Source organism: Lissotriton vulgaris, chromosome 5, assembly GCF_964263255.1.
Source record: "Lissotriton vulgaris chromosome 5, aLisVul1.2, whole genome shotgun sequence".
In the NCBI taxonomy this organism is placed as follows: Eukaryota; Metazoa; Chordata; class Amphibia; order Caudata; family Salamandridae; genus Lissotriton; species Lissotriton vulgaris.
Genome location: NC_141693.1, coordinates 1,914,314,333 through 1,914,602,690, shown reverse-complemented (window position 1 = coordinate 1,914,602,690; position 288,358 = coordinate 1,914,314,333). Strand labels below are relative to the sequence as shown.

The following is a 288,358-nucleotide window of genomic DNA, read 5'->3' as shown; positions in this document are numbered from 1 at the left end:
TCGAGGAAATTAGATAAACATTTGGCCACGTGTGCCTCAAGGACTTTTGCCAAGTAGGGCAGCAGTGAGATCGGCCGAAAGTTGGCTTTGCAGGCTGGGTCAGCCCCCGGTTTTTTTAGAAGCGGGATGACTATGGCTTCTTTAAAAGCTGTGGGGACTAGACCAAGAGTCAAGGATTTGTTCAAGATTGTAAGGGCAGGAGCTGGGTGGGTCAGGAAGCACTCTTTTAGGATGTGGGGCGGGCAGCTATCTGAAGGGGCACCGGATTTTACTCTAGATAGTAGTTCCCGAAATTGATCCTGGGTGATGGGTGGGAAACTGCTCAAGGTGTAGTGATTCGGCTTGATTGACATGCCAGAAGTGAGGGGGCACACTGGTCGAGGAATGCTGGCTTTGATGTCCAGTATTTTGTCGATGAAGTAAACGTTAAGTGAATCACATAACGACTGGGTGCGGGTGATCTTGGGTCGGACTGTATCAAGGTTTGTAAGTTCATTGAGGATGGAAAAGATGTCTTTAGACTTATTTGTGGATTCCAGAATTTAAGAGGAAAAGTAGGACGCTTTCGCCATCAGGATAGCCGTCATGTATTCTTTCCTAGCTTTTAAAGGTCTTTTTTAAGTAAGGGTCGTACTTCCTACGCCATTGGCGTTCTAGTTGTCGTAAGGCCAATTTCCTTGCTTTTAAGTCAGTGGAAAACCACCGGTTGGCGTCAGCAAGTCTCGCCCATTTGATTTTTTTAAGAGGGGCATGAGAATCCCTGGCCGTGTTGAGCCAGCTGGTGAGCGAGGAGACCGAGGAATTGATCTCGTCTTGGGGTAGCCAGCCAACTACCGGGATCTGCAACGCATCATCCGACGTGGAGGGCAAATGTTCCTTTGCAAGACTCTCTCTGGTCTTTTGTAGATCCTGTAAAACATTGCAATGTTCATCTACGTCAAAGGCCGTGGCTTGGGCCACATAGTCTAGACCATCGAGGTCAGGGACATACATCTTGATACCAAAGAGCATTTCGTACGGGGTCCGCCCACCCAGAGACCTTCTAGGGAGATTATTTAGAGCACGCTGCACGCCATTGAGATGGGCCAACCAGTTTCTGCCAGTGCCTATAACTCGTGCTGTCAAAGATTGCTTTAAGTCACGGTTCATTCGCTCCACTACACTATTACCCTCAGGTCTGTTAGGTGACGAAAACTTGACTTGGACCCCCAACGAAATCATAGCACCCTTATACGCCTTAGAGGCGAAAGCCGGACCCTGATCCGAATGGAAGGTACCACAGGCAAAAATCCCTACAAAGACAGGCAAATCTCTTATGACAGTCTGTGAATCAGCGCTGCGATGGGGCCATACCCACACAAAGCGTGTGCATGAATCAACTGCTACTAAGATGTACTTATACGCAGTATCAGAAGAAAAAGGACCGCAGTGATCTAAATAAACACAACCCAGTGGTTTATTAGATATGTAAAACTGTGTCTGTGCTGGACGCGCAGTAGTCGAAGGCTTAATCTGCTGGCAAATGTCACATTAAAGGACATAATCGCGCGTCTGTTTGTACAGTCCCCGCCACCAGAATCGTTGTTGTAGCTGAGTTACAGTGGCCGAGACGCCCGCATGCTCAGACGCCACACCTTCATGCGCCGCTGTAATCAATGTAGCCCTGCGATCGAAGTTGGGAATCAACCGTTCCCCAACATCAGGAATTTTCACATAAGGAACCTTATCGGGACTTAAGTGGTATGTGTACTTCGAAGGGAACCCCGCAGGATATTTACCTCCCTTCTCAGTGGCAGCTACAGCCGCCCAGATGTCATCATCTATTTTACTTTTGGACCGTGTAACTGCTGCTACTAAATATTTTGATACTGCAGATTTCGCCGCTTCATCAGCAAGCGAGTTACCGACAGCGTAAACTCCAATATGCTGATGACCGAGAGTATGAATCACAAACACAAGTGGCAACTGCTCTTTAAGCTCAGCCACTCGGACCCAGATCATCTTATGTTTTATTGTGCTACCCTTGGAATCACGAAAGTCATTCTGAATCCAAAAGAACAAGTTTTCATTGTAAGACTGGACACAGTAGTAAGAATCACTTACGATTAGTGTTGTCACACTAGGAACAGCGTACTCCAATGCAAGTATCAGAGCACGAAGTTCTGCTAATTGTGCGGTGCAGTCCCCTAGCGTCTGCGTGTGCACGACACTGGACTTGAACTCATCCTTCACCATGGCACCAACCACAATGGCGCATGCGGAAACTTAGGCATGTTTAGAGCCATGTGCAACCTGCGCCGAACCATCAGTGTAAATGATGCAATGGAAATCCTCCAAGGGTCGCATTGCTAAAGGAGCCGGATGAACAAATTCATACTGCAAGTACTCCTACGACCGTAATGAGGCGTCAAAAATGAACGTAGCATCCTGGGATGTTAAGGATACAGCCCATTGAATCCACAGAGGGTGCAAAGCTTTGGAATTTTGTACACTGGCTTTCGTGACTGCCTCCAAGGCAGGACACGGGGTAACAACCAACATGCGCTTTCCCTGTGACAGGGCACGTTCCTTAATAATTGCCATCTGCACAGCCGTCAAAACTTTCTCCACAGTGGAAAAGCGCAATTCAGCCGAAGTGTACAAGTGTGACTTGTAAGCAATAGGTACCCGGTCTCCTTCATTAAAAGTCAGGTACGTGAAACCCACAGTCCCAGGGATAATTCTTATCACCAAGTTGGTCTGGTTATCACGTGTCAGTAAGAAATTAGAAGCGAGTAGATCAGCTTGCAAGGAGTGCAGAATAGCTGAATGCTCAGGCAGGCAGCATGATTTGGAAAAAGATGGTTGTATCAAAGCATACAAAGGCTTGATACGCTGGGCATATTCCGGAATGTATGTTCTCCCGAAATTCAAGAAGCCCAGTAAAGATTGTAATTTTTTTAGTGTTGTCGGAGCGCGCAGTTGTGCGCATTTCTCCAGGAAGTGAGGAGCCAATCCTTTTCCCTCATTGTTGAGCTCGTAGCCCAGAAGCAACACTGTGTACTCTGCAATGTGCGATTTTGCAAAGTTGAATTTGTAACCCAAGTTTGCAAAGGTACAAATTATCCCGTTTACTCGACACAGATGCTCCCAAAGTTCGTCGTCTGTGAGATATATGTCATCCACATACGAACAAGCATCCGGGTTGATTCTTTCCAAAAGAGAGACTATGCGGGCAGTAAAAATCCCAGGACTATTCTTATAGCCCATAGGCAAACGCCAAAATTGTTACTTAACACCACCGCAAGTAAAGGAGGTCCATTGGGAACTTAGACCATCCAATCTATGGGCATAAAAACCATTGGAAATGTCAAGCGTGGTTTTAAACCGCTTACGCACAAGACTATTCACTAAAGCAGAGCCCAGAGTATTCTGTACTGCACATTTACGGCAATGCGAGTTTAAATGCCGGTAATCCAATACCAAACGATATGAACCATCTGGCTTGTTCACAGTAAAAAGAGGGTTATTCATCAGTGACACACATGTTTCAATTACACCTTGATACTCCAATTGTTCAAGGATAGCCGCGACGGAAGCCTTTGCTTCACGCCGTATGGGATATTGAGGTTGAGGTTGTGGCTGAGACCGTAAAGGAATCTCGTGGCATGGGGACAATGTATCCCAACCACATTGATTGCGGTACACAGCCGGTGCTAGAGCCAGAGCCCACTCTTCTGCAAAATGCAGCGCATCCTCTTTTGAAACTGTGTTCGCGAAACTGGGAAGGATTACCTCCTCCCCTCGCGGAGCTGCGAGAACAAAAGGTGGGGGCCAGTCAGCCTCCGAAAGCAAAATGTCATATGTAGACGAAAGATTTTCCCAAAATACCCCTTTAATGGTTGGCTGTATGTCACCCTCGATTAACAGGACAATTTCAAAAAGTCTATCAGAGGAGCAACTCTTGTATCAGCATTCGATCACAACATAAGTATCAGTTGCTGTCACCTTCAGTAGTGGATGCAGGGCCTCTCTCACTATGGTAATCTCTGCCGCGCTGTCCAGCAAGGTCAGAGCCCACGTCAGATTCCGAAGCCGCGTTCTCACTATCTGTGGCATATCGATGCGCTGTTAAGGCTGCGACTTTCTTCTTGGCAAACTGCGGTCTCTTCAGTGTCAAGCCTTCCTGCCTTTCTGCACCGTTTTATGGGCGGGGCTGGTCACGTCCCTGCTGGCCACCCCGACCCCTGCCGTCCCCTCCACCACCTGTTGTCGGGGCCATTGAGTCCTGAAAGGAACGAGGAGAAAGTTGTTCAGAAGCCTGAAATCGATCAGGAGATTTAATCATCGCGCGATCGCGCAAGTCATAAACACGTTCCGACTGCGCAGGCAACGGAGACGCAGGACGAGAAACCTGTGTTTGTTGTTGTTGCTGTTGCTTTCCCTGTTTCAGTTTTTTAGGCCAATTCTGTTTCTTGGACTTGAGCTGAACTTCCGTTTCCGAAGCTTGTCCCTGGGGCTGCTTTTTCTCTTTAACAGAAAAAGGATTAAGACAATTACTATTGCGACCCACGGTTTTATAAGCAGCCACAATAATATTTGCTAACTTTAGGGGTTTCTCGGCATCGGGAAGCGCGCCAAAGCGTTAGCAACCTGAAAGTTCACTGCATCCACCTTGACATTAGCAACGATGAGATCGCAAACCACATCAAAGGTGCCACACAGGCGCATACCCAACTCAACCCGGGACTCCGGTCCGTGATCATCTTGAACACGTTTAAGGACCGTAGGCAGCACTGCCATAGACGGGGTGCCGTAGCACCTTGCATAGACAGCTGCAAAAGTCTTACCCCAGGTCTCACAGTCAACGATCTCAGGGGCCAAATCTTTCGGCAAACTAAGCGTAAGAATCCAGCTGGTCAAATTTCTCGGCACTCGTTGTTATGTACACAGCAATCCTACCCTAGGGCCCATAGTCATGTCATTCATAGACAAAGTATCGCTTTAAAAATGGGCGGTACAAATTCAGGATGTTTCAGATGGGCGGAGCCTATTCAGGAAATAAAAGAGTGCCGTCAGTTGCACTATAGTTAATCATTCTTGCCGAAACGAGGAGTCGAGGGAGGTCGAGGCGCCACAGAACCGTAACCAAGGTAAGATCTCGGCTCACTACACGAAAACCCCGTATTAGCTTAAACGTTACTCCGCAACCCGCATTCGATAGTATGGAGCCTTCTGTTGAGCTCTCCTCCGTTTTCGGTTAAGACCCGTTTGCAACCCGTTAACTTTTAGCTGTTCTCATTTTTCTTTTAAGTCCGTCTGAGACCTGCTAATTCTGGTTTCCCCTTTTGGTATACCTCTCTATTTTTAGGGGCCGTACTCTGACCGAAACAAACACCAGAGGCGCACAACAACAGCCCCCGAGGAACGCGAGCGATTTTAAAAACACGCAACGGCTTCCATTGCCGCGTCACGCTTAAAACCATCAGTGGCTGTTCAGGATCACGCCTGTTGTGATAAATGACAAATGTAAGAGACAAGCGTAAACACCAATAATTTAACCGAGATCTGCAGACCAGTAAAATGTCATCTCCAGAGCACATTAAACTTACAATCATGATTTCATTTTAGCCATAAACACCTTTGTGTACCAACCGCCATACGACGACGGAAATGGATCTGAACGCTTGAGATTTCCCTCCCTTGTTTTAAAAGAGATGACGAAGAGTAGCGATAGGTGGTAGTAAGATGGAGGCAGTGAACACTGACTAAACAGGTGAGATTGGTACCTGACATAATCAATAAATTGAAAGAGAAAGAATCATGTGTACCCTAGGTGAATTGCAATAGGAATTTAAATATCAATATGTTGCTTCCTTTTGTATAGTTATCACATACCGATTCCGGACTTTAAAAAGGAAAGGTGCCTTACTCCCTACAACTACTTTGTATCTTTCTGGTTATTAATCATTTTAGGTAAGAAGAGTTATTAAAAATGGCATAACCTAATAAAGTGCAAAAAGCATGCTTTTGTCTGATTTCCTATTAGATATCAGTTTAAATCTTTATGAACTCAGTGAGTTACTAACGCTACAGTAACTTTGAAATATTGATTTGTTATCCTTTTTAACCCCTTGGATAAATAAATGCGTCTCCCCTAATAGCCGCCTACTCCATACTATCTATATCCTGAACCTGTCTTTATATAACTTGATTGAGTAACATAAACTGAACATAATTCTATATAGGTCTTCCTTTATGCTCAGACTAACCCAAATGAAATGCTAGATAAAATACATAGGGAACAACATAATAGGTCTGGGTCTAAATAGTTCTCAGTAAGAGTTAGGGTGACCGTCCTAGAATATTAGACATTATGAATGACACACCAACTTCTATGAAGTTATTGCACATGTCTGCAATTTAAATGTTAAGAATAGAGTTCTGTTTGTAATAATCGTGAAAGATGAAATATGTATGTTTTTCTCCAACTACCTTCCTTAAATGTGTTTTGTATCACTACATTAGTCTGGCTGAGAAACTTGATCAATTTTAGAATTAATTTTACTGTTTATAAGAGAGCAATGCACTGTGATTTTAAATTTATTTAAATGTCATCATTGTATTTTTCTGTCTAGAAAAATTGGCTGAACATCCATTTTTGTCCTGATGAAGACAAATGACTTTGTCGAAACGCGTTGACACACGACACACAGCCATATTCTCTACAATCAGAGAATATTATTGAAGAAAAAGAATCTTTTTTATATTCTGTGAAGCCTTTTATATATTCTGAGAACAATCAAATGAACTTCATGATATAATATGTCTATTGTGTAATCTATTTAATTTTATGTATACGTTTATCTTTTATATCTATATTAAAGTATATCTTTTTTGATATCATTTCAGTCCATTGCAGTAATCATTTTTATTACATTTTTTGTGTATTTGAATATTGTCTCCATATTCAGCCAGCTCTTGTACTTCTAGCCTGCCTGGGTATTTACCTTTACAACAAATTTCTCGGCAAGCCAGAAAGGAAAATCATCCTTATCCTGGGGCTTCTTGCCCATTACGGCATTGACCATGACGGGACTGAGTTTCAAACCACCCTGCCCGGCCGGAAGCGCCGCACCCCCCCAGGGCTCCACCCGGAAGATTACCGCCCATGTAATGCACTAAGGCTCTAATCACGGAAATTGCGACTACATGTAGTCTTCGAAGTTCAGCCACGTTACAATTGCCGTGATGAGGATGAGGAGTAAATCCAGTCAAAACAGGCCAACTAGTGCCTGGAATGGACAAAGGCCCTAACCTCGGAGCGCTCAAAGTATGGGGTAGGGCGCCACCAAACCAAACTCGATGCTGCCAAATGTCAACAGGAACATCCTGTGCCCTGTACGGAGTATACTCATTAGGTACAGCCGTGGGAGTGTACGTGTGGAACACACTAGAATCGCGACCACCTCCGGAAATGTCACCCACGAATAAAACAGTTCGTAAGGGTAAGCAGCATCCACACTCACCACCATGATCACATCCAAGCCTTCCAAAGGCACATTGTACACCTGCAAATGATTGCGCACCGCAATGCGACTATGCTGCGGAATGTCAAAGGCAGCCATGACAGCACAGGAAATACGAAAAACAAAGTAAACTTTGTAGCACAACTGGGTAGTAATTCAAGGAAACCGTTTTAGAAAGGTTCAAGCTTGAAAGGACCTATTTCAAAAATAGGTAGGTTTTTTCCGACACCACCGTTTTCCGGAAACGACAGTGAAGGGGTTAAGGATTGAATGATGTACTACTCGAGTGTCATGATATAAGGCCAACAAATTATGGGCGCCATGTAGTGGGAATTCCGTTCTCCTACAGAACTGTGCATAGAGACCTGGAACCTCGGTGAATTAGGATGGCCCAAAACTCACCTCAGTACCCAAAATCCCCTTACCGAGCTAGCTACAGTGTCTCATTGGTCATAACAAACTCCCACTGCTTAGACAAACCATAACATGAACTTAGATTACCTCAGGTATCGTGGAACATATGAACACTCTTTCGCTATATAATCATTTCAATCCAGAACGTGGAGTAAATGAGGACACGTGCATATTTGAAATATTTATTTACTAATGCAGGGTTCTCAAACGCAGTATCTTAGATAATACAAGCAAACATATTATAAGCAACAAAGTTATCAGCATAGTTACTAGTCCGTAAAAGGCGAATGGTGACAGCATACTATGATGCTGAAATGAATAGGAATTAACAACACCTAATTCTCACACTCCCTATTTAGCATATTATTTCATATCTATGAAGGTCTCATTTGGGTTTTAGCAGGGCGGGCCCATACCTCAAAATCTCAGTGGCAGAGGGTCACATCATCTTCCACCAGCTCTCTGCATGCGAAGCACCATCAAGTGTATTACCTGTGTGTTCAGCACAACAATAAAAAACCCGCTTAGAGCCATATTTTGGCAGCAGCATGTGTGTTATGTCTATGGAGGTGCGAAGATCAGACCACACAACAACACTGTGTCGAGTTATCCTTGGAGCCTTCAGCACTCACTGTGCAGACAGTGTACCAAGCAAAACTGATATCAGAGCAATAACATATTATTTCTCAAGTAAATCACGAAGCTCTTCTGGGTTGAAAGCTAAAACAACAATTATGTGTCATGTGCAAAATGAAGCCAAAGGAAAAATGGCGTTTAAACATTTAATAAGCTCATGCTAACTTAACACAGTATATAGAAAAGAATTAGCTATATGACACAACTACACACAAACCTTGCTCTCAGCCTACCCACCGAACCCTCCAACACTGACGACGCTGCCCCCAGCCTCAGGCGCTGGATCGACGACTGCACCAACACCCTCGCCCCGCTGAAGAAACCCCCCCCCCCACATAGATACCAGCAAGACGGCCAGCTGGTTCACCTCAGAACTCCTAGCCTCCAAGCGAGCCTGCTGTAAACTAGAGAAGAAATGGCACAGCGATCAGACTCCTGACAGCCACGCAGTCCACAAGGACACCACCCGCACCCACCATCACCTCATCAGGATTGCCAAGAGGACCTCCTTCAAAGACCGCCTCGACAACAATGCACACAATAGCAAGGAGCTCTTCAACATCGTGAAGGATCTCTCCAACCCCAGCTCCAACACAAACGCCATCCGGCTGTCGCAAGCACGGTGCGACTCCCTTGCCACCTTCGTCCACCGCAAGATAGCAGACATCCATGACAGCTTCAACACCCAGGCAGCCCCAACAGACAGCAACACAACAGACTCTCAGCACACCATCAACCACGACCCCCTTCTAGCCTGGACCAGCGTGAGCATGGAGGACACCATCAAGACCATGAGCACAATCCACTCCGGCTCCCCGTCGGACCCATTCGGCACCACATCTTCAACAAAGCCAGCAGCTCCATCGCACCCCACCTGCGCAAAGTCATCAATCTCTCCCTCGAGACCGCAACCTACCCTGAGAGCTGGACACACGCTGAGATCAACTTGCAACTATCCTGCTCATACACAGAACTATGCACAGAGACCTAGGACATCAGTGAATTGTGGTGTACCAGAAACTCACCTCAGTACCTGGAAAAAACCCAACCAGCTAGCATCAGTGTCACATTAGCTCTTCATCCTATAGCAAAGTAACCAATGATTAGACAACCTAGAACATGCGACTTAGTACAAACTCAGGAATGGTGGTAAGTGAGAACACTCTTTTGTTATACTCTCACACCAGTCCACAACAGGAGTAAATAAGAGACACGGTAAGGTGAACATATTTATTTTAACGACGTGTCTCATGTGCAGTATCTTAGCCAACATAAGCATACATATGATTGGAAATAATATGGTCAGCATTGTTACAATTCCAAAAAAAATAAAATGAGAAATCATATTACAATGAGGGTGAAAACAGGTCCTACAGCGCCTAGTTAGAACACCCTCCCTATATAGGAACTATATATTATAAAATAAAGAAGGTCTCTTAGGCTTGTCTGGGGGACCCCATTACCTTTCCGCTTAGTAAGAGTAAATTACATCTGGATCTGCATAAGCTCTCTTCATCCCTGGAAATGGAAATCTTCCAAGTGAGTGAAATCATGGCAAGTGTGTGATAATAAGGGCGCCTGAATCTTAGTTGGCTCACAGCTGCCTAATTGTTGTGTCTAGAAAGCGTTACCCGAACATGTTGAAAAACAGCTAACATGTTTTGATAACCTTGACGGCTTCAGCACTGATAGTGCAGACTAGGGGCACGATGTAAGTCTAGAGATGTCGAAAACAAAACCCTTTCGCAAGGCTAACTTACAAAAACAGCTTTGCAGTGTTGTGTGCAAAAGCAGCAAAAGGTAAAATGGCGTTTAAACTTCTAATAAGCCATGCTAACATTACATGCGCGCAAAGCAGGCCCTAGGCCATACTACAGAACTGCTCAAAAACCCAAGGCAGACCCCAGAGACCTCTAGAACCTCCGGCCCATCTCGCTGCTCCCGTTCCCGGCCAAGGTCATCGAGAAGATCGTCAACAGACAGCTAACCCAATACCTCGAAGAAAACAGAATCCTGGACCCTTCTCAGTCAGGGTTCCGCAGCAACCACAGCAATGAGACCGCCCTTTCCACCGCCACCGACGATATCAGGACCCTGCTGAACAACAGTGAGACACCGCAGCCCTCATCCTCCTGGACCTCTTCGCTGCCTTCGATACAGTCTGCCACTGCACACTACGCGCCATGCCTTCACACCATAGGGATCCGAGGCAAAGCCCTAGAATGGACCGCCTCCTTCCTCTCCGGCAGAACCCAGAGCGTCCGCAGCCACCATTCAGATCCAAAACCTCCGAGATCATCTGCAGCGCACCCCAAGGTTCCTCCCTCAGCCCGACACTGTTCAACATTTACATGGCCCGCTTGCACATGTTGCTCGACAGCACAACCTCAACATAATCTCCTACGCCGACGACACTGAACTGATCCTCTTTCTCACCAAGAACCCCATCACCGCCAAAGCCAACCTCCAGGAAGGAATGCAGGCCGTCGCCGACTGGATGAAGACCAGCCGACTGAAGCTGAACATGGACAAAACGGAGGTCCTCATCCTCGGCTCCAACCCTTCAGCCTGGGATGACTCCTGGTGGCCACCGGCACTTGGGGCAGCCCCGACACCCACCGACCATGCAGCAAACCCGGGAATCACCCTCGACTCAACGCTCTCCATGACCAAGCAAGTCAACGCCGTCTCCTCCTCCTGCTTCAACACCCTCCACATGCTACGCAAGATCTACAGGTGGATCCCGACTGATACAAGAAGAACAGTCACCCAGGCCCTCGTCAGCAGCAGACTCGACTACGGAAACGCCCTCTATGCAGGAGCCCTGATCAAGCTCATCAAACGACTGCAAAGCATCCAAAACGCCTCAGCACGACTGATCCTCGATGTACCACGCCACGCCACAGCCACATCACACCCCACCTCAGAGACATGCACTGGCTGCCTGTCAACAAGAGGATATCCTTCAAGCTCCTCATCCAAGCACACAAGGCACTCCACAAGACCGGCCCAGCCTACCTTAACAAACAACTTTCCTTCTACATCCCCAACCGCCAGCTCCGCTCCGCCAACCTCACCACCATCCCCCGCATCTGAAAAACGACAACCGGTGGGAGATCCATCTCCCACCTCGCCTCCAAGACCTGGAACACCCTCCCACTGAGCCTACAACAGACCCAAGACCTGCTGACCCTCAGGAAGCTACTCAAGACCTGGCTGTTCGATCAGTAACAGCCCCTCCCAGCGCCTTGAGACCCTCGGGGGTTTGTAGTGCGCTCTACAAATGTGTTTGATTGATTGATTGATTGTTCGTCTTCCTTTCAGGTTGTCGTCAGCCCCCCGCTGCTTCACAAAGGTCCTTCGTCCAGTAGCTGCTTTTCTGAGGTAGAGCGGTGAAGGCTAATTATCTACCTAAACGACATTTTGATCAGAGGAAATTGAAACTACTGGAGTACACAAGTATTGCAGTAAATTTGTTGAAGAATCTATGCATTGCATAAATCGTGCCTTATTCGGCGAAATGATTCTTTAAGGGCATTAGCAAGAGTTATAGGTATGTTGTCTTCAAGGGTCAAGCTATTTTGGAATGGAAGAGCTATTTTTGAATAGATATAGAATAAGATGCAAGTCTGGAAGGTGGGGGAGGGCAGCTGCGGTTCATTCATAACAGGGAGAGTATGGTCAGAAGTCGATAACAGGCTTCATATAAATTGTCTGGAATTGTTGGCAGGGTCCTTCATGTTAAGAAGTTACAAGAAGGACAAGATAATGTGCTTGGTCTTGTTAAGAATGGACAATAGCTCGGCAGTGAGGTATGTGAACAAGTTGGGATCAGAGATCGAAGGATCTGGCAGACCTGGCGAACATTTTCTGGGATTATTGTTAAAAACAGATTATTTTAGTTCAAGCAGAGCATAACCCAAGGTTGAGCAATGTGGAGGCGGGTTGGTGTTTGAGACATTACAGGGATTCCTGCGATTGTACCCTGGACAGTATTTCACAGGTTAATGATACTCAGAGGTATTAACTAAGTTGATTTATTTGCAAACAGGCTGAATGCACACTTACCAACTTTTTTTAGTTGGCGACCGGATCTGGAGTTGGCAGGGATAGATGCATTCCGACAGAATTGCAGGTGTCTCAGACCTTATACGTTTCCCCCATTTTTGATGATTACTTGTGTGACTAAGATCATACGCAAATGGAAGGAGACATTGGTGTAGGTGACACCTCTTCGGAAGCCACAGCTCTGGTATCCAGTACTTCTGGAAATGTCTCTAGGGTTACAGATCTTATGACCAATGTTTCAGGACATTCTTCTGAGTCCATGGGGAGAGAGACACGAGTTGTTTAACCCCTCCCCTGCTGATGACGGAACCGCTCCGTCATCAGCTACGGTTGGGCTGTGCTGATGACGGAGCGGTTCCGTCATGGCCCGGCCGCCGCTCCTGCGCGGCGCTGATTTCGCGCCTGCGCGGCAGTTGTATTGAGCGGGGCGGGTCATGACGGAACCGCTCCGTCACCAGCACAGCTCAACAGCGGCTGGTGACGGAGCGGTTCTGTCACCAGCATGCGGCCGCCCCGCCCCGTTAGCGCTGCGGCAGAATAGCCGCCGCAGCGCAAGGGTTAAGTCAAGACAGTTGGGGTTGGCGGCATGGAAAATTTCAGGCATTTCTAGAAGGAGCCGGGACTTTCACAGGAAGCTTCAAATCTTATTGAAGACTCATGTGCACCAAGAAATAGGAAGATGTATAGATTTGCATGGCGAAAATGGGTTTGCTGGTGCGTGGAGAAGGGCTTTGATCCTATTTCAGTGGATGTACAACTATAATGTGCATAGTTCAGCAATTGCTGCAGGGCATGTCTTGCATAATGGGAACACAATTGGTCAGGATGTGCTGATAGGGAGGTTGTTGAGGAGTATAAGCATTTACAGACCTTCAGTGTCTCAATACAATTTGGTTTGGACTGTGACTAAGATCTTAGATTACTTAAAAAGGTTTGGAGGCATATGAGATGGTTCCAGAAGTTGACAGTTGTGCCTAGTTTCTTTTAGGAGGATTTTGGATTTTAGGGCTTCGGACCTTGAAAGTAGGATTTTTCAACCAGAGGGAGTATGTTTTCATTTAAATAAAATACTAAGGGGCCCATTAGAATATCGGGTGGATCGCCACCGCCCGCATGGCAGTGGCGATCAACCCAAGATCCTTCCCCGCCTGCCACCCATTTCCCTCCGCCATATGACTATGGCGGCGGGGGGGTGCAAGGGGGGGGACCGTGGCGGACAGAAAGACCACCTGCCACTTTTCTGCCCGGCCGGGCGGAAAATGATTTAATATGGTGACGGTGTCTGTTAGACACCGCCAGCCCTATTAGGATGGGGGCGGATACATGCCTTTCTGTGGTGGCATTGCCGCCACGGAAAGGCATGCAGGGATTGCTTGTGGGGGCCCGTTGCGGGCCCCCAGGGACTCTGGGGGTTGCACATGGGAGGTACCTAGGGTACCCCCCTTCAGTTCCATGCACAACATGCCAGGCACCGCGTAGTGCCTGCCATGTTGTGCATGGAATTGCACGGCTTGCCTTCCTGGCATTGTGGCGGGCGGTGCTGAGTGCACCGCCCGCCACAATAACAGGAATGCAGGATGCGCCCGCCACTAATGGCCCCCACAGGACCCCCGCCCTTATGGCGGGCAGTCCCATTTCACGATAGGATGGCGGGCGGACGGCAATAATATTAGCCTCTGTGTCTTTAATAAAATCCAGATTGTTTGTCCACCAGAGCTGAGGAAAATCGACATTTTCAAGACAGGAATTCTCATGCCTTAGAAACAGAGTGAAACCATTTACTGGCTGTCTATGATCCTCTGTGGAGGAGGAAAGGCATAAATATGGGTGATGTCCAGTACTGACCATATGAACTGGAGATGTTGGGAGTGTTGTAGGTGAGAGTTGGGCTTGTTGATTGAAAATACCAGGTCTAACAACTGGAATGTTGTTGTCTACAAATGGCGGACAACAAACTGGCTTTAATCAATCAGTCATCCAGATCAAGATTTGAATGCCCGACCTTCTGAGATGGGCCACAACTACTGCCATCACCCTCATGCTGAAGTAAGACCAAAAGGTAGTACCGCAAACTGGTGGTACGTAGAACCCACTATAAATCACAAGTACTTCTGATGCAACCGTAGGATAAGAATATGGTAGTATGTATCCTGCAGGTTGAGCAACACCATCCAGTCTCCACATCCAAGTGCCAGTAGTTCTTTAGCTAAGTCAGCATCTTGAATTTCTCCATTTTAAGGAAAGAAGTCAGGCTCCTGAGATCTAGAAATGAACTAAGCTCACTGTCCTTTTTGTGCATTAAGAAGCAATGTGCATACAATACCATCTAGAGGGTCCCTACAGCATAAGTCTACTGGACAAGTAATATGTATCAGAAGACTCTATGCCTCCAAGATGGGAGTTTGGAAGAAGACCTAATTATTGGGTCAAACTGGCAACCATTACCGTGAACTTACTCATATGTGGGTAAAACAACAATCCTTATGGACTTTATGAAGTCCATAAAGGGCAGCAGTCATAGGTTTGTCATTTTTAAGAACGACAAGTTCTTCATCACAAAACAACAATAAAGTGCATAAATCAATAATAATGACATAAATAATACATCATCGATGTATCAAGACCATTCGGATATGTTCTCATATAAGGATGCCAGTTGTTTGAAGATATGTTTTTCTTCGAATCGAAAGTCACATACGCAGGCCAGACTGGGGGCACAAGTGGCCCCCATACTGGTCCCCTTGATCTGTTTATAAAGATCTTTATTAAACAGAAACAGGTTGTTTTTTAATACTAGTGAGACGCAGTCTACAATGAATAATTCATGGGCTGTCAAATCTCTCCCATCTCTACTGAGTAGGGATTCCACCATTTTAATGGTTGCATCTTGTGGAATATTCGTATACAACGCCTCTAAATCTAATGTCACTAAGATCTGATTTTCAGGGTTAAAATGAAGACGTTCAACTTTCCGGATTATAGCTGTGGTATCCTTGATGTAAGCCTTCTGGGCTATCACCAGGGGCTGAAGGAATACATCAGCATATTTGCTGAGTGGTTCTGTTAAAGAGCCTATGCTTGATACAATCGGCCTCATTGGTGGATTAGCTATATCCTTATGGACTTTAGGAAGTCCATAAAGGGCAGCAGTCATAGGTTTGTCATTTTTAAGAAAGGCAAGTTCTTAATCACAAATGACTTCATCCTCTCTTGCTTCATAGAGTAGCCTTTTAATGGTCTCTTTAAGTGATGTCAATTCCTTTCTATCTGATGGTATGTAATGTTCCCTATTATTTTCACTGTGTATATGTCTAAACAAAAGTACAGGTTGTTGAATAATACTAAAAAAAGAAAAGCCTCAATGTTCAATCTATTAGTACAATATTATATGCCAGACAAACGCATTTCTAGAGGGCTTTTCATTTCATTATTAACCGCCTTGTTGATTTGTAGAATTAGCGGTCCTCAGGTTACACATAATTTAGGGTTGTTGAGACTTTTACCACTTATGGAGAGGTCGTAAACACTTATTTAAGGCAGTGGCACCGCACAAGATCGCTCCCAGTGATCCGGTTTAGTCACGATCCTGATAAACAATAGTGGCATATATTAGACGAGATACAATTTCTACAAAATATTGGATTAATGTTATTAATAATGTATAGTTTATGTAAACAATAGTGTTTGCACCAAGTCGTAACATACGGAGTATGTTCAATCATTAAAACGCTGATACTAACATACTCACAGTTACCATACATGAATCGCACTTTACATGAATGAAATGTTACAAAATTAGCCCACTTCTATCATAATGTATCAACCACTATGTGCCTAACTTTGGATAAAGATTGGAGCAATAAACTGTCTTCTAGGCACCGGTAACAGTAGTGATTGTATTGCAATACACACATAATATCGTGTAAACAATATAGACGACTTAGAAATATTCACTAATGGTAGGAATAGTGATAAACATAGACTAAAGACTGATTGCCTAAACCCATATAACTGACTGCCAGATTAAATATACCTACAGGCTGTTTTCATTTATGACCTGCAAATCCAGCTAGACGATAATAGTTAAACATTTTCCTCTCCACAGATTGCCTATAAACCCGAGGACAGCCCTGAGTTTATCTTATGCCTAGGATTTCAGCATTGCAGGTCCGGCAACAGCGATTCCAATTTAACAAGGAAATTGGTGGGTAGTAGGCCACACTATCAATAAAATTTGTATATAATAAACCAGTGATGGATCAATAGAGGATTGAGTTTGATATATGTACCATCCCTAGATACCTGATACACGTTTCATGATCGGCGGCTCCTCCCAAACAGTGGATATTATACATGAGAATTTAAACAGGTACTCAGGATTATCTTTTATAAATAATGAGCAACTCTGCAATTGAGATATTAGTTATTCCAAGTAGTATTAACGCTTGACAATAATATCATCCACGCAGAAATCTATTCTAGTATTCCATAGAACTATTGGTGTGGCCATACGAGCAGTGTCTAAACGCCATATCAAGACACAACACCGCATATTGACTCTGAGTGAACCTAGAGCCCTAAAATCCAAGGTATGAAAAGTAGCAACATTATGTTACTTAGTTTCTGTATGTAATTAAATCCAGAACCTCTGGAACTCTATAATGTGGTACCATTTAGAACGTTTTGACGTGAACTGAAAAATAGGGGTATAAACTAAAACCTGAATTGTGCAATACAACCATTTAATTGTTTATGTCTAGAACAAGTGATTTATTAATGACTGTATTGATTGATTTATTTATTTATTTATTTAAAACATTTGTAGAGCGCGGCTGTCACCTGGCAGGTATCCTGGCGCTGGTAGCTACTCCTGGGTTATTGGGCGGGGGAGGTGAATTATGGGCGAGCGGGCATAGAAGAGGGGTGGGGGAAGAGCCATGTTTTGATTCGCTTCCTGAAGGGTAGGAGGTGTGGGATTTGGCGAATATCGGCAGGCAGACTGTTCCAGAGCTTGGCCGCAGCCACTCTGAAGGATCTTCTCCCAATCCTGGCTTTCTTGCATCTGGGTACTTTCACAAGGCAGGCGGTTGCGGACCTAAGTGTTCTGGTGGGAATGTACCACGAGAACAGACGTTGAAGAGGTCTAGGTCCTGCACCGTGTAGTGCCTTGAAGACCAAGCAAGGGGCTTTGAAGGCGATGCGTTGCTTCAAATGAAGCCAGTGCAGTTCGGCCAAGGCAGCGGTGGCCGAGGATCTCCTGGTCCAACCAAGAGCCAGTTTGGCTGCTGCCGACTGAACTCGTTGGAGTCTGTCTAGCAGTGTCGCAGGGGATTCAAACAGGAGAGCATTACAATAGTCAAGGCGACTAAGGATAGTGCACCTGACTATCAAAGCTCGAGCTGAAGATGGTAATAGGGCAGGATTTTGCGCAGTGAGCGCATAAGGGCTGAGCAGGTGGCGACTGTTCTTGAAACCTGCGTTTCCATGCTCAGTTGGTGATTTAGCATGACGCCCAGATTGCGAACACTGATAACAGGTAGCGGGTTGTTGGAGTTTTCCGGGGGCCAGAACTCAGCAGGCAGAGGGCGGGAAATGAGGCTCACGGGACAGAACAGAACCTCAGTTTTCGAGGAGTTAAACTGGAGGGAGTTCCGGTGCAACCAGCCTGCGGTGTCTCTTAGGCAGTTATGAAAGGCTTCGAAAGAGATAGAATCCTCACCCTCCCAAGAGAAAAGGAGCTGGGTATCGTCCGCATAGTTTACTGTGGTCATATTGTGCGATTTAATTAAAACGACCAGTGGTTTCAAGTAAACATTAAAAAGAATCGGACTGATGGAGGAGCCCTGGGGAACACCGTGAGGGACAGGGGAGAAGACCGATTGGAAAGGGGGAAGGGATACAGCCTGTTTTCTGTTACTGAGATAGGAGTGAAACCAGAGCAGGGCCGTACCATCGACCCCTGCCTCTCTCAGCCTCTCAAGCAGGATCCCATGATTGACAGTATCGAATGCAGCAGACAGGTCTAATAAAATCAGGGCCACAGCTTGGCCCCTGTCTGCACGCATTCGAAGTTCTTCCATGGCAGTGAGCACTGCAGTTTCAGTGCCATGGGCTGGGCGAAAACCAAATTGGAATTCGTCCAGAACGTGGTTCTGCTCGAGGTGGGTTGAGAGGCAGTTGCTGACCCAACGTTCAAGCACCTTCGCCGGAAATGGCAGAAGTGATATGGGGCGGAAATTGGACAGACATTCTGGATTCAGCGTGGGTTTCTTAAGTAGCGGGGTGATAAGCGCTTGCTTCCAGGGGGTGGGGACGAAGCCACAGCTGAGAGATTGATTGCAGATCATCCGCAGGGTGTGGAATAACTCGTGCCCGCAAGCTTTCCAAATTTTCGGGGGCAAAGGATCAAGGGGAGATCCCGAGGTGATGCCCATTGCCAATTTCTCAAATTCTGCTTGAGAGATCAGGGGGAAGGCCAGGAGACTATTCGTAGGAGGGCATGCTGACCTCGGGGAGTCAGAGTTGGTGGGGCCGACTCCGGGAGGGGTAGGATGGTTATGTGACGGGGGCATTGCCAGGTTGTTGATGATGGTCTCGATTTTGTCGGTAAAGAACTGAGCGAGATTGTCACAGAGGACCTGAGATGGGGGAATGGAGTTCTTGACGCAGTCAGGATGTATAATGTTATCCAGGATCTGAAATATACTTTTTGGGCTGTTAGCAGCGTTAGCTATAGTGGAGCAGTAGTATTTCGATTTACACTCTGCGATGGCAGATTTGTAGTCACGGAGTGAGTTTTTCCAGAGGGCTTTGTTGTTGTCACAATATCCGTGTCTCCACTTTCTCTCAGCCTGTTTACAGGCAGATTTGAGGGATTTCAGAGAGTCATTGTACCAGGGAGCAGGTGCTCTACCTTTGGGTTTACAGAGTTTTAAAGGGGCAGCCGAGTCCGTGATAGATGTAATTCTCGAGCTGAGGGATCTGTAATTGTTTTCCACCGAGCTGGTCGGAGAGAAACTATCCTGCACCTCAAAGACTTTGGTGGAGGTGCTGAGTATTTCAAGAGCTTTCCAATTTCGATAAGAGAATTGTGGTGAAGAGTAATTCTTGGGCTTTCTTATTGTGGCGTTGGTGATGAAGAGTTTAATGAGCGAGTGGTCCGTCCAGCTCATGGGCAGAATATCGCCTACTTGCGTAAGATCGGGACTCGAAAAAATTAGGTCGAGACGATTACCTGCAGAGTGGGTGGGGTCCTTTATCAGTTGGTGCAGCCCTACGCTGTCACAAGATAACAGGAGGTTGTCTAAGCCTGTGTCCAGGCTGCCGTTTGGCCAGAGATTGAAATCTCCAAGAATAATAAGTTTGTTATGGGAAGTTGCCATGTTTGTGATGATCGTGAGAAGAGCTTGCTGTTGCGGGAGGGAAAAAGCCCCTGGCGGTCTGTAGCAGATAATCACCGTAGTAAAGGTGACTCCTGGGTGGCAGGTTATGGTCAGACCAAGGAGCTCAATTCCAGGTACAGGATCTATGTCGATGGTGTTTATTTGCCAAGCGGCTCGGAAGATGACACCAACTCCGCCGCCGCGGCCTTTAGGTCTGGGGAGATGTAGAATGTTGAAATTGAGAGGACTACTAGTTGGCTAGAACTCTTTAGTTTAGACATGTACTGTATATTTTGGAAATATTATGTTGCTGTATTGTAATTGTGTGTCTCTTTGTAGAGAAACAGTCCTGAAGAAGGTGCTCATTATCTACACCGAAACGCTGCGTCGACATTTCATTCTCTTGAATAACTTTTAATCTGAATGTGTATACTTTTTTATCTTAATATTTCTTTTCTATTGTGGTATATTAATTATTATGTATGTACGTAATTTTTAATGAATCTGATGAACTGCATGTAGCAGAATAACCAAATTATTTTATACATTTTTAACTGAAAATTTTCGTGAAGACGTTCCTATTTTCTCTTCTTTTTTCTATATGTACATCTAGAGTTCTGTTTATTTGCATTGATCTATTGTCATTATTGATTTATGCACTTTATTGTTGTTTTACTCACATATGAGTAAGTTCACGGTAATGGTTGCCAGTTTGACCCAATAATTAGGTCTTCTTCCAAACTCCCATCTTGGAGGCATAGAGTCTTAGAGATACATATTACTTGTCCAGTAGACGTATGCTGTAGGGACCCTCTAGACTTTGTCCAGTACCTTTTCCCCTGGTCCCATTATTGTTACCTAAGGGGGCCTCCTGCTTTTTCTTCGTACAATACCATCTCCATTGCTCCTTTGAACAGAAGTGCTGCCACTTCCTGTTGTAGTATTGGCAAGTGATCCATGCAGGGGTGGATGGATGGTGGATACAGAATATGGGGCCTGCAGGAAGGGAACCTCTTTCCACAATTTGAAGGACATCCTGGTCTGAATTAATGGCCTTCCAGGCCAGTAAAAAGGAGAACACCCTTTCCCCCACATGAGCAAGGGGCAGACTGGGAAGAGAAATAGGACTGCCTTCCAGTGGGCTCTGAGAGGGAAAGGATGAGTGTTGTTGAAGAGAACAGCGTACTCTGCTTTTGCTCCTTTCTTTATATTGGTGGACCAAAAGATTTTGTAGCTGAAGACCTTGGGGTTGGAAAGCTTGAAGGTGCCTAAATGAGAATCCTCTTGCAAATTTATATTGGTGGTAATGTCTTTGAAGTTGGTTTTGCTGAAGCTCACAAGAATGCACAGTGGTTTTGCTAGCTTTAAAATACTATAGTGCTGCATTTGACTTTTCCCCAAATAATTTGGTACTATCAAATGGTAGGTCCAATAAATTAGATTGTACGTCATAGGAAAATGCAGATGTTCTGAGCCCGCATGAAATCTTTTTGTTTACAGAGATTTATATAGCGCAAACTTGTCCTGAACCGGGTATCAGAGCACTTTACATAGCACCAGTTGTGATACATAAGGACACACATTCATTTTTGTTAGGTATGGGGAGATTAAGTGATTTGCCCAGAATCACAGGATGTTCAGCGTCATTTCCGAGACTCGAAACCAGGACCCCAGATTCGAAGCTAGCCATTAGGGCAACTCCTCTCCCCTTCTATTGGAACGGGCTACCAAACCTGCGGTATCTAGTCAAGATGTAATAATGTCACGAGCTGCGTTCTGACCACCCATAAGGCCTTCTTGGAAATGGTCTTGCAGGTCTTTTGGAGCATGAGAAATCACTTTTGCAACAAACCTAATAAGGAATTTATATATCGAACTAACAAGCAATTTGCAGTTAAGGGTTTTAACACCATATTGTTGGATGTGAATACTTTATTTCCCCATGCCTCTAACGCTTTTACACCCTGTCTGCTGATGTAGAATGGAAGGTCCCTTGAAGCTGGCTGTAAGAGCAGGAACTTGAATCACCAGACTCTCTGGCGAGGGGTGAGTTGAGAAAAAGGTAGGGCCTCCCAGACAGGGCGGAAACGTCTGGCCACCATTTGATTTATTGGTTAGGCAGAAGAAGGTTTCTCCCCGGCCGCCAGAACAGGGTCAATAAAAGCCTCATTAGAAGGCACTTTAGGGCTCAGAAGTTGGGCAAGAAGGAAGTAGGACCACTGTTAATACATTAGTTTTGACATCAGCAGGAAGAAGTCAAGAACGTCAGCCTCTGTCTGAATGATAGATGTCTTCGGACATCAGTGAAAAACTGCTTTTATTCACACAAACTGAGCTTAGTGACACTTGCCAGCCCTGAAACTGTTGCAGAAGTTCCCACAGTCCTCCATTGTCAGATAGTTCCATTGGCCCCATAAGCAATATGCATGGCCACTGAAATTATGTGATTTTTGCAGTTACACACTTTCCGTGCTGTTGTGGATCTGCAGAATTTGCCACACAATTCATCATCTGTTAGATAAACTGCAAATTTATCAGAAAAATGTGTTTCTTGCTCAAATGGATCAAAAGTTACTAAACATTCAGCAACACACAATGCCGTATGGTTGGAGGTCCTTCGCAAGGGTTTACCAGTCAATTTTCTATCACTTATTTCTGTATTTGGGTGTTAAAGTGGTACTAATAAGGTGAGAAGTTGGCCCCGAAAGAATTAACGTGTACAAATTTCACAAAATAATGAGCGAATGCAAACACAAAATGTGCAATATTTTGCTGCATAATTTGCCCTTTCCTGATGCATTATTTATTCAACTCCACTGCATAACTTGGTCATCTCATGATGCATAATTCCAGTGGCAATATGCTAGGCGCAGAATTGATATAAAAGTGAAACTAATAAACATAAGCAACATAATCCAAGTAAACTGTCAATCGTGAACTAGGTCTGCTGTTTGAGATGTGAGCTGGTAATTTGTAGGGAACCTGAGGGGTAGCTCTGCTGTGTGATGTCCTCGCCTGCAAGGTTTTTTCTGTCAATTTGATTTTTTATTTAAATCCACATTCTATTTGGCTCTATGGTCTAATTCATCTTCGTAAGGTCTGAACCTTGAAGTTGGGTGCACCTATATTTGACCATTGATTGAAATCTTTCTGGACAGAGGAGAATCCCTTTAAAGTTTCCTCCCAACAAAACTGTTCCTTATCAGAACCTCAATAACCCTGGATTTGCCCCGGAACTGCAAGCGCAGCTCTACCCTGAATCACTTAAGTATAACGACTTAGCCTCACTATTGGACCCAACACTGATCAGCAAGAACATCCTTTCAGCACTTCCCTCTCAGGAGCATCCAACAGAAGTTAACAAATCACTGTCCAGTCAAAGAACATACTTTACACCTGCTCACGTGATCAATGCAAATACACAGGGGTCATTTACAGTGGATATATCTGACGGATACTAATGGTTACAGTACCTACCATAGGTATATGGGCAGGTTACTATGGTAACTGTACTTTGGCCCAGTACCCTGGAGGTGAGGAATCTCTTGGGTTCAATAGGGAGTTTCTCTCTGCTCTCCACATTATGTCAGAGTTCAGTGTCACAGTATCTTTGCCAAAGTACGTATTCCTTGAGGCAGGGCACAGCGGCTGGCATCATTCGCGCTGGGGGCACACTGACCCAATGGGGTACTTTTGAGGACGGAGAGGTTGGCATAGTCGTCCCAGCCCAACTGACATGCTGGCGCCCTGGAGATAACTTTTAGACTGATAACAGTGTCCATTGTAGTAAATGAAACGTTCAGATGACACCAAATGAAACATTTTTTCCATCATTTGAATTTAATTTACTTTGTTATGGTTTTTGTTTGCTCACTGACAAAAGCTCTAAGTACATCAAGTGGGGCTGTTGTCACCTCTTTCAATGCTTGAATAGAGCAATCAGCAGCTAAAAGGTAAGAAACTGGTGCTGGAGCACACTGCTTCACCTCCCAGCAGAGTCGCCCCTGGGCATCATGGTAGATGCAGTTCAGATCGACAAGCGAGTACACTTGGAAAGTCTTGAGTGTTTCACCAGGTGGGTGCAGATTAGTGCTGGTCATCTCTGGACACGTGTTTCTGGATTAATATCCGTCATCAGCAGAGATTAGGCAAAAATTATTCGGGGTTGCTGAGCAGGCTGCCGTATTCTTGGAACGCAGTATCTCTCCAGGCGCGCAGGTGCCTCTCCACGAGCTCGTCAGCTCAAAGCGGCTCGAGGGAGCCTTTAAGTAAGAAACTGGTGCGGGAGCACACTGCTTCACCTCCCAGCAGAGTCGCCCCTGGGCATCATGGTAGATGCAGTTCAGATCGACAAGCGAGTACACTAGGAAAGTCTTGAGTGTTTCACCAGGGGGGTGCAGATTAGTGCTGGCCATCTCTGGACACGTGTTTCTGGATTATTATCCGTCATCAGCAGAGATTAGGCAAAATTATTCGGGGTTGCTGAGCAGGCTGCCGTATTCTTGGAACGCAGTATCTCTCCAGGCGCGCAGGTGCCTCTCCACGAGCTCGTCAGCTCAAAGCAGCTCGAGGGAGCCTTTAAGTAAGAAACTGGTGCGGGAGCACACTGCTTCACCTCCCTGCAGAGTCGCCCCTGGGTATCATGGTAGATGCAGTTCAGATCGACAAGCGAGTACACTTGGAAAGTCTTGAGTGTTTCACCAGGTGGGTGCAGATTAGTGCTGGCCATCTCTGGACACGTGTTTCTGGATTATTATCCATCATCAGCAGAGATTAGGCAAAATTATTCGGGGTTGCTGAGCAGGCTGCCGTATTCTTGGAATGCAGTATCTCTCCAGGCGCGCAGGTGCCTCGCCACGAGCTCGTCAGCTCAAAGCGGCTCGAGGGAGCCTTTAAGTAAGAAACTGGTGCGGGAGCACACTGCTTCACCTCCCAGCAGAGTCGCCCCTGGGCATCATGGTAGATGCAGTTCAGATCGACAAGCGAGTACACTTGGAAAGTCTTGAGTGTTTCACCAGGTGGGTGCAGATTAGTGCTGGCCATCTCTGGACACGTGTTTCTGGATTATAATCCGTCATCAGCAGAGATTAGGCAAAATTATTCGGGGTTGCTGAGCAGGCTGCCGTATTCTTGGAACGCAGTATCTCTCCAGGCGCGCAGGTGCCTCTCCACGAGCTCGTCAGCTCAAAGCGGCTCGAGGGAGACTTTAAGTAAGAAACTGGTGCGGGAGCACACTGCTTCACCTCCCAGCAGAGTCGCCCCTGGGCATCATGGTAGATGCAGTTCAGATCGACAAGCGAGTACACTTGGAAAGTCTTGAGTGTTTCACCAGGTGGGTGCAGATTAGTGCTGGCCATCTCTGGACACGTGTTTCTGGATTATTATCCGTCATCAGCAGAGATTAGGCAAAATTATTCGGGGTTGCTGAGCAGGCTGCCGTATTCTTGGAACGCAGCTCTCCAGGCGCGCAGGTGCCTCTCCACGAGCTCGTCAGCTCAAAGCGGCTCGAGGGAGCCTTTAAGTAAGAAACTGGTGCGGGAGCACACTGCTTCACCTCCCAGCAGAGTCGCCCCTGGGCATCATGGTAGATGCAGTTCAGATCGACAAGCGAGTACACTTGGAAAGTCTTGAGTGTTTCACCAGGTGGGTGCAGATTAGTGCTGGCCATCTCTGGACACGTGTTTCTGGATTATTATCCGTCATCAGCAGAGATTAGGCAAAATTATTCGGGGTTGCTGAGCAGGCTGCCGTATTCTTGGAACACAGTATCTCTCCAGGCGCGCAGGTGCCTTTCCACGAGCTCGTCAGCTCAAAGCGGCTCGAGGGAGCCTTTAAGTAAGAAACTGGTGCGGGAGCACCTTGCTTCACCTCCCAGCAGAGTCGCCCCTGGGCATCATGGTAGATGCAGTTCAGATCGACAAGCGAGTACACTTGGAAAGTCTTGAGTGTTTCACCAGGTGGGTGCAGATTAGTGCTGGCCATCTCTGGACACGTGTTTCTGGATTATTATCCATCATCAGCAGAGATTAGGCAAAATTATTCGGGGTTGCTGAGCAGGCTGCCGTATTATTGGAACGCAGTATCTCTCCAGGCGCGCAGGTGCCTCTCCACGAGCTCGTCAGCTCAAAGCGGCTCGAGGGAGCCTTTAAGTAAGAAACTGGTGCGGGAGCACACTGCTTCACCTCCCAGCAGAGTCGCCCCTGGGCATCATGGTAGATGCAGTTCAGATCGACAAGCGAGTACACTTGGAAAGTCTTGAGTGTTTCACCAGGTGGGTGCAGCTTAGTGCTGGCCATCTCTGGACACGTGTTTCTGGATTATTATCCGTCATCAGCAGAGATTAGGCAAAATTATTCGGGGTTGCTGAGCAGGCTGCCGTATTCTTGGAACGCAGTATCTCTCCAGGCGCGCAGGTGCCTCTCCACGAGCTCGTCAGCTCAAAGCGGCTCGAGGGAGCCTTTAAGTAAGAAACTGGTGCGGGAGCACACTGCTTCACCTCCCAGCAGAGTCGCCCCTGGGCATCATGGTAGATGCAGTTCAGATCGACAAGCGAGTACACTTGGAAAGTCTTGAGTGTTTCACCAGGTGGGTGCAGATTAGTGCTGGCCATCTCTGGACACGTGTTTCTGGATTATTATCCGTCATCAGCAGAGATTAGGCAAAATTATTCGGGGTTGCTGAGCAGGCAGCCGTATTCTTGGAACGCAGTATATCTCCAGGCGCGCAGGTGCCTCTCCACGAGCTCGTCAGCTCAAAGCGGCTTGAGGGAGCCTTTAAGTAAGAAACTGGTGCGGGAGCACACTGCTTCACCTCCCAGCAGAGTCGCCCCTGGGCATCATGGTAGATGCAGTTTAGATCGACAAGCGAGTACACTTGGAAAGTCTTTAGTGTTTCACCAGGTGGGTGCAGATTAGTGCTGGCCATCTCTGGACACGTGTTTCTGGATTATTATCCGTCATCAGCAGAGATTAGGCAAAATTATTCGGGGTTGCTGAGCAGGCTGCCGTATTCTTGGAACGCAGTATCTCTCCAGGCGCGCAGGTGCCTCTCCACGAGCTCGTCAGCTCAAAGCGGCTCGAGGGAGCCTTTAAGTAAGAAACTGGTGCGGGAGCACACTGCTTCACCTCCCAGCAGAGTCGCCCCTGGGCATCATGGTAGATGCAGTTCAGATCGACAAGCGAGTACACTTGGAAAGTCTTGAGTGTTTCACCAGGTGGGTGCAGATTAGTGCTGGCCATCTCTGGACACGTGTTTCTGGATTATTATCCGTCATCAGCAGAGATTAGGCAAAATTATTCGGGGTTGCTGAGCAGGCTGCCGTGTTCTTGGAACGCAGTATCTCTCCAGGCGTGCAGGTGCCTCTCCACGAGCTCGTCAGCTCAAAGCGGCTCGAGGGAGCCTTTAAGTAAGAAACTGGTGCGGGAGCACACTGCTTCACCTCCCAGCAGAGTCGCCCCTGGGCATCATGGTAGATGCAGTTCAGATCGACAAGCGAGTACACTTGGAAAGTCTTGAGTGTTTCACCAGGTGGGTGCAGATTAGTGCTGGCCATCTCTGGACACGTGTTTCTGGATTATTATCCGTCATCAGCAGAGATTAGGCAAAATTATTCGGGGTTGCTGAGCAGGCTGCCGTGTTCTTGGAACGCAGTATCTCTCCAGGCGTGCAGGTGCCTCTCCACGAGCTCGTCAGCTCAAAGCGGCTCGAGGGAGCCTTTAAGTAAGAAACTGGTGCGGGAGCACACTGCTTCACCTCCCAGCAGAGTCGCCCCTGGGCATCATGGTAGATGCAGTTCAGATCGACAAGCGAGTACACTTGGAAAGTCTTGAGTGTTTCACCAGGTGGGTGCAGATTAGTGCTGGCCATCTCTGGACACGTGTTTCTGGATTATTATCCGTCATCAGCAGAGATTAGGCAAAATTATTCGGGGTTGCTGAGCAGGCTGCCGTATTCTTGGAACGCAGTATCTCTCCAGGCGGGCAGGTGCCTCTCCACGAGCTCGTCAGCTCAAAGCGGCTCGAGGGAGCCTTTAAGTAAGAAACTGGTGCGGGAGCACACTGCTTCACCTCCCAGCAGAGTCGCCCCTGGGCATCATGGTAGATGCAGTTCAGATTGACAAGCGAGTACACTTGGAAAGTCTTGAGTGTTTCACCAGGTGGGTGAAGATTAGTGCTGGCCATCTCTGGACACGTGTTTCTGGATTATTATCCGTCATCAGCAGAGATTTGGCAAAATTATTCGGGGTTGCTGAGCAGGCTGCCGTATTCTTGGAACGCAGTATCTCTCCAGGCGCGCAGGTGCCTCTCCACGAGCTCGTCAGCTCAAAGCGGCTCGAGGGAGCCTTTAAGTAAGAAACTGGTGCGGGAGCACACTGCTTCACCTCCCAGCAGAGTCGCCCCTGGGCATCATGGTAGATGCAGTTCAGATCGACAAGCGAGTACACTTGGAAAGTCTTGAGTGTTTCACCAGGTGGGTGCAGATTAGTGCTGGCCATCTCTGGACACGTGTTTCTGGATTATTATCCGTCATCAGCAGAGATTAGGCAAAATTATTCGGGGTTGCTGAGCAGGCTGCCGTATTATTGGAACGCAGTATCTCTCCAGGCGCGCAGGTGCCTCTCCACGAGCTCGTCAGCTCAAAGCGGCTCGAGGGAGCCTTTAAGTAAGAAACTGGTGCGGGAGCACACTGCTTCACCTCCCAGCAGAGTCGCCCCTGGGCATCATGGTAGATGCAGTTCAGATCGACAAGCGAGTACACTTGGAAAGTCTTGAGTGTTTCACCAGGTGGGTGCAGCTTCGTGCTGGCCATCTCTGGACACGTGATTCTGGATTATTATCCGTCATCAGCAGAGATTAGGCAAAATTATTCGGGGTTGCTGAGCAGGCTGCCGTATTCTTGGAACGCAGTATCTCTCCAGGCGCGCAGGTGCCTCTCCACGAGCTCGTCAGCTCAAAGCGGCTTGAGGGAGCCTTTAAGTAAGAAACTGGTGCGGGAGCACACTGCTTCACCTCCCAGCATAGTCGCCCCTGGGCATCATGGTAGATGCAGTTCAGATCGACAAGCGAGTACACTTGGAAAGTCTTGAGTGTTTCACCAGGTGGGTGCAGATTAGTGCTGGCCATCTCTGGACACGTGTTTCTGGATTATTATCCGTCATCAGCAGAGATTAGGCAAAATTATTCGGGGTTGCTGAGCAGGCAGCCGTATTCTTGGAACGCAGTATCTCTCCAGGCACGCAGGTGCCTCTCCACGAGCTCGTCAGCTCAAAGCGGCTCGAGGGAGCCTTTAAGTAAGAAACTGGTGCGGGAGCACACTGCTTCACCTCTCAGCAGAGTCGCCCCTGGGCATCATGGTAGATGCAGTTCAGATCGACAAGCGAGTACACTTGAAAAGTCTTGAGTGTTTCACCAGGTGGGTGCAGATTAGTGCTGGCCATCTCTGGACACGTGTTTCTGGATTATTATCCGTCATCAGCAGAGATTAGGCAAAATTATTCGGGGTTGCTGAGCAGGCTGCCGTGTTCTTGGAACGCAGTATCTCTCCAGGCGTGCAGGTGCCTCTCCACGAGCTCGTCAGCTCAAAGCGGCTCGAGGGAGCCTTTAAGTAAGAAACTGGTGCGGGAGCACACTGCTTCATCTCCCAGCAGAGTCGCCCCTGGGCATCATGGTAGATGCAGTTCAGATCGACAAGCGAGTACACTTGGAAAGTCTTGAGTGTTTCACCAGGTGGGTGCAGATTAGTGCTGGCCATCTCTGGACACGTGTTTCTGGATTATTATCTGTCATCAGCAGAGATTAGGCAAAATTATTCGGGGTTGCTGAGCAGGCTGCCGTGTTCTTGGAACGCAGTATCTCTCCAGGCGTGCAGGTGCCTCTCCACGAGCTCGTTAGCTCAAAGCGCTCGAGGGAGCCTTTAAGTAAGAAACTGGTGCGGGAGCACACTGCTTCACCTCCCAGCAGAGTCGCCCCTGGGCATCATGGTAGATGCAGTTCAGATCGACAAGCGAGTACACTTGGAAAGTCTTGAGTGTTTCACCAGGTGGGTGCAGATTAGTGCTGGCCATCTCTGGACACGTGTTTCTGGATTATTATCCGTCATCAGCAGAGATTAGGCAAAATTATTCGGGGTTGCTGAGCAGGCTGCCGTATTCTTGGAACGCAGTATCTCTCCAGGCGCGCAGGTGCCTCTCCACGAGCTCGTCAGCTCAAAGCGGCTCGAGGGAGCCTTTTAGTAAGAAACTGGTGCGGGAGCACACTGCTTCACCTCCCAGCAGAGTCGCCCCTGGGCATCATGGTAGATGCAGTTCAGATCGACAAGCGAGTACACTTGGAAAGTCTTGAGTGTTTCACCAGGTGGGTGCAGATTAGTGCTGGCCATCTCTGGACACGTGTTTCTGGATTATTGTCCGTCATCAGCAGAGATTAGGCAAAATTATTCGGGGTTGCTGAGCAGGCTGCCGTATTCTTGGAACGCAGTATCTCTCCAGGCGCGCAGGTGCCTCTCCACGAGCTCGTCAGCTCAAAGCGGCTCGAGGGAGCCTTTAAGTAAGAAACTGGTGCGGGAGCACACTGCTTCACCTCCCAGCAGAGTCGCCCCTGGGCATCATGGTAGATGCAGTTCAGATCGACAAGCGAGTACACTTGGAAAGTCTTGAGTCTTTCACCAGGTGGGTGCAGATTAGTGCTGGCCATCTCTGGACACGTGTTTCTGGATTATTATCCGGCATCAGCAGAGATTAGGCAAAATTATTCGGGGTTGCTGAGCAGGCTGCCGTATTCTTGGAGCGCAGTATCTCTCCAGGCGCGCAGGTGCCTCTCCACGAGCTCGTCAGCTCAAAGCGGCTCGAGGGAGCCTTTAAGTAAGAAACTGGTGCGGGAGCACACTGCTTCACCTCCCAGCAGAGTCGCCCCTGGGCATCATGGTAGATGCAGTTCAGATCGACAAGCGAGTACACTTGGAAAGTCTTGAGTGTTTCACCAGGTGGGTGCAGCTTAGTGCTGGCCATGTGTTTCTGGATTATTATCCGTCATCAGCAGAGATTAGGCAAAATTATTCGGGGTTGCTGAGCAGGCTGCCGTATTCTTGGAACGCAGTATCTCTCCAGGCGCGCAGGTGCCTCTCCACGAGCTCGTCAGCTCAAAGCGGCTTGAGGGAGCCTTTAAGTAAGAAACTGGTGCGGGAGCACACTGCTTCACCTCCCAGCAGAGTCGCCCCTGGGCATCATGGTAGATGCAGTTCAGATCGACAATCGAGTACACTTGGAAAGTCTTGAGTGTTTCACCAGGTGGGTGCAGATTAGTGCTGGCCATCTCTGGACACGTGTTTCTGGATTATTATCCGTCATCAGCAGAGATTAGGCAAAATTATTCGGGGTTGCTGAGCAGGCAGCCGTATTCTTGGAACGCAGTATCTCTCCAGGCGCGCAGGTGCCTCTCCACGAGCTCGTCAGCTCAAAGCGGCTCGAGGGAGCCTTTAAGTAAGAAACTGGTGCGGGAGCACACTGCTTCACCTCCCAGCAGAGTCGCCCCTGGGCATCATGGTAGATGCAGTTCAGATCGACAAGCGAGTACACATGGAAAGTCTTGAGTGTTTCACCAGGTGGGTGCAGATTAGTGCTGGCCATCTCTGGACACGTGATTCTGGATTATTATCCGTCATCAGCAGAGATTAGGCAAAATTATTCGGGGTTGCTGAGCAGGCTGCCGTATTCTTGGAACGCAGTATCTCTCCAGGCGCGCAGGTGCCTCTCCACGAGCTCGTCGATCTGAACTGCATCTACCATGATGCCCAGGGGCGACTCTGCTGGGAGGTGAAGCAGTGTGCTCCCACACCCTCCTTCTACTTAAAGGCTGCCCTTGAGCCGCTGTGGGCTGACGAGCTCGTGGAGAGGCACCTGCGTGCCTGGAGAGATACTACGTTCCAAGGATACGGCAGCCTGCTCAGCAACCCCAAGTCATTTTGCCTAATCTCTGCTGAAGACGGATAATAATCCAGAAACACGTGTCCAGAGATGGCCAGCACTAATCTGCACCCACCTGGTGAAACACTCAAGACTTTCCAAGTGTACTCGCTTGTCGATCTGAACTGCATCTACCATGATGCCCAGGGGCGACTCTGCTGGGAGGTGAAGCAGTGTGCTCCCACACCCTCCTTCTACTTGAAGGCTGCCCTCGAGCCGCTGTGGGCTGACGAGCTCGTGGAGAGGCACCTGCATGCCTGGAGAGATACTACGTTCCAAGGATACGGCAGCCTGCTCAGCAACCCCAAGTCATTTTGCCTAATCTCTGCTGAAGACGGATAATAATCCAGAAACACGTGTCCAGAGATGGCCAGCACTAATCTGCACCCACCTGGTGAAACACTCAAGACTTTCCAAGTGTACTCGCTTGTCCATCTGAACTGCATCTACCATGATGCCCAGGGGCGACTCTGCTGGGAGGTGAAGCAGTGTGCTCCCACACCCTCCTTCTACTTAAAGGCTGCCCTCGAGCCGCTGTGGGCTGACGAGCTCGTGGAGAGGCACCTGCGTGCCTGGAGAGATACTACGTTCCAAGGATACGTCAGCCTGCTCAGCAACCCCAAGTCATTTTGCCTAATCTCTGCTGAAGACGGATAATAATCCAGAAACACGTGTCCAGAGATGGCCAGCACTAATCTGCACCCACCTGGTGAAACACTCAAGACTTTCCAAGTGTACTCGCTTGTCGATCTGAACTGCATCTACCATGATGCCCAGGGGCGACTCTGCTGGGAGGTGAAGCAGTGTGCTCCCACACCCTCCTTCTACTTAAAGGCTGCCCTCGAGCCGCTGTGGGCTGACGAGCTCGTGGAGAGGCACCTGCGTGCCTGGAGAGATACTACGTTCCAAGGATACGGCAGCCTGCTCAGCAACCCCAAGTCATTTTGCCTAATCTCTGCTGAAGACGGATAATAATCCAGAAACACGTGTCCAGAGATGGCCAGCACTAATCTGCACCCACCTGGTGAAACACTCAAGACTTTCCAAGTGTACTCGCTTGTCGATCTGAACTGCATCTACCATGATGCCCAGGGGCGACTCTGCTGGGAGGTGAAGCAGTGTGCTCCCACACCCTCCTTCTACTTAAAGGCTGCCCTCGAGCCGCTGTGGGCTGACGAGCTCGTGGAGAGGCACCTGCATGCCTGGAGAGATACAACGTTCTAAGGATACGGCAGCCTGCTCAGCAACCCCAAGTCATTTTGTCTAATCTCTGCTGAAGACGGATAATAATCCAGAAACACGTGTCCAGAGATGGCCAGCACTAATCTGCACCCACCTGGTGAAACACTCAAGACTTTCCAAGTGTACTCGCTTGTCGATCTGAACTGCATCTACCATGATGCCCAGGGGCGACTCTGCTGGGAGGTGAAGCAGTGTGCTCCCACATCCTCCTTCTACTTAAAGGCTGCCCTCGAGCCGCTGTGGGCTGACGAGCTTGTGGAGAGGCACCTGCGTGCCTGGAGAGATACTACGTTCCAAGGATACGGCAGCCTGCTCAGCAACCCCAAGTCATTTTGCCTAATCTCTGCTGAAGACGGATAATAATCCAGAAACACGTGTCCAGAGATGGCCAGCACTAATCTGCACCCACCTGGTGAAACACTCAAGACTTTCCAAGTGTACTCGCTTGTCGATCTGAACTGCAACTACCATGATGCCCAGGGGCGACTCTGCTGGGAGGTGAAGCAGTGTGCTCCCACACCCTCCTTCTACTTAAAGGCTGCCCTCGAGCCGCTGTGGGCTGACGAGCTCGTGGAGAGGCACCTGCGTGCCTGGAGAGATACTACGTTCCAAGGATACGGCAGCCTGCTCAGCAACCCCAAGTCATTTTGCCTAATCTCTGCTGAAGACGGATAATAATCCAGAAACACGTGTCCAGAGATGGCCAGCACTAATCTGCACCCACCTGGTGAAACACTCAAGACTTTCCAAGTGTACTCGCTTGTCGATCTGAACTGCATCTACCATGATGCCCAGGGGCGACTCTGCTGGGAGGTGAAGCAGTGTGCTCCCACACCCTCCTTCTACTTAAAGGCTGCCCTCGAGCCGCTGTGGGCTGACGAGCTCGTGGAGAGGCACCTGCATGCCTGGAGAGATACAACGTTCTAAGGATACGGCAGCCTGCTCAGCAACCCCAAGTCATTTTGTCTAATCTCTGCTGAAGACGGATAATAATCCAGAAACACGTGTCCAGAGATGGCCAGCACTAATCTGCACCCACCTGGTGAAACACTCAAGACTTTCCAAGTGTACTCGCTTGTCGATCTGAACTGCATCTACCATGATGCCCAGGGGCGACTCTGCTGGGAGGTGAAGCAGTGTGCTCCCACATCCTCCTTCTACTTAAAGGCTGCCCTCGAGCCGCTGTGGGCTGACGAGCTTGTGGAGAGGCACCTGCGTGCCTGGAGAGATACTACGTTCCAAGGATACGGCAGCCTGCTCAGCAACCCCAAGTCATTTTGCCTAATCTCTGCTGAAGACGGATAATAATCCAGAAACACGTGTCCAGAGATGGCCAGCACTAATCTGCACCCACCTGGTGAAACACTCAAGACTTTCCAAGTGTACTCGCTTGTCGATCTGAACTGCAACTACCATGATGCCCAGGGGCGACTCTGCTGGGAGGTGAAGCAGTGTGCTCCCACACCCTCCTTCTACTTAAAGGCTGCCCTCGAGCCGCTGTGGGCTGACGAGCTCGTGGAGAGGCACCTGCGTGCCTGGAGAGATACTACGTTCCAAGGATACGGCAGCCTGCTCAGCAACCCCAAGTCATTTTGCCTAATCTTTGCTGAAGACAGATAATAATCCAGAAACACGTGTCCAGAGATGGCCAGCACTAATCTGCACCCACCTGGTGAAGCACTCAAGACTTTCCAAGTGTACTCGCTTGTCGATCTGAACTGCATCTACCATGATGCCCAGGGGCGACTCTGCTGGGAGGTGAAGCAGTGTGCTCCCACACCCTCCTTCTACTTAAAGGCTGCCCTCGAGCCGCTGTGGGCTGAGGAGCTTGTGGAGAGGCACCTGCGTGCCTGGAGAGATACTACGTTTCAAGGATACGGCAGCCTGCTCAGCAACCCCAAGTCATTTTGCCTAATCTCTGCTGAAGACGGATAATAATCCAGAAACACGTGTCCAGAGATGGCCAGCACTAATCTGCACCCACCTGGTGAAACACTCAAGACTTTCCAAGTGTACTCGCTTGTCGATCTGAACTGCATCTACCATGATGCCCAGGGGCGACTCTGCTGGGAGGTGAAGCAGTGTGCTCCCACACCCTCCTTCTACTTAAAGGCTGCCCTCGAGCTGCTGTGGGCTGACGAGCTCGTGGAGAGGCACCTGCGTGCCTGGAGAGATACTACGTTCCAAGGATACGGCAGCCTGCTCAGCAACCCCAAGTCATTTTGCCTAATCTCTGCTGAAGACGGATAATAATCCAGAAACACGTGTCCAGAGATGGCCAGCACTAATCTGCACCTACAAGGTGAAACACTCAAGACTTTCCAAGTGTACTCGCTTGTCGATCTGACTTGCATCTACCATGATGCCCAGGGGCGACGCTGCTGGGAGGTGAAGCAGTGTGCTCCCACACTCTCCTTTTACTTAAAGGCTGCCCTCGAGCCGCTGTGGGCTGACGAGCTCGTGGAAAGGCACCTGCGTGCCTGGAGAGATACTACGATCCAAGGATACGGCAGCCTGCTCAGCAACCCCAAGTCATTTTGCCTAATCTCTGCTGAAGACGGATAATAATCCAGAAACACGTGTCCAGAGATGGCCAGCACTAATCTGCACCCACCTGGTGAAACACTCAAGACTTTCCAAGTGTTCTCGCTTGTCGATCTGAACTGCATCTAACAATGATGCCCAGGGGCGACTCTGCTGGGAGGTGAAGCAGTGTGCTCCCACAGCCTCCTTCTACTTAAAGGCTGGCCTCGAGCCGCTGTGGGCTGACGAGCTCGTGGAGAGGCACCTGCGTGCCTGGAGAGATACTACGTTTCAAGGATACGGCAGCCTGCTCAGCAACCCCAAGTCATTTTGCATAATCTCTGCTGAAGACGGATAATAATCCAGAAACACGTGTCCAGAGATGGCCAGCACTAATCTGCACCCACCTGGTGAAACACTCAAGACTTTCCAAGTGTACTCGCTTGTTGATCTGAACTGCATCTACCATGATGCCCAGGGGCGACTCTGCTGGGAGGTGAAGCAGTGTGCTCCAACACCCCCCCTTCTACTTAAAGGCTGCCCTCGAGCCGCTGTGGGCTGACGAGCTCGTGGAGAGGCATCTGCGTGCCTGGAGAGATACTACGTTCCAAGGATACGGCAGCCTGCTCAGCAACCCCAAGTCATTTTGCCAAATCTCTGCTGAAGACGGATAATAATCCAGAAACACGTGTCCAGAGATGGCCAGCACTAATCTGCACCCACCTGGTGAAACACTCAAGACTTTCCAAGTGTACTCGCTTGTCGATCTGAACTGCATCTACCATGATGCCCAGGGGCGACTCTGCTGGGAGGTGAAGCAGTGTGCTCCCACACCCTCCTTCTACTTAAAGGCTGCCCTCGAGCCGCTGTGGGCTGACGAGCTCGTGGAGAGGCACCTGCGTGCCTGGAGAGATACTAAGTTCCAAGGATACGGCAGCCTGCTCAGCAACCCCAAGTCATTTAGCCTAATCTCTGCTGAAGACGGATAATAATCCAGAAACACGTGTCCAGAGATGGCCAGCACTAATCTGCACCCACCTGGTGAAACACTCAAGACTTTCCAAGTGTACTCGCTTGTCGATCTGAACTGCATCTACCATGATGCCCAGGGGCGACTCTGCTGGGAGGTGAAGCAGTGTGCTCCCACACCCTCCTTCTACTTAAAGGCTGCCCTCGAGCCGCTATGGGCTGACGAGCTCGTGGAGAGGCACCTGCGTGCCTGGAGAGATACTACGTTCCAAGGATACGGCAGCCTGCTCAGCAACCCCAAGTCATTTTGCCTAATCTCTGCTGAAGACGGATAATAATCCAGAAACACGTGTCCAGAGATGGCCAGCACTAATCTGCACCCACCTGGTGAAACACTCAAGACTTTCCAAGTGTATTCGCTTGTTGATCTGAACTGCATCTACCATGATGCCCAGGGGCGACTCTGCTGGGAGGTGAAGCAGTGTGCTCCCACACCCTCCTTCTACTTAAAGGCTGCCCTCGAGCCGCTGTGGGCTGACGAGCTCGTGGAGAGGCACCTGCGTGCCTGGAGAGATACTACGTTCCAAGGATACGGCAGCCTGCTCAGCAACCCCAAGTCATTTTGCCTAATCTCTGCTGAAGACGGATAATAATCCAGAAACACGTGTCCAGAGATGGCCAGCACTAATCTGCACCCACCTGGTGAAACACTCAAGACTTTCCAAGTGTACTCGCTTGTCGATCTGAAATGCATCTACCATGATGCCCAGGGGCGACTCTGCTGGGAGGTGAAGCAGTGTGCTCCCACACCCTCCTTCTACTTAAAGGCTGCCCTCGAGCCGCTGTGGGCTGACGAGCTCGTGGAGAGGCACCTGCGTGCCTGGAGAGATACCACGTTCCAAGGATACGGCAGCCTGCTCAGCAACCCCAAGTCATTTCGCTTAATCTCTGCTGAAGGCGGATAATAATCCAGAAACACGTGTCCAGAGATGGCCAGCACTAATCTGCACCCACCTGGTGAAACACTCACGACTTTCCAAGTGTACTCGCTTGTCGATCTGAACTGCATCTACCATGATGCACAGGGGCGACTCTGCTGGGAGGTGAAGCAGTGTGCTCCCACACCCTCCTTCTACTTAAAGGCTGCCCTCGAGCCGCTGTGGGTTGACGAGCTCGTGGAGAGGCACCTGCATGCCTGGAGAGATACAACGTTCCAAGGATACGGCAGCCTGCTCAGCAACCCCAAGTCATTTTGCCTAATCTCTGCTGAAGACGGATAATAATCCAGAAACACGTGTCCAGAGATGGCCAGCACTAAACTGCACCCACCTGGTGAAACACTCAAGACTTTCCAAGTGTACTCGCTTGTCGATCTGAACTGCATCTACCATGATGCCCAGGGGCGACTCTGCTGGGAGGTGAAGCAGTGTGCTCCCACACCCTCCTTCTACTTAAAGGCTGCCCTCGAGCCGCTGTGGGCTGACGAGCTCGTGGAGAGGCACCTGCGTGCCTGGAGAGATACTACGTTCCAAGGATACGGCAGCCTGCTCAGCAACCCCAAGTCATTTTGCCTAATCTCTGCTGAAGACGGATAATAATCCAGAAACACGTGTCCAGAGATGGCCAGCACTAATCTGCACCCACCTGGTGAAACACTCAAGACTTTCCAAGTGTACTCGCTTGTCCATCTGAACTGCATCTACCATGATGCCCAGGGGTGACTCTGCTGGGAGGTGAAGCAGTGTGCTCCCACACCCTCCTTCTACTTAAAGGCTGCCCTCGAGCCGCTGTGGGCTGACGAGCTCGTGGAGAGGCACCTGCGTGCCTGGAGAGATACTACGTTCCAAGGATACGGCAGCCTGCTCAGCAACCCCAAGTCATTTTGCCTAATCTCTGCTGAAGACGGATAATAATCCAGAAACACGTGTCCAGAGATGGCCAGCACTAATCTGCACCCACCTGGTGAAACACTCAAGACTTTCCAAGTGTACTCGCTTGTCGATCTGAACTGCATCTACCATGATGCCCAGTGGCGACTCTGCTGGGAGGTGAAGCAGTGTGCTCCCACACCCTCCTTCTACTTAAAGGCTGCCCTTGAGCCGATGTGGGCTGACGAGCTCGTGGAGAGGCACCTGCGTGCCTGGAGAGATACTACGTTCCAAGGATACGGCAGCCTGCTCAGCAACCCCAAGTCATTTTGCCTAATCTCTGCTGAAGACGGATAATAATCCAGAAACACGTGTCCAGAGATGGCCAGCACTAATCTGCACCCACCTGGTGAAACACTCAAGACTTTCCAAGTGTACTCGCTTGTCGATCTGAACTGCATCTACCATGATGCCCAGGGGCGACTCTGCTGGGAGGTGAAGCAGTGTGCTCCCACACCCTCCTTCTACTTAAAGGCTGCCCTCGAGCCGCTGTGGGCTGACGAGCTCGTGGAGAGGCACCTGCGTCCCTGCAGAGATACTACGTTCCAAGGATACGGCAGCCTGCTCAGCAACCCCAAGTCATTTTGCCTAATCTCTGCTGAAGACGGATAATAATCCAGAAACACGTGTCCAGAGATGGCCAGCACTAATCTGCACCCACCTGGTGAAACACTCAAGACTTTCCAAGTGTACTCGCTTGTCGATCTGAACTGCATCTACCATGATGCCCAGGGGCGACTCTGCTGGGAGGTGAAGCAGTGTGCTCCCACACCCTCCTTCTACTTAAAGGCTGCCCTCGAGCCGCTGTTGGCTGACGAGCTCGTGGAGAGGCACCTGCGTGCCTGGAGAGATACTACGTTCCAAGGATACGGCAGCCTGCTCAGCAACCCCAAGTCATTTTGCCTAATCTCTGCTGAAGACGGATAAGAATCCAGAAACACGTGTCCAGAGATGGCCAGCACTAATCTGCACCCACCTGGTGAAACACTCAAGACTTTCCAAGTGTACTCGCTTGTCGATCTGACTTGCATCTACCATGATGCCCAGGGGCAACGCTGCTGGGAGGTGAAGCAGTGTGCTCCCACACTCTCCTTCTACTTAAAGGCTGCCCTCGAGCCGCTGTGGGCTAACGAGCTCGTGGAGAGGCACCTGCGTGCCTGGAGAGATACTACGTTCCAAGGATACGGCAGCCTGCTCAGCAACCCCAAGTCATTTTGCCTAATCTCTGCTGAAGACGGATAATAATCCAGAAACACGTGTCCAGAGATGGCCAGCACTAATCTGCACCCACCTGGTGAAACACTCAAGACTTTCCAAGTGTACTCGCTTGTCGATCTGAACTGCATCTACCATGATGCCCAGGGGCGACTCTGCTGGGAGGTGAAGCAGTGTGCTCCCACACCCTCCTTCTACTTAAAGGCTGCCCTCGAGCCGCTGTGGGCTGACGAGCTCGTGGAGAGGCACCTGCGTGCCTGGAGAGATACTACGTTCCAAGGATACGGCAGCCTGCTCAGCAACCCCAAGTCATTTTGCCTAATCTCTGCTGAAGACGGATAATAATCCAGAAACACGTGTCCAGAGATGGCCAGCCCTAATCTGCACCCACCTGGTGAAACACTCAAGACTTTCCAAGTGTACTCGCTTGTCGATCTGAACTGCATCTACCATGATGCCCAGGGGCGACTCTGCTGGGAGGTGAAGCAGTGTGCTCCCACACCCTCCTTCTACTTAAAGGCTGCCCTCGAGCCGCTGTGGGCTGACAAGCTCGTGGAGAGGCACCTGCGTGCCTGGAGAGATACTACGTTCCAAGGATACGGCAGCCTGCTCAGCAACCCCAAGTCATTTTGCCTAATCTCTGCTGAAGACGGATAATAATCCAGAAACACGTGTCCAGAGATGGCCAGCACTAATCTGCACCCACCTGGTGAAACACTCAAAACTTTCCAAGTGTACTCGCTTGTCGATCTGAACTGCATCTACCATGATGCCCAGGGGCGACTCTGCTGGGGGGTGAAGCAGTGTGCTCCCACACCCTCCTTCTACTTAAAGGCTGCCCTCGAGCCGCTGTGGGCTGACGAGCTCGTGGAGAGGCACCTGCGTGCCTGGAGAGATACTACGTTCCAAGGATACGGCAGCCTGCTCAGCAACCCCAAGTCATTTTGCCTAATCTCTGCTGAAGACGGATAATAATCCAGAAACACGTGTCCAGAGATGGCCAGCACTAATCTGCACCTACCTGGTGAAACACTCAAGACTTTCCAAGTGTACTCGCTTGTCGATCTGAACTGCATCTACCATGATGCCCAGGGGCGACTCTGCTGGGAGGTGAAGCAGTGTGCTCCCACACCCTCCTTCTACTTAAAGGCTGCCCTTGAGCCGCTGTGGGCTGACGAGCTCGTGGAGAGGCACCTGCGTGCCTGGAGAGATACTAGGTTCCAAGGATACGGCAGCCTGCTCAGCAACCCCAAGTGATTTTGCCTAATCTCTGCTGAAGACGGATAATAATCCAGAAACACGTGTCCAGAGATGGCCAGCACTAATCTGCACCCACCTGGTGAAACACTCAAGACTTTCCAAGTGTACTCGCTTGTCGATCTGAACTGCATCTACCATGATGCCCAGGGGCGACTTTGCTGGGAGGTGAAGCAGTGTGCTCCCACACCCTCCTTCTACTTAAAGGCTGCCCTCGAGCCGCTGTGGGCTGACGAGCTCGTGGAGAGGCACCTGCGTGCCTGGAGAGATACTACGTTCCAAGGATACGGCAGCCTGCTCAGCAACCCCAAGTCATTTTGCCTAATCTCTGCTGAAGACGGATAATAATCCAGAAACACGTGTCCAGAGATGGCCAGCACTAATCTGCACCCACCTGGTGAAACACTCAAGACTTTCCAAGTGTACTCGCTTGTCGATCTGAACTGCATCTACCATGATGCCCAGGGGCGACTCTGCTGGGAGGTGAAGCAGTGTGCTCCCACACCCTCCTTCTACTTAAAGGCTGCCCTCGAGCCGCTGTGGGCTGACGAGCTCGTGGAGAGGCACCTGCGTGCCTGGAGAGATACTACGTTCCAAGGATACGGCAGCCTGCTCAGCAACCCCAAGTCATTTTGCCTAATCTCTGCTGAAGACGGATAATAATCCAGAAACACGTGTCCAGAGATGGCCAGCCCTAATCTGCACCCACCTGGTGAAACACTCAAGACTTTCCAAGTGTACTCGCTTGTCGATCTGAACTGCATCTACCATGATGCCCAGGGGCGACTCTGCTGGGAGGTGAAGCAGTGTGCTCCCACACCCTCCTTCTACTTAAAGGCTGCCCTCGAGCCGCTGTGGGCTGACGAGCTCGTGGAGAGGCACCTGCGTGCCTGGAGAGATACTACGTTCCAAGGATACGGCAGCCTGCTCAGCAACCCCAAGTCATTTTGCCTAATCTCTGCTGAAGACGGATAATAATCCAGAAACACGTGTCCAGAGATGGCCAGCACTAATCTGCACCCACCTGGTGAAACACTCAAAACTTTCCAAGTGTACTCGCTTGTCGATCTGAACTGCATCTACCATGATGCCCAGGGGCGACTCTGCTGGGAGGTGAAGCAGTGTGCTCCCACACCCTCCTTCTACTTAAAGGCTGCCCTCGAGCCGCTGTGGGCTGACGAGCTCGTGGAGAGGCACCTGCGTGCCTGGAGAGATACTACGTTCCAAGGATACGGCAGCCTGCTCAGCAACCCCAAGTCATTTTGCCTAATCTCTGCTGAAGACGGATAATAATCCAGAAACACGTGTCCAGAGATGGCCAGCACTAATCTGCACCTACCTGGTGAAACACTCAAGACTTTCCAAGTGTACTCGCTTGTCGATCTGAACTGCATCTACCATGATGCCCAGGGGCGACTCTGCTGGGAGGTGAAGCAGTGTGCTCCCACACCCTCCTTCTACTTAAAGGCTGCCCTTGAGCCGCTGTGGGCTGACGAGCTCGTGGAGAGGCACCTGCGTGCCTGGAGAGATACTAGGTTCCAAGGATACGGCAGCCTGCTCAGCAACCCCAAGTGATTTTGCCTAATCTCTGCTGAAGACGGATAATAATCCAGAAACACGTGTCCAGAGATGGCCAGCACTAATCTGCACCCACCTGGTGAAACACTCAAGACTTTCCAAGTGTACTCGCTTGTCGATCTGAACTGCATCTACCATGATGCCCAGGGGCGACTTTGCTGGGAGGTGAAGCAGTGTGCTCCCACACCCTCCTTCTACTTAAAGGCTGCCCTCGAGCCGCTGTGGGCTGACGAGCTCGTGGAGAGGCACCTGCGTGCCTGGAGAGATACTACGTTCCAAGGATACGGCAGCCTGCTCAGCAACCCCAAGTCATTTTGCCTAATCTCTGCTGAAGACGGATAATAATCCAGAAACACGTGTCCAGAGATGGCCAGCACTAATCTGCACCCACCTGGTGAAACACTCAAGACTTTCCAAGTGTACTCGCTTGTCGATCTGAACTGCATCTACCATGATGCCCAGGGGCGACTCTGCTGGGAGGTGAAGCAGTGTGCTCCCACACCCTCCTTCAACAGCTAAAAGGTGACTAACTAACTCAACAGAACCAGGTGCAATGTTCACCCAGGTGGAGAATTTTTATAACATTTGATGTGATTGCACTAGAAAATGTTTTGCTTGCAATCTGCATATAACTGACAGATGATGGGCGGTGGTTGTTCATATCTACATGTAAAAAAAGCAGCTATGGAAACAGATTTGTCACAGTTGCCTTCACTATTGCGGAGTCTGTTGTGTACAATCTTTCTCCCTCTTTTCTACTGCTCTCTCTGCATATATCTCTTACTAACCTTAGCACTTTGTTAAATGTGCCCCACAGTGCAGCTTTACTTGAAGACATTCAAACACCGCAACACCCAATGATGGAAACTGTTCAGTAAGGTCCTCTTTTAGAAAACAAAAATGGCAGCGTCTGCACTGGGCCCTCCCATAAGCTCCTCTTCCATATTTAGTCCTGTTGTGTCCTTCGGTCTACAGAATACTCAGGGTCTGCTGCCTGTTTGCATCAGTAACACCAATAACTTAATTCAGATAAACAAGACGCGGGTGAATGTATAGGATTCTATTCATATATCTGTGTTCACATTCTCTCCATCTTCCCCTCCCACCTCTCACACTGCATGTTCTCTGCTCAGGGGCAACAGCCATGGGTAGACTTAGAGCACTTCCTGGACATCTGCAGAATGTACACGCTGATTGGCTGTGGCAGCCAACTCCATCACTACCAAGGTCTACCTCCCATGACCTCCTCCTCAAGAGCAGTGAAGTTTGCTGCAGCAGGAAGCCTCTGGCCCTTCGCTATCATAAGAATACATCTTCAGTTTAGACAAAAGTAATATTAGCCCAGAACACCAGGCACTGAGCCTCAGAGCAACACCCCTCTCTGAACTTTTTATACAATGACAAGTCTGGAGTGAAAACCACAGCTCTGGCACTGGGGCCCCAGAACTCTACAACACACCAAGAAAACTGCAGGAATATTTAACCAAGGGTGAGACAAGGCAAATCACACAGACATTCATCAACAGCTGTCATGAAGCAGAGAATACAAAAGCAGAACAAGAGATAATGTAAGGAGGACTGGAGTTTACTGTCATACGCAGTCCGCTGACCACACAAGTCAGAGTGCCGGTGGAAAGGACATCATAGGTCATGGACCAGGCCTTCATGTAGCAGTTTTACAAACGAATACAGTTGTAACACAGACCCCTGTGGTGGCTGCAAAGCCAGGGTGCCACAAAGTCTTCAAGGGGACCCTAACCCCACAGAGAATCTCTATTTAGCCTTATGTCAATGTATATCTGTGAGATATGGGCCCCTCATCACATTCCGCAAGGGTGTCCATCATTCTGCATTAGGCCACTGCAACCTGTATAAGTAGTGTGGTAACCGGGTAATCAGCCGTATGCATCTAGGCACGCACCTGCCTTATACAGTGTGTCTTACCGTAATATTAAAGATTACCTATCGATCTGCTCTTAAATCAACTCCACTTTATGAACTACCAACATATCATCAAAGCGGCAGATGTAGCGTTAAGAGTAGTAAACCCACCCTTGCCTGTGGATGTGATGGAGTGTACATTTTGCATCTGCATTTATCTATTTGTAGGGGTGCATTATAATCATGTGTACAGCACACCTGCATAAATTCTTGTTTCATGTAAACATGAGTATTAGAAATGTGAACCATGAGGGGGGCGTGGCTTAGCGCCCGAGACGGATGGAGGTCCCGGGGTAGAGCTCCGTCCACACCGGAGATTCTTGGCGGTTCTACCCTTCGGCCACAACAATGCCTTGCAGCGGACGACGTCGAAACACTCCGTGCTCCTTTTAAGCTGCATGCCGCCTCCAGACTCCCTCGACCTCGCCCAGCAGCTCCCGTTTTCTTCCGGTCGCGGCTTTGCTTCAGCCGCGACCGCCATTTTGTCCTTTCAGACGGCGCTCGTCTGAGGAGCGAGTCTGCGACGGCTGCAGCCTCCTGACACCGGCGCTTCACTAGAAATGTCGCAATTTAACAGGAAATGAGGACAAACCACCAGAATCCTCACAGGTGACTTTATTCTTTTTTTGGAATCGTTTTTTTTTTTCTCTTTTCACTTGGATTGCTGCCTCCTCCTCAGCTTCGGCAGCCATTTTAGGTTTCCTATTACTCCAGCTGCGTACTGCTTCTGCTACAACCTGACTTTCCTCAGTTTTATTGCCATAATCTACCGATTCTCTCAAGCTCTTGTTGGATATGGTGTTGGCTCCTCCTCCTATTGACTCTGCTGTGTCCTCCTAACACCTGTAGTGCTCACTGGCTCATACTTTATTGGTGACTCTTTTTCTCTGTGTTCTCATGGCGGAGGGCCCTGGTAAAACCCCCAAACGAAATTTTATTAAAAATTCAAAACTTTTTACTGCGTTGGCTAATTTAGACGCTTCTGCATATTCCTCCATTGGTGAACCATCTCTCACCATGGATGTTCCTCCTCAACCAGGGTCGAAAAACACTACCAAGAGGCTGAAACAAAATCCACCGTCTCCCCCAAAGTCAACATCAGCCATTTCCATAGAGTTACTCCTTGAGGAAATAAGAGCACTACGTCCATTCATGGAGGAGACAAATTCCAAGCTCCAAACTTTGACTGACAATTGGTACTTAATGGATACCAGGGTCTCCAAGGTGGAAAATACTGTCTCATCTCTCCAGGAAGCTACCACCAAGGTTGTCCACATGGAAACGCAAATCTCGTCACTCCAGAAGCAGGTGGAGGACCTTGAAAATAGAAATAGGCGCAACAACCTACGCCTCTACGGCCTGAAGGAAGGTTGCGAGGGGAATGATGCCATCGCCTTCTTTACATCCTTCCTACCTAAGCTTTTGCACCTTCCTGAGGGCACCTCTCTCAATATTCAACGAGCACATAGGCTTGGCCGAGCTCCTTCCACTATCTCCCCTGCGACAAAGCCTAGAGGTGTAATTATGTATTTTCTTGAATACACAGATTTGCTGAAGGTTCTACTAGCGGCTAAAGCTATACCTCATCTTAAATGGTCGGATTCCACCTTATTCTTCGCCCAGGATTATGCCAAGGCTACTGCTTCACGTCGCAAAGCATTTCTTGATATGAGACCGGAACTGCGTTCCATTGGAGCCAGATATGGACTTTTTCATCCGTGCTTATTCAAAGTCACTCATAACAACAAGACTATGACTTTTGAGGATCCTCTTCGACTTTGAAGTTTTCTGAATTCCTGTGGTACGGCTGACATGGAGTTTTCTGGCCCTTCCTCTTCATTTCCACCCTGACTTTTGTCACTAATATTTTCGGATTACCTTGATACTCATGGTTCCTAGTTTTTCATATATTGTTATGTTCTTATTTCCACAGGTTCCTCAGCTATTGCATAACTTTCACGTTCACTGCCTGTGCTGGTTCATTTCCTGTTACTCAACTGTTTAATCTTGGTTTTTTTTTCCTTTTCTTTATATACCTGCAATTGCGGCGTTAGCCTGTTTCTAATACTATTGTTTTTCTTATCTTTCACAGATTATTTCCCTGTGTTCCGTCACGTCTCTCCGGTTGGACGTCTTGTGGCCCCGTATACCTGTCCGCCGTTGGTTGGCCTTCCCCCCCTCCTCTCATCTCCAATTTTCCCCCTTGTGTCCTGCCCTCTGACCGTATCCACTCCCCATCATCCTTTGTAAGTACCGCCCTGTTTTTTCCTCTTCCATTGTTGACATGCTCCCTATTGTTTTACATGTTCTCGTCTTGATTTTTACTTGGTTATTGTTGGATCCTTTGGTATCACTCTTATTCAGGTTGCTCTTGTTCTTCTTTTTGATCTTACTATTTCATTCTCTTACTGCTATTCTGCTCCTTCTCCCTTTTTCTAGTTTTACTCTGCAATTTTCTTCTACACCATCTTTCCTCCCCTCTTCCTTCAATTCTTATTTACTCTTCTGTAATATTCTACGGCTCTCTCCAATTTCTCTTGTCTTTCCAATTCTTATTGCCTGCTTCTCTTCTTGCCTGATGCATGACTTCTTCTCTTTACTCCAATTCTTCTCTCCTCTAATGCCTTTTTATACTGCATTCTTCCTATCTTCTATCTTTACGGCCCTTTTACTTATATGGTATTGCATTGTCCCTCACGTTCCTTCTCTGTCTTTTCTCACCATTTTACATCGTTCACCTTCTCGACTTACTCTGCATCCCTTCTCTAATCATCTCTCCAAAGTATTTTTTATCTGTCTCCTATGCCTTTTCTCCTTTATTGCTTTCTCTCTTGCCCAGATTGCTATTATCCTCTTATCACGACTTCCTTATTATCTCACAACGTTTTTCTTCTTCAACTTCTTCTCACACTCTCTTCTATCTGTTCTTTTCTTTTCCGAGCATTCTTATTCTTTTCTCTCTTGTCCCTCCTTTCTCGATTTCTATGAGGCTTTCTTGCATTTCTTGTTTACACTCTCCCTTTCTAATGGTTCTTGATGTCAGTGCGCATTGTTTCTTGGAACGTTAAAGGTTTAAATTCACCTATCAAGAGGCAAAAGATCCTTTCCCATTTAGCTAAATTGAATGTAGATGTTGCCTTTCTTCAAGAAACCCATTTATCTGATACTGAGGCTGCTAAGCTCCAAAGAGGTTGGGTGGGAAGGGTTTTTTCAGCTCCTGGTGATGGCAAGAGAAATGGTGTTGTTTTGTTAATTCGAAAGTCCTTTTCTCACTCTGTATTGCACTCCGAATCTGATCCCGAAGGCAGATGGTTATTTGTTAAACTTTCCTCTAAAGGTGTCCCTTTTTCCTTGCTTAATGTCTATGCCCCCACAGGTGGGAATCCTACTTTCTGGAGTGCGTTTGCCTCTCGTATTACTCAATGTATTGATGACAACTTTATTTTAGCAGGCGATTGCAACCTACCACTGGATCCCTTTTTGGACAGGAACTCCAAATCTTTTTTTGTCCCTAATAAATCCCATAAGCTCTTCACGCACGCCATTTCTCAACATAAACTGATAGATGCCTGGCGACTATGCAACCCAACCAGTAAAGAATTTACATTCTATTCCCCGGCCCATCACTCCCAGTCACGTATTGACTATATTTTTCTCTCTCACCATTTATCCCAAACCCTCACCCAAGCTGAGATCGGGCCCCATTGTATTCTCTGATCATGCCCCAGTTCTAATCAACATTGACATTCTACCCAGATCTAATGGTCCCAAAAGATGGCGTTTCAACAATGCCCTCCTTCTTGATCCCAAATTTACGGCCTCCTTTATTGAGTTTACTACCGAATTTTTTGTTATTAATGATACCCCCTCCTTAGCTACTCACACTATATGGGACGCTTATAAAGCTGCAGCCAGAGACTTTATCCTCAGACATGTTGCTACAAAGCGCAGCCTTGCCCGTAAGCGTACCAGTGATCTTTTATCTCAGATCAAAGCTCTGGAACATGCCTTTTATACCTCTCGCACCCAGGAAAGTTTAACAGCTCTTGTTAATGCGAAAATGAACTATAACAAACAGTCTACTGATGATGCATCATTGTACTTATTGAAATCCAGCTCGAAATTTTATGGTGGGAAGAATAAGGCGGGGAGAGTTCTTGCTAACTATTTGAAGGTTAAACAAAACAAACTGAACATTGAGTCTGTTTTTGATGCTAATTTAGTTCTGCAACATAAAGATGCGGATATTCTGGAGGAATTTTCTCGCTTCTACTCTACACTTTACTCTTCTGGCACTCAACCCTCTGATCACTCTCTTTCCACTTTCTTTACAAGCATTCAACCTCCTCCCAACTTTCCTGTTGACCTAGCCTCCCTTGAAACTCCCCTCACCGTTCGGGAACTACATACGGCACTTCACTCCCTTAAGAAAGACAAAGCCCCCGGTCCAGATGGCTTCACTGTCGAATTTTATCAACATTTTGCCACTCTTTTGTTGCCCAAACTACTTCACCTTTTGGAGTCTTTCAAAACCAGCGGGGCTTCCTCAGGCACTTTTTCTGATGCTTATATTTGTATTATACCAAAAGAGGGGAAAGACACTCAACATTGTAAGAATTACAGACCGATATCACTTGTCAACATCGATTACAAAACATATGCCAAATCTTTAGCCATTAGATTGGATTCCTTTCTCCCAGAACTCCTTGGCCCTGAACAATCAGGATTTGTTAAGGGTCGCTTCATTTCAGACAACACTAGACTCCTCTTTAATGTTTTGTCTAAGTCATCACGCTTCAGTAATTCCCTAGCCGCAATCGCTCTTGATGCCGAGAAGGCATTCGACAGAGTAGAATGGTCATTCCTGTTCTCCGCATTAAAGTGGTTTGGGTTTGGCCCTAATTTTATTTCCCTCATCTCCTTTCTCTACGCAAACCCTAGAGCAGCGGTCTGTGCTAATGGTCTGATTTCCTCCTTTTTCAGCCTTGGCAGAGGCGTCAGACATGGATGCCCTCTCTCCCCCTTTCTCTTCAATCTTGCTCTAGAACCTTTTCTATCTAAATTACGTCAAAACCCGAACATTCACGGATTCCCTCTATCTCATTCGCAAATCAAATTAGCTGCCTATGCTGACGACATTCTACTCTTCATTTCGAACCCATCGGTATCCATCCCAGCTTTCCTTGCTGAAGTCAACGTGTACTCCCATCTTTCCGGTTATAAATTGAACAACGATAAGTGCGAAATTTTACCCCTCACCAAGTTCACCTTTAAGCCTGATTTTGCGGCATCTAACTTCAAATGGAGCCCATCCCATATAAAATACCTCGGTTTGCATATTACTCCTTCTATCTCGGATACTATCTCATTATGCCTTACTAAGTGTACTCAGAAGTTATCTGACCTCACCTCTAGGTGGCATCCCTTATATCTTTCCTGGTGGGGCCGCCTTGATACCATTAAGATGATGCTCTCCCCAATTGTCCTTTATACCATTTCTAATATTCCTGTTTCCATCCCTGCCAAATTTTTTGCCAAAATCAATACCACCTTATCCTCCTTTTTATGGTCTGGAAAGAAACCGCGCATGTCTCTATCAAGACTACGTCTCCCCAAATCGGAAGGAGGGGTTAATTTTCCAAACTTTCCCGCTTATCATAAAGCCTTCCTCCTAAAACAGGCCGCTATCTGGCTTAAAGATCCTACTGAACCTCTTCCCCTTTGGGCTAAACTTGAACACCTTTCTCTTTCTCCCTTCTCCTTTGCCGAGTATCTCTCCTTCTCCCGTAAACCCCAATTCGTATCCACTCCAATTCACAAATACACTGCGAAACTACTTTTAGCCTTTGCTCCACCTCCTCCCTCATCTACCGCTGAACTTCTCACCACCACGATTTGGTATAATAGTATTTTATTTATTTATTTATTTATTTATTGACATTTGTAGAGCGCGGCGAATACCCGTGGGCGTCTCGGCGCTAGTTAAGGGATGGATCAGCAACTGGGGTAAAGAAGATATACAAGGCTATTGGTCAAATAACCACGTCTTTAGCTGTTTGCGGAATGTGAACAGGGAGGGACTTGCTCGGATATGTGCAGGAAGGGTGTTCCAGAGTCTAGGGGCGGCAACCAGGAAACGCCTGTCGCCCCAGGTGACTGTTCTAGTGCAAGGCACAGCCAAGAAGTTCTGAATAGAGGAACGAAGAGATCGGATTGGGACATGATGGAGAAGATTCTGTTTGAGAAAGTGGGGACCTTGATTATTGAGTGACTTGTAAACAATACACAGCGATTTGAATTTGATACGGCTGCGTATCGGGAGCCAATGGAGATCCCTAATGATGTTCGTAACTGGTGCGAACTTGGGGATCCCAGCCAGCATTCGTGCGGCTGCATTTTGGATTGACTGCATCTTATTTGTCACTCGGACTTGGGCATTTAAGAATAGAGCGTTACAATAGTCCAAGGAGGACAGGACTAGTGAGCTGACCAGTGTTTTCCCGGCCGTGTTCGGTAGGAAAGGTAGTATTTTCCTAATCATTCTCAATTTCATATGAGCTGAAGCCGCAGTTTTATTCGCATGTGCCATAAAATTGAGGCCAGCATCGAAGATGACGCCTAGATTTCTCACTTTGCTAGCTGGACTCGGTGGGGGACCGAAAGATGGTGGCCACCAGACAGGTGACCAGCCCGGGGAGTAGCATTCTTATCAAACTAAAACCTTTCTACTGGAAAACTTGGAGGCAACGTGGTTTAATCTGGGTCTCCCAACTTTTTACTGGATCTGTCTTCACACCTTTCCCTGTTTTAAGTCGGAACTTTTCTCTCCCCTCCTCCTTTGTCCACAAATACATCTTACTCAAGACTGCAGTCATGTCCGCATATGACTCCCTTTCTCATTCTTCTCCACCTACGATTTCTACTTCTCCGATTTCCTCTCTACACTCCCAATTGCGCTCCAACTCTTCAGCATCTTCCATTTATCACTCCTTCCACAATCCTCCATCACCTCGGCCTAAAACTACGGTGGAGGACCAGTGGGAATCTGAACTCGCCGTCTCTTGGTCCACCTCTTTATGGGATAAAATGTGGATTAAGCTTCGCAAGTCTTCCAGAGCTGCCTCTCTTACACAAACACTTTTCTTTCTTTACAATCGACTCCTTTACACGCCATCTCTTCTCCACAAAAGATTCCCTACAATTCCGGACCTTTGCTGGTCTTGCTCCGCCCCCAATGCCACGCTTTTTCATATGCTTTTCCTTTGTCCTCTCACGCAAGCATTCTGGACCAAAGTATGGGATCAAATCAATTCTATCTTCCAAACTTCTATCCCCTTCTCTATCACTGACATTTTCCTTGGCTCACTCTCCCCTTCCTGGACCGAAGTTGAAACGAATGTTCATATTATTGATTTGTTATTAGCTGTTCAAGTTTTCAAGTTTTTATTGTTATGATTTGGCTCTCATTGAGGGCCACATAAAGTAACATACATATTATCATGGCAAAATAAGCAAAAGTTACATACAACTTCAAAAGTAAACACTAAAATATAGACGAATAATATACTCAACAGCATCTCCCAAAATCACATTAATATATGTCTAAAAATTCTTTAAAATAATTAAATAATCTAAAACAGAACATTTCGTTAGGGGGGCAATACAGAGCATTGGAAAACATTTTTATATTCAAGATTCCCAACTGTAGACAAATTGGTTTTATCCATTTTTTGCGCAGTAATCGTAATATCGGGCAAATAAACAATACATGGTTGAGGTCTTGAGCAGCATTATTACATAGGTTGCATGAGGGAGACACACCATACCATTTTGCGAGGAGTGTATTAAGTGGTAACAAGTTATGGCGTAAAAGGAACCAAAACCTCCGGACGCCATGTGGTATATTCCACCTTAAGTATTGTTGTGCTTGTTTGGGTATATAGGTAAGGACCAAGGCTTCCCTTTCTTTATACTTCTGTTGTTCAAGTATATCCCTCTTATAACACATTTCCCAGGACCTACTTTTTAGTTTTAGCTTTAACTCTGATGGAGAAAGAGAAAATAACGTACTTTCATTGAGTTCCAATAATAAAACAGCTTTTCTGAAGTTTTTTACCAGCTGCGAGAACTCGTTAAAGTTACCTAAAAGCTCCTTTTTTAAGATTTCACGTAGGGTTCCTGGTTTACATCTGGCCAAGCATGCTACCCACTTTACGAGAGCGGCTAGCCCTTGTGCCCAGCAGCTTCGCAGACCAAACTCCAGTCGGCAAGCGGATGTGGAGCATGCTGAATTAAGAGAGGAAATTTTCCTTAGTACCTTTCCCTCCGTTTTTTGCATAAAATCCCATTGTTTTAAATCCACCAATTCAATTCCATAAAGGAGGGTGGCAGGAATCTTCGCTCGAAATACCTCTAAGCAAGAAGAGAAATGCCTCTTCCCTGTTGCATTATATAAGGAACATAGTCCCCTACCATGGGCCATGGCTTTTCTAGAATTATTTTCAATGTGAGGCTTCTCACTAAGATTAGAAGATATTATTTTGCCCAGAAACGAATAGGAGTTAACTACCTCGAGTTTTTCACCACTTAATGTCCAATTATAGCTCCTAGATCTGCATTTCTTTTTACCAGAGATGCACATGATCTTGCTTTTTGAGCTATTAATTTTCATATAGTGTTTGACCGCGAAATCATTCAATGTATGAAGACGATTAGCGAGACCTTTTGGGGTCAGATCTAAGACTAGTATATCATCTGCATACATTAGAATAGATATGGCAGTCCCTCCAATAACTGGGGGAAGACCCTCACATTCAGCCACTGTAGTTGGTAAGTCGGCCATATACAGGGAAAACAGCGTGGGAGCCAGTATACATCCCTGTTTTAAGCCATTCCGAGAGGGAATTGCTTTAGTGAGTCCCCTTTCTCCGCCTTGTAGCACTCTACACCAAGTATTACAGTGTAAGGATTTGACTAAGTCCAATAAGTATCTCGGCATACCCAGTAACGTCAATTTTCTCCACAGCGTCGGCCGGTCAACCCTATCGAACGCTGCGGAGAAATCTATAAATGCTGCATATATGCCCCCGCCACGAACCCGCACATATTTGTCTATGATTACATGTAGCATAGTTAGGTTATCTAGAGTTCCATGCTCTTTTCGAAAGCCTGTTTGTTCCATAGGAATAATATTATTTAAGAGTGCCCAGTCTGTTATTAAAATTAATAAAAGTTTAGCAAAGATTTTTCCTATCGCATCTAATAACGCAATTAGGCGATAGTTAGAGGGATTATCACGGTCACCTTTTTTAAAAATTGGAATCAAGATACTTCCCCGCCAAGAATCGGGAACTGATCGGTTTTTGAAACACGCCTGGAACACTGGAAGAAGAATCCTGCTCCAAGTGGTTATGTCTTGCTTAATTATAGACATGGGCACTTCGTCCGGTCCCATGGCCCCGGAAGAGCGCATACTTTTAATTGCAGTAGCTATAGAAAACTCAGTGGGGAGTTCCATTTGAGGATCAATATTACAGTCTGGATCCCGGGCATCACCCCCTGCGTCATTGCATGCATATAGGTTGAGCACAAATTGGGTCCAGACATTTTCAGAGATAACAGTAGGATTGGATGTTTTAACAACACCACATCCTTGTCTTATTATGGACCAGAAGGCTCTAGAGTTTTTACTCCTTGATGCTTCTCTCAGATTGATCCAAACCATATCTTCCTTGTCTCTTTTGAGCTTGGCTTTCAATCTCACCCTCCTTCTCTTTAACAAAGCTAACTGTATCCGAGTCTCTCCTGATCTATTAAGATATTGCATCCTAACCAATTTGTTAATCTCTTTATTTAACTTTAATAGAGGGCTAGGCGTGAAATATTTCTTTATAAACTTTCCTCTACTCCTGGCCATTTCCGTAATTTTTTGAATAAGTAGTTCAAGGAACCTAAATTCCCTACCTTGCCAAGAGTCAAGTTCAGTTAAGTGTTGGATAAGGATGTTTTGTACAGCTTTATTATAACTGGAACCCCAATAGCATCTCCCAGAATGGCAATTAATAGAGAAGCCTTTGTTCTTTAGGGACCAGCAATCAGAATCAGGAGGTGTTAATGAGATAGTTAATATAATAATTTTATGATCACTCAAGAGGGTATGGGAGATTACCAGGTCTTTAAGGTAAGAAAACGTATCGAAGTCAGTTATTGCATAGTCCAAACTTAGCTGTTGCGTTTCAACAGATTACTGTTAACTGGAAGAACTCTGAGGGTATTACTTTTAAAGCCTGGTGGTTCAATGTATGTTATAATCATAGACTAGACACTGCATTTGTTTATCCCATTACCCTGGCCCCGAAAAGACATGCGTTGTGGCTTCCTGTTGCCCTCTACTTGGATGTTTGTGCCAAACGCTCATCTCACCTAACCCCATTTCAGCAAGAGGTTTCGAAACCCCCATGAATTACCTTTTGTTCCTTCTTTTTCTTTAATATTTAACTTCCCACATATATTTGCATTGTCTCCCTTGGTACAAAGCCTCTTCGAGTGTACACTTTTCATTCCAAGCCTCATTTACTTTTCATTTTCCTTTTTCCTCTTTCTCCCCCTGCATTCTTTAATTTTATGATATTTACTGTGGTACCCTATTATCCTTATTGCTGCTGTTGTATTTCATGTCGCTTTTTGTAATGACAATTTTGTTTACCCTAATAAAATTCTACTTGAACTTAAAAAGAAATGTGAACCATGTTGATGTAGTTACGCGACATATTTAGTTTAATACTAAACAGTGCAAAATACTAACGTAGGGAATAAATGTGACTATCAGAGAACATGAACATGAAGGGACCATGTTTTGAAGTATTGACACTGCGCAAGTATTAGATATGGTTTAATAATAATACCTCTCGTAAACGAATAGCTATGTTAGTGAAAATGCAATACAGCTTTATGCTAAATCATGATGCTTACTAATGTACTCTTATGTTAGTCGAAGCTGAAACAACTCTCGCTTTAGGATTAATGCTCGGAATTTCATGTGTATTGTGCAAGTTGTTCCTTTTCATGTTTTACTTTGCAGTTGACAAATAATTTTTGGGGGCAAAGTAAGGTCTTTGTTTTAGCTGCTAGACAAGGAGAAAGGAAGTTACAAGTGTGTGGCCTCGAGATGATAAGAGAGACGAGTCAGTTTCACACGGGAGAAGGCGAGGGAACCAAGGACGAATTGTTGCAAGAGATGTACATGAAGAACACCGGGGAAAAGGACGCTAATGACTGCACCCATTGTAGAGTATGTGAGAGAGGTGCATCATGGGACTTCTACCCAAGGATGAATGTTAGAATTAGGGATAGAGCCCCACTTCTTCCTTGCCTTTGGAGAGGCAGCATCTCAGCGAACTCATTCCCTTGTGACAATGGCTTCAGGCTGCTTGACCCATCTCAACAGTGTAGAAGCTTCTTGGGAAGACTCCATGACTGACACCTTTCCTTTTAAAGATGCTTATTCATTAATTTAGGGATAGTGATAGGGATTATCTTAGTGATAGTGTAGGGATTGATTCTAAATGCGCTTTACTCATCAACCCTCGATGCAGGGGAATTTGGACTCTTGCTCTTTGATCGACTGTATCATCATCCGTGAGCTACTAGTTTTGTTTTTGCTGCACCAGATGAACTGGTTTCGGAGGTTTGGCTTCAAGCTATTTCCTTTGTATTTTTATACCCTTGTGTTGAGGTTTGTCTATTGTCGGTTATTTTTGGCTTTGTACTAAAAATTCCAACTAACTTTCTTTAATTGTCCTTTGGTAATTTTGTATCGGAAAGAGCTACTTTGAATTAAAATGTTGCTGCCACGATTTTCCTTCCCTTCACACTTTCATGCTGCTTTACAGAACCACTGGAGTGTGACGCTTGAAAAGTTCCAGAAGGAATAGGCCCGGCCCTTTCAGATGTATCCCTGGACTATATGTTGGTTACTGTGAAGTCCATATATACACACAGGCTGACAATCGTGACCTTAACCAACAACACTACAAACTGGAGCCTAGCTGACAAGAAATGTGAGGGCTTCAAAAGAGGCATGACTAGTGCAACTAGGGGGTGAGGGACAGAAGAGGGGACGTGGTGAGAAAATACCCAGAGCCTGGAGCTGTGGGGAGAAGTGGTGAGGTAGGAAGGAGTACCACAGGGTGAAATGGGAGGAGAGAGTTGGAGTAAAGGCAACCACGGGTGGGAGAAGAAAGGAAACACATACTATAGGATGATATATTACAGCAAGATGTACAGGTAAAGAGACAAAATATAACCTTTCATGTTTTTTTTATCTGTTTATATTAAATTTTGCATATAAATTGCAGAAGTGTCGTATTCATCTTCATGAGCAGTGTAATGCAATATAAATGCAGTATGTCTGCTTGACGAATGTCACAGATGTAGTCGAGCAGAGTATGACAGTTAAAGCCCCTTTCTGCAAGGGGAGGCCAAGCAGAAAGTGTTACAATCAAGATCATAGCAGCGTGGCACCGGCAGAATCTGCAGTGCCCCCCACGCCTCCCCTCCACCCCACCTCCAACCCCCCCTCATCAATGCGTCCTGGACTGAAGAAGGTCCGCTGGGTGGGGGGGGAAGGAGACTCCGGAGAGCAAAGAGCGGTCAACCACATTGTACACCGAGAGCCTGGCCGCCTCGTAGTCCAGGAAGAGACCCACAGACCTGGGGGCCACATGGAGGGGACGGTCAGAAGGGTGGGAGAGGATGCGAGAGCTTTGTATTCACCATGTCTGAACCGCACTGTCCAGAATCGTTTCTGAGGTGATAGATATTTCCCTTCCTGCTCACAGCCTTGTCACAGGCCATCATGTTCCCCACCTCCATCTCCCAGTAATGCCTCCCGGAGCTCAGACTCTCCCTCCCCAGGACTATGGGGCAGTGACTGGTCTCTGCCTCACGCTCCTTCTGTCCTCGATAGGATGAGGCTCCGATGAGCACTGTCAGGATCCAGGGTCACCACAGCTGCAGTAGAGAGAAGCAGGGATCAGAGCTCAGAAATCACTTGTCCCCAATAAACCCATCACTCATGCTCAGCCGGTCCCAGCAGCAGCAAGTGAGCTTCATTCAACCCTGAGGGAAAATCCTTGGCTGACTTCACCCCATGTCAGCAGCACGCAATAAAGGCGGTCATTACAACAGCTCAGACCCCATTATAAAAGGAGAAACAATTTTTGATAGTAACATTGTACAAGACAAGTCGTAGACAAAAGAGGGGGCACTGACAAGTACGCCTGTGGAACTCAGGACACTTGCCCGCCGGGCAGTTGACCTTTGACACTGGGCTGCAGTATTGAATGAGAGATAACCACTCTCACAGTGGACACTGCTTACTGAGTGGTATCCACTGGCACTGAGCCAGGCATTGCTGTAAGGTGGTGTGGAGAGTCATCCACTGTACCTGTAACAACACTTGACTAGACAAGGGCCAGAGGTCAGCCAACTAGACACGCCCTCAGCAGTACACCCCCTACTTCCAAAAAGTCGCTGTGACTCTTGCAAACAGCCTACTATGAGCAATGATTGTTTACACCTGATGTAACAATCCCTGTTGTACAGCAGCTAGCTGAGCACCACCAAAGCCAGGATGAGCAGTCGCTCACCTGCTGCGCCCCCTGCAGTGCACTCAGCAGATGAGGGAGGTCTATCGAAGCAGTACTCGGAGCTGAGCGTGAGAAGACCGCCATTAACAGGCACACTTTGCATGTGCATCACAAAAGCTTAAGGTGTCACCTGAGAGGCGACTGACACTCCCAGCATTCCGAACGCCCACGTGACCCGCAATGGACTGCGGATCTGTTATGCGTTCACATGACATTGCATGGGGACTCACTTTACAGCAGCCTATGTGATAACAGGGGGTGGGCAGTAGACTCGACTGGCGGAGATTTTGCTGAATTCCGCACTTCAAGCGGAGAGTAGAGTGGGCAAAACTCCTCAAACTCCATTGGCGGAGCAGAGTTTATTGCCCACCCTTACTTTAAACAAGTCCTAGTACTCAATGACTGGGCCCGAAGCCAGCCTATGCAGCTACATCTATGTATGTATCCACCATAACTGAGATATTGCCAGGAGTTGAGGTTAATTCAAGTATTCCATCGATCACCTTGTTGCTGTTTCAAAGGGAAGGAAGTGATATGTCAGAGAGAATTGGAAAGAGCTGGTCATCAGCACCATGGAGTTGAGTGTTACTTGTTTTCCTATGGTGCAGGACCATGAGTTATGGATGAAGAATCTTCATATTTGCATGGTCCACACAGTGGATTCTATAGCCTGAGGGAAGGACACTGAGAATGAGGAGGTGAACCAGATGTGATGAAGACTGTGTGGGCGCGGGATACCCCTTAAATTCTACACCACAAAAGTACGCACAAGGGTTGGTGGATTGGGATGGTGTTAAACCTCAATTTCATGAGGCAATGTGTCCCAGGATAAACAACCAATCAGCATCCCAAAAATACAGTCAATAAGTGAGTTCTAGGGCAGAGTGAAGAATTTTGAAAATGTAAATTCAAAGGGTACAATAAAGGATAATTAGAATGCAGGTGCATAAGATCATTGCCATTAAGGCCATCAGACCACCCTAAGTCCCAAGTCCCAAATGTGCAGCAAAATCAATAAGGAAATGGAGAGCATCACCAGCAGACCCAAAAGATTTGAGGGTTTACATAGGAAATCTTCTCATAGGAATACATTGAAAGTGCAGATTCATCATATTCATCATGATGTGAGCAAAAGAATACAACTTCAGCAAATCAAAACACAAAAATATTAAGCGTCATTTAGTAGTAAGGCTATAATTACTAACCCACTATTCAATATTAGATCAGACCCCTCTTACCTACTGTGATCCAAAGATATCAGAACAAACTAGTTGCAAAAACTACATTGCACTATTATGAATAAATACAATACCACATGCAAGCAAAAGGGCAATGAGAAAGATTCAATACTGCGCATGTTTTGGGAAGGTAAAGTCCTCTGGGTGGTAATGGACCTGTAACCTTGCCGTGAGTGCCCAACCGGACTGTCTGGATCCTTAATTCTGATATTTATTGTCATAGGCAAACCTGTATCCTGCGTGTGTGCCATGACATATGCCTGTCCCATGGACTGTGGTCTTGTAGGACAAGGGAAGGGCGCCCAAAGCACTACAACCTTGGTGGTGTTAAGGTACTGCCTTCACCAGGAGTTAAGCAGCACGTGTGCGGTGGTGTCAGCATACCGTCTAGTTATCAGTAGGAGTGAACAGGTTCTTAGTACCCTGTGTCACTGGAGTGAACTTCCAGGCTCACTCGCCTGTGTTAAATTTCCACTGGCCTTCATCAGGTAGATGTAGAATGCTGCACGAGGCAGGAGTGGTGACACTGCCCTGGATGTATCCCTCTAAAGGGTACAGCACAGGGATACAGCAGTGCTGTTCAGTGCTTGCAGGATGAGTGTGTGCACTGGGTGGATGTATACCGTAGAGGAATACATTACACAAGTGATGTAGTGCTGTGCAGTGCATACCCAGTGAAAGCATGTGCTGGGTTTATGTGTGCTTGCAAGAAGTACTGTACATAAAGGGTGAAGTGTGCAGTGAATGCACAGAGCATGTGGGTACTGTATTTGTATAGGATTGTAAAGCACTGGAATCGCCCCCGAAAGGGTATCTCCGCACTGCAGAAGAAGAGTATGCCAGGTCAATGCCACTAGTAATGAAACAGTTCTGTCTTTAGGAGTTTCCTCAAGAGACGAAGATTTGTGCACTTACATAGCTCAAGGGGCAAATAGTTCCAGTATTTCAGAGCGAAGTAGGCAAGTATTGCCCCCAGTTCGAAGTTTTCGAAAGCGAGGGACAACAAGCAGCCCTTTGCCCTCTGAACGCAGAGATCTGCCAAGATGGTAGAGTTTATGCTTTTCCACCAGACAGCTTGGGCTACCGCCATGAAGTGTCTTGTGGGCTAAACATCAGATTTTTAATTTAATTCTCTGGCAGATGGGAAGTCAATGCACCTACTTCAGTAATGGCCTAGAAGATGCTCTGGGAAGCATATTGAGGGTGTGGCGAGCTGCTGTATTCCGAATCACCTGTATTCTATTCAGAAGAGATTCATTGGCTGTAGCAAGGAGAGCATTGCAGTAATCAAGATGGCTTATAACCAAAGCCTGAATCAGGGTTATGCGGACTGATAAAGGAAGCATCTGGAACACTCTGCGAAGAAGAAGAAGCGTGTGGTAGCCGATGCCTGAGGTGGCCATAACCTGGTCTCTCATGAATAGAGAGTGACCAATTCGGACCCCCAGGTTTTTATGATTACTTTTCTTCCAAATATTATACCCATCCCGAATTAGGAACTCTAGTCGGGGATACCCCTTCCTTCTTACATATATAGACCCCCAGGTTTTTAGCCATAAGCATTGGGATGGGGACTAGATCTTCTGAGCAGCGCCAAATAGCAGAATCTCAGTTTTGGCAGCATTCAGCTGGAGGAAATTATCAGTCATCCACCCAGCTTTTGCCAACATGCCCTCGGTGGAGACGTTTGGTCGAGTTTTTATCATTATCAAAAGATAAAAGGAGTTGTGCATAGGAATGGGGCGTGAACCCATGATCTCTGATGAATTTTGCAAGGGGGGCCACATACACACTAAACAGGGTGGGGCTAAGTCAGGAGCCCTGGGGTACCCCCTTCGGTGAGCTTCAGGGTGCGAGAATAAAGGGACCCTAGTTCACTGTTTGAGTGTGCTGGTCCAGAAAGTTTGCAAGGCATTTTAGTGCCTGACCCTGAATACCGTTCTCTTAGTCTATGAATTGGCTTCTGGTGAGACACTGTTTCAAAGGCGGCTGTCAAATCCAACAAAACAAGCAGCACTGCCTTGTTATTGTCAATTTGATGTACTCTGTGACACCTACAAGGGTTGTCTCAGTAGAATAGTTAGGTCTGAACAGTTACCGTCAGGTTACTGTCAGTGTGTGTGTGTTTGCAAGATGGCAAAACACACAAAGCTTACAGTACTGGGGAAAAAAGCTAGGCTCCCCACGTACACTTCAAAGGGTGCTCTTTGATTCAGTGAAAGATCACAAGTATAGGACCTGGACACATCTCAGGAAGAATGGTGTTGATAAAGAGCAGGGCTGGGAGCCCAGGATTAACCTTTTCATGCACCTATCCCTGTGGCCGACATCCAGGTGTGAAATCTAGTCACTCCCATGGTCTGTGCAGTGGGACTATCAGCTTCAGAATCTCTCCTGCTTCTACAGGCAGTCTTTTAAGAGGAATAAGAGTGATACAAGTGTACACTTTATGAGAAGTAGAACCCCAGCACAAAGCTTCAAAGACCAATGCCCTGAATCACATTTGGTGTCTGGAAATGGGCTACAAGCAGCAGCTGAGACCCCAAAATTGGTCATCTGCCAAGCAGCCAAAAAGGCCTTGTGAGGTCAGGAAGCTCTGCAAGACATCTGCCTGTGACCAGGAATGGAGGCCAAGGCTTGCTAGACTGCCTGCTAGGTGAGGGTATATCACCCAGGGAACCAAGACCACCTGCTCTGGAGCCTGGAGCATCAGCACCTGCCTGCTTGCCAGGACCAGTGCGCCCTGTGAGAAAGAGGAGCTCCTTGGAGTGAGCGAGTTTCGGTTGGAAGCGCACCATATTGGACTTCCGATTCGAGGAGACAGCTGCTGCACCGGTCGGGCTGCTGCCTGTGCAGATTCCATTCAGTGACCCTCGTACGTCAGGAGGTGGCCGCCGTGAAAGGAGTGTAGTGTGGGAGGAGTGAAGCAGTGCAGTACCTGTTGCAGTGACCTCGCATGCTAGGTCTCTTTGGTACAGTCTACCATGTTCTGAAGGCTGACGTCGTGACCAGTAATATTACGGCAGGAGGAGCTGCTGACATCCAAGTGGTTGCGAAGATCTTCCGTCACCTGAGAAATGTGAGCCGTGACCCATGTCAGCACAAATCAATGAGGATTGAACCAGGACTGCCTTGTGAAACCGGGGAAGACGCTGTGTGTGCATCACTGGGGAACAAGCTGGGAGCACAGGAATCCAACCCCCCACCATCTCTGTGTGGGGAGCACAAGACATACTGGAGCCAGCAGCATATGCTTAGGAGAGTGCCACATGCAGCCGACTATCGGAACAGGAACAGAGTAATCTGAGTGCTTGCACCCCTTAAATACGCCCCACCCAATCCTAGAAACTGATCAGTAAAGTGTTTTTGGAAAACAAAAGTGTCCGTTTTAGCACTGGGCTCTCCCATAAGATCTTCATTCATATTTAGTCTGGTGCCAACTTGTATCCGTAACACCAGTAACTTACCTCAGCTAAACAAGGTGCCAGAGAATGTGCCGGTTTTTATTCATATATCTGTATTCACCTTCTCTCCATATTCCCTCCCACCTCTGTACACTGCATGTTCTCTGCCTAGGGTCAACAGACCTAGGCAGACTCAGAGCACTTCCTGGACCTCAGAGTAATATACACTCTGATTGGCTGTGGCAGCCAACTCCGTCACTTTCACGGCCCCACCTTCATTGGCCTCCTCCTCAAGAGCAGTGAAGTAATATTAGACCAGAACAACAACCACTGAACCTTAGCCACACCCCTCTGAACATTTTATACAAACACAGGTCAGGATTGAAGAACACATCCCTGAGACTGGGGCCCGAGGAACGTACAACAAACCAAGGAAAGTGTGAGAGCAGGGAAAGCCAACCACAGGGGATAAAAGGCTCATCACATGGAGATTCAGCAACAGCTGCCATGGAGCAGAGAATACACCAGCCAAACAAGAGATGATGCGAGTAAGACTAGAGTTCAGTGCCAGACGCACCCTGCTGACCACATCAACAGGAGTGCAGTTGGGAAGGACATCGTTTGTTGGACATCATGGGTCATGGACCAGAGCTTCATTAAGTAGTTCTACAACCAATGACAGCAGTAATGCTGGCCCGTGGTGGCCGCAAAGCCAGGGTGTAGCAATGTCTTTAAGGGGCCCCAAACCCTACATGGAGTCCCTATTCAGCTTAATGTCAATGTATATCTGTGAGACATGGGCCCTTCACCACATTCTGCAGGGGGCCCCATCATTCTGCGTTGCGCCACTGGAAGCTGTTTGAGTAGTGCAGTAACAGGGTAATCAGCAGTATGTACCTATGCATGCCCTACCATAATGTTACAGATTAAATATTCATCCACACTTATGTCGACTCCACTTTATGAACTCCCAACATATCATCAAAGCAGCAGACGAGGAGTTAGGAGTAGTAAACCTGCAAGTGCCTTTGGATGACTCCCTGGACTGCATGTTGGGTATTGTGAAGTGCATATACACACATGCTAATATTTGTGACCTTGAAACTTAAAAAACACTATATAATGGTAACCTGGCTGCAAATAAATTAATGTGAGTGCTTTAGAAGAGTCAAGACTAGTACAACTTGGGAGGGGGATGAAGGACAGAAGAGGGGAAGTGGGGAGAGAATACCAGGGCCTGGAGTGGTGAGGTAAAAAGAAGTACCAGCAGGTAAAATGGGAGGAGAAAGGCAAACGTAGGTGAGAGAAAAAAGGAAACACATAGTCTAAGAAAGTAAAGGAAGATGAATGACAGCGAGATGTATGGGAAGGGAGGCAGAGTCAGCGGGCGATAAAATATGATCCTTGTAGATCATTTCTACGGCCCCCCCCCCAAAAATATACTCCTGACTACAATCTTCACTTGAACCGAAGGTGGTAAAGTACAAATGAACAGATAACAGATCTTAATTTTAAAAATATTTCCATATGGAACCGCTCAATGAATGATTTAAACAGCAACTGACACGTTTTTTTTTTTAATGGAAGAACTGTTGTTTTTTTTTTAAATTAAAACTGATAAAGGAAACGAAGGCACAACTGGTTCGATTCTATTGAGATGTTCAGGTCAGTATCAAAACAATTTCCAAATCAGAAAGACTGACATGATAGAGTTAAAAGTTTATTTTTCAGCACTTCCTGATACAGGAGTGGAATATGGAGGGTGGGCTTCATTGAACAAGGCCCTGAAAAATGTGGGCTGCATCTTCACTCACAGCAGTGTCCCTGATTGGGCAGAGAGCTGTATATGGGGGAGGGGGGTGGGGGTCGCTGGGGGTGACAGCAGGAAGCCATATTCCGCTCTTACTGGCCAGTGCTCAGCAAAACGTTCAATTACAAAGGGGCAACACCGGCCCAGAATTGCACTGATCTGACACAAATCCTTTGCCGTCTTCACCTTTAGTGGAGAACTGGAGTTCGGAGGCAGATAGAGAAACTGCACTGCTGTTCTGATGAAACTGTCCACCAGCTTAAAACAATGCAGAGAAACAATATGTGGTGGTGGGGGAGTGGGAAGGTTGATTGGGGCAGTGAGTGCCCGAATACATTTTCAACCACCGCTGCTGCTGGGAGCTGCTCTCACTCTTGTGTCACCGGCAGGACCCGCAGCGCCCCCGCATTCCTCCCTCCCTCCTTGAGTCCAGGATTGAAGTAGGGCCGCAGGGTGGGGGGGAAGGAGGCCCCGGAGAAGGTGAAGAGCAGAGACCGGTCATCCACATTGTACACCGAGAGCCGGCCCGCCTCATAGTCCAGGAAGAGACCCACAACCCTGGGGGGCGCACGGGGGGCCAGGAGGATGGTGGGGGAGGTGGCAGCGATAGATTTACCATCTCTAAGCACCACTGTCCAGAATCCATCCTCAGGTGAGACCGTGATCTCCCCCTTCCTGCTCACAGCCTCGTCACACACCCCCAGGTCCCAGTCCGTCTTGTCCCCCACCTCCACCTCCCAGTAATGCCTCCCCGAGCTCAGCCTCTCTCTCCCCAGGACATCGGCGTATTTAGTGAATCTCTGGGGCGTGTCCGGCAGATCCTGGTCTCTGTCTCCTATCCTCACGCTCCTTCCGGCCTCGGACAGAATGAGGCTCCGCTGAGCAGTGTCCGGATCCAGGGTCACCGCAGCTGCAGGAGAGAGAAGCAGAGATGAGAGATCAGAAATCACCCGTCCTCAATAAACACATCACTCATACTCAGCCGGTCCCAGCAGCAGCAAGAGAGCTTTATTCTATCCTTGTGCCCACCCTCGGCTGACGACCTCCCCATGTTAGCAGCACCCCGTTTCATCGCAGTAATCATAATGGTGCATAATAATCATCAGAAGGCACTTCATGTGCAGTGTTGGTATTGCAGTCTGTAAGTAGCAGGTTATTATAGCGCAGAGGTTGTAATAGTTTACAACTGAATCAAGAGGGGGCGGAAAGAGCCGCCCCTGAGCGGAGGGTGTTTGTGAACAGGAGCACTGAGTTACTGGCTTTCACCAAATGTTTTAAAATTGAATCGGAAAGCCATCTCTCAAATATCACATGAACCCTTGAAGGTCTCTGTAGTCCTCATTTCATCCAAACATTCTTTTTGCTGTCAGATGCCACTTTATGTGTGTATTTAAGGACAGCCCTCCCACTGACGTCATTAACTCCAGATCTACCAACTTATATAGTGCCACCATGTGTCACACGGTATCAGCATCTCACACACCCAAGAGCCTTCCTTACACAGGAAGCACAAAAAAGTGCTGATCACCTTTATTTGCCTATTAGGGACAGCAGTGTGTGAAAGCTCCAGGTAATACCTCTGACATGTCCACCAGAGGTTTCCCAGTGATAGAGCAGGCAGTGGCTCTTTCGTCAGGAAAGAGCCAGGAAAACCATCTCTTGACCTGTAAATGATGCGGGGAATGTGAAAGGCTGTCCAACAGTGTTTGGTGGCTGTCCCATTATCGCTCATCCAGACATAGTGACACACATATCTTGCAGGAATGAGCCATGGTACTTATATATTAAATTATGTGGAGTTTACAATCCAAGTTGGAGAGGTAGCCAAGGCATGTTTGGAAAGGAAGCTTCTCTGAATGAGGCGAGTTGAGTAAGAGACGCGCAAGTATACATTTATTTGTAGGTTTAGTTTGAGATGATTAAGAGCCATCCACACCTTATTTTCTGAAATGCTGAAGAGAGTGAAAAGATCTTTAAATATAATTAATGGTACGATATGCAAGGAAATTTAAACAATGAAACACTTTGTGAGAGAAACATGGACCACATGGACCCACTTGTGGGACACCCCCGCGCCGCACGGCCACCAGCTGCTGCGTGTGCCCCTGCCTGCCCTCTGCCTCGCTGCTGCCTCGTTTGCCGGCTGCCGCCGCTGCGAGTGTTTTTCCCGTGTTTTGACTGTTTTTTGTGCTTGTTTTCTTAAACTGTGTGTAACTCTCTTTTTCCCCGCTTTTGGCGTTATTTTGTGCCTGTTTTGCATTTCTTTCCGTGTTTGCTCTCCTTCCTTGTTGTCCGCCTTCCGCGCCGCCCCCCGCCCTCCCTTCCCGCCACCGCCGCTTGTCCCCGCCCCTTTTGTCTTCTGTAACCCTCCCCGCTCCCGCCTCCCAGCTGCCCCGCCCACCCGCGCACTTCGCCTTAAATGGCGACCGTGCAAACGCGCAGCGGTAACGCGCAGCGGGCGCGCCGATTGTGCGCCGAAGGCGCGCCAAAGGTAAGCCCGTCTGCGCCCGTCCGCGACCGGATCGCGACCAGCGCCAGGACCCCTGGCCCACGAAGACCCCGACCCACCCGCCTGACGTACTCCGCCGCCACCCTCACCGCACTCAACACCGGCCGACTCCCAGAATGCCACCAAGCCACTCCAAGACGCACCCACGGCCCGTTCAGCTGCCACGCCTGCAAGTTCTCCTGCATCCGGACCAGCCCCGCACCAGCACCCGCCAAGGCGAACTCCAGCAGCACCCACCTCAAGTGCATCCTGCTCAACACCCGCTCCGTCCACAGACACGCCATCGAACTCTGGAACCTTCTAGACGCCACAGCCCCTGACGTTGCCTTCCTCACGGAGACCTGGATGAATGCCTCTTCAGCTCCCGACATCGCCATCGCCATCCCAGAGGGCTACAAGATCGTCCGGAGGGACCGAAACGCCAACCAGATGGGAGGAGGCATCGCCATCATCCACAGGAACACCATCCGTCTCACGACCAGCACCGACAACACCCTGACCAGCGCCGAACACCTGCATTTCCAGATCCACACCAACCCGAACACCACCCTCAGAGGCACCCTGATCTACCGACCCCCTGGACCACGCACGCAATTCAGCGAGGACATCGCCGACTTCGTCAGCCCGCATGCCCTCCCCTCCGCTGACTACATCCTCCTGGGAGACCTCAACTTCCATCTGGAGAACAACAACGACCGCAACACCAGCACCCTGCTCGACAACCTCGCCAACCTGGGACTCAAGCAACTGGTGTCCACCCCCACCCACCTCGCCGGACACACACTCGACGCCGTCTTCTCATCCAGCACAGACATCGACTTCAGCCACGCCACAGAGCTTCAATGGACGGACCACAGCTGCGTCCACTTCACCTTCAAGAGAACGACGACCCACCAACACCAGCAACACACCGCCCGCAGAAGCTGGAACAAGATCACTGCAGACCAGCTCGCCACCTCCCTGAGCCAACACCCTCCTGCCAGCTCAGCGAACCCCAGCCAGGCCGCCGATAACATCACGAAGTGGATCAGCAACTGCGCGGACGAACTCGCCCCGCTGAGGACCCCGCCTAGCAGACCCGGCAGCAAGAAGGCCCCATGGTTCACCGACGAACTCAAGAGCTCCAAGAAGAACTGCCGAGCCCTCGAGAAAGTCTGGAAAAGGGAACCGACACCGGACAACAGGACCTCCTACAAACTTGCCACCCGGAAACACCACCAGCTGATCCGCGCCGCCAAGAGAACAGCATTCAAGGACCGGTTGGACAACAACGCACACAACAGCAAGGAACTCTTCAACATCGTGAAAGAGCTTTCCAACCCCAGCGCAGGAAACAACGACATCACCCCATCGCAAGACCTCTGCAACTCCCTCGCCTCATACTTCCACAACAAGATCACGGACATACACAGCAGTTTCAACAACCAACCAACGCACACCACGACCGACCAGCCACCCCCCCCCCCACCACCACCCTCCACGCCTGGACCCCGATCAGCACCGAAGACACCATCCGCACGATGAACTCCATCCACTCCGGATCACCAACCGACCCCTGCCCTCACCACGTCTTCAACAAGGCCGACGCTGTCATCGCACCCCACCTGCGAGACATCATCAACACATCCTTCGACACCGCCATCTTCCCCGATAGCTGGAAACACGCCGAACTCAGCGCTCTTCTCAAGAAACCAACAGCGGACCCCACCGACCTCAAGAATTACCGCCCCATCTCGCTTCTCCCGTTTCCAGCCAAAGTCATCGAGAAGACCGTCAACAAGCAGATGGCCGCCTTCCTCGAGACGAACGGATCCCTCGACCCCTCACAGTCCGGCTTCCGAGCCAAACACAGCACCGAGACCGCCCTCATCGCCGCCACCGATGACATCCGAGCCCTGATGGACAATGGAGAAACAGCGGCCCTCATCCTCCTAGACCTCTCCGCGGCATTCGACACGGTCTGCCACCGCACCCTAATACAGCGCCTCAGCAACATCGGAATCCAGGACAAGGCGCTGGAATGGATCATCTCCTTCCTCGACGGAAGAACACAGCGAGTCCGCCTACCACCGTACAAGTCAGAGGCCTCCGAAGTCATCTGCGGCGTCCCCCAAGGATCATCCCTGAGCCCCACCCTCTTCAACGTCTACATGAGCCCCCTCGCGGCCATCGTACGCAAACACCACCTCAGCATCATCTCCTACGCCGACGACACCCAGCTGATCCTCTCCCTGACCAACGACCCCGCCACAGCCAGAGCCAACCTGCACGAAGGGATGAAAGAGGTAGCCGAGTGGATGACGACCAGCCGCCTGAAACTGAACTCGGACAAGACGGAGGTCCTCATCCTGGGCTCCTCACCCTCCGCCTGGGACGACTCCTGGTGGCCTCCCGCCCTGGGCACCGCACCCAAACCGACAGACCATGCACGAAACCTGGGCTTCATCCTGGACTCCTCCCTCTCCATGACCAGGCAAGTCAACAGCGTCTCCTCGGCGTGCTTCAACATCCTACGCATGCTACGGAAGATCTTCTGGTGGATCCCCACAGAGACCAGGAAGACCGTCACCCAGGCCCTCGTCACCAGCCGACTGGACTACGGCAACGCCCTCTACGCCGGGACCACCGCCAAGCTCCAGAAGAGACTCCAGCGGATCCAAAACGCCTCAGCCAGACTCATCCTCGACATCCCACGATCCAGCCACATCTCCGGACATCTGAGAGACCTTCACTGGCTCCCCATCAACAAGAGAATCACCTTCCGCCTCCTCACCCACGCACACAAAGCCCTACACGACCAAGGCCCGAGCTACCTCAACAGCCGAGTCAACTTCTACGCTCCCAAACGCCACCTCCGATCAGCCATCCACGCCCTCGCCGCCGTCCCCCGCATCCGAAGAGCGACTACAGGAGGAAGGTCCTTCTCCTACCTGGCCGCCAAGACCTGGAACTCCCTCCCGTCCGACCTGCGCCTGACCCAAGACCACCTCTCCTTCAGGAAGAAGCTGAAGACCTGGCTGTTCGAGCAGTAGCGGCACCCCCCCCCCCCCCAAGCGCCTTGAGACCCTACGGGTATGTAGCGCGCTTTACAAGTGTCACTGATTGATTGATTGATTGATTGACCAGAAAAGAGGCTCCCGCCTTATGGGCTGTGAGGGATTTATCCAAGAATAGCAGAAAAACTCAAGACAGTACTATCTAGACATTTAGAATCGTTTAGTGTCCAAGTAAAGCCTTATGAATGGCCATAGCAAAGGCACAGCAAGATCTAAGAGGACCAATATACACGAGCGACCACCGAAATATACGGAAAGCATTATCAACTTGATGCAGCAGGAGTTTCAATAGAAGTCAGAGGGTAAGACATCCAGCAGGTTCATTCCAAATAAGAAATAACTTTGTAGGGTGGCCATGCAACCTTCCCGGCCTTCAGTATGAATTGAAGTCACAACACTGGACACAATTATTTAGATACTCTGTGTCTAAAGAATGATTTTTCAATTGAGCTTCAGTCTGGAACGGTTCAGAGAGAGTCCAGATGTTTACTTATGTCTTTTACAAGTATCCCTCGAAAGGGATCAGCGGATGGTTTGAATTTGAGATCATGTTGGTTCTACCCGATTCAAAGACACCCAGTTAGATGGGAAGGTTCTGTGAAGCAGCCAAAGATGATGTTTGTGAGAAGGGATTGGACGTGACACTTTTCTGCTGGAAAAAGTGAGCACAATCTTTGATTTCTCCTCTGATTCAGATAAAAGGACGAGGAGTGGTAGATTTTAATCAATTTGGGACTTGATCAAAGAGCTAATATCATTTTTTATATGTTAAGACATATTTTTCGCAGCAATGCAAAAGGAGCGCAGTCAATCTCAGAATGGTCATATCCTTTGAGTAGAGACAATGAATCTCAGTTTTATTGATTTCCATTAAATTTGCATGTCAGCCCGGCCAATGAGTGTAGTCCAAAAGGACTGTATGAGGGTAGGTATTTCCATAAGCCAAGTATCTCCATGCTTCCTTTAACAGGACTGGTCTGTAAATAATCACTATTTGATGATTTATGTATCTCACCTTCAGTGAGACCTTCACTATTTATGACTCTGATCCAAAACGTGGGAAATTCTTCTAAGCCTCAATTGGCTGGGTTGACATGTATCTTTAATGGAAATCAATACGATTGGACTTAGAAAAGAATACACAACTCCTTCATACAATGGTGGATATTACTGGTGATATTTGGAGAACATTCCATGAATAGGAACCGAAGAGTTAAGCGCAAGAGGTTGCACTGTAGTATAAAAGAGGAATCTATACACAAGTGCGACGCTTAAAGGTGTACAGTGCTTTTTCGTTGTTTATTCTAACATATTTTTCGCATTGTGTGAACGCTGATGGGTGTTGTTTCCCTATCCTTTCAGTAGCACCAATCGTTTTTCATTCTTCAATCAGTCAACAGTGAAGAACTGTTCTTAAACTATCCTTTCAGTCTTTTTTCTTAAAGAGGGGCTAAAACATTCTCACAATAGAGTGCAAAGTTAATGAATTTATATCTTCTTTTACAAAATTTGATTTAAAATACAGTGCCATTTAGAACATTCCATTACATTTTTCACAACATAATGCAAGAACCTAAAAAGAATAACACAGCTATTAATTCATCATTCGTAAATATCATGAGTAGTGGTGTAACCAATACATCATACACCTTGAGCAGGAATGCAAGTAACCTAAGACCGGTTTCGCCCTGATAAGATCTGAGCTGTTCTTTAGATGTGCCTTGCACCATAAGCAACAGTGTGAGACAGTGCCCTCTTTCCTGCATGGTTGCCCCCACTTGTTGCTGAATTGCTTTGACTGAGTGTGCCCCGGGCTCCTGCCAATCAGGTTACCCAGGGCCTGTGTTCCTTACCTAAAAACTGCATTGATGCCTAAACACAATTGGTATCTCTGGCTCAGGTCAGCCCCTGGTAAATGGTACCATAGGTACCCAGGGCACTGTGACCAGAGAAGGCCCCTAAGGGCTGTAGCACTTATTCTGCCACCCTTAGAGGCCCTGTGCCCTGACACGCACACACATTGCCTTTGCAGGCTGCGTGTCTTGGTTCAGAGCAAAACAAAAAGTCGACATGGCTCACATCCCTGTGTGCCATGCCCACAAAACACTGTCGTGGCACACATCAGTCACCCCTCTAGCTGGGTGTCCTATGCCAGTGTTGAGGGTACAGGTGCATAAGTGCCCAGGTCCATTCCTGGGCACTGTAAGTGCAGTGCTGCCATTAAGAGTATATGGTGCTGGGAGTTAGTCATCATGAACTCCACAGCCCCATAATGGCTGCACTGAAGACTAAGAAGTTTGGTATCAAACTTGTCAGCACATTAAACCCACACTGATGCCAGTGGGGATTGAATGTAAAATGCACGACAGAGGGCATCTTAGAGATGCCCCCTGAAACTCGACCAACTCCCAGTGACCTGACTGAGTGGCTGCTGAGGCTACCACCCCCAGACATGTTTCTGGACCTCTGAGTCGAGAGCTTGCCGCTCTCGGAGGCCTGAAACAATGCATATCCTGGTACGAGGTGCCACGCCTCCTCACCCTAGATGGGCAGGGTTCACGAAGGAGAATCATCAAAGGCATACCGCCTTAGTGAGCTTCTCCAGACCACTTGCTGTACTCAGCAATTGATCCCCACTAGTTCTACCCCCAACTTTGGGCGGGAGACCGGGCGGAAAAAACAAAGTGAGGAAAAAAGGTGTGCCCACCTCTGCCAACTCCACCTCTAGGGTGGGGAGGCGAGGTGAAGCACAACCTCGAGTGCCCGCCATCTGGAAGATGGGGGGATCCAGCCAACCAGGGACAGGCTCCTGCCCCCCTCCCAATGGGGAGTGGCAGAATAGGGGGTGTACCCATCCCAGGGAAGGGACCCATTGGTCCCCGACCTTTACCTACTTGTAACACTCCTAAATGTAGTATTTAGGGGCTCCCTGAACCTTCCTTCCTCAGATCCCGATTCTGAAACTACAAGAAGAACAAGAAGAAAAAAGAACTGCCGTGCAGCTGCTAACAAGAGGACAACACCAACTGACGTGGCCCCAGCCCTACCGGCCTGTCGACCCTCGAACCTGCTCCTGCTAAACCCCGGCGTCTCCAGTGGTCAGCAACCTCAAAAACCCCAGAGGACCTGACTGCCTAGCTCAACTAAAGACTGGGACTCCCACGAGCAGTGGCTCTGCTCAAAATTCTGCAACCGCTGATCCTGCCCACTCTGCCCCCGCCGAGCCCGGCCCGAGCTGAAGAGGCCAAAGACTATGAGGACGTCCCCCTGGCAACTGTGACCAAGAGTCCAGCACCCAAGGAACCCCCTTGACGCTCCTGACGACGCCTGCAGCCTCAACACCAGGGACCCCTCCAACCGTGACCAGCAAAGGGTACGATTTTGCGACGCCTAATGACACCCCTGCACCCAGCGCCCCACGGCCCCCTGTGCCCAACTCCTGAGTGTCTACCCAACCTACAGCTCCCCAACTTACCCCTCGAAGTGGTGGTCGCACAAGTCTGCAGACTTTGTTCGTCTCGCAGCTTTCCCATTGAAATCCAGTGGGCGCCAGACGGCCCAAAAGCACCCTGAACTTAGCCGCCCCAGTGCCGCTGGAAGTGCACCAACTGTTCTATTCAACTTCCACACTTGCCCTGAGTAAGTGACCAGGAGCACCCGGCTGCCCCTGTGCCCCTGCGGGTGTAACTACAGTATAAACCTGAACCTGGGAGACCCTTGAGTCTTGCCCCAGAACCTTAACTCTGCCAGCTGAGTACTTACCTGAAAGTCGATAACTTACATTCTCTCCATAGGCTAACATTGGCTGGTTTTCACTTGGAAATTCTTGGAAGTGTCGAGTTTTGGAACTTTGAAATATTCCCTAAAAATCGTACGATTAACAAAATCGAAATTACTCCCCTGATCTCAGGGGAGATCCCAGTGCTGGATTTAGGTACCCAGCAGGGACTAGAAAAAGGGATTACAAGTGTGATTTTCCGATAACCTGATTTTTCTCCATAGGATAACATTGCCTGGTTTTTACCAGGAATTCTTCTAAGTGTCGATTTTTGCAACATACAAATATTCCTTGAAAATCGCCTGTTTAACACAAACGATTTCCTTCAACTTTTTACAGGAAATGCACCAGGGCTGATGCCAGGGCCTAGCCCTGAGTAAGAAAAACGTTCCTAAAGTAAATTCTATTGCACTTTGCTTAAAAATCCCATTGAGCTCAATGTTATAATTGTGTTAAGTTTGTGTTGCCTAATGTAACCCTTGTATCTTATTACATTCAAAGTCTATTGTTCATTGAAAGTATTCAGCAACAGCATCTCATGTTGAGAAAGCATTTTATGCCAACCTGTGGTTCTAAAATAAAATAACTGTATATTTTTTATACAAAAACAATTGGCCTCGCGTTCAGTTCTTGAGTGTGTGAGACCATTTACTGACTAAGTGTGTACACCAAATGCTTTACAAGGTCCTCTGATACTGCCTTACTGCTCGACCAAGCTACCACTTTAGAGAGTAAGGTTCTATCTAACTTTAGCTTCTGCCAAACCTCTGGAGACCCTTGGACTCTATACACACTGTACCTCACGTTGGTGCAGTATATATAGAGCCAGTTTCTTACAAACAGCATAGAATGAAACAAGATTTTTCAGCTTGATTTCGATGTCTTTAAACCAGTCTGGATACTCAAGGTCTGCAGCCAGAAGCCAGCCCTTACCTCTACATCTACCTACGTATCTACCACACCCCTAGCGACTGGCAGTGGCTGGATTAATTCAAGTATTCCATCCATCACCTTGTTGCTGTAGCAGATGAAGCCCTAAGTGTGATGGGTATGCCCAGTAGTGGATTCTGCACTCACTGTGCAACTGGAATCAAGCTATACATGGCTGATGATCCCTTATCAGGACGAAACCGGTTCTAGGCTACTTGTATTCCAGCTCAGGGAGGACCTGGCTTGGCACTTCGGGCTGTACTGTTCCCATTGGAGCAGGGGCAAGACTGATTTACATATGGCTTGGTCCACACCGAGGTGGCATGGTGGGTGAAAAAAGATGGATTGGGATGCGGCCTGAGCGATTTCCAGTAGCTGAGATTAATTCAAGTATTCCGTCCATCACCTTGTTGTTTTTGCAAAGAGAAGGAGGTGTAATATCAGGAAGATGGAAATAGCATGTCATCATGCACGTCATCAGCTTCATGGAGTTAAGTATTACTCGTTTACCTACAGTGCAGGACCAGGAGGAGTTATGGATGACAGAAAGGCCTCATTTCTTCTTATGTGCACGGTCCACACAGTGGATGCTTTAGCCTGAGAGAAGGACACTGAGAATGTGGGGGGTGAACCACGTTATTGTGATGAAGATTGTGTGGGTGCATGGTACCCTAAAATTCTACACCCTGAAAAAATAACTCAGCAGTACGGCCATGGGTTGGTGGATCGGGATGGTGTTTAACCTCAATTTCATGAGGCAATGTATCCCAAGATAAGGTACCAATCAACATCTCATAAATACAGTAAATTAGGAAAGGACAGACTCAATAAGTGAGTTCAAGGGCAGAATGAAGAATTCAGAGGGTGTATTACAAACATTCAGAGGATAATTAGAATGTAGGTGCATGAGAGCATTGCCAAAAAAGGGTATCAGGACAGAAATAAGCAGCAAAATCAATAAGGATATGGTCAGCCTCCCAAGAAGAACCCGAAAGATTCAGACTCACCCACAAATTTGAGGGTTTACATAGGAAACCTTTCCATAGGACTACATTGAAATTGCAGATTTGTCATGGTGTGAGATAAATAATACAATTCCAGCAAATCACAACACAGAAATATTAAGCGTCGTACGATGGTAAGGCTGTGTGCACTAACCCACTATTCAAAATCAGCTCTGACCCACTGTCATCCAAAGATGTCAGAACTAACTAGTTACAAAAACAACAGTGAACTATTATGATTAAATACAACAATGCATGCAAGCCAAAGGACCTTGAAGAAGATACAATACGGACCCAATGTTTTGGGACAGAAAAGTCCTCTGCATGGTAATGGACATTTACCCCTGGCCTGAGTGCACAACTGTACTGTTGCCTGGATCCCTAATGCTGAATTTTGTTGTCATAGCTGTGTGTGCCATGACATAGACCTGTCTCACGGACTGTGGTCTTGTTGGACTGGGAGGGGTGTCCAAAGCACTACATTCGTAGCGGTGGAAGGCTACTGCCTTCACCAGGAGTTCAGCAGCCCGTGCGCGGTAGTGGCAGAATTCCCTCTAGTGATCAGTAGGAGTGAGCAGGTTCTTATTACCCTGTGTCACATGAGTGAGGCCCAAAGGCTCACTCGCCTCTTAAGGTTCCACTGGCCTACATCAGGCAGATGTAGAATACTGCACAGCACATGCGTGGTGACACTGTGCTGGATATATGTGTACCTCGGAAGGGTACAGTACAAGGATAGAGCAGTGCAGTTTAGTGCATGCATGATGACTGTATGCCGGAGAGGAATATATTACATGAGAGATGTAGTGCTGTGGAGTTTGTGCGCAGTGAAAGCATGTGCTTGCGAGAAATAAAATACATGAAGGGTGTAGTGTTGTGTAGTGCATGCAAGGAGAATATGGGTACTGTCAGTGTGTGTTTGCAAGTAACACCCCATGGCAAAACACAGGAAGGAAACAGTACAGAGCAGGGCACATAGACGGAAGGTGTGTGTTGAATGTGTGAGTCTGTGATGGCACAATGCATGAAGGTAACAGTACTTAATAGTGTATATGCTATGCCTATACCCTGAGTGCACGTGTGCCGGGAATTTTACATTACATGTAGGATCCTGGGTTTCATATTGGGGGGCCCAATCCTGCCATGTGAAGACATAAGGAATAGAGGAATTCCCCTCCCCCCCCCCCCACCCCCACCCACAGACAGATTTGTTTATTGCTGCATTCCTGTGAGCTGGGTGGGACAAACTGGGGAAGGGAGGGATACACTCCCTCCTCTACATTTCAAATAGTGCTCTTTGATTCAGTGATAGATCACAAGTAAAGTGCCTGGACATATCTCAGTAAGGAAATGGGGCTGATAAGGGAACCATACCGAGTAGGACTGGGAGCCCAGGATTAACTTTTTGATGCACCTATCTCTGTGGCTGACATCCAGGTGTGACCTCTAGGAACTCCCATGGCCTGTGGACTATCAGCTTCCGGGCCTCTCCTGTTGTTATAAGCAGCTTTTTAAGAGGAATAAGAGAGATAAATGTGTACACTCTAAAAGAAGCAAAATTCCAGCATAAAATGTCAAAGACCCCGACTCTAAATCGCATTTGGTGTCTGGAAATAGATTATAATGGGGATTTTAGACCCCAAAATCGGTCATCTGCCAAGTAGCCAGATGGGCTGAGTGAGGAGGGGAAGCTCTGCAAGACTTTGTCTGTGACTAAAACTGAGGGCCAAGGCCTTCTAGTCTCCCTAATGGGTGAGGGGACATGACCGAGGGACAACAATACTTGCAACACGGAGTACTCAGATGTGCATTCTGAAATCGGCAACAACATTAGCCACTTTAGTTCTTGCGATTGAAATAGCATCTTTGGTTGGCCATGCGCAATTTAAAATTGTAAATGGTCGTTTCTTGTGCCATGTTATTATAATGAACAAGGGACAACTAAACAGTGTCAATTAGTTCTTACACCATATTCCAGATCCTCGGGGCGTGGCTTGGACGCCGTGCAAGATGGCCGGCTAGTTGCGGAGCTCCGCCGCATCAAAGATTCTCCGAACAGTTTTCCCGATGTGAAGGGAACTGTTTTCGCAGCGGCCTGCAGTATCTGGCACCGGAACCGGCGGTGAGCACCTACATCACTTTTACGGCCCCTTACGAGCCGTTTTTCCAGTGTAATTCGCGACGCGCCTGTCGCGTATTGGAAAACGCGCATTTTGGGAAGCCGCCATTTCGCGTTGCCGCAGCACCAACGGACTTCTCCGTCTATCTATGCTCTTCAGCGTTGGTTCTCGGCTCTCTCCCTCAATCACCTTGTGGACATTGCGGTAAGCGCTGAAGGGATTCCTGCTGCCTGTGATACGCCCTGCCTAATTTTACCTTTTACTCAAGATGCGATTGTCGCCTGTCAGGAAGCCGCCATTTTGAGCGCGTTTGATCGCACTGCAGCTTCATTCAGCACAACAACTTTTCTTCACGGCTTCACAGCTTTAGCATCATTTTTGCCTGCTTCTTTCTCCTACAAAATGTCTGTTGCATACTGGTGTGTACAACGATTGCTTCTCTGTTTAATAAATGAGCATTCTTTATGATGAACCCTCTTCTGGATGTATAGCAATATTTCTACAATTGCCTATCTACGCTTCCTACAGTGTGCCTGCCTATTAGGAGCCTTCCAGCATTTCTATTGTATTGGACCATTGTGCGTTCCATGTTTTCTTCGGAACCTTGTGAACTGCGTTCCAGCCATTCTGCGCCTTCTGCCATTTCACATGTCATGGGTGGTCCTTCTATGCTCTAAGCTTTACAATGTTCCACATGGCAGTTGTGTCTCTCAGTGACTTTTAGTAAGTCCATAAGTAGAGTTTAATATATTTGTGGAGTCCTTTGTTCAGTTCCTATTCCTGCCTCTGGTAACTATACTTGACTAACTTTCGCTGGACGGAGTGCTGTCTATACACCTCCTTTTCGTGCTATCATTAAACTGGACTTTCTCGTATAGTCAAAGTTACGCAAGCCTAAATTCATTTTTCCTTCCTCTGTGAAGACTCCTCTAAGTTCTCCCACTGATTTGCTCGCTTCCTCACAGACTCTCAAGATGGCGACTTCTACTTCTCAACGAGCCTCACAATTGCAGGCCTCTTCTAATAAATCTTCACCTCCGGCATCTTCTTCCAAACGACTAAAACAAGATCCTCCTTCACCGGATAAATCTTCCTCTTCATCCTCCATAGATTTGATTTTAGAAGAAATCCGGGCGTTACGACCATTTGTTGAGGAAACAAGTAAAGATATGCAACTTTTAAAAGATGAGTGGGAGATCATGGATGCTCGCATTTCCTCAATTGAACAACAAATCCCTGAGGTTCAATCTAACACACAACGCATCACTTCCTTGGAAAAGACTGTTCTTTCACTTCAACATCATACGGAGGATTTGGAAAATCGCAATAGAAGGAATAACCTACGTATTTATGGTTTGCCAGAATCCCTTGAGGGGGATGACCCAGTCACTTTTTTCACCTCTTTCCTTCCAAAACGTTTGGACATGCCATCTTCTACGACCATCAGCATCCAAAGGGCTCACAGACTTGGACCACGTACAACTACATCTACAAAGCCTCGGGGTGTCATCATCCCTTTTTTTGAAATTCACGGATCTTCTATCCATTCTTTCTGCAGCTAGAGCCAAACGACAAGTAACCTGGCAAAATCAACTTGCATTTCTAACCCAAGAGGTATCTAATGCTACTGCCTTTAGATGTAAGGAATTTCTTTCCCTTCACCCCTCTTTACGCTCCATGGGAGCACGCTATGGCTTGTCTCATCCCTGCACCTTCAGAGTGACTCATCAAAATAAGACTTGGTCCTTTCAAGACCCTGGTGAACTTCCAAACTTCCTTCTTCTGCAGAATAGTGATGGAATGGAATCCTCCCCTTCAAATAGTGGCTAACTGGTTTTACTATTTTCTTGCCTCTACCTTCTAGATGATCAGCTCTTTCTTGTACTTATGTACTCAATATTTTTATGCTTCTGGTTCTTTCTCCCTTTATTCATTTCCTCTAGTATGCTGTAGTGTTTATTTCTGATTTATATTCCGCTTGCTTATATTTTATGTTATTTTATATTGTTTATATCTTATATTATATTTATTTTTGTTCAATATGACCCTCTTATTAATTGTTTGTTTCCTTCCATTGCAGAATTGTACTGTACCGACTATTCCCTTCATCCTATGTCATCCCTTTCTAGTTTTGTGAGGTCTCGGTGCGGTCTTGTCTCTGCTCCTGGTCTGCTTCGTCTTGTTACGCGTCACCACTTCCCCATATCCCTCTTTGTATTCACCTTCAGGTATGTTTTTTGCAGTCATCCTTCTGGATTTGTACTGTCTTCTCTGTTTTCTCTCTCTTTTCTCGCTCTAATTTTTATTCCTTTCCTTTATCCCCTCTTTCCCCCCTTTCCTGTGTTCTTTTCTCATACTTTCTTACTTCCGGCCTTTTTAGACTTGGTTTTTCACTATTACTGTATATTTTGCACTTTTCGAATTTGAATTGTTTACTCTGTTTCAATATTTAAAGTTGTTTCATGGAATGTGAAAGGTTTTAATAATCCTATTAAGCGGCAGAAAGTACTATCTCACCTTTCCTCTTATAATCCTGACATTGCTCTTCCCCAAGAGACCCACCTCTCTGAAGTTGAATCTCTAAAGTTGAAAAGACAATGGGTTGGTACCGTGCTATTCTCTCCGGTCCTTCATAAAAATAATGGAGTTGCCATTTTGATCCACAAACGACTCAAATGCAAGATTGTACTAGAGGAAAAAGATGATGAAGGTCGTTGGGTATTGGCTAAATTACTTATTAATGCAATTCCAATTACTTTGTTTAATGTCTATGGTCCCACGAACTTTGATTCTTCCTTTTGGCCAACAATCACTTCCAAATGCATCCAACATAAAGATGATTGTTTCCTTCTTGGTGGCGATTGTAATCAGATAGTTTACCCCTTCTTGGATCGTAAGTCCTCTGTCCGCTTCACCCCACATAAGCCCCATAAACAGTTCTTGGATACTATTGCCCAGGCGCATCTTGTAGACTCTTGGAGACTCACTCATCCAGACACTTTAGATTTTTCTTTCTTCTCTCCCCCACATGCTTCCTTCTGTCGTCTAGATTATATTTTTCTCTCTTCTTCTTTATCCCCAAATCTTTTATCTTCCTCTATCGAACCTATTGTCATCTCTGATCATTCTCCTATTGTTACAGACTTTGACCTCCTTCCCCCTCTTCCTAAATTATCTCGTTGGCGTTTTAATTCTTCCTTACTAACTGACCCTAATTTCTCCACCTCTTTCCGCTCTTTTACTACTGAATTCTTTCAGCTCAACTCTTATCCTCATCTCTCCCCACATGTCTTATGGGATTCTTTCAAAGCTACAGCCCGTGGATTCATTATTGACTTTGTTTCTAAGAAAAAAAGAAATTTCTCCAAAAGCGTACTGTTGCTTTGGCGCATATTAAATCCTTGGAACATCGGTTTTATACTTCCTCCCCCAAACATATGCCTTCTGAACTCCTTCGAACTAAAATTGCCTTCAACAAACTCACCTCTGATTCCGCTTCTTCCTTCCTTCTTCGTAGTAGCGCTCGCTACTATGGGGGTCGTAACAAATCAGGCAAATTACTTGCTATTTATCTCAAATCGCGGAAAGAACGTACTTTCATAGACTCTATCTATTCCCCTTCTAATGTTCTCCTGCACACCGATAAAGATATTTTGACCCAATTTCAATCTTTTTATAAATCTTTGTATACTCCCGAAAATCCCCCTTCACCTACTCTTCTTCAGTCATATTTTGATAATCTGCCTTCACCTGATACGTCCCACCTTCACTTCTCAGGTATCAAAACTGATTTTACCTTACATGAACTTTCCACTGCATTGTCTTCCCTTACCAAAGGCAAAACTCCAGGTCCCGATGGTTTTCCGGTTGAATTTTATTTACACTTTTCTGATCTTCTTTTGCCTAAACTTCTCTCTCTCATTCAGTCTTTTTGCTCCACTGGTCTTGCCCAAGGTTCCTTTCAAGATGCCACTATCTGTCTTATCCCTAAAGAAGGTCGCGATCCCAAATTCTGTACAAATTACCGCCCTATCTCTTTGGTTAATGTTGACTATAAACTATATGCTAAACTGTTAGCCCTACGTCTTGATTCCTTTATGCCATCCCTCATTGGGAAGGAACAATGCGGATTTGTTAAAGGTCGTCTCACATCGGATAATTCCAGACTTTTCCTCAATGTCTTAAGTAAAGCCTCTTCTCTTTCTATCCCCCAGGCAGCTATCTCTGTAGATGCTGAAAAAGCCTTCGACAGAGTTGATTGTTCTTTCCTACTTGCTTACCTAAAATGGCATGGTTTTGGTCCCAAATTTATTTAGTTTATTTCTTTAATTTATTCTACTCCCAAAGCTTCAGTCCTGGTAAATGGTCAGCTCACTTCATCTTTCACACTTCAACGTGGGGTTTGTCAAGGATGTCCTCTTTCCCCGCTTCTTTTTATCTTAGCTCTTGAGCCCTTTCTATCCTCTTCATAACAAATCTTTGATTTCTGGTTTTTCATATGGAGACCATCAACTCAAATGATCTGCTTATGCTGATGATCTTCTTTTATTTATTTCCGACCCAGTTTCTTCTGTCCCCTCTTTGTTAGCTGAGTTTGAGAAGTTTTCTCTTGTCTCAGGATATAAAATCAATTCCGACAAGACCGAAATTCTTCCATTGACTAAATATTGTCTCCCACACTTCTTTACCTCCACAGGCTTTGCTTGGAATAGTAATAAGATAAAGTATCTTGGAGTTCTTTTCTCTAACTCTATCTCCTCCTTTATCAAACTTAATATGAATGCAGTCATCTCTCTTCTCTTCCTTTCCTGGTGGGGTTGGCTTGACTCTGTGAAGATGATGATCACAACTATTCTGATTTATTTATTCTCTATGCTTCCTGTCCACATCCCGGCCACTTACTTCCATCGCATTGACTCTATTCTATCCAAATTTCTGTGGAAACAGAAAAAGCCTCGTATATCTTTAGCGACTCTACGCAAACCCAAATCAAATGGAGGAATTATTTTCCAGATTTTCAACTCTATCATAAATCCTTCTCTCTTCGTCAGGCTTCCCGATGGCTATCGTCAGAGTTATCCCCTTTTTCTCCTCTTTGGCTTCATGTTGAACGTTCTTTATTACTACCCTTTTCATTTCAAGATGTTCTTCGCTTTACCTCTAAATCTCCTTATACTATCCCTCCTCTGTTCAAACATACTTCTTCTCTTTTGAAGCCTTTGCTTTCCCCATTGATCATTTCTCGTGAGTCTTTTCTACTTTTACCCATTTGGTACAACTCACTTATCCTTTTGCACAATAGACCTGTTACCTGGTCCTCTTGGAGATCGAAAGGTATTATTTGGGTTCATCATCTCTTTGATGGCTCTTCACCTTGCTCTTTTCCTCAATTTCAGTTGCAGTTTCATTGCCCTCGTTCATTTGCACAGAAATATTATATCCTTATGGAAATTGTTCTTGATCGCTATTACACTCTCCCTTCTTCAGACATATCTCCCCCTTCTTCCCCTCTTCTTTCCATACTTTCCACTGTTCCTAAAGCCTCTCTTATCTATCGCTTCTTCTCTGCTCCTAACCCTGACCGCCCCAAATCTAAGATAGAATTATCCTGGGAAAAGGAGTTGGCTTGTTCTTGGTCTATCTCTCTCTGGGATAAATTATGGATTAAGACTTTGAAGACCTCTCGCTCTGCATCTCTTACTCAGTCCATCTTTTTCTTCTATCATAGACTTTATCTTTCTCCTATTTCCCTTTCTTCTATCACAGACTTTATCTTTCTCCTATTTCCCTCTCTCGTTTCCTTTCTTCTTCCACCTCTAACTGCTGGACATGCAATACCCCTGAAGCTGATCTCTTTCACCTTTTCTTTCTTTGTCCTTCTGTTCAAGTTTTTTGGAAACAAGTTTGGTCTTGCATCTCACACATCTTTACACTCTCTGTTCCCTATTCCAATTCCCTTATCTTTCTAGGAAGTCTTTCAGACTCTTTGGACCTTCCTCCACATTCTCTGGGTCTCCTTGATCTCATGCTACCCCACGCTTTTCAACACATTGCCTCCAATTGGAAGTCCCTTACAAATCTCTCCATTCGTTGTTGGTGGAATCTCCTGTGTAACTCCCACAGACTTGATGTTGCCTTTGCCTCCTCTTGTAAACCTCCTCGCAATGTTGAGCTTTATTGGTTACCCCTTACTTTGTATTTAGATCAGTCTGTCCACTTTCCTCTGACAATTTTAAGCCCCCTTGAACATATGTACTTCTGCCTGCAGTTTCGTTCCTTAAATTTCACAGTTTAGGTGTTTCACTCATTATAATTGATACTTCTGCTTTTAGTTATTGTGCACTTGTTTTTGCTTTTCCTTGCCGATAACTGTTTATTCCTATACTTATATATATATATGATTGCTGTTAACATGGTTTTTTATTTCCCCTCTTCCCTCCCCTTCTTCCCTCCCCCCCCCCCCTTAAAATTAGAAAATGCTTGGATTTTCTCTGTGTCACCAGTAGTTTAGTATTCATTTTTATTTCCTATTTTTTCTTATTCATTTTGTTCCTACTGATGTCACCTTGCTGTTTTTTTTTATTTTATATCCTGTTGATTCAATAAAGCTTTCAAACTAAAAAAAAACATTCCAGTTCCTCCATTTCCAGCCTTTGGATGGTTTCTTTGTTTATATTTGAAAAGCCCTGAGGAAGTCTAGTAGACAAAACACGTATAGACCGTTTGCTCAGACTAGACATAAAACAGCCTGTTTGTTCATATTTCAATGTCTGATTTTCTAGTCCATTACAAATATATTAAACACTTTCATAAGTTCTATATATTTCTTATATTTTGTTTGCGTCTAATATATCGGCACATTGTCCAACCCTAATCTTACCATGTATTGAAGGAAAAAATGTTATGGTTTTATTTTAATATTGTGCTGTGTATGTATAATAAATGTGGAATATTTGTAAGATATATATTGCAATAAATCTGAATATCATTGTAATTTTATGTGACATTGAATTTATATGGTGGGCTCCAGACAACATATTAAATAAAAAAAATAAAGAACTTCCTTTTATTATAAAAATAAGTATTTGCCTGGACATTGATTTTTGACATTGCTGTGCACCCTTTGCGTTATGAGTCGTGTTCACTGACCTATATTCACGGACCTTGGACTGCTCAACCTATACCTACTACTGAGTCAAGTGCAGAAAGGGTATTTTACCAGTTGCTCAGGATCCATAGTAGGTCGGGTTCCAGGACATCAGGAGTAAAAAATCCTACAACATCACGGTTGGGCCCAGTAACCCCTGTACGCTCTGTTGCCATCTGAAAGGGTTTCTGACACCATGTTAGAGAGCTTCCTTTTCAGTTTCAATAAGGAATAAACAAGCATGATTTTCCTTGACTGGGTGCAGCAGTGAACAATAAGCAGGTCAATAAAGAAGAAACAAACATGACTTTCCTTGATATTGTGCAGCACCGAACAATGAGCAGTGAATGTGACATCCATTTTGAACAAGATGGCATCAAAGCCTATTTAAGGCATAGTTAGATACAGCACAGAAAATGTACTTTAACAAGTTATATCTATATCGTTTCATAGGCAATAACATAATGCCAGTATATAAATGCAAATTCAAGCGTAAAACCACATTCTGCATGTTAGCTATGCACACAAAAAAATATAAAGCACAAAAACGTCCCAAAGGCATCAAGCTTGTGATAGGTGATAAGGTCTGCAATAATGGGTGCCAGGAGTGCTGCAGGATGAGAGTTAATGCGTATGTGTGTATGAGGTTGGATCTATGTCTCATGGGAATGCTAACCGAGTGTTTGGATCATCTAGATCTTTATGTGACGGTTGAGATTGCAGTATGGGGCACTGGATGAGGCACATCATTATATTTTACTTTGTAGATTTCAGGAGAACAGGGGTTCTGGCACAATCACAAAGCCCTTCCTTGCTCTAACAGGCCCAAAGAGGTAGTGCCCTTGTGTGTATCACCCCTTTTCTGGTGTCGCCCAGGCGATGGGACCCCATGAAAAGTTGAATGAAGTAAGGAGAAGGCAGAAATTGATGTCACATTCTGTGCCGATTGATGATGGAAAATGCAGTGATTTTGCTGGAGATGGATGATGCAAAATTAACTCATCTTGTCTGGCTTCTTCTTAACATGGTTTTGGTGGGAAACCAGTGATGTCACTTCCTGTGCAGATGGATGATGGGAAATGTCCCTAAAGTCCCCACATTTTACCAAGTATTACAAAGCATAAGCTGAAAAGTCTTAATTGCATGCCAAGCGTATTTAACAAGCCTTATGTTTATATGAAAAAAGTCTAGCAGGCACAGTTCTAATTGATGCCTTACATCATAATGATGTTAAATAACATTAAGCCTGAGCAGAGCTACAAGTCTATCATGCCCGTCCCTTGTCCCGTTTGCATAGTAAGGATGTGCATGGACATAGAATGTCATTGCTGCTATGCAGACCAAAAGAATTTTCAAGTATTTAATGTTACTGAGTGCCCAACTGGGTCAGAATTTCATCAGGGCCATGAAAACACTGTGCCCCAACCCATCCACTTTTTTTTTTTTTTTTAAATGTGTTTTTATTGTTGCATCATAATACTTGGGTACATAGAGAATCAACTGCTGGCGTGGCTTCAACATTCAGCCACGGTCAGCCATGCGCGCAACTTTTCTGTGAGCAAACTAATGAATCTATGACATTTCTTCTGTGAAACAGTACAGATTGGCTTGATACAGTCTCAGGCTGGGGCCCTATTATCGTGCTCCATAAGGGAGAAGGGTGGATACTAGAGGATATATGAATGCCCGCCTTGATGGCGTAGTGTCAGAGTCTGTACAGTTCTTATGATTGCATTGCTGGTAACTGGGGAAACACAACTGGGGAGGGGAGCATATAGGCGTTAGCAGGTGCACGGAAGAAGAGGAGCAGGTGTCGGATGTCGGGAGACGAGGGGTTCCCTCAAAGTGCATCTATATCAGGGCAGTGTAGTCAGGGAGCGGGGGCATTCCTAGTGGGATTACAGTGTGGGGTCAGGGCCTTGGACTGGAGCTATATGTTCACTCGGGAGAGGGGGTGGGGGTGAGGGGGGGCGTAGGTGGGTCTTCTGTGCGCAGGGACTGCCGGAAGCTGTGTAGGAGCATGGCCCATTCCATGGAAATGGGATGTTTACGCGCGCCCTTGGCCTCTTCCTCCCTAAGGGCGTCTACCTCCGCTGCCGACCATTTACAAACTGCTCCTGTCCAGGCTGCTATAGGGGGACCCTCTGGAGATCGCCAATGCATAGCTATGCATCTGTTTGCCAGCAGCAGCGCCAAGGACACGAACCGCCTGTGTACAGGTTCCTGTTTAGGGATGTGTAGGATGCCCAGTGCGCTGGATTCCCAGGAAGCTAGTGTTGTGAGGCCTGTGAGATCCGCCAGTGTGTCGTGCACAGTTTTCCATAGGGAGTGTAGGCCGGGGCAGTCCCAGAACATGTGACGGAAATCTGCATCGGGGGAACGACATCTGGGGCATAGGAATTGTGTGGATGGGTAAAACCGTTGTAGGCGCGCCGGCGTGAGGTATGCCCTGTGTAGTATGTAGTATTGGATGTTTTTGAATCTGGCATTTCTGGAGACGCGTTTCGGGGCCTCGAGCGCCTTGGTCCACTCTGAGTCGTGTAGTGCGCGACCGATATCCTCCTCCCATGCGGCCCGCAGGGCCGCCAGGGGGGCGTGTGAGAGTTCCTGGATTGATTTATACAACCAGGTGATCAGGTGGCGACCCACTCCCATGTGTAGGATAGTGTGCACTACTGGGTGCGTATCTGGTTCCCCTGCCCTAAGATTATGGTAGGGACGGAATCCCTCAAGCAGCTGTCGGTGCCTAAGGAATTGACCTGGGGGGAGGTCGTATTCTGCGGCTAGCTGAGTGATTGGTTTCAGTTGTCCTTCCTCGAAGAGCGACTCCATATCCATGATAGTGCAACGAGTCCACTCAGCTAACATTGGCGCCGAGAAATAGGAGTCTTGTCTGGGGCAGCCCACCAGCGGTAGCAGTGGGGAGTATGGGGTCCTACTAGGGGCCATCCGGTGGATCCGCATCATACATTGGCGCGCTATCGTGACTTGTCGGGGGTATGTCCGTCTGGGTTTGGTGCCCGGGAGAAGGAGACGGATGAGCTCCGGGGTCGGAACTCTGCCGGTCGGTGTACCGGTCTCCAGGGTGTAGCGGTCCGCTGTCCAATACGATAACCATTGGAGCTGTGCCGCCAGGAAGTAGGACTCGAAGGAAGGAGCTCCAAGTCCGCCTTGTGTTGTGGGAAGTTGGAGGGTTTTCAAGGCCACTCTGTGTCGATTCGTGCCCCAGATGAGGGTGCCTAGCAGAGAGTTGAGGTCCCGAAAGAAAGATCTGGGCGGCACCACCGGCAGGTTTGTGAAGTGATAGAGAAGTCAGGGGAGCATCACCATTTTTGCCAGGGCTATCCGTCCTATCGGGGCCAACGGGAGCTTGTTCCAGAAGGCTACAGTCGGGCGTAGATTAGCAAGCACCTTTCGGTGATTGCCGTCAAAGATGTCCGCCGGAGAGTGGTACAGGCGGACACCGAGGTACCGAGGGGCCTCCGCGGACCACGAGAGCTTGCGGGTTCCCAGCTCGATGTCTCGGGGTGGTAAGTGCGGGTGGAATGGGTAGACCGTGGATTTGTCCCAGTTCACCTGGAGTCCTGAGGCGTCCGCAAACTCTGTCAGCGTCACCCCTATGGGGGTTAGATCCGCCTCTATATCTCGGACATATGTTATGTTATGTTATGTTATGTTATTAAAATTTCTATAGCGCACAGCTGCCCCAGCAAAGGGGCGTCCTGGCGCTTTGACAGATGCTGTAACATAACACACAAAAGAATTTAGCTAGAAACTGGAAAGAGGAAAGTTTTAATCGCCTGCCTGAAGGCGAACATATCCTCAAGAGCTCGAATGTGAACTGGGAGCGAGTTCCATAGGCCTGCCGCTAGTACCCTGAAAGAACGGCCACCCATCCTGCTCAACCTAAAGCGTGGACAGACAGCCAGATGAAGCCCCTCAGATCTCAAAGATCTCGACGGCACATAGGGCGTGAGTAGAGTGACAAGTGCCGGTGGCGAAGAAGTTTTCAAAATTTTGAAGGCCAGACACAGCGCCTTGAACATGATTCGCTGTCTGACCGGGAGCCAATGCAAGGCCGATATATCAGGAGGTCATCTGCGTACAGAGAGACGCAATGCGTATCGTCCGCGAGCGGGATGCCCCAGTGGGTTCCCTCCTGACGCAGTCTAACCGCCAGTGGTTCGACGGCCAGGGCGAATAAAAGGGGTGATAGGGGGCATCCCTGTCGAGTGCCTCGGCGGACCTCGAATGCAGAGGATATGTGTTTCCCAATCCGCACTCGCGTGGTTAGGTCGGTGTATAGGAGGCGAGTGTATGCCATGAGTGTCGGGCCAACGTTGAGACGACTCAGGGTCGCGAATAGGTACGGCCAGGTGAGAGTGTCAAACGCCTTTTCCAAGTCCATGATCAGGCAAGCGGCGCGCGGGAATCTGTCCCGAACCTGATCCTGTAGATGGAAGACACGGCGGATGTTCTGTGAGGTGTTCCTGCCCGGTACGAACCCACATTGGTCAGGGTGGACCAGTGGGCGTATGACCTGAGTGTACCTGTCAGCCAGGGTCTTCCCGAGGACCTTGCAGTCCGCCGAGAGGAGCGTGATAGGACGATATGACCCCAGTTGGAGAGGGTCCCTGTGAGGTTTGGGGAAGGTCACGATAACGGATTCCCGTAGTGACTGAGGAAGCTCTCCCAGATGGAGAGCCGCTGCGAACATCCGAGCCATTCGGGGAGCTAACAGGGCAGAGAACGTCGAGTAGTACTCCAGTGGGAAGCCGTCGAGTCCCGGGGCTTTATTCCGGCAAAGGGCACGTAGTGCCTGAGTGACATCCGAGGGTGTTATTTTGGCGTCAAGCTTGCGCTTGTCAGCGTCCGATATCGTGGGCAGCGTCAGCGAATCGAGGAAGCAGTCCACACATGATGGAGCGTAGCGGGTTGGGGCCTCGTATACCTGTGCGTAATGGCGTTGGAACGCTAGGAGAATCTCGGCCTGGGATCGCACCAATATGCCATCCAGATTGATAATATCCGTAATCGGCTTGGTCTCAGCGACCTGTCGTGCCATCCAGGCAAGTAGTGCCCCCGTTTTGTCCCATTCTTTGTGTACTCTGGAGGCATAGGCGTGAAAATTGTACTTCCGGAGATCACCTCCCAAAATCCATGGAATGGCAGTGAATTGGGCCAGGACTACTGTGAGGTGATCCCAGAATTTATCTTGTTCGGTGTTAGGGGCGTAAATGCTGCCCAGGAGGACCCCTTGCCCGTCTAAGATTCCCTCTAACAATGCGTATCTGCCCTCCCTGTCAACCACCCGTCTAAGTGTCCGAAAAGGGGTGCCTGGCCTAATCCACACTAAGGCGCCACGAGCGAATGCTGAGTAGGTTGTGGCGCAAAAGGTCCCCCGCCATTTGGCCTGTAATTGGGCCAGCTCTGTAGCGTTGGTGTGTGTCTCTTGTAACAGTGCTACGCAAGCTGACATGCGTTTAATGTAGGAGTAGACGGAATAGCGTTTGCTAGGTGTGTGGAGGCCCCGTACATTCAGCGTGAGGACGTTAACATCTGACCGTGGAGTCGCCATTGCTGTGGTTTCGTGCTTGCGAGTGGGGAACCCTTGTACCTCCCAAGGACCGTGTGGGCCCGTGTCTCGTATGTGCTCCTGCGCGCCATGCTGCCATATGTGTGGGGGAGGGTCTAACGGGGGCTACAACGTGTAGAACCAAAAGTGGGGAACAGTCCCAATGCCGGGGATATATCACCAGAGGTGGCATATCCAAACTAGTGTCCCACTGGGGGAGAAATGTAACAAAATTTTATGGGGGTGGTAGCGTGCGTTACAGGCTGGGCTATTCGCAGATCGGGCTGTTGTAGGAGAAATGGCATTCGCGCGTGTGTATGTACAGCCAGCTAACTATGCCTCTTCGGCGCGCAGTCTACGCATAGCGTGATCAACAGCCAAAAGGAAAGAGGATACAGCAATCGTCCAATTGTTCATCCTGAAGATGTGCCTGGTTGACCTGCATGGGTGGTGTCCGTGGTGTGCACCGCAAGGAGGGGAGATGAAATCGGACCAAATCCTGACATTGTGCCATCACTATCCCGGTCCTTCTCGGGGGTGAACAGGTGTGGTTGGTGTTCCAGGTCCGAAGCTGAAGGAGAAGTGTGTAGTTCAGTCACTGCCCGTAGGGCGTCCCGTCGTTCCTGCATAATTTGAGATCGGGTGAGGATGCTTGACTCTTGGAGTTGTCTGTTCGGGTGCGATTCATGACTCGCCTTCTAGAACGTCGTGAGTCAGTGTTTTGTCTCCGCTGGGGACCGGGCTTAGGGATCAACGGACAGTGGAATTCCGCCCAGTCCTGTGCCTCCTCCGCCGTGGTGAAAAATATGGATTTCCCGTTATGAAGCACCTTGAGGCGGGCCGGGAACAGTAGGGAGTACTGAAGACCATTTTCACGGAGACGCCTCTTAACTTCCAGATAGGTCGAGCGTTGCTGTTGTACCTCGCGGGCATAGTCTGGGAACACCATGACCTGCTGGTCTTCCACTTGCAAGGGGCCCGCCATCCGGGCCGCGCGGAGCACCGCATCTCGGTCTCGGAAATGCAGGAACTTGGCCAACATAGGGCGTGGGGGCAAGCCCGGTTTGGGTTTCCGGGCTGGGACCCTATGTGCCCTTTCGATGGAGAAGAAAGCTGACCGCTCCGATTCGGGGGTAAACGACCTGGTCCATGATTCCATATAGGTCAGCGGGTCCGAGTTCTCAATACCCTCCGGCAGACCCAGGACGCGGATGTTGCAACTCCTTGAGCGCCCTTCCAAATCAATGGTGCGCTCCTCGAGGGCCGCCACTCGGCGCATGACTTCCTTCATGTCTGCTTCTTGCGTCTTCACCGTGGGCTGAAGCGCCGCCACGTTTCGCTCTCCCTCCTTCACTCTATCCACCAGTTTGCGGTGATCGTCGCGTATTAGGTTGATGTCCGTCGTCAGGGCGCCTAGACGTTCCTCCATAGAGAGCCGGGACATTTCGATAGCCGCCAGCACCTGATCCAGTTTCGCCGATAGCGTGGGATCAGCGTTCGGCGTGTTTGCCTGAGTCCATGTCCTCGTGTGCGGCATGTTCTCGATGGCCGTTTCAGGGACGGCGGTCACCTGCATGCCCCTTGGTTTCCCCATTGGGCTGTGGGAGAGGGCGCCGCGGCGTCTCGGGGTCCGGGGCCACGGGTAGTTGGGTCGAGGGTCACTCCTGTGGGGGTCGAGCAAGCAGGCTCTTGTGGCAGTCAGGGCCTCCCGGGGTTCGCTCGGGGTCCCCCGGTTCGGTGGTGGGGCCTGCGCTGGCGTCTGCGGGTCCACGGCAGCAGGCTATGGACGTGGTATAGGGCCAGCTGCACACCCCTCCCCCCGAAGCCGTGAACAGTCCGTGGCGGGCGTCGAGGTAAAGTGTGTTGCTTGGAGGGTTCCCGTGGGACCGTGGTGGTGAGGCGCTGACCTCGTCGCGGTGTGTCTTCGCCGTGTCCCAGAGGGCGGGTCACCGCCGTCGCTGCTGTAGGGAAGCCCGGGCCAGGCCCGGTGCCTAGGCCCCTCCGGGCGCCATGCCAAGGTCAGGCAGCTCGAGGAGCAGTGCTGTCCGCTGCGCCAGGGGGGTCAATGCAGCCTCGGACCCCCGGCCCACGGCGTGGATGAGGGATGACCGCTGGGGGTCTCAGGGGGGGCCCGGAGGTCGCTGTGGAGGTAGTGGTGGGGGCCCCCAGGGGGGAGGGGGGGAGCCGGCACTCACCACTCGTCAGGAGCCGCTCCTCTGCAGAAGGATCCGGGCGCCGCGACGGTGATGCGCTGGCTGGCGTCCCTCAGTGCCCAGCGGCCAGACCGGCAACCAGTCGGGCAGAGGTGCAGGCGGGGCGAGGCTCCGGGCTGGCGTCCACCATCTTGTGCGCCGATGCGCATTCGCCGCGGCGAATTCAGCGCCACGCAAGCCACCCAGAGTCAGGGACGCCGACCTGTTGGGATTTCCGCCGCCTCGATGTGTGCGCGGTCCCCGGGGTCTCCGGACCGGCTGCGGGGGTGCGGACACCCAGGGTCTAGGTGGCCGGAGGCGCGGCCGCCATCTTGCGGTCCGGCTCCCCGCCCCGGCAAATAAAGCTTCTTCCTGTCGATACCGCACTTCAGCAGCGGTCACGACTCTTTCGGGTGAAGCCCCTGGTGCTGCCGCTTCCGTCAGTTGCCGTTTCTTTGGCTGAGGCTCACGGTGATCCCTAGGAATGGGCAGGATGCAAGCCCGATACCGGAGCCTCAGCAAAACACGGCCGCCATCGTGGCTTACCAAGCCACGCCCTCCCCAACCCATCCACTTGATACTCCCAGAGTGCATATGCTCTCCGTGCCACACAAAATAAACAATGCCAATCAGGAAGCACCCCAGTAACTCAGGCAAGTCGTGATAAGACCGAAAGCTCTTCAGGAATACTACCCAGCAGAACAGTTCAAACCCACGCCTCCCCAGCAATCCGATCCACCCACCCATGGACCCTCGCAGTGACCAATTGCATCATGGCCTTCTATGCAGCGAGAAGGAGCAGCTCACATCCCGACAGGGTACGGCCCAAAGCGCTGCTCCAATATTGTGAATGCTCCTGCACTCCGCCCCCTCAATGAGGGTTCTCAATACTATCACGATCAGCCTAGAAACAGCACAATAATGCCCTCACCTAATAAGAGTGGGTTACCTCAACCTTCCTCAATTGCCTGTTAACTCCATTGGTTCTGATTGATCTCCATCAACAAGTCAGACCAATGCAGCCAGAGACATGTCCAGTAAGTACTAGTTAACAACAAAGGGACAATACAAATGACGTGTCAAAAAACTGTCTCATTCAGGTTCAGAATACTTTGAAGAGTGGACATGAAGCCCAGTCCATCAAGTTCAATTTAGCAGCAATGGCAAAGGTAGCAGCCACATCAGTAATAAAAAAATAAAACAAGCATTTGCAATGCAATAGGTCTCGCATTATGAAAGTTTGAGCTATTGGTATTGTAAATGACAATTATTTTATTTATGTTTTGGTTTTGAAAATAGCTAAATTAATAGCTTTGTCATTTACAATGCCAATAGTTATAAATTTCGCAAATGTGACACCTATAGCATTTGTAATGCAACATGTTTTGTATTTACATGACTTAGATGTATTGATATTAGAAATAACAATGGCTTTTAATTTTTTTAAATAATACTTAAATAAAAGTGATTGTAATTATAATGGCAATTGCTTAAACTTTTGTAAATACCTTTTGTGAAGACTATGTTCAGTGTATTTTATTGTGTTGAAAATCCAAGAACAGAAGTGAAATATTAACATCTTTTTGTGACATTTGTAAAAAAACTTTAAACATTGAGAGAACATATTTGAACCAGTTGTTGAATGGTTGCACATATTGATGCTGTGATGGCGCGGAGTGATGCTGTGGCGTTCAGTGATGCTGTGGCGTTCAGTGATGCTGTGGTAGCGCATAGTGATGCTGTGGTGCCCCTGAGCCAATCAATCAATCATAAAACTTGTAAAGCGCGCTACTCACCCGTGAGGGTCTCAAGGCGTTCAGGAGGGGGGGGGATGCTACTGCTCGAACAGCCAGGTCTTGAGTTGTTTCCTGAAGGCGAGATGGTCCTGGGTAAGCCGGAGGTGGGTGGGGAGGGAGTTCCTGAGCGATGTTGTGGTGCCCCTGAGTGATGTTGTGGTGCCCCTGAGTGATGCTGTGGAGGCCTTAAGTGATGCTGTGGAGGCCCTGAGTGATGCTGTGGAGGCCCTGAGTGTTGCTGTGGTGACACATAATGATGCTGTGGTAGCACATAGTGATGCTGTGTTGCTTCAGAGTGATGCTGTGTTGCTTCAGAGTGATGCTGTGTTGCTTCAGAGTGATGCTGTGGTGGTGCCGAGTGGTGCTGTGGTGGTGCCGAGTGGTGCTGTGGTGGTGCCGAGTGGTGCTGTGGTGGTGCAGAGTGGTGCTGTGGTGGTGCAGAGTGGTGCTGTGGTGGTGCAGAGTGGTGCTGTGTGGTGCTGTGGTGGTGCTGAGTGGTGCTGTGGCGCTGCTGAGTGGTGCTGCTGACTGGTGCTGTGGTGCTGCCGAGTGGTGCTGTGGTGCTGCTGAGTGGTGCTGTGGTGCTGCTGAGTGGTGCTGCTGAGTGATAATGTGGTGGTGCTGAGTGATAATGTGGTGGTGCTGAGTGATAATGTGGTGGTGCTGAGTGATGCTGTGGTGGTGCTGAGTGGTGCTGTGGTGCTGCTGAGTGGTGCTGTGGTGGTGCTGAGTGGTGCTGTGGTGGTGCTGAGTGGTGCTGTGGTGGTGCTGAGTGATAATGTGGTGGTGCTGAGTGATAATGTGGTGGTGCTGAGTGGAGCTGTGGTGCTACTGAGTGGTGCTGTGGTGCTGTGGTGGTGCTGAGTGATATTGTGGTGGTGCTGAGTGATAATGTGGTGGTGCTGAGTGATAATGTGGTGGTGCTGAGTGATGCTGTGGTGGTGCTGAGTGATGCTGTGGTGGTGCTGAGTGATGCTGTGGTGGTGCTGAGTGATGCTGTGGTGGTGCTGAGTGGTGCTGTGGTGGTGCTGAGTGGTGCTGTGGTGGCGCTGAGTGGTGCTGTGGTGGCGCTGAGTGGTGCTGTGGTGGTGCTGAGTGATGCTGGGGTTGCGCTGAGTGGTGCTGTGGTGTTGCTGAGGTGGTGCTGAGTGATGCTGTGGTGGTGCTGAGTGGTGCTGAGTGGTGCTGAGTGTTTCCTTCACATCCTTCCTTCACATCAGAAAGATCTGTGACTGTTCCTATTGTGATTATCTAGCAGATCGCAATGCAGTTAAATTCAGTGGGGTACACCCAATAATCACGAATATCCATGTCTCCATGAACATTATAGAATTTACATAAATTATATGGGTTAGGGGATAGACAGGGTATCATTGATATCAGCGGACTTATAGAACATTCGCAACCTGCAATCTCTAGGGGTAAGTGTTCATCCATGAACTAAAACATTTTTACTTGAAGTCTGTCCGACACACAGAAAACAAAAGTAGCCACTGATATTAAGTCACATGATCCTCCACACCAAACACATCGGTTGCCCTGACAGCTACGTGAAAATGGATACCAAAAGCACACAACTAAAAAATCGCTCTGCATAACAAACTGTTTGCTTTTAGAGAATATCACAACTTCACAGAATATACGAAATCCACTTCAAAGGATTTACAAATAAACCTGTTCGCCAGCTCAGCTGGCTCAAGTCGGTAAAACGCATTAAAAACAAGCCAGATAAAGAAATATGGGCAAAGTGAACAAGGACAAAGAGGCAAAAGAGAAACACGCAACAGTAGCAGGGGTCCGAAGTAGATAAAATAGTGGCAGAATAGAAAAACTGTTGCACTGAAAACAGGGCAGAAATTAATATCTGGCGTTTGCATAACAAACTAAATCTCAGCATAATTGTTATGGAAACTTTTACCAAAACAAATATTTTGCTGGCAGGTTAATAAAACCCACAATAAGTATTGGCGTTTTGATAGAGAACAGTGTGGAAAATCAGGGGCTGACCCCCTATATGCCTTGGTGCTTTCACTGGAGGGACTTCCCATGGTTGGGGGGGAGGAAACCTTACTGCCCAGTTGCTGGCCGTAGCTTTGCAGACCTGATGAGCAGGGAGGGTGTGCGAGTGGTGAGCGAGGAGGGGGTGAGAGGGAAACTGAGGCTGGCAGCGGAAGTCTGGGGAGGAAAGAAAAGAAGCCAAAGATAAATAAATAAACCAGAGGGATGTAAAGTGCAAAAATCTTTGTGGCGCCCAAATTGGTGTTGACAGCTGGGTTTACCTTTGATAAAGTGCACTGGATGCACGAAAAGCGTCAGGACTACCCGCAGCTGCTAATAAAAGACCTAAAACCACAGTGCAACGTGCGCGGCTCAATTCTTGTTGCTACAAGAGGTTTGTGAATATATTTAACGGCAGGTTCCGCCGTAGAGCAACGCGCCGCCAGCAAGTGCGCCATCATTACCCGCCCAGAACCAGATGCTTTGCTTCGGTAAAACGAACAGGGTAACGGTCGCTGCCACATACTGGAATGTGGCGTGGTCCCTAACAGACTTGAAAATGGTGCTGTGAAGGGGTTACACTGAAAGACAGCAGAGGAAATCGCCACCGCCAAACTTGGAACCACATACACCAGAATGCACCAAGAACTTTATAAATGTATCTCACCACCAGAGGGATGTAAAGTGCAAAAATCTTTGTGGCGCCCAAATTGGTGTTGACAGCTGGGTTTACCTTTGATAAAGTGCACTGGATGCACGAAACGCGTCAGGACTACCCGCAGCTGCTAATAAGACCTAAAATCACAGTGCAACGTGCGCGGCTCAATTCTTGTTGCTACAAGAGGTTTGTGAATATATTTAACGGCAGGTTCCGCCGTAGAGCAACGCTCCGCCAGCAAGTACGCCATCATTACCCGCCCAGAACCAGATGCTTTGCTTCGGTAAAACGAACAGGGTAACGGTCGCTGCCACATACTGGAATGTGGCTTGGTCCCTAACAGACTTGAAATGGTGCTGTGAAGGGGTTACACTGAAAGACAGCAGAGGAAATCGCCACCGCCAAACTTGGAACCACATACACCAGAATGCACCAAGAACTTTATAAATGTATCTCACCACCAGAGGGATGTAAAGTGCAAAAATCTTTGTGGCGCCCAAATTGGTGTTGACAGCTGGGTTTACCTTTGATAAAGTGCACTGGATGCACGAAACGCGTCAGGACTACCCGCAGCTGCTAATAAAAGACCTGAAATCACAGTGCAACGTGCGCGGCTCAATTCTTGTTGCTACAAGAGGTTTGTGAATATATTTAACGGCAGGTTCCACCGTAGAGCAACGCGCCGCCAGCAAGTGCGCCATCATTACCCGCCCAGAACCAGATGCTTAGCTTCGGTAAAACGAACAGGGTAACGGTCGCTGCCACATACTGGAATGTGGCTTGGTCCCTAACAGACTTGAAAATGGTGCTGTGAAGGGGTTACACTGAAAGACAGCAGAGGAAATCGCCACCGCCAAACTTGGAACAACATACACCAGAATGCACCAAGAACTTTATAAATGTATCTCACCATCAGAGGGATGTAAAGTGCAAAAATCTTTGTGGCGCCCAAATTGGTGTTGACAGCTGGGTTTACCTTTGATAAAGTGCACTGGATGCACGAAACGCGTCAGGACTACCCGCAGCTGCTAATAAAAGACCTAAAATCACAGTGCAACGTGCGCAGCTCAATTCTTGTTGCTACAAGAGGTTTGTGAATATATTTAACGGCAGGTTCCGCCATAGAGCAACGCACCACCAGCAAGTGCGCCATCATTACCCGCCCAGAACCAGATGCTTTGCTTCGGTAAAACGAACAGGGTAACGGTTGCTGCCACATACTGGAATGTGGCTTGGTCCCTAACAGACTTGAAAATGGTGCTGTGAAGGGGTTACACTGAAAGACAGCAGAGGAAATCGCCACCGCCAAACTTGGAACCACATACACCAGAATGCACCAAGAACTTTATAAATGTATCTCACCACCAGAGGGATGTAAAGTGCAAAAATCTTTGTGGCGCCCAAATTGGTGTTGACAGCTGGGTTTACCTTTGATAAAGTGCACTGGATGCACGAAACGCGTCAGGACTACCCGCAGCTGCTAATAAAAGACCTAAAATCACAGTGCAACGCGCGCGGCTCAATTCTTTTTGCTACAAGAGGTTTGTGAATATATTTAACGGCAGGTTCCGCCGTACAGCAACGCGCCGCCAGCAAGTGCGCCATCATTACCCGCCCAGAACCAGATGCTTTGCTTCAGTAAAACGAACAGGGTAACGTGCGCGGCTCAATTCTTGTTGCTACAAGAGGTTTGTGAAAATAAATAAATAAATACACTTGGTCGGCCGCGAGCATCGTCTTCAATGCAGCGCTCAGGATACTTTACAGCTCAGCAGCTGGTCAAATGGACGTTGGTATACTCCCCATAGGGTACTGGTACATGAATAACACACTGTGTAGCTTTGCAGACCTGATGAGCGAAGAGGGGGTGCGAGGGATGAGTGAGGAGGGGGTAGCAGGAAAACAGCAGGCAGCGGATGTCTGGAGAGGAAAGAAAAGAAAATAACAAAACCAAAAAACAAGCAAAAAACTACTGTGCGACTATAAAAACAAAAGCTAATTCAGCTCTTGACCACATACAAACTATGACACGATTTAATGTGTTACCACATTTACTGCTCAGTTCCCCCACACACAAATAGAAATATAATCTGGCATCAATGGCCAAGCAGCACTGTATTAAAAAAAAATGCAAACATTATTAGGCATACTTCTTATGAAGCATGCCTCGATGATGGAGCGGGGTCACCTATGTGAGAAAGTTAATTTTGTGGCCTGTACGCGTGCATCATCGGTAATAGCAATAATGTTAGCAGCGGATGCTTTCGAGTCGGCCTTCTAAAGCCTTTAATTTAGCGCTCTGACGTGATGTGATAGCGCTACATGAAACAATGAATGACGCTGTAGGAGCTTACACAGCACATACAGTCGAAGACTTGGAGTCAACCGTTTGCACAATCTTTCTAGTCCTAGTCAGGGGAGAAGTATTAAACCATCTGCAGTCTCCCGTGCCCCTCCCCTTGCACAATATAGCGAAGATCAACTATATACTCTGGCTTCTGCAAGAAATAGGTACGTTGATGATTTACAAGTTAGCAGGCAGTAAGCAGCGCTGCTGCGCACGTTCTAGCCCGTGCACTGTTGGAGGGCATATAACATGAGCAGCTATGAAGCGAAAGCCTGCATTTTTTAGAGGAATTTGACCTCACTCATCCAACCCATGAGGGTGCAGAATGGACAGCCAGAACTGTCGCACACATACCTTCAACACTTGCACACAGCGTGATAAATACGAGGCACTGTGATATTACACCATCCCCGATTTCACTGGGAATGGTGGAGGGGGTATAAATGTTTGTCTACCCGTAACACTCGCCATACGATTTTCCTTGACAACTTAAATTGCATGCGACACGAAAATGCATAGCTAACAACTCATCACGACACAAACGTTGCCACGTGGTTATGTTTAGTAAAAAAAAAAAAAGTATTAAAGACGTTTGTTAGAACAAAAGCTCTAGCGTGATTAGAGCAAATAAGTGCAAAGAAAACCATGGTTATCATGCAGGCCGTAGAGACAGTGGTGCTGCCTTTGCACAGTAACATTCCAGCGGCAACAGCATTTGTGAGGCTTGCACAAATGTGACACATTTCAAGAGGCATCTGCGCCCGTGTGCTCAATGTCATGCAGGCTGTTCCCCAGTACCTGAAATGATGTACAGTGTTCTTAACTACAGTGGGGCTAGGAATTCTGGCCACTACAGTGTGGTTTGTGTGTGACTGCAAAATACAAGCTCTTGGCATTGCTGTGGGGAGGGAGAAGGAGAAATGTGAGTCACGGCCGCCAGGCCGTGAAGTGTGAAGCAGTGGGCCGGGAAGCAGATCCCTTTGAAGCTCTCGGAGGCAGGAGCAAATGGTAAGGGGAGGAGAAATGCTGCTGGTGGCAATCCTCTACAAAAGCACGAAACACTGAGGGAATATGTAGGTGGAAGGCCAGCAGGAGGGCCGGGGTAAAAAAACCCCAAAAAAAAACGGCAATGAAATGTAAATAAATCCTCCAAAGCAAACATCTGAAGTGCACGGTTAATTCAAATGCCTCACAGGGCTTCAATTTGTTTAAAAGGAAGCAACGTGATATTAACAATCACACAATCCAACTTAACCTGAATCTTCCTTAATGTCACCGAATTTGAATGTTTTTCCAGGGCTGCTCTCACGGGCAGTAAAAAAACCGTTTTGTGTCACCATAGCTCTGAGTCCTTTACTGATGACTGGGGGAGGGGGGTGGGTCCGCAGTGGGAGGTGGACGAGCCTCAGTTCGCAGCCATTTGACTCCATAGATGGCGTCATGCATTACAGTGTTGAGTTTAGAAACCAGTCTGTTCGGTTGTCCTTAAATGAAGTATGTTGTAGCCGCTTCCATGTGCCATGACAGGCAGCTGCCGTCCGTCCTCAGATACTACATTACAGCACAGTAACATTATGCAAGCAGGTTGGTGTACGTGTAAACATGGCACTTGAAAAGGGCTAAGAAAGTTTAGAAATCTGGCCAGGTCATCTTGGAGGAGAGTGGCACTTTATAGTGCAAAGAAAGCCCTGCTGCCATGAAACGAACATTACACAACATTAGACGCACATAACATCAATTGTGCCTATCTGAAAACATTGTTCGATGCCGTCAACCAAACAGCTGTGTTGTAACAAATACCTGCGCAGATCATGTTTTTTTAGTAAAATTAAAACATATATTGTGCCATTCGAACAGGTTTAAGCAGAGAAAGGTCAGGAAAACGATGAGTGAGAGAAGGAAGAAAGGCATGGACACAGAGATCAAGAAGGCTGCGAGTGGGAGAGAAAAAGGTGGGGGTGAAAGGCTCAGAGTGGATGTGGGGGGGACAGTGGGCATGAGAAAGAGTCTAAGGCGGAGTCAGAGCGGTTTGCAAGGCCACCAAAGATAGTGTTTTTGAGAAAGTGAGATTGAAAATGAGTAAGAAAGAGAGTGAAAGAGAAAGGTTAAAAGCATGTGAGGGATTAAGTGGAAATAAAGAAAGCGAGTAAGAGTTACAGGGAGAGGAAAAGCGAGGGTGAAGGGGAATGTGTGTGTGTGTGCATTCGTAAAATAAAGATAGTGGCAGTCTAATGTAATGTAATGTAATGTAATGTATGTGTTCTGTAAAGCGCACTGCTGCCCTGAGGCGTCGTGGCGCTGTAGACCGCTGGGGAACCCGTCCTGGCTATCCCTGTGAGATGGTCCCTACTGGGTATCTCCAAGGTGAAACCAGGCATCCCCGGCGAATGTGGGGGGCCGTTGTAGAGATAAGGCAAGCTAATGCCCAGAGTTGCCGAGTGTGATCCCTGGTTAGAGTAGGCACCGAGGCGAGAATTATCGTGTCCGCTGACCCTGGTCCACGACCCTGCCGCGTCAGGAATTGAATCCTGGTCCCAGGCCGTTCTCTGCTTCCGGGTCTGCCGCCTCTAACCAGTGAGCCACACCATTCCACTCTAAGAGTGGGAAAGCATGAAATACAGCTCTAAACTAACGCAAAAGGACTAACAGTTGTAAATACGAGGTTGGGCTGGGCAGAAATGCGAGTCACGGCCGTGAAGTGTGAAGCAGTGGGCGGGGAGGCAGGAGCAAATGGTAAGGGGAGCCTTTGAAGAGCAAGGCAGGGGGATAGAAGCGCGTTCACGAGCACGTGCACTTCTACAAAACCGCATCGTGAATTCAGCTTTCTGGTTTGACTGCAATAGGTCTCTCTGCGAGACCTAAAAATGAGATCTGACCTGCAATATTATAATGAGCTATTCTGGTTGTAGCATGGCATATCAGATATTGTTGGCTCTCACAACCTCCTTAAGACATCCAAAGTGATTGTGCAACTCCTGCACTTCAGTCATGAAATAATTATAAATACTTTGCGACTAACATTCAAAAAGTGTCCAAACTCGCTAGCAACCCTCAGAACTGATCCACAGGCCCTTTCGTTCTGAACCTTTGCATTGATAAGTATAGGATTGTCTCCAAGCTTCGTTTTGGGACCCAGTGACCTGTGGGCCCTTTCAACAGAAATATATCAGACAGAGTTGCTCCACAAAATGCTCAGTTGGGTCTTATTACACCCTCTTCGGCACACCAAGCAGACAAATATTATTCCTATTAGCTCCCCCTTCTTGATCTTCCATTCTGAAATGCACAGCTTTAAGTTCTTGAGTGAGTGTATGAACCCTTCTTTCCAAAGTGTGCAGGCCACCCTGGGTAAAGCTCAGCCTGTCCTACATTTCAGCGACTTTACCAGTCAGGGTTCAAATGCTTCTGCTTTTGGTCCAATTTAATATAGAAAAAGTCCCCTTTGTATGCTAGGGTGGCTTTCATATCCCTCATAACACCCGGAGAGAAACCTATTCAATGAATGACTGAATCCAAGAGAAAGAAGGAATTAGAAGGTAATCAGAGTGGTCTGATCAGGCTACTAGTAAAGGGTAATTCACTCATAAGATACCACTTTAAAGATTATGTGGTCCAATAGGGGGCTCTTTTTATGGTGGGGTTTGGTAAAGTGATGCATAAGATCATTATTCTTAAAATGTCAATTAGGATACAACTGAATCCTTGTCACCACCAAAATGTAGATTTAGATCCTCAAGGAAGACATTAGGTGCCAAAAATATGTAAGCAGGAATGTCATCAATTCATTGCAGCACAAAGGTGATATGTTCACACACAGGATGGTATAAAACATTCAATCCTGTGGATGTAGAGAGATTTGATTTCAGCGCCACACAAACATCGAAAGGTAGAAAAAGATCCTGGTATTATGTATTCACTTTGTAGGGAACGTTAGAACTCATTTCATCAGATTTTCTGTTACAATCTAGATACATTTAATGAAATAATCAGGTGGGAGTTGAGAATCCACTTTGATTTAGGTGGAAAAATGTATCCAAGTTTTAATCAATCAAAGATCTATTCATTGATGACACCAGCAATGCCGCTTTTTGGAGATGAAAAAGAATAGTAACTGGATTTTTAGTGTTGGTCTAGGAATGGGGAATGGAGTGATCCGAAGGAGGTTACAGTGTTCAGCCTATAGGACATAAGATCGGTGAAGGTCCTTATAATGAAATGGTAGAAATATAACACTCATCTGTTGGTCAGAAGAGAAGCAATTAAGGGCGCATCTAAAGGGTCTCTTCAGTAATTCTAAGAATAGCATGTATGATCTGCGATTCAGGAAATGTGTATTTTTATCCAAGCACCAACCAAGGGCTGCTCTAATAAAACGTTTACCATTTGCATCCTGTTTCTATTTCTAAAAGAGAACATCAATGTCAAGGAAAGCAAATTCTGCTCTGTTGAGTTGATCCTGTCACACGAGACCGCATGGCACTCAGAGAACTTGAAAAGTGTTATTTTAATTGCCAACTCTAGCAATTTAGGACACAGCCTACTGCTTTTTCAGCTGCCCTACTGGTTTTAGACAGCAATCCTACAGCTGGTTATGGACCAGATGAGGTCCCGGTGTTGCAGTTCACTGGCAGCTATAGGGGACATTTCTGAGTTTTCTCTGGGAAGTGAAACTAGAAGTGTCTTCCTGCGTGAGAAGAAAGCAGGGCAGTGAGGTGAGGGGCAGAGAGTGGAGAGGTGACTCTCGAATTTAGCCACTGAAAGCCCCTCCTCAAATCTCAGGTGGCCTGTTTTTGGCACATAACACTTTGATTTTAACAACCCCAAGACCTTCCCACCTGTGGTAGATCTGGAAGACAGAGTTTAGTCACACGCGACTAGATGGGGCGACCTTGGACACTGATGCACAGTTTCACAGGTTGAATTACTTATTCCTTAAAAATTCTTATTATATGCAACATTATGTTTTGATGTTGGAAAACACATATTCTTATCCCACCCACTTATTTATTATCTTTCGTGATGAAATGCAGTGTTTAAATTAAAAAAAATGAAAAGCCCACCCCACCCCAGTTAACTGAGGTTGGCATGTAACACAACTTCGTTAACTCTGATTTTAATACACAAAGTCGGATGTCTCTGCCTGCCATCTGTCTACTAAGTTCTCTCCACAAGGGGCCATGTTAGTGTTGCATTTTGAATTCCCCCTAGTGCTTCCCCACTGATATCTGCACTTTAGAGGCCCACATGGCCTCATAAGGTCCTGTAAAATCAGAAGGACCAACACCCCCAAGGGTCACTTTTCTTAGAGAGAGAGTGCTGGGATGGTGCTCTTGGAACACTTTTCAGTCAACTATTCAACAGCACATCTCCGGGTTTGTGAATAAACATTATATACAGTTTCAGAGGTGTAAACTAGCTGAATTCAGGAGGGTGTTTTTTCAAGGTTTTTCATTAAACAGTCATGAGAATGCTGGAATTTGTATTTTGATTTTACCAGTATGAGTCAATAAGTCCCAACATATGTTCTGAAATTGGATGAACTAAATAAAAAGTCTAATGACGTAAGGGTACAAAAATTTGGAGTTCACAGTCCATCCCCTCATTATCCTTAAACTTTACCCATCTCTTGAACCTAAAAACACCTCACACTTCTAAACACCACTCATCCGTGTACACAAAAAATCTCTCATCACCCCTACACTCAATCCATCCCTGAACCCAATGCCCAAACTTCAAGTATTGCTGACCCAAAAACCCCTCATCACCCTAAACATTACCAATCACTAACCCCAAAATCCCACAGTAGTCATAAACTCCACTGAAGTTTAACATAATTTTGGATTTCCTTAAAATTGATTTTCCATGATTTCGTTTCCACCGATATGGTTTCTTAGTTTTTGTTTTCCATTAATTTCACCACATCAGTAAATATGTATGGTAGGGGCGCCTAGGTGACGGTATGGATATCTCACATCACTCTGAGGGTTTATCATCCTGTGTGGTTCCAATGACATAGGCAAATACTTTTGATATAGGCACTATATATACTGCTATCCAGGATTGTTCCACTTTTGAATGTTTAGGTTTATTTAGGGAGTACATGAAACAATCCTGCAATTCCTGTCTTTCCCTTTCTAGGATTATGGAGACCACGAAGGCAGCATTATGTAAAGGTCCCACTGTCCCTGCTTGGGCCTTGATGCATCATTCAAAAAGGTGCGTTGAGGGCAAAAAAGGACAGTCCGCCCATTACATATAATATGCTGCCCCTAGGGCAAACACAAACTCTTGGCTGACTTGGGGTAGCACATTTGTGAAATGTGGACCGGCTATTTATAGCAGCCACTCCTTGATTCACTTTGCAGGTGGCATGCAGCATGCGGCCAACATTTCAAAGGCGGGCCAGAGGTCTCCCTTCTGGCTGTTGTAGTTAGTGATAGCACACACCTACAGAGAAATGTCTGGAGGGGTCAATGGGAACCCTCTACCCCATGTATTGTTAGTTTTTGGAGGGTGGGGCGCACAGACTGTGCCCCAACACTTTGTGGCAAGCAGCCATTTCACCTTCTAACAACCTCTTTTTAAGCATTCATAAATTGGTGCATAAGCAGAGGAAAGGTGCTCCCCTCATTTGCATGGGGCTACACCCCTGTGCAAATATAGGCATGCCCCATTATTATTATTATTATTATATTTCTTATATAGCGCAGAATCGACCCCCGAAGGGGTATCTCCGTGCTTGCCTTGGGAACCCGTCCTGGTTTTTCCCTGTGAGATAGCCCCTACAGGGCATCCCCAAGGTGAAAGCCAGGCATCCCGACGCGGGGGGCCGTTGTGGAGATTAAGCAAGCTTAATGCCCAGAGTTGAGAGTGTGAACCCATGATTAGGTCAGGCACCGAAGCGAGAATTATCGAGTCCATGGACATTTGAGCTCAACACCCTGCCGCGTCGGGAATCGAACCCTGGTCGCGGGTCTGACCTCTGCTTCAGGGTCTGCCTGCTCTAACCAGTGAGCCACACTTCTCCACTAGCATATGGCTGGTTCCATATATGCGCTGGTGCTATTTGTATTAAAGAAATTGCAGCACAAGCATCAGCGATCGCTTCTGTAATACCAAAGTGCCCTGGGTGCAAGGAAATCTTGCACAAGTTCCTATGGCCCTCCTGGGGCATGTTAGGTAATGCACCCCACATTAGTTAGGTCAACTCTCTGTGACAGTGTCAAATGAGTGTTAACACTTCCTCGCAACTTTCTTTGACCCAATATGATTTAGACACTCTATTATGGCCGTGTGTGCGTTATCTGCATTGTCATTGCCCTTCCTTTGGCTCTCAATTTCTGGAAACCTCCATCCAGGGTTAAGAGTTTTTTGACTGTCAATAAGAAAGATTTTTACTCACTTGCCCAGGTTTTAATGTATGTCCACTCTGAAAGTAAGAAGAAAATGGAGGAAAGGTAAAATCAAATCAAACAACAAATAGGTTACACTAAACGATTTGTAAATATTTATTAAACTTACCTCGGTCTGTAGGAAAAGTGGCTGTATAAAAAAAAAAGAATTCATACATTAAATCTCAAATCATATCAGTTCATTCTTCCTTGTCTTATATGAATTAAAATAATCTTCTACCTCCATGTAATCCCACCCTTCCCTCCACCTGTTACCACTCATCCTATTATTCTATGTACCCCTCATTCCCCTGTCCTTTCCACCCCAGCACCCAACTATCTGACCAGTGAGCAGCATCCAGGGGTGATGTACCAGATAATTTCCAGGGGGAAGACGCATCCCGGACGTTATTCCAACTCCAAACTTCGCAATACAAGGTGAGAAGTAGGTACCACAGGAATAAGATACACTATTCTGGAATTCAATACTGTATTTGTGGGGCAGGTAGGTTAATATCCACTTATGCTATTAGTTTATAAATTATGTGATTTCCATATATTCTCTTGCAATGACTAATCCTACTGTTTCTTGTTATGAGATGATATTCCATGTTAGGCTATCAGTTTCATACCTCTTGTTACTCATCAGATAACTGTGACAGAAGTTTTGTCTCATATTAACAGGTGAGATTCATTTCAACACTTTAAGAAGACAAATTATCTAAAATGGAGGCCTCTTTCTCACTTGAGTTTTTTCTCACCAGCTTCTTTGTTTGATTTCCAGGTAGATTGTCCCCTCTCCTATTGCATTATAATTCAAGCTCCTCTTTGTCCTTTTCTCTGGCATTAAATCCTCCACATATTTTCTAACTTTCCCCACAAACTGTTCCACATTGCCTCTTTGGGCTGTGACAAGTGAATAGAAGAACTAAACTAAAAACAATCAATCTTCAGCTAAGCAGGGAAGCATGGAAGTGATTGCAGGTCAGCCATGCAGCCTTGGCAAGTGGGCACTCCACAAATAATATAAATCCCAAAGAGGGTGTGTGAGGGAATGGAGTGTATTATATTGTGTGGTTCTGCAGCCTCACAATGTAATACACTTACCAACCCCTTTAAGAACCGAATGTTATGACTGTTAAACCCTCAGCTCAACCCTTGGTAGTTGTGGCACTGAGCTGCGACGGCTTACCCCCAGGAATAAGTATATAGCATTTGTACAGCAACAAAACCATTGACGAAGAAATCAACACGACACTTAAGAAATACAACAACAAGTTATAAAAATAGACTATTTTTTAAAGAATTTAGACACTAGCAAAAAATAAAAGACCCATCACAGGGTCCTGGAGATATGGATTGTACAAGAAATAATAAATCAAATAATTTTCACTCAACTGCGAACAAGCCTTGGCAAATTTGATGAATTTGACACTTAGAAACTTTTTCCAAGAAAACTTGGGTAGGTGTATTAGTGGTCGGGTTGAAGCACGTGGGGCAGCCAACTTCTGCAATGATCTAGTCAGGGGACCAGCAAGGTCCTTAGAAACAATTAACTTCACAGAAGAAGCAGTCCTGGAGCAGTTGCAGATACTTTATTTGCGTTGCAATGGATTCCTTAGAAGTGGTCCTGGTGGAAGGGATGAAGGATGCTGAAGATGCTCCAATGAGGCTCTGGACGCGACCCCATCAACAGGGGTCTTCATTTAGGGATTTACTTAGTCGCAGAAATGGTGAGGGGGTCCTGGTTGCAGGGTTGGTGTCCCACAAGTTCCTCTCGGGTCGAACTACCAGTCTCCCGGTGTCGTGGTCTCAGTCCAATCTTTCCTGGGTCGATAACTCGGCTTCTGTGGGTCCTAGCAACTCTCTGAAAAGCACTCAGGGGCTCAGTGAACTCAAGTGCAACTCTGCGTCAGGTCTTTGTCCTCGGTGCTGCACAGTGGTGGTGGTAGCAACTTGGGCTACCAACTGGCCCCAGAAAGCTTCTTCAGCTGTTGTGCCGCTGTGCTGTGAACAGAAGGCCAGTCAGCTGGCCCTTTGAGTTCTGGAGAACCTGACCTTATGGGCCAGGCGGCGCAGTGCATGCCTGAGATCTCCGAGTTCACCTGCTTTGGCAGACAGAGACACGTGACACTCTGTTAGGCGTAGAAAAGCAGATTTATTAGCTGCAGCTAAGCACAGTGGTCCTGTAAGTACACCAACTGGTAGGTTATCGGGAGACTGCCACTTCATTCTGTGGCTCACAATCTATTATACTATACAGGTTTACAATGTCAACTCCCAAAACATACAAAACTGACAAATAGGAATAGTTTGAAAACAAGCTATCGAATGTCTAAAAGACACCCTCCTTTCAGACCCTGTGTGCTCTCCTCCCCTCAAGTTAATCAACACTAGTGCCCGTAATTCAATTTGCAGGTGGTAGAACATGTCTGAATGCTTCAAAGGACAGTATATGTAACAGGAGAATACACGAAGAGAATAGCGAAGGCCAGTTAAACAAGATAGAGACAAGAAGAATGGTGGGACCCAAACAGTGGAGTAAGACATGGATTAATCAGTCTAGACATGGATTTGCAAAACTCGGGAAACCCTGACATCGGTTTCATAAACATGGGCAGGAGTTACTCTTTAACGGGAAGGACACGTAGCAGCTGAAAAAGCAAAAAGGTCGCGTTCACCACGTCCGCCGTGCTGCCTGAGTGAGGCAACACAAAATGGCGGGTAAATACAAAATGGCGGCTAGATACGAAGCGAAGTCGAAAACCACGTAACCTCAGACCCTCCTTTTGCCATACTCAGGCAAAGCACAAAAGACTCATGTTAGTCTGAGTCGATATCAATGGTCATGAGTTCATTTAGGTGTTGCTGCAACATCATTCTAATGTTCTCTGTTTCCTGTGTTACTGGTTTAGAAACACACACAGTGGCACAAAGTCCGCAAATAGCTGGACCACACTGTAAACAAAGACAACAAGAAAAGATGATTGCTAGTACCGCTCCAAGGAAAGTTAACACTTTCCATCCCAATGTGGACAGTAGTCCCCAAAACCATCCCATCACAGACCGATCTCCAGTGTCCTGATGAATGGACTCGGAGATGACATGTAGCTTAGAGATGGCTTGGTATACTATAGGGGCATTATCCGGAACGTAAACGCAGCAACTGGACCCAATCAGTTTACAGACTCCTCCTCTATCCGCCAGGACAATGTCTAGAAGCATTCGGTTCTGCAAAGTCATAAGGCGATCCGGCTGAAGTTCAGCTGTCAGATTATTCAATGCTCCAGAAGTTACATTTATGGTAGCATCGACCACACGAACTAGGTGTCTGATGTTTCTACTATTTGCCATTGGATCCCAAAAAGGAAGAAACCCTTACAGAAAATCTCCTCCCGCTTGTCCGGCTGTGTCTTCCGCATCAATAACCCCTCTACCAAATCTCTTTCTATGGTGATCTGCAGGAGCAGTATATGTCGGAGGAAGAAGAAAAGCTATATAACATGTTCCTGAAAAATGTGTGGGAAGCCATGTATAAGCTTTGTCATTGCAGATAAAATATGTACCTTGAGATGGCACTAACGGTGAAGAAGTCAAGGGTGTATAGTCATATATGTGAGAACAATTATTTCTCTCTTGCTTAATTTTGGTATTCTGGCCATTTATTTGTAAACACAGATTACCGCTCTGGGGTAAAACCCAAATTGGTGCAAATCTCTTCTGTTTAACCTTGTCAGTAAGACTAGTGACATACCGAGCCACATTCCATCCATCGTATGCTCTCTTCTCATCCTTTGGAATTTTAATAATATCAGCGATTTTTGCCATAGTCACTATTCCCTTTATCAGAGAGCTATGACTGAAATCCACTCCACTATTATAGGACCCACCAGGAGGATATCGGAGTAGGTTCTGGTATGCATTAGGAAACATAGCCAGATAAGCCCAAGCAGACCCTTCATACGTAAATGGAAGGACTAAATACGGCATCCCTCTCTCCGTGTTGTGTGGTATGAGCCCACAAACCCAACAATCAGTGGTATTAAAAACCAATTGATGTTGATGTAACAGTTGAATAAATGAATATTGAAATATTCCATTCTTCTCATCTGCTCATGGTCTGGGAGTGCGTAAAATTTATGTCGAGAAATAGTAGTAGAGGAAATCAAAGAAGTAGAAGTAGGAACAGGTGTCGGCTGCATACTGTGTACGATCCATCCTACACATGCTAATAAACTGCATAAACATACTGAAATACATAATGCTACGCCACAACGACTGAATAATAATTTCTTATAATGATTTCTCTTCATTATCTTAACATCATTCTCTTTTCCTGCGCTATCCATTACTCTAAAGGCATTGCTCACGATAATCTTCCTTAATCACTTGGCTGTGATTGTTAGCCGTCCTATGACACTGCAAGTCCTGTTGACCTAGTCACTATTCAGGTCACAGCCTAAGACTCCTACCGTGACCCTCCAACTTGATGGATAATGGAAAAGGAATGTTTTCTCTTTTTAACAAAGACAAAATTATAAAACACAAAATTTGTAATTGTCTTTAGGCAACCTTTCTCTCAGGTTGTATCGTCTCTTGCCAGGTATCGTCTGGTCCTTGAATAAAGTCTCTGGATCCGACGTGTTTAGTCGTAGGTGTGGAGGTACAGCTTCCTGTAAAACGTCGTTGTCCTCTTTCTCAGAACTAGTCCAATCCTTCACATTCACTGTCACCAACGCCTTCTCGGACCCACTGGTCATAAGGTAGAGGCAATGGTACCCTTTTGCAGTGCACGCCGTGAATCCAGTTTCTTTTACCGATGACTTTCAATGCTGTATGGGTCGTGAGTAGAACTTGTCTCGGCGGCCCCCAACGAGGTTCCAGATTCTTTTTCCTCTGGAAATTTTTCAGACACACCCAGTCTCCAGGTTGGATGGAGTGTCCAGGATCTGAGGAGGCCTCCGGCAAAGCTTTTTGGACCTGTTGACTAATAACACGCAATTTAGTGGTGAGGTCGTGCAAATAATCAACCAACAATGGATACGGAATGTCTGAGTACTTTTTAGGGCGAGGGACTACCCAGACATTGGCTGGGCGTCCGAAAACAATCTCATATGGGCTAAGCCCCAAATAAGAATGGACAATCGTTCTTGTTGAGAGAAGTGCTAAAGGCAAGGCATCAGGCCAGGAAAGGCCTGTACTGGTCTGGATCTTTGCTAACTTAAGTTTGAGAGTGCCATTGTAACACTCTACCAAACCCGCTGACTGAGGGTGGTTTGCAGCATGAAATTTCTGTCTAATTCCAAGACCCACACACACTTTCTGCATAATCTGACCTACAAATTCACTCCCATTGTCACTCCAGACAATGTGCGGCAAACCAAACCTCGGGAAGAATGCCTTCAGAAGGACTTCAGCAGTAGACATAGCAGTATTGTCCTTTAGGGGGTAAGCCTCTATCCATCTGGAAAAGGCGCAAACCACCACCAGGACATATTTAAGATTGTTGAAACGTTCCATATGGATGTAATCTATTTGCAGTACCTCAAAAGGATACGTAGGGGGAGCAAAGTGATCTGCTGGAGTTGGAGTTCTCTTTCCTGGATTATGCATCAAGCAAACAATACAATGCTTCACTACATTTTCTGCACATTTAGGAATATTTTCATTCTGCCATACTGGCATTTACATATACCCCTTGAATTAATATGGGCTGGTCCATGAGCCATAGTGACCACAGGTAATACATACGCATCTGGTAACAACCAACGCTGATGCTCTGACAATTCCGTCCAACATCCCATCGTATCCAACATTCCCGTACTTTCTTTCCACTTACTCAATTCTTTCTCAGTTGCTTCCATCTGAATCATTTTCACGCTTTCTACTGTGTCTTCACACATACCAGCATCTGGGACCCAATTTGCCGGTCCCGCAACATACATTCGACTTTCAACACTCTGTGCCGTTTCCTTCGCTATTTCATCCGCAAATGCATTTCCTCGACACACATCATCAATAATCTTTTTATGCGCACGACACTTCACAATCGCTATTTGAGTAGGCAAGGCAAGTAATTCAAGAAGGTCAGTCACCAACTGACCATGCTGTATTTTAGTGCCGTGGGAGGTAAAGAATCCTCTTTCTCTCCACAAACGGCCAAAGCTGTGGGCAACACCAAACGCGTATTGACTATCTGTGTAAACAGTCACTCTCTTTCCTTTCGCCAACACACATGCTCTCGTCAACGCAATCAACTCTGCAGCTTGCGCTGAATGCTATGAAATGCGTGCAGTTTCCACTATCGTATGTAGAGTTGTAAAAGCATAAGCTGCTGTCGTCAATCAATCAATCAATCAATGACATTTATAGAGCGCGCTACATACCCGTAGGGTCTCAAGGCGCTCGTCTCGCCATTAGGAAGCTTGAAGCAAGAACCATCTACCCACAGGATCCCGTCCGGATCCGTAAGTGGTGTATCTTTCAAATCAATTCGACGTTTAGTTTCTTCTTCCGTATGAAGAAAACAATCATGCTGATCTTGTACACTTTTCTCATCCAAAATAGGCAACAATGTTGCTGGATTCAGAACATTACATCTCCTGATATGTATGTGACTAGCTAAAAGCGTCAACTCATATCCAGACAAACGGGCACTCATTAAGTGCTGGGTTTTTGTCCTGTTCAAGAGAGTATCTACTGCGTGTGGCACCATAACATTAAGAGTATGATCCAACACCAATCCAGCAGATTGACGAATAGAAATTGCTGCTGCCGCTGTTGCTCTAAGACAACTGGGTAATGCTTTGGCAACTGGATCTAATGTAGCCGAGAAATAGACACATGGCCTTCGTTTACCTCCAAACTATTGGGTCAAGACTGATAATGCACAACCTTCTCTTTAATGAATATAGAGTGTAAAAGGTTTACTGTAATCTGGAGTACCCAACACTGGAGCCGAACACAAAGCAGCACGTAAGTCAGAAAAACTCTTTTGACATTCATCAGTCCAAGGAAAAGGTTGGGGCGTATCTTTCAGAGTGAGTGCCAACAAGGGTTTAGCTAGTGAGGAAAAGTTCGGAATCCACTGCCTACAATAAGAGGTAATGCCTAAGAAAGTGCGCACCTCTCTTTGTGTGGATGGTACAGACATTTGCCCAATTGCTTGGATACGTTCTGGGGTCAATCGCCTTCCCTCCTTCGACAAGAGATGACCTAAATAGGTAACATCTTGGCAGCAATATTGTAACATAGAAAGCGATACTTTGTGATGTAAATCAGACAAATGTCGCATAAGTGACACAGTCGCATTCTTACAGACATCTTCCGAATCGGCAGCCATTAACAAATCATTCACATATTGGATAAGAGTAGCACCTGATGGCAAAGCAAAAGTGTCAAGCTGAGACTTCAAAGCTTGACTATAGATGGAGGGGCTTTCACAATAGCCTGGAGGTGCACGCTTAAATCGGAAACTTTGGCCTCCAAGAGAGAAACCAAAAAGATCCCTACTCTCCTCAGCAATGGGAATGCTAAAGAAAGCATTTTTGAGATCAATAACCGAAAACCAAGCTGCCGAAGCAGGAATCATAGTAAGCAAAGCAGTAATATCTGGAACAACAGGAAACTGAGGGACAACAATCTTGTTGACCTCTCGGAGGTCTATCACTAATGATACACAGGTGGCTGAGAAGGATCAGTACGCTTTAAAACAGGCAGAACAGGACTGTTACAAACATTTCCTCTGGTCTCCCTGACCACACCCTTCTGAACCAAGTCATGAACAATAGCCAATAAAGCTCTCTCACCATCGTTAGAGATTTTATATTGCGGAATGCGTGATAACTGACCATCAGGCTTCACAGTAATCACGTAAGGTGGAATTTGAAGCAAACCAACATCATTCGGACCCGTAGCCCAAAGCGTAGCAGGAAGCGAACGCAGTTCGAGTGGCAGTTGGTCTTTAGATACGTACATCGGAGAAGTCAATTTAGCACCTAAAGTAAGATGTACACCCGAGGGTGAACAATACAATGTGGCATGCAGACATTTCAATAAGTCCAAACCCAACAAATTCTCTTCGCAACCCGTCGTCAAAAGAAGTGGAGCTTCTAAATCGTACGGACCAATGGAAATAGGCAAAGGACAAGAAACAGGGTTGCGAACCGGGGCGCCAGAGAATCCTACAGAAACATTTGTTAAGCCAGACAAAGGTGCCCAAGGGAGTTTGGAATGCATAATAGAACTTCTCATTGCACCAGTTTCCAAAAGAAATGGTTTCGTAACACCCAATGCTACAACATTAACATAAGGTCCGTCCTGATCCACAGGAACTGATACGACTCCCTTACTCTGTCTATGGCTGTCCTAGCAAGTGAGAAAATCAGCATTCTCACCATCTGTGCAATAATCGTCACTGTAATATTGTGCAGACTGAGAATTCCGCTGGTTAAAATAATTTGCAGAGTCCTGAGGGGGTGAGGGATGTCGTTCCTGAGATGACGCACCACGCCCTCTACCTCTGGACACTAACCGAGAATCTCCACGACCCCGTGGCTGTGATCCGCCATAACGCTGCAACAGAATCGGACAACTATTCTTAAAATGACCTTCCTCTTTACAATAGGCACATTGATTAGGACCCAACGGAAATCGCGGAGCTGGAGATTCAGGTTTATTCAACAGCTTCTGGAACTGTGGGGGCTGTTGAAATTGGGGCTGAGTAGAACAAGGAGGATAAGCCTGTTGCAGAAGAACCTTCGTTTTTAATTCTTTAGTTTTCTTCTCCGCTTTTTCCTTATCCCTATTCTCATAATATTGAGCAGTAGCTAATATCTGGGCAGTTGAAGAAACAGCCCATGCACTCTCAGATTGTTTCAATTTATGAGATAATTCTGGAAGTAAATTAAAAACGAATTTATCTACAAATAATCGCTGTCCACCTTCTGTACTCATATCTTGACCACTATGGCCGATGAAAGTCTCTTCGAAACGAGTAAAGAAATCAGAGACGCTTTCATCAATCTTTTGTTTTCACGCTGCTAGCTTATCCCGGTTAACACGTACAGCAGGCAACATCGTTTTCATGAGATCTATTATTCTACCGGGCAACTCCGTAATCAGATCGTCAGGTTTGGCACCATCTACTTGTCCTGCATCCGCGGCTGCAATAGCAGCCCAATTACCACCTAAAGCTTGATCATGGTCTTGTCTACGAATTTTAGCCCATAAAGCTTGTGGGACTACATTTCCCATAAGTAAATCAATGTCTGCCAAATTCATAATACATGCATTAACAGTCTGAGACAATTCTTTATAATACCCAACAGGATTCTTACGAGGGTCCGGTAAGGACTGCTTAAGTGCCAACACTTCTGATCTTTTCCATGGATCATGAACCCATATACGCTGAAAATGAGCGGGGATAGCTGCAACATAACTGCCTGTGGAACCGCATCCCTCCATATCGGAGGAACCTCTCGCATAGGATATTGTGCCATTTTAAGACGAACCGCAGGATCAGGCTCAAGGGAAAAAAGAAGATTGGAAAGTAACAAGCTTCTGAACAGCAGATTCTACATCTGGACCCACAATAAGTCCCTTATCAAATTGATCCCGTGTTTCAAATAACTCCTGAGGAGGTGAATCCAAATCCATATCTTCCCACCCTTTGATAAGAGTGTTGCACATGATAATAAAGACATACCTCTGCGTAGGCGCATTCCATTGCAGAAAGGTGTCTAGAATATCACGCACACTATACTGTAAAATACTCGTGATCCAATTACGAGCAAGAGAATCTAACTTAGTCCGTTCTTCTTCCAAATCTGGAATCTGGCTACGAGATTGTCTTCGAGATGAAGCAGGAGAAAAGAAAAGAGATCCAAGAAAAGGTGACAAAAGGCCAGAAACAGTTTCAACTAAACGGTGTCGAGCTGTAGGGGAATCTGACACTAGAACAGGAGACAACGTATTCTGTAAAACAGGAGAAGAACCAGTAGCAAAAGAAGGTAAAGGAGACTGAGGCACAGGAGTTTTGGGTACAGAAGTCGGTGGCAAAGGGGGTGGAGGTGGAATCACAGGAAGAGGCAACTGTGCAGGAACCAGAACAGCTGGATTAACAACAGGTTGTAATGGAGGTGCATTGGCGCCTAACACATAAGGTGGAGGTAACGTCAAGAGATGGGACAGAAAAGGATCTTCATCAGAACCCTTACTCTTTGAAACAGTAGGTAGCACAGGATAACATCTGTCTATCGCCATACGATGCTGTCTTTCCGAAACCTCAACCATCTGGTCAGCTTCGTCATTTCTGAACTGTTGGGCAGTCTGCAAGATCGTCATATCCTGCTCTTTCTTATCTTTCTTCATTTGCTTAATTTCTTTCTGTTTGGATTCTTTACGCCAGAGGCGGAAAGAGTCAAACATTGCCAGCCGGGCTTTTCTCTTAAATAGAATCGTTTCCAAATTGTCTAATATAGCAGGCTCAAAGGTACCATTTTGTGGCCACCGTAAAACACCATCTTTTTTAGTGTATTGAATCCATGTTTCATTAAAAATAATAGGACCTAAACCATGTTTTGAATAGAGCTCATAAGTGAGAGTTCCAACCGGAGGAATCAGACAAGAATCCTCTAGCCGGGAATCCCTAATACAACCAAAACAACAATATTTCCTAAACTTACTAAATCCAGGCATTTTGTAACGAACTGGACTACTTACAAACGTCAAGGGATTTTAGACAATATAGTCACAGCACAAACGTACTTACCCCTTGGCTTCGGTTAGTGCACTAATCGAATAACAAAAACAAAAATAAAAAGTGGGCGCTACCCACGAATACTTAACTAAATGTTTTCTAACGCCAACAGATGTCCGTCTAACGTCTCGCGATACTAGTCATCATCAGGGGCCAAAGCAGGGGGACAGTCAGGGCAGCAGTCATCAGCAGCCGTCGGGAAGGAGTAGCCGCGCCTCAAAAGACCTTCGGTCCACTTCGACATACAGGGGTCGCTCACGTGGCTCGCGAAATCCTCCGGAATTTTCTTGCGAAGCTCCTCACGACCTTCGGGCAAAACTACTACCACTGAAGTCGCCCCACGTTGGGCGCCAATTGGAGAACCTGACCTTATGGGCCAGGCGGCGCAGGGCACGCCTGAGATCTCCGAGTTCACCTGCTTTGGCAGACAGAGACACGTGACACTCTGTTAGGCGTAGAAAAGCAGATTTATTAGCTGCAGCTAAGCACAGTGGTCCTGTAAGTACACCAACTGGTAGGTTATCAAGAGACTGCCACTTCATTCCGTGGCGCACAATCTATTATACTATACAGGTTTACAATGTCAACTCCCAAAACATACAAAACTGACAAATAGGAATAGTTTGAAAACAAGCTATTGAATGTCTAAAACACACCCTCCTTTTAGACCCCGTGTGCTCTCCTCCCCTCAAGTTAATCAACACTAGTGCCCGTAATTCAATTTGCAGGTGGTAGAACATGTCTGAATGCTTCAAAGGACAGTATATGTAACAGGAGAACACACAAAGAGAATAGCAAAGGCCAGTTAAACAAGATAGAGACAAGAAGAATGGTGGGACCCAAACAGTGGAGTGAGACATGGATTAATCAGTCTAGACATGGATTTGCAAAACTCGGGAGACCCTGACATCAGTTTCATAAACATGGGCAGGAGTTACTCTTTAACGGGAAGGACAAGTAGCAGCTGAAAAAGCAAAAACATTGCGCTCACCACGTCCGCCGTGCTGCCTGAGTGAGGCAACACAAAATGGCGGTTAAATACAAAATGGCGGCTAGATACGAAGCGAAGTTGAAAACCACGTAACCTCAGTTCTCTTGGCTTGACTGGGCCCTGGAAACAATTTCTCCTTGAGCATGAGACAGCAGGCACGGTGCCTCACTTCGCAAGACAACAGGTGCAATTTTCGACGGTGCAACCTCTCTTTGCTGGTTCTTCAGTGCAGCAGGGCAGCCGTTCTTCCAAGTCTGTTAAGATCTTAGGTCTGGGTGCCAGGGGTAGCCCCTTTATGCTGAGAAGGTGTCCTCAGGGCAGAATGCAGTTGGTAGCCAATTGGCTACCAGGTTCCCTCCCACTTGGTGACTATCAATCAATCAATCAATCACATAATTTGTATAGCGCACTGCTTACCTGGAGGGGTCTCAAAGCACTGGGGGGAGGGGTCCGTCACTGCTCGAAAATCCAGGTCTTGAGTTGCTTCCTGAAGGAGAGATGGTCCTGGGTCATCCGTAGGTGGATGGGGAGGGAGTTCCATGTCTTGAGACGGTGGCTCTGCGAATGCGTGGTACGGCGGCGAGGGCAAGGCTGCTCGATCGTAGCTGGCGGGTGGGCGTGTAGAAAGTCAGGCGGTTGTTGAGGTACTTGGGGCCCAGGTCGTGGAGAGCTTTGTGTGCGTGGGTGAGGAGTCTGAACGTGATCCTCTTGCTGACGGGGAGCCAGTGCAGGTCTCTTAGGTGGACGGAGATGTGGTTGTGTCGGGGGATGTCCAGGATGAGTCGTGCGGAGGCGTTCTGTATGCGCTGAAATCTTTTCTGTAGTTTGGCTGTGGTTCCCGCGTAGAGGGTGTTCCCGTAGTCCAGTCGGCTGGTGACGAGTGCCTGGGTGACCGTCTTCCTGGTTTCGGTGGGGATCCATCGGAAGATCTTGCGGAGAATTCGCAGGATGTTGAAGCATGATGATGAAACGGCGTTGACTTATCTGGTCATCGAGAGGGAGGAGTCCAGGATTAACCCCCGGTTACGTGCGTGGTCCGTTGGCTTGGGAGTGGTGCCCAGGGCAGGGGGCCACCAGGAGTCATCCCAGGCGGAGGGCGATGATCCCAGGATGAGGACTTCCGTCTTGTCTGAGTTCAGTTTCAGGCGGCTGTTCTTCATCCACTCGGCGACGTCTTTCATCCCTTCGTGAAGGCTGGCTCTGGCGGTGGCGGGGTCGTTGGTGAGGGAGAGGATCAGCTGGGTGTCGTTGGCGTAGGAGATGATGTTGAGGTTGTGTTGGCGTACGATGGCTGCGAGAGGGCTCATGTAGACGTTGAAGAGGGTTGGGCTGAGTGATGACCCTTGTGGTACGCCGCAGATGACTTCGGTGGCCTCAGATCTGAACGGGGGGAGGCAGACTCTCTGGGTTCTTCCAGCGAGGAACAAGATGATCCACTCCAGTGCCTTCTCTTTGATTCCGATGTTGCTGAGGCGCTGTACTAGGGTGCGGTGGCAGACAGTGTCGAAGGCTGCAGAGAGGTCCAGGAGGATGAGGGCCGCTGTTTCCCCGTTGTCGAGCAGGGATCTGATGTCATCGGTGGCTGCGATCAGGGCGGTCTCGGTGCTGTGGTTGGCTCGGAAACAGGACTGCGAGGGGTCGAGGGATCCGTTCGTCTCGAAGAAGGTGGTGAGTTGTCTGTTGACGTCTTCTCAATGATTTTGGCAGGAAAAGGGAGGAGCGAGATGGGGCGGAAGTTCTTGAGGTCGGTGGGGTCCGCTGTCGGTTTCTTCAGGAGGTCGCTGAGCTCGGCATGCTTCCAGCTCTCCGGGAAGGTGGCGGTGTTGAAGGAGATGTTGATGATGTCCCGGAGTTGGAGTGCGGTATTTGGCTATCCCAGGATGCACCCTTCTGCGCACTCTCCAGATGACAAGACCCCTCTCTTTGTATTTAGACCTCTGTAGCCCACCCCTGGGGTGTGGCTACCTCCAGGATACATACCCCTGGGGAAACAGGCTTGTCAACTGGTTCCCCCCCTTTGCTCTTCATGCCAGCCGGTCTGCCTAAAGAATGGGGCAGCCGTTTTCCCTAGCATGATACATCTGCCCTTCAAAGGTGTACTCCCCTATGAAGCCTACCTTTCGGGGCTAACACATAAGTGGCATCCTGCAGGAGGGAGGTAACACCTCCCTGACCTGCAATCCCTCATTGTTCACCGTCCTGAGAATCTGTGGCACATCTCTGCAGGAGGGCAGAAAGCTCTCTAGTGGAACAGGCTCCATGTGTGCCCTGGAAGGCACAGGAGATTTAAAGGCAACAAAGTGTCAGCTTGCTAAAGCTGCACACTGCAACAAGTGACATTAGTTGCGACTTGAGATACAAGTCGGGCTAATGTAAGAAGTTGTTTAATACCTTCGTATGCCCATGATGGTCACACCGCTCAGGAGTTAGCACAGCTTAGGGATCAGCATGTAACCTTGTACTTGCCATTTGGGCGGCCAAGTCTTTCCACAGTAAAAACTGTAGTTTTGCTGGTTTAAATATCAAAACAAGTGGGATATATGTCCTGCATGAGTCATATATTGCACCCTGCCTTTAGGACTTGGTAGGCCTGCCAGATGGGTGCCTAACACACATGTACAAGAGAAGTGGTGGCTTTGACGTTGCTTTCAATGGCAAAGTTAGGCTAACAGTGCAGGACTGCTCTATCAGTCTGCAATGGCGGACTGGGAGACTTGACTTACTTGGAGGAATGCCAGGGAGGCACAACCAGTCGTGCAAGCCTTGGGGACCCCTCTAACTTACATGCTCAGAGTACCTGGGAGCCAATTACTAGCAACTTATAGGTAAGTTAGCCATTTCCAAATAGGTACAGCCAATTTGACATACACGTTAGGACCAGGGCACTGGCACTGAGGTCTGGTTAACAGGCCTCAGTGCACTCTCAGAGTCGGAAAACCAGCAGCATCAGTTGAAAAACGCGGAGGTGACTATACAAAAAGAGGCATTTCCTTACCAGAAGGCTTTTTTTCCAGAAATAAAAAACGAAGTCTTTAATGACGAGGGAGGTGTAATTCTTTATCGGGACCATCATGATTCATATGGAGAACCCGGACAGCTGATCTGGCTTTGTATCCCTCCGGTGATTTTCGGATGCCATCGCCAACAGTGTGTGCTCTTGAGGAAGGCTTTCCTAAGAGCAGACTCATTGGCACTTATGACTCCCAACTCTAAATGAGGAAGAATTAGATAGCTTTTAGATATTTTTCTGGTTTTCTTACCTTTAAATAAAACGTTGGAACCTTTTCCGAAACCTTCTCTCAGGATGAGTCTTGAACCATTCACTGCCAAGGACAACTTCTGGTCCCCGAGATGGTGGCCAGATGAAATGGGACCTCTCCCCTCCCCGGTGGAAAAAGTAAAATATCTGGGTATACTGGTGACGACTCTTTGTCCTTCAAACCCCAGATTAATGCACTATCCTCCTCTATGCACTACATCCTCAAAACTATCAGGAAAGTTCTTCCGTATTTGGAGAAGGAGCACAGGAAAACTTTCGTTACTGGTCTAGTCCTTTCACGCTTGGACTATTGTAACAGCCTGATGTTAAACGCCCAGCAGAGCGTTCTTAATAAACTCCAGTTACTGCAAAATGCAGCTGCCCGCCTGATCACCGACACCCCCAAATTTGCATCGGTAGCTCAGGACTTGGTGAACCTTCACTGGTTGCCAATTCGCAAGAGAATTGCTTTTAAAGCACTATGCATGGTCTTCAAGGCCCTACATGATATGGGTCCTAGATACATGAAACTGCTCTTCCGTTGGCATAAACCAGCAAGAACCCTGAGATCTGGGGAACTGGCACTGGTTATGGTCCCCAGAGTTAAAAGAGCACGCTGGGGAGGCAGGAGCTTCTCCCTCGGGGCGGCGGAGGCCTGGAACAAACTGCCACTCTACCTTAGACAATCCCAGGACCTGATGGCCTTCAGGAGAGAGCTCAAGACCTGGCTCTTTACTCATTAATCTCTTAGCTACCCACTTACACTGGTTCAATTATGCTAGCGCCAGGACACCTCCGGGTAACAGAGCGCTCTACAAATGTAATAAATAAATACATAAATAAATAAATAAATACCACATCAGTCTCTGCCATGGACTTGTGGCCTCTGCAGACACAACTGTCTGCGTGAAGGCTGTCTAAGCTTGGTCAAGACATGGAGTGTGAAGGACATGGCTTGCTGTTACCACATTGTGGAGGATTACTCTCACCAAGAGACTCAAAGCTCTTCCTCATAATGTTGGCTGTGATCGTTTTTTTTTTAAAACATCTTTTTATGACTGTGGTAATTGTTAAAGCAATCTTCATTTGTTAGATGTATTTTCGTTACACAATTGTCTGAGGCTCAGAATAAAAATTATCCTAGGGCTGAAGATTACTGATTGATCTGCCAATCCTATAATCCCAAACCATGTTCCTTTAATTAAGTAATCCATATGAAAGGTCTGTCTGGCTATATAAGTTCCTGTAACCAATCTCTACTCTTTTTTCCTTTTCTTATCCCAATCTGAAATTGTTTTAGTCTAACATCTGATTTAGCCCAGATTTAATGACAAAGCTATCCATTTACCACACCAGGTTTCAATTATTTCTATTATTATAATTTTATGAATTCTCTGATAGATAAAAGTTAGATTTAAAAACACAAAAACAGCTGCATCGCCTTTGGTAGCTCATCGACAGAGATCCAAATTTCAAAAACGATTGAAGAGAAAAGACCAAACGTTAGGCCAGATAACTAAACAATTCTGTCAGCAAGCACACCACTTTATTAGTATCAAACTGAACAACTCATGGAAAAAACAAAAGAGTCCTAAAGCACACAATCAGAAGTGCTCAATAAGTTTAGGTAATAACAGCACACAACTCATTTGAACGCCCAAGTGGAACCTCCACAGCCCTGTAACCTGTAGCTTCACAAGTGCTACATCTCAAAGTATATGGATATTACTCACATTTACCAGGTTTGATGTATCTGCTCTCTAAAATTAAGAAAAGAATAGGAGGGTATGTGAAATTAAGCAACAAAGAGTAAATACAATATATTAAAACATTTAATGTCCTTTATTAAACTTACCCAGTTCTGCAGGAAACATTTCTGAATAAAAAAAGACACAAAAAGCTAGATGAGATCCCAAATTAGCATATAGCTTTTATTTTTTAACAACAGATTCTATTTTTTCATTTTGCGATACATCGGGAGACAGCACCACAGTGGCACATTGAATCATTTGGACAATATGTGCATCAATAACCATTTCCATGAAAATAAACAGACCCTGCTGAACATGCAGGTGAAATAATAATCTAAACAATATGCAGATAGTGGTCAAATTTCGAGGTGCAGCACACGATTCAGCAGATTCAAAATATACATCCCATTAAGATGATAAGACAGTCAAGCGATAAGAACTTGGGGGACACAAGGCAGGGAGCGGAGGATGCCACTCATGAGTCCTCCTCAGGTAGGGGGGCAGGTGGATCCACGATATGTCGCCCACCGCGTCCATATCTTGCGATGTTTCCGTGGCCAGTCCCTAGCCTACAATCTCGGCTCCCATACACCTATCCAATTAGGTCTTCCATTTGCCTATAGTCGGGGGAGATGATGCCTTCAATCCCTGTGCTATGTCTCGTTTGGCAATAGTAAGGGCGAGGAACAATAGATGTTGTTTGTATCGGTTCCCCCCAATGTCGTCAGTGGAATGCAACAAAAACAGCCATGGGTCCAGTGGGAGCACCCATCCCGGCACCTCATTAAGACATGACCTAACTCTGTTCTAAAAGGGGTGTAGATCCGCGCAAATCCATATCGTATGGAAGAAGGACCCGTCTTCTCTGCCACACCGCAGACACACTGGGGACTGAATAACCCCCATTCGCCACAGTCGTACCCTCGTGTAATAAACTCTATGTAAATATTTGAATTGGATGAGCATGTAACGTTTGGAGACTGCTGCGCCCCTTGGACTGGCAATCGCTTCAGCACAATCGTCATCCGTCAATTCGGGAATATCTGCCTGCCAGACCAGTCGAGTCTTGTCAAGAGTGGTGGGAGTGTGTGTCATCAGCGTTTGGTATATTTGTCTAATTTTGTGTAGTCCAAGGTCCCCATTCAATAGGCGACCCTCCAAGGGCTGTAACTCATGGAGAGTCTCCATATTTCGGATCTGGGGAGAGAGTGCCTGTCGGAGCTGTAAAAATTAATAAAATTGCGACTTATGGAGGCCGAAATCAGTCTGTAATTGCTGGAAGGATTTTAAAGTAGAGCCCCTCAAAACATATCCACGGGTCAAAATCCCCACCAAGTCCCATCCCCGGAACTCGCGCAGTGTGTTAGCAGTTCTGAGGTATATACCATGTCGAGTAAGTCGCCCTTTCCATCCCATTTGTCTGGTCTTGGCCCTCCATAACTGTATGGCTTGTCTGCCAGCTGGTGGTAAATGGTTTAGCCTTGTGTAGCTATATAAAAAGGGAAGTAGGGGGACTTGTTCCATCGCAGCGTGTTCAATAGCATAAGCCGGATTGGTGGGAGAATTATACCATAATTCATCGATTACGAGGATGTGAGATGCAACGTAATATGAATAAATGTCAGCAGCCGCGATACCCCCACAATAAGTAGATTGTGCGCAGGTGCAGAGCACCACGCGAACAGCTCCACCGCCCCAGAGGAAATTATTTTGTATTGCGTTTACTTGAGCAAACCATGCACAAGGGATAGGATAGGGGAACATTTGGAGGCGAAATAAAATACGAGGCAGGGAAACCATCTTAAAGATGGCTGAGCACCCATAGAGGGATAAAGGGAGAGCAGACCATATTGTTGTTTCATTCTTGAGGCTGATCAACAATGGGGTGATATTATGTGTCCATGAAATCTTGGGGAACGGGGAAATGAAGATCCCCAGATATTTGAAACCATCTGTGGCCCGGGACAGCTGCGCGGCCCACTATTCACGGCCTTGATGTCCACACACTGGGAAGAGGATGGATTTTGCTGGATTATCGTGAAGGCCGGTGTTGCCACCAAATACCCTAAGAATTTCGAATATACGGGGTCCAGAATACCACAGGTCTGTCATAAAAAAGGGAACATCATCAGCATTTAATGCTACGCTCTGCGATCCGATTGTGAGTGGGACCAATCGAATCCCCTGAGCACCGGGTCGCTTCTGAACCAGGTCGCCAGAGGCTCGACCGCCAAGGCGAACAACAATGGAGACAGTGGGCAACGCTGGCGGGTACCCCTCTGAATCGGAAAGGGGCGAGAGCGGTGTCCCGCAATTCGAACTGATGTTGCAACTGAACAAGTTAAACACCATAGGTAATGCTCTTTCTGGTGGAAAGTCTATCCAACCACAGATTCTTAAACTTATAATACTGCCCAGGCCCAAGACTGGATCCGGAAGCATATTTCTTCGCAATTCTCTAATAGTGCTATCAATTGCTCTAAATTTGCTCTTCTGATGGATATTTCTATTCACAGATGTCTCATCTTTGGAATGGATACTAAAGCAGTCCCTCTTGAAAGCAGAGAGTCTGTGGCGTGGACTTAAATCAAAAAGTCATGCATGACCGGACAGGCAAATAGCCCATTCTGACCATCCTGGTTGTCATGGCAGTATTGCTTTGTGCACCAATGTCCACGTCACAGCCTTGCTGATGTCAAAGACACATGCCACTGCAGCGTGAACAATCTTAGCCCTGGTGGAATGGACCTTAATTTCTGGCAGAGTCTGCTTTTTAGCCAGTGTGTAGCAGCTCTTAATGCAAAGAGCAATTCACACTGATAGAGGTCTTTTCTAAACAGCGTTTCCCTGGTTTTCCCCACTGAAATCACCAATAAGCTGCGTGCCCACCCACTAGTCCTTGGTACACAGTGGAATCTTGATGTCTAATAACTGGCTAAAATTTAACTCTGTGAAGACCGGAGTACTTCTGCATGGCAATAACATCATTTTGGTTCACAGCCTGGTGGCCGCAGGACTTAGGGACACTGCCAACTTCTATTTCTCGAATGAAAAATCTTGGGATTCTCTTTGATGACAAATTGTCATTTGAGAATTAAATCAATGCTGTGACCTTTTTATTATTTTTCTTCTTGAAAATCTTGAGGAAGGTTTTCTCATTTAATCAGCAGGATTTGCAGAAGACAGTTGTTACTGCTCTTGTGCTCTCCAAGTTGGATTACTGCAATGCCTCACACACCAACGTGCAGCAAAAGACTTTTAAACAAATTGCAAGTCTTGCAGAATGCTGAGGCACTGAGGCAAGCATGCTGCTCGTGGTCCCTAAACATCAGTCTGTATCGCAGGCCCAAATCCAGCTCCATTGGCTTTAAGGCCCTGGATCCTACAGGATCATACAGATCCAGGGTTAACCTGGATCTGTATGATCCAGGTTAACCCTGGGTGGACAACTACGCTACGCTTGCGTAGTTTGCGAAGTTTGGGCTACTTTGCTCTACGTAAATTGCACGTAGCACAGTGCGAACACGCGTAGCGTAGCGGTAATTTTTTGCTTGCTTGCCGTCCTCAACATCAAGTTGGCGACTGCGAGCGAGCAAAATGACACCCCGGCGATACTTTTACTTGGTTCGCGATGAGCAACGTCAAGTTGGCAATTGCGGAAAATAAACCTCCCGGCGAGATTCTCAACGCAGGGAGGTCAGTTTTCTCATTGTGAGTGGTCACGTATGCTCGCGACCACTCGCGATGATTAACTACCAGTCCGTGTTGAGAAAGTTGCCGCTCGAGTAAAAGTCTACTCGAGCGGCAGAAAACGACAGCTTGCACTGTGCAAGATGCCGTTTTCAATGATTGCACAGTGCGGACAAGCATCGGCACTGTGCAATCATTGCGAACAGCGCACTACACAGTTCGCGTAGCGCTACGTGTAGCTCGCATAGTGCGAAGTGCACTTTACGTAGCTACGCGTAGCGCTACTTCGCGAACTACGCCCAGGGTTAAACAGAACTTCACACGGTATACCCAGTCTAGAAGTCTGCACTCTCTTCTGCTGACAATGTAGTTACATCCAAGTTCAAAAGATCCCCTTGGGGCGGCAGAAGCTTTGTACACTGCACGGCTAAGTTGTGGAATGCTCTACCACTGTAGCTGAAGAAATGGGCAGGCCTCCTTCCGTTTAGAAAGGTGTTAAAAACATGGCTTTTTAATCATTAGGTGTACTCTCTCAGCAAGGGTTCTGCTTTAGTCTCGGTTTTCTTTCTTTTCGTCTTTCTGTTGCTGGCAGTGTCAAAGCTGGTCCTCATCATCAGCACGACAAAAAGCATATCTGACGCCCTAATCATCAAGATTAACTTTGCAGAGAATTATCTTACGACAAGCATAACCATTTCTACCTTTAAGTCATGTCTGGCAGAAATAAACACTGAAATAAATGAACACAAGAATTACTTGATGGAGCAGAAGATACAGAAACTCCAAAAGGACATCCGAAGATTTGATAAGAAGAAGATATGCCTTTATACCAAAGAAGACTACCAACCGTCCGGCAGCGACCAGTCATCTGATGATGGCTAAATATCGTCTCACAGGACATCCCAGTCAATCAACAGTGACTCCAGCAATGACAGCTTAGGCAGTGACAGAAGCCACCAGGGACTACTACCAACGCCCCCGATGTATGGCTTCCATGCAGCACCATTGCCAGGTATCTCAGCTTTGCTGGACAACAACAACCATTCCAACACTTCTTCCAACACCCTGTCCCTCAACCCTTTTGAAACAGGGGCTGAGGCAGAGGAAGAAGAGCTAACTACAAACAAGTACAATGGCAGGAGACTGAGACCGAACACCTAACCAGGGCCCAGACAGCCACAAAAAACTAATCCTCAACTCATCAGATAGGATACTAAGTGAAGACAAAACCACAGTCCTACAGCGAGGACTTGGTTTTATCCCCACCCCTTGTGAAGACTAGTTTCTCCTAACTGGTGTATTACATCCATTTTTTTCAGAAAAACCAATTACGCTCCTTTTTCCAAGACAAGTCTTGTCCCACCGAAACAGACTCAGGACTAAGTCCCCCATCAACTTTCACCCCTACAGCAGCTGTTACTCCAAGAGAAATTTTGACATTTGAAAAGGCAGTTTTCAGATACGTGGGGGGACTAAAACAAAATAGACCTGTTAACAATCTTTTGAATACACTAACCTCTCTGATGCATTTGAAGGTATTATCAACAAACCGGCTGAGAAAGGATGCACCATTGTGATTCTGAAGACAGATGACTACGATATAGAGTACCAAAGACAACTGGAAAACACTGGATAGTACAAAGGATTGGACAATGACCCTACCATCAGTATTCGCAGACACATCAAAATAATGGTTAACTTGGTGGAGAACCAGGGTTGGATCCCAAAAAGAGAAGCAGCCTTCTTGGTGAACGATTCAACCACCACACCCTACTTCTATGTATTAACTAAAATACATAAGGGGACACGCCCACTTCCCAGCAGACTCATTGCCTCTGGGATCAGGTCAGTCTTGGAACCTTTGAACCAGTTCTGTGAATACTTTCTTCAACCACTGGTCCAAACAACACCGTCATTTCTGAAGGACACCAAGGATGTACTTAACCTAATCGCCAACATGGAGAATCCAGAGGAGATTTCCATCCTAATGCCAATCGATATGGAGGCTTTATACACAAACATCCCTCAAGATGCCACAATAGAGGTGATCAACACATTTCCAGTGATAGATTGTACTTTTCCTGTTACAGAATGTCCTAATGATGTTGTGAATATGTTAGCCTAATGTGTCTAACCAATATGCAGTTACAGCTTATTATTCATGTGCTGCAACCCACTGAGCTATTTTTGTAATATGCAAGCTTCAGTTGGATAGAATTGTAATTCGAATTATGAGGGTGCACATTGAAAGGTAGTAGAACAACGCCCTATACAGTACAGTTTACAAGCACCTGTATGTTTTTTCTCCACGCAGATTATTAAGTCTTCCAAGGATCAAGGGATATCCTCAGGTTAGAAGTACCCGGTGACCTTGTTGATACCTGAGCAGCCGGTATGAGTATCTTGGCTGTCTCCTGGTAAATACTCCACACATTACTATACTGTTTATCCCCCTAATGTGTTTCTTGCCACCCCAGGGTTTACGTGTTTTTAAATATGTTTCTTTACCTGTTCTCTCTTGGCAGCATTTTATAGAACTAGTGTCCAAAAAAGTGAAGTGGCAGCATTTGAGTGCAGCCCTGATGAAACTGCTTAACGAAACATAGCAGTGAAACATGTCGGCACTGGCAGTAGGTAATGGTATGCATGATTAGCTACCAGCCTTTTTAGTATTTAACAGCACACGATCACCGCCCTACGAATAAAATTGGTTAAGGGACTGGTGTGCTGTGTGTGTTTTTAAGCACTCAGTTATATTTGTGTTTGTTTGTCACGAGCAGATTTTTCTGCACTTCACTATTTGTCACTTTAAATGTTGTTTGTTTTGGACACGTCTTTTCTTTCCTCTCACTTTTCTTTGAGAAGCAAGTGACCACTGATGATGAGACAGGGGCCTGTCTGGAAATTGCATACCAGTTACCCCGATGGTGGTGTTTCCGTGAGGGGTCATTTGCTTCTCGCACATTTTTTCCTCTATTAAGAGGATTGTCTAATGTTTGTGGTGGACTTGTGTGACCAATTCTGGGTTGGCTCACTTCGAGTGGGTGTTCTGTGGTGTTGCCAGAGAGAACAGATTTTTTAATGTGAGCGGAGCACAGTACATTACCTCCTTATAATGTGTAAGAGTGTAGTGGGGAGTAGGATTTAAAAAAAAAAAACCCTGGTTGTTACTGTTACATTTGCACGCTATTGGACTGGGTCTTTATTTGAATTGTAGATTGTGAGTGGAGGGCGACCCTTTCCGTATTCCCTCTTAGCTCCTTAAGTGGTTTGAACAGTTTTCCCCCCTCCCTTATGAGCAGAAAATTCCTGTTTCAGCATTTCTTGCCTTGAGTTAGTTTTGCAGAAATGTTTCCATGCCCTGGAGTAGCAGAGCCTCGGCTCTGTGACCTTGAGGGGAGATAACAGTGTTGCCTTCGCAGGTGCAGATGCCTCATGTATGAGTTCATTGTTCACCCTCTGCTGAGCCCAGTACTTTTCCAGTCTGGGCGTGGTTTTACTCTGCCATGCTATGTTATAATGTATTGCTGTGATGAGATGAGGCAGTCCTCTCGGCGCACTCCCTGGGGTGTAGACCTGACAAGGCCCATCTGCAGTTGAATATTATGGCCAAATAAATATATTACTAATTCTTCTCCACTGCCTGGCTGGCTTATTATATGAGAATGATAGATGAGTGAGGTAAGTCGCTCAGGTGGATTTGAGCCACGCTTATCACCAGTAACAGCCACCTTATCGACCACCACTGCTTTGGACTTCATAATATAATGTGCTTCCCTAACTCTGAAAAAAAACTTCTTTATGTATAAACCCAAATATACCATCAAATAGAAGGGATCTCGATCAGAAGTACCTTAGCCCCATGCCTCTATACGGCCAACTTCGAGTAAAGAAACATTTTCTCTTCTCCAACACATTCCAGGCAATTATTATCTTATGGAAGCGGTAAATAAACAACATCCTCGTCTTCTGGAAAGGAGACAAGACTATCTCTGGGGCCTTTTGAAACTGGTACAACTCCATTAACCCCTTATTATGTTATACAAGATCGATCTCGGACGAAGAGATCCCATTTCTGGACCTTTGAATCTGTCTCACTCAAGGTCAGATACACACCAGAACCTACAGGAAAAACACAGATTGTAACAACCTTTTGTCTTTTGAGAGTCACCACCCTAAAGCTCTTTGTGAGAACTTCTCATATGGTCAATACCTTCGTGTCCGGAGGAATTGCAGCAGCTAGAGGGGACTATGACAAATAGGCCAAAGACATCAGCAAGAATTTACTTGAAAGAAACTACCCTCCAAGAGTAATTAGACATGCTGAAAAGAAAGCCCACAACAACAACAGAGAGGCCCTACTAGAGAACACAACATGACCTAAGGATGATGCCATGACGTGTCACCACTTTTACGCCCTTATCCAATAAGGTGAAAAACATAATAATAAAACTTTGGAAAATCCTCAATACAGGCAAATTGGATCTTGAACGACCATGCTTCGCCTTCAAGAGAAGTTCGATTTTGAAGGACCAACTGGTGAATACAAAACCACAGACCAGAGTCCAGATCTCAAACCACCCGTGAGGTGGCACTATCTATGTGGGAACTGCTCTGCATGCACCTCAACCGAACACTCTAAGACAGTACAGTTGGAATTGTTGTCCTGGACATAGAAACAACACATGAATTGCAATATCAAAAATTGTATTTATCTTATACATGCACTTGCCATATGCTTTATATAGGGATTGCAACTAGGCCAATAAAAATATGAATAGGGGAACACAAGAGTACTATAAGATGTGGAAGCAATGCCACTAAGATGTGTAACCACTTCAATGACCTGAAACACTCCACTGACTACTTGAAATGGACGATCCTAGAATCAAACCCATTGTGGAACAAAGCTGGATGTTCCGCCTCCACACCAATCATGAATGTCTCAATTATGATATTGCTTGGATCTAAATGTAGGCTCCCGGCCTCGGGCACCCACGACATACAGCAATACGACTATGAGGTGATTGAACAGATACTTTGGCCGCCCCATGACACTTCAGATATCCGTCCATGATATACCTCTGGATGCTACAATAAGACTAGGGTTGTTCATCATCACCTTACATAGAGGGGTACAGTTTCGGCCCATCTATACCACCAACATTTGTAGATGGTCTTGGGAATTAGACGATAACAGCTATTAGAATATATCTGTCCTTTCACTCCCATCACTAGCCCAGGAAACTGTGTGGCTACATATCACAGCCACCTATGACATATAATCCTGTTATACTTATTTCAAGATTCTCATAGGCTCCACTCTCCACTCATTAACTATAATTTAGAGTCTCTTCATTATGACAAAAGAGCAACTCCAACATGGCCCCTAATGATCAGTACCAACTGCATGCGACGGGCCATCCCCAACATGTCTTTTTGACATGCTGGTTCCAAGACAACATAGTTAAGAGTCATTCCAATTATGGCCACTTTGCATACAAACATACACAGAAATCAACTTTATGCGACAAGGCAATCAAGAACATATCCTTCTGACATATTCTCTATTTGCAACTTTAAGAAACAACCACTTCAATATGGCCACCAGACATGCACAATAGAAAAGAGACAGATTAACGACCCTCCCGGTCTAATCCTGCCGGCGAAACTCCTTTAAGATAGGACCTCATTTTTTTGAAACGCCATTACAAAATGCGATTTACTTACATTTATGCTGCACGATGTCTATTTGTTTCACTGGGTAATTGTTGTAAATAGGTTAGGTAGGCTGCAGACACGTCTTCAGGTTATTAAGATATATTTATTAAGTTAGACAGAAGAGCAGTAAAACCTCACAGCTGAGCAGTTGGTCTGGTCAGCTGTGAGGTTTTACTGCTCTGCTGTCTAACTTAATAAATATATCGTAATAACCTGAAGACGGGTCTGACACTAAGAAAGGACTACAGACACCAAGTAGCCATATTGAACCAAGTAAGAATATACAACAGTAATATGTATTAGTTGCACAGTGGCACCAATTTAACAAACAAGGCTGATACCTCATTGGACATCCAACACTGAGACAAGTAGGTATCACTCATAGGGCACTTGTATCAACGCAATTGAAGAAAGACTCACCCATTATTTTTCTCAAGAAGACGCGCCACAGATCTTTTTGACCACCAGCGGCGCGAAACATGTTGACCAGAGTTTGACCCTAATAAGGGTATGAATGACAAGCTACTAGGGTATTTTATTACCCCATTAGTAGCATTAACCTATGAAGGTTTATAAATCTGATAGGGGAGTCAAGATATTAAAAATTTCAGTGATATCCCTAATCAGTTTTAACTCACATCACAGCACACCCAACACCACCCCACATAGACTATCACTCATCATACGGCAATAAAAACAAAAGTTCTCCGCCAAAGTGACCATTCGGTGGACCCACAGGGCATCACAGCGTCGGCCTGATGAGGAGCAACCACCCTATGATGAAGCGTGACTTCCCTCAGGGTGTGTGAGGGCAACATGAAACAGCCTTGTTGACTGCCACTATAAATGTGTCTAAAAACAATAAGCCTCTTTTGTTCTCCTCGTCTATCTAGGAACCGTGACCTAAAGTTTTCGCATTTTTCTTAACCCCAGGAGCACGGGCACTGGACCTCCTTCCTGCTGCTAGTCCCCCCCCCCCCCTCATATTTTGTGATAGAGTGCCAAGACTCCTCCAGGCAAAAGCCTGCTTTACAAAATACATTTTCAATAATTTAATCTTTTTCAGAACTTGGGTCAAAAGAGGTAGGGTTGCGAAGGCCAGAACACATATCATAGGGACTCTCTTTGTGGAAAGTCGAATGTGCAAAAGCAAAACTATTGGCGCTGTGCCACCTTGCGACACAGACATCATTACTGATCTGCCAGATGCTGTTGGCTGAGCTCGTCTGCCCTGGCATTCATAAGGTGGTTCAAGACAAGGGAAATGACCCAATGCTCCAGCTAACTCTACAGGGCCTCTTGGCAAAGGACCCAGGGCCATACTCTGCCCTGCTTTTTGCAGTACCACATGGTGGTGGTGTTGTCCTTGGGAACCTGCACAAGCATTTCTTTGGTAGACTACAGGAAGGCCTTCGACACCAATTGCCTGCAATGGCAACAGATTGATACAGAGCCAGGTTTCTGCCGGAGACCAGGTTCCTCTGATCGCTACCTCGCTCAGCTGCCCTCCCCATCTATCACCACCATCAGTTCTGGGTGGAGAAGAGAGCGGAGTCTGCCGCTGGTCCAACTGGGCTTGTTTGGGCAGATGATGTGCAGTCTTCGAAGAAATCAGAATGGCATCCAACAGATTTCCTTGGGGCTGGGCTCACTGGAACTTGAGATTCCATTGCAGAGCCCGCATGTCCCATCTGGTCTACTGGATAAGAAAACTCAGCTCTGCGCACACAGATATAAAGGATAGAAGGTGAAACATCTGGATCATAACATGAATGTCCATGTCTTGTTACAACAAAGGATAATAACTGACAGCTCCTATGAAAAGAAGCCTCTAAGAAGGAGTCAGATGTGACTTTGACTCATTGACTGAGAACTACAACAATGTTAGGAGGTTTACTGTCTTGTAGAGGTGTTCTACAACTGAATGTGTTGAGCCTACTTTCAACAACAAGACATGAGGTAGGAGAAAACTACCATTTACAACCTTCAAAGGTGCATAGCTACGACTTCCATGACTTTCATGAACACCCTGGGGCACTAGTGAGGTCAAGGGGAGCACTTCAAATTGAAAAATGCTATTGGCTGCCCTGGAACAGCAGGAAATGCCTGTGGGAATGCATGATGACTATATGGAAATAGGCATCCTGCAGGTCAAATGATACAAGCCAATCGCTCGGATCCAAGACAGAGAGAATCATCAGCCCATTTTCCTATTATCATTCCAGGCTGAAAGCCCAGAAAAACATTAATAGCCCATTATGAGAGTACCTAGAATCTCACAAACTCCTGCAATTGTCTCAATTGCATTGCCCTCCGAGCCACAGTACGGACTCTGTACGCCTCGGAATCTCATAAAACCTAAAACAGACATTAGACAGAGGTGGAACTGGACCACTCATCTTTTTGAATCGGAGTGCTGCTTTTGACATTATATCACACACTACTCTTCTGAGGGGACTCTAGAACTGTGGCGTTACTGGTAAGGCCCATCAGTGGCTCACTTTTTTCTTGGAGCATCGGTCTTTTCAGTTTGCTTGTAAACCTTATGCATCCACAAAATGTTCCATAATTTGTGGGACGCCAAGGACTCTTTTCTGATGCCTTTTAATGTCTGTGTCCACCCTTTAGTGGAATCTTTTTATTTTTCCATAATCACTAATGCGGACGATACTCAGATAGTATTCTCCTTGACTCGGGACTCAGATAAGTCCCTTTCAACTCAAACTTCGTTTGGAAGCGGTTGCCCATTGGAAGAGGCTGAATTGCCTCAAACTCAATGGCAGCAAAACTCAGATTTTGATAGTTGGGTACCAACCGAGCCTGTGGGATTCAACTTTGTGACCGCACTTATTAGGGTCCTTGCAGCAAGTCATAAAGGTGGTGCAGAATGTGGGAATATCGTTGGCTAAGGAACTGAGATTAGACGATCAGACTAACACTGTGACTGGATGTTGCTTTGGTATGTTGAGGTGCCTGAGGAAGATTTTCTGGCTCCTGCCTGCTTCAACCTAAAGGGCCATTGTCCAGGCACTGATCATATCACAAATATGGTATGGCAATATTCTGCATCTTAGTGCTTCAAAGGTCTCAACCAAAAGACTCCAAATAACCCAGAATGCAGCCGTACATGTTCATGGCCACATATTTAGGTGCGGAACTGTCTTGACTCAGCTGAGGAACCTCCACTGGCTGCCTCTGGCAAAGCGCATCCAATTCATAGCACTTTGATTTGTCTGTACTGTGCTGTCACAATCGAAACCTCATTATCTGAGGCACTTTGTGACTTCTTACTGTCTTTTCTAGATTCTTGCACTCTGCTAATCTTAGTCTGGCTCAGGTACCACAGATTTGCAGACAGGGAGGGCATTCCTTTAGATATTTGGCACAAAAACGATGTAACTCCCTCCCTCTCTACCTCCGCCTCAGTACGACAGAGGCTTTATTCTGCAAACATCTGAAGACTTGCCGGTTTTAAAGGGTGGCTTTTTCTTCAGGTGGCTGAGATTCTATTTGGGTATCCATGTGTTTTATATCTTACAATAGTAGTAGAAATCTGGGTCTGCGTGAGCATTTGGAATCTGTCCTTCTGCAGTGGGCGGAGATCTAGGATAGATCAAAGGCCTCCATCCATCTTCGAAACAATGATATAGCAGGAGTAACAACTCTTTCTTATTTAAGAGTCGAGAACTCTATTGATGGCTCCTTGCATTAGAATGGATAGAGGCTTGTCTGAAACCCGCTTCAATGTGGGAGGAAGGTGCGGCGGGCAGAAAGAAACATCAGGGCAAAGCTGCTGAAAGATTTGAAGGGCCTATTTGTCAAGAGTGATGACTCACGACCTTTGGAGAAAGTGCTGGATCCTGCCTCTCTGGTGGATGCCTGCTACTAATGGTAAGCTACAGAGGCTGGGAAACCGAGTACACAATGCAGTTGTTACCACGCAGGTAGGTAACAAAACGGTTGTTACAACGACCGCGTTGTTACCATGCGTGGCTTTACATCTCAAGTCGTTTCAATGACTTGCGCTAGGTGGCGTGCAACACTAGGGAATGTGTTGGATTTTAAGTCCAACACATTCCCTGCTGTTGCGCTAACTGGAGTAGGAATAGTAATGTATACTATTCCTAAGTCCAGCGCGCCATCTAGCGCAAGTCGTAGAAACAACTTGCGATGTAAAGCCATGCGTGGTAACAACAGTGTCGCTGTAAGGACTGTGTTGTAACCTACTGCGTGGTATTTGCTGGCGTAGTAACGTCATACATTCAAAGAGGCTTGATGGCTGTGGCAGCAGGGGAAGTGGACCGGGAGAACTGATAACAATGATGACCTGCTCGCTGCCTGCAAAATCCCCAATCAGACGTCTAATGGACTTGAGTGACTGCTGTAGGGGATGAGGAGACTGGCAGTGCCTCTACAACAGCACCCTGGAGTAGCCTTGGAATTTCCGGAATTTGTGCAGGAAACAGTTTGGCAGTTCTTCCAAGGCAGAAATGGCCTTTTCTCTTTACTGCGTCTTGCCCATTCTGAATAAACTGAGCTAGTCATGTCTTCAGGTCTTCCTGGGCCGTCGGCAAGATCTTCTTGGCCATGTCTCAGAGGACAGGAGCATAGACCCACTGCAGTTTTAGGAGGGGGTATGGTTCTCTTGACTTAACTTAAGACCTCTCTCTGTAGTCTCTGCTCGGTTATTACAAAGTGCAATTCTTGGACCTTCTCATTTAGTTTAGCAGAGCTTTATAATCTCTCTTATATTGTGAGATCAAGTTAATAAATTTCCACATCTATGTACAGTTCTAATCTAGTTTCTTTTCCCTTCTTAAATTCTAAATTTGTAGTTACATTATTTTTAACTAAAAACAGCACATTTCTAGCAACTTTAGAAAGTTAGGTTTTCCTTGACTGAAGCTCCTGGGGGCTAATTTCCATTGATCTGACAGCAGCAGGCCAGCCATTGCTTGATGTAATGAGGTGTGAAAGCTGCCTCCAGAGCAGAAATAATGTCTGGGTGTGGGAAGCTGTTAGTCTTCCCTTATAGGAAGACCAGCCTTGGTAGATCCAGGATCTTCATTAACTTGTAAAGGGCCTGTACTCTCACAAGTAAATGTAAGGTAAGTCCTTGGGAGGGCACCCTGGCTGGCTATAAATTCAACTGAAAAAACCTAGCTAGCTCCAATACCAGTTTTGATTCACCACAAAGGGCGGGGGTACTCATTTCCCTGAGCACACCTCTGGGTGGGCACAAAGACTCTGCACAAGGGACTAAGGGCCAGATGTAGGTAAAAAACATTTACCGATTCTAAAATACCGAATTGTACCGATTCGGTATTTCAAAATCGGTAAATGGTATGTAGGTGCCAACATCTGGATTTGTTACCGAATCCTTAACACTTCTTTAATTACCGATTCGGTAAATACCGAATCGGTAATGTCCATTCATTCCTATGGGCTTTGAAGCCCATAGGAATGATTAGGCATTACCGATTCGGTATTTACCGAATCCGTAATTAAAGAATTCACAAGGGTGCAGGGGGTGTCACTTTTACACCCTCTGGCACCCCCAAAACAGGCACAGGTGCCATGTGGCAGGCATACCTGCCCTAAGGGCAGGTCTGCCTGTCACATGACATAGGTGTGCATGCACACATGTGCATGCACACCGGAATCGGTATTTTACCATCAAATTGGTTTTGATGGTAAAATACCGATTCGTAAAGGCTCCTGGGACTCTGAAGAGTCCCACCTACATATGGGTGGCTTCAAATCGGTAAATTTACCGATTTTTTATTTTACCGAATTGGTAAAATTACTGAATCAGTAATTTTACCGATTCGGTAAAATATTGCCCCCTACATGCCAAATCTTGCAAACCGGTCGGTAACGGCCGAAAATACCGATTTTCGGCCGGTACCGACCGACCTACATCTGGCCCCAAGTGTTTCCACATCTTGTATGTAAGGAATAAGGCGCAATTGTGGGACTGTTTGCAGTAGGGCAAACAGGAACTGCTAAATAAGTGGATAGGGTTGCATCTGGGAACTTTTACCCGACTAGCTAGTGCCAACAATAAATGCAGCGCTCAAAGGAACACTCTGCAGATCATTGGACCTGTGAAAGATCACCTGCTGTTTGAGACATGTGAGGAGACGTGAAGGGCTCAACATACTCCCACTTACACCCAGGACAAAAAAGTGGAAGCCAGGATCAGCTGGCCCTCCTGTGTGTTTGCAGGGATACAACAAGCTGCACTGGATCTTTTTCCTAGAAAGAGCAGTTGTAACTGGAAGAGGACGGGACCCTGCTAATCAGCTCTGCTGGTAAACATTCTGACCCCTAAGTGATGTCCAAGGTTCCTGGGGCCCTTGTCTGTAGATAGCCAAACCACTGGAGGACCAGGACTGACCAGAGTCAATCTGCTCCAAAGCGCAACTTCACTGGACAAGAAAATCAAGTTGGTGACGCTCTGAGGTTTTGGCCGCTCACACGGCCCTTTGAGTGGATCTTTATGACAAGCCTACCCGACTTAAATGAGAACGTCCTGGATTCAGCCCACAGCCCTTCCCCGCGGGAGGATTCTGAGCTCCAAAAGATCAAGTACCAACTTTCCTGGGTGGCAAATTTTAACCTTCTTGGATACAGTCTGCAACCCTGCCCCACAGAAGAATTTTGACTTCCATTTCAGAGACTAAGTCTCAACTAAAAGATTTGACTTGGGTGGACCTGCACCCCCCTTGAACAGTGACTAATGATTTACTTTCAGTTAGCTTTTTTTCTTAATATCTTTCAAAATTAATTACTGCGGTTTAGATTTCTGACTTTTTTTAATGTCATTTTAGTTGTGTTTTTGTCATTGTCTAACTGCTTTGGTACTACTAAATGCTTTACACATTTCTGCTAAGCCTGTCTGCTGTGTGTCATAGCTATCACGGGTTAAGCTCAGGTTTACATTTCTGAAACCTTTGCCTGGACCACACAAGTTAATGCCTCTATTTCTCGTGGTGGACTACCATCCACTCCAATTAATAATCCACCTTGTTACACTATTCAGGTATTTAGAACTACATGGAAGCAACGATTCCTTCCTGGGTCACACGCCCCAATTAATTTGGAAATGCAGTAAAGTTTCTCAGATCTTGTTGCCGCATCCAGGAGACCACATTCTATATGAAAGAAAGATGTGAAGCATGCTCTCAAAGACGTCTCTGCGACACTCGTCCTGATCTAGAGATTCCCAAAATACAGACTGCAGAACACATTCACTGACATCCATGCAACCGTACATGGATGTCCGCACACCACATAGATCTTCAGTTCAAATGCAGTGAGCTGACACAGGCCTCCTTTGGATTACAGCATTACAGTCTCACAGTGCGGTCTGTCCAGCCAGACTTTCATTAGCACCATTTACAACTCCTCCATTCTTGCTATACTCATAATCTTCTTTTCTCTCGCTCTTTATTTTCTTTCACTTCTGAAAACAATCCTTTATTTGTTTACACGACCCTCCAACCTAACGTCACAGAACAAGGACAGCACTTGTGTAACCTTTGCCTGTGTGTAAAGTATTCTTCGTAGGATGCATTTGTTATGAACAGTTCTTACTTGGGCTTTCCCTTTCAATCTTATGTCAGTTTACCTTTTAATTCCAAGAGTTTATCCTGCAGGGAGGAATTTTCTCCAATGCTCTTCAGAACCTGCTCCACAGCCACATCTTCTGGAAGTTTCTGAGCCTTCACGTTATTACACCTGTGGATTACAGAGTGATGTAGTAAATGGTCCTCAGCAGCATACTCTGCTCACTCTCACTGCATCCTTTAGTCTACACCAAGGAGTAGCACACTCTTTAGAATCTCATTGCTACATCTTAAGAGGTTTTCTCTTATGGATCTCACTGCACTCTCAACAGCCTTTTCTCTGGGTCCTGGATCAGTCAGTGGTTACAGGAAATGTTTGGTTCTCAGTCTTTCACTCTGAATTTGTTCCCAATCTCCAGTCACACAAATAAATGAAGCTAGACAAGATGGTGCTGCTAAGATACAACAGCCTTTGTTCCAGTTTCTCAGCAGGTGCAATGAGGCACAACCCAGTGGGGTTCAGACCAGATCCCTGCCAATTTACAAAAGCCCAAATGTTTTATGGTATAACAGCACATGACCATAAAAGACATGCTCATACAAATTGTTTTGCAGAGCAGATTCACAAAAGGAGAAACCATAGTCTTACATACCTAAACCCCTATATTTTAAGTGCCACCATTAAACACAGTAAGAAAGTTTCATGTCTCTACTCTTAAAATAACAAAGTAGGTGAGGGTAATGCCATGGTAACGCAAAACACAACCAAAAAAGGACACATGATTCTTGTAATCGAAAACAGGGCACAAATAAAGATTCAGAAAGAACCCCACACCATGCTATACGAGAGCCGAGCATCACACAATATGGGCTATGAGGACTGCCATTAGGTGACAATTAGGAGCATCACAAGATGCATACAAGCAGTGGTATCCAAGCTTCAATTGCAGGATACCAACAACAAAACCTACGGGTCCTTGTGCATGTGTTGAAAACTGCACTGTAATGTTTTGGGTAGATTGCTGAAGCTGTTTACATTTTCTGATTTTATGTGCCCTACGTGAAAAGGTTTTTGGATTTCTGTATAAGGTTTACAGATTTATAGGAATCCAAGTTCTCAAGATAATTTTATGAGGTTGTTTGCTGAAAAGACATGTGGAGTCACGTCAAGTTACAGGTTAAAGTCCTGTGAAACCCTTCATAGTCTGGTTGTCTATGAACTCATCTGGGTATTGTTGTTTATTCTTTTGTGCATTAGGATAGACACGCTGACTCTAAAGGTAGGTTACCGCTTATCTATAACCTATATTGGTGTGGATGAAAGCACTTAAGGTATTTTTCCCTTTCTGTAGTGAGTTTTATTTTTCAGTTCCGTATCCCAGTGAGCAGACAAAGGTCTATTTGTTTTGGTTCCTGCATTGTGTTTCAAGTCTCGATTTGCTCTGTTATTGTGATTGGTTGTATTGGTGTTGTGGGCATTGTGGGCTCGGTTGAGATTTCAATGGGTGAACTTTTGAATAAATCTGCGATTCTGGCTAACGGAGGAGAGTCTCCACCCTCAATTGGTACCCCGCCTAGGAGATGCTCTTGGATCATGGATTTCATGCAAGTTTGCGGCTTAGAAAATGGAATACAATTACTGCTGGCAATAAAAAGTTTCCGTATATTGTGTATGGTAAAGTTGATGTGAAAAAGATTGAGAATTTGAAGCGCGCCATGATTGGGATGAAACGCAGCTCTGACTGGCACAGTTTGAAAGCTTGAATGAGTGGGACTACGCAACGAATGAGAAAGCGCAACAAGAAAATGCTGAAAGCGCAAATTGGTAAGGATCAGAAGAAACACTGAGACAAGACTGTGATTACTGATAAATAAGACAAAAACAAAACAGGAGATAACAAAAATGAGAACAATCTCAAACCCCTCCTACCTCTCACCTCTTTATGTCCCACCCCCTTCCCCTCTAATCGTCACAATTGCCCCTCCGATGGTCCACCCTCTCCATCTGACCTCCATTCTCAAACGCCACCTACCTCTCACCTCTTTTGACCCATCCTCCTCTCCTCTCCTTTTTCCTCTCAACTTCCTCCCCCATCATGCCCCCCAATCTTCCATCCCCACTCCCCCAGATCCCGCATTCTCTAGACATGGTCCCAATTCCAGGACTATCGTATACCCATCCAATCTATCCAAACATGCCAAGAAAAACGTTAAGCATAAATTAGTCACTCATCGCCCAGAAACGCTCATAGTGGACTCCTACCATAGCCTTACCTCGCCTATAAAAACAAACCTTATTTTCTTCTCCAAACGGCACTCCAAATGGAAAAGCATGCTCCTGAACTATCTCACAATCACCACATCCGGCAATATCCCATATGGTTTCAAGCTATCTACCTCCTCATCCCCAGCTTTTAACGGAGAAATGGACATCTCCATTTATAAAACCGGCAACATTCTCATTCAAGCACTTGAACACCACCTCAACACCTTCGACCACCTCTACAGTTCCCTGACAGACCTTCTATCCAAACCTGCCCCTAAACCCTCTCCCTTCCAAATGTCGGTCACCCACATTTCCCTCCCACAAGCCCTAAGCCCACACCCCCTAGACACCCTAATTGAGCATCCCTCCATCCAAATCCCCTCCTTATCTAACGACCGACATCCCCAAATCCAACTCGCTACCGAAGGCCTCTACATCTCCCGAATCCCTCCCCCTGGAACGTCAACCCTCCCACCTCATAAAAAAAATGCTACGAACTACACTCCCCCCACGCACGTGGAGATAATTAAGTCCCGGCTCCTTCTCCCACTGCTTCCCACCACTCCCCCCCCTCTACACCTATACCTCTACCACCGAATATCATTCCTCCCCTCATCATGACATCACCTCCCCTCTCTCCAACATATCCCCTCCCCCGGCCTCACAACCTACTGCATGAGTGACCCCCCCTCCTCAACATTCCACCTCAATAGCTCCCCTCTGACCCCGCCACACTGCATCTCCCCCCGCCACCGATCAGGCTCTCGTTTACGGCCAACACCAAATCCCCACGTTCCACTCCGTCCTCGCTGCCCGAACTAACACTCAACCTTATCGCTCTGACATTCTCTAATATCGAACTGAACCTTTCAACCGTTCAGACGGAACTCATGAGACTCAGAGAAGACTTCATGGTTCTGAACAACAAGGCCCTCTGCAGTTTGTATTAACCCCCCCCCCCCGCCCTTGCCTCACTCACCCCTCCCAACATAACCTCTGGAAAACTATTCCCCTCTACAACAGATCTTCTAGGCTGCTTCGTGCTAGGTACAGTCTCTCCCCCTCTGCCACTATGGACCTATGCAACTCTTACCTTCCCAAACCCCTGATCCCTGAATGCACCCCCCATTTCTCCAGCAACCCAGTGATCTTGGGAATGAGCAGAACCCCCTCCTCTTCCATCTTGCCCAGACCTCCTACCCAACTTACAACCATACACTCATGTACTACCGCCAAAGCCAACCCTAAGCTCCTATCCTGCATGCTACCGCTCAGCTGTACGACACACAACTGAAATATCCGAAACCCCCTGTAGTAATCAGGAGACCACATCCATTGTGCTATGAACATGTGGGTTCGGATCCCATCCTCGTCGCCAAAAATAAGTGTAGTAATCAGGAGGCCACACGGGAGTGATGTCAACGTATGTTTATTCAGGTATCAGGTAAATAGGTAAACAGGTAAACAAGTCCAGGTAGAAGTCAAAGCAGACCCCACCAGTAGCAGCCTGCTAGCTGCTCAGCCCCATCCATCAACTGTCATCTCTCATTCAGTCACCCAAGCATTCCACTCATAGTCCACACACCAAGCATTCCATTCAGAACACTCACAGGCTGAGAAGCCAGGGACTGGGAATCATGGGAGAAGCAATCCACAACATCAGGGCACCACACCCTCCTTAGTTAATCCATTGAGATCACCTTCCTTACAGAAACCTGGCTTAATGACCACTCAATGGCCATGCTTGACCCACTTACGCCCCCGGGCTACTCCATCATTAGGAAAGAATTGGTGGTGGCCTAGCTATTGTTTACAAAAATGAAATGCAACTCTCCAGGGTTATAAACACTGAACTCTTAACCGTTGAATACCTTTGCGCTAATCTCATTATTCAGGGTTCCCCCCCAATTCACCTACCACCCTCTGGGTGATCCACTTCCCTTCGCTGAGGAACTATCTGACCTTCTTTCACAATCCTCTCTCTCCAACTCGAAATACATCTTCCTTGGAGACTTTAACATCCACTGGAACAATACCGCTGACCCCACAGTCACCCATCTCTTCAATCTTCTAGAAAGCAATGGCCTTGTTCGACTTTGTCACTCGCCCACCCACACCAAAGGTGCTACTCTTGATGCCATCATATCCAATAATGACCTGGCTACAATCTCCAGCATCCTTCCCATTGGCAGCGCAATGCCATTTCTACCTCTGAGCTGGTAAATATGCATTAGACTGTTAAACGTGTGGCAGTATTTGTTTGATTGGGCAGTGCTTTTGATGAGATAAGAATAGAAGCCAGGATGAGATAGCAAGACTATATTATGTGGGGTACACCATGCCATGAGGACCGATGTACCTATTTCATTACATTGTAAAGAAAACCAGAAATACTCACGCCCGTCACGCCCAACGCACGAGACCTGGCAACAAATTGCAGTGATCCAAGGAAGTATAACTACGGAATGTTTTGCCCTTACGTTAATTCATGTCTTTGCTACCTTCAAGAAACATCTGCTGACCCACCAATTTAGGATTACTTTCCAATTGCAGCTTTTTCTCTAAATCTCCGTATACATTAGTTGCTTTAATAACAAAATGTATTCTACCTTTTTACCAAACTATGCAGATTCCCAGTCCCTTCTTAACTAGTAGCTTCTTGTTTTTAGGCTCTCAAACTACGCTGCCGAGTCTTGTAAAGCTGTATAAATTTGGCAATAAAGAAACTGTTAAAAGATGAGTGCGTAAGATTGTGTTTCTGCCTGCAAAGAGCCAGGAAGTATCCCCCGGTCTGCTTCCTTGTAGCATGGAGGCGTACCGTAGCTCCCACTTCCTGCCCAGGATAAACCTGACAAATACTTACAGGACCGCTGAAGAATTCAGCTCATAGCCCACTGTCAATTGTTGATATTTCAACTAATGTCACTTGGGCTAAATTTAAAATCTTCCAGGCTGTATCATAGCCAATCCTCATACTGAACATACTCTGGTAGTTGCTTGGAAGGAGTTATGTCTAAGGGGACCTAGGATTGGAGCACCGGCTACTGCCACACTGATTGAATGGACTTAAATCTGAAGTGTTGTTTGGCTGTCAAGTCTGAATGGGTTTCCGTCCAAGCAGTCCTTCCGGTAGTCGGAGTGTACCACCCTCATTTAGTAGCGGGCAAGTGTTTCTGTCTGCGGTTTTGGAGAGGAGGGTGTTGGTCCGCGCAGACAACTTTCAGGTCTGAGTCGGAACAGTTTTGGTTTCCGGTTGTCAGAGGGAGTGATGCACAGATTCCAGTTGCGCTTATTAACAAGCGGCAGCGGAGGGATCGGAAGCGATCTCAAGAGGTCCTTTCATATGCAGGGCATGCATGCTGCGTAGGCGAGACCTTATGTTGCGGGGTGAACAGACTCACAGACACAGGGATAGAAGGTAAGGACGGCTTTATTGGCTTTAACAGTCTTCGTCTCCGTACGGTACTCCGATAGTAAGGGAGAGGGGGCTCCACATCAATCCCAATAGGTGAGAGACGCTCTTTCCGGTGTTCCAGCCCTGTTCTTCTCCAGCCCCAAGTGCTTCTGGGAGATGTAGTCTCCGACTCGGCCGTCGTTGCTGTCACAGAAGATTTTCAATAAAGAGAAAAAGAAAAGGTAGACTTGTCTCAGTCGGCTGCTCTATGGTACAGTGTGACGGGAGGGGGAGTGAGGATGTCGCACGTGCCCAAGGTTTTTAGCTCCAAGGACGGGCTACACAGAGTGCCGGTAGTGCGAGGATAAGGGAAGTGAAGGGAACGTTCGAGTGAAGGAACTAGGGGGTTTTAAAACCCTTGCTGCCTGCCCAGCCCGCTATACGGGAACGTACCTGGGTGAGCCACGCTTCCCTTGAAGTGTGGCTGGGCGATGCACCTTGTCGTTGGCCTCCCAGCTTAGCAGCGTCACAAACCGCCTCCGCTCTCCGGTCTTCACCAGCTGCCTCTTGCTCCACTCGTTCTTCACTCTATCCTTCTTCGCCCTCGTCCTCGTATTCTACCTCGCTTCTCCGTAAGCCTGCTGTGTCTCCGGGTGATGAACACACCGGTATTATCTGGCTACCGGTATTTACTTCCTGGATGACATCACTTCTGGGGGTGGGGTGGTGCTCTAGCTCTGCCCAGTTAAAGTAACAGTGTTCCTCCTTCTGTTCTGTATCGGAAAAACCCCTGTCTGTCACTGGTAGTTTCCAGTTCTTGCTGTATAAAAGAAGGGGAGAATGTGTTTAAACGTCCTTGAGGTGTCTCCGGACATAAGGGGATATCCGGCTCCCCTTTGTCACACACCACCACCCCTGGAATCTCCCGATCGGGGAGAGGAAAGCGAGAAAGGTAGTCAGCACTCCCATTCTCCGTGCCCTTTCGATGACAGACTTGAAAAGAGAACGGTTGGGGCGTTAAAAACCACTGTAACACCCTGGGGTTATTGTAGATGTTACGGCTCATCCATTGTAGGGGATCATGGTCGGTGAATAGGGGGAATGGGTGCACCTCTAGATAGTACCACAACTTTTCTACTGCCCATTTGATTGCAAGGCACTCTTTTTCTATAGTAGGGTATTTTACCTCCCTAGGGAAAAGTTTTTGCGTAATGTAGAGGACCGGGTGCTCTATTTAGTCAGCGGTCTTTTGTGATAAGACCGCCCCTATCCCATAGTCAGAAGCGTCTGTGTGAAGAATGAATGGTCGAGAGAAGTCCGGGGATGATAGGCCCGGCTTAGTGGTGATGACCTTTTTGAGGGTGTTAAACGCCCGCCACATCTCAGGGGTTGGTTTCTGATAGCCTTGGGGTTGATAGTTCTTTTTAAGAGTGTCTGTGAGGGGGGCTGCTGTTTCGGATAAGGATGGAATAAAGGGGCGGTAATAACCTATTAATCCCAGAAATGCCCTAATTTATTTTTTGTTTCTGGGGAAGGCGGTATCCGCAATGGCTCTGATCTTCTCTATTTCGGGTTCTATTATCCCATGTCCCAACAGGTACCCTAAATATTTCACCTTTTGGTATCCTATACGGGATTTCTTGGCATTCACATGCAATCCGGCCTCCCTTAGTTGTGTTAGAATGGTTTGTATATGTAATAGATGTTTTTCCCATGAAGGACTGAAAATTATAATATCGTCCAGGTATGCTGAACTGAAGGCCTGGTGTTCCTTCAGGATCTCATTCATTAATCTTTGGAAGGTTGCAGGAGCCCCATGCAACCCAAAGGGGAGGACGTTAAACTCGTAAAGGCCATCCGAAGTATCGAAGGCCGTTTTTTTCCAGTCTTCCTCCCTTAGGGGTACCTGCCAATAGCCCTTGGTCAGGTCCAGTGTGCTGATGTATTGAGCTTCCCCCAATTTCTCAATCAATTAGTCGATTTGTGGAATCGGATATGCGTCGAAGGAAGACACCGAATTCAGGGCGCAGAAGTCCATACAAAATCTTGTACTCCCATCGGGCTTGGGCACCATCACGATTGGAGAAGACCATTCACTCCGTGATGGGCGGATCACCCCCAATCGTAACATTTCCTGGACTTCCTTTTGTATGGCAGGCCTCTTAGCTGCGGGTATTCGGTAAAGACGTTGCTTGATTATGGCCCCCTTCTGAGTTTCTATTCTATATTCAATGAGGGTGGTTTTCCCCGGCAGATTTGAAAATACCTGGGAGAAAGAAAGGAGGACTTTCTGTAAACCCTCATGATCGGTTTGTTGTAAGTCTTCGTTAACAATGAGTTCCTCTACAGTAGATTCGGGGTGGGGTCCTGTAGGTATGGTAAGGTGGTGGGTGGTAGGGGGGGATCTGATCATTTTTTTTTAGCATGTTGATGTGGAAGATCTGGGTTTTTCTGGAAGACAGTTTGTAGGTCGTTTTCCCTAGGGTATCAATTACTTTAAAGGGCCCTTGTCATTCGTTTTGAAATTTCTTTGAAGAAGACGGCAACAACACGAGAGCCCAGTCGTTCAACTCGAGGCGTCTCCACTTCTTCCCTTTATCATAACACGCTCTTTGTCTTCTTTGGCTAGTTTCAAGGTGCGAGTAGGGGAAGTCTCTTACTTTACCGAATTTGTTTTTCAGGTTTTGACTGTATTCCAGAAGAGTTTTTGTTTCTCCCTGTTGTTCAGACTCCCACACTTCTTTGGTCATCTCCAACAGACTTCTGGGTTGACGTCCACATAGCATTTCAAAAGAGGAGCACCCCAGGCTGCTCTGCTTCTGTCCTCTGATTACGTATAGGGCCAAAGGGAGGAGAAGATCCCATTAATTTCCGTTTATGGACAGCATTACCTTCAGGGTTGATTTTAGTGTGCCATTATAACGCTCCACCAGTCCGTCTGTTTGAGGATGATATACAGAGGTCCGGATTTGGTGGAGGTTCAGGAGTTGACACACTTCCCTCATCAACCTAGACATGAAGGGGGTGCCTTGGTCTGTTAAGACCTCTTTTGGAAACCCAACTCTTGAGAATAATTCCACACATTTTTCTGCTATAGCCTTCGACGTTGGGGCTCGTAGTGGGAAGGCCTCGGTGAATCTCGTGGCGTAATCTACAATGACCAAAGCATATTGATTTCCTCGCCGGCTTTTTGGAAGGGGACCTATTAGGTCCCTGGCTACCCTTTCAAAAGGGGAGCCTATTATTGGAAGGGGTTGCAGGGGAACGGCGGGTGGTCTATGAGTATTTTTCCTTTGGCATACCTCACAGGCCTGACAATGTATTTTGATATCTTTGTATACCCCAGGCCTGTAAAAATAACGTAGGACGTTCAGAGTGGTTTTCTCACTCCCAGTATGACCGGCCAAGAGATGGGTATGGGAATAGAACATTATTTGTTCCCTGAATGAGGAGGGGACTAGTAACTGGAGGGGTTTCTCTGCATTTACCTGTCGGTATAGGAGTTCGTCTTTAATCACAAATCGTGTGTACCTGGGGTCTGGGTTATTGAGGTTATAGTGTGCCTGTTCCCATGAATTGAACAAGGTAGAATCGTTGGACTGTTCAAACCTGAAACTTCTGTCGGTCGTCCACGGCTCGGAGAAGGTCAAAGCTGGGACGGGAGAAGCTTTCCTGGCCATTGGTTGCTGTATTGTCTGGGAAAATAAGTCTAGAAAGTGTGGATTGTCAGTCCCTATGATTATTTCTTCAGGTAGCGTTTCTAGAACCCCAACTTTAACCACCAGTGTTCTCCCCTCTGTTAGTTCTAGGGGTATGTATGCAACTGGATATTTCTTTATGTCTCCATGAACACATTTAATGTATACTACTGTGTTTGGCATCACCTGGTGTGGTTGCACAAACACGCCTTGCACTACCGACTGCTTACATCCTGAATCTAGGAGGGCTTTAATTTGTAACCCATACACTTACGTGAAATGCTCCTCCAAGTTCTGCAGTATACATAATTGCTTTGGGCAGGTATCCAACTTTCATGGATTCTTCTGTATTTCTTTTCTGGGGACACAAACGTGCTATATTTCCCCTTGGGCCGCACTCAAAACACTGAGGGCCTTTAAACATCGCGATCTCTGTTTTCAAGGGGCATGACACAGGAACATCCATCAGCGGGCGGGGTTTCCTTTCTAGTCATGGAGGCGGTTTATTAGTTTTGTCTGACTCCCAAGGATGTAACCGGGGTTGCGCTCTGGAAAAAGTGGAGGCCATCTCCATTGCCTGGGATGTGGTTACATTGGAATGTTGCCTCAGCCACTTCTGTGTCACATAAGGCAAGGCTTCGAGGTATTGTTCTAAGTAGATTTTATCCATTATTCTTCCTTATAACTGATGTTAGGGGTTAACCACTTATCGGCGGCCATCTTCAATCTGAAGAAGAGTGTCTTCGGATTCTCTCCTTGCATTCCTCTCTCTTTTCGGAAACGCACCCTATATGCTTCTGCGTCCAGACCCAAGTGGTCCAAAATGATTGTTTTGATCTGGTTATAGGGGGCCTGTCCGGTCGCATTGAGGACTCTAACCTACCTTTTCTTTCCAAAGCCGTGGGACAATGTGCTCTGCTTCAATTAGATAAACACATTAACAACTACAACCATCTTGACCCCTTGCAATCTGGCTTCAGAAAAGGCTGCAGCATGGAAACCTCCATGCTAAATATGATAGACGACATTCATGCTTCCCTTGACAACAATGAATCCTGCCTATTCATTCTTATCGACCTCTCGGCTACCTTTGATACAGTCAACCACAATTCCCTTCTCAACTCACTCAAGTCTCGTTTTGGCCTCAACGGTCAGGTCCTTAAATGGATCACCTCATTTCTCTAACACAGAACCCAACAAGTCAAAATGAAAGACTGTCTATCCAACCCCTCTCCGGTTTACCTACCTTTATATGAAAAAGCATAAATCTCATTAGGATTATTTTGTTGATTTAAGTACCTGCACAAATAAGTAATAGCGAGCATCCAACAAGTTGTAGGAGTTCATGATTAAACAAGAGAATTTTCTTTTGATTAACTCTAAAGTGTTTCCAACTCGACCAAGTTATTTGAGATTTAATTGCAGTTTCCAGAGCGAGTTAATTTAGACAGTTTGCTTTCTCTTGTACGATCTACTCATCTGACACTGTGCATTGGTGTTGATACCTATGGTTCTGGTACTCTGAGACAAGTGGCCTTCAACGGATTTGACCACTTTTGACAGTATTGATAAAACATTATGCCGTAGCAGAATGCGTAGTTTCTGACGGTCATGCCTAATGTGCCATTGTTTGAACTGTTCTAAAGTACTAGCATTACAAGTCCTTGGTCTGGATACCAGATACGTTTATGCTGAAACTAACTGCTGTCACATGATCCTACTACATTGACTTGTATTAAGTGAAAATGTATATGTACTGGAGTGAATTATATGTAAAGCGCACTAGTCCAACAAGAATTTAGAGCCTGGTTTTGATCTTGACAGATGGGATACTCTGTCACAAACATGACAGATATTCCATCCGCCATATTACAAGTTTCACAGGTTATAATGGAATTATAGTTCAAAAACAATACTGAAGCACTCAGAGAAGTCTACAGTATTATATGTCTGTTCAATGAAGTGGTGAGACGAAGTTCCAATTGACTTACGTGATTTCACAGAACCAAGTATGGAGCGTGCTGTAACAGGCCTTGATAAGCCTGTGTGCGAGCAGTAAAATGTCTGTATGCAAGCAGCAAGAAAAGTCAGAAGAATATGGGCTCCATAAAAGTGAAATCACGTAACAAGAGTGAGGCACCATATTGAGGCGCACTCTATCATTCTCTTCATTGTACTTCCTATTCCAGCCTTGAGAAAGTCTCTTTGACGAAACACGTGTCAGCTGCCTTTCTGCATTTGGGTATTAAGAATTTACATAAATAATGAACATTATGAAAGAAAAAAAACACACGGAAGTCAATCACAACTTTGTCTCACCACTTCGTTCAACAGATATATATTAATGTGGACCTTGTTATGTTTTGAACAATTATACACCGAACTGGACTTTTCCTGGTCTGGTTTTGAACCCCAGGTGGCAGGGTGCACATACCATGGTAGCACCAAATCTTACCGGATTGCTTGAATTTTACATTTGAATTCCCGGAGACGTGTGTAAAAGCTCTGAATGTATGGGCATTCTTTGCATAGCCACTGATCATGTGTGTATTATATAATGGAATTGTTATTTGGTGGACAGGATATCCGTCACGTTTGTGACAGAGTAACCCTGTCCGCCAATATCGTAACCAGGTCCTTAGTTGTAATTCGATTTGTCCATTGATATTTCGCTTTGTTCCCTGCTATGTTGCACTAAATCCTGTTTTGGACTTGGGCTTCCCAAGCTGCTATGTTTTATTTTTAACAAATACTCCTGCAAAGACAAATTTCTTCAGCACCTTGACAATTGTGCTCGATGCTTGAGGAAAAGTATACAATGATTAACACAGTTACGGGTCTATTCATGATTCGCCCACATTTTCCTTTGCTAATGGCCCAGGCACAACCATATGAAGGTACCATACCTGCTTATATTTGGAGCAGCAATTGCTCTGGTTTGCTCAGACCTTATTCCACTCTGTGAATCTCTTAAAGATATAGAAATCCAATGTAGAATGTAACTTTCAGGTGCAAGCTTCATGCTATGCACCAAAAGTGACAAGAAACCACGCTTTGGTTAAAGGGGACTTTTTCAAAAACGGATACAAAAATGAAAGGGAATTTGAAAATCAAGCAGGGGCCAAAGGCAAGTCTCAAATGTACATAAGAGGAAGAGAACGTACCTGCTCAAGATGATCTGAACATCCTAGGGAGGAAAAGAGAAAAAAGAAGATAAATATTCACCCTCCACAATGCTGAGCATCGATATCGTTTGCGAAGAGACATTGAGCCGCTACTGGGGGAAGAGAGGTTTTTCAGACAGATGGGACAGACACTTGTACCGTATCTAGCCACCAGCCAAGGGTGTGGATTGTGACTGAATCAACAATTACAGTATATAACACATATTGAACTGTTATGCTAGGTTATTAAACACTTACACAGGATCATCTTGGCACAACATTCACAACAAAGAATGTATAATGATGCAAAAAGCAAGGTCTTAATCTACTTCCTGGAGCCTTAATGAAGGCAGATGCTTGTAATGGTTACAGCAACAACTTTTAAAGACAGCACCAATAAATTAATAGGACTTTTTTGTAATAACTTCATTAATAGCCTATGTGAAAGGGTAGAAAAATACTTAAAATACTTACTACAGCCACTAAACAACTCGAAGTGGCAGATTTGGAAGAACAGCCACCCCGCACACCTCCAAAGCAACCCCCTCTCACTCAATAGGGGGTACACCAAATTATGGAAAATATAATGTATGACATTGCAGATCTGCACTAAATATTAAGTAAGATCTGAAAACCCCTGGTGTAGCATCTTCTGGGGATTGAGTCAGGCCTAACAAGACCCCACAGGCTCTGAGTTCCGGAACTGAACTATTACCATAACCTGTAAACAATGATCAGACTGCCCTTCACGAGGAGAGGGAGAGGGAGGGTGGGAATAAAAAAAGCACCAGCAAATAAAAAAACATGTCCTTGTGTGTGCAAGGGCGGGTGACCAGGATAACATGAATAGTTTGTTATTTGCAGGTTAAAAAGTAAAATGGAGACGTTTTGATATAATATTTTGGAAAGCTTTGAATGAATGTATCTGAAAGTTTCTCAATAAAATAGTTTGAAACTAAAAAAAGAAACAGATACAATTTTTAAGAAATAATGCTGTAATTATGAACATCGATTACACTCGAGAAGACAATTGTTGTGATCATTGTTTCATAAAAGAGATGGAGGACAACGTTTTCAAAATGTCTGCAAACTCAAGATTCAAATAAAGTATCCTCCTGATCAAAAGGCCTCTACTGGGCCACCGAGAATATACCCACAATGTCCATCTCCACGGCCCCAAAATTAACAAGCATTGGCATAGCCAATAGGCCTCTCCTTTAGGTCTATATAAGTGTTTAGCCACACATCAGATTAACCTGGGTGCTACATCTATTGTTACTTAATGAACAGCACAATTTCCAGTATGTATGTGTGTGTTAGGGTGCACTATTCCTTCCAGGCGGCTGGGGAAGAGGATCATAACTTTTAAAGCTGGTTTAAATCACACAAGCCCTCCCCGACACCCCCCCCGCCCCCACACACACACACAGACACACACACACACTCACTCAAAAAAGCCAAATTTGGGGGACTCTCTTTGAGCGTGGTGCTTGGATGGAACGAAGGACACAATTGAGGAAGGGAAGTGACAGGCTCTGTTCAGAACACACAGGAGGGACAGAGGCCCTTGGCAGAGAGTGGGCACAAATGAGCTTTGTGTGAGTGAGGTGATGTGAGGAGAGCCGCGTTCACCAAAGACATCACGCCTCGTCAGCGTCAAGAACCTCGCAGAAAAAGGTATCCGATCGTGGAATCGATTCAGAAAGGAAATTATAGAGTTTGCATTTTACAATTCAACTTAAAACACCAGGTTAAACCTGATCCGGTCAGGACAAGCGTCACTTTGTGAATGCCGTCAGATAGTGTGCATAACTGGTGGCACAGAGCCCATCACAACAATGAATATTGCACACTATGCAGAGCTTAAAAAATAGTCAGATAAATCATTCACGGGGGTCAGAATAAAAAAAGATAAAAAGATAAGACCGACATCCGCAGCGGCCACACACATTCTGAGCTCATTAACGCATTCATAAAACGCCCAGTGGGGAGAAGCATTTTTTTTTTTACATTACACTGGGGGCGTACTACCTTTTATTAAAGGGTTAAAACTTTAGAAACGTGCTAATGTTAAGGAGAGTATGGTTTATTACACCAGTGAGCGCACATTACAAAGCTACAATTTATAAACTCAGAGTGAAGACACAGCAAAGCTTTCAATGGAAAATCATCGTTAAGAGGCACTGTAGCGCCGAGTGCTTTTTGGACACGAGTAGCGCCTAGTGCTGTTTAGACAACGTGTGAAGCGGTCAATGGGTTTTTCTGAGAGTAATTTTTGCTCCGCAGTTTCTACAAGTCTCAGTTACTCCAGGAAAAGGAAACAGATAATTGTCATTCTGACCTGTGGTCTCTTCCCGTCCTGTCACTGCATAATCTCAGCTGCCACCGAGAGTCCAATCAATCAATCAATCAAAGAACTTGTAAAGTGCGCTACTCACCCGTGAGGGTCTCAAGGCACTGAGGGGAGGGGGGTGCCGCTACTGCTCGAAGAGCCAGGTCTTCAGGAGTCTTCTGAAGGTGAGTAGGTCTTGGGTCTTCCGTAGGTGGATCGGGAGGGTGTTCTAGGTCTTGGCGGCGAGGTAGGAGAAGGATCTGCTGCTGGAGGTCTTTCGTTGTATGCGGGGGACAACGTCGAGGGCGAGGCTGGCGGAGCGGAGCTGGCGGGTGGGGGTGTAGAAGCCGAGTCTGCTGTTGAGATAGGCTGGTCTGGCGTTGTGGAGTGCCTTGTGCTCGTGGGTGAGGAGCTTGAAGCTGATTCTCTTGCCAACGGGGAGCCAGTGCAGGTCTCTCAGGAGGGGGGTGGTGTGGCTGCGGCGGGGCGCGTTGAAGGTCAGTCGGGCGGAGCCGTTTTGGATGCATTGTAGTCGACGCAGGTGTTTGGCTGGGATTCCTGCATAGCGTGCGTTGACGTAGTCTAGCCTGCTGCTGACGAGGGCCTGTCACACCGTTTTCCTTGTTTCGGTCGGGATCCACTTGTAGAGTCCAAGAGAATCTAGCGCTATAATACGGGCCTGAGGATTTTGTGCTGTTGTATACAGGAGGACCGTCTGCCCCAAGTGTGCTGCACTGAAAGTGCACGTGCTCCTGTGAAGGTACAAGGGGAGGGAGCAGAGGCTGTCACTGAAGCTTTGGAGAGCTTGACTGTAGTCTTGCAGGTGCTCTGCAGGAGATTGCTTTCTTCCGGGCGTGAAACACACTGGTGCATTCCTACTTTGATTATAGTTACATCAGTATCCTGGTATCCAATGTGTTTTTTTTCCATCGGTTTCTACAGCTTTCACTTGGGTGTTTACCTGGGGAGTTTCGGTCTGCTGTTAGATGTCGACAAGCCCATCACTCTTTGATGCCACCGGAAGCTATTTACGAGTTTTGCGCTGGAATATTCATCATAGTATTTTCCCCGTATAGTGCAAGTAAAACAGTTGCCAAAAACAATCCAGAGGTGCATTTCTGTCTGTCAGAAACTGTTTAACCACGAATATTCATTACTGCGAGGAAACGTGGTCTCGTTTTTGGGATGAGGAACCCCTGCTAATCAAAACTTCATATATTCACAGTGTTTAAAAAATGTGAAAGTTCCCTAGAGGGCAAGGACAATATATTGGAGCTTTTGTGGTGAACCCATGTATATTTAACATTTAATTTATTTGGGTTTCTGCTGCAACGGTTTTATTGAATTTCCCTTAAAAACAGCAGAGCCATGGTGCATTTGCCTACTTGAGCAGTATACAACAAAGAACTTAACTGGAAATAGGTCACTGAATGAGTCATGTAGAAACTAGTGCCACGAACAGGAAAATAATAATACGTATTTGCTAAATTCGTTCATGTTTTCACGCTGGCTTGTTTTGCTTTCAAGGGGAAATCATTATTATTCATGTATTCTATTAACGTGTATTAAAATGTTACGATTCGATTGGGCGCCACACACCAAAATAGAAAGCCCACACTGATGGCTGGTTTGAAAAGGGCACGTGGGTGCCCACCGGTGTTGGCGCCAATTGCTGTGTAGGACTAAACTGATTTGACTGCTCCTGCTTCTGCCCACAGCTTTAGTCGCGCCACATCCAGACGTGGTGTGCAGCCCTGGGGTTCGGTGCTGGCCGAGGGTCTCCGGGAGAGTGAGGGGGGGCCACGTCGAGAGATGCTTCTGGACCAGCACCAGCAAACCTGTGGGTAAGGTGTGGCAGATTTAACCAACTCCTACGAAGCCACGCCAAGCTCTACCTCACTTAGCTCTGCACCAAGCTACTCATCCATCTGAAGATAAAGTTATTGAGCGCCATTATTTGCACTACCAGGGCATGCGCTCCGTGGTCCGTTCGGTCTGGCCGCAGTGCCCGGAGATTCCCCCGATGACCCACACTTTACATATTTTGTTCTCCTGTGGCAGAGGCCGGAGGCTGATTGCCTTGCTCTACGCTGCGATGAAGCGCGACTCGGTTCTCCCGGTGCCGCCCTCCTGGGCGGCGGACTTGGGAATCCCTCTGGATCATGGAAAGCGCAGGCGCGTCGGGGTGTTAACGTGCCGGGTGTCTTGCAATGCCCGCTTTAAGCTTATCATAACTTTTTACACCGCACGTACGTCACCTTGCTCTCCCTTAGTCGCTTTTCCGACAATAATAGAGACAATTGCCCCAGGTGTGGCGAGAGGGGAGCCGGGTTCCTACATCTGGCTTGGAAGTGCCCGCTGGTTGCATATTTCTGGGCGGAAGTGGTGGTCCGTATTCGGACCACTACTGGTCTCCGTATTGCGCTCTCCCCCTTGCACTGTATGTTAGGGCTGATACCCAGGCCAAAGAGGCGGAAGCTCCCATTAAAATTGCTACAATTAATGTTGGTCCTGGCAAGGCGGAGGGTTGCCATTACGTGGATGGGACAAAGGGCCCCTGAGGTGGATGTGTGGCTTAGAGATGTGAGGGAATGGACACTTGCGGAGGAAACACATATGCAGCTCTCTAGAAAGGATGAGAAGTTGCAGGATGACTTGCTGGCTTGGCGGGTTCTGTGTGCGGGGGGTCTGAGCACAGAGGGTCACTCGTCACATAGTGACTCGGAGGGGACTAGTGCCGAGTTATTTTCATCGTCCGAGAGGGGGTCTGGGGGGAGGGGGAGGAGGACAACTGAGTGGGGAATTCTGGGGTGTATACCCGATGTGGGGACTGGCCTGTATCTCACTCAAAATGTCTTTGTAAATAGCTTTATGTGATGCTGACCCGTGACCTTTTTGTTTTATCCCTTTTATGAGTCAGAGACTGTCCTAATCCAAAATGTGCCGTAATGAGTCAGTCGCCCTGTAAGCAACTGTTGTTTTTTTAAGATGCCTGGGGGGGGGGGGGGGGGGGGTTGGGGGGGGGGAGAGAGTTATTGAGCGCAGCAGAATTGTTCTGTCACTTTATGAGGGGCATCGGGTCAAAAAAAGTGAGTCACTGTGTTAGCTCACTTAAAACAAGTGCAGATTGCAGCCACATCAAAGAGCGACAGTGTGTTCATAATTGGAAACAGATGGCGCCAGGAATGCTGCAGGCACCGTGCGGGTCTGATGCTCGCGCCCGAGCTCCCTTGGCCAGGGGAGAGAGAAGGCGGGACATGCACCCGCCTTTGGCCAATTGTTATGTTATGTTATGTTATCTTATGACATATTTATAGAGCGCGCAGCTACTCAAAAGAGTGTCCCGGCGCTAGCAGATCACGCACACATGAAACAGGTGTCTGTCTGCTGTCTTTCTTAGAAAGACGCACGCAAAGGCCAATAGCCTGGGAACCAAAAAAATAAAACACACGCACCAGCATGTAGTCCCAGTTGGAAGCCCTTACAAAAAGCCTCGCAGAGCGGTGCATGCACACTGGCTCAGGCGAGACCTAAAAAGCAGGTCTAATCTCTTTAACCTTTTTAAGGCAGTCACATAGGAAAGAGACCATCCTTTCATAAAATGTGAGATGGGTATCACTATATGCATGCAATATATAGATCTATAAAACATTTAAATTCCAATTGAAGGTCCCACTTTATGTCCCTTGCTATATTTCACATCTGTATGTGTCATCCAGCAGTCTTATAAAGTCTCTCATATCTATTTTAATATTAACATATTTGTGTGGAAGATGAATCACTGTAAAACTGAGGAAGTATAGGATTAAGAGTACGGGCAGCAGTATCCAGGTGAGAAATTTGCCATCTCTCTTTAAAGAACAGAAGATAACATAACACAACTCTACATTTGAAGGGCGTACTCACAGCTAGAGTTGTATCTTGATATGGACAAAAGATGGTTTTTGTTACCCAGTTTAATGGTGCTCATAGTACCAGCCTCAGAATGAGGAAAGGCTGAGCGGAGCCAGAAATGTACACAGGCCACTTAGTACATTATGTCACTTATTTATTCACTCATACATAGTCAGCTCCAACTGCAAATAGTGAGGTAAAGACACAATAGGATGATGGAGACAAAATGTGTTTTGCTGAGATTACCTATAGAAAATTCTCTTACTGGGAGGCATTGCAAACATATCTTTCTTTACTTTTTTAAAGCTGCAACAAGGCCATTTTCTGGATTGAAGGTGCAAGAGAGATATTGAGTATCCACTCAACTTGTTCATTCTCTGATTTGGAAGATGAATCCCCTGTACTTCAGTACAGCCAAAGTGGAGCCATAATCCTTGGAGCTGTAATCATGAAGTTGGACTGGATTTCGCTACCATGGTGTGATTAGTAAAATGTTTCTGCTAAATTCTTTGCTCAAATAATTTCACACAGTCAGCTTATTTACCAACAGGCGTTGGTGATAGCACAAAGGGCAGAATCTAAAAGGATTTCTGTACAAAACAAAAAGGTGTGGAAAAAACCTGAAGACAGAAAAAAACAGTTATTCCATATAATCTGTCCCATGGTCACAATCCTTTCTAGAACTTTGGTAAATAAAATTCTTCAGATTTTGAAGTGCTTTTGATGTCAAGTGTTTATTAACCTCATAGATGCTATTAAACATTCCTCCCCAGTGCTGCGCTGTCCATTGGAACTAGTACTGAATGTAAGGGGTTAATAAAGGGTTGAAGCTGATTTTCAGTTCCCTTGATGCCGGCTTCTGAACTCAATGGTGGAAAAAAGAATCTGAAGGGGGGAGCAAGCTAACGAATTTGGAGACCTACCTATGCCATACCCTTACTCGGGGGAACGCCGCCACTGCCAGGAGTCATCTGGTGTCAAAGCCGCGCCGCCGCCCCGGGATTCCAATTCCCGGCTGCCTTAGCGGCGGCACGCTCTATCCACGAAGCGCCAGCACCAGGAGGCGCATTTAAACAGGGCTGTCACCGGCGGAGTGGGGGAGCAAGCTAACGAATTTGGAGACCTACCTGTGCCATAACCTTACTCGGGGGGGGAACGCCGCCACTGCCAGGAGTCATCTGGTGTCAAAGCCGCGCCGCCGCCCCGGGATTCCAATTCCCGGCTGCCTTAGCGGCGGCGCGCTCTATCCACGCAGCGCCAGCGCCAGGAGGTGCATTTAAACAGGGCTGTCACCGGCGGAGTGGGGGAGCAAGCTAATGAATTTTGGAGACCTACCTGTGCCATACCCTTATTCGGGGGGAACGCCGCCACTGCCAGGAGTCATCTGGTGTCAAAGCCGTGCCACCGCCCCGGGACTCCAATTCCCGGCTGCCTTAGCGGCGGCGCGCTCTATCCACGCAGCGCCAGCGCCAGGAGGCGCATTTAAACAGGGCTGTCACCGGCGGAGTGGGGGAGCAAGCTAACGAATTTGGAGACCTACCTGTGCCATACCCTTACTCGGGGGAACGCCGCCACTGCCAGGAGTCATCTGGTGTCAAAGCTGCACCGCCGCCCCGGGACTCCAATTCCCGGCTGCCTTAGTGGCGGCACGCTCTATCCACGCAGCGCCAGGAGGCGCATTTAAACAGGGCTGTCACCCGCTTCGCGGGACGAGCCGGGCAAAGCCCGGGACAAGGGCGGGACCATTTGTGACCATTCATGACTGTTCGAGGCTGGGCTGGGCCACATCATTAACATCCTGGGGTGGATGTACCACTTATGATATTGTTAACATATTTGCTTGAGTCTGGAGGCCATGTGCACAAGGAAGGATACAGTGCGAGGGGGTGGGGTTGGTGGCAGCATTACGGGAACACTGACAATTTCATCATTAGAGCTGCTAGTGTACTCGAAAAAGAAATAGCTCTAACTGAGAAACGCCTGTCAACGGAACTACTATTTAATAGGCGCTCGTCTACGGGACTCATAGCAAAATCTTGCACACCACACCAAGTTAGACCATCAATAGGGGGGAAGAATCTGGCAATTGACAACGAGGGCTTACTTACCTCTACGCCAAACCTAGAACTGTTACAAAGTAGTGGCTCCGCAGAAGAACTAGCTGAGTCTAGTGACTCAAATAGCGTAGTCAGTAATAACACCCCACTCCCTAGGAATAGGTCCAAATCCAAAAATGCATCCAATCACGGGGGGAAAACCAATATATGCAATGAAGCCCCTACTAACAATCTCAAAGCACATAGGAAATCAAGGGTTGATAAGGCAAAAATTGCATTCGGAAAGGGAGTAAATAAGATTAAAACATCTAGGAGTACTAGCAGAGCAGTACAGACTATAACTTCCATAGACCACGCAATGCTAACAATCACTAAGGAAACTATAAGTCCTGATATCATTTCGGTAGAACAGGCAAGTCAGGCTATGGATAATTCAAAAGGTGGAGAGGGGCTTATTTCAAAGATGAAACATTTGATGAGGTTGCTTATGTTACCTCTGTATGAAAGGGTAAAGGGGATAGGAGAGAAACTGGAAAAAACAGAAGTCTCGCGGATGGATAATGAGCTGTTGTTGATGTATGCAAAACCGACACAGACTCAAAACAGCACGAATCATATACACCCGCCTAAAAATATGAATAGCCTAGCAGCCATACCTGGCGTACGTAAATCAGCTGAACACATGCAATTGCCCGTAATACCCACTACTGGGCACACACATGCATTAACAATCCCCCAGTAACTCCAGGGGCAGAGGGAATGGAGACACCTATTGCCCCCCAGATTAGGGAAAAAGAAACTGCCAACACTAATGGGAAGGTTGGAGACAAAAGAGCAGATAAGGCCTTGGGTAAGAACCAGCTGACACAACTTGACCATCCTGATAGGGCAAGACCAATGAATAAACACACGAGTATCAATCTGCCAACCGAATCATTCCCATTTACTGTGGTTTTAATAGGGGTACCAGTCTTAGGAGAAGCAAAATCAGAAAACTACCTTGAACTCAAAAATAAAGTCAGTTACTGGCTGAATAGGTACAGGTCGATTCCACCATTTGTGGACGGTCGAATCCTACATGTTCGCAGTTTACATTGGATAGGGCAGAGGAAAAAAGATCAAGATGGAGATTGTGTTGTAGTAAATTTTAAAGATAGGCGAGTGGTAAATCATATTAGTGATTGGAGAGCAGGAAACCTTGAGAGCAGGATACAAACAGTAGACCTGGGTTATTTCTATCCCCCACCACCCATGGCTCAACGCAATATGCACTTACAACACGTACAGGGACGGTGGTACAGGGACCCTTATACCAGCCAGTTCAACAACCCTATTTACAACCGTTTTGAGGCTCTCTATGCACATGAAGGTCTCGAGGGAGTGCACTGACGGTGTGAGGAAACTCCCACTTCAGCCACCTGGAATTCCCCTGATTCATGTAGTGATGTAGCAATTATGGGAAAAGGTGATGATAACCCGCCCCTAGTAATAGTAATAACTACTCCAGAGGACAGATCTGAATTGACTGTTTCAAACCCCTTGCGGGATAGGAAGGAAGCTAAGAACTACCCGGGGCAATTGGTGATAGGTAAGGGGACACATAATCAAAAAAGCCCAGTAAATGAATTAACTGTACCAACCTCTGTCCCTAATAAAGTCATAGCAATTAAGCAGAATAATGACCACGACCTCAAAATACTCAGTTGGAACGTTCCTGGTCTTGAACCCAGACTAGTGGATAAAGACTGGGTACACTTAATTTCTATGTATGACATAGTAATGTTCCAAGAAACATGGGCATCACATGACTTACATATTGATGGGTTCCATTGTTTTAATTTAGCGGCCCGCAAATCCCACTTTGGTCGAGCAGTAGGAGGCTTGTTTGTGGGGTTCAGTATACTGGCTGGGGTGAGCTATAGGAATATAAATACCAATAATACCAACATACAAGTTATTGAATATAAGCGCCAAGTCCCCTTTCTCCTAATACATTTTTATAATAATGATTTCATTACTGTCCCAAATAAAAACTTTGTAGCACGTTTTAAACTTATCTCTAATCTAGAGGTTAGCCGAGGTAATGGTGAAAGTCTGGAAATCATACTGGGTGGAGACTTCAATGCAAAACTCCCAAAGGACACACAGGATATGGGAATAAGACAGGGGGACCCAGGTAAGCGGAGGGGATTTGAATTGAGAGCCCTGCTAACCGAACATATTATGAGCAATGCAATGGACCTTGGCCAACAACCTACACTTCAGCAGGCTCCCACGCATAGAGGAAGAGTAGGTACGTCTACTATTGACTTTATCTTTGTCTCCCCTGGTATGGCGGACCTCATACTAGCAACAGAAACTGTGGCAACAGATTTTGGGGACCACAATCCAGTGACAATCACTCTAAGATTAGCCCAACGATTCGTCTATGTTATTATGCAGGGGGCGAGGGACATAAGTGTAACCACGGATAGTTTGAGGCTGAAATGGAGGGGCATAGATAAAGACGAGACTTTTAAGTCCCTATTAAAAGAGGAGCAGATATCAATTAATATATGCTCAAATATAGCAACTAGAGGCCACGATGTCATTACACATTTTACTAAAATATGTTCTATGGTCAGAACCCTTTTGTCAGTACCAGCACTTTTGGGCCAAAAGGATCCAAAGTGATTTGACTACAACTGCTCTGTAGCAAACAGAAATTTGCACAAGGCCCTTACAGAGACCCCCAGAATTAGGTCAAATGTCAGTGTGGCTAGGAAAGCCTACAAATTAGCACTAGACCGCTGGGAAACACTAGCTGAAACTGCAGGAGGGAAATGCAGCAACCTATTCTGGCCCGCGGTAAAAGAACTCCAGATCATGGGCCAACAACTAACACCAATAAGTTGCACCATCGCTAGTAGCGTTTGGGAACTAGATTTTGCAAAAATCTACGCCCTACCATTAAATAGCCCAATTTTCGAAGCTCCAGACCAGTTTAGTAACATACAGATAACCCTGGGGGAAGTGGAAGAGGATGTGGAAGTGGAAGAGGCAATTGCCCAGAGTCTCGGCAATAAGGCACCCGGACCTGACGGGTTGCCTATAGATCTCATTAAATGGAAACCTGACCTCTGGGCCCCAAAGCTTGTGAATGTTTTTAATAGCTTGCCCCAAGCAACGATGCCTGAAACCTGGGGAACTAGTATAATTGTTCCAATATACAAGAAGGGAGATAGGTCTGACCCCGTAAACTACAGACCGATCTAAAAGATCAGGCGCCACTAAAGCAATTGTCAAAAATGTTAAACTACAATGCGTACCCGTAGTTACCTACGGGGCAGAAGTATGGGGCACCGGAGATAACTGTCATATACAGTGGGAAGAAAACCGGTTCTGCAGGAAGCTGTTAGGCACACCTATTTCTACACCTAACTATATAGTGCACAGCGAATTAAACTTACCCTTTGTTTTGGATTTTATTAAAGCCTGACCAGTGCTATTTTGGCACTCGGTATGGAGGAACAACTCGGCCACTTTGACCCAAGAAATTATATCTGACTGTTTGAGTTGTGAAAGGGGGATGGAGATCCCATGGTTGTCGTCTGTCCACAAAAGCTTGTGTAAGATAGGGAAAGATAACAACTTCATCAATCCCAGTAATGTTAATACGGTGAACAAAACTGAATTGAAGGAAGCACTTTTTGCACTTTATACAACAGGTAGAATTAGGACACAATCAGGAAAACCCACAGTTGTAAATTACATGGATATGGGACTATACAGACATCCCCTACCATTGTACTTAATTTTACCGATGACACATTCGGAAAGAAGCCTTTTATTCTGATTAAGGGCTGGATCCATTAGATATCTGTTAAACTTTCCCTTGGAGCACCACCTAAGTTCGAATAAAATAAGCTGTCCCTGTAATGGGCTAAGCGACCAAAATGACTTACATTTTTTCTTTTCATGTAATTATTATTTGAAATATGTTAATGGCTTTTAAGCCCCTTTTTAAAAAAAAACATAGACCAATCACCCTGGATGAATCCTACCAGTTGCTGCTTTCACTGGATAATGAGGAGATAATTTGTCGTACCTGCACTTTCTTAAAAATTGCAGTTTGTGCTCGAAAGATGATGGAAAATGCTTAAATTCGACTTACCAGTGTTTGATTACGAATATTATTATTATTATTGTCATGGATTTTTATGAATTGTATTATTATATATATGCTTTTATGAATTTTCAAGAATTCGAATAAAGATTTTCGAAATGAAATGAATCTGAAGATGGTGGGTACGTATTGTGTGGACGTCATCGTGACAAATTACTCCTAGGGTCTACGCTCAAAATAAAACACATTTCTCAACATGTTTTTCCCGACACAAGAAATATATGATGGGGAAATGTAGAGTATGTGCCCCTAGAACAACCCCACACTGCAACATGATGGCAGTTCACCAAGAAACCTAGAATCTGAAGCATATCCAAGATTGCCAACAAGTTAATCTGGGTCTGTGTGTAGAGAAGACCATATTTTATTGGTTGATTGTGGAGATATAGATGCCAGTTTCTTATTGAAACCTAGGTGATCACCACTACTCTCCAAAGCGTACAGGTTCCTGAACTGATCCCTGTCTATATTAAAAATCATGACATTTCAAGAAAGTCACTTCATCGAGAAGGTATCCTGATCAGTTTGAAAGTCCCAAAGAAACAAACGTTTCAGTGACCAGACACCCTTGTGCCATCAGCCTTCACTGACCCGTACTGGTCCAACTCAAGAAAGAGTTAAATCCAGCCTCCACGTCTATACAAATGTGCTCCAGGATGGATTGGATGTAACACTCAATCTTCCCCTTCCTACCAGGACTTTGAATGTCAATCAGTTGCTATTGGATGTTATAGTTACCAGCTCTCCCTCTGCCGGCTTCTGCGGCTTGTTTGGCGATTGCTATGGCAGAGGGTAGCTTGTCCTGCGGTGGCAGCTCTCTATTTCTTCTCTGTTCTTTTGTGCCAGATCTCGGGAGAGCTGCGGCTGCAGCGCCCAGAACAATGAGTGCTCTTTATGACTCAGCTTTCTAGTTCCTCCATGCAACTGCTCAGACTTGCCGAGTATCTCTGGTGCTGTGAGCTGGTTGCCTGTTGGGTCCACGGCTCCTTAGGGGATGGGACTAGTGGTCATTTCCTTCTGATCTGTGAAAATCTTCTACCAATTTTCCCATTTCCCCTTGCATTGTCACCAGCACTTCAAGTTCTGGGTGGCTCTGATCCAGAATGATACCCAAAACCCACTGTTCCCTCAAACCCAGCAAGGTTTAACCGATCTCTACTACTAACAGTTTTGCTTTGGCCCATTTGTTTTAGTTGACTAATGCTGTATGGAAGTAGCCAAACATGGCTGGTTTCTACCCACAGTATCCTTCGGGTTCAACATCTTTTTTCCATAAGTTCACTCTACCCTGTCCCAGGCATTTCTATTTATCAGTGTGTAGAGCAAAAACAAGTACACCAACATAGGCACAGATCTCCACTTACTTCAATGGAACATTTCAATGGTCGATATGGTTTATCACGATATGTCTATGACAGCAGGATATAATATCTTCCACAAATCACAGCTGTGATGGAGGTAAACGACTCGAGCTAGGAAGACTGCCTATAACTTTACAAGAGGGATGGCAGAAGGTAGTTCTCCGAGAGTAGCACAGATAGAAAAGCCTTTCATCTCACTATGATTACACAGCCACCTATACCCCAGAGCTGTGTCAATGAATTAGATAACTCAGTAGTACTGCATGAACCACTGAACTCACTTGGACTTCTGTGCATGGCAAATCAGAAAAACATTTAGGGCAAGGCAGTGCTGCTTTCCAGTGCCATGCAGAGAACTTCCATCCCAACAAATTATTTGATGAAACAGACTTGTTGAAGAAGGTTGGATGGTATAGTAGATAGCAAAATATTAAGGCAGTGCACTTACTTATTAAAAATAATGCACATTGCTGATAATGTTTGCTGAGAAGAAACAGGCTGACGAATGCAAGCTGTCTCAGAGGGATGGCGTGTAGGCACAGCATTTAATGGGAGTCTCTTTGCCAGTGTCAATATGCAAAACAGTGGGGTAACCCAGTATCCCTCAGAACCTGGGCCTATGCACTATAAACAACAATTGGTGAAGCGGCACATGTGAGCGTGATTAAAGTGACATAGTGAGTGTGGGGACAAAGTGACGAAATGTGTGTATTAAACACAAGAGTGACATAATACTGTACACCTATTTACAATAAAAACTCTTTTGAAGACAAGCTCCAAGTTCAAATTCAAACAAACAATAGCACCAGCTAGAAAATGTAATTATGTGAATTTGTGCGCTAACAGGACTGATGGAGCATGAATGGAAAAACAACCATCGACGTTTCAACCCGGACATGCGATGCAGCCACACTGAAGACAGCAGCTTACAGCAAGCTCGCGACTGACACTTGTTGCATAGTGAGGGCCAGCTCACAGACAGCAGCTCAAAGGGACTTTCCGACTAGCTCTGGTTGCTAGTAAGTGTTTCTAGCATGAACATGCAGGATTCTTTAAAGGAGGGAAACATCAGCAACTTCCCTTTTTAAAATGTGAAACAAAACCATGGATCAGCTTGTATAGATGATGGTTCTCTTTTAGCTGAACAAGATAATATATGCGCTCCCTTGCTGACATGTTTATTACTCCAGTAAAATTATGTCATGAAGTATAAAAACAGTAAACGTTTCAGAATGGTGCTGGTAAATTCAAGTTTAAAAAAGTAATACAATGATAGCTATTGAATAACTGCATTGATAAGTTGATGTAAATAAGGAAAAAGGACACTGATGCAGTAAGTTACATTATTTAGTGTGACGCACAGCAGACAAACTCAAAGGAGCTTCAGGTGACTTCTCACTTCTTCTCTATGGAACGCTCCTACCTCTTCACCCAAAAGAGGATTTTAGGCATTTGTTTTCATCCCTACGGTTGAATAACTTCACTCTACTCGTCCACTACTGCTAACAAGCATTCGAAATGCAATAGGTCTCGCATTAGAAAAGTTGGAGCTATTGGTCTTGTAAATGACACATTTTTAATTTATGTTTGGTTTTTGAAAATAGCGAAATTAATATCTTTGTCATTTACAATGCCAATAGTTATAACTTTCGCAAATGTGATACCTATACCATCTGTAATGCAATATGTGTTGTATTTACGTGACTTACATGTATTGATATTAGAAAATGAAAATGGCTTTTAATTTTTTTTTAAATAATTAATACTTAAATAAAAGGTATTGTAATTTATAATGGCAATAGCTTAAACTTTTGTAAATAACTTTTGTGAAGATTATGTTCAGTGTATTTTATTGTGACGAAAATCCAAGAACAGAAGTGATATATTAACATATTTGTTACATTCGCAATAAAGCTTGAAACATTGAGAGAACATATTTGAACCAGTTGTTGTTGAATGGTTGCACAGATTGATGCTCTGGTGGCGCTGAGTGATGTTGTGATGGCGAACGAGTGATGCTGTGGCGTTTAGTGATGCTGTGGTAGAGCATAGTGATGTTGTGGTGCCCCTGAGTGATGCTGTGGTGGTGGTGAGTGATGCTGTATGCTATGCTATGTTTTTTTTTGTGTACCCCATTAAGAGCCTGCAGAGAACTGAAGTCTGCGGTTACGCCTATAGTGTACAGTTTATTACCTGAATTACTGGCTACTGAGTGAATTTGAAGAGCAATTCACTCAATACCTCCCAACTCAGAACCTACCGAAGAGAAAAGCTTAAGACAGAAGTGCTGGGTCAACTGACCTGTAAAGAAATACTGATTAGTTTATGTGGAAACAAAAATCAGTAAACTTAGGAGCACGTGTAGCAAAGTTGTAACAAAAAAAAACCCTGGAGGCCCCACTACATCTCGAGCAGAACTAACATCACAAGCTGTATGGCATTCTCGAAGTTCAGCCACATTTCTTTATAAAGGGCAGGGGTGGAATTTAAGGGTTCTGAAGCTTGATTGAGGCCAGATGTTTAGCAGAAGAGCTAAACTGTGCCTCGGGGAAAAGAAACTTCATTTTAATCGCAGCGTGCTGCCTTTTAGGAAAAAAATGTTCTCAGCAAAACCAATCCCGACACGCTAGTTCTAAATGAATAACATGTTAGCTGGAGCGGCCCAACAGGACTTGAGCTGAGAAATGCCTTTTGCAGGAGACGCATACCTAAAAACCAGATGGATGGCCTGTCAAGTTATAATTTCCTGTTTTATGACCAGGAACTTACTCAGCTGCACCAGACACAGGAGTCGGCAGCAGGGCTTCAGCCCTTATAAGGCAAGGAGAAGGAAGAGTGTTGACATTGAATGGCACTGCCAGGCCCTTAACAGGCTTCTCATGAAGCCCCATTCATAATGCGACTTCCAGGGTTCTGTGTTAACACCGTGTGCTTAGTTAGTGCATGGGGTATCGCTAGGCGGTATACAAGGACTTCACCTCATTGACGAAGGGGGCGTACTTGACAAAATAGGCACACAGGGCAAAACGAGGCATTTAACTGTGTGGTGGTGGGTAGGGGAGAGAACGGGGTGCAGTTTGCCCCAAACTGCAACCCAATAAAAGCACAGCCGAATCCAAGAAAAAAAAAAAGTTTTTTTATTTATACAACTCTGCAAACAGACCGAGGAACATCGCTGAACAGTAGACGTTTCAGTGTGCACTATATCAGCACTAAAACCCGACAGCAGAAAAGCAACATGCTCCTGTGAGAGGTAAAATCAGAAGGTACTCCACCACACTAGCACAACGAACCTGACAGGTTGCTTTCCTACCTGGATTGTAGAATAATTTATTGTGCAGAGCGGAAGTCTGCGCTAGCTTTGCGACATGGAAAATCGGGCTCCGTAAAGTTTGAAAGGAGTCCAAAGAATCAGCAAACAACCCACTTCATATCACTTTTAACGTGACATTCATTTGCTCCTTGGTGGAAAACTGTTTCACTGAAAATTATTCTCTCCCAGAATACGTACAAGAAAGTAAATGCTTTGCTTATAAGAACGAACACTGTGAAATAGTGTGACGAATCTAAAGGATATTGTTTGTAGACTTTCAGTGAATCTGTTTAGCTTACATTCTTCCAATACAGAACTTTCAAATAAACTAAGCAACGCACGTTCAGTGTAATGCTCCCATGTTTTTTCGCTGCATGAATAAGCAGCTTATTTCCCCTCATTCTAGGTCAAACTGTGGCATGCCCAACTTTTAACTCCTACACTGACTGATGCTGCTTGCGCACAACCAGGCTAAATGGGTAACATTTATTGCTGCATTAAACCAGAAACGCCCAATGGTTATTATGGAATGGACATCTAATAATCCGAGTACACGCAGGGCGTGAGAGAAAATGGGTCAAAGCGATTATGAAGCAAACTGGGCAGGTACTCGACGGTGACTGCAAGTTAGGAGCCGGAACCAGACGTGTGCCACCAACGCAGTGGGTGCCTGCCTCAAAAATATTACAAAAGTATTCAAAGGCGAAGAAGTAGTTAAAAAAAAATAAAGAGCTCAGGTCACATGTGACATTCATTCCATGACGGCCAGCACGTAAACCAATTCGAGGTTTCTAGACTGCTGAGAGACTCGGGGCGGAAGGTCACTCCCGCCACCTAAGTGCAGGCAACCAGGAATTTTACGTTCATGCGAGACTTTCCTGCTGTGTGAACTCGACGGCTACCGTCGCGGATATTTAAGCATCAACTATACTATGGTGTCTGCCTCAAGTGGTTTGTAGTGTTAAACGAAACAAGCTAGCAGTGCAAACCTGCTTCGGGTACTAAGTATCAAAAGCGAGTCAGACCATGAACGTATCAAGAAGATACACTATGCTACAGCTTCGGTTTATGAGGAACTTGCTGGCTGTCCACTCTGAAGCGTATCAATGTTGCTTTTGGTTCAGTCTAGTCATCTAAGTAGTTCAAGCCAGAGGCACTGCCCACAAAAACTCCACAAATAACTGAAATGGGTACACAAAAAAAGTCAGTACAACTGCTAGGTAAACGCAATTTGAAAGAGAAAAAAAATCACAGAACAAAACCCAACCAGAAGGCATACACTGCAAAGGATAAAAAGGTGGCCAAAAGGCACGACCATAAACATGGGACACCGATTAGTGAGCTTAAACAGTGGAGGCATGTCAATGAGATAAACGCGGAGAAAGCAAGGTGAAAGCAGCGGCAAAAATCAAGGAGAAGGCACTCAAATAATGAGAAAAAGCGAGGAGAACTCGTTAAAAATGAAGGAAAAGAAAGGGAAAGGCACTGAAACTGACAGGAAAGCACGGAGAAGACGTTCAAAACAAGACGGAGGGCATTGCTGGGGGAAGGAGAAATGCGACACGGCCGCAGCAGGGGGGGGAGCAGGGAGAGCGGCGATGAGGGTGTGAAGCAGCAGGGGCCCTTGAAATGAAGCTAAGCTTCACTTCAAAGGTGTGGGAGGAGTGCGGCTGAGGGAACAGACGGCGATTTGATGATGTGCACGCGCATTTTAGGTCAATGCGCTTGCGCATTGACCTAAAAGCCACGGGTACAGCACCAAATCGCCCAGTTAGGTAAAGTCTGTTTAAGACGCTATAGTCTCCCTCTGCTCAATGCTGACACTTCTCTATCAACAGAGCTCTCCTCTTCTACTTCCTTAGATGTTTAACTCTCACCTTCAGTAGCTCCACATCCTGCTGCTGACACTTCCCCTCTATCTCTGTGATCAGGTCTCGGTGGGTGGATTGCTGCTTCTCCAGTTCACACAGCTTCTCTTGAATGTTCTTCATATTTTCTTTATGCTCGTTTTCCAGTTTACTCATAAGTTGCTGCTCTTCCTTGTCCAGAAACTTTTTCAGAAGCTCAAATGTACTACGGATCACCTCCACCTGGCCCTTGAAGTTTCCCTTCATTAAAAACAACAAAACAAAGCATATCATTTTTGTATTTGTATGACACACCCAACTGTAATCACACTGTCTGCATCTGACACAAACAGTGGTGTGCGCTTACCAGAAACATACACATAGAATTATACACCTAACCATTTGTGAAGCAGAACACAGTCAAAGACATATACATTAAACTTCAGCAACAACTCGCAAACAATTCAACTCTCTATCACTCATTATTTGATCCATCTCCCAGCACAAAGTTTAGAACTGATTTACTGGTAATATAGGCTGTAAGCCTTTAAAAAACATCAGTAGTGGATTTACTTAAAAAGAAAAACATTTGCAAAATAAAAAACTAGAAAAGGCAAACTTAAGTCTATACAATTACACACACTTACAGGAGGCTCTTAACTATTCAGTGTCATACTTTGCCAGGAGTGGAACCATCCAGTAATGATTTAATGCTGGGAGGCTACAGCTGGCAAGAGCAATGGACATGGACTAGTGTGGTAAGTTGTTGTTTAGCCCCAGTGAACTCCCATCACAGAAGGTTAAAAAGATTAACATCCCAAGTATGAACAAAATACCTCTGCAAAGATATACAACACACACCTATCGAATGTTTCTATCTGCAGATGTCTGCAACATGTCTTGTAAAGTGGCTCGTAAAGAAAGGTGACCTGGACACCAGTATCCATGTTTTCCTTGTACCAATGTGCTTCTAGCAGTGCCGAGATGTGTACTCCGTGGCACAATATACCCTCGGTTACTGAAAGACGTCCTGAGAGTTTCAAGGTGACTCCAGCCATCTTCGCAGTTTTAAGATCGGACCTGCAGGCAGCGCACATGCACTGTCGCTATGGAGAAAATCTATTGAATCTAAAAAGAAAAAATTCTAAAAAGAGCCTTTTAGCCCACCCATTACTTACCATTTGTTAGGATGATAATACTCTTCTTTGCTGATTCTAATTCGACAGCGTGTGAGAGGCGTCACTTCCTGTCTCAATTAATTTCCTTGTGTGGAGCATAGACCAAGTACACATCGATGTACCCAATTAGTGTCCATCAGCTGCTCACGCTGTGATTGAGGTAATATTTTTTTTCTTTTTTCCCATTTTTATATAGCCGAACCACAACCTGTGTAGTGGTTGCTTAATTACTCGTGCTCATCGCGCTGTGTCGCGCGATGTGTACGCATTCAACATGTTATCTTTTGATTACGCGTCCACGCGCGATGTGGTCACATGCATTGTATTATTATTTGATTATGCATCCACACATGATGTGTCCGCTCGGTGGTTGCCTTCAACGTGTGGTCAGTCACCGTTGAGGTTTGCCTCTGTTCATCACCACCCCTTTTCTGAATCATTTTGTCCACCATAAGCGTGGAAGGGTATACTCAGATGTGAGTCCCTTGCTCATTGCACCATCAGGATTCAAGCAAGCCGGGCCGACGACGGATGAAATGCCAGAAACCGGTCCCCGGAAGCTTGTTTCCTTCCCAGTATAAGAATTGGCTTGGTAGTTTGGTTTGCCCTGTTCCCATCATGCACTGGGACAGGAACAGACTAATTTGCATGTAGCCAGGTTCTGAGCTGGGATGGTGCAGTGAGCTAAAAAACGGTAATGGATCAAGCCCTGATCTTTGGACTGGGTAAGAGTGGTCTGCTTAATTCAGACACTCTGTTCATCACCACCCCCTTTTCTGAATCATTTTGTCCACCATAAGCGTGGAAGGGTATACTCAGATGTAAGTCCCTTGCTCATTGCACCATCAGGATTCAAGCAAGCCGGGCCGACGACGGCTGAAATGCCAGAAACCGGTCCCCGGAAGCTTGTTTCCTTCCCAGTATAAGAATTGGCTTGGTAGTTTGGTTTGCCCTGTTCTCATCATGCACTGGGACAGGAACAGACTAATTTGCATCTAGCCAGGTTCTGAGCTGGGATGGTGCAGTGAGCTAAAAAACGGTGATGGATCAAGCCCTGATCTTTGGACTGGGTAAGAGTGGTCTGCTTAATTCAGACACTCTGTTCATCACCACCCCCTTTTCTGAATCATTTTGTCCACCATAAGCGTGGAAGGGTATACTCAGATGTGAGTCCCTTGCTCATTGCACCATCAGGATTCAAGCAAGCCGGGCCGACGACGGCTGAAATGCCAGAAACCGGTCCCCGGAAGCTTGTTTCCTTCCCAGTATAAGAATTGGCTTGGTAGTTTGGTTTGCCCTGTTCCCATCATGCACTGGGACAGGAACAGACTAATTTGCATGTAGCCAGGTTCTGAGCTGGGATGGTGCAGTGAGCTAAAAAACGGTGATGGATCAAGCCCTGATCTTTGGACTGGGTAAGAGTGGTCTGCTTAATTCAGACACTCTGTTCATCACCACCCACTTTTCTGAATCATTTTGTCCACCATAAGCGTGGAAGGGTATACTCAGATGTGAGTCCCTTGCTCATTGCACCATCAGGATTCAAGCAAGTCGGGCCGACGACGGCTGAAATGCCAGAAACCGGTCCCTGGAAGCTTGTTTCCTTCCCAGAATAAGAATTGGTTTGGTAGTTTGGTTTGCCCTGTTCCCATCATGCACTGGGACAGGAACAGACTAATTTGCATGTAGCCAGGTTCTGAGCTGGGATGGTGCAGTGAGCTAAAAAACGGTGATGGATCAAGCCCTGATCTTTGGACTGGGTAAGTGTGGTCTGCTTAATTCAGACACTCTGTTCATCACCACCCCCTTTTCTGAATCATTTTGTCCACCATAAGCGTGGAAGGGTATACTCAGATGTGAGTCCCTTGCTCATTGCACCATCAGGATTCAAGCAAGCCGGGCCGACGACCGCTGAAATGCCAGAAACCGGTCCCCGGAAGCTTGTTTCCTTCCCAGTATAAGAATTGGCTTGGTAGTTTGGTTTGCCCTGTTCCCATCATGCACTGGGACAGGAACAGACTAATTTGCATGTAACCAGGTTCTGAGCTGGGATGGTGCAGTGAGCTAAAAAACGGTGATGGATCAAGCCCTGATCTTTGGACTGGGTAAGAGTGGTCTGCTTAATTCAGACACTCTGTTCATCACCACCCCCTTTTCTGAATCATTTTGTCCACCATAAGCGTGGAAGGGTATACTCAGATGTGAGTCCCTTGCTCATTGCACCATCAGGATTCAAGCAAGCCGGGCCGACGACGGCTGAAATGCCAGAAACCGGTCCCCGGAAGCTTGTTTCCTTCCCAGTATAAGAATTGGCTTCGTAGTTTGGTTTGCCCTGTTCCCATCATGCACTGGGACAGGAACAGACTAATTTGCATGTAGCCAGGTTCTGAGCTGGGATGGTGCAGTGAGCTAAAAAACGGTGATGGATCAAGCCCTGATCTTTGGACTGGGTAAGAGTGGTCTGCTTAATTCAGACACTCTGTTCATCACCACCCCCTTTTCTGATTCATTTTGTCCACCATAAGCGTGGAAGGGTATACTCAGATGTGAGTCCCTTGCTCATTGCACCATCAGGATTCAAGCAAGCCGGGCCGACGACCGCTGAAATGCCAGAAACCGGTCCCCGGAAGCTTGTTTCCTTCCCAGTATAAGAATTTGCTTGGTAGTTTGGTTTGCCCTGTTCCCATCATGCACTGGGACAGGAACAGACTAATTTGCATGTAGCCAGGTTCTGAGCTGGGATGGTGCAGTGAGCTAAAAAACGGCGATGGATCAAGCCCTGATCTTGGACTGGGTAAGAGTGGTCTGCTTAATTCAGACACTCTGTTCATCACCACCCCCTTTTCTGAATCATTTTGTCCACCATAAGCGTGGAAGGGTATACTCAGATGTGAGTCCCTTGCTCATTGCACCATCAGGATTCAAGCAAGCCAGGCCGACGACGGCTAAAATGCCAGAAACCGGTCCCCGGAAGCTTGTTTCCTTCCCAGTATAAGAATTTGCTTGGTAGTTTGGTTTGCCTTGTTCCCATCATGCACTGGGACAGGAACAGACTAATTTGCATGTAGCCAGGTTCTGAGCTGGGATGGTGCAGTGAGCTAAAAAACGGTGATGGATCAAGCCCTGATCTTTGGACTGGGTAAGAGTGGTCTGCTTAATTCAGACACTCTGTTCATCACCACCCCCTTTTCTGAATCATTTTGTCCACCATAAGCGTGGAAGGGTATACTCAGATGTGAGTCCCTTGCTCATTGCACCATCAGGATTCAAGCAAGCCAGGCCGACGACGGCTGAAATGCCAGAAACCGGTCCCCGGAAGCTTGTTTCCTTCCCAGTATAAGAATTGGCTTGGTAGTTTGGTTTGCCCTGTTCCCATCATGCACTGGGACAGGAACAGACTAATTTGCATGTAGCCAGGTTCTGAGCTGGGATGGTGCAGTGAGCTAAAAAACGGTGATGGATCAAGCCCTGATCTTTGGACTGGGTAAGAGTGGTCTGCTTAATTCAGACACTCTGTTCATCACCACCCCCTTTTCTGAATCATCTGGATGGAAGCATCGCGCATCGGGTGGTGTTTACTAATAAATGGAAATAAACCTAACTTTAACTTCTCTACGTTTACCTGTGGATTCTTCAACGTAACATTTGGCGACGATCGGGATTTAAACTTCACCCAAACCCACGCAAGAATTTTTCATCAAATCCTTGATGTGTAATTAAAGACGTACCTGACCAGGTTTCACTCCGTGAAATATTCCGGTGAGACTTTCAGCGGTTTTCATCGAGGAACAAGGTATGTCGAATATCTTTCTTCAATATGCGTGATTGGCTTAAAACTTTATCTCACAAGCGTGAGGATTGGCCATAAAGGACTGCTTTATCTCACAAGCGTGAGGATTGGCCATAAAAGACTGCTTTATCTCACAAGCGTGAGGATTGGCCAGAAAAGACTAAGACTGAGATTGTCTACTAGTCTGCTTTCTGCCTGTGACTCAGCTGTAATTTGCCCGTTGGATATCCAATTACTATTGGTCCCTGTTCTTCACGGAAGTTTTGTGGGCGTCACAAGCATTTGAGATGTCAATTTGATGGACATCAGTGCGTTGTTACAGCGACGCACATGCTTTCTCATTTCAATGCCTACTAAATTTTGAAATTGAATCTGTCATCGGTGCGTCGTCTCAGCGACACGCACGCTTTATGGATTTCCTTATTTTTAGCGCATTTCCACAGCGACGCACACGCTTTGGGAATTCATTTATGGTAACTATCAGCGCGTTACTACAGCGACGCGCACGCTTTTCCTCATTCAATTTTTATAATTCCAGCTCGTTAACACTGCAAATGAGAATTTATTTATTGTGACTATCTGCGCGTTGCTTCAGCGACGCGCACGCTTTCCTTAATTCAGTATCACACTCGTTTTGGGAAGATTTGTTCTTTCATCTTTAAATTTATTTTCACATACTAATTATTTTTATTGTTTTGGTCACTCAATATTCTTTACTGTTTGTATTGGTGTTTATTACCACATTTAAAGGGGGTGTTTTTAGCTGAGAGAGGGTACTTTGTACTGTTTATTTTACTATGGCTAATTTACATTTACAGCAAATTACTCAACCCCCTCCTTTTTTGAGTAAACCTGGGAGCCCTGAAATAATTTGGAAAGAATGGTTTGCTTTGTTTGAAAACCATCTTACTGCTATAGATGCTATGGATTTTTCCTCTGAACGCAAATTTGCAATCCTTTTTGGGTGTCTTGGTCAAGCAGCTCAACGTATTTTTAAAAGTATTCCTCCAATTCCTCCTTCTGCTCAAAGTGGTGACCGTCATTGGAATGTATATCTTGAAGCAGTGGCTCGTTTAAAAAAACAATTTGTAATCGACCTTTCTTGAAGCATTGAACGTTCTGCAATTACAAGTAAAGTAATGGCCGACGCTTCAAAAGGTTGAGTCAAATCAGTTATCATTACTGATTCATGCAAAGACAGTTCTGTGTGTTCTGTGAATGTTAAAAACAAAAATTTAAAATTTGTTCAGAAGAAACAATCTAATTTTTGTTACAGATGTGGATCAAAGAACCATTTTGGGAACTTTCAAGGGTGTCCTGCTATTAACAGACGTTGTGTCATTTGCAAAAAGATGGGCCATTTTTAAGGTGTTTGTAGAAATTTGAAGAAAACACCTACAGTTAACTATGTAGAATCTGATGATATTGATGATTGTGCCAACTCTTTTAGTAATATTGTTGTCACATTAGATGATAATGGTCAAGTTAGTGACATAAAAGGTCCTTTATGCTCTACTATAATTGATGGCATTCCTTTACAGGTGATGGCGGACTCTGGTTCTCCTTTCACTATTTTGAGAGATTCTACCTTCTATGATTTATCTAAAAGAAAAGTTGAATTGTTGCGTTCAGATGTAAACCCGAAAGCCTTTGAGGAAAAGGACATCAACATGATTGGGTATTTTGAGGGTTTAGTACAATGTTTAGGTAGAGAAACTGTTACCAAAATTTATGTTGCTGACAAAGCAGGGGTGGGGGAATCATATCGCCCGACGCCCGAACCAACTAGAATTTTATGAGGGGCAAGAAGATATATTGTCTATTTTGTCCGACGGACAAGAAGACAATAAATCGCAAAGAAGAAATGAGCTGTGGGCGCTCTCGGGCTCACAGGCAATTGAAATGCTGTCAGAAAGCCTTTGAATGGCTGGAAGCCCATGACTGGGCTCTATCTAGTCGGTGATTTGCTGGGGGAGTCTTACGCTAGACGTAAGTGTTCTAGCGTGAGTTCCACACTGGTGCAGCCCACCTGCTCTTGGAACTGAGCTGCTGAACTTGAAAGGGCGGGCGCCGAGACACGAAACACTTTTACGTCTGTCTGGGTCTCAGTGCTGCGGACAGGTTGGCCTTGTGGTCTCTCCGTCACGGATTGCCCTATCCATTTTAATCCGTCCAGGGCAGCCCACTAATTGTTGGTGCGCTGCGTGGCACTTTCTGGAATCGGGATCGGAAAGTCGTTGTTTCTGACACAGTGAATGCTTCACCAGCAGGCGAGTCACTCTAATAATGGGTTTTGCAGAAATGTATGTTAACTGTTATACTGCATGGAATGGACTGAGATCAGTGGGCGTGGGTGCAGGGTCAAATGTACGGCATGAAAATTTACAGTAAGGCGGGAACTTCTCCACTGCTATCGGCTGATCAGTGAGGCGCCTATTACAATGCAACCAGTGCAGCGTTAATAATGGGTGAAAACACCACGAATGGAGTCTCACTATTTTAGAGACATTGGCCTTTACTTTGTCAGTCTGCTTTTATGGAGGAGGTTGCATTCGGGGGCACGGAGTTAACAATTGTACTTTAACACTGGCAGTCTTAACGATAAGGCATCCATGCAAGATTAAGCGTGCGCTGTAAACAGAAACATTTTGTAAACTGCATCTTTTTCCCGGGGTTAAACAATAAAGCTAAATTTGAATAAAAGAAAGGCCACATAATGAAGCAGGCAGAAAGTATCTTCGCGTTCCAGGCAATGTTATGTGTGCAGCGTATTTCACACAGCTCACTGAAACGTGGGCCACTCTCGGTGTCTCAAACATCGCAACGTCACATTTTTTCTTGGGCGTCTCTGTTCCTAATACCCTCCCCCACAGTCTTTCTTGCCTTTCCTTATTCCATTCCCTTGACCTTCCCTCCACTGCTTCTTGCTTAATCAGTGCCTCCACTTTATTTTCCAACCTTGCCACTGCAGCAGAGGAAAAGCCTCACGTCGTTATCAATTGTACAGGCTTAATTTGGCAAGAAACCGGTTATTCTTCACATTTTGGGCTCCTTCCTGTTAGCCTGTACCTCCTATTTGGTTGCATTTCTCATCTGCTGTACCTACTGTAAACCACCCCCCCCCCCCCCCCCCCCACCATGCAAAGTGCTCTGGCAGTTTGTGCTAAATAAACAGAGCCACTGTAATGAAGCAGCAGAGAAGGTCTAAATTATGCGCAGGGTTGACTAAATTATGTGGCCACATAAAATGTGAATTATATAGCAGAAGGCAGCACATTTTTGTTTATCGGATTATTATTTTTTTACATCTGTAAAGGTTAACTCTGTCAGTATAAATGTCTTGCCTTATTACTTTCAGATTAACACCCAAATACATCAATAGCAATGTTAAAGTGACCAGTCACAACTTGTGACGGGCTTTGTACAGTGTGGCAGGATGGGTTACCCTATTTTTAGAAACTTTTGATCTGTTTGAGCTAGAATCAACATTTTTGTTAAAATATGCAGTTTAGGCAGCATGATTATGTGGCAAATTACGAGGAAAACGTCTTAGCTGTAGTATCTCATTTTAGAGTGATTCTGTTATAAATCACACGCATACATAGGACCTGCCACCTGTGGGGGACCATCTGTCATTTGCAACGATGTAAAATGGCAATAATTGCAGAACCGAGTTCAATATAAAGCAGAAAAATCAGAATTTACATTTGCAGGTCTCACAATCACGTTTTATTGACAACTGCATGTAATTATACAATATTCCCACCTTAATGTTATGCAACCGCTGCAGTGATGCCTTTTTGTTGCACAGTTATGTATGTCAGCAGTAAAAATGAGCCCATACCAGATCCATGGAAAAGTGACACTGCCACCTGTGCGAGTATTCGTCCTACGTAGACATAAAGGCTTGTTTTTCTTTCCCTACGTGATTTGACAAGGAGTCTTTTTCCTGTGTGCCTGCCTTTGTGCCTTCTTTAATGCATGTGCCCATTTCGAAATATCCAAGCATCATCCCTTAGACCCTCAGAATGCTCAGCTTCTGGAAAAAAACCTTATTGCACCAGGCTTACCAATACTCGTATGTCTGCATCGGGCAACAGAATATTAGGATTTTCAAAGAAGATAACGGGCACATCTGGGTGGGCAGTGGGGGGCTGGGGACATTGGAAGGAGAGAGACAAGTGGCAGAGAATTCAGATTTTAAAGAAAAAGGGACTACTTCACAAATCTAAGTGAGACAAACTTGCACATCTATTGTGGAGCTGCATCTATTCATGTTTGTGGAGCTTACTCTTCTGGTCCCATTACTATACCACTACTGTGCACAAGAGAACCCTGTAGCTAATGCATGTGCTGCATATACTCCTTGTGTGGGAGAAGAATGTGGCGATTTATCAGTGAGCGCACAGTAGTATAATCACACCTCACCTGACCAGGAATGTAAAAGGAGAGATTGATTTAACTGTCCAGTACTGCCCCTTGTGTATTTGTACTTATGGATACTACCTCAGTGAACCACAGCACACCTGCAACGCAATTTTGGCTGTCCCATGAAAAGTTCATAAGCTCCACCAAAAAGTGCAGTATTCCCATCCACACAAACGTTTATCAGATCATGTTCACATGTGAGTATTTTTGAAGTTGGACAGCTATGACTTGGGCCTAGGATGAAGAAATCCCTTCTGTCCAACAGGTTCATATTCCGACAGAGTGCAAACTAGTAATTGACTACGTTAATTGAAGTAAACTTGGCATAGACTGTCTTTAGGTACTCCTTCTCTACAATTGAAATTTTGTCACATTCATACTGGTTGATAATTGGCTGCAGTGCACACCGACACATCCACCCACATACTGTACAACCTGCCAGTACAACAGTTGCATTTAAGGATGCATGACCATGCACTGCATAATTGGACTTGTGCTTGACATAATGTTGCATTGTATGCTGCACTGATTACAGTGCAGGTTCTCGCCGTGCAGACCCACCGTAGTGATTTATGGAATAGGTGGGGCAAGAAGATATCTTCCCAGGACAAGTAGATTTCTGTAAAATGTTGTCCATTGGCCAAGTAGATTTTTGACAAATTTCCACACCCCTGCAAAGGCAAAAATATAGTTGGCTGGAAGGATCTTGCCCGCATGGGTTTATATTTGGTTCCTGGGGATGATAATCCAGTTAAGGTTGGGGATCTTCCTGTGTCAAGTGTGGAGTGCATGTCTGATGATCAATCTTTTGATGCAAAACAGATTAAGGAGAAGTTTAAACCTGTGTTCAGTAACAAAGTTGGCAGTGTAGAGGGTTTTGAGCATAGGATAAGATTGGTTCCTGGAGCTCAACCTGTAGCTCATAAGGTTCGATCTGTCCCTTTGAGTGTTCGTGCAGAATTAGAAAGTTCTTTAAACGAATTGTATGAGCAAGGAATCATTCAGCCAGTTGATTCTTCACAGTGAGTGGCTCCGATCGTGGTCGCTCGCAAAAAGACCGGCGAAATTAGGCTCTGTTCTCATTGATCGACTTAAAGTCGGCTTATCATCAGGTCGCATTATCAAAAGAGTTTCAGGAGTTGACTACTTTTATCACTCCGTTCGGAGCGTTTAAATTTTTACGCCTTCCTTTTGGTCTAGCTTTGGCTGGGAGTGTCTTCCAGAAGCTTATGGATTCCCTTTTCAGTAAGGTGGTTGGAGTTCAGGCTTACCTGGATGACATTTTGATTTATGCTAAGTCTTTAGAAGAGCATAATACAATTTTGAGACGTGTTCTCACCATTTTGATGTCTAAAAAGATGACTGTACGCGGTGACAAGTGTAAATTTTCTGTTAAAGAGCTAGATTATTTGGGTCATACGTATCTCGTGAGGGGATTAAACCAAAGTTCTCGGTGATTAGAGCCATAGAGGATGCCAAACCTCCATCTGACAAAGATTCTCTCAGATCTTATCTCGGTCTGGCAGAGTACTATGCTAGATTTGTTCCTGCTTATTCTCAATTAGTTGAACCCCTTTGCGGCTTATTGAGGAAAGGCTGCAGCTTCGCTTGGTCTCCTGAATTAGATAAACGTTTTAGTGATGTTAAAAAATGGATTGTATCTGCTAAACTCTTCACGCTTTCAGGGATGATTGTCTTTCTGTCATCAAAGTTGATGCAAGTATCACTGGCTTGGGTGCAGTATTAACTCAGAAAGTAGGGAGCAACGAACAGGCAGTGGCTTTTGCTTCGCGTTCGCTTAAGACGTTTGAGACTAGATATAGCACCATTGAAAGGGAAGCGTCAGCTTCTGTATGGGCAGTTCAGAAATTTAGAACATATATTTGGGGTCGAAAATTTGAGCTAGTTACCGACCATAAGCCTCTTATCTATATTTTTAATAAGGTCAATTCTTCATGTATGTCCGCTAGATTGATGAGGTTGGTTTCTAAGTTACAGGAGTTTCATTTTGAGGTCAAACACATTAGTGGTGGTAAAAATTTTAGGGCCGACTGCCTTTCGAGACTTTCCATGATTAAGGATGATGATGAGGATATCTCTGCTGAAGATATTGAATGTGTCACCATGGTGGATGCTGTTAGTGAGTTAACCCCTGTTTTATCTGAGAATGATTGGAAGTTTGCATGTGAGGGTGATCCAGTGCTTCAAAAGGTTATCCACTATTCGACTCTTAGATGGCCGGAGCCTAGGTGTCTGGAGGGTGAATAGCGTAGGTTTTCGCAGGTTTCTGATGAGCTCTCGGTTGAGAATAATATTGTTCGCAGAGTTGACAAATGTATTCCTCCATTCAAATTACGGCCTTTGATCATAGGTGAAGCTCACAAAGGTCATTTAGGGATTACCAAAACCATTATGAGAATTAAGGAACACTACTGGTGGCCCTCTTTGGATGTACAGGTCAAGAAATTAATTGATTCTTGTCCAGAATGCCTGGTCTCTGATAAACTTTGGCATACAATGAAAGTCCCTTTATCTCCAACTGAATTTCCACATGTAGCGTGGGAAAAAGTCGGTATTAATTTTTCAGGTCCTTATTCTGTTTTAGACCAGGAGTGTAAATATGTTATTTTATTGGTTGATTATTATTCCAAGTGGATGTATCATGAATTTGTTAAAACGCCCGGTTCCGACTCTACTATTTCATTTTTGAAAAGAATTTTTGATGTATTATTTATTTAAGAAGCTTATAAAGCGCGCAGCTACCCCCGACGGGGGTGTCCCGGCGCTGAGAGTACAAGTTAATCACGGGAGGGGAGCTACCAGGTTCAAGTCCATCCTAACCTGAAGCTACAGAGGGCCACAGGCTCGCTTAATCAGAGTTTGGTAAACAGCCAGGTTTTTAGTTTACGTCGGAAGACTTGCTCTGACTCAATGAACCTAAGGTCCAGAGGAAGGCTGTTCCATTACTTGGCCGCAGTCACTCCGAACGTTCTGCCGCCACTCCTGGCAAGCCTAAATCTGGGAGCCACCAATAGACGGAGGCTGTTAGATCTCAGATGTCTTGCTGATACAGATAATTTGAGTCTTTTACTCAGGTAAGCCGGGCCAATTCCATGAATCGCCCGAAAAGCAAGGATCAAGATTTTGAATTGAATGCGACGGGCGATGGGGAGCCAGTGTAGGTCGTTCCGGTAAGCTGTGACCGAGTTGCGGGTAGGGATGTTTCCAATAAGTCTAGCTGCCGCATTCTGAACAATTTGCAATCGGTCAATGAGATAGAGGGGGGCACCGACGTACAAGCTGTTGGCATAGTCCAAATGTGCCGTAATGAGAGCATGGACAATCGTTTTGTGGGACGTCTGGGGGAGATAGGGAAAGATCTTCCTAATCATGCGCAGCTTTCCAAAGCAGGCCGCGGTAACTCTGATGACCTGAGCTTTGCAGGACATAGCGTTGTCAAAAAGGAAGCCGAGATTGCGGGCCGACTGTAGAGGACTGGGAGGGGGATTCAAAACAGTAGGCCACCACAAGGTGGCGGGGGGGCTGATTTCTGGCTAAAAAAAAGCACCTCCATTTTGTCCGTATTCAGGGCCAAATGATTAGAAGCCATCCATGCGCAGATGTTGCCAAGGCAGTTGCGAAAGTTGGAAAAATGGGAGTCAGAGTGGTCTCTAAAGGAAAAGACAAGCTGAGTATCATCAGCGTAAGAGACCCCCCTGACCCCCCAGGACTCAACTACCCTGGCAAGCGGGCCTAGGTACACGTTAAACAAAAGGGGGCTCAAGGCCGAGCCCTGAGGCACACCGCACAGAAGGGGTTTATCCTCTGATTCAAAGGGACGAAGAAGTACCCTTTGAGATCTCCCTGAGAGGAAAGATTTAATCCATGCCAGGGCCGTGCCACCAATCCCCAACTGCTGTAGACGAGTCACAAGTATGTTGTGTGACACAGTATCGAATGCAGCGGACATGTCGAGGAGGACCAGCATGGCCTCCTCGCCCCTGTCCACTGATTCCTGGATTGTCTCAGATACCTCCAGCAGCGCAGTCTCAGTGCTGTATCCGGTTCTAAATCCGGACTGGGAATCGTGCAGCAGCTGGTTAGATTCTAGGTGCAGGGCCAATTGTTTCTGGACCACTTTCTCTAGGATCTTGGCAGGTTTAGGCAGAAGAGATATAGGGCGATAATTACTGAGTTGGGAGGGATCCGCATCTGGTTTCTTTAAAATGGGGAGCAGCCTAGCTTGTTTCCAAACTGAAGGGAACAGACCAAGGGCCAAGGAAGAGTTGCAAATGGAGAGGAGAGGGTTGATTAAGACCGGGGCGAGATGTAGAGGGTGCCCCTAAGATGCTTGTTAGCGACAATGGCACTCATTTTGTTTCTGATAAGATGGGGAAGTTTCTTAGTGATCTGGACATTAAACAACTTAAAGTTGCTTTATATTCCCCATCTTCTAATGGTTTAGTAGAAAGAGGGAATAAAGTGATTAAGGAGGGCATTCAAACAGCGTTGTCTTGTGGAATGAATGTGATTAATTTCATTAGAGAGAAGGTATGGCATTACAACACTTCTCCACACTGTACTACAGGAGTCTCTCCTTTTACTTTGTTGAGGAACAGAGGTTCTCATTCTATTTTGTTTCCTTCCTGGCTTCAGAATTTATCCGGGGACAAGGAAATGGATCTGGGCGCTATTCGCAAAAGAGTGGATACCAAACAAATACATATGAGAAAGAGTTTTGATCCAAAGTGTAATGCTACTCCTATTGATATTTCCATAGATGACTGGCTTTTGATCAAAAAGCCTGTCAAGGTTAAAAAAGGAGAGTCTAAGTTCTTTCAACCCTTAAGGGTTCTTAAAGTTAGTAAGGGTGCTGCTATCATCGATGGTAAGGGTTGGTGGAACAAACGTCATCTTGGAAAAGTTTCTCATCATCAAGCGAACATCATTAGAAACAAGAGGAATGAACCTGTTGAGGATCTTGATTGGAGCCATTGGTTAAATACTCCTGTTAATGTGAACGGAAGTGTTGATACACATGTTCAACCTGCCAATATTTGTGTTAATTCTCCCAATGCTTCCTCTTCACAGGTCATTTCTTCTCATGGCCGAACCATCAGAGCACCTAGAAAGTTCGATGATTTTGTCAGATATTGAAGTTTGTTGGTTCTTTCTGATGTAAATTAGTTTTTATATTTCTTTTGTTTTTCTATTTATTGTTATAAGGGGGAAGGTGGTGTAGTGGTTGCTTAATTACTCGTGCTCGTCGCGCGATGTGCACGCATTCAGCATGCTATCTTTTGATTATGCATCCACGCGCGATGTGGTCGCATGCATTGTATTATTATTTGATTATGCATCCACGCGCGATGTGTCCGCTCGGTGGTTGCCTTCAACGTGTGGTCAGTCACCGTTGAGGTTTGCCTCTAGATGGAAACATCGCGCATCGGGTGGAGTTTACTATTATATGGAAATAAACCTAACTTCAACTTCTCTACGTTTATCTGTGGATTCTTCAACGTAACAACCTGACCTGAAGTTATTGGAGCTCCTTACAAGAGCACAGTTCACATTACTTTTTTGTAGTATGAGAGATTAAGTGATTTGCCCAGGATCACGGGATGCTGAGGCGAGACTCGAATCTGGTTCTTCCTTTTGCGATGGTCAGTGCTGTTCTGTGGTAGCAAAAAAAATGTTCGGAATTGTGCACTCTTTTTAGGGCTGCACTTTTCACCTAACATAACACAATGTTTCTGAAGGTCATTACCCACAAGTCAGATATGTGGTGTTACTGCCTCCTCTCTCACATATAAACTGTAAACAATGCTCTATTTGTAGGTTTTGTCTGCTTGTGAAATCTCTTGTATTAAAAAAATAATATCTTAAAAATGGGCTTAGAATCCACCCAATGATTACCTGAACTTACCATTGGTTGATTCCAACTTCACTCTAATTTACATGCTTCTGAGTGGTTAGCACATCTACTTTACACGTCTTGTTCCTCTGCTTTGCCTGTCCACGCAGTGGCACGGAGCTTGGACCAAGTACAGCTTCAGGTCACTGGCCAATGGCTACTGGCCAGTGTCCTTCCACTCGCTGCCTGTCTTTTTAGTAGTTTTGAGCCATGGCCTTTAAGTACATTGCAATGTTGAACACTACAGACCGTTAAGATGGTAAGTGGATGACAAAATGACGTCACGTTGCTATGAATTATCAGACTAGAGAAACTGCAGTCATAATAAATTGACACTAGTGGCTCTTTGTTGTATATAAAAGCCTCATGTTCAGTTTTATTTGTAGCAATTGCCTTTAATGAAAGGCCTCCCTGTTCCCCAGACCAATGTTTCTGCTTTCCCAGTTATTGCCCCTTTGACAACAAAGACACCTTAGAGCTGAATGTTTCTTGCTTTAGTCACCACAGTTAATTACAACCAAAGGCTTTATATAACATGCAGCCGGTGAAAGAGGGACACATAAAAAACAATAACACTTGTACAACTGGAGGAGAAGCAAGTGCTGGCAATACGCACTGTGCTCTGGTGCCATTACATTGTACTGTTGCGATTAAATTCAGATTTCCACTTGTCTATGGCACACTACTCTACGCCACTGTGCTCCCCTCTAATCTACACTGCTCTGCTATACATCACTGTACTCTATGCCGGTCTTCTCCACCCAATCCACTCTATGCCGCTATACTCTATGCCATTCTACTTTACGCCACCCTACTTCATGCCACTCCACACTACGCTACCACACTCTATGCCGCTCTACTTTTCTGAACACCACTCTACCCAATGTTACACCACTCAACTCTAATCCACTTTTTCGTCCACCACTCCATCCTACGCCACTCCACTCAACTCCTCTCCATTCTACACAATGTCACGCTATACTACTCTACTTCACTCTGTTCTATGCCACTCTTCTCTATGTCACACCACCAACTTTTAGCCATGTAGAAAAGTAGCCACACTTCTGTACAAAGAGGTCAAAAGACATTGGAAAAGCCAATAGCTCTCATATAGATGCGATCAATTGGTTTCGCCAATGCTTGTTTGCTTCTACAGTCTGTTGTCCCTCCTCTTGGACCGACTTAGCGGTTCTGGTGGCTGCCCTACGAGACTTGTTTTACTTCCAGGCAATTGACTAGTTGAAAGTCAGTTACATTAACCAGATTGGTAGAATCGTGGCACTGAACAACAAAGTGATGGTCTTCTCCATGCAGTCGAAATGGTCATTTCCATTGTTATGTGCTCGAGTTAGGCCCAAGTAGCAATGCTGCACATTTTTCTTACATTGTCTTCTCTCTGCACAATAACATTTATGGTAACCTTTTGCATAAATTTGCGTGTGTGACAATGTTGTATTAGTTCCTCTGAAACTGTTTTCTTATACATCTGGCTTCACACAACATTATCATGATGCCTTGAACAGTAAGCACGAGGCCTTTATGCACGCTGTTCAAATGGCGTTCCATCTTCAACCACGGGGCGGATAGGACCATCAGCATATCCACATAAATGCTAATCTGCATATACATCACACGGATGTTTTTCATTCTAAATAAAGTACCATTTCCGGGGGTTAGCCAGAGGAGACACTTCTGCTGACATCGAGGGGTTCCTGCCTACTGAGGCTTCACCAAGCAGCTGCCTAACATCTCTGTAAGGGGTTTCCAGTTTGTGACCAAGACAGGGTCCTTCATTCTTCCTTGCTCGTTAATGGGGTTTGATCATCCTATGGGGGGGATTCTTGGCTATACACCAACATACACACTAGACGCACAAAGAGTGGAGATTGCATAGTAGGAGTTCGCCTTATTACTACCTTGTTTTATATGCCTGCATATAGACACTGTTCTTAGCACCATGGTAGAACTGTATCTGCTATTTACTATTCTGGTGCTTGTAATCACCTTTCTATGCTTCTGTCTACTGCTTATAGCAGCACATGTATTCTATACAAGAATAACTTTACTTCAATAAATATATAGAAGAACGTCCCCTTGTGTATTATTTGTGTATTTCTCTGAGAACAAGAGAGCACGAGCGCCTGAGCGAAAGGGTTCTAGATCGGTTACCTGGGGAATCAGGGTTGTCATGTTCAGTGGTTGCAAGACACCATTCACTCCCGGTTTGGGTTAGGTGGCTTATGGTGCCACTGTGAGCCAGCTGGTCTCTATACCAACCTATATTGCGGGCTGCCTGGAATCAGTCTAGGTACCTCACCCAAAGTTTATCTTGTCCACAAATGCACAGATCCTATGGATTAGTGGGAACTACACAACACCATCAGCCTTGGCTTACCATCTAATTGAAAGTGTATGTTTCCCTGCTCTTTTTGTATTTTCAGGTCTTTCTCTGCCCCGGTCTGGTGAGCACTTATCTCTCCTACCACAAGGTCTGTCATGAATTCCCACCATATCTCCTATCTCCAATTCTGACAGTCAGAAGTACTGCCTTGTCTCTCAGCTTTATTTAAATCAGAGCCCCTCCCCCGCTCTCATCTATCTACAAATATAGTCAGGAAACCTCTCACCTCCACCTTGGAAGCGGTCCTGCTTTCTTCGGCTGCCCAGATCTGCAGGCTCTCCAGCTCCTTTTTCAGTCGTTCCACGTGACCATGAAGTGTTTTCTGAAAAACAGTCCATGTGTTAATCTTATCCAACATCTATTCTGCATAATAATATTTAGCTAAATTTCTCCAAGCAAGCATGAATATTTCATCTTTGTAGCTGCCCTATGATGCCACAGACGGCATTCATTGAGATAAATACAGTCCACAATGTACTCTTAGGTCATTATGTCAAGTTTCTGCTTAGACACGCTCTTCTTTAGGCTTCAAAGGTGCACATCGCCGTTATATGAATGTGACGCTCCAATCAAGTTGAAAAACAAAAACAATGCTGGCCCTCAGGGTAATTTTACCTCACTATTTATGAGAATACAAACAAGGGAAAACCTATTGTTTGTATGGGTTATTTTATTTAAACCCTTTTATCAATTTTTGATCATTTTGAAAAACATTTTTAAGGGTGAGAAAAAACACTAATTACAGACATTTACACAATTTACAACTATCATACATGCGAATCTCATACAACAATCAATAACAAACATATATACAGATGAATCCACAGTTATATACAAGCTTCTTTTACAAGAGGAAACAACAATTTTATCATCACAAATAATCAATCTTTGCGAAAATTCAAATCATTAGAACGCCCCACCAGGGTCAAAAAACAGAAAAAGGCAACAATAAATTAAATTAGAACTCTTCAATCGGTTAAGGTTGACAAATAACTTAAGGCTTTGCTAGATCAAAGATGCCTATTTGCCGTTTTGCCGACGCGTTTCGAATCTGGAAACAATCTCAGATTCTCTTCAGGGCTCTGTCAATGTGGCATTCTTATCGTTTTTCAAAATGATCAAAAATTGATAAAAGGGTTTAAATAAAATAACCCATACAAACAATAGGTTTTCCCTTGTTTGTATTCTCATAAATAGTGAGGTAAAATTACCCTGAGGGCCAGCATTGTTTTTGTTTTTCAATATTATAAGGTCCAGTTGACCCTCTGTCCCAGGACCAAACTCCGTTTTTTACCAATCAAGTTGAAGGCATCTACACTTTTCACACTGTACATTGTGCTTTTAGCTCTGTTTCTGCTGTACAACTACCAGATACAGCAAGAAGCACTCAAGAAACATACTCACCAAAAATATTAATTAAATTGAAGAGGATTTATCTTTAAAAAAATTAACAAATAGATTGATAAAGGAGGCCATGCCTTTATTCCCAAACGGTATACTTCAGTATGAAGCTCATCCACCAGGTTGCTCCTTAACTGCTCACTCACTCTCTGGATACGCATCTTATCCTGGATCTCCATCTCCACACTCTATGGAATGTTCAGCTACATACATTACAGCTTCAAGGATACCACACACTTCCCTCTTTGAGGATTTTACAGGTTTGGCCAAGTCTAAACTTTTCCAAGAAGCGAAATAGGAGCCTACTATTTTCCAAAACATATTCTAGAAGGCAAACTACATTCCTATTTACAGATAACAATGAACATTTGTCTCCTGCGTCTTCCTTGTACATTTAATTCACCACACGGCCTGCATGCTTCTTAGGTTTCTCTCTGTCCTCTTTCTCAGTTATTTTGTTATTCCTTAATCTAGCTCTTTACTGATTTTCCATAACTTTGTCACTCGCTTTAACAACTCCACTCAAAATGTATACATGTGAATCCTGTATTGTATCTGCATTAAGTGACCAACTTTATCACTTTAATGGGTTACAGAACTTAGGGCCATATGTATCATCAAACTATTTTGCATTTCCTAAATAGCGAATTTTAAGGAATCGCTATTTAGGAAATGCAAAATGGTATGTATGAACAAAATCACTTTTTATTTGCGATTCCTTAAGCTTCCTTATTTGCGAATTCGCATTTTGCGAATTCGCAATTAAGGAATAATTTCCAATGCATTCCTATGGGCCAGGAGGCCCATAGGAATGAATGCAAAATAATTCTCAAATTGCGAATTCGCAATTTGCTAATCGCAATTTGAGAATTATTGCAAGGGTGCAGGGGTGTCTCAAAGACACCCTGCTGCACCCCTGAAAAGAACATGTGTGTGCATATGGCGCACATACATGCCCTGTGGGAATGTGTGTGCATCATATGCCACCTTTAAAAATGCCAATCTGTGCATTTCTGGAAGAATTCGCAAGTTACCATCAACTGAAAGTTGGTGGTAATTTGCGAATTCTTAAACAAAATTTGCAAGCTAAAATTGCTACATACATAGCATTTAAGGAATCGCAAATTTGCGATTCCCTAAATGCTATGGAAAAATAAGGAATCGCACAAGTTTGCAATTCCTTATTTTGGGAATGTTTCATACATTCCAAAACGTGCAAAACGGCCGTTTGCGAGTCGCAAAGGCCGAAATTCTGTGAATGTCAGCCTTTGCGATTCAAAAACGGCTTGATACAAATGGCCCTTAGGCCTTTTCTCATTTTGAACCTATGCATATCTTCATTACATCCCCTATACTTATTTTTTGTAATCCCTTTTGATTTCTTCTAGTAAAAATGTTCCTTTCATTATCAAATCTTACTTTCTCTTTACCCACTTTTCAACTTTGGTGGCATTTTTCCAGCATCCATTCTCTTCTATAACTCTACCCAATCTCTCCCATTGCCTTTTGCCAATTGCAATCCTTCTTTTACCACATTGTTCACTCTTTCAACCCTTCCATTTGCTTCTGGGTAGTGCAATGCCATTTTCTTATGTATGTTTGCAGGTATGTATGCATGTCTGTATATATCTGTGTAGGTATGTATGTGATATTTCAATAGCACAAACCTAGCAGAGAGAGCTCTACAGGATCACAGACAAGCATAAAGTCAGCGAGTGATAGGAGAGGAAACTGGGTAGTGGATGGTTAATGCACTAATTTGTAGTGTCCTTTACAGAAGTGTTGCTTAAAGTGTTTTCTGAATTGGAGCAACATGGAAGAGGAAGTGATAGATATTGGGGTAGAGTTCCCAATACTGAGAGCATAAATGAAAAAGGCCTGTGTCCTTGTTTTTTTTTTCCTTTTTTACACTTCTTAGTCTGATGGTATCCTGCTGCAGGAGTGCAATGGACCACCGGAGATGGTGAGCTTGTCTGCAAGATGAGAAGGGAGGCTTTGTAATTGATGCAAATGGTTCTGAAGATCGTGCGGGCCAGTAAGAGGAAGCAATGGAATTTCATCACAATGGGGGTGATGTGATCATGTTACTTCAAGCATGTGTTACAGCGTGTAGGGTACCCTCAATTGGTGCCAGTATGAAGGCTGGGAGGTCATGGAGTAGGGCATTACTAACATCCTGACGCACGAGTACAAAGGCTTGGAGAGCACTTCTGATGTTGTTTTCTGGAGTAAATGGCCTAATTTTATTTAGAAGAGATAGCTGGTACCAGACCTCCTTTGTTTTTTAAAATGTTTTTCTTGAGGGTGAGGTTGGCATTGATAGTCACAGTGAAAGTTGGGGTTCAGAGGTAGTTCAAGGAATCAAGCAAGGTTTGTAATGTTTCTTATTTGTGGTTTTTGGGGAACAAAAGCTTCATGGAGGAGCTGGATATCTGTAACTGGATGAATGGCAGGCGGTGTCTGAGGAGTTGGGTGTCTGAAGAAGAGGAGTCTTTCAACTACAGCTGTGTATCATCAGCATATTGGTGAATCGTGATGCGGTTATATGTGAATAAAGCACCAAACAGCTCCATGAAGAGGTTGAAGATTACGGGACATCATGGAACTATGGGGGACTCTATATGTGACAATGATCTTTTCGGACCTGGGGGTGCCCATATGAACAAACAAGTGTTGGAAAGGTGGGAGGAGAACCATTGGAGGACACTGGCAGTACATCAGATTCTGAACTCCAGGGTGCACATGAGGATGGGAAGGTCAACTGTGTCGAAGGCAGATGAAAGGTCCAGCAATATTAAACTGTGGGCTCACCTTCATCCATGGTCAGGAGGGTAACGTGTACGATGTGCTAGGTAGCGGTGTCCGTGCTGCAGTGTCACCTGAAGCCAGAAAGGGATTTATGCAGCAGATGATTAGCATTAATGTGATCCTGACTTTTTTACAATGATGTTACCAATGAATGGTAGGTGAGTGATGGGCAAGTAGTTGGCGTGGTCATCAGGGTTTAATATAAGCTTCTTTAGGAGTGGGATCATCTGACCTGTCTTGGGAGCTTCTGTGAAGATGCCTCGAGTGAGGGAGGGATTAACAAATCGAGAGTTGGGGTGAGAAAGCCTCCCTAGAGAGCTTTGCTGAAGGGCCAGTGTAAAGAATCTTCTTCGTGAGAACAGGCGAGTTGAGTATGTTGGTGAGATCTGAAAGAGATGAGCTTTGAAGGATGATCATTTTAGAATTGTAAAGGAAGGGGTGGGCTTCAGAGATGAAGCAAGCATGTTTTTTTTAATGGTCGCTTGGATCTTTTGCATTTTTCCACTGAAGAAAAGGTTGCACTTTTACCTGGAGTGAGGAATAGGTTGATTCAGCAGGAGGTTGGTGCAGTGCTTCACTGTCTTGAAAAGTGTTCTGCTTCAGTTAGTGGGTTTATTGGTCGTGTTGGTAAAATACTTTGCTTTGACTGATGTGATGAAGTGTTTTAAGTGTGATGTGGAGGGTCTTCAGTGTCATGAGGTCATCAGGAGTTCTGTTTTCCTTCCATTATCTTTCCTATCTGTGGATGTATCATTTACTGTCAGCAAGGACTTTAGAGTACCAGGGTGCTGAAAGCTTTGGCATGCACTTGCATGTTTTATTTGGGGTGTGGATTTTTACAAGTTTCCAAAAATGTGTTAAAACTGTTTAGAAGGGTATATGGTGTCAGATGTGGAGATGATGGGGTTGAAAGATGGGTTCAATCATTAAGTTGTCTAAAGAGAAGTCTTTGACCTTGGTTTGTGGTAGGATGCTGGGCAAGGGGATAGGGTTGGCTAAGTGGTTGGGCAAATCCAGGTGTATGAGTGGATAGTCCTAGATTGTTGGTGAGGTTTAGAAGAGTGTTGACGTTTGGAGGGTGTTGGTTGTGTGACCTGCTGTACCACATTGAGTGGAACGAGGTTGAGGAGAGCGTGGTTCACTAGTTCCAAAGTCAGATGCTCTGAACATTAAGCCACCTACGACCACCAAGTCCCCAGTTCCTGAATACAAACCCAGGGTGAATACAGATGGTACAGGAGGAGCTGAAGATGGCCCATGAATAGTGACAAATTATGAACAAATATTTTGCCAGGCACATTCCCCCTTTACCAGCCCCAGCCCCAGCCCCAGCATGAATAAATGAATGAAATAATTTTATAGAGCGTACAATACCCGGAGGTATCTTAGCGCTAGACGGATCAAAACCAAGACAGCCATCAACCTAAGGGGATACCTTTGGCATCGCTCAGTGACTTTTTGTGAAAATAGCCAGGTGTTCAACTGTTTGATGGAGTTTTAATTGCTGCAAGATGAATTGTGAGCTAAGTGCAAGAGGCAGGGAATTCCATAGCTTCCCTCCACAGTACACGAGCATTCTTCCGCCACATTTTGCTCTGCTAATTCTTGGGACCATGACCATTCGTGCGGAGCTCGATCTGAGGTTCCTGCTGGGAATGTACCAGGAGAACCGATCCTGAAACAAGCATTGGAAATGCAATAGGTCTCGCATTAGGAAAGTTTGAGCTATTGGTATTGTAAATGACACTTTTTTTATTTATGTGTTGGTTTTGAAAGTAGCAAAATTAATAGCTTTGTCAGTTACAATGTCAATAGTTTTAACTTTTGCAAATGTGACACCTATAGCATTTGTAATGCAATGTGTGTTGTATTTACGTGACTTAGATGTATTGATATTACAAATAACAATGGCTTTTAATTTTGTAAATAATTTATACTTAAATAAAAGTTATTGTAATTTATAATGGCAATAGCTTAAACGTTTGTAAATAACTTTTGTGAAGATTATGTTCAGTGTATTTTATTGTGACGACAATCCAAGAACATTGCATTTGCACCTACACACACAGAGCCACACACATGTAGATGTGATGGTGGTGGATCTGGGGGATGTGGATGTGGTGGTGGTGGATGTGGTGGTGGATGTGGTGGTGGTGGTGGATGTGGTGGTGATGGTGGTGGATGTGGGGGTGGATGTGGGGGTGGTGGTGGATGTGGTGGTGGTGGTGGATGTGGTGGTGGAGGTGGTCAATGTGGTGTTGATGTGGTGGATGTGGTGAAAGTGGTGGTGGAAGTGATGGTGGTGGGTGTGGTGGATGCGGTGGTGGATGCGGTGGTGGATGTCGTGGTGGTGGATGCGGTGGTGGTGGATGCGGTGGTGGATGAGGTGGTGGATGAGGTGGTGGTGGATGTGGTGGTGGTGGTGGATGTGGTTGTGGTGGTGGATGTGGTTGTGGTGGTGGTGGTGGATGTGGTGGAAGTGGTGTATGTGGTGGTGGATGTCATGGTGGATGTGAAGGTGATGGATGTGATGGTGGATGTGGTGGATGTGGTGGATGTGGTGGTGGATGTGGTGGTGATGGTGGATGTGGTGGTGATGTGGTGGATGTGGTGGTGGTGGATGTGGTGGTTGTGGATGTGGTGGTTGTGGATGTGGTGGTTGTGGTGGATGTGTTGGTGGATGAGGTGGTGGATGAGGTGGTGGTGGATGCCGTGGTGGTGGATGCCGTGGTGGTGGATGTGGTGGTGGTGGATGTGGTGGTGGTGAATGCAGTGGAAGTGGTGGATGTGGTGGTGGATGCGGTGGATGTGGTGGTGGTGGTGGATGTGGTGGTGGTGGATGCGGTGGTGAAGTGGTGGTGGATGTGGTGGTGGATTTGGTGGTGGTGGATGTCATGGTGGATGTGATGGTGGATGTGGTGGTGGATGTGGTGGTGGATGTGATAGTGGATGTGATGGTGATGGTGGATGTGGTGGTGGATGTGGTGGTGGTGGATGTGGTGGATGCGGTGGTGGTGGTAGTGGTGGATGGGGTGGTGGTTGTAGTGGATGTGGTGGTGGTGGATGCGGTGGTGGATTTGGTGGTGGTGGATGTCATGGTGGATGTGATGGTGGATGTGGTGGTGGATGTGGTGGTGGTGGTGGATTTGATGGTGGATGTGATGGTGATGGTGGATGTGGTGGTGGTGGATGTGGTGGATGCGGTGGATGCGGTGGTGGTGGTAGTGGTGGTTGTAGTGGATGCGGTGGTGGTGGATGCGGTGGTGGTGGATGCGGTGGTGGTGGATGCGGTGGTGGTGGATGCGGTGGATGTCATGGTGGATGTGGAGGTGATGGTGGATGTGGTGGTGGTGGTGGATGTGGTGGTGGTGGTGGATGTGGTGGTGGATGTGATGGTGGATGTGGTGTTGATGGTGGATGTGGTGGTGGATGCGGTGGTGGTGGATGCGGTGGTGGTGGTAGTGGTGGATGGGGTGGTGGTTGTACTGGATGTGGTGTTGGATGTAGTGGTGGTGGGTGTGGTGGTGGTGGTGGATGCGGTGGTGGTGGATGCGGTGGTGGATGAGGTGGTGGATGAGGTGGTGGATGTGGTGGTGGATGTGGTGGTGGATGTGGTGGTGGTGGATGTGGTGGTGGATGTGGTGGTGGTGGATGTGGTGGTGGTGGATGTGGTGGTGGTGGTGGAAGTGGTGGAAGTGGTGGTGGAAGTGGTGGATGTGGTGGTGGATGTGGTGGTGGATGCGGTGGATGTGGTGGATGTGGTGGTGGATGTGGCGGTGGATGTCATGGTGGATGTGGTGGTGGATTTGATGGTGGATGTGGTGGTGATGGTGGATGTGGTGGTGGATGTGGTGGTGGATGTGGTGGATGCGGCGGTGGTGGTGGATGCGGTGGTGGTGGTAGTGGTGGATGGGGTGGTGGTTGTAGTGGATGTGGTGGTGGATGTAGTGGTGGTGGGTGTGGTGGTGGTGGGTGCGGTGGTGGTGGGTGTGGTGGTGGTGGTGGATGTGGTGGTGGTGGATGTGGTGGTGGATGTCATGGTGGAGGTGATGGTGGATGTGTTGGTGGATGTGGTGGTGGATGTGGTGTTGATGGTGGATGTGGTGGTGGATGCGGTGGTGGTGGATGCGGTGATGGTGGATGCGGTGGTGGTGGTGGATGCGGTGGTGAAGTGGTGGTGGATGTGGTGGTGGTGGATGTGGTGGTGGATTTGGTGGTGGTGGATGTGATGGTGGTTGATGTCATGGTGGTTGTGGTGGTGGTGGTGGATGGGGTGGTGGTGGTGGTTGCGGTGGTGGTGGATGTGGTGGATGCGGTGGTGGATGGGGTGGTGGTGGTGGTGGATGCGGTGGTGGTGGTGGTGGATGCGGTGGTGGTGGATGTGGTGGTGGTGGATGTGGCTGTGGATGTCATGGTGGATGTGGAGGTGGATGTGGTGGTGGATGTGGTGGTGGATGTGGTGGTGATGGATGTGATGATGGTGGATGCGGTGGTGGTGGTGGATGCGGCGTTCCAACCCGTCACACAGCTAGTACTTGTGGTTTAGAACAACAGACATATGAACTTCGATTATTTCAAAAGCCAATTTCCAACATGAAAATATTACCTTGTCTGACACCGACTCTTCTCACTGTGGTAAGTGTAATGCCGATAGTTAAACAGCGCGCAGGCTCCTGTCATTATTGTTGAGCACGTTTGGCCCACACCTGAATTGCTTACTTTTTCCTCATAAGCCAAAATATCATGCAGTGCTGTCCCTCTATCGCTCAGACGATGGAATTCCTAGATTGTATATTTTGTTTGAAGTTGATAGCCGTCTGAGCTAATAGCAAGCCTCAGAGCAAGATCGGACAGACTCCCAGCCGGATTCAAAGAAGGGCATGGAGAACCCCAGCAGGCAACTAAGGTTATTCGAAAGGGGCTAAGAGACGTTTTTATGGGTCGCTGCATCAGCACTTCTACTTGGAAGCATGCCAACAGAAGGTTGGTTGGGAACATTGTGCGCAAAAGTGGATTAAATGTCCAAGGTCAGGGGTGACCAGAACTAAAAACAGTGTTAAAATCCTCACTGAGGAAATCGGACAAGCTAAAGCTGTCTCGAAATGCAAAGTGCAACAAAAACGTTCCCATAAATGTGAGGTCTGCTGCTATTCTCACATTTAGATCTACAAGGGGCTTAAAAATCAGGTACACTTAATTCAGTTCCCAAATGAAGAGCCGCAGATCAAAATAATCATTTAACCAAATTGCTTTCCTTGGCAGCATTAAACTAGGGAAGCAGTTATAAACTACATAAAGTTAAAATAAGTAACGGTTGTTAGCTTTATTATAATCGATCGGATAATTATTATGCATATATCTATGAGGGACAGAGCGAAACAAGGAGAAACACGAGAGACGGCCAGCGGCCGTCAAAGTGAAAGTACGGCCGGCTGAGGGCATTGCTGTGGGGAGGGGGGATGAGAAATGCGACACGGCGGGCAAGGGAGGGGGCGGAGCGGGGAGAGCGGCATGAGGGTGTGAAGCAGCAGGGGAGGACTGCTGCTGGCGATTGACTGGCGATGGAGCCCTCACCCCCGTGGGCAAAGCACTTAGAGCAAACTGGTGCGGTGCTATAGAAAATAAACACAACACAGCAGCCCAGATCACGCTTTCAGTCCACAAAGGCATTAAATGCAAAGCCCGTGACTAAAGCTTCACCAGGGCTGGACCTAAGACTCTGTCTGACCTGTCCTCCTCTCAAAATGTAATGCATTTTGAAACTCGAGACCGTTAGACCAATGGGCATCACTTACTTTTGCCCAGCAATATTAAACCTACTGTTTCTTTAGTTTAGACAGTGTAATGTTCACAGAAGGAGCCGAAGAAATATGAGGTAGCAAATGAAATAAATAAGAGGGTTAAAAAAGTAAACAATGAAAAGAGAAATTTAGAGGAAGTAATTTTAAATAAGGAGATATGGGAGAATACGAAGAAAGGAAATAAGGAACTAGGGATGAAAAGTAAGGAAGAACAAGCAAAGAAGGTGAGGAGGAATCAAAAAAGAAAATGACAAATCAAGTTAAAAGGACAGAAGTAACAAAACATAAAAGGCTAAGAAGATGAAAGGAATGGGAAGACAAAAAGAATGAAAGTAGAGGAAAAAAAGAAAGAAAGATCGGAAAGAAACAGAAACCCACAGAAAACAAAAGAAAGTAAAAACCTTAAGACGAAATAAAGAAAACATTAAGAAAAAAGAATAAAGACAGGAAGCATGAGATAAAGTAGAGAATGAAGGAGTCGGCGTTCCTGCCTGGATGCTTAGATCCCCCTAGCTCCCTTTCGCTGTCTCGCTGCTGCGTTGTCTCACTTTGGCTATTCAAAACGAATAAGAATTTTCAAAGCTAAAAATGTCACTGGACCTGAGGGGATGTGCGCTCAAAGACGGAAGAAATTAAAAAGGCGATGTCTGCTAAGTGAGAGGCAGTCAGAACATCTTGTTTATGAGGAGCTCGAGCCTCGCCGTGGCCGGCGTCACGGCCTGCTTGCCTACGTCACGTGCCCGAGACTGCCATTTCAAGGATGCACCAAGGGGCATCTGACAGATGTAAACATTCCGAGCTGCGGCCCAGATGGCGCTCGTAGAGGTGCAGTGAGCGAAAGGCAGCGAGCTGTGGCTTCTGTGAGCTATGCGCAAATTCAAAGAGAAAAGCGCCTCAGCCAGGCAGAGTCCCAGCACTGACCACTTAAGTGCAATATATATTTTATTACCACTGGTATTTTAAACATCATCCATTGACTGTCAAAGTCAAAAATAATACATTAATATACCAGAGTGGCACTGAAGGAATCTGAAACTTGTATGAAGAGCTCAAAAGGCGAATTAGACTTGTGCATTTCTATAGGGGTAAGATCCAGAATATCCAGAAAGAGGTGTCCGTAGGGGTCTTCGTGGACACCAGAGTAGAACCTCCGAATGGCCTCCCCAGTGCCATACAACAGACCCTCTATGTCTAAAATGCTGGTAAGCTTGGCTATTTTTATATAACTCATTTTTTTATTATTAGCTTATAATTTGCCGAACTGTTTTCACAGTCAGACACTTTGCACCATTTACAACTAGTATGTAAAATTAGATGCATGAAAGGAGACACGGCCGGCGGCCGTGAAACTGAAAGTACGGCCGGCCGGCCGTGAATAATTAGGGGATGAGCGCACGCTGAGAAGCTTGTGGGAGGGGGGCTGGACTGCCTTTGATGTGATAATGCGAGGCAGGCAGGCAGGTGGCTGGTGGCATTGGCAACGCGCTTTTTAGGGCTTGCGCTTGCGCAATGACCTTAAAAAGCACATGCACTATGTGGAATCGCCAGCGGAATCGTGCTTAGTTAAACGCTGTGTTTAAGCCTCTATAGAGCTTGCCAGCTGTGCGCATGCGCACAGCAGGCGAGCCCTAAAAAATGGACCGCCTCTCTATATAGGGCCTTGTGGATTACACACAGAGCCTTTAAGGAGATCCTCTTCTTCACCGGCAACCAATGAAGGCCATACATTAAATGAGAGATTGCTTTTAACTTGGGGACCTTCAGAGGAGTTCTTGCTACAGCGTTCTGCAGGGAATATAGTGTTTATATAAAGTGTTTGGAGGTACCTAAATAGAGGGCATTTCAGTAGTCCATCTTCGAGAAGATGCTTCGAGAAGATGAGCGCCATCATCACCGTTTTGTGTACCTCAAACTGAATGAACAGAAGAATTTGAGAACCCTCAGTATAAAAAAATCTGCTGAGGTTATTTTGGGCAAAGAAAATAATTTGGTGTCGAAAATTACTTACGTTTCTTGCCTTCTGCATTGGCTTTAATAGAGCGCCCAGCTCCGAGGGCCACCAGGATGCATCCCAAAAGGAGGTCTCCTTTCCAAAAAGCAGAACCTCTGTTTTGTCCAAGTTTAGCTGAAGAAAATGCCTTTTCTTCCAGCCTGCAACCTGGGTCATGCATCTGCAGGAATAAATTGTTTGCATCTTTTCCCACCTGTGACAAAATAGATACCACTATCTGTGTGTCATCCGCATAGGCGAATATGGACAGGCCAAAACTATGAATAAGATTGACTAGAGGGGTGATGTACACATTGAATAGGGTTGGGCTAAGCGCAGAGGCCCGGGGTACCACACAGGGAAGGTCTAGACCTTGCATCTCCCAGTGCTACCCACTGCTGTCTACCATCAACAAACAAGATCAGCAATGTTAATGCAGTGTTCCTAAAACCAGGTGAATGAAGTGGTTTAATAAGAAGTACGTGAAGAACCGTATCAAAGGCGGGGGAGAGTTCCAATAGGATTAATGCAGCTCTTCCGCCCTTGTCCACTACTCCTTTTATTTCCTCAGATGCAGCCATCAGTGCTGATTCAGTACAATGGTTTGCTTTAAAACCGCATTGAGAAGAGTCAAGCAACTGATTGGTGTCCAGAAAGATTTGAATTTCTTCATTCATTGCCTTCTCTAAAATCTTGGCAGGAAACTAAAGACAGGAGATGGGTATGTAACTTCCCACCTGCCTAGGATCCAGGGAAGGTTTTTTCACTAAAGAGAGAATGGAAGCTTTTTTCCAAATGGTTGAGTATTGCCCAGAGTGAAGTGTCTCATTTAATAGATCCCTGAGTGGACTGACCAACTTGCTGGCTGCAAGATTGAGGACCAGTGATGGACAGGGGACCAAGGGGGGCCCGGATTTAACAGAGCTAATGACCCTGATTGTTTTTTCCCCATGTAAGAGTTGAGAACCTCTTGAAAATGGGTGTTTCGCAAGGCCCAGAGGCTGATCCGGAGTTCAGGACCTCTTCCTGATTTGAAGATGCATCAATACTTGCTGTATTCAACGAGAACGCTTGAAAAATAGAATTGACTTTGAATTAGAAAAAAATCAGCCAGCTGATTGCAAAAGGATTCATCAGGAATAAAGGTACTGTTGTTATTCCATTTGGACAGGTCTTTGACTGTTTTAAAAAGTTCCCTGGTAGAGTTTGTAGCTAATTTAATTTTCCAAGAGAAATATTTACTCTTTTCTGCTTTGATTAACTCTTTATACTCAGAGTAATTTTTTATATTAGATTTTTTCGTCTGGATAAAAATCTTTCCTCCACTTGCACTCCTGAAGTCTGCCCTTCAGTTGTGCAGCTTTTAGTTCCTGCAAGAACAATGGGACTGATGGATTTTCCTGTAGCTCTTCAATGTTTTTTCTGGTACCACTTTGTGACATGCCACGTCTAACCAGTGAGTGTAGCTAATTGCTGCATTATTGACATTATTGTCGGGAGCGGGAACTGATTTAGAAAGTGTCCTGCAGAACCTCCACATTAATGTTTTTCCATGGCCTATATTTGATAGTTCTAACTGTACTATTCGGTGTTGCTCTGTTACAGGGAGTTGTGATTGAGAAAAAGATTGCCTTGTGATTTGACCATGGAAGTGGCAGGATTGTATCTATTTCCAAATATGAATTGTTTGTAAAAACTCCATCCAACGTATGATTAGCCACATGAGTGGGTAGTTTAATTAGTTGGTGTGGGGTAAAACACTTAAGAGTATCCACTAGATGATCTGTATCCACATTGGAAGACAGCTTAAGATGAAAATTGAAGTCTCCAACAATCGTAAAGCTCGAATAGTTTGTGCAAGATTCCATAAAGGATTGAATTTTATGAATAAAACTGTCTCTTGGGCCAGGTGGACGATAAATACATATTCCTTGAAATGAGTGTGATTTGTTCATTTTAAGTACTTCACAGTCTAGATGAAATAATGGTGTACAGCTGGCCTCAATTGAGTTGCGATAGACAATCGCTAACCCCCACCACTCTTGCCTGTTCTATCTAGCCTTTCAATATGAAAGCCGTTCGGCACGGCGATCTTAATGTCAGAGGAACTATCTGCCCAGGTCTCAGTGAGAAAAGTAATGTCTGGATCATATTGGGACATAAGGTCTGCAAATTCATATTTGTTTTTAATAAGAGACCGTGACTTGAGCAGCATGCAGGAGTGCACATTTGCGGCCATTTGCCTGTTTGTTCCCTAACTGGTGGAGGTTGTAGAGACAGCAGGCTCCAAACAACTGACTTTCTTGGGGGTAAAATTACACATTCAACACCTGTACCTGTGTGTGCTAAAGCACCAGTCATGAGGGTGACAGTGGCTGCTTTTTCCATTCTGGTGAAGTCCATAAGTTCTCTCCCTGAATATCTGGCCATAGGAGATGGGGTCCTGGCGCTATCCAGGCGTGGACGGGCGCAGATGGGCTTGCCTTTGGCACGACGCCGCTGTGCGCGACCCTCCCAGTCATTTATTGGCTGGGAGTAAGAGAAAGTCTGGATCGCTAACCCCCAAAGTTGGCGGCCGGTCCGGAAATGAGTTGTGTAAAAAAAATATGTGGAAATCTCCCCCTGGCTCTCTCCACACAATGCTGCGTATACCACCCCCTCCTTCAGTTTTGACCCACATAAAGCCACTGCTTACTTTCACCTACTTACAAACATCACAGGGTTGTGCAACTGTCTTTCAGAGGAAGAGTGAGCTTCGACAGAGGCACAGGCTTCTACCATGGTGGGAGTCCAGATGTTTCCTTACCATTTTAGGAAGTGTAATACTGCTTTTATAATTGAAAAATAAAACTACAAGTCCCAGAATGCAAAGAAAAAAAAATCAGGAATATTAGGAACCCATGACTATATAGTGCAAAAATGAAATAAAAAAAGGCTTCTGAATCAGAACCTATGCAAGGCCAAATCTGTGGCATACACACCCTGTAATCCTGGGCAAGCTTTGCAATTAGATGAGTTTGGTGAGTGCACAACCCTATCACACACCTGTATTTTACTCACCTTGTACTTCTGGGCAGCCTCTCGAATGGGGCGCACCGTGTGCTGCTTGTGATCCTCGGCCTCTCGACAGACCAGACAGATGGGCTCCTGGTCATCTTCACAGAACAGTTTCAGCTTCTCTTCATGTTCTCGGCACAGGTTCTCCCCCTGGGCGGTTGCACTCGGGGTGTGAAGATGTTTCAGCAGCTCCACTATGTTTCCCAGCTGTCTGATGGGCCGTAATATTTTGTTCTTAGAGGTTTCTCTGCACTGAGGGCAGGGGAAGTCTGTCTGCAGCCCCTCCCAGCACCGAGTGATACAGGACAGACAGAATACATGTCCACACTCCACAGACACGGGGTCTGTGAAATAGTCCAGGCATATGGAGCAGGTGGCCTCCTCCTTCAGCTGTTTGTTTGCAGCCATTTTCCTATATAAAAGTAAGTTTCGTTTCTCGCAGCCTGTGAAATGGGCGTGTCTTTTTCCTGTTCTTCGGGCGTCTCAGGGCTGGATCCAACAGAGGTGGGAGTGTCTGCAGTCAAACTAGGCGTGGTTTCTGTAAAGGGGCGTGTCCACATTTGTAACTGGGCGAGCCTGCAGCAAGACAGTATGGCGTGTGAACATCTGTAAATGGGAGTGTGTACCGCTGCAAAGGCGTGGCTCCAGGTGAGTGGGCGTGGCCCCAGGTGTGAGTGGGGGTTGCCCTAGTTGAGCTGGTCCTCTCGTTAATTATTGTCTGCCTGATTTGGCTGAGACACGCCCCGTGGTTAGTTCCAGCCCTTGAGTTTTGCTGATGTCCCCGGGAACAGGGGCGGAGTTTCTACTTCCCTGCAATTCAAAACCTAAGGAGGTGTAATTTCGAGTCCTGATTAGAAGTCATCCGTTTCTTTGTATCTGTATTCTAGTGCTCATCATGCTGTAATTATAATAACAATATATGTGATCTACGTACGGGTTCCAGCCCAGAACGCGCCGGATGAAATTTCTCTTTATTCGTGAGATTTATGTAGATCGATCTAGCCTATAGGGCACTGGAGCGCTTTACGTGAGTTCCCCTCGCCGTCAGAGGGGCCTGGGCCATATGCACTGTGGGCAGGGGCGCAACGCCCATTGAGCTCAAAGGGCATCAGCACCCTCCGTCCTGTGTTTTTTTTAAATTTATTTTATTTAATGCGATTTTATATAGCGCGAACTTTACCCGAAGGTGTCAGAGCGCTTTACATAAGAACCAGTTGCGAAACATAAGGATTTAGGATTACATGCGTTACATAAAAGATACAAGCAGAAAAAAATTGCAAATGTACAAGATGTAAAGTCACACAAGTAAGAGAAACAAATAGAAAGAAAAATTGCAAATGTACAAGTAGTAATCTCTAAATACCTAAGGGAGGGATACGAATGGATATACTCTAAGAGTCACATAGGAATGGTAGAGAGTACAAAGGTCTACTGCATATACTAGTGATTAGAGTTATCTCTACGTGGAGAAGTGTGGCTCAGGGGTTAGAGGCGGCAGACCCAGAAGCTGAGATTGGCCTTGGACCAGGGTTCAATTCCCCGCCTCGGCGGGTCTTGGGCTCAAAAATTCCACGGACGCGATAATTCTCGCTCTGGTGCCTTCTCGACTCACAGGTTCACACTCTGGGCAATAGCTTGCTTAATCTCCACAATGGCCCCTCGCGGTGGGATGCCTGGCTTTCACCTTGTGGATACCCTGCCGGGGGTTATCTCACAGGGGAATACCAGGACGGGTTCCCTAAGCAAGCGCCGGGAAACCCTTTGTGGGTAGCTGTGCGCTATATAAGCTCAAATACATTTACATAGGGATACAAATGGAAATACTCTAAGACCAGGGCTTTAAGTGGGGGGTGGGGGGGCTGAGCCCGCCCCAGTTTTTTTTGTGGGGCCTCGAAAGGGGGCTCTAGGGGGCTCTTTTCGGGCCTCAAAGGTCAAAGATAGGGTGAGCAGACGTCCCGGTTTTTAGGTTTTGCCTCGCCAAAGATGCGCTCTGCGCATCTTTTCGGCGCAGGCGAAAACCTGATGAGAAGAATAGTGTGGCTTGGTTCGGCCCTCGCCGTTGATTGGCTGGCTCCGTAAACGGAGCCTTGCCATTGGACGAGGGGCCTGTCCGTCAATGCCGGACCAGACACGGGGGCGTTCCCGACATTCTTTGGCTTTTGCCGACGTCACGGGACGCCGGGAACGCCCCCGTGTCTGGTCCGGCATTGCCGGCACTACTGCGTCTCTTCTCCTCCGTCGCCGGCCTCCAGTCTCCTCCTCCCCGATTGCATTGCCCCGTGACTGGCCGGCCGGCCAATCCTAGCGCGGCCGGCCGGAAGTGCCCGCCCCCCGCAGCCCGGGGAAGAAGGAGAGGAAGACGGCAAGCACTATGGCGGCGCCCGCGGGGAGACCGGAGAAGTGCCTCTCCAACCTGCCGCTCTGTCTGGGCTGCCCAGCCTGTCGCTGCTTGCTCCCGTCCCCGTTCCCGCCCCTTCCCCCGCCCAGGCACGCAGAGCACCGGCCGCCCGCTCTCTGTCCCCACCGCAGGCCCGGAAGGCGCCTGCCGCCCGCTCGCAGTCTCCCCCGGCGCGGAAGGCTCCCGCCGCCCGCTCCCAGTCTGTATCCCCGGAAGGGTTTTTCACCAAGAGTCCAAGCATTCTGGTGGCATATTATGTCATATGCACGTAAGTAGGTTTCTAGCTTGGGGTCCAGTGTGAATTTGTTTGCACATGCAATATTCCATGAATTTAGAGCGATCTTACTCTTGAGCAGAATGGTCAGGTTTTCTGTTGGCTCCTGTGTGCTAGGAATGTCCGTGAAGGGCAACCGCGAGTCAATCAAGACTTGTGGTTTTCCTTTCAGATATCTCTTGTGGTGTTTTACCAATCGCGTTAGTTCGTCGGGGTGTTGTGGAAGAGGGCAGATTGTTTTGTGTGGTGGCTGCTGACGCCTGACTGAGGCCATCTTGAATCTGGGAAGTCCCTTTGTCGCCGGCAGGCCTTTGCTTGAGGTTGGCACGGTGCATTTGTTTTGTAGTCAGCTGTGGGGTGTGTCGTCAGCTTGTCTGCGCGCTACCGGCCCCACCCATACCAGGGTCACAGCGATTAGAGGTGGTCTGTATTGGACTGTTTTAACTGCAGCCTTATTCACTGTCAGTGGGTGGTCGCTAACACCTTGGAGGAGGTGGGTTGCTGCAGGTTTACGGTTGGTAGTGGGTACACTGATATCGACGGGTCTTTTCAGGATATAGTCTGCAGACTGACGGGTATTTGTGGTAGAGCTGCATTAGCATCAGGAAGTGAGGCGTGGACTGAATGTTAATGGTTTTACAAATTGGTGTGGCAGGGTGTGGACACAGCTGGAGGACACTGGGTGGATATGGCTGTCATACTGGCTCGTCCCGGACTGTTGGACATGGCTGTAGAAGGGGCGGAGTCAGTCATTGCAGACAGACAAGTATGAGTTTGCAGACTATGCAGTGCTGGAGCATTGCATGATGTGGGTGCACTAATGCACAGTGGCTGGTGCAAGCTTACACCTAAGAGTCTGAGTGACGCAGGGGTGACATTCTATTAAGCCTGGATGGGCGGTTGTCTACAGGCAGCAGGTGAGTTATTGAGACTGTTGTTGGCCAGTTTAGCACTTGTAAACCAGAGTTGTGATGCGAGGCACCTTTGGCAGGAGCCGACTGGAAGGCTGATGTGCTTGCCAGACTGGTGTGTGGGACTGTCGTTGAATGGCTCGGGGTAGCATCTGAGAGCGGTCATTACAGATGCTGGGCTTGCTGGTGGGTGCAAGGTCGGGATGCTTGTGGTGACATGTGGTAAACATTGTTGAGGACTTTCTAGTGTTTGTAGTTGTGAAGTTAGTAGTGGCAGTGGTGAATTCGAGGTGGTACTCAGGAAAGCAGCACCCACCTGAAGTAGAGCAGCTGCGGCCTAGCAGAAACACACATGCAGGGCGACTGAGCAAACACATACATCCTACACCTAAGACAGATCCATGACATACTTGGCAGGCTCCTACCCAGCTGAGTCCATTAGACCGTGTCGCCCTTTATCCAATAGGACTCCAGTAAACGCAACCAAGTACAGTGTCAACAGACAACGCTGACGCTAGATTCCGGAAGTGTTTCAGGTCCCTATAGTTGTTGGGAAGGTGCTATGCAAACTCCATGTTATAAAAGTGGTTGTATGCAGTGAATCGCTGTTGGTACACGCTTATCGAATGGCTTCAGTGAAACGTGACCATGTACAAGTTGTGTGGTGGCACACAGTTCCTGGTAATTACCCGAATTAAGTTGTTTGCGGTCAGTCTGGGGTGTTTGTAGATTGTCGCAATCTCCAGACTGGAACTGGGTGCGGTGGGTGCAGCTTTGGTGGCCACGGAGAGTGCCCCGCTATGTGGTTTGGGTGCGATCAAAGGAGTTGGTGAAATCGGTAATGTGGTCACGTGTTTGGTTAGTGCGTGATATAGATAGCCCTGTATGCAGCGCTACCGGAGTTATGCGGTATGTTATGCAAAACTATGCGGAAAGAACAGGCAAAGTATGTGGCACGTTTTGTGATTGCCTAGTTTTTGTCATTTTGACGCATCCTTGCAGTAGCTTGGGGGTTTCAAACGTTAATTGCATTGTACTCTTTTAGTCAGAGGCCCTGGCGAGAGCTCATAACAGTGCAGCCCCAGTGTAATAGCTACCGTGTACTGACGTCACTTTTTTGTCCACAGAAGTGGCGTGGGGTGTAATGGACATGACTCTAGGCCCTTTTCTGTGTCTATACGTCCTATGTAAAACACAGATGTTTACTCAAGTCGTAAGCAAAAATAAGTTGTAGCTCGGAGGGCAGCATGACTTGCTTCAGCAAATGGTGTGCTAGGTTATGGGGGAGGGTGAACAACCCCTGCTCTGGACGCCCCCCACCCCCATGGGAAGACAGCTGACACCTGTTCACACCCCTTGCTTATGTGTCCTTTGTTTGCGTGGAGAATGCGTCAGTGGTAGGTGCAGGGTGGCCCTAGAGCGGTGCTAACTTTTTATTCTGCACAGCTGTGAGTAGTCCGATGGCAATAGGGAGTTCCCTGGGAATTTAAAGCGGTTGATCAAAATAGGTCGGTACAGGAACGGAGTTCGAAGTGCATCTTGTTAAGCTGATAAGTTATCGTATGCTTTAACTGTAAAACATATTGGCTCGTGAGTTCTGTAAGTTAAAAACTGTGCCTGTAGCTTCATTCCCGTTAGTCCTGCCTTTGTTCACGCTGACCAAGCAAACCTGGCTGAGAGGCAGCAGTGTTGTGCAGAATCCTAGGAAAGGTGGTCAGCATGTAGTTGGAGGGTTCGCTGGTTTCTAAGAGCGAAAGTGAATTCTTACTGCATCACGGTTGTGGTGTATTTTTTTTTATTTTAGTTTTATGTGCAGCTCTTTCCTAAACTGGTTGATTATATGGCATGTAGTTTCCTTCCATAATGCATTACATGGGTACTTCACAGATGGGCACTGCCTATGGACATAAAACCAATACCATTTTCCATCAGGTGCGTGCGCAGACATAGCAACTTGCCTCACATCAAGTAGTTTACTAGTCGGGGGTTGGGGCCTTGCCATTCGCTGTAGCTTTTTAGGTTTTGCCTGGCGAAAGCTGCGCTTTCTGCGCAGCTTTTTCGCGCAGGCGAAAACCTGATGATAACAGTAGTGTGGCTTTGGTTCGGCCCTCGTCATTGATTGGCTGGCTCCGTAAACGGAGCCTTGCCATTGGACGAGGGGCCTGTCCGTCAATGCCGGACCAGACACGGGGGCGTTCCCGACATTCTTTGGCTTTTGCCGACGTCACGGGACGCCGGGAACGCCCCCGTGTCTGGTCCGGCATTGCCGGCACTTCTGCGTCTCTCCTAACCCCGTGACTGGCAGGCCGGCCAATCCTAGCGCGGCCGGCCGGAAGTGCCCGCCCCCCGCAACAAGAAGGAAGACGGCAAGCAGTATGGCGGCGCCCGCGGGGCTCCCGTGGCCTGGAGGGAACCCCGGGAGATGCGGAGGACGTTGCCGGTCTCCCATGCCGAAGAGGGAGACCGGAGAAGTGCCGCCGTCGCAAGGTGCAGGTGAGTCGATTTGTGCTCCCGTCCCCGTTCCCGCCCCTTCTCCCGCCCAGCCACGCAGAGCACCGGCCGCCCGCTCTCTGTCCCCACCGCAGGCCCGGAAGGCGCCTGCCGCCCGCTCGCAGTCTCCCCCGGCGCGGAAGGCTCCCGCCGCCCGCTCCCAGTCTCCCCCTCAGGCCCGGAAGCCCCCTGCCGCCCGCTCCCCGTCACCCCCGCCGCCGAAGAAGGCCCCTGCCACCCCTCAGCCTGCCAAGAGCGCTTCACTGCTGGACCTGGGCACGCAACCTTGATCTACGAGTGTCAGCCATTTCAGTTTATTCTTAGTCAATAAACATTTCTGCTTTTCACTATTTAGAAACATAGATAATATCTATTCTAAATACATTCTCAATTTCTGATGAATTAAATCAACTGGATTTTAGTGAATGTACGATGTATAGATCTAGGACACATTTTTATGTATGGCGCTCTAGTGCCCTCTGTGGCATGGAGCCTTATTTCTGGAAGATATTATATGAACTACATCTTGAACAGAGTAGGCAAAGTACAAACAGGCTTTACAAACCCGGCTAAGGATACAGGGAATGACTGGATGCAGTCTGATGTTATTCTTTGCAATTACCTGGTTACGACAAGGACGTGGCTAACAAGACAAGGAATCTGTCAGCCTAGGAAATTAAAATAGTATATATACTGTTTGCAGCTCCTAGGTCATTCTGCCAGCGGGAACAGCAGTGGTGAGATGTGTCACCTTGGAGACGATGCACAGAAAAGAAAGCCGTTTGACAAAGGCAATTGAATTGGCTTGTGTATACTGCACATGCCCAGGCATACAATATGGACGTATGAGAACGCACAACTTAAAAGACCCATGCTCACAAGTACCAGCATGCAGTAATACACACAGACCACCAAATATAGGCATTTGTGCACAGATGACAACAGTCATGCATAACCCAACACTAGAGGGGACAAATGGTGATGTGCACCAGCGGAGCAAAGGCTAAAACCAAGCAGGGGCACATGGTGATCTGTTTGCCTGAGAGCACTAGTGATGAACCTCAGGAGAGTATTGGGTGATGAGCGCCAGAGGAGGGCAGAATGATGCGCAGTTCAGGGGAACAGGTCTCTGTGCATTTAGAGGCATCATTGTGAGGATTCAGGCTGATATGAAGCAAGAAGCACATGGAGATGCACAAAGGGGGCACCCGGCAATGAACAGAATGCGAGCGCCCTGCATTGCTAGATAAGTCTCACGTTGTCCCATGTGAAGTGTGAGCAACTCATCCCGACTAAGGGGGGGGGGGTTTGGAAGGAAGCATGTCCCATGTGAAGTGTGAGCAACTCATCCCGACTAAGGGGGGGGGGGGGGGTTTGGAAGGAAGCATGCACTCGTGCCCTTTTTTGCTGTTAGTGAATTAAGAGTAAAAATCAAACATTTATACCAGGAGAAACATTACTATTTTATTTCACAAATGGTTGAAGCTGCTTGCATATCCCGAGTCAGGCGGGTGTCTACCAATTTCTAACCCCCCCCAAAAATACGTTATTTTGACTGTGTGTGTGTGTGTGTGTGGGGGGGGGCTCTGTGTGGGTGTGTGTGGGGGGCTTTGTGTGGCTGTGTGTGGGGGGGCTCTGTGTGGGTGTGTGTGTGGGGGGGGGGGTTTGTGTGTGTTGGGGGGGCTCTCTGTGGGTGTTGGTGTGTGTCATTTGCGAGAGATAAAGCTAGTGGCATTGTAAATGACAATGCCATTTATTTATGTTAAAAAAAAACAAATAAAAATAATGTCAAGAGCAATGCCAATCGCTCTAACTTTAACAAAGGCAAAACCATTGCATTGTAAATGCTTGTTGTTTGGTGTTACTAGTGTGGGTAATATGTCTGGATAGTGAAATAATGCCAATTTCGTTTTTCACTATTGAAAGGCTATCTTGTCCATAGGATAACATGGGGAATGCTGTGTGACATGTTTACCTACAGTTGCTGGCTGTGATTGCTGAGGGAGGGACTGTCTGCTGTGTCTCCCTAACTTGAAGAGGAGCTGTGCTGTGTGCTTTGCCCCTCTGAAGCCTTCCTGTCTCCAAGGGCCTAAGAAGAGCTGGGAAGTCAGGGATACAAAAGTTCTCCAGCACCCACCCTTCCAGCTGCTGTGTGGGTCTCTGCGCTGTGCCTTTGTAGCGCTGCCCCCCTGTGAAAATCTGTCTCGGTGTGCTCATCGGCACACAGCTGGGGCGTAAGGTCATGAGGCCTGCTCTGCCTCAAACATGATCTGCCCCAGGATCGAGTCCCTCGCGCTCTGTGTGTGCGGATTAAAGCACCGCTGAGGAACTTTGTAGCGCCTGCTTTGCCCCCGAGCGCTGTGGGCATTGACTCCACCGCCACCCCTCGGGCTGAGTTGTGCGCCCGAGGCCGTGTTCGCCGCTCTGAGAAGGAGCCTTGAAAACACCCTGCCAGTATTCACCACCACCGGCCCGGGATCGTCATTTCCAAGCCGCGCTCGGATTGGTCACAGCAATGAGGATTTTCCCCAGCAACGCGGAGGTTCATCAGGCGGAGTTACATTGCGTCTGGAGGGGGCCCTCTCTGTCCACACAGGAGCTTGGGGAGCCCCGCATCGTGGGGGCTGCGGGGGGCCTTTGTTACACCATTGGGGGCAGTGTCTAACCCAGGGTGGTGTGGAGTGCAAAAAAACGATGGATTTAGGCCCAGATCCTTGTGCCGGGGTGAATGTATGACATTGTTCTACATTCTGTCCATCAACTTGTTTTTTGCAATTTTCACCATTGGGGGGAGATTCATATTCAAGACTTCTGGACTTTAGCCAAATAGCTTCCTTCGCTTTCCAGTTTATAATTAGGGCTCCCGGTTTTATGGTATTTATTTTTTTGCCATTTCCATCTGTATTTATCCATATTTATTTTTTGGGCATTTTTTCTGTATTTATCCACATTTATTTTTTCCACAAGCCAAAGACGAAGCTAAAGCTAGTATTTTTCCACATTTATTATATTAATTGACAATGCACATATGCACTTGGTTATGTGAGGGTACTGCTTGCAAGGATGAGGATATCCATTTTGAGGAATTTCAATCGATTGCTTGATTCTGTAGGTAGCTGTCTCCCCTGCATTGTTTCACAAACCAGTGAAAACATCCATGCCAAGCTCTCAAATTAGGCTGACTAGTTTCCAAGTGATCAAAAATCATATCTTGGATTGTACAGGTTCCCCGGTTGCACAGTGGGGCCATCTCTCCCACCAGGCGCGCAACACCCAGTGGGCTCAAAGCTCCCCCTTCCCCCTCCATCCGCCCTGTGTGTCAGCCCAGGCAGAGACACCTTCCTGGGAACACACACACAGTTTTTGAGCTGCCAGCAGCACCTGACGAGTACTTAACATGTCTTTAAAAAAGGCCATTCACTTGTTGACGAGTCTTTGTTAGTTTTTTTCCCCTCTTCTTACCAGACTGCGGGCAGTGTCTACAGGCCTCCCTGTGCTCAGTGGCCTAATCACTGACACGTAAAGAGCTGCCTTTTGTGATGCACACTTTAATTATTGGGATCTCCTGCCGCCCACAGCACTAGCCAAGCGGGCGGCAGTTCAATAAAGTTAGTTTTGGCTGCTGGCAGTGGCAGCGCAGCTCAGCCCTGCTCGCACCGTGGGTTGGTAATCTTTTTAAATGATCATGTGACCGGACCTGACACATAACCCCACTGTGGGCCAGCAGCTGAGTGCACGGACTGCCGAAGTTGTTCCTCACTCAGCAACCCACAACACACCCTGGTCCACTCTGCAGCTGAGCCGCCTTCAGAATCACTCCAAGCCTTGCCGCAGGTGATTGAGGCCACGAGGCAGTCTGTACCGAATTGCCACTCGTCTCGCAAAGAGTAAGTGCCTGTTGGAGTGAAGTATTCACTGCTTCTCAAAGAAATAGCTTTTTCAGTGCCCTGCGGTCATGATGATCATTCATCTTCAGCTGCCTGTGCGTGCCCTGTTTAACAGCTGAATTCTGCAACCTCACATTGCAGTCAGAGTCCGTCTGTGCTGACCTCACTGGAGTGTTCATTGACAAGCGCATTAGTCTGCCGCATTAACTCGTTTTGGGTCCAGTCAGGTGAGCAGCTTTGGTGCCGGTCCAACATCTACTTTTACTATTACTTTCAGCGCAGAGCACTCAGCTGCGGCGTCAATGTTCCCAGAGCCTGTAGCTCTCTGACAGGCTGGTGTGAGATCTGGTGCGCTGCTGGGCTGGGCACTAGCGGCGCTCTGTGAAAGACCGGTATTGCAGCATTGCGCTCATGCTCAGTGTATGGTGTCATGTGTGATGTACACGGTCTTGTGTACTGGAGCACGGCAAAATTTGCTAGTATTTTGCCGTTTTTAAATGTAAATACAGACAAAGGAAATATTGTTTTCCATCTGTATTTACATGTATAAATCCATAAAAACGGAAAACCGGGAGCCCTATTTATAATTCAGTTCAAAACTGGTTGGCAGCCCTCATTGTTGCCCTCTCTATTTCTTGGGGCACCATTAGCACCTCTCCTGCCATGCCCCTTTGTAGTGCTGCTTCTTGCCTACTTTGTTTGGTGGGAATTACAAGTGTGTTTGCAGCAGTGCGCCGGGTACTTCAGTCAGATTCCTGGCACGCCCCCGGGTCACTGTTGTACCACTCACTGCTGAAACCAGTACAGCTTGTTTCATAAGAAATCTATTCCTTGTTATATGCCCAGTATTATCTGTACAGCACATGCCCTCAGTCCTACAGCCAGTCATCGTTCCTCCCCTTGTAACACCAAGACAGGGGATGCTGTCTCTTGAAACAGAGCTGTGCAAAGGAAGTGGGCTCCAGTTCGCCATTGCTTTCTGCTCCCATTCCCTGGTTCTCTAAAGACAGAGGAATTCTCTTTCTCCACAAACATAGAAAACTAGGGGGGTCTAAATGGGTTGGTTTATTAACCATCAAACCTCACAACCCAATCCATAATGTCAATAATCAAAAAGAGGTGTATAGTCACGAAAAAGTGTGCTGTTCTGTAAACACGTGACAAGCGAGGGCGTGGGTAGGAGAAATTACACTAGGCTGAAGAAACTCCCATCGCCCACCATTGTGGCGGAATCTCATCATGTGGGATACGGATGGTAAATCCAAATCTCGCCCAATCCCATCTAATGATGGTGCAGAGATGGATGACCGAGGTAACCTTCTAGCCACAGTGTATTTCGAATGGTGCTGATAGTTGTGCAGTGCTCAGTGAAAAAATGGGTGAAATTAAAAATAACTACTAGTACAGAAAATATGTTTATTAGGAACTGTGCTAGTGTTAAGATTAAAAACGCCTAATAGTTTGAAAATATAACTATGTATTGGCGCTGTGCAGTGTGGTCAACATGTTTCAGCTATACGGAGTGAGAGTCTCCAGCTTTCTTCAGGACCGCGATGGAAAAAAGCTACCGCAGAGTGAACAATTTTACAGTGTAAATGCAAACAATATACATACTCCTACCAGAAACTTGGAGCCCCAATATTAGCTGGTGGAAAGTAAGATAACCCGTCCTATTCCTAAAAGAAAGGAAGATAGTACAGACAAATATGTATCGTAAATATCCACGATGATCTCAAAAGTCACAATGAGGACAGAACAAAAACACACACAGAGTAAGGAGCAAACTAACTCCTCCCATGTCAAGAGGCAATTGTCCTCCTGATCCTAGACAACAAATGTCAAAGTTATTTTTCATTGATTGTTATATTACTTACCCAGCGTTTTGTGGGAAGTAACCTCACCTCACCCGGCACCCGCTCGGGAAAATGTGGCCCCGCTCTGTTGAGATGGAGAAAAATAGCTTTGTTGATATGTACTACCGCAAGTGAGTATTACATTGCGGTATCAAGCTATTTCATTTGTGTCCATCTATAAACACATAACTCAGTTGTCTCTTAAAATACACCTCCCCACCATAGCATAGGCTGAACAGTGCTAGTCAGGGTTAAGGTTAAAAAATATTTGCATGTTAGTTTATTTTGAATAAGTACTTTAGTATTAGCTCATAGCTATGAGCCAATATAAGATCGAAGATATGCAAAAATTAGAACAGAAACAGTAGTCAAAGCACTCGAAATCAGGGGTTTCCCAAGAGCTTACCTGTCCGTCGGTACCTCGTCCAACTTCCGAGTGGGAGTGGAGGTAACGGACAAGCGGAGTAGACACCCTTATATACACGCGCTAATTGAATAATGAGGGACTTGCGTATGTGTTTGCGAGCAATTGTTCCTCAATTAGAAGCAAGTCAGTACGGAGCATGCTCTGAAGAAAGATCTCTTAAACGCATGCGTAGTGGAGAAGGGGATGCTACTCGTGCGCGCATGCGCCAAAGTAAACAGTGTTGCCCCTCCGTGCATGCGCAGTAGTGAGGTACGAGCCAGAGTGACGCTTTTCTGAGAATGTTTACATTAAAAGCGACATGCAGAAATGTTCAATGCGGGCTCGCAAACACATTTAAAAGTCTATGTTGGAATAATACTCGTCACTCCAACTTGGATAGATTATTGAGGAGAGATTACGATCTGCATTTCCAACCGGAAGCCGAACAGGTGACAATAAGGCTACGTGTGATGTAGTGATCTAATGTCATCGCAAGTAAGAGTCCACATAAAGTGTCATTGTGTATTGTTATCCCATGTATGATGTATGATGGTTTAAAGGCTGAATGTGAATAAATTCAGTTATTCAGTAAGTGCCTGAACAATTACATCCAAGGACCCAACTCTGTAGGATAATCGATACAGAGTGCATGTATGATAATGTGGCATACTGGATAAGGACAGCTCTAATGAGTGGGCAGCTATCATTTGCCATACATTTTCATAAAGATGTACATGCTATGTCATCATTCAATCCCCTGCTGTCACTCTTGAGCGAAAAAATCAATTTCTGTTCCTTAATAAAAAGAAACCTGGATACATCGCTAATATGGGACGGGATGAAAGGTTGCTCTAAGATGACCCACCTAAGATCTTCTGCAGAGTGTTTCTGTGTTAAGAAGTGGTCGGTCAGTCTCGTGGATTGCTTTCGGCAACGGATCGTACTTTTATGTTCCCCAATCCTTAGTTTGATTTTCCTGGTCGTGTACCCTATATACCTTAGGGAGCAGGGGCATGTTATCATATAAATGACCTTTTCTGTGTTGCAATTGGTGTGTTTTTTAGCAACCATATCTTACCAGTTCCTAAGTCCACTTTGTCAGTTTTAGACATTTGTGGGCAAACGCTACGTGACCCTGTACCGGTGGGAGCCCCCACAGTGTCGCTGGTCCGTCCTTCTCATGAGTTCTTGGCCTCGTGTGTATCAAACTGTCGCGCAAGCTGGGCGCTCTTTTGAAAGAAAAAAGAGGTAAAGGGATGTTATGATCAGTGATGTTAAGAATACTCCAGTGTTTTCGTATTATTCTTTGCAAGTTGTTGGACTGTGAACTGAAGGTGCTAACAAAAGTAAGTTTGTCCAATGGTGGCTTTGCAGGTCGTTTGTCCAATAGTGCTTCATGATTGTTGTTAGAAGCACGTTTCCATGCCTTCCTGACCAAGTCTTTAGGATAATGTCTATCCTGTAGTTGATGGGATAATTTGGTGGCATGCTTATCAAACAGCTCAAGAGATGAACAGTTTCTTCTAAGGCGAAGAAACTGGCCCACTGGTAAGTTGGCCCGTAAGGACCGAGGATGATGGCTGTTAAACAGTAAAAGGGAGTTTCTAGCCATTGGTTTGGTATACAGTTCGCATTGTAGTTTGCCTGCTGTTGGAAAAATGGACACATCCAGAAATGGGAGTTTGTCATGGCTAAATTCAACTGTGAATTTGAGGTATTGGTTTTGAGCATTGAGCCACTGATGGAACAGTTGTACCTCCTCTGCTGAGCCTCGGCATACCACCAGGATATCATCAATATACCTTTTCCATAGCAACACCTGATGGAAATATGGGTTGCCATGGTTAAGGACGTGGTCATGTTGGAATTGGTGGACGTATAGGTTGGCGAGGCTCGGGGCAAAAATACTCCCCATAGAGGTACCGGAAATTTGGAGGAAGAATTCTTCCTCGAATTTGAAAAAGTTTTCTGTCATAGCTATTCTCGCACAATCCATGATGAAATGGATAGGGGTGATGCTGTCTAGATTTTGCAAGGACAACAAATGTCTGACCGTCTCCAAAATCTCTTGCTGGGTTATACAGGTATAGAGAGACTCAACGTCAAAACTAACCAGCAGGTCAGTCTCGACGTTGAACTCAATATCCGGTAAAATTCTCAGCACATCTGCCGTATCTTGTAGAAATGTCGGCATTTCTTTAACCATAGGTCTAAGAAACCAATCTACAAATGTCGACAAAGGCTCCAAAAGAGAACCAATGCCGGAAATGATGGGGCGTCCCGGTGGTGGTCTAGTGGCTTTGTGTATTTTTGGTAGGCAATAGAAGCCTGGTGTGACAGGATTTTGTGTCACCAAAAACTTGGCTTCATGGGGTGTTATCCAACCCTCTGCACTACCTTCATCAATCAAAGTTTTGATTTCTAAAAGAAGTCGTGGAGTCGGATCTTCAGACAGTCGACGATAGAATAGTGAATTATTCAGTTGCCTTAAGCATTCTTGTCTGTATTGTGGGGTGTCTAGTATGACTGTTGCCCCACCTTTGTCCGCCGGTTTGATTGTTATGGATGGATCTTTTGACAAGGTAATGAGAGCATTTCTTTCTCTTTTTGGAAGATTGTGAAAGCTATCCGATGCCTCTCCATGCATCCCCATGATATCATGGGTGACTGCTTGTTCGAAAGTCAACACCTGAGATGGTACTTGATGGTTGAGAGGCGTAAATGTAGATTTTAGGCATAAGCCTGTGTTCAGTGGTTGTCCTTCTGCACTAGTATCTGGATCAGGTTTATCTTTGAAAAAGAAATGAAGGCGTATTTTCCTGTAGAACTTTTCAAGCTCGATCCTCAATTGAAAAGGATCGCCCGTATTAGTCGGACGAAACCTAGTCCTCTCTCCAGGACGGCTAGTTCAGCTGAAGTAAGAACACGTGAGCTCAGATTAACGGTTAGGTTCCGCTCGCTTCTGAGCTGGTGCTCTGTTGTGCTGCCCTCCTGCTCCGTGTGTTGGGGAACGTGGGATCTGTCTCCCACTGTACGGTTTGTTGTCCTCTTCTTTTCCCGCGGTTTAATCCACGGCCCCGTTCTAAAAAAGACGGGTCAGAAAAGAACTGAGGATGTTGAGTGTAGGGAGACATGTGTGGTGCAAAATGAGGGGGTTGAAAACTCCAGGGTCCCGGAGGCCACCATGGGCCAGGATTCTGGTAATTGCCTGGGTAATTTCCTTGCATCCCACCTCTCTGTCTATTACCTCTTCTGAAAGAGAGTGTTGTTTCACCCTCCATTTTGCTGGTTGCAGTTTCCTGGCCCGCCCCTCCTCCCCGCTACCGCCTCCCAGCTGCTGCCCCTCCCACGCTCCGCCCCCTCCAACATCCATTTATGGCCAATGTCCCCACGCGCAGCGTCCACGCGCTACGGCCACGCTGAAGGTGCGCCAAAGGTAAGCCCGTCTACGCCCGTCCGCGCCTGGACCGCGCCCAGCGCCAGACCCCCTGCCCCTCACGCTGCCCATCCCCCCGCATTACCTACGACGCCGCCACCCTCCTAGCCCTTAACCCCGGTCGCGCCCCCACCTGCGTCCAAGCCGCTCCCGGACACACCCATGGACCTTTCTCCTGCTACTCCTGCAAATTCATCGGCACCGACAACATCTCCGCTACGACCACAACACAGACCCCTGACCCCAACCACCTACAATGCATATTTCTCAACACCCGATCAGTCCACAGACACGCCATTGACCTATGGAATCTACTAGACACCATCTCTCCAGACGTCGCCTTCCTTACAGAAACTTGGATGAACGCCTCCTCCGCCCCAGACATCACCATTGCCATCCCTGAAGATTATAAGATCATTCGTAAGGACCGCACCGGCCACACAGGAGGAGGAATCGCTATCGTCCATAAGAAGTCAATCCGCATCTCAACCAGCTCTGACGCCAATCTCACCAACTCTGAACACCTTCACTTCCAGATCCACATCGACCCCAAGACCACACTCAGAGGCACCCTCCTCTACAGACCACCAGGACCCCGCGCAAAATTCAGTGAAGACATCACGGACTTCATCACTCCTCACGCGCTCCCCTCCAAAGACTACATCCTTCTGGGAGACCTCAATTTTCACCTTGAAAAGATCAACGACCGCAACACCACCACCCTCTTGGACAATCTCGCCAACCTCGGACTTAAACAACTGGTCACATCCCCCACCCACATCGCAGGTCACACACTCGACCCCATCTTCACCTCCAGCAATCATGTCTCCTTCAGCCACACTACGGAGCTCCTCTGGACTGACCACAGCTGCGTTCACTTCACCTACAACAAACCAAAACCCACCAACCACCTCCAACCAACTCTGCAAAGAAACTGGAACAAAATCACCACGGACCAGATCTCCGCATCGCTCCTTCTAAACACCCCAGCCCACTCTTCTAACGCAAACGAAGCCGCCGCCAACCTCACCCTATGGTTATCCAACACCGCCGACACCTTAGCACCACTGAAGAAACGTCAAAACAAACCTGCCAGCAAAAAGGCCTCATGGTTTAACGATGATCTTAAGAAGTCCAAGAAACTCTGCTGCTCCCTTGAAAAGGCCTGGAAAAAAGACCCAACTACTAGCACCAAGGACGCCTTCAAAAACGCCACCCGCACTCACCACCAACTAATCCGAAAGGCCAAGAAAACAGCATTCAAGGATCGACTTGACAACAACGCCCACAACAGCAAGGAACTTTTCAACATCGTCAAGGAATTTTCCAATCCCTCGGCCAACTCCAACGACATCACCCCCTCTCAAGCCCTCTGCGACTCCCTAGCCTCATTCTTCTACAACAAGATTGCAGACATCCACAACAGCTTCGACAACCAACCCGGAAACCAACCCACCCTACCTTTTGCTGAACATTCTCCCCCCGTGAACACCCTTAACGACTGGAACCCAATCTCCACTGAGGACACAATCCGCCTGATGAATTCCATCCACTCAGGATCCCCCACAGACCCATGTCCTCACCACATCTTCAACAAAGCAGACTCCGTCATAGCACCGCACCTCCGAGACGTCATCAACAGCTCCCTCAACTCCGCCACCTTCCCGGAAGACTGGAAACACGCTGAACTCACCGCCCTTCTGAAGAAACCCACAGCGGACCCCACCGAACTCAAAAATTACCGCCCCATCTCGCTCCTTCCATTCCCGGCCAAAGTCATCGAGAAAGCTGTCAACAACCAACTCGCCGCCTTCCTCGAAGCCAACAAATCCCTCGACTCCTCACAATCTGGCTTCCGAGCAAAACACAGCACTGAGACCGCCCTCATCGCAGCAACAGACGACATTCGAACTCTACTGGACAATGGAGACACAGTCGCCCTCATCCTCCTCGACCTCTCTGCAGCATTTGACACAGTCTGCCACAGCACCCTTTTACAACGCCTCAATAACATCGGAATCCAAGGAAAAGCACTTGAATGGATCACCTCGTTCCTCACCGGAAGAACTCAGAAAGTCCGCCTCCCACCATTCAAGTCCGAGGCCACTGAAGTCCTCTGTGGCGTACCACAAGGATCCTCACTCAGCCCCACCCTCTTCAACGTATACATGAGCCCCCTCGCGACCATCGCCCGCCAACACAACCTCAACATCATCTCTTACGCGGATGACACTCAACTAATCCTTTCTCTCACCAATGACCCCAGCACCGCCAAAACTAACCTACACGAAGGAATGAAAGAAGTTGCCGAATGGATGAAACAAAGCCGTCTGAAACTGAACTCAGACAAAACAGAAGTCCTCATCTTAGGTACATCCCCCTCTGCATGGGACGACTCCTGGTGGCCGGAAGCCCTCGGAAAGGCACCCATCCCGACAGACCACGCACGGAACTTAGGCATCATACTGGACTCTTCACTCTCAATGAATAGACAAGTCAGCGCCGTATCCTCTTCCTGCTTCAACATTCTTCGCATGCTGAGAAAAACATTTCGCTGGATCCCCACCGAAACAAGGAAAACAGTCACCCATGCTCTGGTCACGAGCCGACTGGACTACGGAAACACCCTCTACGCAGGCATTACCGCTAAACTCCAGAAGAAACTTCAACGAATCCAAAACGCCTCAGCCAGGATCATATTAGACATCCCACGCAACGAACACATCTCCGGTCACCTTAAAGACCTCCACTGGCTACCCGTCAATAAGAGGATCACTTTCCGACTGCTAACCCACGCACACAAATCACTCTACGACATTGGACCAGAATGCCTCAACTCACGACTGTCCTTCTACACCCCCTCCCGCCAAGTACGTTCTTCCAGCCAAGCCCTCGCCACTGTACCTCGCATCAACAAGACCACCATGGGCGGCAGATCCTTCTCATACCTGGCTGCTAAAACATGGAACTCACTCCCCGCTTACCTTCGCCTTACCCAGAACCACCTAGCATTCAGAAAGCAACTTAAAACGTGGATATTTGACAAGTAATCTTCCTCCCCTCTCTAAGCGCCTTGGGACCCTCTGGGTGTGTAGTGCGCTATATAAATTCTCTGACTTGACTTGACTTGACTCCCGTTGAGTTGGTACTATCTGGGTCACTGGAGTCTGTGCCAGATGTCGAGTAGTTTGACCCGTATCTTCTCCCTTTGTTGTTAGTTCCCGGTGCTACGTAATCGTCACTGGTGTATGGATACATTTTGACCATTGAGAAGCGGGCCAGATCTTTCTTAAATTTATCTATCTTACTAGAGAGTATGTTGTCTTTGTAATCTTTGTTGGTCTTGTTTGTCTCGTCTAGACGTTTCGAATTCTCTTTCTCACCTGATTTCTGGGCCTGTTGGCACTTTCCATCCTGTGCATTAATGCATAGATTGAGGGATGGCACGGGCTTTCAGTGGATTCATGAGTTTGAAACTTGACAGAAATTCATGTTAGAATTATTCCCATCACCTTGTTGGTTGTTGCGGCTGACTCCGTAAATGCAGCGGCTACGCCCAGTTGTGGGTACCACGCTCAATTGTCATAGGAACCAAGCTATACCTCTCTGATGAGACCTAAGTACGTTCTGCTGACCCCATCTCTAGTTACACATTAGTTTCCCCAACTAATCCATTGTAGTGTAATAAGAAGGTGTTTTACAGGTGTGATATATGGGAAAATGCTGCTTTGGGTGATTCTGTGACTGGATGCGACTTCATGATTTTCTGAAGCACACAATGTTAGTTATCTTGATTCAGACCAGGCCCCTACTCGGATAGGCCACACCCCTTTAAGAAATTTGCCACGCCCCTTTTAGAGCACCCCCAGTTTTTTTTCCCACTTAAAGCCCTATCTAAGAGTCACATAGGAATGGTAGAGAATATACAGGTCTACTGCATATACTAATGATTAGAGTTATCTCTATATACATAAGGAAGGGATACAAATGGATATACTCTAAGAGCCACATAGGAGTGGTCGAGAGTACAGAGGTCTACTGCATATACTAGTGATTAAAGTTATCTCTATATACATAGGAAAGGGATACGAATGGATATACTCTAAGAGCCACATAGGAATGGTAGAGAGTACAGAGGTCTACTGCATATACTAGTGATTAGATTTATCTCTATATACATAGGGAAGGGATACAAATGGATATACTCTAAGAGTTACATAGGAATGGTAGAGAGTACAAAGGTCTACTGCATATACTAGTGATTAGAGTTATCTCTATATACATAGGGAGGGATACGAATGGATATACTCTAAGAGTCACATAGGAATGGTAGATAGTACACAGGTCTACTGCATATACTAGTGATTAGAGTTATCTCTATATACATACGGAAAGGATACAAATGGATATACTCTAAGAGTCACATATGAATGATAGAGAGTACAAAGGTCTACTGCATATACTAGTGATTAGAGTTATCTCTATATACATATATATACACACAAAGTAGATTTTCTCAGGCAGAGTTCCATTAAGTGGGGTCGGAGGGGGGACGCAGTCACAGCGCCAAGGGATGGTGGTAGGGATACAAGGGTATGGACAAAAGGCAAAACAGAAAAGGGAAGAAACATTTTAGGATTGTCAAGGGGGAAACGAGGGAGAAGGGTACAAGACGAGGGAATGAACAAGGTGGCGGGTCGGGGTCCAGAGAAAAACGTCCGAGAACAGCAGCAAAATGGCGGCCAGGACAAAAGAAAAAGTAAAGAAGTCCATGAGAGTCTGTGGTCCATGATTGCAGATGTGAGCCAGGGAACCAAACTTAGACAGAAACAAGTTCCAGTAAATACCAAAACAATCCAGTGGCAAAAGGATCCTCAGGTCTTCACGGTGTATCATACAATTGCAATCACTGGCGTTGCGGGGCGCGAGGGCCAGGGTCCCCCAAAGCACGGCCCACCCCTCAGAAGTTGCTCTACTGAAGGCTGTTTGGGGCTGAAGGCAGGTCAGGCAGGTATTGCTGGGCCTTGTCAGCAATTTTGAAAGAACACAGTCCCAACCCGGGGGCCAACCTGGAAACAGGCGAGGAAATCAAAGGGGGAGACTGCAGGAAGTCCAGGCAGGTTAAGAGCAGGCCCCGCGTGGCACCAATCTTCACTCCGCTGTCACTGGCGGCCGCAATCTTAGGTCCAGGCAAGTTGCAAGGAGGGTTGTGCGAGGGGGAGCCGCCGCCGCACTGGGGGCGAGTTGTGCGCCCCTGCCCAGAAATGTTAGCGGGAGGCTCCGCTAGGAGTCAGCGAGCGGCCGGCAACCCTACCTCCCGGGAGCAGCCTCCGATCGTGTGGTCAGCCCGGGCTGAGACACCTTCCTGGGCACACACACACAGTTTTCCAGCTGCTAGTCGCACCCGAGTGCTTCACAGGTCTTTAAAAGGCCATTCACGTGTTAACGAGGCTTTGTGGTTTTTTTTTTCACCCCTTCCTAGAAGGCCCGGTTCTAGCAGCTGGGCCGGGTGGGCCAGGCCCACCCAAAGAGGAGCCTTGGCCCTAGCAGTGAGGGTTGAAGGCAGGCGTGCAAAGCACAGGTCGTGTGTGTCAGCCCGGGCCGAGCACACACACACAGACCGTTTTAGAGATGATTGCAGCCGCACCCAAGTACTTCACAGGTCTTTAAAGACCATTTAAATGTTAACCAGGCTTTGTTTATTTTATCACCCCGTCATCTCTGCATGGTGAAAGGCGGCAAATCCTTTCTTTGACAATGGTAAACTTTGGTAACTGTAAAGTCCCAGTTTCACCCCCACAATAATTCAACTGAGACAGGGTTGCTGTTGAGGGTCGAGCTTTATTTATCCAGCAGGAGAGCGCCGGTCGACTGGTGCTCTCCGAGTTGCGCTCGAGAATACTTTTCAAGATGGCCGCCGCGCGCTGCGTCATCATGCAGCGTGCGGCAACTAGAGCGCAACGCTACATATCTCCTTCCTTTTACATATGAATGGAAAGTTAAGCAGTCTCATACAACAACGAACTATCTCCCGTCTCCCAGTTCAAAGTCTCGGAATCTAGCAGGCTTTACCACCGATCTGCCTGTCCGTGTGCGTCTTACCGGAGTGGTAGAGGTATTCCAGGGGCTGCTCTCTGCCAGGTCCGCCATCTTATTCTCACTTACCCGAGGACTCTCACCTCTCGGATTCTCACCAACCTCTTCCTGATGTTGTCATGCTATGGGGTTGTCTTCATTGTCGAACTCCATGTTACTCACTCCTGCCCCAGGATTCGTTTCTCTTTCGTCCAGCGCCACCTCACCCCCCCGGTGGGATAGGGTCCTGCGATGTTCTCACTCTTTCTTCATTAGTTTATTTCAAAATCTTATTGCATTTGGACATGCGGTCTTGGCACCAGACATTTCCATCACTGAGCAAGGCTGCTCTATCGTACACTTCCTTCACCTGCAGGGGTTGGCTGTATTTACTGTCCCCTTTCTTTCGTAGCATGGCCAGTTTGACTCTGACCCACTCCCCTCTTTCAAGGGAGGCCCCCTTTACATTCCGTCTCCTGTTGTAGTGTTCCGAGTATATTCTTTGGGCTTTCTCCAAGTTATGTTGCACCACTGCAGGGGGCCATTTACTGGTGACTGTCTTTTCCTTCCACGCCAGGTTGTCCTTGGTGAAGGGGTCTCTTCCTCTCAAGATCTGGAAGGGGCTGTAACCTGTGCTGGTTGGTGTGATGCGATAGGCCCACAGCATGCTCTGTACTTCTTTTTCCCAGTCCATGCCCACAGCAATGGCAGCTTGTACTACTGATCCAATTATGACCCTGTTAAATCTCTCCACTAGACTGTTTCCGGCAGGGTGGTATATCGAAGTGTAGTACAGTAAATGATCCTTGACATCTCCAAGATCAGGGTCCTCTCCATAGGCCTCTGTCCATTCTTGGCCACTTATCACACTCTCCGGATCCTCTGCGAAGGCCACTAAGGTTTCGCTCTCTTCCGTACCTGTGGGAGCTTCCTCCATCGCTGAGGCCCTGCTGGGATAATCAGCTACCTTATTTCTTGCTCCTGGGATGTATTCCACGTCCTACCTATAGTCCAGTAGCTTCAACGTCATCTTAGCGATGCGGGGGGTTGCACTGGCGTGGCCACTCGATGTGAGTACCTTGACTAGAGGTTTGTGATCAGTCTTGAGCTTGAACCTCGTGCCCCACAAGAATCTGGAACTTCCCCATGGCCCACACTACCACAAGCATCTCCTTCTCTATTACTCTGAATTTCTGTTCCGTCGGGGATAATGACCTGGACGTGAAGCTGAGCGTCGCTGTTTCTCCGTCTATCCGTTCCTGCATGAGGAATTCACTGGCATCCGTCATCAGTACTGACCGTCCCTGGGGGTCATATCCTCGAAGGGGCACAGCCTTTCTGATGTCGCTTTATATTGTGTCGAAGTCTCCTTGGGTTTCTTCAGTCCATGCGAAGGACGTTTTGTCCCTTATGAGCTGCCTCAGGTGGTGCGTCTTGGTGGCAAAGTGTTGTACGTATTTGCTGTAATATGCAGCCATTCCTAAGAAGGATCTCACTTCTTCTTTGTTCTTGGGTGCAGGAGCATCACATATTGCCTTAACGTTGGCTTGCTTGGGTGTGATGCCTTGGTCTCCAATTTCGTGGCCCAGATAGGTGACGGATGTCATTCCAAACCGGCATTTCTCCCACTCTGCTGTGAGGCCATTACCTTCCAAAACCCAGAGCACCTTGTCCAGCTTCCTGTCATGATCATTCTGATCTCTGCCCATCGCCAATATATCATCTTGGAAGTACTGCACTCCCTCTATGTCTTTAAACAGTTGGAACACTGCTGCAGCTGACGTTAGTCCGAAGGGCATGCGGCAAAACTGATAGCATCCGAAAGGTGTTATAAACGATGTCAGCTTCCGGCTTGTGGGATGCAGATCTATCTGATGGTACGCGGAGGTGAGATAAATAGTGGAGAACCACTTTATTCCCTTTGTTTTTGCTAGCATTTCTTCTATCCGTGGCAACGGAAATTTTTCCACAATGATGCATTTGTTCAACTCTCGCAGGTCCACGCAGAGGCGGACCTTTCCATTTGGTTTCATGGTCACCACCAGGGGCGCTAGCCACTCAGAGCAATTTATAGGTTCAATTATTCCATTCTCTTCTAGCATTTGTACTGGTTCTCTGACCTAATAGGTATGTTCCTCACTTCGTGGGAGACCGGCGTGATGTTCTCCTTGAGGTCTATCCGATGCATGAACCTCACCAGTTTGCCTACCTTTCCTCCGAACACGTTGGGGAATTCACTTTTCATTCTCTCAAAGTTTGATTGGCCCTTAGCACCTGTTATTAGTACCTGCGTGTCTCCTCCAGGCTACGTACAACTTGCACTCTGCACTTCGGCCTTTGAGCTCAAACTTCAAGACTCTGTACCCAACCATCGGTATAGGATCTCCTGTGTACCTGACGGGCCTAATGTCCGGAGGTTCCAGTCGTGATCCAAGGCTGGGTTTAACATTTTTGCTCCACACAGTCCTTTGGACAATGGTGTACGGGGAGCCCAAGTCCGCCACCATTTTGATTGGTATCCCTCCTATGACCCTGTCGCACTGTGGTTTCCTGGAGCGTTTGCAGTCGATGCACAGCACGTTGTCCTCTTCGTCGTCATCACTCCCTTCTTCCTCCTGCGGTTCATTTGTCATGTATTTGACCGTTGGTCTCCTCAACTTGCGGCGACATACCTTCTCGTAATGTCCTACTATCCCACAGTGCATGCATTTGTCGTGCGCGGCATGGGATTGGCTTCCACATCGGTAGCACATGCCTGCGCTCTCTTTGTTCTGTCTCCTTTGCTGTTGAGGCTTCCCTGTCCACCTGAATGGCGCTTTTCCTTCTGCAGCCGTGCTTTTCTTCCTATCCGTTGGTTCTGCGTCGTCGACTTTGTTAACCATGGGCCTCGGGCGGATTCTCTTTTTGCTGCGTCCGCGCACCTTCTGGATAGTTCTGCTTTTTTCACCATGGCAATCACTTCCTTAAGCGTTGCATCACCATTGACCCACAGTTTGTCTTGGACAGTCTTGTTAGTCGTGTGCATGACTATTTGATCTTTTATAAATCCATTGTGCAGGACCCCAAATTTGCACATGATTGCCAATTTTCTTAGCGCGGCTACATATTCGTCTATCGTTTCGCCCGCTTCCTGTTTTCTCTGTTGGAAATTGTACCTACCTATGGATGTGCACACTGCGGGCCGATAGTGGTTGTTTAAATCCTCTATCGCATGACGGAATACATCATTGTCTGCTGCTTGCCTGGGGGTGGGCACAAGGTTCTGGAAGACTCTTATCCCTTCTGGGCCTAAGTTGTGTAACAATATCCTCCTCTTCCTCTTGCTGGGCAATGCTTCTCCATTCTCATCTTCCAGGGCTTCAATGTAATTCATGAAGTATTCTCTCCGATCCTCCCACTTCATTACAGGCTCTCCTGGTTTAGGTAAGAACGGGTTCGGCGTGTTGAGTGAGGACGTTTGTGAACTCATTTCGGCGCGTCTTTCTGGCTCAGTTCCTTGTCCCCTCCTGCTGCCTGGTGCGCTTGCACTCTCCCCTTGAATCTGGGTCGGTTGGGGCCCTCGGGCACCCCCTTCTCCGTGTCGCCCTGACTCCGCCAGGGCCTTTCACGTGTTCTGGGCGCTGGTGACCAGTGGCTGTATCTGGCACAGTGAAAATTTCAAAAAACACAGTTGATGGACAGAATATAGAACAATGTCATACATTCACCCCAGTACAAGGATCTGGGCCTAAATCCATTGTTTTTTTGCACTCCACACCACCCTGGGTTAGACACTGGCTATATGCAAATCAGCTCTGACCCTGTGCCTCACGGGAACAGTCCAGTCCGAACTACCAAGCCATGTCTTTCCCAGACCGGAATCAAGCATCCAAGGACCGGTTTCTGGCTATCAGCCTTCATCAGCCTGAATAGCTTGACTCCAGTGGTGTGGAGAGCCTGGGACTCACGTCTGAGTATACCCAGCACACTCGGGGTGAAAATTGCAAAAAACACAGTTGATGGACAGAATGTAGAACAATGTCATACATTCACCCCAGTACAAGGATCTGGGCCTAAATCCATCGTTTTTTTGCACTCCACACCACCCTGGGTTAGACACTGGCTATATGCAAATCAGCTCTGACCCTGTGCCTCATGGGAACAGTCCAGTCCGAACTACCAAGCCATGTCTTTCCCAGACCGGTATCAAGCATCCAAGGACCGGTTTCTGGCTATCAGCCTTCATCAGCCTGAATAGCTTGACTCCAGTGGTGTGGAGAGCCTGGGACTCACGTCTGAGTATACCCAGCACACTCGGGGTGAAAATTGCAAAAAACACAGTTGATGGACAGAATGTAGAACAATGTCATACATTCACCCCAGTACAAGGATCTGCGCCTAAATCCATCGTTTTTTTGCACTCCACACCACCCGGGGTTAGACACTGGCTATATGCAAATCAGCTCTGATCCTGTGCCTCATGGGAACAGTCCAGTCCGAACTACCAAGCCATGTCTTTCCCAGACCGGAATCAAGCATCCAAGGACCGGTTTCTGGCTATCAGCCTTCATCAGCCTGAATAGCTTGACTCCAGTGGTGTGTAGAGCCTGGAACTCACGTCTGAGTATACCCAGCACACTCGGGTTGAAAATTGCAAAAAACACAGTTGATGGACAGAATGTAGAACAATGTCATACATTCACCCCAGTACAAGGATCTGGGCCTAAATCCATCGTTTGTTTGCACTCCACACCACCCTGGGTTAGACACTGGCTATATGCAAATCAGCTCTGACCCTGTGCCTCATGGGAACAGTCCAGTCCGAACTACCAAGCCATGTCTTTCCCAGACCGGAATCAAGCATCCAAGGCCCGGTTTCTGGCTATCAGCCTTCATCAGCCTGAATAGCTTGACTCCAGTGGTGTGGAGAGCCTGGGACTCACGTCTGAGTATACCCAGCACACTCGGGGTGAAAATTGCAAAAAACACAGTTGATGGACAGAATGTAGAACAATGTCATACATTCACCCCAGTACAAGGATCTGGGATTAAATCCATCGTTTTTTTGCACTCCACACCACCCTGGGTTAGACACTGGCTATATGCAAATCAGCTCTGACCCTGTGCCTCATGGGAACAGTCCAGTCCGAACAACCAAGCCATGTCTTTCCCAGACCGGAATCAAGCATCCAAGGACCGGTTTCTGGCTATCAGCCTTCATCAGCCTGAATAGCTTGACTCCAGTGGTGTGGAGAGCCTGGGACTCACGTCTGAGTATACCCAGCACACTCGGGGTGAAAATTGCAAAAAACACAGTTGATGGACAGAATGTAGAACAATGTCATACATTCACCCCAGTACAAGGATCTGGGCCTAAATCCATCGTTATTTTGCACTCCACACCACCCTGGGTTAGACACTGGCTATATGCAAATCAGCTCTGACCCTGTGCCTCATGGGAACCGTCCAGTCTGAACTACCAAGCCATGTCTTTCCCAGACCGGAATCAAGCATCCAAGGACCGGTTTCTGGCTATCAGCCTTCATCAGCCTGAATAGCTTGACTCCAGGTGTTGTGGAGAGCCTGGGACTCACGTCTGAGTATACCCAGCACACTCGGGGTGAAAATTGCAAAAAACACAGTTGATGGACAGAATGTAGAACAATGTCATACATTCACCCCAGTACTAGGATCTGGGCCTAAATCCATCGTTTTTTTTGCACTCCACACCACCCTGGGTTAGACACTGGCTATATGCAAATCAGCTCTGACCCTGTGCCTCATGGGATTAGTCCAGTCCGAACTACCAAGCCATGTCTTTCCCAGACCGGAATCAAGCATCCAAGGACCGGTTTCTGGCTATCAGCCTTCATCAGGCTGAATAGCTTGACTCCAGTGATGTGGAGAGCCTGGGACTCACGTCTGAGTATACCCAGCACACTCGGGGTGAAAATTGCATCTGGCACAGTGTCCACTCCTACGGTCTCCTACTTGCCCTTATGGTGGCAGGTGTACCTGGAACTGGCTCCTTGCCTCTCTGCAGTGGCGTGCAGCCCCTCGTACCTGGCAAGCTTCTGCTCCTTCTGGTTGCCTGCGCGTCCTGGTGCTGTCCCCTGCCACGCTCTCCTGCTGTTCCATCGGCTCTCCTCCGTGCTACTCCACGTGGTGGCAATCTTGTGTAGTGGGTCCGATGTCTGTTCTCCCTATGGGCTTCCTTCTGCCTTTTATTTGTTTATTTTTTTTCCTCAGCCTCGTCGCCACTGTAAAGTTCCAGTTTCACCTCCACAATAATTCAACTGAGACAGGGTTGCTGTTGAGGGTGGAGCTTTATTTATTAAGCAGGAGAGCGCCAGGTGTCCGGTGCTCTCCGAGTTGCACTCGAGAATGCAATTCAAGATGGCCACCGCGCGCTGCGTCATCACGCAGCGTGCGGCAACTAGAGCGCGACGCTACAGTAACCTTTGCCTACTGTCCTGCAGCCTTGATATTTCTTTTACTATGCAGTGCAGGAGAAAAGACGTTTGCTTATTCCTAGTCACCTTTCCTGACCCTTGTAGCGGCTTATCACATCAGGCTGTGACACAAAGGTGAGTAATTTAGTAGGTAAGAGAATGTGTTACTATTTTTTTTTCTTTTTAAAATCTGCACAGGCCCAGCAGGACACATACTTCTTGTGTGCTTAATTTAAACAGTTTTTTATGATTATCATGGCCGATGCAGGACAGCAATAAGACAATACAAAGTGCCCAGATAACGCTGGTGATTAATGATCCTTCTGGAGAGCAATCATTTGTCTGTTAATAGTTTTTAAATGCAGATAAACTGTATTTTATGTGGATAGCTCAGTGAGTTACTGCCTTTGTCACAGAGATCCTTCTGGTTTCCTGCGCGTCCTGGCGCTGTCCCCTGCCACGCTCTCCTGCTGTTCCTTCGGCTCCCCTCCGTGCTACTCCACGTGGTGACAATCTTGTGTAGTGGGTCCGATGTCTGTTCTCCCTATGGGCTTCCTTCTGCCTTGTATTTGTTTATTTTTTTTCCTCAGCCTCGTCGCCACTTTAAAGTCCCAGTTTCAACCCCACAATAATTCAACTGAGACAGGGTTGCTGTTGAGGGTCGAGCTTTATTTATCTAGCAGGAGAGCGCCGGGTGTCCGGTGGTCTCCGAGTTGCGCTCGAGAATGCCATTCAAGATGGCCACCGCGCGCTGCGTCATCACGCAGCGTGCGGCAACTAGAGCGCGACGCTACAGTAACCTTTGCCTACTGTCCTGCTGCATTGATATTTCTTATGCAGTGCAGGAGAAAAGAAGTTTGTTTATTCCTAGCCACCTTTCCTGACCCCTGTAGCGACTTATCACATCAGGCTGTGACACAAAGGTGAGTAATTTAGTAGGTAAGAGAATGTGTTACTACATTTTTTTTCTTTTTAAAATCTGCACAGGCCCAGCAGGATTCATACTTCATGTGTTCTTAATTTAAACAGTTTTTATCATTATCATGGCCGATGCAGGACAGCAATACGACAATACAAAATGCCCAGATAACGCTGGTGATTAATGATCCTTCTGGAGAGCAATAATTTGTCTGTTAATAGTTTTTAAATGCAGATAAACTGTCTTGTATGTGGATAGCTCAGTGAGTTACTGCCTTTGTCACAGAGATCCTTGTGTTGCTTGCAGGTCACAAGTTACAATCCTAACATAGGACAGTGACCAATGAACTGTCACTAAAGAGCAGCATACAAATATTAATGGTATAGTTAGAACTTTGCTTTTTTTGTTTTGTGATATAGTTGGAACTTCCACAGTCTTTCATCATTCTAATGTTGCTAAAATGAGTATGTTTGGGCAGATATACATTTTTATCAGTAAAGCTGACCCCCCATGGAATACTCTTTAAATCCTAAGGTTGTGTTTCCCAGACCAAGCCCTCTTAAAATATACTGCCCACCAGTATGGATGACATGTGATTCCTACACCTTGTAATCCTCATTGGTTTATATAACATTCCCTGTAGACTGATTTACATACTTGTATGATTCATTGTTTCTGTATAATGTTGTGTGGTGTAAAGTACTGGCACACACTACACTGATATTAGTAGCGCTATACAACAAATGAAATGCATATGAGAGAGGAGCTACGTAAAGATGAGGGATGCTGGTGGAGGGTGGCAGTGAGGGAATCCGAGGAGGAGGTAGTGGGAGGGGCTATAGAGCGATGAGGGGCACTGTTGGAGGGTGGCAGTGAGGGAATCCGAGAAAGAGGTCATGGGGTGGAGGGAGGAGCTAGAGAGAGATGAGGGGCACTGATGGAGGGTGGTAGTGGGGGAGTCCGAGGAGGAGGTCCTGAGGAGGGGCTGCAGAGAGATGAGGGGCACTGGTGGAGGGTGGTAGTGAGGGAAATCCAAGGAAGAGGTCATGACGTGGAGGGAGGAGCTAGGGAAAGATGAGGGGCACTGATGGAGGTTGGTAGTGAGGGAGTCTGAGGAGGAGGTCATGAGGGGGAGGGGCTACAGAGAGATGAGGGGCACTGGTGGAGGGTGGCAGTGAGGGAATCCGAGGAAGAGGTCATGGGGTGGAGGGAGGAGGGAGGAGCTAGGGAGAGATGAGTGGCACTGATGGAGGGTGGCAGTGGCGGAATCCGAGGAAGAGGTCATAGGGTAGAGGGAGGAGCTAGGTAGAGATGAGGGACACTGATGGAGGGTGGTAGTGAGGGAAATTCAAGGAAGAGGTCATGGAGGAGGGAGGAGCTAGGGAGAGATGAGGGGCGCTGATGGAGGGTGGTAGTGAGGGAGTCTGAGGAGGAGGTCATGAGGGGGGGCTGAAGAGAGATGAGGGGCACTGGTGGAGGGTGGTAGTGAGGGAGTCTGAGGAGGAGGTCATGAGGGGGAGGGGCTACAGAGAGATGAGGGACACTGGTGGAGGGTGGCACTGAGGGAATCTGAGGAGGAGGTCATAAGGGGGAGGGGCTATGGGGAGATGAGGGGCATTTGTGGAGTGTGGCAGTGAGGGAATCCGAGGAAAAGGTCAATAGGGGGGCCATGGAGGGATGAGAGGCACTGTTGGAAGGTGGTAGTAAAGGTATTTGCTGAGAAAGAGGTTATTGGTGCGGCACCAAAAATGACTTTCGCATCAGCGCTAACGCCGGCCCTGTCATGGCCTTTCTGTTTTTGTTTATTTAATTAGCAGTCAGGCCATAAGGGCTACTGTGGAACATCCTTTAAAGTGCCTGCTAATTTTATTTGCTGTTATATTCAATGTTTTAAGTATGAAGGTGATTTTACTAATGTTTTTACCAGGAAAAATGAAAGTGGAGCCAGATGGTGCCTCATATGGGGCTGGGACCAAAGGTCATCTGTGAGATAAGGTGCACTGGAGAGCAGTAGTGGATAATCAAGCCTGTAAGGGAGTGTGTTGCAGAGTCCATGGTCAGGTGGAGGAAGTAATGAAGAGGAATTCTACCTGAAGGCTCGCACAGAGGGAGTCCGAAGAGTGTCGCTTGCCTGATACTCCCACATCAGAAACCTCCTCTTCCCATCAAAGTAACATTACATGGAAAAAACACTTTTTGAGAGTGATAACATTAAAAAGAGATTTGGAAAAGAGTGAGTTTTACTGGGCCTTGTAAGACTAAGAAGAGATAAAGGAGGGCCCTGAAGCAGGCCTGCCTAGACATATATGCAACAACTCAAGCCCGCAGTGAGTGGCCCACCCAAATGCACCCGTGGCCCACCCAAATAAAAATTCCTGGGGCCGGGCCTGCTTTGTAGAGCCCCTGCATCTCCACTCTGCCTATTGATGGAAGAATTAGACACCCCCCCCTCGAAATTGTAATTAGCCCGCCCCGAAATTTGGCTCTAGTTGCACCTATGACTGTAGGTTCAAATGACCATATAGGCGCATGGATATGATTTAAGACATCCTTCTGAGATAGGCGGTAGTAACCGGCGCAGAAACACCCAATGCAATCAATGCTTCAATTCAGTATAATTGTCCCCAAATCCTAGTGAACACAACACCACAACTCAGTGTGTCACATCCCTAGTGCAAAGAAGGAAATGGGTCCTCTGGCTTCTGTTCCATATGTAAAATACAGCAACAATCAGGATTTGGTGCGCCCCTGTGCCATTGCACCTGCTGCATCAATGGAAGCCACACCCCTGCTCCTAATCTGAGAGGTGTAAGGTTGCTGGCAGTATTGAGAGATGGCTAATCTGTGACTGCTATGCTGTGGTGGATGTGAGAGTGCACTTTTGCAGTGTGTGACTGCCCATCGGCGATGGGTGTGAGAGTGCTGTCAGTCCATGTTTTAGATGGATGTGAAAGAAGTACCAGCAGTGTTTGACTGCTACTTCGAGGGATGTGAGTGTGCTGTCAGTAGTGTGAGATGGCTAACCTGTGACTGCTATTCTGTGAATTTGCACTTTGTAGTGTGTGACTGCTCTTCTAGCCAGGGTGTGAGTGTGCTGTCAGTGTGTCATTCCATGTTTTAGATAGGTGTGAAAGTACTGCCTGTAATGTTTGACTGCTACGCCGAGGGGTGTCAGTGTGCAGTCAGTAGTGTGAGATGCTTAACCTGTAACTGCTAGTCTATGATGGATGTGAAAGTGCACTTTTGCAGTGAGTGACTGGTGATCTGTGAAGTGCTGTCATTAGTGTGTCGTTCCAGGTTTTAGATAGGTGTGAAATACTACCAGTAGTATTTGACTGCTACTCCAAGGGGTGTGAGAGTGCTGAGACGTGTGAGATGGCTAGCCCATGAGGGACATAAGAGTGCTTCAGATACCGTGCAATTGCTAGTCTGAGATTGGTTTGAGAGTGCTGTCGGTTATGCAAGATTACTACTCTGTGAGGAGTGCGAGAGTGTTTCCAATATAGTGTGACTGCAATTCTGAGGTGCGAGAGAATGTTGTTGGTAGTGTGAGACTGCTAATATGTGAGGGTGTAATGTAATGTAAATTTGACTTGTAAAAGCGCAAACTCATGCCCTAGTGCGTCTTGGCGCTATCAGAATCCGACTTAGGCTGTGCCCATGTCGTTGTCGGATCAGGCAAATACGCAGATATCTTCTATTCTTGTGTGAAAAGCCAGGTCTTCAAGGCTTTTCTGAAGGAGAGTGGGGAGGGATCAGTTTTTAGTGTCAATGGTAGGCTGTTCCAGAGCATGGCAGTGGCCCTAAAAAAGCTCTTTCCACCCCAGGTGGCTTGCCTAAATGGGGGACAATCAGGTTCCCAGTAGAGCCTGCTCGAAGTGTCCTAGCTGGGATGTACCATTTGAATTTCTTTTTTAAATGGTCTGGCCCATATCCATGCAGAGATTTATAGGCAATACAGAGAGCTTTAAAACTGCATTGTTGCTTTACTGGCAGCAAGTGTAATTTTCTAATTGCCTGTCTGGCCGACTCATATTTCGGGATTTTAAAAAGGAAGTGAGCCGCAGTGGTTTGCATTATCTGAAGCCTCTTCACGAGACCCATTGCAAGCGTAACATACAAGCTATTACAGTAGTTGATCCTCATGAGGATCAATGCCATTATAACTGTTTTTAGTAGTTTCGGGGGCAGAAATGTTTCTATCTTTTTTATTATCCTTATTTTTTTTTTTCTTTTTTTTAATCCTCATATTGCGAAAATTCTATGTATATGGAAAATTTGGTTTCTACCTCTGGAGATATTTTCCGTACCGTCACCGCCCGTTTCTCACTTGCCATATGAGTTTCCTTCTCCTTGTTTTTCTCAGAGGAGACCCCTTTGCCATTACATATCCACAAGTCTGTAGGCGAGGGAAGAGGGAGCTAGCCACCTTGGCTACTCTTATGAGTATCATACTCATAATCCAGACTGTGTATTCGCTTAATCATAGGACAGAATGTTATATCCTTCTTATGGATTTAAGTGTTTTTCCATAATTTCCCAATAATTAAACCTTTTACTACTATGACCCCTTCTATCTAGTTTGTTTGTTTTGATAACAGAATTCATCCATTCCCCATGTGAGGGGGCTGTTGGACTAATCCACTTGATGCATATTTCTCTTCTTGCTATTACCATTAAGACAAAAAGTAGCTTTGTTTCCATTACTGTCAGCCCTATTTGATCTGTTGTGTTACCAATCCCAAAAAGAATAATAATTTCACTTACTTTTAGATGTTTTCTGAGTATCAGGTTTAGCGTCTTACCAACTGCTTCCCAGAATGTTCTTAATGTTGGGCATCTCCAGAACATGTGAATGTCATCTGCCCTTTCCTCCCCGCACTTCGGGCATTTCTTAATTCCTGCGTTCTTAAATTTTGAGAGTCTTTTCGGAGTCCAATAAGCTCTGTGCAGGGTGTACAAGTGATTTCTTTTCAGTCTTACAGATTTTAGTGTTGACCAGCATTTCTCTACTGACTCTTCCCATAGGTTTTCTAATTCGTCCATTTCCAAATCTTTTCCCCATATTTGTTCTGCTATTTGGTAGCTTTCTTCTTCTTCTGTTAAAAATGTCCAGTACCATTTTGCTACCTCCTTTTTTATGGGTAAGGTTTTTGTCAATCCCTTTTCCAGCTTTTTGCTATCTTTATCTTGTAATGGTATTGTTCTTGCCCAACTATTTAACTGATAATATTTAAATTTTGATATTGTTCCATTAGTGATGTTATTTATTTCTTCCCAAGAGATCAATGTTGAGCCATTTAGTAGTTGACCCCAATAGTTGATGTTGTTTTGTCTTAGTGGATTTGCCATTACGTCTTTCAGACAGGTCGGGGTTCCTGGAGAATTCCATATTGGTGCTAGTGCACTGTAGTAAGGAATTTTTAGAGTCAGTCTAATTTGTGACCAGAGTTTTAGTGCTTCTTTAAGGACCTTTAATTTAACTTTTTTAAAGTATTTTTGGTGTCCGAATTTGAACAGATAATGATCCTCTGCTTCTGTAATTATTTGCAAATATTCTGGATAGTATTGATGTATCCCCAGAAGATTCCTTATGTTTTTAAATTGGAATGCTCTACAGTATTCCATTAGGTCCGGACTTGCAATACCTCCTTTCTCTTTTTTTCTCCTTAGCTTCCTCCAAGATATTCTGGTTCCCTTTGATGCCCATATGAAACGTGATAGTTCTCCCTGTAATTTTTTAAGTTCAATTTTTTTAAATTGCAGTGGAATATTGTTAAACAGAAAGGTAAATTTTGGGAGGATGTTCATTTTTATGATGTTTGACTTCCCTATAAAACTTAATGGCAGACTAGACCATACTTTAAGTAATTTCCTTACGTCTCGGGCTACTCTGTTTAGATTGTTTTGTGCTATTTTATCTATATTTTGATTTATCAAAATGCCCAAGTATCTTATCTCTTTTTTTATGTTGGAGCTATGAAATTTGGTATTCCATGTCATTATTTCTGTTTTAGTATGGTTTACCAAATAACCAGAAACTTGACCAAAATCAGAAATGATTTTTTCTATAGCTGGTTTGGATTTCTCATATTCCTCTGTAAATAACATGAGATCATCTGCGTATAATGCTAATTTTTTCTCCCAACCCTGATATTTAAAGGGGATTATATCTTTACAGTTTCTAATTTTATTAGCTAGGGGTTCTATATACAGGTTAAAAAGTAAAGGGGAAAGGGGACACCCTTGTCTCGTACCTCTAGCAATCTTTATGTTATTTGTGAGATTATCGTTTACTAAGATTCTGGATCTAGGGTTTTTATATATTTCACCTATCGCATGGAGAAAGAATTCCCCTAGATTGTTTTTGGCCATTATACTGTTTAGGAAAGCCCAATTCACTCTATCGAATGCTTTGGCAGCATCGACCGTTAGTATTGTAAGAGGAGTGTTTTTGGATACAGCCAGATCTATGGTACTTATAAGTTCATGTGTCAATTCATGTAGTTGTCTTCCCTTTGTAAACCCTTTCTGATCTGTATGTATGAGGTGAGGTATGATCTTTCCTAATCTTGTTGACATGATTTTAGTAAAAAATGTATAATCTGCATTAAGCAGAGATATCGGTCGATATAATTCGCATTTTTTGGGATCTTTTCCTGGCTTTAGTAGTATTGTTATTATTGCATCATTCCAGGTATCTGGCAATGTTTCATTCTGTGTTAGTATTAAATTCGTTAATTCTGTTAATTGTGGAACTAGTATGTCTGTTAACGTCTGATATAATTCATTTGGCAGTGCATCAGGTCCCGCTGCTTTCCCTTTTTTCAGTGATTTTATTATATCTTTAACCTCGTTAGGTGTAATTTCCTTATTCAGTTCCCTTTTCTCCTCCTCTGATATTTTCGATATGGGCAAGTCTTTTAGATATTTTTCTATTTGATCTTTAGATGGATTTATATCTTCAGTGTATAACTCTGAGAAGAAAGTCTCAAACTCTTTTCTAATTTCATCCTCTTCCGTAGTTTGTCTTGATTGATCCTGTTTACTTATGATGTTTATTTTGTTTCTTACAAAGTCTGTCTTTAATTTCCATGCAAGCCATTTCCCGCATCCTTCTCCGAATTCGTGCTTAGCCAACTTGCTTGCTTCCCATTTAGATTTCATTCTTTCCTCAAGAATATCACTTAAACATTCTTTTTGTTTCTGTCTCTCTTTCTGCAGATTCTCCTTCCTTGTTGGATCCCTTTCTGTGTGTATTTGTGTGTCTAAGATGTTTATATCTTTCTCGATATCCAGTAATTCTTGTTTTAATTTCTTAGTTCTGTACGCTCCCAAACTAAGTAATTTTCCCCTAATTACTGCCTTATACGTGTCCCAGGCTATTTGTTTAGAAGTTCCTATTTTATTATTCTCAAAAAAGATTTCTGTTTCTTCCTTAAGGGCTTGTACTATTTCTTGATCGGAGAACATGGCTCTTTCCACTGTGAATCTTTTCTGTGTACATATTGTTTTAGTTTTTAGTGTTAATTGTATAGCTGAATGATCTGATAAGTGAGCTGGAATGTGTATAAGGTTTGTTGTGTTTGTTAGTAGATTCCTGTCTACTAGAAAAAAATCTATTCTAGACCTGTGTCCTAGCCTTTTATTATGAAAGAACACGAATGAGGAGGGGGAAGATGGCGGCTGAGTGAGACGCTCGGTCGGAGCGCTCCTCACAAAGAGACCTGGGACATAGATTACGAGGTGTAATCGACGGCATACACAAAGTCATGGAATAGTAAAAGCGGAGTTACAAGCACGGAGGAAATGCAGAAAGAAACAACATAAGAAGACATAAGAGGACGTAATACGGAATCACGAAAGCGGAATGCAAGCGGAGCACAAGCGGAACAAAAGTGAAAATAAAACCCCAACAGTAAAACGGGTAAAACTCCTAACTTCACGGTATTTTCAGCCTCGCAGCCTGGCAGCCTCGCAACCTCAGTAATTCAGTTCAATGGTCGGTTACCTGTTTCAAAAAGAGTTGGTGGAAGAGCCTGCAGGAAATGCTGTTTCTTCGGCAGGGGGAAGAGGAAACGTCCCGGAATACTCCGTGAGCCTCGTCCGCGTCTGGGCTGAAGCAGGGAAAGCGAAAGCGGCACACAGAAGGGCGTGTGGAAGACTGGGCTTCCTGTTCCGAGGGATCAGCGGCAGAGACAGCATCAGCAGCGGCACAGGTAACGGCTGTAGCGAGGGGGAACAGAGAGCTCAGAGAGTGGTGTCATGTGGGATTGAAACCCAAGAAAAAGTTTGCGCAAATGAAATAAACAGTCAGGCGATAAATCTGAGTCAGACTGTGGAGACAAGAGGGTTAAGAGAGACGCTGGAAAAAGTGAATTTGAAAATAAACATAGCCAAAAAACATCAAAAAAAGGCAGGTTTCAGCTTTAAGACTCACATGACTAAAAAGGTACAGGAGGAGGAGGATAAATTAAAAGATTTGAGCGATGGAAAAGAAATAGAAGCTAAAACACAAATTCTCCAAGGGAGAGATGATACAAAGAAATCAGACATTTTGAAGGAGAAAAGTGAAGTGGCTGTGACTTCAACTTATTCTCTTAGGAACAGAAACTTCCTTAAACAAGAACAATACCCTAAAAATATCACCCCCAGGGAAGTTAAAAGAAGGAAGACAAAAAAATCATCTCTAGAACGTACAAAAAAGATCTTAAAACTACCCGGAGATAAAGCTGATACAAGTCAAAAAATAAAAATTACCCCCTCCTTGAGAACTTTTTTTAAAGTCCAGGTACAAAAGATAAAAGAGGCTGAGGATATAAATTTATCGGTACCAGCATTAGATAAATTGAAAGGAAAAAGTTCACCACAGGAGGTAGAGGTGGAAGAAAATCACGTCTCACAAAAGGAGTCTCTCCTTAATACACAAAGCAAAACTCTGAACTCAAAGCTCTCATTAAATTTGGTAACTAAAGCTGGAGGAGAAGTAAAAAAAATGGATACAACTACACCTCAGACAGAACAGCAAAAACAGCAAGAACAGCAAGAACAGCAAGAAATGGCCGAAGGAGGTGTATTAACAACTAATGCTACCTCAGTCATAGCACAAGAAGATGGAGATTTAGAAGATACTTTATCTGGTAACAATGAGGTAGCAGAGCAACAAGTAACCGAGAAGGAAGGACCAATGAGTCCTAAAAGTTCTAGGAGGCAAACTAATGATATCCTTGAGAAAATATGGAATGAAATGAGGGACACATTCGCCATATCTGAGGCGAAACAAGACAAAATTCAAGAGGTATGTGAAAAATTGGATTATAAACTAAACGCACTGGGGGAGAGAGTAACAGCTATAGAAGGAGAAGTGGCTAAATTGAACAGTAGAGTGGAAAGCAACAGAAAGGAAATCTACACGCTGAGACAAGAGGGGAAATCCATAAACGAAAAAATGGAATCTCTTGAAAATCAAGCTAGAAAAAATAACATAAGAATTTTGAATGTTCCACAAAATAAAGAGGGTAGTGATATTAAGAAATTTATTGTAGAACTACTTGTGGAACATTTCCCATGGTGTGAAGCAGAATCCTTAAATGAAGACATACAAAGAGTTCATAGAGACCCTTATGGAAAGCCCAAAGAAAGAAAGAACCCGAGAAAAATTCTTATAAATTTCAAAACGTATACGTTAAAGGAGAGAATTTTGGGCGAAGCTCTGAAAGAGGGAACCTTCAAAAAAGACTGATGGTCATTTCGAATTAGATCAGATATGTCCAAAGCGTCTCAAGACAGACAATGGGAACTAGGAAAACTCATGCCAGAGTTACAATCATTAGGGGCCACGGTACAAATGAAGTTCCCTCCCTCTTTAAGAATTATGTGGTGAAATAAAATGAGGAACATCAAAGATCCAGAAGAAGGGAAAAATCTGATTTGTCTAATGAAAGACACTGTTCAAATGGAAAATTCCGCAATTTAAAAAAAAAAAAACCAAAAAAAAAACATTTTGTCCGCAAACAAACTAGAAATGATGTAAATAGATAAACAAATAAGCACCTAAAAACGTTAGACTCCTGAGTATATTTCCCAGGTCCAAGAAGAGGAGCGGAAAGGGGGTAAATGAAAGCCCCTAAGAAAAAAGAAGAAGGAGGCTTGCTTCCCCGGGGAGGGTAAGAACAAATCACTAAAACCGAAAAGCACAAAAAACAAAAATCAAAAAAAGGGTGGGGAGCAAATAGGGAAAAAAAACTAAAAAATAAATCCTCGATATTGGAAAAGAAAATGGAAAAAGAAAAACGTAAGATCAAAAGTAGAATGCTACCGAAACGTATCGGAAAACCTACAGGAAAAAAAAATGATCAAAGAAAATGGGAGACACTAGTAGAATCATAAAAATATTATGTTGGAATGTTAATGGTATGAGAACAAAAAGTAGAAGAAATAAAATCTTGAAATATCTCAGAACTTCTGAAAGTGAAATCATCATACTTCAAGAAACACATTTACTGAAAGAAGAATGGGATCAGGCAATGAAAAATAGAGGATGGGTAGATGCTTATATATGTACAAATCAGAGTTGCAACACTAAAGGGGTAATAATCATTCTGAAAAAATCCCTAAAGGCAAATATTGAATCTTCACAAGTTGATAAGAAAGGAAGATGGGCAGTAGCAAAAATAAAACTAGGAAATACTGCATATACAATAGCAGGATATTATGGCCCCAATCTTGACGACCCAGAACCCTTACAGAATTTGTATACACAACTTCTAACAGCCAATACCCCGGTAATTCTAGGAGGAGACTTTAATCTTATCCCAGACCCTAAAAACGATAGGTCTCCCCCAGGGAAGAATTTCAACTCATCTAATTTACCGAAAATGAGGGAGTGGTTAAGCATATATAAGAGGGATCTAGACTTAATTGATATATGGAAAGAAAAAGGAGACAAAGGCCAACCGTTTACATTTCATAATTTATTATCCTTATTTACTTGGTGCTTGAACTTCAGTTCTTTGTCTACCAAGAAGCCTAAATTTCTTACTTTATTTGAAGGAGAAAACAATGAGTAAGGTGTCTGGGAATCCCATGGGAGCATCAAGAAAGGTGAAATGCAACAATAGAGAGAAGGTGTCTCACCTCTCTGCCGGTTGTACTTCCATCCTGGTTGGTCAGGGAAATGAGTGTTCTTCAATAAATTTGTGGTCAGGCAGAGACCAAGAGTTGGAGCCGGAGGAAATAGGCTGTCTGTAAGAGAGTATATCTGAATAGTCACAGAGGTGAGACCCCTTCTCTCTCTCGTTACATTTCACCTTTCTCGATGTATACATGGGACTCTCAGATCCCTTACTCATTGCTTTCTCCCCTTGTCTTTCTCTTCATTTCTTATATTATAATCCCCTTGATTCTTGCGGGTCGGCAGTTTTGTTAGGTGAAGCCCTTATCTCTCCCCTCGTGTCCTGGCATTGTATTTGCTGATTATTATGGCCACTGTCTAATTTTGTTGTGAAAAGAGTGGTAATACAATCTTGTTTTTTTACTTTGGGTCACTATGGAAAACAAAGAAGCGAAAAAACAAGATTGTATTACCACTCTTTTCACAACAAAATTGGACAGTGGGCATAATGACCAGCAAATACAATGCCAGGACACGAGGGGAGAGATAAGGGCTTCACTTAACAAACCTGCCGACCCACAAGAATCAAGGGGAGAAGCGTGCAATACCGAGGCCCAAAAGCCAATCAATAAAAACCACAAAAACCCAAACATGTGCATATACAACTGGCCAAGACGAGAAGCTTGTGGAATGACAGACAGACCAGCTGGGCCAAACCAGGAGTAATGGCTCAAAGAACCTAAAGGGCCTATCTCATCGCCCAATGGCAGTGCCAGCTGGAGGTTCCCAGACAAAGGGGCACAGCACGGGGGGAAAGAAACAACATAAACCTCCCCCTCGCCAAGAAAGTACAAGCCCATCCCTAGAAACCCCACAGCTGAGGTACCATGTAAAAAAGTGGAAACACAGTCCAAAGAAACAACTAGCAGCATATTCCAATCGGACCCGCCGGCCATAGCAAACCCGCAGCCGCGGTTAAATCAAAGAAGGCACCAGGAAGCAGATGTTCTAGTATTCCACCCTCTATATACCTCCAAGGGCTATCAGCACACACTAAATCGAGGTTATATCCTAAAACTAACAGCATCAATACCTAATCGTGCGGGCATAAGGACAATGCATCTACTCTCTATAGAGGTTACACATACCACCATTCCTCAATGTTCAGATGCCACAAAGCAACGTGGACCACAAGTGAAACCGCAAAGGCAATCCTGGCTGAACTGGGCTCATTTCAAAGCTGGGGCATCGATATTGCCCACTTCCAAAAACCAGCCTCTCCATCGCCAATACTAAGCAATGCAACCCCAGAACCAAAAACACGCCAAGTACACTTAAACTGCGTACTTAGAGGAGCACGGGGAAGATCGCGTCAACAGAGTGCAAGCAGCACATGGGACCGACAAGAAACGGTTCCATGGGCAGCTGCTAGAACAAGCCAAGGCTGCAACAAGGAAGTAATATCGCGCACCATCATATTACACACAGAGGACCATTGACGCGATCAGCGTGATAGAAGCCACAGCAGAGCAAATCAGTCCTTTTTCAGAATATGCTCGTGGAATATAAATGACCTACCAACTAAAATTGATATCCAGATTTCCTGCAGTATGTATGTAGCGGGGTCAGGCGGAAGCGATACAAGAGTGAAGGGCAACAGACGGGTTTTTGTTACTGTAGGCTTTATTGATGCCAAAAGGTAATCCGAACAAGTCTTTCTGATAGGGATGGGCCTCCTTGGGGATCGACTCCGGGTGGACCTCCGATTCCTGGGCTTGTCTTGGTCAATCCTCCGATAGCCGTCCGGGCTCCGTCGGGGCTTTCGGTCCTCTGCGTCCGTCTTTGCTTTCGAGGCCCGGGACCATAAACAAAACAAAAAGAAAGCAACAGGTGAGATCGATGTCTCGCATGTAACCGTGCTAGGGAAAGGAAGTGAGAAGGCACAACCACCCGTGACTTGATTCCTATATACAAGTGCAAGTGCTGGGGCAGGTAGTGCTTGGGTAAGGGGAACCGGGACAAGGGAATACCACTATGTTACACTGGCACCGCCCTTCCGTCCCACCCAACCCCTGATCTTCTCACGCACCTGGAGTAGCCACACACCTCCCCCGGGTGAGTGGCTGGGCGGCTCGTGGGAACGTTGGCCTCCAGGCGTTTCCTCCGTCTCCGGGGACTCTCCTCCTTCCTCTGTTCTTCTAGGCTTCTGCTCCGTAGTACTCAGTTCGCTCACTTCCTCCTTCCGACCTTCCACGCTCTTCTCCCTCCGGGTGTACAAACACACATGTGTCTTCTGGCTCTTCTGTATTTGACGTCAGCACGTCGTCCTGTAATCCCGCCCACTCGCCCTCAGCTCTTGAATTAAAGGGCCATACACACTCACCCTCCATGCGTGTGTCTACCTCGTAGTCAGTCCCTCGGTAGTCCGCCTGCTGAAAATGACAAGAGAGTGGTGGAGGGATTGTGAGGTCCCTCAAGGTCCTGTCATTTCGCACAGCATCATCACGCTTATCGGGGTGAGTCCTGTTATCGGGGTGAGTCGGCAAGCCCACCCCATTACAATGTATCAACTTTTGATATCATTTTTCTACAGGAAACCTGGCTCCTGGCTCCTCAGCAAATTGAGGGCTACACTTGCTTTGCTACTCCAGCAACAAGGATGGGCAGATTTGGCCATTGCTCCGGTGGCCTGGCAACCTATGTCTTCACAACAAGCATATCCTCAACAACCCTCACGGACTCGACGACAAACGCAACTATAGCAGTTACAATTCCAATCCTTCTTGAGGACGAAGAGATGGAGGTGTGCCTAATCAACTTGTTTGTCCACCCCAAATGGAAAGTGAAAGACTCAACAGCACTTGTACACCAAGTAGCAAAGCATGCTACAGCAATGAAAAACCCGATCTTCATCTTGACAGGGGACCTAAACCAATATCTTATAGGCTCTTCACAAAGAGAGGAGGTAGCTATACAAAACGGAATTCACAACATTTCTACACAGTGTCAACTACAGTTCAGAAAGAAGAGGCACTGCAACAGTCGCATACTCGCTGATCTAGAACACCTAAACCTTCGATCCCTAAATGGAAGATTTCCGAACGATACTCCACCAGTTGACTCTTCCTATTCCCCACAACAAGCTCCATATTGGACTACACCTTTCCAAGCCTTGCACTCTTCCCACATATATCTTGGTATAGAATGGGGGACAGGGCGAAAGCGACCATCGCCCCAAAGAATTCCAAATAACAGCGACTGTAGCAAGACCAATCAGTAGGGATGCAACATTGGGGACCATCTATACCTCCAAAGTAAGAAGGATCAAATGTACAACAAGCAATTCAAACTCTAAGGCCAAAGCAGCTATCCAATTCTTCAATTTACCATCATTTAACTTAAAAGACAAAATAGATCACTGGGAACAGTTCACTGCCAAGCTATTAAATAGATATGCAGAATCCTCTGCTACAAAAAATTACTCACAGAAAGCCTGGGGAAAAAACATAATCTCGAGGGATCAAAGACTCCCGCTGAAGCATCTAAAAAAATCAATAAATGTAACTCTGCGCAGGCTGAGAAGACTCCCAGAGAACGCCACTGCACAAGCCTCCTTAAATGCACAAAGGGAAAAACTAAAACGCTGAAATGGAAAATAAACAGTGAGCGCGAGAAGGCATTTTGGGCAAAACTTCTAGACGATGTAAACAGCAATAATAGCGCCCGCTTCTGGAAGACTGTGAACAGTACTATCCACCCACACCATCAGGGTATTGGGTCATACACTTCGGAAGCAAACTGGGTAAAATTCCTCATCACCCATTTCAATAGCCAAACAGACAGTGTTGGAACCCTAATGGCTAATAGTTGGACATCTGAAGAATAAGTTGGAGATAGCAACACGGAGATGAGGGAACCGGAGCAGCAACACAATGAAAACAGACCATCAGGCACTGATAACCACTCTGCCTCTCTTAATCAAAAATCAGATTGCCAAAGGAAAGAAGGAAGGGGCTCTGGAACTGAACAGAATTCCAACTGCCCAGTTTAAAGCAAAGAGGGAAGACTGGGCTGATATCTTGCGACCAATATTTCTGGAAGTCAGACGGCTAAACAGAATACCGCAATCATGGAAGGGCTCAACAATAGTGGCAATCCATAAACAAGCATTGGCATAGCCAATAGGTCTCGCCTTTGGGACCTTATAAATGTTTAGTAAATAAATGTAAATGTTGTATTATTTGTATAGCGCCCGAATCACCCCACATGGGGTCTCTCCGGCGCTTGTACGTATACCGCTGTGGAACCCTTTCTGGCTTTTTCCCTGTGAGGCGCCCACTCCTGGGCACCCCGAAGGTGCAGCCAGGCATCCTAGTGCTGTTGGGGCCGTTGTGGAGATTAAACAAGCTATTGCCCAGAGTTGCAAAGTGGGGCCCATGATTAGAATAGGCACCGAGGCGAGAATGATCAGGTCCGAGGAAATTGAGCCCAAGACCCGCCGAGGCGGCAGACCTCTGCATCAGGGTCTGCCGCTCTAACCATTGAGCCACATTCTCCAGTTATCCTGCACAATATCCTTGGTGCAACAACATCAAGTGTTGCATGGCTAAACACTTATAAGGTCCTAAAGGCGAGACCTATTGGCTATGTCAATGCTTGTTTTAATTGTAATTATCATCCCCTGGCGAACCCGCGCAACACCCGCCCGTCATGCAGGGAGGGAGATGCATCCCTGCGTTCCTTCTGATCTCTCGCAAAGGTGCCCGGTACCGCTCTTCGTAGGGTGCTTTGGTAAGGCCACAGGCTACCCCTCACATCTCTCCATCTCCTCCATGAGTGCCTGGTGCCCCGCACCATGCAACACTAGAGTGCAGTGTGGTAGTGCCTGTGCAGTGAAGGGCTCCATGACTGGGGGAGGGGCAAGAGATGTGATGGTCAGGGTCCCTCACTGCTCTTCACCTCATCCAGAAGTACCTGTTGCCACTCATAATGGGGAGGGGGGCTGGATATGACACATGATGCTTTCTGTGGAGGAGAGATGTGCAAGTGATGCCGCCTATCATGGGGTGTTCTGTGTGCAGTCTGGGCTGCTTTCTGTGCACAAAGGTGCTGCGTGAGCTGGGAGAGTGATGGGAAGGGGGGGTCACACTGCTGGGCACCTCGCCCTCTTTTCCAGAAGTACCTGTTGCCACTCATTGTGGGGAGGGCTCTATATGACGCATGATGCTTTCTGTGGAGAGAGGAGCCTTGTGCCCATGGTGCTGCCTATCATGGGGTGTTCTGTGTGCAGTCAGTGTGCTGCTTTCTGTGCTCGAGGTGCTGTGCGCCCGGGGAGGGTGATGTGAGGTGTGGCCTGCCCCTCACATTTATAATAAATGGACCCATCAAAGAAAAAATAAATATCACCAGCTCATACATTTTAAGACAGCTAGCTTCCACCATGCTATTAAAGAGGCTGTCATAGCGCAGTCCTTGGTAACAAGACAGCAAAAATGTACCTCATGCACCTCATCAGCCTAACTTTTGATTCATTAAATCTGCACGTTGACCTCTGCTATACAGCACTGTTTACCGATTACTTTATTGATGGCTTTTTTCAATCTTCTTTTCATTATCTCATTTCAAAGCGCTGTCATTCTTTCTCCCGAAATGCCAAGCGCAGTTAACACTCCTAAGCTAGGATATGGCAACTACAGGGGTAAACGGTGTGGCTGGTGCATGATGGAAGCGCGTGGTGCGCCTTACAGCAGTACATTGTTAATAGTAGGGTGCAGGCATGCTTAGAACAAACTCAACAGGCAAAGAAGCATAATTAAAACAGACCTTTCAGCTAAACATAAACAGATTAACTGCTGCAATCATGCCCTGAGAGAGAAACAATAAAAAGGGAAACCTAATTTGCATACTCAACACATGGCTGAACTGCAATTCCAAAAGGAAACAAGCGTGCGCACCTCGCGCTACAAGTGAGAGGGTTGAGGGGAGTGCGCCCGACAGCACACAGCGGGAGCGAGCCAGGGACACCATGTGTTTGTAAGTTAATTACAAACATATGGTGTCAAGCTAGCTCCCGCAAGGGAATCGCCAAACGTGCACGCGTTGCCATTGAAGGCAATGGAACGTGTGCACGTTGGCTGAAAAGCCAAAGGGATTGCTACAGGTCTTTTGCCTATGCAGCGCATGTGCGCTCCGTAGGCCGAGACCTAAAAAGGCGACAAGGCTGAGCCCAATAACTACAGCCTAGTAGCTCTAATAGATAATGAAGCAAAATACTTTGCGGGCACTATACTAGAGGAGCTGACAAACTGGGCGTAGACGAACTCGATAATACCGCTGAACCAGACAGGCTTTCGCAAAATGACCAGCACATCCACAAACATCCTCACAATTTCACTAATAATCGATGCAGCCAAAGCCTCAAAACTACCTCTATATTTATGCTATATTGACTTCAGCGCTGCTTTCGATAACGTAGAAAGGAGCAGACTGTGGGGCAAATTGGCACAATGGGGCATACCACAGCCTACTCTGAACATGCGGAAACTCCTATATACAGATACCTGGGTGCAGGTAAAGTTAGGCGGTGGGACCCATATCTCCTCGAAAGTTCCCACAACAAAGGGACTGAAACAGGGTTGTGTACTTGCACCAACCCTGTTTAACCTATATATGGCTGACCTCCCAAAGGCACATGACGCCTGCAATTCACACTCGCTGAGGATTGGAGGGAAATGATTGTCCAACCTCATGTATGCAGGTGACGTAGTTCTGCTCAGTCACACTCACATTGGTCTCCACCATCTACTGACAGAAATGTAGAACTACGCCACAGAAAACAATCTAAAAATAAACACGGACAATGTCAATAAACAACAAAAAGAACCTCCATAGAAGTTGGCTCCTTGGTGGCACAAAACTTGATCCAGTTCAGGAATACCAGTACCTTGGAGTTATATTCGACTAGGAAGGGTCTTTTTGGCGCCAGAAAGAGGAAGTCAGGAGGAAAGGTCTGCTGATTGCCCTAACGCTGAAAAATCTCTCAAAATAAACTGATGGGGCCTACCCTGACTCCGCCATTGAGGGTAGCTCAGGCTAAACTACTTTCATCAATTGTTTACGCTAGCGAGGCTATGCGGGAAAGAGATGCAAGCAAACTGGACAACACTCAGGTCAAAACCTATAGAATTATGTTCAGCCTTCCGTCCTATAAATCACCCGCTCAAATATGGCTGGAGTTTGACTCCTACGCCAAGATCTAGCTAGGTATGGCACTTATATCATCTGCTTGTACAGGATCAGAAGTGCCACCACAAACACGTTAAACCATCTCCTGTGGCAGGATACACAGCACAGGAAGCGCTCCCAAGCCAGAAGCTAACTTCAGCTAGCCTTAGAATACACCAAACTTACAGAACTCTGGGATGCGCAATTAGGCTACCCCAACTTAAAAAAACTGGTCTGGAAAACCTTAAAACAAATTTCTTTGGTGGAGGACAAAGCAAGCTTTTCAAATAGATTGCACGCCTGGATGACCCTTAATTCGTATAAATCACTGGCCCCACAACCATTTTTCAACCAGGGTTACTCGAAGTCCATAAAAATGAACTTTCTGAGACACAGGATGGGAATCTTTCCGTGCGCTCAACATTTTCCACCATGGCTAAGGTCCCAAGTACTAGAGCCATGCAGGCTGTGCAAAATCAAACAAGGCTACATAGTTCATCTAATCTGCTCATGCAAAGAACTGCACCAAGCCCGGCAACAGTTTCTGAAAGATCCATTTAAACAGAAAGGCATCTGCATCAGGAGGCAAGAGGTGTTAGCCTGCTTAAACCCAGAAAATAAACAACTAAACTGCAGACTGGTAAAATTCCTTTTGCTGGCTGAACAAAAACTGCCCAAACCTACAAAAACTGATCCAGGCCTTGGCACTGCAGTACACCCGGACAGGAACATGCCCCAAACCAGTCCACCGTAAGGAGATATCGCCAGCAGCAAATAGATAACCCTCGCTACAAGTGGAAAATTTGACAAATACAAACAAGATGACCTGCAAAAAGAAGCTCATGGCTGGTCTAAAGGAAAACGGAACTGCAATATATAGCTCTTAGATATATAAGGACATATACTATGTCTAAAATTTAAGTCTAATTTTATATCTGTAAAGAGTTATCCAACAATAGGTTTTATTTTGTTTTTTTTCTGAAGATCGCTATCATAACAAAAAAAAGAAAAAGGCAGCGAAAACGGAGGTACTCATACACACATTGTGGAAATTTTACATATACTGTTGTTTTATGCTCTAATTTTGTATTTTACACACTAACATTGCAATGGTTTTAAGTAACTATGCAGGAAATAAAGAAACTTGAAACTAGATTATAATCTCTTTCATTCTTGCCATAAAGTAGGACTGCGCACTCATGACAATATTGATTTTCATTACACACTATTAATTGAGTCATGCTGCTTGTCTTTGACGTTGTCCAGGTCACTACTCCACTACGCTCGCACGGTTTAGCGCATCCCACTCCCTGGCTTGCGCACCCTCTATCCCTTTCCTCTCCACCCTTGTAGCTCTTTTACACTTTTGCTTACTGGCCGTTGGGCCTTGTGTGTCAATTTTTGCTGCCTTACCGTCCCATGGTGTGCGCCATCGGGCCCACATCACGGGTCATCACATTCCATGGTCTTCTCCCTCCACCCCCCTATGTTCTTCTCCTTCTCTGCCTCTCGCTGTCCATCTTTCTTTTCTCCTGGCTTCACTTTCTGTACCAACTCGCACACATCGACAGCCTTTGAATATGTTATCATCAAAATGTAATCTTGCTCACATTTACCATCACTTGGACCTCTCCATGCGGGTTCCTGCACATGACAGATGGATCATTTAGATCCTGCAGCACTGGTTTTGATGTCACTTAGGGTGTTCACTCACCAGGCACTGGCTGTCATGTAGAAATTAACCTATGACCATCACATGTATGCTCAGACTTATGAGATATTCTGTTGTACATCCTTACAGCCCTGAAGAAGTCTTGGTGTACTTCCCCAGACGAAACATGTGTTGGCTGGCTGGACGCGTAACAACTCTTCTGACTATTCATCCTTTTTTGTTGTTGTTGAAATTGTTTATTAGCATTTATTAAATATAAGACAATAAAAGCAATAAAATACAGAAATGTGCAATATGATAACATAAATTGCATTAGAAGTAATTCATAAAGTTAAATATATATGAATTCATAAGGATGCAGACTGTATCTTATTTAAATGCAAGTAATACAATATTAAGATGAAAGGAGGATACAATAATTCAGTTGTGAATATAACAATAAGCTATTTGATTGAAAAACTCGAATGACTTGCGGTGAGATAAAAAGTAATTTTAAAGCAAAAATGATCAAGAGCTTGATATGAGGTGAAGCATAAATTTGCAAGCGAATAAGTGAGAGAAAGGCAGGAAATGTGGGTAGAAAGAAAGTGAAGAATAATAAAGGAGAGGTATCAATGCAGTAAAATATAAAAGAATAGAACATATACAGCCTGATTCATCATTCTCCCGTTTTGCGAGCCCCTAATAGCGAATTAATAGCGAATCGCTATTAAGGACTCGCAAAACGGGATTCATGTAGAAATTGCATAAAGAAATGCGATTCCTACATAATCCTTATTTGCGATTAGCAAATTGCTAATCGCAAATAAGGAATAACTTGCCATTCATTCCTATGGGCCAAAAGGCCCATAGGAATGAATGGGGAGTATTCCTTATTTGCGATTAGCAATTAGCTAATCGCAAATAAGATAGCAATTTGAAGGGTGCCAGGGGTGTCCAAAGGACACCCTGTAGCACCCCTCAAATGAAATTTTAAACAGGTGTTGCACACACACATGTCCAAAGGACATGTGTGTGTGTAACATGCAACTCAGAAAAATGCATTTAAAAGCATTTTTCTGAGTTTTCGCAATTTACCACGAGGTCTGACCTCGCGGTAAATTGCGGCCAGAAATTGCGAATTCGCAAAACAAAATTGGATGATGAATTGCATTTAAGGAATCTCAAATAGAGATTCCTTGAATGTAATTCCTCGCAAAATTGCGAGATCGCAATTAGCGATTTTTGCATTTGGGATGATGAATCCCAAATGCAAAAATCGCACTCGCAAAGGGCCAGATTCTCAGAATCTGGCCCTTTGCGAGCCGATTTCGGCTTCATGAATAAGGCTGATAGTACAGACAATTATATAGGGAAATTAACCAAAGATAAAAAGGAAGATATTGGAGGAAATAAGATGAGAGCAGATTTAGAACAGGTTTACAGTGTTGGTATGTAAATGCATGACAGTAAAGGTGAGAAAAGAAGAAAATTAGAAGCAAGAGTAAAATAAAAAGAGAGAACAAGTTATGATACGGTGGAATCCACTATGGAGCGACCGGAATAGTCTATCACCGATGGATTATTCAACTGTAGAAAGGGGGCCCAAATTTGAATAAATGATTGTGTCTGATCTTGCAAATTGTAGATAACTCTTTCATTAGAGGCAGTTTGAACCATAGCCACCAGCCAAGATTCTGAAGAGGGTGTAGTCGAAGATGACTATCCATCCTTGACGTACTGTATTTGTTAATACTGTTTTGACATTCAGAGAGAAGATACAATACAGAGAACTGCTCTGTTGTTATTATTGACGTGTGCACAGGCCTGTTGTTTTGTGGTGACCTCTGGTCTTTCATTTAAGGGGTGGGGGTTGACCCCCTCCTGTGGCACGGTCCGACGCACATGGGAAACATACGACACGCACACCCGTTGTAGGTGCTACCTCCTACCACATACTTCAAAACCCTGTCTCTTGTGTTAATAATGTACAAGTTGAACAGAAAAGGGGCTAAAATGCACCCTTGGCGTACTCCTCGTTTTATTGAAAAAGAGGAACTTCAACCACCGTCTAAGGACAATATGCTGCCTGAACCGCAGCAACCGTATAAACATGAAAGAAATTATCATTTGCATCCACCGTGGGACACGAAACCCATGAATGAAAAACTTTGAAGCGGTATGCTGGATTCACCTCAACCACAAAACAACAGGAGACCTGGCATTGGGGACCCCATTCTGTAACAAATGTTATGTAAACGCCATGCAGCAATGTGTTAGAATTGCGATCAGTTGAGCCATAATAAAATGTAAGAAAGGGATCTGTCGGTAGTACAAAACGGGTCAAAAAACGTTTTAAATTCACGCTTGAAAAACCTACAGCAAGAGGTGTGCCCTACCAACTGAGGAGGCAAAGCCCTCCCACCACAGACGTCTCCGGGAACTGGTGTGAGGGTATTGACACAATTTTTTTTTGACAATGCTCATTCCATCTAAATTCAGCACCTTTTTTAAGCAATTATCTCATGTTAATACTTTCCTCTGCAAAACTTGCTACAAATTTACTGTAGTACTCGGCCATACCCAGATATTTTATCATCTCTTCTTTGTTCTCAGGTTTTGGCATATTGCTAATAGCAGTCACCAGTTCTTCACTAGGCCTGAAATCATCTGAAGATATTTGATGATCTAAATATTCTATACTGTCCACATTAAATTTAAATTCGCTTAATTTGAGAGTTAGACCACAAGCATTCAACCTGGCAAGGACAGCATGTAATCTCTCATCATGCTCTGTTACCAAGCCATTAAACACTAATAAGTCATCCTGATATATCTTGGCCCCAGATACACCTCTCAAGACATTTTCCATCACCGTTTGAAACACAGCAGAAGCCAAGACTAACCTGAAAGGCATCCTAACGTACTTGAAAGTACCAAATGGGGTAAGAAAAGATGTCAGAGCCTCAGAAAAAGGATGTAATTTTATCCGATGATAGGTGGACGTTAAGTCCAGGGAGGAAAAACACTTTGCACTCCCAATCGAACTCAGCATTTCAGTTATATCTGGTGGAGGGTAGCTGCCCACTATGACACCTTTATTCAGTTCTCGCAAATCAGTGCACAATCTCACCTCTTCATTCCATTTCCTTGCTATGACCACTAGGGACAATCATTCAGAACCCTCCACTTTCTCAAAAATTGCATCCTTTTCCAACCTTTTTAACTCTCTCTTGATGTCTCCCTCACTTTCAGAGGAACATTGTGCACCTTACTGATCGGAAACGATTGTACTTCTTCAGACAACCCAAACCACCTTTGAACACATTTGGACACGATTATTTATACTTCTGGACACTCTTCACCAAATTCACTTTTTCTCTTAACCTCACCACTGGTGATTCATTTTGATCCAAATAAACTCCCAACTCTCTCCGGTGACTCCAACTTATGAGGGAATCTCCTTTTATGGACACATAGATTTTCCCTAATGATGATCCTGACACCAAACTCAAAATCACCAAGGAAGGACTATAACCTCTAGGTTGTATATAAGCTTTGAACAATACATTTTTTTAATTCATGATCATAAAATTCCTTTGGTATTAAGGTCATCTTTACTTCTGAATGAAATAGCATGTTCACCCTTTGTTATACTTGGCATCCTGGAAGTGGTTTCCTCTGACTTTTTGCCTCGGCCTCCTGTATTTTTGCTGTGTGTTGGACTTCGTTTTTGCTGGTTTGAGTTCTGGGCACTTTGCCACTGCTGATAAGTGCCAAAGTGCAAGTGCTCTATGTGTAAATTGTGATTCTGATTGGTTATCCATGATTGGCATATTTGATTGACTGGTAAGTCCCTGGTAAAGTGCACTGAGGGTGTCAGGGCTTCTAAATAGAATGCTACTAGTGGGCTTGCAGCACTGGTTGTGCTACAGACATGAGCAGCACTGTAAATGTGTCTCAGACCTGCCACTGCAGTGTCTGCATGCGCGGTTTTAAACTGCCATGATAACCTGGTAGGTGCACCCACTTGCCAGGCCCGAACCTTCCCTTTTCTTACATGTAAGGCATCTCTCAGGTAGGGCCAAGTAAACCCCATGGGCAGAATGCAGTGTACATGAAAGGTAAGACATGTACTAGAGTGTTTTATATGTCCTGATAGTGACATACTGCCAATTTAGTTTTTCACAATTGAAAGGCTGTTTGTCCCATTGGTTAACATGGGAGCCACATTGTAACATTGATAACTGTATGTTCAAGTTTTGTCGTTTTGGTCTTGTTTGGTTTAGATGAAGACACATAATTTTTCTAAACGGGAGTGGCGTCCATTTGTGGTGTTTCCACTGTGTTACAGTTGGTTATATACAAATGCTTTACACATTGCCTCTGTAGTTTAGCCTGACTGCTCTGTGCCAAGCTACCAGAGGGTGAGCACAGGTAAACGTAGGTGTGTACTTTACTCATCCTGACTTAAAAGAAGGGTCCCTATATGGACAGGGTGTATACCACTGCCAACTAGAGACCCTCAATTCTAACACCTTTGCCTCACCTGCACACACAACTTCCACTGGACGTTCATTCCTATGGCATCCACCTGCAAGATGATCAAATTGCAATCATCCTCTGATTCATATTCCACTTCTCTTACTTTACCTTTGTCACCACTACACCTACAATTTGTCATGAAAAGGCTTTTATGTCCACAATTTTTACAAATGGCCTCCCAACCTGGGCAATCATTACAATCAGCTAAATATGAAGAGCATCCAGAAGGTGTTACTGCTACTGTGAGGGATGTGAACGTGCTGTTGGTGGGGGTGAGACTACTTGTCTGTGAGGGGTATGCAAGTGCTTCTAATAGGGTGCAATTGCTACTCTGACAAGTGCAAGACTGTTAGTCTGTGGGGGGAGTGAGAGTGCTGTTGATAATGTATGACTGTTAATCCCTGAGGGGTGTGATAAAATAGTCTGTAGTGTGACCCCTCTGTGAGGGCTGTGAGATTGCTTTCAGTAGTTTGACTGCTATTATGTGAGGGGCAGGAGTGCTGTGTGTAGTGTAATACTGCTACTACTAGTTTGTAAGTATTGGAAGAGGGCTTTGGAATGACTAACTCAGTGTGCTGCCTGTAGTGTGAGGTTACAAGTCTAGTATTAGACTGCTGGTCTGTGTAGGGTATGAATTCTGTTGGTAATGTGTGATTGCTTGTCTATGATTGGTGTGACAAGGGGCTTTGTTAGAGTGCGAGTGCTTGTTTGTGAAGGGTGTGAGAGGGTTTTCAGTAGTGTGTCATATGCGATTTGAATGAGACTAAGATTGTATCACGTAACTGCTACTCAGAGGGGTGTGAAAGTGCAGGCAGTTTTGTAATACTGCTAGTTTATGAGGGAAGTAAGAGTGCTTCAGGAACAGTGAGACTGCATGTCTGTGAGCAGTGTCAGAGCAATGTTGGTAGTGTGAGACTGAAATTCTGTGAGGATTATGAGAGTGCTGTCAGTGATGTGACACTTTTTTTTTCATTTCATTAACTTTTATTCGATTATCAGTTGAATAATCATAAAAAGTACATGATAAAATTTTTAAACACATGAATAAGAAACACAATATAAAAGACATTTTTAAGTAGAAAAATAAGTTTTGAAATACTGTTCAATTCTAATTTAACTAGAAATGCTGCGACGTGTTGTTAAGACTGCTTTGAGAAAGGTCGCTATGAATTTGGCTTCATGCAATGATTTTAAAGATTGCAAATAAAGATATGCTGCATATGTTTGTCTGTGACCACTGATTCGGAGAATCGGAATAATCCACTTTTTCCTAGATACTTTATAATATTTACAAAAAAGGACTACGTGGATCGTAGTTTGTGGAGAGATTCCGTCACAGGGGCAGTTCAGGAAATTGGGCGACCAATTTTTCGTTTCATGGAATGTAACTAAACGGAAAAAAATATTAAAGCGAAGTCTTGTTAGTAAAAACCTTTCATGGTTAGATAAAAAATACGTCAAATAAGGCTGTATGCATTTTCCAGTTTGTTGGGCGCCGATTTTTTCATTTGATGGTTTGATAATCTCTGTCTGGTTCCGTAAATCCCTTAGATGGTCCAGACACATTAACTTTAACTGCTTCCTGGAAATGTCTTCCACTGAGGGTGGTTCTTCAAAGTAGGATTCACGATCCAAGTCTTTAAAGAAATTAGATACGTAGGTTAACCATGGGATTTTCCGCCAATTTTCCAGGACTAAACAGTCAGCAATGTGGGAGCGAGTAAGATGACATTCGGGGTTGCACCATATTCGATGCCACAAAAGAATGGGCTGGCATCGGATGGTGTCAATGATATATTCCATACCAAGCTCCCGATGTGAAGCTAATGTCGGGGAACTTTGAGGGAGGGCTAGAATGTACTTTACAAAGGCGTTTTCAGTGACCTGTAATTGGTCGATACGTCCATGACCCCAGATTCCAGCACCATAAGTGGCCACACTATGGCATTTTGCATAATATATAGTCAAAAGTTCAGATGGGGCTGGTTTCCACAGTTTCCTCGAGAAAGATGTTAATGCTGAAGTTGCACGACGGAAATGGAGATTCCTGGCCTCAATTGCCTTTCGCCAATTCAATGCATCGTCCACTAGGATACCCAGGTATGGATAGACCGGGGTTTTTTCCAATTTGGTGTTATCAACCATTATTGGTTTTGTGGTTTTGATCCTAGGGCCGAGGTGCATTATGAAGGTTTTCTTGATGTTTATTTTGAGACCAAGTGAGTCCATAAATGCTGTGTACTTGTTGATTTGGATCTGAAGTTGGTTTAGGGTCTGTGCTAAAATCACTGAGTCATCAGCATACAACAACGTGGGTATCGGGCGATGATTTATCTGGGGGAGATCCTGGCTCCCTTCCAGCATAGCCTGTTCAAGTCCATTAGTATAAAGATTGAACAGGAAGGGAGCCAGGACACACCCCTGTCTTACTCCCTTCGTTATCTGGAATGGACGTGACAATTCGCCACTGGTACCATAACGAACTCGGCCTTCAGCATTTGAATAAAGTTCTCGCAGGAAAGTTATTATCGGGGGATCCACACCCAGGTCACTTAGTATTTGCCAGAGTTTCGCGTGCTGGACGCAGTCGAATGCCGCACTTAGGTCGACATAGACGAGGAAGATGTTACCTCCTTTGGCGTGTACATTTTTACCAGCCAGTAGAACAAGATTAAGGGCCTGCTCCACGGTCCCAAGCCCCTTCTGGAAACCATATTGCAGGTCGGTTAAGATGTTGTTCTCCCGGGCCCAAGATTGTAAATGGTCCAGGAGTACTCGACCTGCAATCTTGCCCATTGAGTCCAGAAGGGAGATTGGCCTGTAACAAGCGGGATCGTTGCGGTCTCCTTTTTTAAAAATGGGCAAAAGGATGGAAGTGGACCATGAGTGGAAAAGTCCGATCTTGGTTACTGCTGACATGACCCGGGTGATTATCTGCGACCAAAAGTCTACATCATGGAGGAACAGGTCCATTGGAACACCGTCAGGGCCTGGGGTCTTGCCAGGTTTGGAAGCCCGGATTGCCTTTATGATTTCATTAAGATAAAAATATATCTTAATTGGGTAGATGTTATTGCTCGTTGACTGGACCTCATATGTTGTGTTTTCTGTTTCAGGGTCTAGGGCTGTTCCAAAGATTTTAGCGAAGTGGGAAACCCAGTTTTCCTCTGATATAGCCACATCAAGGTGTTCAATGTCTGTGTTGTTGGCCAGGAAGGGCGATCTTATGGTTTGCCAAAATGAAGTACTATCTTTTCTTTGGGCACTGTCATGTAGGCGCAACCAGAGGTCTTTTTTGATTTGTTTTTTGCGATCTTGCCTTACTGAATTGTATATCTTCCTTAGATAGGAAATTTCCTGGGGATCCCTGGTAGGTTTATGCAAGGCATCTTTGAGTGATGAAAGGGCCTTCCGACAAGCGGTGTCAAACCATCTCGTGGTAGGATACTTAATCTTGTTTTTTCTGTTGACAAATAACTCGACCCTTATTGTTTCCTGAATGCTTTGGAAACTGCTGACAATCGTCTGCGGTGATGCCTCCAGAGACGTGCATTTGGATAACCACTGTCCTGTTTTATCGAGGACCCTCTGTGTCACCTCTACAGGGTCAATCTTGGCCCATTTTACTGTATACCCGTTCAGTTTGTTCATGGAAAGTGTTTGTTCTTTGAGGGAGCTCAGTTTTATGAGATGGGCTCTTTTCCGTTTGATGTTGATTTTTATACTGAGCGGGTAGTGATCACTTGTTGGGTTTGACCCAATTTCGAAATTCGCTAATTGCCCTTTAAGTGAGTTTGAGGCTATTATGTAGTCTATGATTGTACAGTAGCCTCGCCCGTGGAAAGAGGGCTGGAAATCCTGCTGCGGATTAACCAGTTCGTTCGCGTAGTCCATATCTAAGGAGAATAGGATTTCATTGAGTTTGTTACCGCATAACGAGTGGACGAAGTGAGGTATGGGGTTCCCAAGTTCATTTTGGAGGCCGCAGTTTCCGTTTTTGTAGTTTGGACACAGAGGGAGATTGAAGTCGCCACCCCAGATAGTGTAATTTGTGGTTTTAATGTTGAAACGCTACTAGGGCTGTGGCGATCTCCTCTAAGTTTGACCAGCAGTCCGAGGTACCTAAATTGTTATAATAGTTTATGAGTATATAGTTGTTATTGTCTTTGGATGCTGGCATCTGGGTGATTTGAAAAATTTGGAATGTTGATGACTCCTTTATTAATTTCATTCTGAGGGGGAGGGTGTTGGCTACGTATGTCGTGAGCCCCCCTTTAGATCTGCCCATATTTCCCTGTACTGCTGTGGTGAAGAAAGTTTTATATCCCACAAGGTGGAGTGGGATTGTGCACCAAGTTTCTTGCAGGCACAATATCTGATATTCTCTAGCCGTGTCTAGCCATGGCCCTAATGCTATTTTTGATAGTAAGCCTGCGATGTTCCAATATGCAATAGAGATGCTCAGATTTGTGGAGTCTGCAGGGACATGGGGTGAATCTAACAAGGTATTTGCAGTTAAAGTGTCTTGAGGTTGGTGGAGTACAGCCTGCGGGAAGTTAGCAGGAGGTTTGAGAGCTAAAATATGCTGGTGATGCGAACCGGTGTTGATTCCATCTAAAGCTGAGGAAGTTTTGTAGGTAACCTTATTGGAAGTGTTTGTAGGAACAGTTGGCTTTTCCGGGAATGAGTTATCAAAGGTAACAATGTTGGAGAACGTAGGGGAAACAGTTGATATTTCTGGAAGTAAGTTTCTAAAATTGCAAGGAACTGGCTCCAGGGGTACTCGCTGCTGGATAGGGTTTATTTGTTGTGATAAGGTGGAAGTGTTTGTAATCCTGGGTTCGACCCTGGGTGGTCAATCGACCATCTCCAGACAATCAAAGCGGTTTTGCGTTGGGAAGCCCTGCCAGCCTTCATAAGATTGTAAGGGCCTATCTTGCCAGTATTGCCTTGGCCAGTCTCTCAGAGGATTTCTACCTCCCTGATCGTAAGTATACTCCGGCTGGTTCCAAGGCTCTCTTGGGGTCTGGCGCCAGGATTCCCTAGGGGTCTGGTGCCAGTTCCAGGGTGGGGTATAACGAAGTTGTCGCGCAGGAGGGTAAAAGAAAGAAAGGTGACGAGCGTCAATTCCCCCCTTTTTTTCCAGTGCGGGCCAGGCACAAATATGATCCACTACGGAGAGGTCTCTGCAGGTTACTATTACGCAGTCTACGCGGGTCGTTTTTGTTGTTTTGCCTACCCATACTACCCTGTGGACTGTGGATTTCCCTCCCGAGTGGTGGGGTTCTAAAGGCCTATTGATACTTAACTACTGCATGACCTTGTTTTTAAGAGACCATGCAGTTTCAGGTGTATCATCAGTTAGCTCTGGTACACCGGTAAGTACTAACGTATATGGAGTGGCTTCTGGGGGCAAGTGGACTGGACGTCTAGTAACTGATGTTTTATTTGGGTTATTTTTTGGAGAAGGCTGGGGGACCGCTGATTTTGGTGGGGGAGGTACTGGCTTTTTTGTTGAGTCTGGTTTGCTGGATTTACTAGTCACCGGACCTGGAGTGTCTTGAATAACCAGGCCTGTGTTAGATGTTTGCCGGTCTAATACCACGGCGGTTTTACTCTGCTGTGGTTGGAGCTCTACAGTTTGTGAATTATGATTTATAACACTTTGTGTTTGATTTTTGGGGGGTGGAATAGTCAAATTTGGTCGTTTTATTGCTTTAGATGGTTGTGGATGAGGATGATTTTTGAAAGACTGGGGGGCTTTTCGCTGGCCCTTTATTTCTATGCGTGTGTTAGTATCAAGGAGTGTTGCCGAAAGAATAGTCATCTGGGCTTCCAAATTTCTAATACTAAGTTGAATGGGTTTTAAGTACTGATACAGTAAATCTTTTACCGTGGTCAGGACTTGTGAAGTAACATTGCATGTTCTGCAGAGGTTAGCAGTCGCCTCATTCAAGGTTGTTCGATGGGAAGTGTTGACTGCCGGAAGAAGTGATATGTTTTGTTGGAGGGATTGTGCTGCAAGGTTTAAGTGGTCTGTGGCATGAGCGGGGATGGGAGCCATTTCTGCTACACTATCGATAGGTTTTGTGCTGCCTTGTTTTGAGATGGCTCCTTCCCTTACTCCTTGAGAAAGCAAGATGGAGTTGCACTGGGATCCTGCCTGGGTTTGGGTTTGGCAGGCCGCTAAGTCGGGGGTTGCCTCGAGATTGTCCGAGGTTAATGAAAGGTCAGACTCTGTCTGGGTGACAGAAAGGTCTACTGTGGATGGTACTGTAATGTTTTCAGAAACTGACATAGTCACAGGTAGGGAGCAGTTTTGGGAAATGAGGTGGATCGGGGACGTGGCAGTTGCTATAGTACCTAAGGATGATCGCTTCGCGTTCATAAGGTCCAGAGACACTCTCTTTTCGAGAAGGGAGATACTCTGGTTTATTACCTCATGAGTACGGGTGATGAACAAGTCAATGGGGCCGGTTATTTGTGCTACCTCCTGGGCGTTTTTGGACTTGATCTTTGTAGTGCTCCTGGTTTTCGGCGGCATGTTTGTAGTCTGCTGGGAGTGGATGCTGGAGTGAAAAAGGGGTGGCCCGGTCCAGTCTCTACCGGGCGCTAACGGGCAACAACGGGCCCGCCCGGGCTGCGTCCCGCGCGCGTCCCGCGTTGCGCGTCGGTGTCCTTGCTTAAGACTCTGCGGAGTAAGAGGGGGCGTGGCACTGGGAGGGGGCGCGGCTCACGCGGGAAGAGGAAACAGCTGAGAGTGTTGAACGCTGTACCTCGCAGTCCCGGGGCCGCGCCTCTCGCCTCCTCTGCGGCCTCGCAAGTGGATTCCTCCTCCCTCCTGGATGGCAATGAGCTGGAAGGCTGTTGAGCTACTCCTGTAGCGGTAAGCGAACTGGAACGCAGTGAAACCTCTAAGACGAGCGGCACCTGCAAAGCGGGGGCCGCGAGAGGTTAAGAACACCTTGGGGGCGAGGCACTGGGAGGGGGCGCGGCTCACGCGGGAAGAGGAAACAGCTGAGAGTGTTGAACGCTGTACCTCGCAGTCCCGGGGCCGCGCCTCGCCTCCTCTGCGGCCTCGCAAGTGGATTCCTCCTCCCTCCTGGATGGCAATGAGCTGGAAGGCTGTTGAGCTACTCCTGTAGCGGTAAGCGAACAGGAACGCAGTGAAACCTCTAAGACGAGCGGCGCCCGCGAAGCGGGGGCCACGAGAGGTTAAGAACACCTTGGGGGCGTGGCACTGGGAGGGGGCGAGGCTCACGCGGGAAGAGGAAACAGCTGAGAGTGTTGAACGCTGTACCTCGCAGTCCCGGGGCCGCGCCTCTCGCCTCCTCTGCGGCCTCGCAAGTGGATTCCTCCTCCCTCCTGGATGGCAATGAGCTGGAAGGCTGTTGAGCTACTCCTGTAGCGGTAAACGAACTGGAACGCAGTGAAACCTCTAAGATGAGCGGCTCCCGCGAAGCGGGGGCCGCGAGAGGTTAAGAACACCTTGGGGGCGTGGCACTGGGAGGGGGCGCGGCTCACGCGGGAAGAGGAAACAGCTGAGAGTGTTGAACGCTGTACCTCGCAGTCCCGGGGCCGCGCCTCTCGCCTCCTCTGCGGCCTCGCAAGTGGATTCCTCCTCCCTCCTGGATGGCAATGAGCTGGAAGGCTGTTGAGCTACTCCTGTAGCGGTAAGCGAACTGGAACGCAGTGAAACCTCTAAGACGAGCGGATGTGACACTGCTATTGTGTGAAGAGTGTGAACGCTTTCTTAGTGCGTGAACACTATTCAGAGATGTTTGAGAGTGTTGTTAGCATGACACTGTAAGTCTGTGAAAGGTTGGATGAGGGATGTAAGAGTGCTTCTGGTAGTGTGTGACTGCTACTATGAAGAGTGTGAAAGATCTGCAGGTAGTGTGCAACTTTTAGTCTGTGATGGGTGCGATTGCTGTCTGTAGTGTTAGACTGAACTCTGGTAGTGACAGACAACTAGTCTGTGAGGGGGTGAGAGTGCTGTCAGTAGTATGTGAATGCTGGGAGACATAATTTACAATACACGCATTACAACGCGTGCCATTACAATGCATTTTTTACAATGCAAAATCCATTACAACGCATCTCATTACAACGCATGCCATCACAATGCATTCCCCAAAGTAATACCCTGGCGTAGTTAGAATATTCATTTTCGTTGTAATGGATTATGGTTTGTAATGACATTCGTTGTTATGGATTTTGCATTGTAAAAAATTAGTGAATGCTATTTTTCATAAATGTGAGATAACTGCTGGGAGGGGCTGAGAGTGCTGTCAGTATGTAAGATTGCTACTTTGTGAGGGATGTTAAGGTGCTGTTGATGGTGAACGGCTGCTAATCTCTTGGGGCGAGAGTCTGTAGTGTGAGACTGGTATTCTGTGAGAGGTATGAGGGTTGCTTCCAGTAGTAAGTGACTGCTACTCAGACAATGTGAGTGTGCTGTCAGTAGCGCCAGACTGTCTTTGAAGGGTGTAGGATTGATTATGGTAGTGTGTGTACTGCTACTTTAAAAGAGATGTGAGACTGCTGCCGATAGTATATCATGGCTTGTCTGGGAGGATTGTGAGAGTGCTGTTGGTAGTGAAAGAGTGCTACTCAGTAAGGGGTGTGAGGGTGTGGCTGTAGTCTGGTTGCTTCTTTGTGAAAGGTGTGAGGGTGCTTTCTGTAGCTACTAATCTTTGAGGTGTTGTCTGTATGTGTGGCTGCTAGTTTTGGATGAGTGAGAGGGCTATCAGTAATGTGTGACTGCTAATCTGAGGGGTGTGAGAGTGCTGTATATAGTGTGGGACTTTTACTATGTGTAGGGTTTGTTTGAGAGTACTTCCAGGAGTGAGTGAGTGTTGAGTATTATTTTGTGGTGTCTCAAAATGTTGCTGGGAGTGTGAGACTGCTAGTGTGTGAGGGACATAAGAGTGCTTTTGGTAGTGTGTGAATGCTACTCTGATGAGTGAGAGAGATGTCAGTGGTTTGTGAATGCTAGTTTTGAAGAGTGCCAGAGTGCTTCCCGTAGAGTGATACTGCTGCTCTGATGTGAGAGTGCTGTCTGTTGTATTACTGCTCCTCTGTGAGGTGTGTGAGATCCTGCCTGTGGTGTGCGACAGCGGCTCTAGGACTTTAAGTGTGATGTAGTTAGTGCGTGCACACTATTCGGTGAGGGATGCCAGGGCACTTTCAGTAGTGTGTGCTCTCTGTGAGGGGTGTGAGATAGGTGCTGCTAGTGTGCTTCTGCTAGTGTGAGAGTAACGTGAGTGAGTCTGTGAGGGGTCTGAGACAGCTGCTGCTAGTGTGCTTCTGCTAGTGTGAGAGTAACGTGAGTGAGTCGGTGAGGGGTCTGAGACAGCTGCTGCTAGTGTGCTTCTGCTAGTGTGAGAGTAACGTGAGTGAGTCAGTGAGGGGTCTGAGACAGCTGCTGCTAGTGTGCTTCTGCTAGTGTGAGAGTAACGTGAGTGAGTCTGTGAGGGGTCTGAGACAGCTGCTGCTAGTGTGCTTCTGCTAGTGTGAGAGTAACGTGAGTGAGTCTGTGAGGGGTCTGAGACAGCTGCTGCTAGTGTGCTTCTGCTAGTGTAAGAGTAACGTGAGTGAGTCGGTGAGGGGTCTGAGACAGCTGCTGCTAGTGTGCTTCTGCTAGTGTGTGAGTAACGTGAGTGAGTCTGTGAGGGGTCTGAGACAGCTGCTGCTAGTGTGCTTCTGCTAGTGTGAGAGTAACGTGAGTGAGTCGGTGAGGGGTCTGAGACAGCTGCTGCTAGTGTACTTCTGCTAGTGTGAGAGTAACGTGAGTGAGTCAGTGAGGGGTCTGAGACAGCTGCCTCTAGTGTGCTTCTGCTAGTGTATGAGAGGTGTGGGAGTAACGTGAGTGAGTCAGTGAGGGGTCTGAGACAGCTGCCTCTAGTGTGCTTCTGCTAATGTGTGAGAGGTGTGAGAGTAACGTGAGTGAGTCTGTGAGGGGTGTGATTAATGTTTGTAGGGTTAGACTGCTTGTCTGTGAGGGATGTGAGTGCTCTCAGTAGTGTGAGGCTGTTACTCTGTGAGAGGGGCGTGAGTGTGATTAGTAGTCTGTCCATGAGGTGAGTGGGTAGTTGTGCTCTCTCACACTTGGTAGGTTTTCTAGGACCCAAAAGTAAACTGTGACCTTGTTGGAGAAAAGGAAACCCGTCAAATGTCTCCCGCCTCTGCCACTGAGTGATGCTCTTATGGCGAGAGAAGTTAAGAGTCAGACAAACCTGTAGGAGAATGTCTCATCTGCAAGTAACTTGGAAAAGCGCATCTCCAAACTCTAAAATCATTACACTTAAAGTATTGATATTTTGTAATGGATCAATATTTATTATTCACTAAAGATATACTGTATGATTATTGGCTTGCCTGGAAATGCCTTTACTGAGAGACGGAGAACAGTCTTCGCGAAGTACAGAACAACAGGCCTGTTGTTCGGCTAAAGTATAGGGTTAAAAAACACCTAAAAAAACTCAAACAGGTGATTTTGTTGCTAAAAAGACAGCTTAGCTAGGATCTAGAAGGGAGGGGGTGGAGAAATACCATCACAATGTTGTTTTTAATACTTTGCTTATTAATTGCATTATTTATTTTCATAGTTATAATTATACGTTACCTGCACAGGATGTTGATTTTAATGAAGTCTTCAAATATATCCATTGTGTGGATTCTGCCATTTGTCCATTCTTAGTGAAAGGAGTTTAGACCCCACTAACAAACACATAATGCTGTAAGTCTCACAGGACTGGCCGTTGCCCAGAAAGCTCTATCTTCATGTAATGCGCAGGTGGTTCATGGGTTACAGTCCACCAGTTTTCATGTCTCTACTTGGTAGGTTGACAGTGAGCCTGCACTTTGTCAGAATGTCCTGGGAGCCTAAATCTGTGCAATATTTTGCCTAATATTGCCAAAAACATATCAGAATGCCCTGCAAATTCCAACGTGTTTTCCTACATTACTGTAAGGGAAATTTCCAGACTCGCAGGGATACACAAAATTCCTAGTACATAGCATTCCCATACTTATCCAAATAAAAACTGTACCCCACTTGTGTGGCTGAGCTTAGTGCCTGCTACACAAACGGATTGGATGGAGTAAAGCAAGGATCAAGCCCAGGGTCTTTCACCACAGACTGCAAGGAGGTTGAAATCACAAAAAATAGGCAACAGTTGAAAACAAGCTGGAAGGATGGCGATCTTAGCAGAGCAAACATTGTTTTGATGCAGTTTTTAAACAATAAAAAACATATACTTTGTTGCACAACACCTTTTCCAAAAAAAACTCCAAAACTAATTTGAGCAATATTTTGCATGTTTTGTAAGTTCTCTGAATGGGAATCCACAAACCCTGGTTACCTTTAGAATCTAAAACATATGGGGAGGAAACAGGGATGTACATTTGGCCTATGTAACATTTGCTGAAATTATTTTATGAAGGATTTAGCAGGGCGTGCTCCAAACATCAAAAAGGCTCTGCAATGTGCAGGAAAAAGTCTCAGCAGTAGATGATATGAATAAGCATTATTACAAATACCAAGATTGTCATGAAACTGCAATACACGCAAATATGAGGAAACATGGAAACATATCAGACAAGAACTGCTTGAACAGCTCAATGATGGATTTAAATGAATTAATCGATGTTAAAATCCATTCTTACCTTGCTCCTAGCTAATGTCTTTATTATCACCAAAAATACCACAGAAAAAAGTTTCCTAGATGGCCTTAATTCCACATACAGTATACTCAAAGGCAAGCTCTTCAATATTTTTGCAATCTACCACTTTGCTTTCAGAAGAAAGGCTAGCATGCTTGTTGTTTTTTCCCTGTCCTGTGAGGGAGAGACAGATAGCACCAGCTTGTGCCAACGCGTGATCTTCAGGCAGTCCAGAGACCCCCTTGTGCTTGATTTAATAAGCAGTTTGTGTCCTGAGACTCTCTGTGCTCTGTGACCTCCCCCTCCCCTCCCTTTGCCACCGGACCGCTCTCGGCCGAGCACTGACGCCGAGGGTTGGTTTTCCTGGCTTTGGCGGCCATATTGGGTGTGGGCTGGGTGGGGACGCGCTCTAGTAGTGCTTATAAGGAGACGGGCATGCCTCCGCGCAGCGGACGCGTACAGCGGACGTGCCGGACCTGTGCCGGAGTCGTGCCAGAGTCCTGCCCGTCTGCGCCCGTCCGCGCACAACCGGGCACAGGGGCCTCTCCCCTTGATTGTCGACTCATATATTCTTCAAGTGAACTGCACCGGTTAGATTCTAGTAATCCTACTTTAACTCCAGCTAATTTGACCAAGCTAAAAGAGTCTGGCATTCTATGTACAAATAGGAGAACGCCAGCAACCCATTCCCGTTTGAAACTAGCTAGCCTGAACACTAGATCGCTACAAAAGCACCACCTTGAAATTTTTACTCTTTTACAAAATGAAGATATAGATGTTCTGACCCTTACAGAAACGTGGATGGGTGATAGCTCCGTACCTGATATCATAGCCGCCTTCCCTAATGATTAGGATGCTATGTGGCAGAATCGTGCAGACAATGCCCGAGGTGGTGGCGTAGCTATTCTTTTTAAAAAACATCTAACCGTCACTAAATTAATGGCAGAAACAGTCGACTTAGCTGATCTACTTGGGGTGAAAATTACATCAATGAACACATGCCTTGCTGTTCTTACAGTTTATCACCCCCTAAATCCACCCCTCTGTTTAACGATCTTTTAACCCCCATCATTTCAGACGTCTGCACGCACTATCAAAAAGTATTAATAACTGGAGATTTCAATGTCCACTGGGATAAAATGTCTAAGGATGTGGCAACTCGACATCTGGAGATCACTATGACCACACTTGGTCTCCAACAATTAGTGGATAAACCCACACATGTTAAAGGCTATACTCTTGACCTTATCTGGACCTCAGACCCGGATGTTGTTTTAACCAGTGTCCTTCCCTGTATGGTCAGACCATTACCTGATAAACTGCGACATCCCTATGGATGGTTATCTGTCTCAATCACTACCCCAAAAATTTAAGAAAGTGCGTCAATGGAGGAAAATTGACTCAGAAACTCTGACGGACACCCTTCTTAAAAATAAAAATAATATACAGCTACACGATACACCTGGAGACTTAGAGCAGGAAATTGCGAATGTGATGCAAAATCTTACTCAGGCCATTGATTTAATTGCTCCTGAAAAAAATCAAAAGATAAGTAGAGCAGTGAAAGGAGCTCCATGGTTTAACCTTTCCATCAGAGAACATAAAATAAAGCTCCGCCACTTAGAAAGACGCTGGAGGAAAACAAAGGACCCCACAGACAGGGATCATTATAGAATATTTTTTAAACAGTATAAAAATCACATTCTGTCAGCAAAAGCAGAGTATTACGAATCACGAATTAATAATGCAGAGAATGTTCAGAAAGAAACTTTTAAGATCTTAAATGAACTGAGCAAGAAGGTAGGAAAAGTAGAATCTCCGATAGATTGTAACATCTTTCAACACTACTTCCTTGATAAGGTAGAAACTATTCTTTCCAACATCCAGAACTCCCCCAGCTGCTACTCTCTACCTTCTTCCTCCCATTCTCAAACCCCCTCCTCTAAGAACACCATATTTAAATTTCCCTTGATTGACTCTACAGCTTTAGGTCAACTTATGAATCGAACTAAGTCAGGCTCGCCTGCAGACCCATGCCCTCCTAGCATCTTTCGTCTGGCGCTCCCTATTCTTGAGAATCATCTTATCTCCCTACTGAATAAATCATTAGAGATTGGCCAGCTCCCCTCTAGTTTCAAAGAAGCACGAGTTAGGCCCCTAATAAAAAAGCTGGGGGCTGATCCCACTAACTTAAAAAATTATAGGCCTATATCCCAGCTGTCTTTTCTGTCCAAAATTTTGGAACAGCATGCTCTGAGCTCTCTCTCAGTATTCCTGGAGTCGCATCATCTACTCCACGAGCGGCAAGCAGGTTTTTGGGCACACCATAGCACTGAATTAGTGATGCTTTCAGTGCTAGATGAGCTCAGAGGTATGGCTGACAGTAAAAAGCCGAGTGCCCTGATATTATTAGATCTGTCAGCGGCATTCGATACTGTCAGCCATACCTTGCTTCTGGACAGATTGGCTGCTTTTGGGATAAAAGACAAAGCCTATAAATGGCTAAAATCATTTGTCTCTGGGAGAACTCAAAGGATTCAACTGGGAGACTGTATATCAGATTTGGGTGCCCTGAAGTGTGGAGTCCCTCAGGGATCTGCTTTGTCCCCACTCCTTTTCAATCTTTATCTGCAGCCCTCAATCAACTCCCTGGCAAGCATGGGCTGTAAAATTTTTAACTACGCCGACGACACTCAGTTGCTACTGAGTATCGATAATACGGCTTGTGCGCAGACCCATGCCCAATCGATTCTCAGACATACAGTGAGCTGGATGACAGCAAACTCGTTGAAAATCAATCCAGACAAGACTGAGGTCCTGGTGGTTTCAACTGAAGCTTCTCCCTGGAGCGATCTATTTTGGCCTCAAGACCTTGGCCCCACCCCGAAACCTTGTCTTAAGGTAAAAAGTCTAGGTATAAATATTGATCATGAGTTGACAATGGTTAGTCAGATTTCATCTGTGGTCCCGGGACCTGTACTAATTTAATTAGACAGTTACGCAAGGTAGTCCCCCTTCTCTCCTTTTCCGCGCTTCGCACCATAGTCTCTGCTACTATAATTTCAAGACTAGACTACGGGAATGCCTTGTATTTAGGGTTGCCCAAAACTTTGATCAACAGGTTGCAAGTTGTCTTGAATGACGCAGCCAGGCTGATTTTCAGGTTACCCAGACGAACACATGCATCCCTGCTATTGTGTAAGCTACATTGGCTCCCCATAAAACAACGTGTGGAGTTCAAAAGCTTATGCATCGCTCATAAGGCTGTCTACGGCCAGGCACCTGTGTACATAAAAGACCGCCTTGGGGTATATAACCCCACACGATCTCTAAGGTCTGCTAACACCCAATTGCTGTCTTGTCCCCGCTATAAATTAGCAACGAAGGGTGGCAGATCCTTTTCAGTGGTGGTTCCTCTGATTTGGAACAAACTCCCTGAGTCTCTCCGTAAGGAAACAAATCTATTGCGCTTCAGGAAGTCTTTGAAAACACTCCTGTTCAGGGAAGTCTTACACTCTGCTTAACACCTTGAATCCAGGTATCTTCCTGCTGTTTCACCACTATTGTTTCCTTCTGTTGAATAGCGCCTAGAGACCTGTTGGTGATTCGGCGCTATATAAGCTGTAGTTAACAATAACAATAACAATAACAATAACTATGATGCTCCCTCCAATCCTTAGCTCCTTACTCTCTACCAAAGGGTCCGTTTAAGCTTTTTATACAATTTCATTTTTCATTATTATGAGAAAAATAGGCCTTAGGATTCGATATGTAGGATAGGAACAGAAATGTGTGAACTGTATTGCACATTTGTCTAGAACTATTTTCTTTTTGAAAATCATAATGCATGTGTCGGCGCTTTTTACATAAAAAAATGCGCACAGGAGAAATATGTGAGTCTATACCAGACAACAGCCCTACATTTAACATAGATTTTACCCAGAGACAAAAGAAAATAAACACAAGACAGGATTCAAAGTATAAACCCCAAAGGTTTATTTAAAATTTAGAATCAGTACAGAAACCAAAAGGCATTAGTCAAAAAAATCAAAATTCTCTTAATGAAAATACAATCAAAATATGTCATGGAACATCAGGAACAGAAAACTTTACATTTTATAAATGTTACAATGCAAGAAAGGCCAAAGAACAAACTACATTTCATACTATTAAAATAACAATGAAGATCACATATGACCTCTGCGGTGCTTGGGGAGAGAGGGGAAAGATGAATTATTGTCAAACACCCAAACCACGCGTATGTATCAAAAATGTGCAAATCTGAAAACATGAGTAGACCAAAGCCCACTAACGTCTAGCCAAATATTCTCATTATATTAAACATAGTTAAAATTTCGCATTTACAAATCTCTACGTTTATTAAAAAGGTGTAGAATTATGTATTGGGGAATCTGCTTCCTCAAAAAAATATATAACACATGAATCATTGATGCACTATAAACCTAAGCATATTGTGAATCCATGTAATAAAATAGTTAATTAAACCATATATTTGTAATTGATAATAATGTGCACACAAATACCAGTACGTCGCCTCTCGCCAGAAATGCTGGTCGAGATGGGCCAGGAGGTCGTACTTATTCTCGAGAAGCTCTATTAGCTATGAATCCTCTAGTCAACCGGTGCAATACTTCCTCACTACACCCTTTGAGTGGCCCTACCAGCTGCTCGTGTGGTAGGTTTGCACTCCCTACACCTTTGTCTCTTCCACCCCCTCCCGCCACATCGCCCCAGCGACGGCTACAAATTTTGCAACTGAATTTGAGATCATTAGCTAAACATCATGCTGAAATTTATGACCTTATTATTGATGAAATTCCGGATATATTTTTTCTGACAGTTTTGGGGACATGGTAGCTGAGCCTAATTTAACTCTACCTTTAGACTACTCTATCCGTACGATAAATAGAGAGACTAGGGGAGGTGGCATCGCAGTGATTTTTAAATGTAAAAGGGATGTGAATGTGCATGTTTTAGCATCTCGGTGAGTACGCACTTGACCCTCTCTGGGATCCTGGTGTATAGGCCACCAGGACAAGCTATTAGCTTTAAAAATGCACTCTTGGAGGTAGTAGGGACGCTTGCCATGGGGACTGCTAATTTTAGCATCTTTGGCGATCTAAATCTTCACTTTGATCTTGTACAAGACAAGACCATCTACAGCTTGCTTGCAGATTTAGCTGCATTTCAGCTTTATCTACTGGTCACAAGTCCCACACATAGAGGAGGCCATCTGTTAGATCCCATTTTCTCTAATATTGAGTCTGCTACTGTGGCGACCCCTACCCCTGTGGCTTGGTCTGACCATTCGCTGGTTGAAATGACCTTCCCCTTATCAGAGCCATTATGTAAGGCCGCTCAGCGATCTGTTTATAAACGACCTTGGTGGAAACTAAGATTAGAAGATTTTCATGCCCTCCTTAGGGCGGACCCTTTGGGTCCTTCTAACATCGTTGAGTCAGGCTATGAGATGTTCTGCGCCTGGATTATACGGACGCTAGACTCTCTTATTCCGTCAAGCTGGTTTACGGGCCGCTCTCAGGAGTCCAGTCCTTGGTACAACGACGCCCTGACTATACTGAGGAAGTTGTGCAAAAGAATAGAGCATGACTGGAGGAAAGACTATCACCCTGGAAAAAAGCACATAACCTGGCAGAACTTTAATCTTATCATAGAGCCATCTGTAAGATGCGGGCAGCCTATTACGCCAATGAGATTAAGTTTAGCCCTAATCCTGCTAAATGGATTTTTAAAATCTTAAAAGATCTCAGTGCCAGGAAAACTTTGGTACCTATAACCATCTCCAATCTCCATTGTGAAGAACTGGCCTCCTTCTTTGTGGAGAAAGTACGGGCGATCTATAGGTCTTTTCCTCCCATGACCACTTCCGGTACCTACACCCCTTCCAGACCAGGGCCGATCTCTAGGCTTACGGCTATCCCTGAGATTTCTTATGAGGAACTCAGTAGGCTGAGTGTGAAAATTAGGTCTGGCTCTCCTGCCGACCCTCTGAAGCCTGTCCAATTTAGGGAATCTTCCTTGCTTTTTCTGACGCCTCTTCGTCAGATAATTAACTCCTCCTTCTCGTCTGCCATGGTGCCGGCACAGTGGAAACAGGCTTGGGTGTCCTCCATTCTTAAAAAACCAACCTTAGACTCTACCAAACCCGAGATTTTTAGGCCTATTTCCCTTCTTCACTGGGTGGCGAAGGTTGTGGAGGCACATGTCAACATCACACTCACCAACTTTTTGCTCTCCAATAACACTCTGGATGCTACGCAACACGGCATCCGCTCCGGCCATAGTACAGAGACAGTGCTCCTGGCCATGACTGAACACCTGCGGACCATTCTCGACTCTGGTCAGACGGCGGCACTGATCCTGCTGGATCTTAGTGCCGCCTTTGACACGGTCTTGCACGGCGTTCTGCTCCAACGTTTGGAGGAGGCAGGAATTTCTGGCCTGGCTCTGGAATGGTTTAGATCCTTTCTAACCGGAAGATCCTTTCGTGTCTCCACGTCCCCATTTCTATCCCAGGTACGCTCCATCGAGCAGGGGGTCCCTCAGGGTTTGGCGTTGAGCCCCACATTGTTGAACCTTTATGTTCAGACACTGGCGTCGGTCGCCAGGCAGTGGGACCTTTCAATGGTCTCATATCCGGACAACACGCAGCTAGTGGTTGCACTGGCGGAAGGTTCTACCCTGAATGCCTGTAGGTTCAGAAACGGCCTGACGACCGTGGAGGATTGGATGATTTCTAACTATTTGCAATTAAATGCAAATAAAACTGAAATGTTGCTAGTTGGCAAGAATGCTAGCCTCTGGGGTGAGCACTGGTGGCCGAATGCTTTGGGTAAGGCCCCAGAACCTAAGAAGGAAGTCAAGAACTTGGGGGTGTGGATGGACTCCTCTCTTAGTTTTTGTATTCACACTAAAAAAGTGGCAGGTACATATTTTGGCCTTTTACGAGGTCTTAAACCCATCCTGAAATTCTTTAACCCGTCAACTCGCCAGCTGATAGTCCAGTCGACTATTCTAGTTCCTTGTTATTGGGGGCACTCTTCCTCTTTCCTCTAAAATAGTCTATTCTGCCGCTGTTATGCTGAGCCTCCCGCCATAGCAATCAGTTCTTCTCTTTGTTGTTGGAAGCGCCGGGACGCCCCTTTGCTGGGGCAGCTGAGCGCTATATAAGCTTCTCTAACATTACATAACATGTGTGACAAGATGTGGCTCAGAAGCAGGGAGTGGTAGGACAATCCTAATGCACTTACATATATGATTTTGTATGTGCTGATCCATAAAGGATTAAACGTGCAAACAATATGGCACAGATGGCTACACAAGGACCAGCAGCGGTCATTGATCACTTTTCTCTTGTTTATCTGAGTTCATTTTTTTCTTAAAATCCATGGCATACCAAAAGATGAGACTGTAAGATCTGCTGTGTCATAGACAAAATCTAAGATGGGAGGCAATGAACTTTCACTGGAGTCAGACGAAGCTGGAAAACCAGGAGAAGCTGGAAGAACCGAATACACTGGTACCACTGTAAGTGATGTAGATGCCATAATGTGACCTAAACCTAAAGTCTTAGAAAGTGTAAGTGAATAGAACATCAAGTTTGACATTGCTGTTGAAACTAATGGTGCAGCAGCTGCAGTGGGATTCACATGCAATGTCACAATTGACACATCTGAGAATGGGGAAAGAGGTGGTCTCACAAATGCTGATTGTAGTACATGTTGCGACACCAAAGGTGACTCCTTTGAAACAGGTCTGAGGTTAGACACTTGCAATAAGCCTGAGGATGCACTACTGGTTGTATCAGCTCCCAGACATCTACTGGGACCACAGCTTGGGGTTCCATTGGAACATTTAAGCAGTTTATGCATTAAACGAGGTTTCACTCAGAAAGGACAAAGTCTGTCAAAGAAGAGAATCCAATGTTTATTCAGACTAGAAAGCACCCAAATAGGCAAATGTAGATGTCGACAGTGTTGTTCACTTGGATATCATGCATTGTGTTCATTCTTATCACTTTAGAAGGATGAAGGCTACAACAGCACCTACGACAATGAATGACGTTGAGATTCTATCAAACAGTTTAGAAAAATAACCTTAGAGCCATTTAATACTTCAGAGCAGTTAGTTTTAAAAACATGTGGAAAGCCAGATGCATTATGCATTAGAGGCATGAAATACAGCACCAGGCAGAGCAGCTTAATGTCGGGGATTGGAGTGTACAACATCTGCTGCTTCCACTGCAGAGTGTGCTGTTTGCAGCAGAAACATTTCAATCCAGTCATTAAAGGTAAACTGATTTTGTGTTACAATTTCAGGCAATGTATTCAGCAAACTTATGTAAGCATATCTAGGCACATATTTGTTATATTAACCTCCTGCCACAGAGCAACATAAGAAGTCTTCTTTGGGAGGGCGGGAATACATTTTTAATCTACTACGTTTCACTATTAGTTGATAGATGTGTGCTTGGACACAACCCCACCAAGAAGTGTTTGTCCTATTAACATGGCTTCCAGTCTTTAAAAGAGTATGATTGGAGGGAATAAACAAGAAGGCACAGCTAGAGGTTTAGAAACAAAGCCGGGCTTTGAACAGAAGAGCCATGAATTATGAATTCATCATAGTTCTTTAATCCTTAAGGATTATTGCATGAAGATGTGCTAATAAATTAGGGTAATAAACATAGGATTGCCATTGGCAAGGCAATGGAACTTGTGAGAAAAATCCAAAATGCTTTGTAAGAATGTGTCGTATATGTCTTCACACCATCTTAGAGAGGTTTGTGTTTAACAGCCAAAATAATGAGAAGCAGTTATAGGTAAACAAAGAGGCCCATGCAATAAGCACATCGGTCTGTAGAATCAGAAGACCAGGGGATGCCTCTGTTTTAGAGATAGCTCTTTATTGTTGTTATGATTGAGCAGTCTCAGTTGGCGACAGGGGTGGGCGAAAATGTTAAAAGCGGGATGTGGAACTCCGAGTCCACAGAAGTCCATATATAAAGGATGTCAAGAAGGGGGGATCCACTGATTGACGCCGCCCGACCTTTGGGTTGTGGGGTTATTGGCTGTGTACATAATACGTGCGATGCGAGAAAGGCGCACTAGCGTCGGAGGACAAAAAATGTTGTAAATATGTGAAGTGCACTGTGTCTCCTGCAATAAAAACGGTTTAAAAAAAAAATGATGCAGCAGTCTAGTGTATGGGGGTGGAGTTGTGGGAGGGACCGGAACGGGCGGGGAGAATAAGGGGAAGAGGAAAGGGCAGTTAGAGTAGGGACTAGGAGAAGACAAGGTGTATGGAATAAAGCTCTGACCACCATAGTGTCGGCCTCTTCATTGCAAGGACGATGCTACAGCTGGCGACGAGGGTGGGATACTAGCGCTGTGCAAGTGCGCTATCCCATGAGCGGTGATCCGGTTCCAGCGTGGGGGCACAGTTGGTAGAATTTGCCGTCGGGACGCGTGTGCCTCACCTCCACCGTGTTTCTGTTTTCTCCTGCGAGCGCAGGCCGTGAGCGAGAGGAGCTCCGGTAGCGCGTCCCTGGCCGAGGCTCCGCGTCCTGGAGAGTCACGGTGAGCGTGGCCCTGTGAGCGCAGCGTGGGCGCTGAAACCTGGGTGCCTACCCCAGTCTCAAGAAAGGTCGGAGAGAAGACACCAAGGACGGGAGCCCACCCCGATCCTACCTGTGTCCTAGAAGCGTCTGAGGGCTCGCCAGCATAGAGGTGCAGTGGTCCTGGCCTCCACGAGCGTCCTGCCGACTGACAGCCGGTATGGTGAGTGAGCACCGGTGCAAAGGGAAATCGAAAGTAAAGGAGAGCCAAATCTCGTCAGAAACGAGATTTCCACAGCGGCGGCCATTTTGGGGTCAGGCAGAGTTGCTCCCATCCCCTGTCAAATGCATTAAGTGGCCATTTTGAAGTCAGGCACTTTGCAAATTTAAGCAAGCACAAGCAATTGCAAAGACTAAACTCAATAAGCATAAGCAAATGCAAAGTTCAAACGCCACAAACACGAACAAATGCAAGTTTTGAAAGTGACAAGCACAGCACAAAATTCAAAAAAGCACAAGCAAATGCAAGGTTCAATACAATAAATACAAGCAAATGCCAATTTCATGAGAGACATTCGGTGAGAAAGGAGTGAAAGCACTCCGTTGGACGCACCAGTGAACAAGTATCAGAAGCGACTCTACATTCCTGGTCGACTACCTGGTTGCCTGCTAAAGCTGTCAGTAAGACAAGGACAAGATGACGACATCACCACAGAGAGGAGCCGACTCTCCAGCTGCAGTTAACAGATTAGGAGTGATGGACGCCTCCTATTTACGCCCTCCGGAGCCACTTGCACTGATAGTAGGAGGAGGAATGGGCCTCAGGTGGCAGGAATGGCTCGAGGATTTCGAAGATTTTATGCAAGGCTCCCAGGTGGTGGAGGAAGAACAGAAGTTAATTGCGCTCCGCAATTTAGTGGGGAAGGAAATTAGTAAAATCATCAAAGAACTATCGACTGATGACGCAGGGTCATATACCAAGGTACGAGACGCCCTGAATGAAAAGTTCCTACACAAGAAAAACCTGGATTATGAAAGATACACCTTCAATCTGGCATCACAGGAAAAGGAAGAACCTATGAGCACATTTATCACGAGACTTCGACGCCTCACTCGATATTGTAAATTTGACAACTTCTTCACAGAAGATGCCATCAGGCTACGCATCATTGAGGGATGCCAATCAGAGTCACTCCGTAGACGCCTTCTACGGAAAAGCCACACGTTGGACGAAATAGAAGAAATGACCAGGGTTCACGATAAAGCAGAGGAACATGCTAAAAAGATGGAGGCGGGACGTGTGGAGAAATGCGAGCATGCTTTCCGGCTTCAAACGCGCACCACTCGCAGACACTCTTGTGAGAAATCAAGGACGTCAAGACCCAAATCCCGTCGCAGGAATACCGGACACAAGCATTATGACTCTGGTCGGCGCGACAAGAAATGGGAACGTCCTCTCAAATGCTACAGGTACGGATATGATTTCCCTCACATGGATGCCTGTCCAGCCCTGGGACAACAATGCCGAAAGTGTGGGAGGGATAATCATTTTGAAAATGTCTGTGAAGACTATAGGAGGGACAGACAAAGGAAATACACATGATCGTCTCGTCCAACAAATGTGCGACATCATGCCAAAGCAGTCCGAGACCGCCAAGAAGCGTCTTCTGGCTCCTCTCGGTCAAGTCAAGAATCACGCAAATCACAGTGGCTGAGGAGATCATCGTCACGAGAATCACGGTCGGCGTCACCAGCATCACAGGACAGTGGCACGTCCCTAAACTACATCCCGGTGACTGAGTACAGGAGAATGAAGCACATGCCTCCGTTAAGTCCTGCATATGTCAAAGTATACACCTGGATGGGATGTCCAGGAAACCACTTACGTGTCTGGGAAAGTTTGCAACTACTCTCACACACGATGACCAGTCTGTGCCTGCTCACATACATGTAATTGAAGGACCAGAAGCGGACTGCCTACTCGGCCTCCCCACCGCTGAGCGACTTCGGCTGGTGGAAATCCTGTACAGGGTACACGATGACCAGACATCATCCGTAAATTCCCCAAGCTATTCACTGGACTGGGAAAAATGACGCAATGTCAGGTGCGTCTACACATACACGAGAAAGTAACGCCTGTCGCCCAACACCACAGACGGGTCCCATTTCACCTCCAGAAGGCTGTGGAGGATAAATTACAAGAGCTCCCTTAAGCGGACATTATCGAGCGAACAGAAGGTCTTACCCTGTGGGTTTCACCGGTGGTGATCGTGCCGAAAAAGGGCAACCCAGAAAGGTGCGCCTATGTCTAGACATGAGGGTCCCAAATACGGCCGTTGAGCGAGAACGTCATCCTGGGCCGCATTTGAGTGACATGATCGCGTCCCTGAATGGAGCTCAAGTCTTCTCCAAATTGGACTTAAATAAGGGATACCACTAGCTCGAGCTGCATGAAAAGTCACGCTATATCACCACTTTTGCCACTCATCTTGGACTTTTCAGATATAAACGACTCAGTTTTGGGGTATCTTCTGCCGCTGAAATCTTCCAGGAAGCCATACGAAAGGTAATTCACTACACCCCCAACGCACTAAATTATAGCGACGACATCTTGGTCTATGGTGCGAATGTTCAGGAACATGATATAGCACTGGACAGAGTCTGTCATGCTCTACTTGAAGCAAACCTCACACTGAACAGAGAAAAGTGTGAATTCCACAAATCTACTTTGAAGTTCTTTGGGCACATATTTTCAGGTGCAGGGATGAAACCAGACCCAGAGAAGGTGGCAGCCCTAAATGACACAAAAAGTCCACAGGACGTTGGGGATGTAAGATCGTTCCTTGGAATAGCAAGCTACTGCGTCAGATACATAAAGGATTACGCCACCTTTAGTTATCCGCTGCGCTACCTCATCAAGCAGGGACAACCGTTAAAATGGACACCCGAATGTGAACAGGCATTTCAAGAAATAAAAAGAGCTGTGGAGTCAGCAGACAATTTGGCTTATTTTAACCCCAGGAGGAAAACAGAAATAACTGTGGATGCCAGCCCAGTTGGCCTGGGGGCCAAACTTGCGCAGTTTGATCATGACACTGATCAGAGACACATTGTCGCCTATGCCAGCCGGAGCTTAACTGACACTGAAAAGGCGTACTCACAACCAGAGAAGGAAATTCTTGATGTTGTCTGGGCGTGTGAGCACTTTCATATTTTTGTTTACGGCAAGCATTTTACATTGGTCACTGACCATCAGGCACTGGCCACCATATTTGGCAACCCGAGAGCCAAGATGCCTCCTCGGATAGAACGATGGGGTCTGCGGTTGCAGGAGTACACGTACACCATCATACACAAGCTTGGAAAGGCCGCCAATCCAGCCGACTATATGTCGAGACACCCCAGAACATCAAGGGAGTCCGGACCATCCTTAGCAGAGGAATATATTCACTTTGTAGTTGACCAAGCCAGGCCATCGGCTGTCCCACTGGAAGCCATCTATGAGGCTACTGCCCAGGACAATATCATGCAATAGGTGAAACTACGAATATGGACATGAGGCAACATTGCAATGATGATGACAACCGAAATCCCAGTAAAAGACAAGAACTCAATGCCTTCAAACACGTGAGAGATGAACTGTCCGTCACAACAGAAGAGCTCATACTCAGAGACCGAAGGATAGTCATTCCAATGCAACTTCGTCAAGGCGTGATCAACTTGGCTCATGAAGGTCATCGTGGGATGGTAGCCACCAAGAGAGCGCTTCTAGAGAGAGTGTGGTTCTCATTAGTAGATCAAATGGTGGAATCAATTCTCAAAGACTGTCCTCAATGTCAACTGGTGGGCCCGGGAGAGCCTCCCGCTCCCCTTAAAATGTCTACACTGCCAAATGGGTATGGCAAGAGATTGCCCTGGATTTCTTTGGACCCCTTCAATCAGGAAAGTAGATACTAGTACTCATGGATGAATACTCGAGATTCCTCATTGCACAGTTTTTCCCGTCCACCAAGGCCACCAGCACCATTGCTGTATTGGATGAAGTGTTTGCAGCGTGGGGTATTCCAATGGAAGTCAAGACAGACAATGGACCGCCTTTCAATAGTCAAGAGTTTGGTGAGTTCGCCAAACATCTTAACTTTAGATATCGTAAGATCACTCCCCTCTGGCATCAGGCTAATGGAATGGTGGAGCGTTTCATGTCCACTCTAAAAAAGACATTTCAGCAAGCATCTCTGGACAAGAAGGATCCGCAAGTTGCTCTGAACGAAGTTTTGAGGGCCTATCGGACAACTCCTCACGCGACAACTGGCAAGTGCCCTGCCACTCTCATGCTGGGGCGTACCATCCGGACTAGAATACCCACTTGGACAAACACTTTGCAAGCCCAGTCTGATAATGCTGAACATGGGGACATGGCTAAATAAGATCGTAAAAACAAAGAAAAGATGAAGACCTATGCTGATGCTAGGCGGAGAGCTAAATCCCCGTCCATCCAAGAAGGTGACTGGGTGCTCGTCAAACAGGAACAACAAAAGAAAACAGACTGTAAATATCGTACTGAACTATTGGTGGTCACCCAGCAGAAAGGGACCATGATTACTGCAGAATCTGATAATAAGAAAATCACACGCAATGTATCCCATTTTCAAAAGTGCAGTCCCACTGTCAAGGATGCCCTTGACAAATCATCAGGAAGCTCCAACAGTGAAAAGACCGTCACTAGTCCTGTGTTGCTGAGGTCTGAAGACTCTGTTGAAGCTGAGACTGAGAATGTAGAGGTGTCTCTCAGACCCCGACGGACCCTTCGCAGACCCGTGCAGTTAATTGAGGAACTGTAGCCATGTTGAATCAACTGTTTTTGTTGTTAAGAAGGGGGAGATGTTATGATGCAGCAGTCTAGTGTATGGGGGTGGAGTCGTGGGAGGGACCGGAACGGGCAGGGAGAATAAATGGAAGAGGAAAGGGCAGTTAGAGTAGGGACTAGGAGAAGACAAGGTGTATGGAATAAAGCTCTGACCACGATCACCATAGTGTCGGCCTCTTCATTGCAAGGACGATGCTACAAGTGTGCAGTAAGAATAGAAGGTAGAAAAAGAACGGCCTTGTTTTTAACCCCTAGCATGCTGAGGACAACGCTTTCACGCCCTCCATGCAACCTTTGCGGTGTGGAGGATGTCAATGGGTCGTCCTCCAATTAGGGTGCGGGGGAAGCTCTGGTGCTCTCACTAGAGGCTTCCCCCCAAATGATCATGTTTGAGTGCTGATTCCACGTCAGCACAAGTCCATCAGTGACTTCACAGATTACAATGGACACTGCCAGCAGGACCAGCTGAGTGAGGCTCCCCATGCGGCCAGGAGGGTGGCACCCGCCAGCAACCACCTCGAGTTTTGAGGAAGGCATCGCTGGAAAGGTGAGGGTCTCCCATTTGCAGCGATGCCTTTTTCAAACAGATCTGTATTTGTGAATTGGGGTGGACCACAATCCACTAGCAGGGATCCCACTAGCCACCAGGGACTGCAATTGTCTGTAGGGGTTGGCCTCATAGGAATGGGTTGACCCTCCCTGAGGGCCATTAATAAAATGTATAGATTGTCCCTTCCCTACAGGTCTGATTAGGTCTAAGGATCTTTAATCTACATTGAAGCTAATTAATGAACATCACTAATCAGTTAATTTCATTAATATCCCATGAACTTGCAAAAGGACCCGATGTGATGAGATCATCAAATTAAATGTTCAGAATGTAGTTCATCTGAATATTTCTCTAGGACACAAAATGTGATATGGTACTGTGTTGCAGAGAGCACATCAGACAGGGGATATGCAGTGATGTTGAGGGCAAGATTGTTTCATTTGACTCTGTGAGGAGAAATGCGGTTGCAGTTCCTGTGCCCCAGGAGATGCTGTAAGACATTCCGGAAGATAGTACCCATGAATTATCATCGAGATAACAATCAACATTATCAGCCACAAATGAAATGATGGAATTTTTCCAGAAATCAAAGGATGTATGACCTTGGAGAGCGATATACCTTTTGAGGTCCCACCAAAAGGGAAGAATCTGTCTGCAGTGCCTACTTATTCCAGATTGTTATGAAGAGAAAGAAGGAATACAGCTACTGCTTCCACAGGATCAGATTTGGCCTCATTACCTGACCAAGCCATTTCTTACAAAGGTACTGCATTTGTAGATGATCTAGTTTCTTTCAGTGATGCACATACATCTACAGTGCACACAATGTTGCAGTAGTAGATTCAATTGTTGAAAATGTTGCTTGCACCACAGTACTTGAAGTAGGTTGCATCGCTGGAGACTAATCAGTAAGGCCACCCATTCCTAGAATGGGACCAATTACTTCAACTTGCCTTATCACCTCTTGGGGCTGTCTGGAATATGATGGCATTTACTGTCTTGAAGTGGAGACACTGACACTGGTGGCTGGCCGCTGAACAGAATCTGTTAGATCACGGGTACTCACAAACATTTGCTCAGGGGCCACAAAGGATGGTCTGTGGTGTGACTGAGGGCCGCACAGATGCCAGCAGGGTGGTGGTAGAGGGTCCTGGTGGGTCAGAGATTGTGTAAGGTGGTTGTAGGGTAAGCGAAGCATGTACATCTAGTGGCTGAAGTGCACAATGTTAAACCAGAAAACCTGAGATCAACCCCAGCTTTCCCCTTGACAAAACTGTGTGATCATAGGAAAATTTGTTTTCACTTTGTCTCATTTGTCTTCACTATGGCAAATAGGAGGACTTTGAAATACATAAGCTCAGACTGTGAACTGTACAAAGCCTTCTCCTGTGTTTGACTATAATGTTGTCCACATATATTAGCAACCTAGGCCCCTCAAAGGGTGCACGACAGCTGACTTGCCTCTTAGTTCGCTATTGGCATTGTTGTCAGGGTGCGGTGGGGAAGCATGAGTGTTTCTAAATTCATGTTTCAAAACTATCACTTAAAAAAAAACTTCTCAATGCAGTGGTATGGTAAAACGCTTCAGCATGTTAATGAATTTTTTTTTTTTAATTTTGAAGGTGCATAATCCTATTCTTACACATGTTGCAAGATGTCTTTAAAAATAAAGGTTAAGTGGTGCAGGACACCAACTAACTTCAGAACGCCAGTTAGCCTGCAAATAATGCTTGCCGGTTTATTTAAAAAAACATTCTATTATTAATCAGCAAGTAAACAGCATCCTGTGCAACTGTTCACTAGGGGGGTCGCATGAAGAGGCCAAGTGGCCCCCGAGCAGTACTTTGAGTATCACTGTGCTAGATGATGCTTCTTGACATGGTCAATCAATGCCTTCATTTGCACCAGCCAGTGGTGTCAGGATTATGTGTGTGTTCTTTCTAACCCCAGAACTGGCATAGGTGGTCTGCAGGATAATCCAAAGATCCCTTTGTTGGCAGCACATATCTGGGTTAAATCACCCACTTTCGGGAGCAACCCATCAGCAACAACTTGCTCTTCAGTTGCAGAATCAGGAACGGGTCCTTGTTTGCAAGCATCTCTCTCATGTCTTGATTAATTGGCTATATTTGAATGAATTGCATGAGAGGTGGTCAGTTGGCTCAGTCTTTGACTATGCTCATCAGGGAAGCTTGTGGTTGGACACATATATAAGTACCCCAAAGAGCATTGTGTGTGGTGTACGGCAATTTAGTACTCCTCTTGGCAAGACATTGAGTGCTTGCTGAGGCCTCCATAGGAGTTGTTCTTAACCTGTAGCCCACAATGCCTACTGCAGGGATCTGCAAAGGTTTAGAAAATTAAGTATTATTAGCAAATCAATAAAGTATATATACATTAAGCAAAATTACACAATTTTAAAACACTCTGTAAATATGAAGGAATTTGAAATTGGTTGCTGAAAATTAAATTGGCATCCTTATTTTGATTCGTGGGAGCAGCCCAGGCAGTCAAACAGAAACTAGTATAGAACCAACAGTGGGTATGCGCCAACAGAAAGCAGCCATTAGGAACATAAAAGGTTCATTGATATGTGAGAGTATAAAATATTGATTTGTCTTTTAGAAACAAAACGAAACTTTGAAAAGCTCTAAACTTCCCAATGGTACAGAGCAGGAATATCGTCGTAAAAATATCGACTAACATAAATATCGCTGCAAAAATATCTACAGGAAGAAATATCGATGACAAAAATATCGTCTGACCAGAATATCGACAGACAGGTAAGTAATATCGTTAACATTAATATAGTTGTAATAAATATCGTTTACAAAAACATA

General features: G+C 46.2%; 1 protein-coding gene across 2 annotated transcripts; it reads right to left on the bottom strand.

Moving 5' to 3' along the window:
• Positions 1-64,496: 64,496 nt before the first annotated feature.
• Positions 64,497-205,659, bottom strand: LOC147717709 (E3 ubiquitin-protein ligase TRIM39-like). 2 transcript variants are annotated; one of them, XM_086924493.1, is made up of 10 exons: positions 205,227-205,659; positions 190,393-190,488; positions 172,480-172,716; positions 171,886-171,888; positions 141,027-141,150; positions 124,087-124,107; positions 123,965-123,991; positions 107,353-107,373; positions 107,234-107,260; positions 64,497-65,631 (listed from the first exon to the last, which is right to left on the bottom strand). In XM_086924493.1, the coding sequence occupies exons 1-10, from the start codon at positions 205,629-205,631 to the stop codon at positions 65,090-65,092; spliced, it is 1,503 nt and encodes a 500-aa protein (XP_086780619.1). In that variant the 5' UTR covers positions 205,632-205,659; the 3' UTR covers positions 64,497-65,089. The 2 variants fall into 2 exon arrangements, with proteins under 2 accessions (XP_086780619.1, XP_086780618.1); XM_086924492.1 differs by lacking the exon at positions 171,886-171,888 and adding an exon at positions 153,487-153,509 and having other exon boundaries at positions 141,027-141,136; positions 172,486-172,716.
• Between the last annotated feature and the right edge of the window lie 82,699 nt (positions 205,660-288,358).

Coding starts and splice junctions, on each gene's coding strand:
- LOC147717709 (XM_086924493.1), bottom strand. CDS start 205,631: ATGGCTGCAAACAAACAGCTGAAGGAGGAGGCCACCTGCTCCATATGC. Junction 172,717..190,392: donor GGACCGCTTCCAAGGTGGAG/GTGAGAGGTTTC, acceptor TTTTTAATGAAG/GGAAACTTCAAGGGCCAGGT. Junction 123,992..124,086: donor AATGTTTCCTGCAGAACTGG/GTAAGTTTAATA, acceptor TCTTAATTTTAG/AGAGCAGATACATCAAACCT.